Source organism: Rhinoderma darwinii, chromosome 2 (assembly GCF_050947455.1).
Source record: "Rhinoderma darwinii isolate aRhiDar2 chromosome 2, aRhiDar2.hap1, whole genome shotgun sequence".
Taxonomy (NCBI): Eukaryota; Metazoa; Chordata; class Amphibia; order Anura; family Rhinodermatidae; genus Rhinoderma; species Rhinoderma darwinii.
The window spans coordinates 1,951,297-2,239,654 of NC_134688.1; the positions used below are offsets into that span (position 1 = coordinate 1,951,297).

The 288,358-nt window shown below is 46.4% G+C and overlaps 1 protein-coding gene and 1 pseudogene across 1 annotated transcript; both read right to left on the minus strand.

The window, feature by feature from the left end:
* Positions 1 to 24,602: 24,602 nt before the first annotated feature.
* On the minus strand, positions 24,603 to 24,782 carry LOC142747559 (U2 spliceosomal RNA; annotated as a pseudogene).
* Positions 24,783 to 47,433: 22,651 nt separating this feature from the next.
* On the minus strand, positions 47,434 to 171,010 carry CCKBR (cholecystokinin B receptor). Its single transcript, XM_075851271.1, has 5 exons — positions 170,645 to 171,010; positions 90,147 to 90,395; positions 79,356 to 79,617; positions 75,819 to 75,946; positions 47,434 to 53,448 (listed from the first exon to the last, which is right to left on the minus strand). Exons 1-5 carry the CDS (start codon positions 170,829 to 170,831, stop codon positions 52,916 to 52,918), a joined length of 1,359 nt encoding a protein of 452 aa, XP_075707386.1. The 5' UTR covers positions 170,832 to 171,010; the 3' UTR covers positions 47,434 to 52,915.
* Positions 171,011 to 288,358: the final 117,348 nt, after the last annotated feature.

Sequence of the window (288,358 nt, forward strand, 5' to 3'; positions counted from 1 at the left end):
TGGGCGTTGTATGACACTGTTATATGGATGCTGTATGACACTGTTATATGGGCGCTGTATGACACTGTTATATGGGCGCTGGATGACACTGTTATATGGACGCTGTATGACTGTTATATGGGCACTGTATGACACTGTTATATGGATACTGTATGACACTGTTATATGGGCGCTGTATGACACTGTTATATGGGCGCTGTACGTCACTATTATACGGCCGCTGTATGGCACTGTTATACGGCCGCTGTATGGCACTGTTATATGGGCGCTGTATGTCACTGTTATACGGGCGCTGTATGTCACTTATATGGACGCTGTATATCACTATTATATGGACGCTGTATGGCACTGTTATACGGGCGCTGTATGACACTGTTATATGGGCGCTGTATGTCACTGTTATATGGGCGCTGTATGGCACTGTTATACGGCCGCTGTATGGCACTGTTATATAGCGCTGTATGTCACTGTTATACGGGCGCTGTATGTCACTGTTATATGGATGCTGTATAGCACTATTATATGGACGCTGTTTGACACTGTTATATGGGCGCTGTATGGCACTGTTATATGGATGCTGTATGGCACTGTTATATCGGCGCTGTATGGCACTGTTATACGGGCGCTGTATGTCACTGTTATACGGGCGCTGTATGGCACTGTTATATGGGCGCTGTATGGCACTGTTATATGGGCGCTGTATGGCACTGTTATATGGGCGCTGTATGGCACTGTTATATGGGCGCTGTATGTCACTGTTATATGGGCGCTGTATGACACTGTTATACGGCCGTTGTATGTCACTGTTATATGGATGCTGTATGTCACTGTTATATGGACGCTGTATGTCACTGTTATATGGGCGCTGTATGGCACTGTTATATGGGCGCTGTATGTCACTGTTATACGGCCGTTTTATGGCACTGTTATATGGGCGCTGTATGTCACTGTTATATGGGCGCTGTATAGCACTATTATATGGACGCTGTATGACACTGTTATATGGGCGCTGTATGGCACTGTTATATGGGCGCTGTATAGCACTATTATATGGACGCTGTATGACACTGTTATATGGATGCTGTATGGCACTGTTATATGGGCGCTGTATGGCACTGTTATACGGGCGCTGTATGTCACTGTTATACGGGCGCTGTATGACACTGTTATATGGGCGCTGTATGGCACTGTTATATGGGCGCTGTATGTCACTGTTATACGGGCGCTGTATGGCACTGTTATACGGGCGCTGTATGGCACTGTTATATGTGCGCTATATGTGTAATGGCAGGAAGGAGGTGAAGGGAAAGTGAGCCCTAATCTACCCACCGCCCTGTCCCTGCCTACTTGCAACAACCCGCCCTAGGCGACGAGGTACAACTGGGCGGCGGTCCCTACGCTGGCTAAGTGCACAGGAAGACAAACAGGGAACACGCAAGGGAAGGGGCAGTAGCCACGGAACGCCACGAGGAAACGGGGCGGCGAACAAACAGTCAGGACCAGGACGAAGTGAGTACACCCGAGCAGGCACAGAGACAGAAGCAAGCCAGGGCAAGCAAGCAGGTCAAGCAGAACTGCAGCAAGGCAGAAGCACGGCAGAAGCAGGCTGGAGCAAGCAGCAGAGGCCAGGAATCCAAAAGAATTACAAGCACTGAGGGAGAGCACAGGGCAGGTAATAAAGGGCAGGGGGCGGAGCTAACTCCGAGAGACCAGGCCGCTATAGGCTCTCCCACTCCTGAGCCTGCCACCCTGGTTGGTGGGAGAAGGTGTCAGTCGAACAGGTCTGGCCTCAGGTGTGGATTGATTAATCCCAGGAGTATAGCTAGATGAAGTACCTGGCAGATCCCTAACAGTACTCCCCCTTTTATGAGGGGCCACCGGACCCTTACTAAGGGGACCCGGTTTAGTGGGGAAGAGGAGGTGGAACCTCCTGATCAATACCCCAGCGTGAACATCACGGGCAGGTACCCAAGTCCTCTCCTCCGGCCCGTATCCTCTCCAATGGACCAGGTACTGGAGGGAGCCCTGGACCATCCTACTGTCCATAATCTTGGCCACCTCGAATTCCACCCCCTCAGGGGTGAGAACGGGAACAGGAGGTATCCTCGAGGGGGACCAGGACGGGGAGCAGCGTTTAAGGAGGGAGGCATGGAAGACGTCATGTATGCGAAAGGATGGGGGGAGCTCCAGACGGAAGGATACAGGGTTGAGGACTTCAATGATCTTATAAGGTCCAATAAATCGGGGAGCAAACTTCCTGGACGGGACCTTAAGGCGCAAGTTCCTGGACGACAACCAGACCAAATCCCCGACGACAAACCGGGGGTTAGCAGAACGTCTACTATCCGCCTGAATCTTTTGTGCGCTCTGGGACGCCTCTAGGTTCTTCTGAACCTGGGCCCAGACAGTGCACAGTTCCCGATGAACCTCCTCTACCTCAGGATTATTGGAACAACCAGGGGAGACGGAGGAGAACCTTGGGTTAAACCCGAAAATTACAGAAAAACGGGGAGACACCTGACGAGTTACTGACCCGGTTATTCAGGGAAAATTCAGCAAGGGGAAGGAATGAGACCCAATCAAATTGACAGTCAGAGATTAAACACCTTAAATATTGTTCCAGGGATTGGTTGGTCCTTTCCGTTTGGCCATTAGTTTCGGGATGGAAGGCGGAGGAGAAGGACAGATCAATCTCCAACTTTTTACAAAAAGCTCTCCAAAATAAGGAAACAAATTGTACCCCTCTGTCAGAAACGATATTGACTGGGGCCCCATGGAGACGCAGGATGTGTTTCACAAACAAAGAAGCTAACGTCTTGGCGTTAGGTAGCTTCTTAAGGGGCACAAAGTGGCACATCTTGCTGAAGCGGTCGACTACCACCCACACCACCGACTTGCCCTGAGATGGAGGCAAATCGGTGATAAAATCCATGGAGATATGGGTCCAAGGTCTCTGGGGAATGGGCAAGGAACGTAGTAGGCCCGCAGGTCGGGACCTAGGGGTTTTGGACCTAGCGCAAACTTCACAAGCGGCGACGTAAGCCCTAACATCTTTAGGCAACCCAGGCCACCAATAGTTTCTGGTAATGAGGTGTTTGGTGCCCAAGATGCCAGGATGACCAGATAGAGCGGAGTCATGGTTTTCCCTGAGTACCCTCAGCCGGTATTGCAGGGGAACAAACAGTTTGTCCCCAGGGGCGTTCCCGGGAGCTGCACCCTGATCAGCCGCGATATCAGAAGCTAAATCAGAATCCGTGGCAGAGACGATTATACCAGGGGGTAAAATACAAGCGGGATCCTTCTCGGAAGGAGGATTGGCCATGAAACTACGTGACAGAGCGTCAGCCTTAATATTCTTGGACCCAGCCCTATAGGTAACCAAGAAATTAAATCTGGTAAAGAATAGTGCCCACCGAGCTTGTCTAGGATTAAGCCTCCGGGCCGATTCTAGGAAAACCAGATTCTTGTGATCCGTAAGGACCGTTACCTGGTGTCTGGCCCCCTCCAGGAAGTGCCGCCACCCCTCAAAAGCCCATTTAATGGCTAGAAGTTCGCGGTTACCAATATCATAGTTACTCTCCGTGGGCGAAAACTTCCTAGAGAAGTAAGCACAGGGGCGGAGATGGGTGAGGGAGCTGGTACCCTGGGACAAGACGGCCCCTACTCCCACCTCGGAAGCGTCAACCTCCACAATAAATGGCTCCTCTTGGTTGGGCTGAATCAGCACGGGGGACGAGATAAAGCACTTCTTGAGAGTCTCAAAGGCCTGGACGGCCTCAGGGGGCCAATGGAGGACATCGGCACCCTTGCGAGTAAGGTCCGTAAGAGGCTTAGCGACGACCGAGAAGTTGGCAATAAATCTCCTGTAATAGTTGGCGAACCCTAAAAAACACTGTAACGCCTTAAGGGAGGCAGGTTGGACCCATTCCACCACAGCCTGAACCTTGGCAGGGTCCATGCGGAATTCATGAGGAGTGAGGATTTGCCCTAAAAATGGTATCTCCTGTACCCCAAAGACACATTTTTCAGTCTTAGCAAACAGATTATTCTCCCGAAGGACCTGGAGCACCTTCCTGACATGCTCCACGTGGGAGGACCAGTCCTTGGAAAACACCAGTATGTCATCAAGGTACACAACAAGAAAATTACCCAGGTACTCTCTCAGGATTTCATTAATAAAATTCTGGAAGACAGCAGGGGCATTACACAACCCAAAGGGCATGACCAGGTATTCGAAATGACCCTCGGGTGTGTTGAACGCAGTTTTCCACTCATCCCCCTCTTTGATGCGGATAAGGTTATATGCCCCCCGTAGATCGAACTTAGAAAACCATTGGGCTCCCTGAACCTGATTAAAAAGATCCGGAATCAAAGGAAGTGGGTACTGGTTCCTTACGGTGACCTTATTCAGGTTACGATAATCAATGCACGGCCTAAGACCACCATCCTTCTTCCCCACGAAGAAGAAGCCAGCACCTACAGGAGAAGTCGAGGGGCGAATGAAACCCTTGGCCAGGCATTCTTGGATATACACCCTCATCGCTTCACGTTCAGGACATGAAAGATTAAATATCCTACCCTTAGGAAGCTTGGCACCAGGCACCAAATCGATAGCGCAATCGTAATCTCTATGGGGGGGCAACACCTCGGAGGCCTCCTTAGAAAACACATCGGCGAAGTCCTGAACAAACTCAGGAAGCGTGTTTACCTCCTCCCGGGGAGAAATAGAGTTAACAGAAAGACATGACATAAGACATTCATTACCCCATTTGGTGAGATCCCCAGTATTCCAATCAAACGTGGGATTATGCAACTGCAACCAGGGAAGACCTAATACCAGATCAGACGATAATCCCTGCATCACCAGTACAGAGCACTGCTCCAAATGCATGGAGCCAACCAGGAGTTCAAAAACAGGAGTATGCTGAGTAAAATAACCATTAGCAAGGGGGGTTGAGTCGATTCCTACTACAGGGATAGGATACGGTAAATCAATACAAGGCATCTTTAGAGACATAGCAAAATCCACAGACATGATATTAGCAGATGAGCCAGAATCCACGAAAGCACTGCCCGTGGCAGACCGGCCAGCAAACGAGACCTGAAAGGGAAGCAAAATTTTATTGCGTTTCACATTAACGGGAAATACCTGTGCGCCCAAGTGACCTCCCCGATGATCACTTAGGCGCGGAAGTTTTCCGGCTTCTTATTCTTGCGCCTGGGACAGGTGTTCAGTAGATGCTTGTCGTCCCCACAGTAGAAGCAGAGACCATTCATTCTGCGAAACTCTCTACGTTGTCGAGGGGACATGGAGGCCCCGAGTTGCATAGGTACCTCCGAGTCCTCCGTGGAGGGGCGAGGAGACGGGACCTCGGGGGGAATCACAGAAAAGTCAGAGGGGAGCACACTGAAGCGTTCTAGCTGACGTTCCCTGAGACGTCGGTCAAGTCGTACTGCTAGGGCCATAACCTGGTCAAGGGAGTCAGGCGAGGGGTAGCTAACCAGCAGATCCTTCAGGGCGTCAGATAATCCTAACCTAAACTGGCACCTTAGGGCCGGATCGTTCCACTGAGAAGCTACGCACCACTTCCTAAAATCAGAACAGTATTCCTCAACCGGTCTCCTACCCTGACGTAAGGTCACCAGCTGACTCTCGGCTAAAGCAGTCCTGTCAGTCTCGTCGTAAATGAGTCCGAGGGCAGAGAAAAAACGATCAACAGAGGAAAGTTCAGGGGCGTCAGGAGCCAAGGAGAAGGCCCACTCTTGGGGCCCTTCCTGGAGTCGGGATATGATGATACCCACCCGCTGGTTCTCGGAACCTGAGGAGTGGGGCTTTAGGCGGAAATACAGTCTGCAACTCTCCCGGAAGGAGAGAAACGTCTTACGGTCCCCTGAAAACCGGTCAGGTAACTTGAGGTCGGGTTCTAGAGGTGAGGTGAGGGGTACTACTAAAGCAGCGTCACCCTGATTGACCCTTTGGGCCAGGGCCTGGACCTGTAGGGAGAGGCCCTGCATCTGCTGGGTCAGGGTCTCAAGGGGGTCCATGATAGCGTCAGCGTAGGAGAAATGGTAGACTAGGTAAGGGCTTGTAATTATGTAATGGCAGGAAGGAGGTGAAGGGAAAGTGAGCCCTAATCTACCCACCGCCCTGTCCCTGCCTACTTGCAACGACCCGCCCTAGGCGACGAGGTACAACTGGGCGGCGGTCCCTACGCTGGCTAAGTGCACAGGAAGACAAACAGGGAACACGCAAGGGAAGGGGCAGTAGCCACGGAACGCCACGAGGAAACGGGGCGGCGAACAAACAGTCAGGACCAGGACGAAGTGAGTACACCCGAGCAGGCACAGAGACAGAAGCAAGCCAGGGCAAGCAAGCAGGTCAAGCAGAACTGCAGCAAGGCAGAAGCACGGCAGAAGCAGGCTGGAGCAAGCAGCAGAGGCCAGGAATCCAAAAGAATTACAAGCACTGAGGGAGAGCACAGGGCAGGTAATAAAGGGCAGGGGGCGGAGCTAACTCCGAGAGACCAGGCCGCTATAGGCTCTCCCACTCCTGAGCCTGCCACCCTGGTTGGTGGGAGAAGGTGTCAGTCGAACAGGTCTGGCCTCAGGTGTGGATTGATTAATCCCAGGAGTATAGCTAGATGAAGTACCTGGCAGATCCCTAACAATATGTCACGGTTATATGGGCGCTGTATGACACTGTTATATGGACGCTGTATGACACTGTTATATGAACGCTGTATGACACTGTTATATGGGCGCTGTATGACACTGTTATATGAACGCTGTATGACACTGTTATATGAACGCTGTATGACACTGTTATATGGGCGCTGTATGACACTGCTATATGGATACTGTATGACACTGTTATATGGGCGCTGTATGACACTGTTATATGGGCGCTGTATGACACTGTTATATGGGCGCTGTATGACACTGTTATATGGGCGCTGTATGTCACTGTTATATGGGCGCTGTATGACACTGTTATACGGCCGTTGTATGTCACTGTTATATGGATGCTGTATGTCACTGTTATACGGACGTTTTATGGCACTGTTATACGGGCGCTGTATGGCACTGTTATATGGGCGCTGTATGTCACTATTATATGGACGCTGTATGACACTGTTATATGGGCGCTGTATGGCACTGTTATATGGATGCTGTATGGCACTGTTATATGGGCGCTGTATGGCACTGTTATATGGATGCTGTATGGCACTGTTATATGGACGCTGCATGACACTGTTATATGGACGCTGTATGACACTGTTATATGGGCGCTGTATGTCACTGTTATATGGACACTGTATGACACTGTTATATGGACGCTGTATGTCACTGTTATATGGGCGCTGTATGTCACTGTTATATGGACGCTGTATGACACTGTTATATGGACGCTGTATGACACTGTTATATGGGCGCTGTATGTCACTGTTATATGGACGCTGTATGACACTGTTATATGGACGCTGTATGACACTGTTATATGGACTCTGTATGGCACTGTTATATGGGCGCTGTATGTCACTGTTATATGGGCGCTGTATGACACTGTTATACGGCCGTTGTATGACACTGTTATATGTGCGCTGTATGACACTGTTATATGGGCGCTGTATGACACTGTTATATGGGCGCTGTATGACACTGTTATATGGACGCTGTATGACACTGTTATATGGGCGCTGTATGACACTGTTATATGGACGCTGTATGACACTGTTATATGGGCGCTGTATGACACTGTTATATGGTCACTGTATGGCACTGTTATATGGTCACTGTATGGCACTGTTATATGGGCGCTGTATGGCACTGTTATATGGGCGCTGTATGGCACTATTATTTGGGCGCTGTAACCAGGTCTTGGGTGCTGTATTGCCCAATAATATAGGGTGCTCCCTAAAAGTCAAGCTGATTGTCTGTAGTCCAGAGGCAGTCACTGTGTAAAGTCTGGGCGTAAAGACAACACAGTCCAGAATGCAAATTACCAGAACATCTCTGTGCAAAACTTATATTGGGAGGTTTGAGCTCTGAAGCCTTCAGAATGGTGGATGCAGCTGTGGGTGTGACTAGAGTATAATACAGATTGATATCAGAATCAGTAGAAGAGAAGAAGCGTGTGACCAGAGCTGCAGAACATTATAGAGGAATGATTCATTGTATTCTGTGACATCATCTGCTGGCAATCACGGAGTCCTATATATCAGAGGTCTTATCATTTACACTCGCTGTCCCCTCCACGTTGTGCGCTAAACGTATGAGGTCGTTTTTACCCTTTTTACGGCATTTTCAACAGCTTTAAAAAACATTCACTCAAAATGCGGCAAATGTATTAAATTTGCAGGTGGAGCACAGAGGAGAAATACGTAACGGGACGCTCCACATTCAGAATTCCACACGCGCCATTTATATTCATTTTGGCGCAACTTGCAGCATTTTCCTCGACAATGTTTACAGGTTACAAACAGGAAAAAAAGCAGGTAAAGCCATACAGACCGTGGAACTGAAGCCATAGGGGGTCCGCCAGCCCTGCTCGGCCCGCTCCTCCTTCCCCAGGGGGCTGTTCACCTGAGCACGTCAACGTTAACAAACAAGAGGCTGGAAACCAGGTAGAATTGTCTCGTCCGCCCGCACCCCACATTGGATGGGTGAACATGTGCTGGGACCACCGGAGTATATAGGAGGGGAGCTGTGTAATAGTTGAGGGGCTCCAGGTACAGTTTACAATCCATGACCTGAGCTCATCACTCCCATCATCTGGTCCCACCTGGGTCTTTGCTGCCCCTGTACCTGACACTGACGTCACTGGTTGTGGAGAAAAACAGGCAACGTGATCCAGGTAAACAAATCACCAGGTCAGAGTGACCCGGCGGAGCCTCCATATTCGCAGGTCCCGCAACGTCCCGCAACGTCCTGCAACCAGTGACGCCCGGGGTCCTCTCACATTATATCACGTTACATGCAATCTATAAGGACCAATCACATCTCATCTTTCCCCTACGTATAACGTATACGCCAGGAAAAGCTCCTGACATATAGGTTAAATGTGTGGCCTCTGCCCCTGACAATGACCTCCGCCCCTGACAATGACCTCCGCCCCTGACAACGATCTCCGCCCCTGACAATGACCTCCGCCCCTGACAATGACCTCCGCCCCTGACAATGACCTCCGCCCCTGACAATGACCTCCGCCCCTGACAATGACCTCCGCCCCTGACAATGACCTCCGCCCCTGACAACGATCTCCGCCCCTGACAATGACCTCCGCCCCTGACAATGACCTCCGCCCCTGACAATTACCTCCTTGTAGGTGAGTGCTGTTGTAGAGGGTAATAGATACGACACCGATGTTGGGGTAACTTTTTACTGTAGACAATCAGAATCGGATCTCTTCCTTGTGATAAAACATTGAACTTCAGATAACAAATGTCTTGATTAATGGGTGCCGGAACACGGGCATGAGGTCGCCACGGGCGGGAGGTTGGGACATTGAAGTGCGCAACTCATTGTCTGTTCCGTATTCCCCGTGTGGAAAAGTCTCTGGTGCACGACTACGGGATTTATGCTTCCTTGTCCTCGATTAGGGGAAAAACAAGTCCAGTACCTGTGCTCTTCAGCGTCATCTCCCTCGTCCTTGGTGCCGCATCCAAAGTCTGGCTGCTGGACCTCTGCACGGCGGCTAGTGCTGGTGGCTGCACGGCGGCTAGTGCTGGTGCTGGTGGCTGCTGGGCGGCTAGAGCTAGTGCTGGTGGCTGCTGGGCGGCTAGTGCTAGTGGCTGCTGGGCGGCTAGAGCTAGTGCTGGAGGCTGCACGGAGGCTAGTGCTGGTGCTGGTGGCTGCTGGGCAGCTAGAGCTAGTGCTGGTGGCTGCTGGGCGGCTAGTGCTGGTGGCTGCTGGGCGGCTAGAGCTAGTGCTGGTGGCTGCACGGAGGCTAGTGCTGGTGGCTGCTGGGCGGCTAGAGCTAGAGCTGGTGGCTGCTGGGCGGCTAGAGCTAGTGCTGGTGGCTGCACGGAGGCTAGTGCTGGTGGCTGCTGGGCGGCTAGTGCTGGTGGCTGCTGGGCGGCTAGAGCTAGTGGTGGTGGCTGCTGGGCGGCTAGTGCTGGTGGCTGCTGGGCGACTAGTGCTAGTGCTGGTGGCTGCTGGGAGGCTAGTGCTGGTGGCTGCTGGGCGACTAGTGCTAGTGCTGGTGGCTGCTGAGCAGCTAGAGCTAGTGGTGGTGGCTGCTGGACGGCTAGTGCTGGTGGCTCCACGGCGGCTAGTGCTGATGGCTGCTGGGCGGCTAGTGCTGGTGGCTGCTGGGCGGCTGGAGCTGATGGCTGCTGGGCGGCTAGTGCTGGTGGCTGCTGTACGGCTAGTGCTGATGGCTGCTGGGCGGCTAGTGCTAGTGCTGGTGGCTGCTGGGCGGCTAGTGCTAGTGCTGGTGGCTGCTGAACGGCTAGTGCTAGTGCTGGTGGCTGCTGGGAGGCTAGTGCTAGTGCTGGTGGCTGCTGGACGGCTAGTGCTGGTGGCTGCTGGGCGGCTAGTGCTGGTGGCTGCTGGGCGGCTGGAGCTAGTGCTGGTGGCTGCTGGGTTGGGGGCTGAGTACTCACTGCGGGCTTTTCCCTGGACAAACTCGTCCTGCACGGGTCTTCTCTTCCCGCTGTGTCTCTCCTCTTTCTTCCCCTCTCCGATGCTGCCTTTTCTTCTTTCTTCCTCACACACGCACACACACCGCTCTCTCCTCTTTCTCTGACTTCCGCTCCTCTTCGCCCTTCCTTGGCCACCGTCTCTCCCCACACCTTCCGACTCCTCCTCCCCTCCTGCGCCTCCCACGGCTTTCTCCTTCTCCTGCGCATGTGCCCAGGGCACCCGGCAGTCAACTCCCGTCGTCGTGACAACGATGACGTGCGTCCGCCCGCATCCGACTTCCGGTGAGTGTGTTAAGGATCTGCCAGGCACAGCTTCTGTATCCACGCCCATAGGTAATCAGTCTGCACCTGCTTCTATGTCTGTGAGACTGACTCCATCTTCCACCACTCAGGATGGCAGGCTTAGGAGTGGGAGAGCCTATCGCAGCCTGGCCAGATGGAGCTAGCTCCCGCCCTCAGTCTATTTATACCTGCCTTTCCTGTTCCTCCTTGCTTGTGATTCTTCTCGTTTGGTTTCCTGGCCCTGCTGCAGCTTCTTGAACTACTTGTCCCTGCTTCATATTGACCCTGGCTTACTGACTACTCTTCTGCTCTGCGTTTGGTACCTCGTACACTCCTGGTTTGACTCGGCTTGTTCACTACTCTCCTGCTCTGCGTTTGGTACCTCGTACACTCCTGGTTTGACTCGGCTCGTTCACCACTCTTGTTGCTCACGGTGTTGCCGTGGGCAACTGCTCCTTTTCCCTTAGCTTCTGTGTACCCTTGTCTGTTTGTCTGTCGTGCACTTATTGAGCGTAGGGACCGTCGCCTAGTTGTACCCCATCGCCTAGGGCGGGTCGTTGCAAGTAGGCAGGGACTGAGTGTCGGGTAGATTATGGCTCACATGTCTGTTTCCTTACCCCCATCATTACAGAGTGTCTCTGATTCCTGCGCTGTCTTCTCAGCATTCCAGTCCTGGCCGTGATGACCCCCCCTTACACTTCCCCCCTCGTTCTGAAGTGCAGTCCTCTGCACTAAACTTCATAGTCCTGTAAGTAAGTCGGTGTCCGGTTACAACTACATCTCTGCGGGTATCGTAATCCGCGATCCACATCAATCGCAGGTGATTCCACAGACCCGGGCAGCTCCACTGTTTCCGTCGGCCGTGGTTCCCAAGAAGAATTGGTGTCGTCCGAGGGCATCGCCAACCACCACTCTTATTCCGCCTGAGTCAGTACGGAGTCCCTTCGTTCTGCAGGTCTTGGCGATTAACTCGCTTCTGGCATCGGAAAGGTGCAGGGTCGTAACAGGTTCCGGTGTAAATTCCTATTCCGACCCCGGTCTTCTTCTGGTCATACCTCATAAACCAGGAGTTCAGGATCGATGCACTTGATCACGACATATGGTTTTCTTTCCCATCGGGGTTAAAGCTTACCCCCGCGTGCCGCCCGGTGGTTCCGGACCAGTACCCGATCTCCCGGATGAAAGATTGCGTGTCGTCTAGCTCGGTTCAGATGTTGCTCTTTGGAGCCAACTTTCTCCAACCCACCTTTCGCGATGTTCAAACGCTTCTGATGTTCCACATGCGACTCTGATGTCCACATGCGACTCTGGGGTCTCCCACAGGAGTGCTAATGGCAACTGACTGGGCCGGCCGAACATCAACTGATATGGAGTGTATCCCGTAGTGCGGTGTATCGTGTGGTTTTAACACCAAGTCATCTACATACTAGGGCCATCGCTCCGGTTTCTCCTCTCAGAGTTCTTAGCCGACCAAGGAGTGTGCGATTAAATCTCACAGGCCCCGTTACCTTGCGGGTGGTATGGAGTCGTCCTCGACTTCTTGATCCCATGTAGAGTATATATAGCTCTCAGATGAGCTCCGATCAAGGGCCGAACTTCGAATCCGACAACAACCGTCTTAGACACCCATACGGCCGTAGGACGTATTTCCACAATGCCGTGGCTGTCGTCTGCCATCTGATCCCGGGTGTGAATTACTACAGCAAACTTGGAAAAGTGGTCGACACACACTAGGGCATATTTATGACCCGACGTGACTTCTTGGACGGTCAAAAAGTCAACTGACAGCAATTCCATTGGCTCCCCTGTCTTGATGACGATAGGTTCCTCGCGCTGTTCCATAGCTTTGTGCAAAACGCAGGTCGCGCATTCTTCGCAGACGCATCTGGTTACTTCCTCTAATCCTGTGGTGTATAAATAGTTACGGAACGATTGGACAGTTTTGTCCCCTGCAAAGTGCCCTCCTTTTTCGTGCATCCATTTGCATACCGAATTCACGTCTGCTTCTGGCAACACCAACTGCCATAGTTCCCGGTACTCTCGCAGAGCCCACACTCTGCGATACAGGACTCCATCTCTCAGTTCCAACCGCTCGAGCTAGCGAGCCAAGTTCTGCTCTCACAATGTCAGTCGTTTTCTCTCGGCCGGTGTTGGCCCTTTTCCTTGTCGTACCCATTCTGCGGCCTTCTGTTGACGTCTCTCCCATTTGGGTTAGTCATACATCTCAGATATCGTGGTAGTCGCCTTTGTCACTATGGCGACCCCTCCTGGTCTTTGACCCCGCGAGGGCCACCCTCAATGGGGGAATCTCGATTTCCTCCTGTTCCTCATCCACCTCCCCGCTAGGGGCTTCACAGGATTTTCGGGAAAGCACGTCCACATTAGTGTGATCTTTGCCAAGTTTGTAGTGGATCACGTAGTCAAATCGAGCCAGCCACCTCTGCTCTATTGCTCCCAATTTTGCGGTATTGAGGTAGGCCAGGGGGTTGTTATTGGTGTAGATGTCTACCTTGCTGCTGACTAATTATTCTGCAAAGCGTTCCGTCACAGCCCACACGATAGCTAGAAGCTCCAGTCTCAATAAGCTACAGTTCGTGGGGTTCCATTCCGTTGGTCGTAGGCTGCGGCTGCCGTATGCAATCACCCGTTCTACTTCGCCTTGTTGTTGCGCAAGTACGGCTCCCTGTCCTTTTAAGCTACCATTGGTATACAGCCGAAATGGCTGACTGAAGTCCGCAAAGGCTAAGATGGGTGCTGTCACTAGTCTGTTCTTCAATTCTTCGAACGCCAGTTGTTGAGATTCGTGCCACTGTTAATTGACCCTCTGACTGCGACTTCCTTTCTTCTGGGTGGGCAGTCCGCACAGAAGCTGATTCAAAGGCCCCGCGAGTAATATCCGACTAACCCCAGATAAGCCCTGACTTCTGTCGTGGTTTCGGGTACGGGCCATTCTTGCACTGCCTTCACCTTGTCAGTATCCGGGGTGATTTCACCAGGTGGCCGAGGTACTTGATCTGCTGTCGGCCAATTTACACTTGCTAGGTTTCAGCTTGAGACCATATTGGCCCAGCCTTTCTAGCACCACGCGCAAGTGCTCGAGGTGTCCCATGAAGGTCTTGGAGAAAATTCCAATGTCATCCAAGTAGATCAGCACTGACTCTTAATTCTAGTCTCCTATGCAATGCTCCATCAACCGCTGAAATGTGCTGGGGGCGTTGTTGAGCCCAAACAGCATTCGGTTGCATTCAAACAGCCCAGAAGGGGTAATGAATGCAGTTTTCACCTTGCCTTCTTCTTTCATGGGCACCTGCCAGTACCCACTGGCCAAGTCAAGCGTCGTGTAATATCGTGCTTCCGGCATCGCGGTTAACGACTCCTCCACCCGGGGTAAGGGATAGCCATCTCGATGGGTACATGCATTCAGCTTCCGATAATCCACGCAGAAACTGAGAGACCCATCTTTCTTGTGCACCAGGACGATAGGGGCCGCCCACGGACTTTGGCTCTCCAGAATCACTTGACCGTCTAACATCTTCTGCAATAGATCTTTTACCTCCCGATGTAAAGCCGGTGGAATATTTCGATAGCGTTCCCAGATCGGGGGGGAGGGGATTCCGGTATGGATTTCGTGCTCTATGGTAGTGGTACACCCGTAGTCTTCCTCGTGCTGTGCGAACACCCAGTTAAACCGCCGCACCAGACGCTTCAACTGCTGTTCTGCTTCTGCCGTCGGGGCCAATTCATGCAACTCTAACTGACGCCACAGCCAGTTACAGGGATCTTGCTCGCATGTAGGATCTTGTTCCTTTTGTTCTGACCATCTCCCGTTTTTGGTAGTGGTGGGAACGGTCACATCTTCAGGTCAGACTAACTTGATGCCCGCCAGTAGTGCACAGGCCGATATTGCAATCCTGCTCTGTTGGGTTCATTAACCGGATCGTGACCATGCCTCTTGTGATTTGACACATCGTCCATCCCACCACCCACACACCTGGGTTATCGGTAGTGACTGCTGGTTCCATAATGACCAGGGCGCCTTTCAGCTGGTGGTGTGTCCCAACCATCAAAGGGACAGAGATCTCTTGATGGGGTGGCATCTGTTTCCCGGTCCGGCTTGGGGCTCGAACCATCCCGACTTGCCCCATGAGAGTCTTCCAGCTTTCTTGGCGTCGACACACCTGATGGATGTGGAAATGGGTCTGGTGTACCTTCTGATCAGACGCCAGTCGCTTCCAATAACTGTCACCGACTTCGTTGCATATCACTCCATGCATCTCTTGAAGGACATTCATACCGATAATCACGGGTACCCCTGGTCGAGCGCAGTTATGGACCAACACTATCATGTTTATCCAACACATCTTCCGTCTGCATGGCTTGCCGCAGCATATTGTGTCTGATTGGGGGGTTCAGTTCACCTCGAGGTTCTGGAGAGCCCTCTGCGGACTTCTAGGTGTGAAGTTGGACTTTTCCTCGGCCTACCATCCTCAGTCCAATGGACAGGTCGAGAGGATAAATCAAATCTTGGAGAACTACCTGCGTCACTTCGTCTGTAGGCAACATGATGACTGGGTACAGTTGCTTCCGTGGGCTGAATTCTCCTACAACAATCATACCAGCGAGTCCACAAGGAACACTCCGTTCTTCATAGTCCTTGGCCAACACCCACGAATACCTCTCCCGGTTCCTGATTCATCCAAGGTACCAGCTGCTGACGCGGCCTTTAGGGTCTTTCTACAAATTTGGCGGCAGACTCGATCCTCCATCCTGCTCCATCCTGCTGGCAGTTGACCATATGAAACGGAGGGCGGACACAAGGAGAAGAGAACCACCTCAGTTTCTTCCTGGCACAAAGGTCTGGCTGTCCTTCTGGAACATTCGACTAAGAGTACCGTCACGCAAGTTTGCTCCCACATTCCTCGGACCATTCGAGATCCTGCAAAAAATCAAACCGGTCGCCTACAAGCTTCGGCTGCCTCCTACCCTCAAGATCCCCAACTCCTTCCATGTCTCTCTCCTGAAGCCAGTGGTCCTGAACCGCTTTACCAAGACTCCTAGCCCTGCGGTTGCCTCCAGCGGTCCTTCAGACACCTTTGAGGTTCAAGAGATCCTGGACACCAAAAGAGTGAGAGGAAAGAGTAAAAAATAAATGTATACTGCGCGATAATTTTTTGCGTATCCTGCAGAATGGAACAGCGACGTCTGCGACCCGAATGTTTACCGATGTATAGTCGCCCCACAAAGGCCATATAGAAACTCTGTGCGGTTAATGGAGCCCTATGTACATGTTTAGCGTGTTCACTGGGAGCTAAACACACTGCAAATGTGGATGGGGCCTTAGGACTGTACGGCTTTGGTCACACTGGTGCCGTGCTTTTTGTTTTTAAAGGGTTCATGACGTATATGACGGATCTATAACCACCCTAATGCATCTTGTTGACTTGTAAAGGGATCAGTCAGGTTTAGATTTTATCCTGCCATCTGTAGCGGATGGGGCCGCGGCACCAGGGCGGACGGGGCCGCGACACCGGGGCGGACGGTGCCGCGACACCGGGGCGGACGGGGCCGCGACACCGGGGCGTACGGGGCCGCCACACCGGGGCGGACGGGGCCTGCGACACCTGGGCGGACGGGGCCGCGACACCAGGGCGGACGGGGCCGCGACACCAGGGCGGACGGGGCCGCGACACCAGGGCGGACGGGGCCGCGACACCTGGGCGGACGGGGCCGCGACACCAGGGCGGACGGGGCCGCGACACCTGGGCGGACGGGGCCGCGACACCAGGGCGGACGGGGCCGCGACACCAGGGCGGACGGGGCCGCGACACCTGGGCGGACGGGGCCGCGACACCAGGGCGGACGGGGCCGCAACACCTGGGCGGATGGGGCCGCGACACCAGGGTGGACGGGGGCCGCGACACCAAACATGAAGAAGATTCATAAAGTGCTATGACTCCACTGCTCTTACTGTAAAGAATCCCTTCCTATGCTGATGATGGTTTGTTCTTTCCATGCAGCTGCTGCCCCCGGGTCTGTGCCACGGTTTCTAGAATGAAGTTCATGTGAATAATCGCGATTCTCTCCCTGGAAGGTTTTATACATATTAATGAGATAACCTCGAAGTCTTTCCATCTACAAAGATCGAGTATAAACACAATTTCCCTTTTGTCACAAAATCAAAGTTTCAATAATAGTTGAATTTCCAGTCCAGTAGGGTGACCCCAACCCCCTCCCCGCACTGCGGCCCCTCCCCCGCACCACTGCCCCTCCGAGCCCTTCTTGTTTATTTACTTGTGCTTGTTGTTGAGGGACAGTGGCATCTGCTCACCATCTGTCCCCGCGCTCCGGACCTGTGAGCACACGGCGCTGAATGGATGGATCCTCGGCTGGGTCAGGTCAGGAGGAGTTTAATGGAGTTCAGTGGAGATGACAGATGGACACCGGAGGGGAGTCCTCATGCTGAGCCACCATCGTTGTTTCATCCTTGGCAGGTCATGACTCTTCTTGTGGAGATCCAGCTGGTAGGGAGCCTTAAAGGCAATGCTCCCTGGGAAAAAAATATGCAAAATAGCTCTCCTCCGGAAGGAAGGAAGAACACAGCCTCTCTAGTGCCTCCTACAGGTGACCACCCTTTAGGACAAGAGCCAGCCCTTGAGCCCTAGAGCCTTGAAACACGACTCGGGTAATAGCCAAACCAGAGGGAGTCCTACACTGTACTGATGAGGAGCAACAACCCCCGAGCACGGCTGCTGCGGATATCCAGATATTTCATTACTGTGTAAAATGTGGAGAATAAATCCCCAAGTTACAGGGGAATCGTTTACTTTACATACAATTGTATTTTGGGTCTTCTGTGGCATTGATAGTTTCCGGTAATATTGTGCACTGGACCATTAGCCGTGCTGTTATCTGCTGGTTTTCTCCACCAGGTGGCGTACTAGTAAACGGTCAGTCCGGCCATTGTCTAGATATATATATATATTGCGTTGTGTACGTATTGATATTGTTTCCTATGTTACTTGTGATGTTCCCTTCCGGGTCATCGTCACGCTGGGGGCCGCATCCAATACAGCGTTAAAGCGTCTCTGTCACCACATTATAAGTGCCCTGTCTCCTATATAAGGGGATCGGCGCTGTAATGTCGGTGACAGTAATGCTTTTTATTTAAAAAAACGATCTTTTTTCACAACGTTAGGAGCGATTTAAGTTTATGCTAATGAGCTTTCTTAATGCCCAAGTGGGCGTTGTACAGAGGAGGACCAATCAGCGACCAATCAGCATCCTGCACTCCTCTCCATTCATTTACACTGCACTAGCGATATAGTGTAAAACATAAATAAAAGTGCACATATGTGGTATCGCCGCGACCGTAATGACTCCATCAATAAAGTTAATATGTCATTTAAACCGTATAAAAAAATAAAAAAATAAATGGCAAAATTGCAATTTTTTTCCATTGCCCCCCAAAAAAGTAATAATAAAAATAAATCAATAAGTCCCATGTACCCCAAAACAGTACCAATCAAAACTACGTCTCGTCCCGCAGAAAACAAGCCCAAAAAATTACTACATTGATGGAAAAATAAAAAAGTTCCGGCTCTTGGAAAGCGACGAGGCAAAAACAAATCATTTTAGTTCAAAAGTGTTTTTATTGTGCAAAAGTCGTAAAACATAAAAACCTCCACACATGTGGTATCGCCGTAATCGTACCGACCCATAGAATAAAGGTCACATGTTATTTACGTCGCACAGTGAACGGCGTCAATTTAAAAACGCATAGAACAATGGCGGAATTTCAGGTTTTTTTATAATCCCCCCAAAAAAAGTTAATAAAAAAATTCTATGTACCCAAAAATGGTACAACTAATCCCGCAAAAAACAAGTCCTCATACAGCGATGTAGACGAAAAAATAAAAAAGTTATAGCTCTTTGAATGCGACGATAGAAAAACGAATAAAATAGCTTGGTCATTAGGGCCTAAACTGGGCTGGTCACTGAGGGGTTAAAAGAGAGTTCCGTGTCGGTTGTTGTATTATTTTAGATAATGGGGGGGAGACTAATAGTATCGATGTTGTTATATGAATACAATCAAGGGTAAACATTGAAGATATCCGCTGAGGCCGGGGATTGGTCCAGCAAAGGATCCTCTGGGGGTCCGGGCTCTGAGGCAATAATGGGCCTAAAGGTCCAGCAGAAGACAAGCCCATGTGGAGGAGGCTGTGGAGCCGATCACTCTCCACCGGGGTCCATTTCTTATAGGAGGATTCAGTAATAATCGAAAAGATTGTGCTAGTTATGGGGGTCGAGCACGTGGTCCGTATAGATGGAGGGGTCCCAAGAATCATCTCCTCTGGTGGGGGGTTAGAAATGCCAGTCCTGCACTGCTTTCCCCACAGATCATTGCAGATATAATTTCTATTCATTGCAGATATAATTTCTATTCATTGCAGATATAATTTCTATTCATTGCAGATATAATTTCTATTCATTGCAGATATAATTTCTATTCATTGCTGATTCATTTCTATTCATTGCTGATTCATTTATATTCATTGCAGATATAATTTCTATTCATTGCTGATTCATTTCTATTCATTGCAGATATCATTTCTATTCATTGCAGATATAATTTCTATTCATTGCAGATATCATTTCTATTCATTGCTGATTCATTTCTATTCATTGCAGATATCATTTCTATTCATTGCTGATTCATTTCTATTCATTGCAGATATCATTTCTATTCATTGCTGATTCATTTCTATTCATTGCAGATATCATTTCTATTCATTGCTGCTCTTCTTTTTACGCTTTTCATGACATTTTTACGATTGCAGCGTTTTTAGTGTCAGTAACAATCAAAACATAAACCAGTCATGACGAGTGGGGAGAATTTCCATCAGATTGAAGTGAAAACAGAAAAGAATCATCTCCATTAGTCGGATCATTAACCATCCATTGATATGAGGAGCAGAATAACAGGTGTCTGTCATGTCCCTGTCCTGACAAGCAGCCCAGTGGGCGTGGCTCCTCTTCCTCGTCTCCTCCTACTTCTCTTCATACCCTATATAATGATGATGTGGGACGCTGTATGGCTATGTGATTACGTCATACATCAGTTCACACAGTACATCAGGACCGGGTGCAGATACTGCAGGTGGAAAAAGATGTGTTCGAGAAATAAAAATTCTACCAGAAGGATCAAACTTCAGCCCAAAGCAAACCAGTCCAGGAGCCCCGCACATTCCAAAATGCCCCTTACGTGCCAAGGACCCCCGCAGTATCCCAGGGAAGCCATGGGCCTATAGCTGGTTAGATGAGGACAGACTAGGAGTAGGATATGGGATGGTATTATTATAGTTGGTGGAGGAAAAAAATAATCCGTCCATGGTATGGTCCACTCCGGGGAACCTCACCGTAAAACCAGCTGTGGTCCCGGAGACCCTTCCATTCTATCAACCAAGGAATCTCTAAAAATGAAGACTTATTTACTGAAGAGTTTCTCCTATTCACCCATCAATCAAGACGATGACGACCTCCGGAGCTAGGAAGGAGAATTCCAATCAAACGCCAGGAATAAGGCGATGGTGCCAGAAAAACAGCCCTCAAGTGAGGAGGTCAAGGTGGTCCAAGGACTCGTCCACATTGGGCTGTGTATGGCCTGGTGCCTATATGACGTACGATCCACTGGAACTGTGCAGGTGTCAGACAAGGAGGTCACATCCTCTTCTGTAGGTTACGATGGCTGCCACAAGGTGACGTCTGCTGGAGATAGAGTTACTACAAGTGGAAGTCATAAACGATGTGTGTGGTGGATTCCCACATCTTGAGAGGTTTCACAGCAACTGCAGGTAGCGGACGCTTCTATTCCGGTGTAATACACACCAAAGAGAGCCAACCGCCTCCACAAGGGTCCTACAAGCCAAATGTACACTGCTGTGCCACCCGTCCACTGTATCATGAGGCCATTAGAGCGCCTGGTGGGGTTATTCCAAGGGTATATATACCAAAGGGGCAGCCCAAGCAGCTGTTATAGGGCCCATGAGAAGACGGGGCCCAACTCAAGACTGATCCTATCCCTCTTTCCTATGGGCTGTTGAACCGGCAAACAAGTGAAAAGGAAAACAGCTGATGTATAACACTGCCCTACTCTCGTAGCTGACATGGGGTGAGGGGGAAAGTCTTGGAAAACTGGTGGGATGTGATGGTATGAAGCAAGAGGTTCCATGTTGGGCTTTGCTTTGGGGCTCGCTCTTCTCTATGTGCACCACTGGTTTATTGTCCACGCAGAGTCCTGACTGGACCAGTAAAAGTAGAGATATCCGATTCTCCCACGTCTGTAGAATAACCATTAAAAAGCTTGGTAGACTTGGGGAGCAGCTGCAATGGCGGCGATATAACGTCATGGTTATAATGGTGGTAATGTTCGTGGTGGTGGTGGTTACGGTGGAGGTCATTGTGGGGATTAGGATGGTGGTTATGGTGGTGGTCGTGGTGTGGGTTATGGTGGTGCTGGTTATGGTTGTGGCAGTGGTCGTGGTGGCAGTAACAGTGATGGCGGTTATAGTGGTGGTTATGGTAGTGGTTATGGTGGTGGTGGTGATGGTTGTGTTGAGGGTTATGGTTATGTGGTGGCAGTTATAGTGATCTAGTATATGGTGGCGGTTTGATGGTCGTGGTGGCAGATATCGTGCTGGCGGTGGTAATAGTGATGACTGTTATGGGGTTGGCTGTGGAGGCGATGGTTATGTTGGGGTTATGGTCATGGCAGTGGTTATCGTGGTGGTGGCGGTTATAGTGATGGCGGTTATCATGGTGGTTATAGCGATGGTGGTTATGGTGGTGATGGTATTGTTGGGGTTATAGTTGTGGTGGTTATCATGGTGAGGCGGTTATAGTGATGATGGTTATTGTGGTGGTTAGATGGTTGTGTTGGGGGTTATCGTGGTGGTGTCATTTATAGTGAAGACGGTTATGGTGGTGGGTACGGTGGGTACTATCATCTATCTGAGGACTTTACAGGTCAATCAACCCAACATGACAACAATGTTCTAAACAAGATAAGAACATACACGGCCTCTGGTTCTGGGGGCTCCGAATAGATGTCTACAGGGGTTTCCAAGATTAGAGAAAAAAAAGGGGCTTTTTTCTGGAAGAAACCGTGTCACTCTTGTCCATGGTCATGTCTGGTATTACAACTCGGACCAATTCAAGTGAATACCGCCCTACGTGGACTGGAAAAAACAAACAAACAGATCCTTTTCCTAATCCTGGAGACCCCCTAGAAGTTCCATCTCCATTTACTACAAAATGCCTCCCCCAAGTCTTCCCGTCAGTACTCAGCACATCTCACGGCCGTGCTCCTCATACTGATTTTGTATCTATTGGCTGGTGACAAACCGTCCATAAAGAAACCATTTGGGGTGGGGGGGGTGCTGGACCAGGATTCTCTAACAGCTAATTCTGAAATTTGTCCTAGGGGCAGAGCCGCCATTTGTAATATCTGGTCCCCGTGCAGTAAAATGATGAGGATCTTCTGAGACATCTCCCATCCAGGGAAAGAAGAAGGGATGATATGATTGGTCTTCTCAGACCCATCCGAATATACTTGGGGTGTCCTTCGGGATTGAGATATAAGATTTATTGGGGTCTGTGAAGTTGTTGGGTCCTGTCTTCGCATGTCATTGCCTATAAAATGTGGCCCGTTGATTTAGTCTGTGTGAGTCCCACGCAGGGTGCAGGGCGCTGACAGGTGAATGGGGGCCCTTTATTTAAGTGATTATCCCGGGCCCCTGACTACAGAACCAATTGTACTGCCCCCATGCCAAGGGGCGGGTATTTCAGCATGACTACCCCCTGCCAATGTAACACTGCCCCATCAGACCTGTGAACCGGGGAAGGGGGGGAGTGGTAGTGTTGGATGTATGGACTACCATGCTGGGGGTCCGGGTGCGTACTTGACTGACGATCAGATGAGGAGATCCCATATTCATTTCTCCAGACCGCGCTCCTTTAGTCCACGGGCCAATGATTGGGCACACGAGCATTTATATTTACGCTCATTCCCGATCCTTGTCGTGTGTAAACAGCAGCGATCAGACGGTAAACGGGGAGACGCTCGATCATCAGCTGATTGCACAGTTTATGCAGCAGAAAATATTCTGGTTGTCGGCAGCGCATCTCCCGGTGTAAACCATGCGCTGCCGACATGATGATAATGTACGGGGACCGTTATCTGCCCAGGAGCCCAACTATGGACAGTCGTACATCAGGAGCCTTCATTTCCCAGCATCCCCGGAAGTTAGCGCTCGTCCGCACATAACGGAAAATCCGCAGCGTAATACAGAAGCAGCAAAGAGGGCGACGTTTAACCAATCTCCGTCCAGACTTAACCCCGGCGGTGCCTCATTTTATCTGGACAATGTACTGCGTAATGTGCTGCGGAAATGCTGCAGAACTTCTTAGCGGGGGTGGAAATGACATCACAGGGAGAAGAAATTTCGCCATCACATTAAAAAAATTCACCCAAAAAAAACGCAGCAAAAAATGCGCACTATTTTCCAGAGTAAAAAGTGCAGGAAATGGAAAGTTGTGTGCGGCCCTTTGCCCTTGATGGCGCCCGTGCACCTCGGACAGCGGGCGGCCGGCCCCTCTTCTTCCTCCCGGACACGTCTCGGCCGTGCGTGCGTGCGATCTCCGTGAGGAGGGGGAACGCGCTGAATCTTTCCTTTATACTTTCTCTTCCTTTATGTCCTATCACCCTCACTCTGCAGCTGATGGGAGTGATTGTCCTAATTCCACGATATTAGGAAATCATTCATTGCGGAGATGATGACGGCCGTGTCTATAGCGGACGTTCTGAGCACTTAATTAGCGGTCTTTGGTGTCTACGCCGTGGCCCCCTGAGGAGGGGCCGGGGCCTGGTCTTCCTCCCCGCCGATCCTCACAATCATCAGCCAAACACACGCTCCGCAAACACATTTACTGCCTAATGGAGGAGTTGGCAGCAGCTGCTCCGGCTCTTATCTCTCCCATTATGTCCCTCGCCGGCTCCACAAAAGCTTCTTATTTAGTGATTGCGGCGGGGGAGCCCCTCACCCTGTGATGTCACCGCCTCGCGCTCCCACCACGTTCTGCTGGTTATTGATTCTTGATAAGAAATTAGCCGCCACTTTATCTGCAATTACCCTTGAAATTGATAGACTCGGAGCGTGGCGGAGAATTCTCCAGGAGCTGCGGCCGGATGATGGGGGTTATGTGTCCATGCAGCAGAGCTGAGAGCGCGACATCCCAGCCGATCCAGACACCAGAAAAAATATATCTATATATGGCTTGTTGTGAAAGTATGTGAACCCCGCGCTGCCACATGGAATAATGAAAAATCTGCAACTTTCTAATACACGTTGTTTCAATCCCTTGCCATTTACTTTCAACATCTCTGCTTGCTGTCAATTAATGGGAATCTGCACTATTGACATCCAGAGAGTGAAAACCTGTCCTTACCCAGTCCTGGTCCCACCTCTGTACACGTGAAAGCTGAACGCAGCAGCACAAATCTCCAGGCTGAAGAGCATTGTCTACGCTGATAGATTGTAACAAGCCCAGCAGCTGTGTGAGCAGGACTAAGTCAGGACGGGTTTTCAGCCTCAGGATGTAGAACGGAAACTTTTCATTCATGAACATGACGTTAACCAGTATTTTTTATTTTTTTTTGCAATGCCAGGTCAATGCGTGGAGTGGACAGAGCAAGCTCTATTTCCATCTCCCTGTTCTAAAAATCCATTTAATATACGGTCCCCAGATAGGGGACGTATCAGATATTCAACTGATAAGAACAGATTTTTGATTGAAAAATACTTTATTGACAATCAATCGTCATCATACAAACATTACTGCGACGCAGCGCCAGCCGTGAAGCAGCAAATAATAACAGTGGTCAAACATAACATGGCAGTATAATACACAGTACCGGCTGGCCTATGCTATACATCACACCACACGCTATACGTCACACCACACGCTATACATCACACCACACGCTATACATCACACCACATGCTATACATCACACCACACGCTATACATCACACCACACGCTATACATCACACCACACGCTATACATCACACCACACGCTATACATCACACCACACGCTATACATCACACCACACGCTATACATCACACCACACGCTACACATCACACCACACGCTATACATCACACCACACGCTATACATCACACCACACGTTATACATCACACCACACGCTATACATCACACCACACGCTATACATCACACCACACGCTATACATCACACCACACGCTATACATCACACCACACGCTATACATCACACCACACGCTATACATCACACCACACGCTATACATCACACCACACGCTATACATCACACCACACGCTATACATCACACCACATGCTATACATCACACCACATGCTATACATCACACCACACGCTATACATCACACCACACGCTATACATCACACCACACGCTATACATCACACCACACGCTATACATCACACCACACGTTATACATCACACCACACGCTATACATCACACCACACGCTATACATCACACCACACGCTATACATCACACCACACGCTATACATCACACCACACGCTATACATCACACCACACGCTATACATCACACCACATGCTATACATCACACCACATGCTATACATCACACCACATGCTATACATCACACCACATGCTATACATCACACCACACGCTATACATCACACCACACGCTATACATCACACCACACGCTATACATCACACCACACGCTATACATCACACCACACGCTATACATCACACCACGCGCTATACATCACACCACATGCTATACATCACACCACACGCTATACATCACACCACACGCTATACATCACACCACACGCTATACATCACACCACACGCTATACATCACACCACACGCTATACATCACACCACACGCTATACATCACACCACACGCTACACATCACACCACACGCTACACATCACACCACACGCTACACATCACACCACACGCTATACATCACACCACACGCTATACATCACACCACACGCTATACATCACACCACATGCTATACATCACACCACATGCTATACATCACACCACACGCTATACATCACACCACACGCTATACACTACACCACACGCTATACATCACACCACACGCTATACATCACACCACACGCTATACATCACACCACACGCTATACATCACACCACATGCTATACATCACACCACACGCTATACATCACACCACACGCTATACATCACACCACACGCTATACATCACTCCACACGCTATACATCACACCACACGCTATACATCACACCACACGCTATACATCACACCACACGCTATACACTACACCACACGCTATACATCACACCACACGCTATACATCACACCACACGCTATACATCACACCACACGCTATACATCACACCACATGCTATACATCACACCACATGCTATACATTACACCACACGCTATACATCACACCACACGCTATACATCACACCACATGCTATACATCACACCACACGCTATACATCACACCACACGCTATACATCACACCACACGCTATACATCACACCACACGCTATACACAACACCACACGCTATACATCACACCACACGCTATACATCACACCACACGCTATACATCACACCACACGCTATACATCACACCACACGCTATACATCACACCACACGCTATACATCACACCACACGCTATACACTACACCACACGCTACACATCACACCACATGCTATACATCACACCACACGCTATACATCACACCACACGCTATACATCACACCACATGCTATACATCACACCACACGCTATACATCACACCACACGCTATACATCACACCACACGCTATACATCACACCACACGCTATACACAACACCACACGCTATACATCACACCACACGCTATACATCACACCACACGCTATACATCACACCACACGCTATACATCACACCACACGCTATACATCACACCACACGCTATACATCACACCACACGCTATACATCACACCACACGCTATACATCACACCACACGCTATACATCACACCACACGCTATACATCACACCACACGCTATACATCACACCACACGCTATACATCACACCACACGCTATACATCACACCACATGCTACACATCACACCACACGCTATACATCACACCACATGCTATACATCACACCACACGCTATACATCACACCACACGCTATACATCACACCACACGCTACACATCACACCACACGCTATACATCACACCACACGCTATACATCACACCACACGCTATACATCACACCACATGCTACACATCACACCACACGCTATACATCACACCACACGCTATACATCACACCACACGCTATACATCACACCACACGCTATACATCACACCACACGCTATACATCACACCACACGCTATACATCACACCACATGCTACACATCACACCACACGCTATACATCACACCACACGCTATACATCACACCACACGCTATACATCACACCACACGCTATACATCACACCACACGCTATACATCACACCACACGCTATACATCACACCACACGCTACACATCACACCACACGCTATACATCACACCACACGCTATACATCACACCACACGCTATACATCACACCACATGCTATACATCACACCACACGCTATACATCACACCACACGCTATACACAACACCACACGCTATACATCACACCACACGCTATACATCACACCACACGCTATACATCACACCACATGCTATACATCACACCACACGCTATACATCACACCACACGCTACACATCACACCACACGCTACACATCACACCACACGCTACACATCACACCACACGCTATACATCACACCACACGCTACACATCACACCACACGCTATACATCACACCACACGCTATACATCACACCACACGCTACACATCACACCACACGCTATACATCACACCACACGCTATACATCACACCACACGCTATACATCACACCACACGCTATACACTACACCACACGCTATACATCACACCACACGCTATACATCACACCACACGCTATACATCACACCACACGCTATACATCACACCACACGCTATACATCACACCACAAGCTACACATCACACCACACGCTACACATCACACCACACGCTACACATCACACCACACGCTATACATCACACCACACGCTACACATCACACCACACGCTATACATCACACCACACGCTATACATCACACCACACGCTACACATCACACCACACGCTATACATCACACCACACGCTATACATCACACCACACGCTATACATCACACCACACGCTATACATCACACCACACGCTATACATCACACCACACGCTATACATCACACCACACGCTATACATCACACCACACGCTATACATCACACCACATGCTATACATCACACCACATGCTATACATCACACCACACGCTATACATCACACCACACGCTATACATCACACCACACGCTATACATCACACCACACGCTATACATCACACCACACGCTATACATCACACCACACGCTATACATCACACCACACGCTATACATCACACCACACGCTATACATCACACCACACGCTATACATCACACCACACGCTATACATCACACCACACGCTATACATCACACCACACGCTATACATCACACCACACGCTATACACAACACCACACGCTATACATCACACCACACGCTATACATCACACCACACGCTATACATCACACCACACGCTACACATCACACCACACGCTATACATCACACCACACGCTATACATCACACCACACGCTATACATCACACCACACGCTATACATCACACCACACGCTATACATCACACCACACGCTATACATCACACCACACGCTATACATCACACCACACGCTATACATCACACCACACGCTATACATCACACCACACGCTATACATCACACCACACGCTATACATCACACCACACGCTATACATCACACCACATGCTATACATCACACCACACGCTATACATCACACCACACGCTATACATCACACCACACGCTATACATCACACCACACGCTATACATCACACCACACGCTATACATCACACCACACGCTATACATCACACCACACGCTACACATCACACCACACGCTACACATCACACCACACGCTATACATCACACCACACGCTATACATCACACCACACGCTATACATCACACCACACGCTATACATCACACCACACGCTATACATCACACCACACGCTATACATCACACCACACGCTATACATCACACCACACGCTGCACTAACAATCCTGCATTCACTAAAGCCAAACAACAAAGCATTACAGACAAGTGATGGGGGGGGGGAGTGGGTAGGAGGGGATAGGGGAAGGGGGGGGATCACGGGCCCGAAGCTTTATTGAGAGACAACACACAAGAAGGGAGAGTGGGGGGAAGGGGAGTATCAGTCCTCTTCCTCATCGACGTCCGGGCTGTCCCAGGTGGAATAGTCTCTGAGCAGGCTGTGGATCAGCCTGCGGCAGTCCTGGACGGACACACTCTCTCTCCGCAAAATCAGACGATTCCTGGCAAACCATATAGCGTCCTTAAAACAGTTCATAAGGCGCCAGGCCTCCTGGGTTGCTCCATCCGTGGTATTCCCAGGAAATAGTCCATAAAGTACCGAGCGGTACGACAGTCTGTTCCTGGGGACTGAGTCCTTGAGTTCGTGTTCCAAGGCTTTCAACAGACCCTGTGCAAAGGGGCACTGCCAGAAAGTGTGCAAAGATGTTTCCTCCGTGAAGGGGCACCTGGGGCAGTACCGGGTCTTGCACAGGTTGCGGGCATGCATGAATGACCTAAAAGGCAGTCCTCCCTGGATGGCCATCCATGAAATGTCCTTGTGCCCGTTGGTCAACCTGCCAGATGACACGTTAGTCCAAACAGTCTCCAAAGCGTCAGCATGAAGCCCTGGAACAGACTCCAGTGAGTCCTTTGCTCTGATGTGCTTGTGGATCGTCTTAGGTTTCCACAAGTCGGGCTTAAGACCCTCCAGCTGATGCTCCCTCACAAACCGGACAACATCTCCGTAGAACCAGGGAGCGTGCCAGTTGTAAGGGAAGGAGCTGTCCCACTTGTCCCAGCAAAAACCTCGCCAGAGGGGAAGGAGGAAGTAGCAGGACATGGCCTTGCCCGCAGAGCCGTTTGCTGTCCTCAGAGTCCTACGAACACAGTCACATACATGACGTTAACCAGTATCCTGGAGATAATCCGCACATATACAGTATATAGCTCTCCGGAGCCCCCGGCCTGTGATCACTGGGACATTAAAGAGAAGCCATCACCAGATGAGAAGAAGACCCAGGATGAGCTATAGGTCCCTCCATGCAGAGCAGGGAATTGTGGGAGGACACGGCCAGGGCCGGCCATTGCACAGGGCGCATCACTCCAGCAGGTGGAAGGGGGCGCTGCGCTGCTCAGCAGCCGCCTTTCTGTCCGGGCACTTCTTCACTGAGTGGCATCACTACTGGTGTAGCAGCCGTAACGGCTACTAGCCGCGACACAGGGTATGAGGGTGCCCTCGCCACCCATCGGGACGGGTCCCCCATGGCCGGCGGCACCGCTATAGCAGAGCAGAGACGTTTCTCCCTGCTCTGCTATCTACTAGCGCCACTGTAACCTGTGGGATTCCGCTCCTTCAGGGAGTTACATTGGCGCTATCTACAAGGGGGCTGTGTAGCACTACCTATGATGGTTGTTTTACTGTTAGTGGGGGCTGATGGTCATTACTGTGAGTGGGGGGGCTGATGGTCATTACTGTGAGTGGGGGGCTGATGGTCATGTTACTGTGAGTGGGGGGCTGATGGTCATTACTGTGAGTGGGGGCTGATGATCATTACTGTGAGTGGGGGCTGATGGTTATTACTGTGAGTGGGGGGCTGATGGTCATTACTGTGAGTTGCGGGCTGATGGTCATTACTGTGAGTGGGGGGCTGATGGTCATTACTGTGAGTGGGGGGCTGATGGTCATTACTGTGAGTGGGGGCTGATGGTCATTACTGTGAGTGGGGCTGATGGTCATGTTACTGTGAGTGGGGGGCTGACGGTCATTACTGTGAGTGGGGGGGCTGACGGTCATTACTGTGAGGGGGGCTGATGGTCATTACTGTGAGTGGGGGGCTGATGGTCATTACTGTGAGTGGGGGGCTGATGGTCATTACTGTGAGTGGGGGGCTGATGGTCATTACTGTCAGTGGGGGGGCTGATGGTCATTACTGTGAGTGGGGAGCTGATGGTCATTACTGTGAGTGGGGGCTGATGGTCATTACTGTGAGTGGGGGGCTGATGGTCATTACTGTGAGTGGGGGGCTGATGGTCATTACTGTGAGTGGGGGGCTGATGGTCATTACTGTGAGTGGGGGCTGATGGTTATTTTACTGTGAGTGGGGGGCTGATGGTCATTACTGTGAGTGGGGGGCTGATGGTCATTACTGTGAGTTGGGGGCTGATGGTCATTACTGTGAGTGGGGGGCGGATGGTTATTACTGTGAGTGGGGGGCTGATGGTCATTACTGTGAGTGGGGGGCTGATGGTCATTACTGTGAGTGGGGGCTGATGGTCATTACTGTGAGTGGGGGGCTGATGGTTATTACTGTGAGTGGGGGGCTGATGGTCATTACTGTGAGTGGGGGGCTGATGGTCATTACTGTGAGTGGGGGCTGATGTTCATTACTGTGAGTGGGGGGCGGATGGTTATTACTGTGAGTGGGGGGCTGATGGTCATTACTGTGAGTGGGGGCTGATGGTCATTACTGTGAGTGGGGGGCTGATGGTCATTACTGTGAGTGGGGGGCTGATGGTCATTACTGTGAGTGGGGGGCTGATGGTCATTAGTGTGAGTGGGGGCAGATGGTCATTAGTGTGAGTGGGGGATGATGGTCATTAGTGTGAGTGGGGGGCTGATGGTCATTACTGTGAGTGGGGGGTTGATGGTCATTACTGTGAGTGGGGGGTTGATGGTTATTACTGTGAGTGGCGGGCTGATGGTCATTACTGTGAGTGGGGGGTTGATGGTCATTACTGTGAGTGGGGGCTGATGGTCATTAGTGTGAGTGGGGGGCTGATGGTCATTACTGTGAGTGGGGGCTGTTGGTCATTAGTGTGAGTGGGGGGCTGATGGTCATTACTGTGAGTGGTGGGCTGATGGTCATTACTGTGAGTGGGGGCTGATGAGCATTAGTGTGAGTGGGGGATGATGGTCATTACTGTGAGTGGGGGGTTGATGGTCATTACTGTGAGTGGGGGCTGATGGTCATTACTGTGAGGGGGGCTGATGGTCATTACTGTGAGTGGGGGCTGATGGTCATTACTGTGAGTGGGGGCTGATGTTCATTACTGTGAGTGGGGGGCTGATGGTTATTACTGTGAGTGGGGGGCTGATGGTCATTACTGTGAGTGGGGGGCTGATGGTCATTACTGTGAGTGGGGGCTGATGGTCATTACTGTGAGTGGGGGGCTGATGGTCATTACTGTGAGTGGAGGGCTGATGGTCATTACTGTGAGTGGGGGGCTGATGGTCATTAGTGTGAGTGGGGGCAGATGGTCATTACTGTGAGTGGGTGGCTGATGGTCATTACTGTAAATGGGGGGCTGATGATCATTACTGTGAGTGGGGGGCTGATGGTCATTAGTGTGAGTGGGGGGTTGATGGTCATTAGTGTGAGTGGTGGTTGATGGTCATTACTGTGAGTGGGGGGCTGATGGCCATTAGTGTGAGTGGGGGCTGATGGTCATTACTGTGAGTGGGGGGCTGATGGTCATTAGTGTGAGTGGGGGCTGATGGTCATTACTGTGAGTGGGGGGTTGATGGTCATTAGTGTGAATGGGGTTGATGGTCATTACTGTGAGTGGGGGGCTGATGGTCATTAGTGTGAGTGGGGGCTGATCGTCATTACTGTGAGTGGGGGGCTGATGGTCATTAGTGTGAGTGGGGGGCTGATGGTCATTACTGTGAGTGGGGGGCTGATGGTCATTACTGTGAGTGGGGGGCTGATGGTCATTAGTGTGAGTGGGGGCTGATGGTCATTACTGTGAGTGGGGGCTGATGGTCATTACTGTGAGTGGGGGGCTGATGGTCATTAGTGTGAGTGGGGGGCTGATGGTCATTACTGTGAGTGGGGGCTGATGGTCATTACTGTGAGTGGGGGGCTGATGGTCATTACTGTGAGTGGGGGGCTGATGGTCATTACTGTGAGTGGGGGGGCTGATGGTCATTAGTGTGAGTGGGGGCTGATGGTCATTACTGTGAGTGGGGGGCTGATGATTATTACTGTGAGTGGGGGGCTGATGGTCATTAGTGTGAGTGGGGGCTGAAGGTCATTACTGTGAGTGGGCGGCTGATGGTCATTACTGTGAGTGGGGGGCTGATGGTCATTACTGTGAGTGGGGGGCTGATGGTCATTACTGTGAGTGGGGGGGCTAATGGTCAGGTTACTGTGAGTGGGGGCTGATGGTCAGGTAACTGTGAGTGGGGGGCTGATGGTCATTACTGTGAGTGGGGAGGCTGATGGTCATTACTGTGAGTGGGGGGCTGATGGTCATTACTGTGAGTGGGGGCTGATGGTCATTACTGTGAGTGGGGGGTTGATGGTCATTACTGTGAGTGGGGGGCTGATGGTCATTACTGTGAGGGGGGGCTGATGATCATTACTGTGAGTGGGGGCTGATGGTCATGTTACTGTGAGTGGGGGGCTGATGGTCATTAGTGTGAGTGGGGGGCTGATGGTCATGTTACTGTGAGTGGGGGGCTGATGGTCATTACTGTGAGTGGGGGGCCGATGGTCATTACTGTGAGTGGGGGGGCTGATGGTCATTACTGTCAGTGGGGGGGCTGATGGTCATTACTGTGAGTGGGGGGGCTGATGGTCATTACTGTGAATGGGGAGCTGATGGTCATTACTGTGAGTGGGGGGCTGATGGTCATTACTGTGAGTGGGGGGCTGATGGTCATTACTGTGAGTGGGGGGCTGATGGTCATTACTGTGAGTGGGGGCTGATGGTCATGTTACTGTGAGTGGGGGCTGATGGTCATTACTGTGAGTGGGGGGCTGATGGTCATTACTGTGAGTGGGGGGCTGATGGTCATTACTGTGAGTGGGGGGCTGATGGTCATTATTGTGAGTGGGGGGGCTGATGGTCATTATTGTGAGTGGGGGGGCTGATGGTCATTATTGTGAGTGGGGGGCTGATGGTCATTATTGTGAGTGGGGGGCTGATGGTCATTATTGTGAGTGGGGGGCTGATGGTCATTATTGTGAGTGGGGGGGCTGATGGTCATTATTGTGAGTGGGGGGCTGATGGTCATTATTGTGAGTGGGGGGGCTGATGGTCATTATTGTGAGTGGGGGGCTGATGGTCATTATTGTGAGTGGGGGGCTGATGGAAATGCAAAATAAAAGGTCCCACGATGCTGTCACTTCCTGAAGGAATTTTGAGTCCGATTTTTTTGCCTTACAATAAACGCAGTGTGAACAGACCCTACGACTGCAATGCTTGTTTTTAGCCGTTTTCTGTATTTCTCAACAATTTTGGTCGGGGGTCCTGAGGAAATGTTGTTTTTCCAGTGCTGCCTCAAGTATGATAATGTTGGGAATCTCTGTACTAGGCGACATGATCCCGTCATGGAGCAGCTCAGATCGTCGTGGGAATGGGTCCTAGGTGAGTACAATTTTTTTGGTTTGGGGGCCCTGCCTACATGGGGAGGAGGGGGACTGTACGGCACGATCTATAAGGAGGGGATGTGTGTGGCAGCCAGGGGAGGGGGACATTATACTGTGGGGGGCATTATACCTTTTTATGGGGCAATATTTTTATGATGAGGTGGGGCGCTGAACGATAATCTATCCTAAGGCCGGCCCTGGACACGGCGACTATAAATAACAAGATGAATCCATCATATATAATAACCCGGTGATTATCATCAGTAATAAATCTGTGGCTGGATCCTATAGTGGCCACAGGGGGAAAGGGGGCTGTGATCTATGGGGTCCTAGGGTAGGGGGCTGGTATCTATGGGGGGTCCTGAGGGAGGGGGTAGTGATATAATGGGTTTCCGGGTTCGAGGAATGTGATCTATGGAGACCTGCAGGAGGGGGTTGCGATCTATGGTGTCATGGGGGATGGAGCTGTGATCTATGGGTGTCCTAGGAGAGGGGGTAGTGATATAATGGGGGTCTGGGGAGGGGGCTGTGATCTATGGGGGTCCTGAGGGAGGGGGTAGTGATATAATGGGTTTCCAGGGTAGAGGAATGTGATCATTGGCGCTATCTACAAGGGGGCTGTGTAGCACTACCTATGATGGTTGTTTTACTGTTAGTGGGGGCTGATGGTCATTACTGTGAGTGGGGGGCTGATGGTCATTACTGTGAGTGGGGGGCTGATGGTCATTACTGTGAGTGGGGGGCTGATGGTCATTACTGTGAGTGGGGGGCTGATGGTCATGTTACTGTGAGTGGGGGCTGATGGTCATTACTGTGAGTGGGGGGCTGATGGTCATTACTGTGAGTGGGGGGCTGATGGTCATTATTGTGAGTGGGGGGGCTGATGGTCATTATTGTGAGTGGGGGGGCTGATGGTCATTACTGTGAGTGGGGGGCTGATGGTCATTAGTGTGAGTGGGGGCTGATGGTCATTACTGTGAGTGGGGGGCTGATGGTCATTACTGTGAGTGGGGGGCTGATCGTCATTACTGTGAGTGGGGGGGCTGATGGTCATTACTGTGAGTGGGGGGCTGATGGTCATTACTGTGAGTGGGGGGCAGATGGTCATTAGTGTGAGTGGGGGCTGATGGTCATTACTGTGAGTGGGGGCTGATGGTCATTACTGTGAGTGGGGGGCTGATGGTCATTACTGTGAGTGGGGGGCTGATGGTCATTACTGTGAGTGGGGGGCTGATCGTCATTACTGTGAGTGGGGGGCTGATGGTCATTAGTGTGAGTGGGGGGCTGATGGTCATTACTGTGAGTGGGGGGCTAATGGTCATTAGTGTGAGTGGGGGGCTGATGGTCATTACTGTGAGTGGGGGGCTGATGGTCATTACTGTGAGTGGGGGGCTGATGGTCATTACTGTGAGTGGGGGGCTGATCGTCATTACTGTGAGTGGGGGGCTGATGGTCATTAGTGTAAGTGGGGGGCTGATGGTCATTACTGTGAGTGGGGGGCTGATGGTCATTACTGTGAGTGGGGGGCTGATGGTCATTAGTGTGAGTGGGGGCTGATGGTCATTACTGTGAGTGGGGGCTGATGGTCATTACTGTGAGTGGGGGGCTGATGGTCATTAGTGTGAGTGGGGGGCTGATGGTCATTACTGTGAGTGGGGGCTGATGGTCATTACTGTGAGTGGGGGGCTGATGGTCATTAGTGTGAGTGGGGGGCTGATGGTCATTACTGTGAGTGGGGGGCTGATGGTCATTAGTGTGAGTGGGGGGCTGATGGTCATTACTGTGAGTGGGGGGCTGATGGTCATTAGTGTGAGTGGGGGCTGATGGTCATTACTGTGAGTGGGGGGCTGATGGTCATTAGTGTGAGTGGGGGCTGAAGGTCATTACTGTGAGTGGGGGGCTGATGGTCATTACTGTGAGTGGGGGGCTGATGGTCATTACTGTGAGTGGGGGGCTGATGGTCATTACTGTGAGTGGGGGGGCTAATGGTCAGGTTACTGTGAGTGGGGGCTGATGGTCAGGTAACTGTGAGTGGGGGGCTGATGGTCATTACTGTGAGTGGGGAGGCTGATGGTCATTACTGTGAGTGGGGGGCGGATGGTCATTACTGTGAGTGGGGGCTGATGGTCATTACTGTGAGTGGGGGGTTGATGGTCATTACTGTGAGTGGGGGGCTGATGGTCATTACTGTGAGGGGGGGCTGATGGTCATTACTGTGAGTGGGGGCTGATGGTCATGTTACTGTGAGTGGGGGGCTGATGGTCATTAGTGTGAGTGGGGGGCTGATGGTCATGTTACTGTAAGTGGGGGGCTGATGGTCATTACTGTGAGTGGGGGGCTGATGGTCATTACTGTGAGTGGGGGGGCTGATGGTCATTACTGTCAGTGGGGGGGCTGATGGTCATTACTGTGAGTGGGGGGGCTGATGGTCATTACTATGAATGGGGAGCTGATGGTCATGTTACTGTGAGTGGGGGGCTGATGGTCATTACTGTGAGTGGGGGGCTGATGGTCATTACTGTGAGTGGGGGGCTGATGGTCATGTTACTGTGAGTGGGGGGGCTGATGGTCATTACTGTGAGTGGGGGGCTGATGGTCATGTTACTGTGAGTGGGGGGCTGATGGTCATTACTGTGAGTGGGGGGCTGATGGTCATTACTGTGAGTGGGGGGCTGATGGTCATTACTGTGAGTGGGGGGCTGATGGTCATTACTGTGAGTGGGGGGCTGATGGTCATTACTGTGAGTGGGGGGCTGATGGTCATTATTGTGAGTGGGGGGGCTGATGGTCATTATTGTGAGTGGGGGGGCTGATGGTCATTATTGTGAGTGGGGGGGCTGATGGTCATTATTGTGAGTGGGGGGCTGATGGTCATTATTGTGAGTGGGGGGGCTGATGGTCATTATTGTGAGTGGGGGGCTGATGGTCATTACTGTGAGTGGGGGGCTGATGGTCATTATTGTGAGTGGGGGGCTGATGGTCATTATTGTGAGTGGGGGGGCTGATGGTCATTATTGTGAGTGGGGGGCTGATGGTCATTATTGTGAGTGGGGGGGCTGATGGTCATTATTGTGAGTGGGGGGGCTGATGGTCATTACTGTGAGTGGGGGGCTGATGGTCATTAGTGTGAGTGGGGGCTGATGGTCATTACTGTGAGTGGGGGGCTGATGGTCATTACTGTGAGTGGGGGGCTGATCGTCATTACTGTGAGTGGGGGGGCTGATGGTCATTACTGTGAGTGGGGGGCTGATGGTCATTACTGTGAGTGGGGGGCAGATGGTCATTAGTGTGAGTGGGGGCTGATGGTCATTACTGTGAGTGGGGGCTGATGGTCATTACTGTGAGTGGGGGGCTGATGGTCATTACTGTGAGTGGGGGGCTGATGGTCATTACTGTGAGTGGGGGGCTGATCGTCATTACTGTGAGTGGGGGGCTGATGGTCATTAGTGTGAGTGGGGGGCTGATGGTCATTACTGTGAGTGGGGGGCTGATGGTCATTAGTGTGAGTGGGGGGCTGATGGTCATTACTGTGAGTGGGGGGCTGATGGTCATTACTGTGAGTGGGGGGCTGATGGTCATTACTGTGAGTGGGGGGCTGATCGTCATTACTGTGAGTGGGGGGCTGATGGTCATTAGTGTGAGTGGGGGGCTGATGGTCATTACTGTGAGTGGGGGGCTGATGGTCATTACTGTGAGTGGGGGGCTGATGGTCATTAGTGTGAGTGGGGGCTGATGGTCATTACTGTGAGTGGGGGCTGATGGTCATTACTGTGAGTGGGGGGCTGATGGTCATTAGTGTGAGTGGTGGGCTGATGGTCATTACTGTGAGTGGGGGCTGATGGTCATTACTGTGAGTGGGGGGCTGATGGTCATTAGTGTGAGTGGGGGGCTGATGGTCATTACTGTGAGTGGGGGGCTGATGGTCATTAGTGTGAGTGGGGGCTGATGGTCATTACTGTGAGTGGGGGGCTGATGGTCATTAGTGTGAGTGGGGGCTGAAGGTCATTACTGTGAGTGGGGGGCTGATGGTCATTACTGTGAGTGGGGGGCTGATGGTCATTACTGTGAGTGGGGGGGCTAATGGTCAGGTTACTGTGAGCGGGGGCTGATGGTCAGGTAACTGTGAGTGGGGGGCTGATGGTCATTACTGTGAGTGGGGAGGCTGATGGTCATTACTGTGAGTGGGGGGCGGATGGTCATTACTGTGAGTGGGGGCTGATGGTCATTACTGTGAGTGGGGGGTTGATGGTCATTACTGTGAGTGGGGGGCTGATGGTCATTACTGTGAGGGGGGGCTGATGGTCATTACTGTGAGTGGGGGCTGATGGTCATGTTACTGTGAGTGGGGGGCTGATGGTCATTAGTGTGAGTGGGGGGCTGATGGTCATGTTACTGTAAGTGGGGGGCTGATGGTCATTACTGTGAGTGGGGGGCTGATGGTCATTACTGTGAGTGGGGGGGCTGATGGTCATTACTGTCAGTGGGGGTGCTGATGGTCATTACTGTGAGTGGGGGGGCTGATGGTCATTACTATGAATGGGGAGCTGATGGTCATGTTACTGTGAGTGGGGGGCTGATGGTCATTACTGTGAGTGGGGGGCTGATGGTCATTACTGTGAGTGGGGGGCTGATGGTCATGTTACTGTGAGTGGGGGGGCTGATGGTCATTACTGTGAGTGGGGGGCTGATGGTCATGTTACTGTGAGTGGGGGGCTGATGGTCATTACTGTGAGTGGGGGGCTGATGGTCATTACTGTGAGTGGGGGGCTGATGGTCATTACTGTGAGTGGGGGGCTGATGGTCATTACTGTGAGTGGGGGGCTGATGGTCATTACTGTGAGTGGGGGGCTGATGGTCATTATTGTGAGTGGGGGGGCTGATGGTCATTATTGTGAGTGGGGGGGCTGATGGTCATTATTGTGAGTGGGGGGGCTGATGGTCATTATTGTGAGTGGGGGGCTGATGTTCATTATTGTGAGTGGGGGGGCTGATGGTCATTATTGTGAGTGGGGGGCTGATGGTCATTACTGTGAGTGGGGGGCTGATGGTCATTATTGTGAGTGGGGGGCTGATGGTCATTATTGTGAGTGGGGGGGCTGATGGTCATTATTGTGAGTGGGGGGCTGATGGTCATTATTGTGAGTGGGGGGCTGATGGTCATTATTGTGAGTGGGGGGGCTGATGGTCATTATTGTGAGTAGGGGGCTGATGGTCATTATTGTGAGTGGGGGGCTGATGGAAATGCAAAATAAAAGGTCCCACGATGCTGTCACTTCCTGAAGGAATTTTGAGTCCGATTTTTTTGCCTTACAATAAACGCAGTGTGAACAGACCCTACGACTGCAATGCTTGTTTTTAGCCGTTTTCTGTCTTTCTCAACAATTTTTGGTCGGGGGTCCTGAGGAAATGTTGTTTTTCCAGTGCTGCCTCAAGTATGATAATGTTGGGAATCTCTGTACTAGGCGACATGATCCCGTCATGGAGCAGCTCAGATCGTCGTGGGAATGGGTCCTAGGTGAGTACAATTTTTTTGGTTTGGGGGCCCTGCCTACATGGGGAGGAGGGGGACTGTACGGCACGATCTATAAGGAGGGGATGTGTGTGGCAGCCAGGGGAGGGGGACATTATACTGTGGGGGGCATTATACTTTTTTATGGGGCAATATTTTTATGATGAGGTGGGGCGCTGAACGATAATCTATCCTAAGGCCGGCCCTGGACACGGCGACTATAAATAACAAGATGAATCCATCATATATAATAACCCGGTGATTATCATCAGTAATAAATCTGTGGCTGGATCCTATAGTGGCCACAGGGGGAAAGGGGGCTGTGATCTATGGGGTCCTAGGGTAGGGGGCTGGTATCTATGGGGGGTCCTGAGGGAGGGGGTAGTGATATAATGGGTTTCCGGGTTCGAGGAATGTGATCTATGGAGACCTGCAGGAGGGGGTTGAGATCTATGGTGTCATGGGGGATGGAGCTGTGATCTATGGGTGTCCTAGGGGAGGGGGTAGTGATATAATGGGGGTCTGGGGAGGGGGCTGTGATCTATGGGGGTCCTGAGGGAGGGGGTAGTGATATAATGGGTTTCCGGGGTAGAGGAATGTGATCTATGGAGACCTGCAGGAGGGGGTTGCGATCTATGGTGTCATGGGGGATGGAGCTGTGATCTATGGGTGTCCTAGGGGAGGGGGTAGTGATATAATGGGGGTCCGGGGAGGGGGCTGTGATCTTTGAGGGAAAGGTCCTGGGGAGGAGGTTCAGGCTCTGATGTATGGGGGGGATGAAGATTAATGAACACGTGACGAGTTTCCTCTCTCTTTCTGAATCCTCCACATTTCCTTCTAGTTTTGCTCTACTTCATTAGGACACATCGGCTGCATTGTCTATTAATGTCTCAGGCAGTTTGACATCTTCTTCATATCTCTCAGAGGCTCCAGACTGCTGCACGGTACCCTCCATGCTTTACACTTCAGCTCTGCTCAATCAGAATACAACTATGATCAGTGACTCCAGCTTAGCTGCATTGTCTATTGGAGCCTGGGGTAGTCTGACATTCACCTCCTGCCTCATTAAAGGCTCAGGCCTCAGCCCTGTCTCTTCCATGAGAATAAAAAAGATCATCAGGTTATAGCCATCCATAAACTGAGGGGAGGAGCCCAGATAACAGGGAGGAGCCTGTGCCGTAGCTCTTGTTGGACTCCTCAGGACTTCGTTTCCACCCCAGAGGCGTCAGACCTCTCTAATACTATGTAGTAATTCCTGGCATGGTGACCACGCTGACCCCAGGGACACAATCCTCGGTCGTGGCGCTTCCCCACCCTCACAGCTTTACTCTTTGCTTTCATTTTATCTGAACATTTATTTTTTATAAAATAATTTCACACAAACATAAAAAAACAAAAAGTTCTGCCAATTCCCACAGATGGATAAATCCCACCAGATGTAGATTAGGGGGTCCCAGGAGGGAGGATTGGGGTCACGCGAATATCTCCTCCCTTTCGTCTCTACAATGGCTGTAATTGTCAACACTCAATGTTTATTCCGTCTGTCCATAAAATGTGTGTTTGGGGGGGGGGGGGCTTCGTCGTAGATTCCTTCATAATCCAAGAGTACAAAATAGCACGGCGGGCATCAATATTCTGTCTGGTAAAATGATGGAAACTACAACGGGAGCCCCACAGAACCCGTCCTCCGATGGAACAGAAGAACTGAAATACGAGCGCACATGTGAATGAAGCCTTAGTCATCAGCCAGAAGATCATTTAGTACATTTCTGTATCTGTCAGGCATTAGACCTGGAGAGATCTGTATCTATAGTGAGGCAGCTCTTTGCTGTGGTCTACGGGGTTTGTGCTTTGTTTTCATCATGCACTTGTCCTATTGTATATCCAGGAGAAGGTGGAAGATCCAGGAGAGCGTGGAGGATTCAAGAAAGGGTGGAGGATCCAGGAAAAAGTGTGGCGTCCAGGAGAGGGTGGAGGATCCAGGAAAGGGTGGAGGATTCAATAAAGGGTGGAGGAACCATCAGAGGGTGTAGGATCCAGGAAAAGGTGTAGCATTCAAGTGAGATTGGAGGATCCAGGAAAGGGTGGAGGATCACAGAGAGGGTGGAAGATCCAGTAAAGGGTGGAGGTTCCAGGAGAGGGTGAACGTTCAAGGATAGGGTAGAGGAACAAAGAAAAGGTGGAGCGTCCAGTAGACGGTGGAGGATCAAGTAGAAGGTGGAGGATCCAGGAAAGGGTGGAGGATTCAATAAAGGGTGGAGGAACCAGCAGAGGGTGTAGGATCCAGGAAAGGGTGGAGGATTCAATAAAGGGTGGAGGAACCAGCAGAGGGTGTAGGATCCAGGAGAGGGTGTAGCATTCAGGTGAGATTGGAGGATTCAGGAGAGGGTGGTAGATCCAGGAGAGGGTGGAGGATCCAGGAGAGGGTGGCGGATCCAGGAAAGGGTGGAAGATCAAGGAGAATGTGGAGGGGGTGGAGGATCCAGGAGAAGGTGGAGGATCCAGGAAAGGGTGGAGGATCATGGATAGGGTAGAGGATCAAAGATCCAGTAGAGGTTAGAGGATCCAGGTGAAAGTGGAGGATCCATGAAAGGGTGGAGGATTCAAGACAGGGTGGAGGAACGAGCAGAGGGTGTAGAATCCAGGAAAGGGTGAAGCATTCAGGAGAGGGTGGATGATCCAGAAGAGGGTGGTAGACTCAGGAAAGGGGGGAGGATCCAGGAGAAAGTGGACGATCCAGGAAAGGGTGGAGGATCAAGGAGAGGGTGGAGGATCCAGGAGAGGGTGGAGGATCCAGGAGAGGGTGGATGATCCAGCAGTGGGTGGAGGATTCAGCAAAGAATGGAGGTTCAAGGATAGGGTTGAGGATCAAGTAGAAGGTGGAGGATTCAGGAGAAGATGGAGGATCTAGAAAAGGGTAGAAAATTCAAGAAAGGGTGGAGGATCAAGGAAGGGGTGAAGCATTCATGGGAAGGTGGAGGATTGAGGAGAGGTTGAAAGATCCAGGAGAGGGTGGAGGATCCAGGAAATAGTGGAGGATCAAGAATAGGGTAGAGGATGAAAGATAGGGTGGAGGATTCAGGAGAAGATGGAGGATGCAGGAAAGGGTGGCAGATCTAGCAGAGGGTGGAAGATCAAGGAAAGGGTGGACGATTAAGGAGAGGGTGGACGATCCAGGAAAAGATCGCTGGCCGCCATTTTGCAGATTAGAAATAGGATCACATGACCTTGACGAGCTTCCCCATAATACCTTGCAGGCAGCCTTTCCAAATGCCTTGACACCAGAGAGTCATACACTCATTTCTAGGGCACTTGCGGTTCACAGCAAATTTATTTGGACTATATCGGACGGCCAAAAGACCGAATCGGTCCCAGAATTAGTTTTGTGAAATGTGCTCGTCTCTAGACTGAAGGCCTATTATTTAACATTCATCTGTATAATGGTTGACCTCACAGATGGTCCCTGCTTAGGGTTGCCACCTTTTACACCCAAAAAATACCCGTTCAAGGTTTATTGACGCGTGCCGGTCTTTGGCGTTCCTTGCAGCATTTTTTTTAGCGGAACCGTCATGTGTAAATACACGCCAATATGGTTAAAAAAAGAGTGGGTGCGGGGCTGGGGGCATGACGTCACACTAAGGCTTGGTTCACACTGAGTTTTTTGACAGGCAGAAAAAATTAGCTTCAAAATTCTTCCAGGAATTTATTTTTATTTACCAGCGTTCTGGACGATTTTTTCCCGCATTTTTTTTTTTCACGTCTTTTTCTGCCTCATCGATTTCAATGAGAGGTCATAGACGGAAACTGCTCGAATAAAGAACAAGGCCGTTTCTTTCTTTTCTTACGAGCAGCCAGGGAAAAAAAACGCCACTGCCTCCCATTGAAATCACCTTCCCCATGCCATCTCCCGCCGGTGCCATCTCCCGCCAGTGCCATCTCCCGCCGGTGCCATCTCCTACTCGTGCCATCTCCCGCCGGTGCCATCTCCTACTAGTGCCATCTCCCGCCGGTGCCAATCTCACACTTGCCCTTGTCCTGATGTTCCTAGGGCTGGGAGACCTGGCAAAGGAGAAGCATTCATTCCAAAAAGGAAGTGACGTGACTGCGCGCGCACAATGGCCGCCACCTCCTATCACCAGTAAATGTGTTATCTGCAATGACCCCCCCAGTGTTAATACCGGTGACCCTCCTCCTGCTGTATCATCTACACTGAGGTCTTTCTGTCATGGTCTGAAGTGTGCGGGGGGGGGGGGGCGTCCTCAGCGTCTCCGGGCTGCGCTTACACATCACGCGTCTGCTATTTACACACAGGATCTAGAGATTGGACAGATAACGCGGCAGCGCTCCCGCCACAACCTTATATGTCTATAATCTCCAGTGCAGGTTGTGGCACATTCAAGACAGCAAGCACGTATAGTGAAATCTGTGCCAAGAAGGGTCGTTGTGGGTGTGATTGTCAGAGGGTGTCGCGGGCGATCATTGACTGCTTCCATCTTGAAGGACCGGACATCACCCATCGTATGGTCACATTACAGGTACATGCCCTATAGAGTATAAACACCCGTGCCGAGCGCCCGCCCCTTCACCACAGACGTGACAAGTCCGTGAAATCTCCCGTACACAAGAAGAAGACGGAGGAAAACGTCAAGAGAAATCACGAAGCTCCGCGCCACGTTATTATAGATCGCAGAGCATTGTGTAGGACGTCCGCTTCAGGTGCGACAGACAAGACGGGAATATGGAGCGGTGTAATATCTGCGCGGCTCATCCGACCATCAACATCCCACCGTCCGTCAGTCCAGTCTTACAATCCTCCATGACGCTTACAGAATCTGAACTGCGATAATTCACTCACGTGTGCGCCATTTTCTCATGTGGTGGCTTCACTTTGATATAGACCTGATATTATATGAAATGATCACACGTCATAGACAATGTCGGGCCGTCAGTTTCCTCACAGATAACGCAGAACACGGGGGGAGATATTTCTGTCGTATTTACGTTATTTTGCGTCCATGTGGAACCTACAGTGTGTATAGAGCCGGTGCAGTGCGGAATCCCCCTCTACCCCCCAATCTGATGACCTGGTCCTGGTGGTCCGGTTCTGGGGTCTCATGGTGGATCTGGAAACTCTGCACATTCAGTCTCTATTTATAAGACCTCGTCCACATTACACAGAAAATAACGTACAGGAACCATCAAGAAGACCCCGTGTGTTGTATGGTGGGAGCTCCATGGATCGGGGAGGATGGGGGACCAGGCAGGTGGGTCGGTACAACTTTAACCATTTCCTAAATACAAAATAGTACGAAGAATCCAAAGTAATGACAATCACCCATAATGCATCAGACTCCATGAATGATTGTGCCGCTATATACACATGGACGCTGCACAGTCTCTGCTGAGAATACTTTATTCTGACACAAGAATCACCACATATAATAAATATGACATCATCTGCAGCTTCATCTCCTCTCAGATATGACATCATCTGCAGCTGCATCTCCTCTCAGATATGACATCATCTGCAGCTGCATCTCCTCTCAGATATGACATCATCTGCAGCTTCATCTCCTCTTAGATATGACATCATCTACAGCTTCATCTCCTCTCAGATATGACATCATCTGCAGCTGCATCTCCTCTCAGATATGACATCATCTGCAGCTTCATCTCCTCTCAGATATGACATCATCTGCAGCTGCATCTCCTCTCAGATATGACATCATCTGCAGCTTCATCTCCTCTCAGATATTACATCATCTGCAGCTGCATCTCCTCTCAGATATGACATTATCTGCAGCTGCATCTCCACTCAGATATGACATCATCTGCAGCTGCATCTCCACTCAGATACTGCAGGGCCCAGACACGGCTCGGGTTTAGTCCAGAAATGTTAGAGCGGTCTCGAAGGCCTCTCCAATGACACGACAGGCCATCACTAATTCTACTGGTTGGTGCAGATACAACAACAATCCCATATACAATATATAACATAGACTATCAGCATTTACTTACAGCAACATATTTATAACCTGTGTCAGTGCAATAAGGACCATGGTGTGCGAGGGAGTCAGGTGAATATGTCAACACTTATTGTCACCTCTGGACATAAAGTCATCGGATTCTAGATTTTTTTCTTACATACATGGAGCATTATAACCATCAATCACATAGGAAGCTCATGTATGCACGGCGCAGGGCGATGGCATCATGTGACAACAACATATAGCGCCGGACATCGACCAAATCCAGAGGGTATAAACCCAACATTACAGGGTAATGTTCAATGCAAAAACCTAATAAGTTGTATGGAATATGTTCACTATATGGCCAAGCCTATGATCAGCATGCACAATGCCAGGCGGCGGCTGAAGTGGTGTAAAGCATGTCGTCACTGGTTTCTGGAGCAGCGTGTTTTCTGGAGTGATGACTATAGTTATGTACAACACTAGGAGTCCCTGCCTCGCTGTAATCATGTTTTCAGTACGGGACAGCAGTTCCACGGAGAGGCAGGGACTCCTAGCGTCGTACATAACTATGACCCCGGCTCCCTGCACTGTGTTTGGTCCGGGACTTGCGGCCGAAATACGTTCCATCCATTACGGACCGAACACGCTCATGTGAACCCAGCCTAACACTTGGCGAGGGAGGGTTTCTGGGCGGTGGCTGTTTTCCATGGGTCGGCCCTTTTTTTCCAGTGAAGGGTTAATGCAACAGAAGACAAAGACATGTTATACAATTGTGGCTCCCAGCTTTGTGGTAATAGTTTGGGGTTCCAGTTTTTCTGTTCCAGCACGACTGCGCCCCAGTGCACAAAGCGAGGACTATAAAGACATGGGGTGAGGAGATTGTTGTGGAGGAACTCGTGGGGTTTCACATAGTCCTGACCACAACCCTATACAACATACAACCCCGTACAACACAACCTCGTACTACACACAACCTCGTACAACACACAACCCCGTACAACATACAAACACGTACAACCCACAACCCCGTACAACACACAAACCCGTACAACCCACAACCCCATACAACACACAACCCCGTACAACACACAACCTCGTACAACACATCGTACACCACACAACCCCATACAACACACAACCTCGTACAACACACAACCCTGTACAACACACAAACCCGTACAACCCACAACCCCGTACAACACACAACCCCATACAACACACAACCTCGTACAACACACAACCCCGTACAACACACAACCCCGTACAACACACAACCTCGTACAACACATCGTACACCACACAACCCCGTACAACACACAACCTTGTACAACACACAACCCTGTACAACACACAAACACGTACAACCCACAACCCCGTACAACACACAACCCCATACAACACACAACCTCGTACAACACACAACCCCGTACAACACACAACCCCGTACAATACACAACCTTGTACAACACAACCTCGTACAACACACAACCCCGTACAACACACAAACCCGTACAACACACAACCTCGTACAACACATCGTACACCACACAACCCCGTACAACACACAACCCCGTACAACACACAATCCTGTACAACACACAAACCCGTACAACCCACAACCCCGTACAACACACAACCCCATACAACACACAACCTCGTACAACACACAACCCCGTACAACACACAACCCCGTACAACACACAACCTCGTACAACACATCGTACACCACACAACCCCGTACAACACACAACCTTGTACAACACACAACCCTGTACAACACACAAACACGTACAACCCACAACCCCGTACAACACACAACCCCATACAACACACAACCTCGTACAACACACAACCCCGTACAACACACAACCCCGTACAATACACAACCTTGTACAACACAACCTCGTACAACACACAACCCCGTACAACACACAAACCCGTACAACACACAACCTCGTACAACACATCGTACACCACACAACCCCGTACAACACACAACCCCGTACAACACACAATCCTGTACAACACACAAACCCGTACAACACACAACCCCGTACAACACACAACCCCGTACAATACACAACCTCGTACAACACACAACCCCGTACAACACACAAACCCGTACAACACACAACCCCGTACAACACACAAACCCGTACAACCCACAACCCCGTACAACACACAACCCCGTACAACACACAACCCCGTACAACACACAACCCCGTACAACACACAAACCCGTACAACCCACAACCCCGTACAACACACAACCCATACAATACACAACCTCGTACAACACAACCTCGTACAACACACAACCCCGTACAACACACAAACCCGTACAACACACAACCCCGTACAACACACAAACCCGTACAACCCACAACCCCGTACAACACACAAACCCGTACAACCCACAACCCCGTACAACACACAACCTCGTACAACACACAACCCCGTACAACACACAACCCCGTACAATACACAACCTTGTACAACACACAACCTCGTACAACACAACATTGTACAACACACGACCCCGTACAACACACGACCTCGTACAACACACAAACCCCCGTACAACACACAAACTCGTACAACACAACATCATACAACACAACATCGTACAACACACAAACTCCGTACAATACACAAACCACGCACAACACACAACCCATACAACACACAACCCCGTACAACACACAACCTCGTACAACACAACCTCGTACAACCCACAACCCCGTACAACACACAACCCCATACAACACACAACCCGTACAACACACAACCCGTACAACACACAACCCCGTACAACCCACAACCCTGTACAAAACACAAACCCCGTACAACACACAAACCCTATATAACACACAACCCCATACAACACACAACCCCATGCAACACACAAACCCCGTACAACACACAACCTCGTACAACACACAATCTCATGCAACACACAACAACATACAACCCCCATACAACATGTCTGGTATGAATTGGAAAGCCATTTGCGAGACAGACCTTCTCCCCAAAACATCAAGTCCTGAACCCACAATCGGGCACAATTTCCCCCAGACACCCCAGCTCATACAGGTGCTAACTGATCCTTTGGAGTGAACTGGATCCGTGAACAGAATCATTTACTCCGTCTTCTTCCTCCATCACAACCTCCTGGTGGTTTCTCCTCTAACGGCTTCTAAGTAAAAAGAAAGAAATGGAAGGAAATAAAACCTTCACCTGTTTCCCCCGAGGACCTTCCGATCATGATATGGTAATTACTGCTGTTGACGTCTCTCCATCGTGTTCCAGGCCGAGCTCTCCTCCCCGGTCTCCTCTAATCCTACAATTAATGGGGTTCATGTATCAGTGACACAATAAATGTTTGATTTTTCCCCCACGTACCGGGCAGGAGGCCGGGGGTGACGATACAATACCGGGATGTATGTGCCGCCATTTTTACTTGCGCCATTTTTCTGTCGTTGATACATGAGAACCAGAAAGAAGAAACTTCCTATGAATGTTCGGTCTTCCTGAGTGGCCGCCATGTCTTCCAAGGACTCTGGTGGAGCCGCCGGTCACCCTCGACCTTCAGGATCTCCTTACTCTTTAACTATTGCCTATTCTGGCCCCTTGCCATGTGGTGTCTGGAGCTGCACAGCAGTAAGACCGCGCGTCCTCGGCACTGCTATGACGGGTGTGTAACAGGACCTCTCCCTCCAAGGTCGCCGCGCACAGGCCCCGGAGCCCGTCGTGGGTGTTGCAGCGTGGCGCGGGGATATCAATGACCTTCGTCTCAGCAGCCGGTCCAGGACTTAATCTGCTCGGCAAGGACACCCCGGAGCGGCGCAGCGTCCGCCGGGCTGATCACACAGCTCAGGAGGGTTAACGCCGCTGTCACGTGGCAGCCGCCGGTCACTTCTACCTTATTATCATTTATAATATTCAATCAAGTGCAGAACGTCCCTGACAAGAGAGACGGATGAATCCCGATATACAATGACAGATCACGTCCTGGAGGGTTCACCGCGAAACAGCTGCCGCCAAAAGACGATGAATGGACAAAAGGGTCAGCTGACGCGACGGCCCGTGTGCTGTATAGAGCCTATATATCGTGTCCACCCCATCTACTAACGGGGTCTCAACAAAAGGGGATATCCAACACCCCATCATCATGTGATGTGACGTCGATGACTCCGTAGGAGACCATGAAGATCGGGACTGAATGTGGAGTATAAATATATAGATCCCTTTCCTCCTGGGCGGGACTAAGTGGTCACGTGACTGGGTCCTTCTGACAACTTTTGGGTATTGATAAATAACGTGAGGGGGTGGAGCCTGACAACTTTTGGGTATTGATAAATAACGTGAGGGGGTGGAGCCTGACAACTTTTGGGTATTGATAAATAACGTGAGGGGGTGGAGCCTGACAACTTTTGGGTATTGATAAATAATGTGAGGGGGTGGAGCCTGACAACTTTTTGCTTCTTGAGGAGTTGACACAATCGGAGGGGAAGAATCATGGGGACTGCAGTTCTTCTATATCGTAAATGTCTACCAGATATAGCAGTATCAGTTTCTCACTGGGCACAGCTCGTGGTAATATCACAATTAATGATCTACTGTGTTACATAGGACTGCAGGTGTCATGATGCAGTATCAAAGAATGAAGTGACCCGTTCAGCTCTGCTACATGTGCCTGCCTGTTCCTGTAGGTTACATCACTGCTGGCACTCACATCTCCCCGCGCTGCCCCATTAGATGAGGATTCATGTATTTCTTGAGTCGCCCGCCCATGCGTGTGATGCGCCCGGATTCCTGCCCGGGGCTCTGATATCAGGGGGATATCGTCGCTGCTCACTGATATATTATTCATCCTCGCTGGTGAAATATTTATTGCGGATGTTTAAGGGAAACAAAAAGCAACCTAGAGATCCAGCGGTGAAGACGCAAAACGCCCAACAAGCCGACCGCAGAGTCAGCACCGCCGAGTATTGTACATCCAACCGCCAGCCGCCAACCAGCCGCCAACCAGCCGCACTGTGACCACAATCCAATCCCCTACCTCTATCACTCCCATCATCCTGACCCCAGGAGCTCACAATCTAATCTATATCTCACACACAATGTATCACTCCCATCATCCTGACCCCAGGAGCTCACAATCTAATCTATATCTCATACACAATGTATCACTCCCATCATCCTGACCCCAGGAGCTCACAATCTAATCTATATCTCACACACAATGTATCACTCCCATCATCCTGACCCCAGGAGCTCACAATCTAATCTATATCTCACACACAATGTATCACTCCCATCATCCCTGACCCCAGGAGCTCACAATCTAATCTATATCTCACACACAATGTATCACTCCCATCATCCTGACCCCAGGAGCTCACAATCTAATCTCCCGATCTCACACACAATGTATCACTCCCATCATCCTGACCCCAGGAGCTCACAATCTAATCTCCCGATCTCACACACAATGTATCACTCCCATCATCCCTGACCCCAAGAGCTCACAATCTAATCTCCTTATCTCACATACAATGTATCACTCCCATCATCCCTGACTCCAGGAGCTCACAATCTAATCTCTCTATCTCACATACAATGTATCACTCCCATCATCCCTGATCCCAGGAGAACACAATCTAATCTGTTTGTCTCTCACATACTTGAGCTAATTTCATAGCAATGTAAATATTCTATCGGGAAGTTTTTGGCGTTTGGGAGGAAACCGGGGGGAGAACACATTGATGTTGTCTGCGGTTGGGTTTAAAGCCAGGACCCAAGAGCTGTAAAATAACAGTAAGGTAACAATAAGGTAACAGTAAGGTAACAATAAGGTAACAGTAATTTAATGGTAAGATAAGGTAACGGTAAGGTATTAGTAAGGTAACATTAAGATAACAGTAAGGTAAAGGTAAGATGACAGCAAGATAACAGTAGGGTAACGATAAGGTAACAGTAAAGTAACAATAAGGTAACGATAAGGTAACAATAAGGTAACAGTAAGGTAACAGTAAAGTAACGATAAAGTAACAGTAAGTTATCAGTAAGGTAATATGGTAACGATAAGGTAACAGTAATATAATGATAAGGTAACGATAAGGTAACGATAAGGTAACAGTAAAGTAACGATAAGGTAACAGTGCTGATGACGGTCCCTACTTCTGATAGGACAGATTAATCATATGATACATAACAGCTTCTTATAATTGGTTTTCTGCATTGAACATCCAAATATAAGTGACCCCTTCACACAGCTATAGATCCCATGACATCATATGGGTGTCCTCAATCCTATAACACGGAACCTCCTCGCCGGCTGCACCCCACAGTTTCTATATTACACTATATTACAACATGGAGAGGTATCACATTATGGATCCTCGGCCCCACAGTGATATTATGTGTCGATGACATCACACAACGAGACGACACTAGCGGAAGAGGAGGAACCTGTGCTCCATCACTGCTGCTCTTTAAGGCGTTCAGTGCCACAAATAACCGGGGCGAAATCTGAGATCCACAGCGCTCGCCCTACACTAACATGATGAACATCCTCATTGCACTTTCACGTGAGGCCACGACGGGGGATGTGTCTTGTTGGTCTATAATGTTGGTCCTTAGGTGGGATACACAATCCTTCATGTGAGGAGCAGCGCTCAGGAAGGCCCCAAGCTGCTGACAGTGGTGTAGCTGAACTTGGAAAGTGAGGCCCCCGTGGCACCTATATCCTCCTCCGGCTCACGAAAACGCCGACAAGGTTTAACGCAACCAGCAAATGTGGCCAGAAAAGCTTTACGGAAGCGCTTGTTCATGAAGCAGTAGATGATCGGGTTGACACAAGCGGAGGTGTAAGACAGGAGGTGGATGAAGGATATGGGGGCTCCGGAGAGCATATCAAACGCCGACTTCTCGTCAAAGGCCTTCCAGGTGTTGGCAACGTAGATAGGCATCCAACAAATGAAGAACATGGCCACGATGACTATCAGCATGCGGATGACTCGTTTCTTAGCCATGAGTTTGGCTTCCGAGTTGTTGATGCGAGCGCGGTCCATCTTGGTGCAGACGCTTGGCGTCAGGGTCGACATCTCCATGGTGTTACGTCGTTTGTTGACTTGGATGTAGCAGCCATCGCCCTCGTCACAGTTGGTGGCCGATGTTGATATGGCGACACTGACCCCATTCTTATTGGCTGCAAGATCAAAGACAAAACATTAGGTTTTTGGCTCAAAGTTGCCATAAATAGAAGAACAAAGTGGAGGTGGAAAGGACATCTGTCGGGACTACAGATCCAACATTTATTTCCTTACTTAATGACCACGGTCGTCCTATCTGTCAATCATGGGCCCCTGCCATGCCGTCGGTCCCAAAACTGAATGTAGTATTGTCGTGGCAAAACTGCCCCCTCACCAATACCCCTCCTATGACACCACCCTAAGTCCGTCTGGTTCAAACACCCTATAAGAGAACTTGATGAGCGCATCGGAAGGGGTCCAATCAGGGCCCCATCCTCACCCTGGACGACCTGGTGCAGCTACTGAGGTCCAGGGATGTGTCACGAGACATTGAACAATCCTTCAAGTCAGTCACGACCACCAGACAGTCCCAGTGGATAGCATGGGACCAGCTAGTCATTGTAGGACCCGTGAAAAGAGAAGGGACTGCCATGTGTCCCAAGCAGAGGTTATAAGTCAATCCACATCAGGGAAAAGTTCTCACACCATTCATATGGGGCTTAGATCTGAGCCGTACAACGAATGCCGGGAGGGAAGATAACAGATTTCATGACTTTCCAGCAGTAGCGTAGCTAGAGGGGTAGCAGGGGGGACGGTGGCCAAGGGCCAGTCCACCGGGGGTGGTGTGTCCCGGTTTCATCTGTACCTGTGTCCTCTGGACGCAGATACAGTTGAATTCAATGCTGGAGCACAGAGCCAACGGCTCATTGCTCCAGCATTCACTTTGTAGTGCCATCTGCGCAGAGCCACACACTGCACAGAGCGGAGGAGCAGACAGATCTCCTCCACCCGTCGTGGGAACGGGGATAGATAAATATTTATTTTATTATTTTTTATTAGGCAGTAAACTGTAGGGGGGAGTTATGGGGACATTATACTGTGTGGGGGCAGCTATGGGGGCATTATACTGTAGGGGGGAGTTATGGGGACATTATACTGTGTGGGGGCAGCTATGGGGGCATTATACTGTGTGGGGGCAGCTATGGGACATTATACTGTGTGGAGGCAGCTATGGGGGCATTATACTGTATGGTGGCAGCTATGGGGACATTATACTGTGTGGAGGCAGCTATGAGGGCATTATACTGTGTGGAGGCAGCTATGGGGGCATTATACTGTGTGGGGGGCAGCTATGGGGGCATTATACTGTGTGGAGGCAGCTATGGGGGCATTATACTGTGTGGAGGCAGCTATGGGGTATTATACTGTACGGGGGCAGCTATGGGGGCATTATACTGTGTGGAGGCAGCTATGGGGTATTATACTGTGTGGAGGCAGCTATGGGGACATTATACTGTGTGGAGGCAGCTATGGGGGACATTATACTGTGTGGGGCAGCTATGGGGTATTATACTGTGTGGAGGCAGCTATGGGGGACATTATAATGTGTGGAGGCAGCTATGGGGTATTATACTGTGTGGAGGCAGCTATGGGGACATTATACTGTGTGGAGGCAGCTATGGGGGCATTATACTGTGTGGAGGCAGCTATGGGGACATTATACTGTGTGGAGGCAGCTATGAGGACATTATACTGTGTGGAGGCAGCTATGGGGGACATTATACTGTGTGGAGGCAGCTATGGGGGACATTATACTGTGTGGGGGCAGCTATGGGGCATTATACTGTGTGGGGTCAGCTATGGGGACATTATACTGTGTGGGGCAGCTATGGGGACATTATACTGTGTGGGGGCAGCTATGTGGACATTATACTGTGTGGGGTCAGCTATGGGGACATTATACTGTGTGGGGGCAGCTATGGGGACATTATACTGTATGGAGGCAGCTATGGGGGCATTATACTGTATGGTGGCAGCTATGGGGATATTATACTGTATGGGGCAGCTATGGGGGCATTATACTGTGTGGGGGCAGTTATGGGGCATGATAATGTATGGGGCAGCTATGGGGGCATTATACTGTGTGGGGGCAGTTATGGGGCATGATAATGTATGGGGCAGCTATGGGGGCATTATACTGTGTGGGGGCAGCTATGGGGCATTATACTGTATGGTGGCAGTTATGGGGCATGATAATATATGGGGCAGCTAAGGGCATTAGACTGTATGGTGGCAGTTAAGGGGGCATTATGCTGTTTGTGGGCAGCTATGTGGCATTACACTGTAGGGGGCAGCTATGGGGCATTATACTGTATGGGGCAGCTATGGGGACAATTTACTGTGTGGGGGCAGCTATGGGGGCAATATACTGTGTGGAGGCAGCTATGGGGGACATTATACTGTGTGGGGGCAGCTATGGGGACATTATACTGTGTGGAGGCAGCTATGGGGACATTATACTGTGTGGGGGCAGCTATGGGGGCATTATACTGTATGGGGCAGCTATGGGGGCATTATACTGTATGGGGGCAGCTATGGGGGCATTATACTGTGGAGGCAGCTATGGGGACATTATACTGTGTGGGGGCAGCTATGGGGGCATTATACTGTGTGGAGGCAGCTATGGGGACATTATACTGTATGGGGCAGCTATGGGGCATTATACTGTGTGGAGGCAGCTATGGGGGCATTATACTGTGTGGGGGGCAGCTATGGGGGCATTATACTGTGTGGAGGCAGCTATGGGGACATTATACTGTGTGGGGGCAGCTATGGGGACATTATACTGTGGGGGGCAGCTATGGGGGCATTATACTGTGTGGAGGCAGCTATGGGGACATTATACTGTGTGGAGGCAGCTATGGGGGCATTATACTGTGTGGAGGCAGCTATGGGGACATTATACTGTGTGGAGGCAGCTATGGGGACATTATACTGTGTGGAGGCAGCTAAGGGGGCATTATACTGTATGGTGGCAGCTATGGGGCATTATACTGTATGGTGGCAGCTATGGGGACATTATACTGTGTGGGGGCAGCTATGGGGCATTATACTGTATGGTGGCAGCTATGGGGCATTATACTGTATGAGGCAGCTATGGGGCATTATACTGTGTGGGGGCAGCTATGGGGCATTATACTGTGTGGAGGCAGCTATGGGGACATTATACTGTGTGGAGGCAGCTATGGGGGACATTATACTGTGTGGGGGCAGCTATGGGGACATTATACTGTGTGGAGGCAGCTATGGGGACATTATACTGTGTGGGGGCAGCTATGGGGGCATTATACTGTATGGGGCAGCTATGGGGGCATTATACTGTATGGGGGCAGCTATGGGGGCATTATACTGTGGAGGCAGATATGGGGACATTATACTGTGTGGGGGCAGCTATGGGGGCATTATACTGTGTGGAGGCAGCTATGGGGACATTATACTGTATGGGGCAGCTATGGGGCATTATACTGTGTGGAGGCAGCTATGGGGGCATTATACTGTGTGGGGGGCAGCTATGGGGGCATTATACTGTGTGGAGGCAGCTATGGGGACATTATACTGTGTGGGGGCAGCTATGGAGACATTATACTGTGGGGGGCAGCTATGGGGGCATTATACTGTGTGGAGGCAGCTATGGGGACATTATACTGTGTGGAGGCAGCTATGGGGGCATTATACTGTGTGGAGGCAGCTATGGGGACATTATACTGTGTGGAGGCAGCTATGGGGACATTATACTGTGTGGAGGCAGCTAAGGGGGCATTATACTGTATGGTGGCAGCTATGGGGCATTATACTGTATGGTGGCAGCTATGGGGACATTATACTGTGTGGGGGCAGCTATGGGGCATTATACTGTATGGTGGCAGCTATGGGGCATTATACTGTATGAGGCAGCTATGGGGCATTATACTGTGTGGGGGCAGCTATGGGGCATTATACTGTGTGGAGGCAGCTATGGGGACATTATACTGTGTGGAGGCAGCTATGGGGACATTATACTGTATGGTGGCAGCTATGGGGGCATTATACTGTATGAGGCAGCTATGGGGCATTATACTGTATGGTGGCAGCTATGGGGACATTATACTGTAAGGTGGCAGCTATGGGGCATTATACTGTATGGGGCAGCTATGGGGCATTATACTGTGTGGGGGCAGCTATGGGGCATTATACTGTATGAGGCAGCTATGGGGCATTATACTGTGTGGGGGCAGCTATGGGGCATTATACTGTGTGGAGGCAGCTATGGGGACATTATACTGTGTGGAGGCAGCTATGGGGACATTATACTGTATGGTGGCAGCTATGAGGACATTATACTGTGTGAAGGCAGCTATGGGGACATTATACTGTGTGGGGGCAGCTATGGGGCATTATACTGTATGGTGGCAGCTATGGGGGCATTATACTGTATGGTGGCAGCTATGGGGGCATTATACTGTGTGGGGGCAGCTATGGGGCATTATACTGTATGGTGGCAGTTATGGGGCATGATAATGTATGGGGCAGCTAAGGGCATTAGACTGTATGGTGGCAGCTAAGGGGGCATTATGCTGTTTGTGGGCAGCTATGTGGCATTACACTGTAGGGGGCAGCTATGGGGACATTTTACTGTATGGGGCAGCTATGGGGCATTATACTGTGTGGAGGCAGTTATGGGGACATTATACTGTGTGGAGGCAGCTATGGGGGCATTATACTGTGTGGAGGCAGCTATGGGGCATTATACTGTGTGGAGGCAGCTATGGGGACATTATACTGTGTGGAGGCAGCTATGGGGGCATTATACTGTGTGGTGGCAGCTATGGGGGCATTATACTGTGTGGGGGCAGCTATGGGGGCATTATACTGTGTGGTGGCAGCTATGGGGACATTATACTGTGTGGGGGCATCTATGGGGACATTATACTGTGTGGGGGCAGCTATGGTGGGCATTATACTGTGGAGGCAGCTATGGGGCATTATACTGTATGGGGCAGCTATGGGGACATTTTACTGTGTGGGGCAGCTATGGGGGCATTATACTGTGGAGGCAGCTATGGGGACATTATACTGTGTGGGGGCAGCTATGGGGGCATTATACTGTGTGGTGGCAGCTATGGGGGCATTATACTGTGTGGGGGCAGCTATGGGGGCATTATACTGTGTGGGGGCAGCTATGGGGCATTATACTGTGTGGTGGCAGCTATGGGGGCATTATACTGTGTGGGGGCAGCTATGGGGGCATTATACTGTGTGGTGGCAGCTATGGGGGCATTATACTGTGTGGGGGCAGCTATGGGGGCATTATACTGTGTGGGGGCAGCTATGGGGGCATTATACTGTGTGGGGGCAGCTATGGGGCATTATACTGTGTGGAGGCAGCTATGGGGACATTATACTGTGTGGGGGCAGCTAAGGGCATTAGACTGTATGGTGGCAGCTAAGGGGGCATTATGCTGTGTGGTGGCAGCTATGGGGACATTATACTGTGTGGGGGCCGCTATGGGGCATTATACTGTGTGGAGGCAGCTATGGGGGCATTATACTGTATGGTGGCAGCTATGGGGCATTATACTGTGTGGTGGCAGCTATGGGGGCATTATACTGTGTGGGGGCAGCTATGGGGCATTATACTGTATGGTGGCAGTTATGGGGCATGATAATGTATGGGGCAGCTAAGGGCATTAGTCTGTATGGTGGCAGTTAAGGGGGCATTATGCTGTTTGTGGGCAGCTATGTGGCATTACACTGTAGGGGGCAGCTATGGGGCATTATACTGTATGGGGCAGCTATGGGGACAATTTACTGTGTGGGGGCAGCTATGGGGCATTATACTGTGTGGAGGCAGTTATGGGGACATTATACTGTGTGGAGGCAGCTATGGGGGCATTATACTGTGTGGAGGCAGCTATGGGGCATTATACTGTGTGGAGGCAGCTATGGGGACATTATACTGTGTGGAGGCAGCTATGGGGGCATTATACTGTGTGGAGGCAGCTATGGGGACATTATACTGTGTGGGGGCAGCTATGAGGACATTATACTGTGTGGGGGCAGCTATGGGGACATTATACTGTGTGGGGGCAGCTATGGGGGAATTATACTGTGTGGGGGCAGCTATGGGGACATTATACTGTGTGGGGGCAGCTATGGGGGAATTATACTGTGTGGGGGCATCTATGGGGACATTATACTGTGTGGGGGCAGCTATGGGGACATTTTACTGTGTGGGGCAGCTATGGGGGCATTATACTGTATGGGGCAGCTATGGGGCATTATACTGTGTGGAGGCAGCTATGGGGGCATTATACTGTGTGGAGGCAGCTATGGGGGCATTATACTGTGTGGGGGCAGCTAAGGGCATTAGACTGTATGGTGGCAGCTAAGGGGGCATTATGCTGTTTGTGGGCAGCTATGTGGCATTACACTGTAGGGGGCAGCTATGGGTCATTATACTGTATTGGGCAGCTATGGGGGCATTATACTGTATGGGGCAGCTATGGGGGCATTATACTGTATTGGGCAGCTATGGGGAATTATACTGTGTGGGGCAGCTATGGGGGCATTATACTGTATGGGGCAGCTATGGGGCATTATACTGTGTGGAGGCAGCTATGGGGACATTATACTGTGTGGAGGCAGCTATGGGGGCATTATACTGTGTGGAGGCAGCTATGGGGGCATTACACTGTATGGGGCAGCTATGGGGGCATTATACTATGGGGGGGCAGCTATGGGGGCATTATACTGTGTGGGGGCAGCTATGGGGACATTATACTGTGTGGAGGCAGCTATGAGGGACATTATACTGTGTGGAGGCAGCTATGGTGCATTATACTGTGTGGAGGCAGCTATGGGGACATTATACTGTGTGGAGGCAGCTATGGGGACATTATTCTGTGTGGAGGCAGCTAAGGGGGCATTATACTGTATGGTGGCAGCTATGGGGCATTATACTGTATGGTGGCAGCTATGGGGACATTATACTGTGTGGGGGCAGCTATGGGACATTATACTGTATGGTGGCAGCTATGGGGACATTATACTGTATGGTGGCAGCTATGGGGCATTATTCTGTATGAGGCAGCTATGGGGGCATTATACTGTACGGGGGCAGCTATGGGTCATTATACTGTGTGGAGGCAGATATGGGGGCATTATACTGTGTGGAGGCAGCTATGGGGACATTATACTGTGTGGGGGCAGCTATGGGGCATTATACTGTATGGTGGCAGCTATGGGGGCATTATACTGTATGAGGCAGCTATGGGGGCATTATACTGTGTGGGGGCAGCTATGGGGACATTATACTGTACGGGGGCAGCTATGGGGACATTATACTGTGTGGGGGCAGCAATGGGGGTATTATACTGTATGGGGCAGCTATGGGGGCATTATACTGTGTGGGGGCAGCTATGGGGCATTATAATATATGGAGGACAGCTATAGGGGAATTATACTGTATGGTGGCAGCTATGGGGGCATTATACTGTGTGGAGGCAGCTATGGGGCATTATACTGTATGGGGGCGGCTATGGGGCATTATACTGTATGGGGCAGCTATGGGGGCATTATACTGTGTGGGGGCAGCTATGGGGGCATTATACTGTGTGGAGGCAGCTATGGGGACATTATACTGTGTGGAGGCAGTTATGGGGACATTATACTGTATGGTGGCAGTTATGGGGACATTATACTGTTTGGGGGCAGCTATGGGGGCATTATACTGTGTGGAGGCAGCTATGGGACATTATACTGTGTGGTGGCAGTTATGGGGACATTATACTGTGTGGGGCATTATACTGTGTGGGGGCAGCTATGGGGACATTATACTGTGTGGAGGCAGCTATGGGGACATTATACTGTGTGGAGGCAGCTATGGGGCATTATACTGTGTGGGGCAGCTATGGGGACATTATACTGTGTGGAGGCAGCTATGGGAACATTATACTGTGTGGTGGCAGCTATGGGGGCATTATAATATATGGAGGACAGCTATAGGGGCATTATACTGTATGGTGGCAGCTATGGGGCATTATACTGTATGGGGCAGCTATGGGGGCATTATACTGTGTGGGGGCAGCTATGGGGGCATTATAATATATTTAGGACAGCTATAGGGGCATTATACTGTGTGGAGGCAGCTATGGGGACATTATACTGTGTAGAGGCAGCTATGGGACATTATACTGTGTGGAGGCAGCTATGGGGACATTATACTGTGTGGAGACAGCTATGGGGGCATTATACTGTGTGGGGGCAGCTATGGGGCATTATACTGTATGGGGCAGCTATGGGGGCATTATACTGTATGGGGCAGCTATGGGGGCATTATAATATATGGAGGACAGCTAAAGGGGCATTATACTGTGTGGAGGCAGCTATGGGGACATTATACTGTGTAGAGGCAGCTATGGGGGCATTATACTGTGTGGAGGCAGCTATGGGGGCATTATACTGTGTGGAGGCAGCTATGGGGACATTATACTGTGTGGAGGCAGCTATGAGGACATTATACTGTGTGGGGGCAGCTATGGGGACATTATACTGTGTAGAGGCAGCTATGGGGCATTATACTGTATGGGGCAGCTATGGGGGTATTATACTGTATGGGGCACCTATGGGGGCATTATAATATATGGAGGACAGCTATAGGGGCATTATACTGTGTGGAGGCAGCTATGGGGGCATTATACTGTATGGGGGCAGCTATGGGGACATTAAACTGTGTGGTGGCAGCTATGGGGGTATTATACTGTGTGGGGGCAGATATGGGGACATTATACTGTATGGGGGCAGCTATGGGGGTATTATACTGTGTGGGGGCAGATATGGGGACATTATACTGTGTGGTGGCAGCTATGGGGTCATTATACTGTGTGGCGGCAGCTATGGGGAAATTATACTGTGTGGTGGCAGCTATGGGGACATTATACTGTGTGGGGGCAGCTATGGGGCATTATACTGTGTGGAGGCAGCTATGGGGACATTATACTGTATGAGGCAGCTATGGGGACATTATACTGTGCGGTGGCAGCTATGGGAGCATTATACTGTGTGGAGGCAGCTATGGGGACAATATACTGTGTGGAGGCAGCTATGGGGGCATTATACTGTGTGGAGGCAGCTATGGGGGCATTATACTGTGTGGAGGCAGCTATGGGGCATTATACTGTGTGGAGGCAGCTATGGGGACATTATACTGTGTGGAGGCAGCTATGGGGACATTATACTGTGTGGAGGCAGCTATGGGGCATTATACTGTGTGGAAGCAGCTATGGGGCATTATACTATGTGGGGGCAGCTATGGGGCATTATACTGTGTGGAGGCAGCTATGGGGCATTATACTGTGTGGAGGCAGCTATGGGGCATTATACTGTGTGGAGGCAGCTATAGGGGCATTATACTGTGTGGAGGCAGCTATAAGGGCATTATACTGTGTGGAGGCAGCTATGGGGCATTATACTGTGTGGAGGCAGCTATGGGGCATTATACTGTGTGGAGGCAGCTATAAGGGCATTATACTGTGTGGAGGCAGCTATGGGGCATTATACTGTGTGGGGGCAGCTATGGGGGCATTATACTGTGTGGAGGCAGCTATGGGGCATTATACTGTGTGGAGGCAGCTATAAGGGCATTATACTGTGTGGAGGCAGCTATGGGGCATTATACTGTGTGGGGGCAGCTATGGGGCATTATACTGTGTGGAGGCAGCTATGGGGACATTATACTGTGTGGAGGCAGCTATGGGGCATTATACTGTGTGGAGGCAGCTATGGGGCATTATACTGTGTGGAGGCAGCTATGGGGCATTATACTGTGTGGAGGCAGCTATAGGGGCATTATACTGTGTGGGGGCAGCTATGGGGGCATTATACTGTATGGGGCAGCTATGGGGGCATTATACTGTGTGGTGACAGCTATGGGGCATTATACTGTGTGGAGGCAGCTATGGGGGCATTATACTGTGTGGAGGCAGCTATGGGGCATTATACTGTGTGGAGGCAGCTATGGGGCATTATACTGTGTGGAGGCAGCTATGGGGACATTATACTGTGTGGAGGCAGCTATGGTGACATTATACTGTGTGGAGGCAGCAATGGGGACATTATACTGTGTGGGGGCAGCTATGGGGACATTAAACTGTGTGGAGGCAGCTATGGGGGCATTATACTGTGTGGAGGCAGCTATGGGGGCATTATACTGTGTGGAGGCAGCTATGGGGGCATTATACTGTGTGGGGGCAGCTATGGGGACATTATACTGTGTGGAGGCAGCTATGGGGGCATTATGCTGTGTGGAGGCAGCTATGGGGGCATTATACTGTGTGGAGGCAGCTATGGGGGCATTATACTGTGTGGGGTCAGCTATGGGGGCATTATACTGTGTGGAGGCATCTATGGGGGCATTATACTGTGTGGAGGCAGCTATGGGGGCATTATACTGTGTGGAGGCAGCTATGGCGACATTATACTGTGTGGGGGCAGCTATGGGACTTTATACTGTATGGGGCAGCTATGGGGGCATTATACTGTATGGGGCAGCTATGGGGGCATTATAGTATATGGAGGACAGCTATAGGGGCATTATACTGTGTGGAGGCAGCTATGGGGACATTATACTGTGTGGAGGCAGCTATTGGGCATTATACTGTGTGGAGGCAGCTATTGGGCATTATACTGCGTGGAGGCAGCTATTGGGCATTATACTGTGTGGTGGCAGCTATGGGGACATTATACTGTGTGGAGGCAGCTATGGGGCATTATACTGTGTGGGGGCAGCTATGGGGACATTATACTGTGTAGAGGCAGCTATGGGGACATTATACTGTGTGGGGGCAGCTATGGGGACATTATACTGTTTGGGGGCAGCTATGGGGACATTATACTGTATGAGGCAGCTATGGGGGCATTATACTGTGTTGGGGCAGCTATGGGGACATTATACTGTACGGGGGCAGCTATGGGGCATTATACTGTGTGGAGGCAGCTATGGGGGCATTATACTGTACGGGGGCAGCTATGGGGCATTATACTGTGTGGAGGCAGCTATAGGGGCATTATACTGCGTGGAGGCAGCTATTGGGCATTATACTGTGTGGAGGCAGCTATGAGGGACATTATACTGTGTGGAGGCAGCTATGGGGGCATTATACTGTGTGGAGGCAGCTATGGCGGCATTATACTGTGTGGAGGCAGCTATGGGGGCATTATACTGTATGGAGGCAGCTATGGGGGCATTATATTGTGTGGTGGCAGCTATGGGGCATTATACTGTGTGGGGCAGCTATGGGGGCATTATATTGTGTGGTGGCAGCTATCGGGACATTATACTGTGTGGTGGCAGCTATGGGGGCATTATACAGTATGGGGCAGCTATGGGGCATTATACTGTGTGGGGCAGCTATGGGAACATTATACTGTATGGTGGCAGCTATGGGGGCATTATACTGTGTGGGGCAGCTATGGGGACATTATACTGTGTGGGGGCAGCTATGGGACATTATACTGTATGGGGGCAGCTATGGGGGCATTATACTGTGTGGGGCAGCTATGGGGACATTATACTGTATGGTGGCAGCTATGGGACATTATACTGTGTGGGGGCAGCTATGGGACATTATACTGTATGGTGGCAGCTATGGGGGCATTATACTGTATGGGGCAGCTATGGGGCATTATACTGTGTGGGGGCAGCTATGGGGACATTATACTGTGTGGGGGCAGCTATTTGCCATTATACTGTGTGGGGGCAGCTATGGGGGCATTATACTGTGTGGGGCAGCTATGGGGACATTATACCGTGTGGGGCAGCTATGGCGACATTATACTGTGTGGGGGCAGCTATGGGGGCATTATACTGTGTGGAGGCAGCTATGGGGACATTATACTGTATGGGGAAGCTATGGGGACATTATACTGTGTGGAGGCAGCTATGGGGACATTATACTGTGTGGAGGCAGCTATGAGGGCATTATACTGTGTGGGGGCAGCTATGGGGACATTATACTGTGTGGGGGCAGCTATTTGGCATTATACTGTGTGGGGGCAGCTATGGGGAGATTATACTGTGTGGGGGCAGCTATGGGGCATTATACTTTGTGGAGGCAGCTATGGGGACATTATACTATGTGGGGCAGCTATGGGGACATTTTACTGTATGGTGGCAGCTATGGGGGCATTATACTGCATGGGGCAGCTATGGGGCATTATACTGTGTGGGGGCAGCTATGGGGACATTATACTGTATGGGGCAGCTATGGGGACATTATACTGTATGGGGCAGCTATGGGGCATTATACTGTGTGGGGGCAGCTATGGGGACATTATACTGTATGGGCAGCTATGGGGACATTATACTGTGTGGAGGCAGCTATGGGGACATTATACTGTGTGGAGGCAGCTATGGGGGCATTATACTGTGTGGAGGCAGTTATGGGGACATTATACTGTGTGGGGGCAGCTATGGGGGAATTATACTGTGTGGAGGCAGTTATGGGGGCATTATACTGTGTGGAGGCATCTATGGGAGCATTATACTGTGTGGAGGCATCTATGGGAGCATTATACTGTGTGGGGGCAGCTATGGGGACATTATACTGTGTGGAGGCAGCTATGGGGACATTATACTGTGTGGAGGCAGTTATGGGGACATTATACTGTGTGGGGGCAGCTATTTGGCATTATACTGTGTGGGGGCAGCTATGGGAACATTATACTGTGTGGGGGCAGCTATGGGGCATTATACTGTGTGGGGGCAGCTATGGGGACATTATACTGTGTGGGGGCAGCTATGGGGACATTATACTGTGTGGGGCAGCTATGGGACATTATAATGTGTGGGGCAGCTATGGGGGCATTATACTGTGTGGGGGCAGCTATGGGGGCATTATACTGTGTGGGGCAGCTATGGGGGCATTATACTGTGTGGGGGCAGCTATGGGGGCATTATACTATGTGGAGGCAGCTATGGGGCATTATACTGTGTGGAGGCAGCTATGGGGACATTATAATGTGTGGGGCAGCTATGGGGGCATTATACTGTGTGGGGGCAGCTATGGGGGCATTATACTGTGTGGGGGCAGCTATGGGGGCATTATACTATGTGGAGGCAGCTATGGGGACATTATACTGTGTGGAGGCAGCTATGGGGTCATTATACTGTGTGGGGGCAGCTATGGGGGCATTATACTGTGTGGGGGCAGCTATGGGGGCATTATACTGTGTGGGGGCAGCTATGGGGGCATTATACTATGTGGAGGCAGCTATGGGGGCATTATACTGTGTGGAGGCAGCTATGGGGACATTATACTGTGTGGAGGCAGCTATGGGGTCATTATACTGTGTGGTGGCAGCTATGGGGTCATTATACTGTGTGGGGGCAGCTATGGGGGCATTATACTGTGTGGTGGCAGCTATGGGGACATTATACCGTGTGGGGCAGCTATGGCGACATTATACTGTGTGGGGGCAGCTATGGGGGCATTATACTGTGTGGAGGCAGCTATGGGGACATTATACTGTATGGGGAAGCTATGGGGACATTATACTGTGTGGAGGCAGCTATGGGGACATTATACTGTGTGGAGGCAGCTATGAGGGCATTATACTGTGTGGGGGCAGCTATGGGGACATTATACTGTGTGGGGGCAGCTATTTGGCATTATACTGTGTGGGGGCAGCTATGGGGAGATTATACTGTGTGGGGGCAGCTATGGGGCATTATACTTTGTGGAGGCAGCTATGGGGACATTATACTATGTGGGGCAGCTATGGGGACATTTTACTGTATGGTGGCAGCTATGGGACATTATACTGTATGGTGGCAGCTATGGGGGCATTATACTGCATGGGGCAGCTATGGGGCATTATACTGTGTGGGGGCAGCTATGGGGACATTATACTGTATGGGGCAGCTATGGGGACATTATACTGTATGGGGCAGCTATGGGGCATTATACTGTTTGGGGGCAGCTATGGGGACATTATACTGTATGGGCAGCTATGGGGACATTATACTGTGTGGAGGCAGCTATGGGGACATTATACTGTGTGGAGGCAGCTATGGGGGCATTATACTGTGTGGAGGCAGTTATGGGGACATTATACTGTGTGGGGGCAGCTATGGGGGAATTATACTGTGTGGAGGCAGTTATGGGGGCATTATACTGTGTGGAGGCATCTATGGGAGCATTATACTGTGTGGAGGCATCTATGGGAGCATTATACTGTGTGGGGGCAGCTATGGGGACATTATACTGTGTGGAGGCAGCTATGGGGACATTATACTGTGTGGAGGCAGTTATGGGGACATTATACTGTGTGGGGGCAGCTATTTGGCATTATACTGTGTGGGGGCAGCTATGGGAACATTATACTGTGTGGGGGCAGCTATGGGGCATTATACTGTGTGGGGGCAGCTATGGGGACATTATACTGTGTGGGGGCAGCTATGGGGACATTATACTGTGTGGGGCAGCTATGGGACATTATAATGTGTGGGGCAGCTATGGGGGCATTATACTGTGTGGGGGCAGCTATGGGGGCATTATACTGTGTGGGGCAGCTATGGGGGCATTATACTGTGTGGGGGCAGCTATGGGGGCATTATACTATGTGGAGGCAGCTATGGGGCATTATACTGTGTGGAGGCAGCTATGGGGACATTATAATGTGTGGGGCAGCTATGGGGGCATTATACTGTGTGGGGGCAGCTATGGGGGCATTATACTGTGTGGGGCAGCTATGGGGGCATTATACTGTGTGGGGGCAGCTATGGGGGCATTATACTATGTGGAGGCAGCTATGGGGGCATTATACTGTGTGGAGGCAGCTATGGGGACATTATACTGTGTGGAGGCAGCTATGGGGTCATTATACTGTGTGGTGGCAGCTATGGGGTCATTATACTGTGTGGGGGCAGCTATGGGGGCATTATACTGTGTGGTGGCAGCTATGGGGACATTATACTGTGTGGGGGCAGCTATGGGGAATTATACTGTGTGGAGGCAGCTATGGGGACATTATACTGTGTGGGGCAGCTATGGGGGCATTATACTGTGTGGGGGCAGCTATGGGGGCATTATACTGTGTGGGGCAGCTATGGGGGCATTATACTGTGTGGGGGCAGCTATGGGGGCATTATACTATGTGGAGGCAGCTATGGGGGCATTATACTGTGTGGAGGCAGCTATGGGGACATTATACTGTGTGGTGGTAGCTATGGGGGCATTATACTGTGTGGGGGCAGCTATGGGGACATTATACTGTGTGGTGGCAGCTATGGGGTCATTATACTGTGTGGTGGCAGCTATGGGGGCATTATACTGTGTGGGGGCAGCTATGGGGGCATTATACTGTGTGGGGGCAGCTATGGGGACATTATACTGTGTGGAGGCAGCTATGGGGGCATTATACTGTGTGGAGGCAGCTATGGGGTCATTATACTGTGTGGTGGTAGCTATGGGGGCATTATACTGTGTGGGGGCAGCTATGGGGACATTATACTGTGTGGTGGCAGCTATGGGGACATTATACTGTGTGGGGGCAGCTATGAGGGACATTATACTGTGTGGAGGCAGCTATGGGGACATTATACTGTGTGGGGGCAGCTATGGGGACATTATACTGTGTGGGGGCAGCTATGGGAGCATTATACTGTGTGGAGGCAGCTATGGGGGCATTATACTGTGTGGAGGCAGCTATGGGGACATTATACTGTGTGGGGCAGCTATGGGGGCATTATACTGTGTGGAGGCAGCTATGGGGACATTATACTGTGTGGAGGCATCTATGGGGGCATTATACTGTGTGGAGGCAGCTATGGGGACATTATACTGTATGGGGTCAGCTATGCGGACATTATACTGTGTGGAGGCAGCTATGGGGACATTATACTGTGTGGAGGCATCTATGGGGGCATTATACTGTGTGGAGGCAGTTATGGGGACATTATACTGTGTGGAGGCAGCTATGAGGGACATTATACTGTGTGGAGGCAGCTATGGGGCATTATACTGTGTGGAGGCAGCTATGGGGACATTATACTGTGTGGGGCAGCTATGGGGGCATTATACTGTGTGGAGGCAGCTATGGGGACATTATACTGTGTGGAGGCATCTATGGGGGCATTATACTGTGTGGAGGCAGCTATGGGGACATTATACTGTATGGGGTCAGCTATGCGGACATTATACTGTGTGGAGGCAGCTATGGGGACATTATACTGTGTGGAGGCATCTATGGGGGCATTATACTGTGTGGGGGCAGCTATGGGGACATTATACTGTGTGGAGGCAGCTATGGGGACATTATACTGTGTGGAGGCATCTATGGGGACATTATACTGTGTGGGGGCAGCTATGGGGGCATTATACTATGTGGAGGCATCTATGGGAGCATTATACTGTGTGGAGGCAGCTATGGGGACATTATACTGTGTGGGGGCAGCTATGGGGACATTATACTGTGTGGGGCAGCTATGGGGGCATTATACTGTGTGGGGGCATCTATGGGGGCATTATACTGTGTGGGGTCCGCTATGGGGACATTATACTGTGTAGGGGCAGCTATGGGGACATTATACTGTGTGGGGGCATCTATGGGGGCATTATACTGTGTGGGGTCAGCTATGGGGGCATTATAATATATGGAGGACAGCTATAGGAGCATTATACTGTGTGGGGTCAGCTATGGGGACATTATACTGTGTGGGGACAGCTATGGGGACATTATACTGTGTGGGGTCAGCTATGGGGACATTATACTGTGTGGAGGCAGCTATGGGGGCATTATACTGTGTGTAGGCAGCTATGGGGACATTATACTGTGTGGAGGCAGCTATGGGGACATTATACTGTGTGGGGGCAGCTATGGGACATTATACTGTGTGGAGGCAGCTATGGGACATTATACTGTGTGGAGGCAGCTATGGGGACATTATACTGTGTGGGGGCAGCTGTGGGCATTATACTGTGTGGGGGCAGCTATGGGGACATTATACTGTGTGGGGCAGCTATGGGGGCATTATACTGTGTGGGGGCAGCTATGGGGACATTATACTGTGTGGAGGCAGCTATGGGGACATTATACTGTGTGGTGGGCAGCTATGGGGGCATTATACTGTGTGGGGTCAGCTATGGGGGCATTATACTGTGTGGGGGCAGCTATGGGGACATTATACTGTGTGGGGGCAGCTATGGAGACATTATACTGTGTGGAGGCAGCTATGGGGGCATTATACTGTGTGGGGGCAGCTATGAGGACATTATACTGTGTGGTGGCAGCTATGGGGACATTATACTGTGTGGGGGCAGCTATGGGGGCATTATACTGTGTGGGGGCAGCTATGGGGACATTATACTGTGTGGGGGCAGCTATGGGGCATTATACTGTGTGGAGACAGCTATAGGGGCATTATACTGTGTGGGGGCAGCTATGGGGGCATTATACTGTGTGGAGGCAGTTATGGGGGCATTATACTGTGTGGAGGCAGCTATAGGGGCATTATACTGTGTGGGGGCAGCTATGGAGACATTATACTGTGTGGGGGCAGCTATGGGGCATTATACTGTGTGGAGGCAGTTATGGGGGCATTATACTGTGTGGGGGCAGCTATGGGGACATTATACTGTGTGGGGGCAGCTATGGGGGCATTATACTGCGTGGAGGCAGCTATGGGGACATTATACTGTGTGGGGGCAGCTATGGGGACATTATACTGTGTGGAGGCAGCTATGGGGACATTATACTGTGTGGAGGCAGCTATGGGGCATTATACTGTGTGGAGGCAGTTATGGGGGCATTATACTGTGTGGGGGCAGCTATGGGGGCATTATACTGTGTGGGGGCAGCTATGGGGGCATTATACTGTGTGGGGGCAGCTATGGGGACATTATACTGTGTGGAGGCAGTTATGGGGCATTATACTGTGTGGTGGCAGCTATGGGGGCATTATACTGTGTGGGGGCAGCTATGGGGACATTATACTGTGTGGAGGCAGCTATGGGGACATTATACTGTGTGGAGGCAGCTATGGGGCATTATACTGTGTGGAGACAGTTATGGGGGCATTATACTGTGTGGGGGCAGCTATGGGGGCATTATACTGTGTGGGGGCAGCTATGGGGGCATTATACTGTGTGGGGGCAGCTATGGGGACATTATACTGTGTGGAGGCAGTTATGGGGGCATTATACTGTGTGGGGGCAGCTATGGGGACATTATACTGTGTGGGGGCAGCTATGGGGGCATTATACTGTGTGGGGGCAGCTATGGGGACATTATACTGTGTGGAGGCAGTTATGGGGCATTATACTGTGTGGTGGCAGCTATGGGGGCATTATACTGTGTGGGGGCAGCTATGGGGACATTATACTGTGTGGAGGCAGCTATGGGGACATTATACTGTGTGGAGGCAGCTATGGGGCATTATACTGTGTGGAGGCAGTTATGGGGGCATTATACTGTGTGGGGGCAGCTATGGGGGCATTATACTGTGTGGGGGCAGCTATGGGGGCATTATACTGTGTGGGGGCAGCTATGGGGACATTATACTGTGTGGAGGCAGTTATGGGGGCATTATACTGTGTGGGGGCAGCTATGGGGACATTATACTGTGTGGGGGCAGCTATGGGGACATTATACTGTGTGGAGGCAGCTATGGGGACATTATACTGTGTGGTGGCAGCTATGGGGACATTATACTGTGTGGGGGCAGCTATGAGGGACATTATACTGTGTGGAGGCAGCTATGGGGCATTATACTGTGTGGAGGCAGCTATGGGGACATTATACTGTGTGGGGCAGCTATGGGGGCATTATACTGTGTGGAGGCAGCTATGGGGACATTATACTGTGTGGAGGCATCTATGGGGGCATTATACTGTGTGGAGGCAGCTATGGGGACATTATACTGTATGGGGTCAGCTATGCGGACATTATACTGTGTGGAGGCAGCTATGGGGACATTATACTGTGTGGAGGCATCTATGGGGGCATTATACTGTGTGGAGGCAGTTATGGGGACATTATACTGTGTGGAGGCAGCTATGAGGGACATTATACTGTGTGGAGGCAGCTATGGGGCATTATACTGTGTGGAGGCAGCTATGGGGACATTATACTGTGTGGGGCAGCTATGGGGGCATTATACTGTGTGGAGGCAGCTATGGGGACATTATACTGTGTGGAGGCATCTATGGGGGCATTATACTGTGTGGAGGCAGCTATGGGGACATTATACTGTATGGGGTCAGCTATGCGGACATTATACTGTGTGGAGGCAGCTATGGGGACATTATACTGTGTGGAGGCATCTATGGGGGCATTATACTGTGTGGGGGCAGCTATGGGGACATTATACTGTGTGGAGGCAGCTATGGGGACATTATACTGTGTGGAGGCATCTATGGGGACATTATACTGTGTGGGGGCAGCTATGGGGGCATTATACTATGTGGAGGCATCTATGGGAGCATTATACTGTGTGGAGGCAGCTATGGGGACATTATACTGTGTGGGGGCAGCTATGGGGACATTATACTGTGTGGGGCAGCTATGGGGGCATTATACTGTGTGGGGGCATCTATGGGGGCATTATACTGTGTGGGGTCCGCTATGGGGACATTATACTGTGTAGGGGCAGCTATGGGGACATTATACTGTGTGGGGGCATCTATGGGGGCATTATACTGTGTGGGGTCAGCTATGGGGGCATTATAATATATGGAGGACAGCTATAGGAGCATTATACTGTGTGGGGTCAGCTATGGGGGACATTATACTGTGTGGGGACAGCTATGGGGACATTATACTGTGTGGGGTCAGCTATGGGGACATTATACTGTGTGGAGGCAGCTATGGGGGCATTATACTGTGTGTAGGCAGCTATGGGGACATTATACTGTGTGGAGGCAGCTATGGGGACATTATACTGTGTGGGGGCAGCTATGGGACATTATACTGTGTGGAGGCAGCTATGGGACATTATACTGTGTGGAGGCAGCTATGGGAACATTATACTGTGTGGGGGCAGCTGTGGGCATTATACTGTGTGGGGGCAGCTATGGGGACATTATACTGTGTGGGGCAGCTATGGGGGCATTATACTGTGTGGGGGCAGCTATGGGGACATTATACTGTGTGGAGGCAGCTATGGGGACATTATACTGTGTGGTGGGCAGCTATGGGGGCATTATACTTTGTGGGGTCAGCTATGGGGGCATTATACTGTGTGGGGGCAGCTATTGGGACATTATACTGTGTGGGGGCAGCTATGGAGACATTATACTGTGTGGAGGCAGCTATGGGGGCATTATACTGTGTGGGGGCAGCTATGAGGACATTATACTGTGTGGTGGCAGCTATGGGGACATTATACTGTGTGGGGGCAGCTATGGGGGCATTATACTGTGTGGGGGCAGCTATGGGGACATTATACTGTGTGGGGGCAGCTATGGGGCATTATACTGTGTGGAGACAGCTATAGGGGCATTATACTGTGTGGGGGCAGCTATGGGGGCATTATACTGTGTGGAGGCAGTTATGGGGCATTATACTGTGTGGAGGCAGTTATGGGGGCATTATACTGTGTGGAGGCAGCTATAGGGGCATTATACTGTGTGGGGGCAGCTATGGAGACATTATACAGTGTGGAGGCAGCTATGGGGACATTATACAGTGTGGGGGCAGCTATGGGGCATTATACTGTGTGGAGGCAGTTAAGGGGGCATTATACTGTGTGGGGGCAGCTATGGGGACATTATACTGTGTGGGGGCAGCTATGGGGGCATTATACTGCGTGGAGGCAGCTATGGGGACATTATACTGTGTGGGGGCAGCTATGGGGACATTATACTGTGTGGAGGCAGCTATGGGGACATTATACTGTGTGGAGGCAGCTATGGGGCATTATACTGTGTGGAGGCAGTTATGGGGGCATTATACTGTGTGGGGGCAGCTATGGGGGCATTATACTGTGTGGGGGCAGCTATGGGGGCATTATACTGTGTGGGGGCAGCTATGGGGACATTATACTGTGTGGAGGCAGTTATGGGGGCATTATACTGTGTGGTGGCAGCTATGGGGGCATTATACTGTGTGGGGGCAGCTATGGGGACATTATACTGTGTGGAGGCAGCTATGGGGACATTATACTGTGTGGAGGCAGCTATGGGGCATTATACTGTGTGGAGGCAGTTATGGGGGCATTATACTGTGTGGGGGCAGCTATGGGGGCATTATACTGTGTGGGGGCAGCTATGGGGGCATTATACTGTGTGGGGGCAGCTATGGGGACATTATACTGTGTGGAGGCAGTTATGGGGGCATTATACTGTGTGGGGGCAGCTATGGGGACATTATACTGTGTGGAGGCAGTTATGGGGACATTATACTGTGTGGAGGCAGCTATGGGGACATTATACTGTGTGGTGGCAGCTATGGGGGCATTATACTGTGTGGGGTCAGCTATAGGAGCATTATTTTGTGTGGGGTCAGCTATGGGGACATTATACTGTGTGGGGGCATCTATGGGGGCATTATACTGTGTGGGGTCAGCTATAGGAGCATTATTTTGTGTGGGGCAGCTACAGGGGCTTTATACTATGTGGAGCACACTAAGGAGTCATTATACTTTGTGGGGGGCCCACTGCGTCGGGGCCCACTCAGATGTGTTTCGCCCCCCCCCCATGCTAAACCCCTAACTGCGCCTCTGCTTCCAGCCCTGGTAGTCTTCAGTACAGAAGTGCAGTGACAAGGAGGACATGGGGGGGGGGTTATAATTCTTCCTAGAGATTTACTGGAATATACAAAAGTGGCTCCGGGCTCTAACACGACGTGCACCGTGCTATATCTACCATGTAATGACTGGAGGTGATGAACTCCCGCTCCCCAGGGACTGTATGACGGTCGCTGCAAGAAAAGTCACGGAAACGTCACCTTCCACTCTCTTCCCTAATGGAATATTCCGGTTCTCAGTAAATGAGTGTTATTCTTCGTATAATGAAGGGATACAATTTTCCAATATACCTTCTGTATCAATTTCTTAAGATTTTCAAGATCTCTGCTTGCTGTCATTCAATAGGAACCTTCATTGCCCGGCTCGTTAGCAGACACAGCTCTGATAAGGCTGGGTTCACACGGTGCGTTTATGTTGCGTCTTTTTTTTTGTGTTTTTTTCCCCCGTTTTAGTTGATGAACTCTCATTGAGACTTGGTTTATCTACCAAAACAAAAATATGCACCGTGTGGACTCAGCCCAACTCTTCTGTAACGAACTGTGCACCTGTGTGTCCATCACATGGCCAGGACAGAGTTTTATCCACTGCAAGTAAACAATGAAGGTTCCTATTAAATGACAGCAAGCACAGATCTTGGAAACAATTTGAAATACAGACGTTATAGAACTTTTTTTATTAAACAAAGACTTTTATTTATTGAGGACGGATGTTCCTTTCATAGATTTGGGTTATTTCCAGAGTCGTTGGTTGCGGGGAGTCCAGTACCTTTAGCCTCTTTGTTTAGGTCCATCTCAAACTGAATGCCTCTGTAAAGCTCATGGGAGATCAGTCCATACGCCACAATCATCACCACCCCGGGGATGAAGAAGAGCACGGTGAGCAGGATGACGTACCTGTGTACAAGAAACGAGACTGGAGGCATGAACATCATGTCAGAACCAGGGAGCCTACCAAGGGTTAATCTTTCATACAATGGGGCCATGAGTCACAGAGGGATCCTACCACCCTAAAATGCCATATGTCATACTGGTAAAATTGCCCCAACTTGCAGGGCAGCCTGTTGTGTGCGGCGCTGATTTCTATAAATATCCGCTGCGGCCAAGTCTTGTAATATCCTGATTATCTCATCACGTCCCTATAATTGGAAAACCTCCAAAAATGGGGTAAGGCCCATGTACACGAGCGTAAAAATCGTCCGCAATTACGGACCCATTCACTTGTATTGTCCACGGACACATTCCCGTTTATTTAGGGGAAGGTGTCCGGGCCGTAGAAGTGTACCGCAAAATAAAGGACATGTTCCATCTTTTGCGTTTTACGGCCCGTGCTCCCATACTTTGCATAGGAGCACGGGCCGAGAATCCAGGCGGCTGACCGCAGCCATCGGCGGCTGGCTGTGCCCACAATCGCGGCCCGTGATTACGGACACGGCCGTGTGCATGGGGCCTAATATATACGACAGGTACTTCAGGGTCGGTTCTCCCCAATATTACTACATCATCCACCCTGTATGGTCCTCTAAGTATTGCTATGGTCCTACAGGCCCCCGGAGGTTACAGCCCTGACCATCATCTCTAAACCACAGAGGAAGACTGTGTCCACTATGGAGGTGAATGAGATCAGGAGCTCCAGCAACGCTCCACCGCTGATCAACTGTTCACAGGTAAACCCTCGCATAATGTAGAAGAGTAATACACAGAAGTAACACCAGCGCAATGATGTCCCATCAAGACTTACTCCTCGGCTTCAAATGGTAGAAGGAAGAGAGATAAGAAGAGTGTGGATTTTCTGAGATCTCCATCATCCGCGTGTTTAGTTCCAGATCTGCGATTTATGGCCGGACATGTTCCTCGGGGGTTTGACCCACCAGCAGGCAGTCTGTGGATGTTCTGAGATCTTCATCATCTTCGTGTTTAGTTCCAGATCTGCCATTTATGGCCGGACATGTTCCTCGGGGGTTTGACCCACCAGCAGGCAGTCTGTGGATGTTCTGAGATCTCCATCATCCGCGTGTTTAGTTCCAGATCTGCGATTTATGGCCGGACATGTTCCTCGGGGGTTTGACCCACCAGCAGGCAGTCTGTGGATGTTCTGAGATCTTCATCGTCTTCGTGTTTAGTTCCAGATCTGCCATTTATGGCCGGACATGTTCCTCGGGGGTTTGACCCACCAGCTGGCAGTCTGTGGATGTTCTGAGATCTTCATCGTCTTCGTGTTTAGTTCCAGATCTGCCATTTATGGCCGGACATGTTCCTCGGGGGTTTGACCCACCAGCAGGCAGTCTGTGGATGTTCTGAGATCTTCATCGTCTTCGTGTTTAGTTCCAGATCTGCCATTTATGGCCGGACATGTTCCTCGGGGGTTTGACCCACCAGCAGGCAGTCTGTGGATGTTCTGAGATCTTCATCGTCTTCGTGTTTAGTTCCAGATCTGCCATTTATGGCCGGACATGTTCCTCGGGGGTTTGACCCACCAGCTGGCAGTCTGTGGATGTTCTGAGATCTTCATCGTCTTCGTGTTTAGTTCCAGCTCTGCCATTTATGGCCGGACATGTTCCTCGGGGGTTTGACCCACCAGCAGGCAGTCTGTGGATGTTCTGAGATCTCCATCATCCGCGTGTTTAGTTCCAGCTCTGACAGTTATGGCCGGACATGTTCCTCGGGGGTTTGACCCACCAGCAGGCAGTCTGTGGATGTTCTGAGATCTTCATCGTCTTCGTGTTTAGTTCCAGCTCTGCCATTTATGGCCGGACATGTTCCTCGGGGGTTTGACCCACCAGCAGGCAGTCTGTGGATGTTCTGAGATCTTCATCGTCTTCGTGTTTAGTTCCAGATCTGCCATTTATGGCCGGACATGTTCCTCGGTGGTTTGACCCAACAGCTGGCAGTCTGTGGATGTTCTGAGATCTTCATCGTCTTCGTGTTTAGTTCCAGCTCTGCCATTTATGGCCGGACATGTTCCTCGGGGGTTTGACCCACCAGCAGGCAGTCTGTGGATGTTCTGAGATCTCCATCATCTTCGTGTTTAGTTCCAGCTCTGACAGTTATGGCCGGACATGTTCCTCGGGGGTTTGAGTCACCAGCAGGCAGTTTGTGGATGTTCTGAGATCTTCATCATCTGCGTGTTTAGTTCCAGCTCTGCCAGTTATGGGCGGACGTGTTCCTCAGGGGTTGGCCCACAAGTTGGCAGTCTGTGGATGTTCCATCATTGGCTGTTACTGACCCCACTAACTTGCCCATAACACCCCTAGACGTGACACCCAATTAGCAGAAGCGTGATTAGTACCTTGACCACCCAGAACGTTCACCGACCTCACAGCCTTTTACTCCACTGACTCTACTCCAGTCCTTTTTCCTCGGAGACATTTCCTGTTACTTAGAGGTCAAACCCAGGTAGTTGGCAGAGAAGGTCCATCATCAGGGAACACCGTAGGTCTCTCTCTCTCTCTCGTGGTTTGTGGCTGCCAGTAACATTGCTGCCATTCCTTTTAATGTTTGCTAAAATCTTCTAATCTGGAAGTAAATATGAGATATGATGACCTTGTGGAGCCGCGGACCTTGTCTGCAGGAGGTGTGGACTGAGACCATTGTCCATGATCTCCCCAGGCAGCAACTCATTCCTTCCTCAACTCTCGGGTAGATATTGTCATGTGTCCCCATTCACAGCACAAAATCTGGACATCCGGAAATGTAGATATGACTGAAATTGTATCAGGTCAGGAAAGTGTCATCACCACGTAGCCGCAGAAGCGCGAGAGGTCCCAGAAGCTCCGCGGGTCACCCCACCTCCCCGCCCCCCGGGAAATCCTGCACAATCATCCTGCTCGCCTTACGCTTACAATAAAGAATAAATATAAGCCCTTCCCCCGGTCTGTACTCGCCGAATTTAATATAAGAGTCACATGACGAGCTGAATAACGGGGGAGGGGGACCATGTAATGAAAATAGAAACATTAATAATGAAAATGACGATACAAGAAGAAAACTACGGAAATAGCAGAAGAAATACGGAGACGTGATGGAACAGAGGCAGCAAGAGACCGATGACATCACGTCTGACCATGTATGATGTCACTAGTGTGACTCCCCTGACCACGCCCACATATGAGCGATCAGCTTTGGGGGGAGGGGAGAGATGAACAGGATGTATATAATGTATATCTAAGTCACGGGGACTGACACATGAGCACAGAATATATAGAAAAGGAATGAAAGACGTAATGATGTCCATGTCTGGGGGAGGGGTGGCGGCAGGCGGAGGAGGACCTGGCCGGGGGGAACACATACAGGGGACGTCGCTCACCATGCCTGCTGCACCTGGTTATTGGGCCACTTGAGCCGGCACTGGTAGCCCTTCTGGTTCTCCGTCATGGGGAAGCTCACCAGCGTGTTGTACACAAGGTACGGGATCATTATGATGATGGACAAGATCCAGGTGGCAGCGATGACTTTGTAGGCGTGTGATCGGGTCTGCCAGACACGGGATTTCAAGGGATTGCAAATGGCGCTGTAGCGTTCAATGGCGATGGCCACCAGGTTAAAGGTGGAGACACTGACGGAGATACCTGTAACGTGATGAGAGGCGATCAGCGAGGAGAAGACCAAGATCATATACAGGTCACTATAAGGAAATCCGTAATACAAACCGGGGGTGGGGAGGAGGACATGATTAGATGTAGTCCTCATCCAGCCACAGGCTCAATATAAGGCGATGTTCACATGGCAAACGAAAAACGTCCGGAAACTACGGAGCTGTTTTCAAGTAAATCCTCTGTTTCTCAGGCGTTTTTTGATGTGCTTCTTTTTTTACAGGGCGTTTTTTTATGCACCGTTTTTACAAACGCCGTGAAAAAAACCGCCCCGTGGGAACGAAACACAGTTTTTCCCATTGAAATCAATAGGCAGATGTTTGAAGGCGTTCAGCCCCCATATTTTCAGCTGTTTTTTGGGGCGTTTATGGCCTGAAAAACGGATGAAAATAAGCCGTGTGAGAATACCCTAAGAGACCAGGCGCCAACTACAGAAACCAACATTTATCATCCCAGAGCTCTACCTTATCATCTCTGGGCTCTACCTTATCATCTCTGAGCTCTACCTTATCATCTCTGGGCTCTACCTTATCATCTCTGGGCTCTACCTTATTATCTCAGAGCTCTACCTTATTATCTCTGAGCTCTACCTTATAATCTCTGGGCTCTACCTTATTATCTCTGGGCTCTACCTTATCATCTCTGGGCTCTACCTTATCATCTCTGAGCTCTACCTTATCACCTCTGGGCTCTACCTTATTATCTCAGAGCTCTACCTTATCATCTCAGGGCTCTACCTTATCATCTCTGGGCTCTACCTTATTATCTTTGAGCTCTACCTTATTATCTCTGGGCTCTACCTTATTATCTCAGAGCTCTACCTTATCATCTCAGGGCTCTACCTTATCATCTCTGGGCTCTACCTTATTATCTCTGGGCTCTACCTTATCATCTCAGAGCTCTACCTTATCATCTCAGGGCTCTACCTTATCATCTCAGGGCTCTACCTTATCATCTCTGGGCTCTACCTTATTATCTCAGAGCTCTACCTTATCATCTCAGGGCTCTACTTTATTATCTCTGGGCTCTACCTTATCATCTCAGGGCTTTACCTTATCATCTCTGGGCTCTACCTTATTATCTCAGAGCTCTACCTTATCATCTCAGGGCTCTACTTTATTATCTCTGGGCTCTACCTTATCATCTCAGGGCTCTACCTTATCATCTCAGGGCTCTACCTTATCATCTCAGAGCTCTACTTTATCATCTCTGGGCTCTACCTTATCATCTCAGGGCTCTACTTTATCATCTCAGGGCTCTACTTTATTATCTCTGGGTTCTACCTTATCATCTCAGGGCTCTACCTTATCATCTCTGAGCTCTACCTTATCATCTCTGGGCTCTACCTTATCATCTCTGGGCTCTACCTTATCATCTCTGGGCTCTACCTTATTATCTCAGAGCTCTACCTTATTATCTCTGAGCTCTACCTTATAATCTCTGGGCTCTACCTTATTATCTCTGAGCTCTACCTTATAATCTCTGGGCTCTACCTTATTATCTCTGGGTTCTACCTTATCATCTCTGGGCTCTACCTTATCATCTCTGAGCTCTACCTTATCACCTCTGGGCTCTACCTTATTATCTCAGAGCTCTACCTTATCATCTCAGGGCTCTACCTTATCATCTCTGGGCTCTACCTTATTATCTTTGAGCTCTACCTTATTATCTCTGGGCTCTACCTTATTATCTCAGAGCTCTACCTTATCATCTCAGGGCTCTACCTTATCATCTCTGGGCTCTACCTTATCATCTCTGGGCTCTACCTTATCATCTCAGAGCTCTACCTTATCATCTCAGGGCTCTACCTTATCATCTCAGGGCTCTACCTTATCATCTCTGGGCTCTACCTTATTATCTCAGAGCTCTACCTTATCATCTCAGGGCTCTACTTTATTATCTCTGGGCTCTACCTTATCATCTCAGGGCTTTACCTTATCATCTCTGGGCTCTACCTTATTATCTCAGAGCTCTACCTTATCATCTCAGGGCTCTACTTTATTATCTCTGGGCTCTACCTTATCATCTCAGGGCTCTACCTTATCATCTCAGGGCTCTACCTTATCATCTCAGAGCTCTACTTTATCATCTCTGGGCTCTACCTTATCATCTCAGGGCTCTACTTTATCATCTCAGGGCTCTACTTTATTATCTCTGGGTTCTACCTTATCATCTCAGGGCTCTACCTTATCATCTCTGAGCTCTACCTTATCATCTCTGGGCTCTACCTTATCATCTCTGGGCTCTACCTTATCATCTCTGAGCTCTACCTTATCATCTCTGGGTTCTACCTTATCATCTCTGAGCTCTACCTTATCATCTCAGGGCTCTACCTTATTATCACTGAGCTCTACCTTATCATCTCTGGGCTCTACCTTATCTCTGGGCTCTACCTTATTATCACTGGGCTCTGCCTTATCATCTCTGGGCTCTATCTTATCATCTCTGAGCTCTACCTTATCATCTCTGAGCTCTACCTTATCATCTCTGGGCTCTACCTTATCATCTCTGGGCTCTACCTTATCACCTCTGGGCTCTACCTTATCTCTGGGCTCTACCTTATTATCTCTGGGCTCTACCTTATTATCTCTGGGCTCTACCTTATCATCTCTGGGCTCTACCTTATCATCTCTGGGCTCTACCTTATCATCTCTGGGCTCTACCTTATCATCTCTGAGCTCTACCTTATTATCTCTGGGCTCTACCTTATCATCTCTGGGCTCTACCTTATTATCTCTGAGCTCTACCTTATTATCTCTGGGCTCTACCTTATCATCTCAGAGCTCTACCTTATCTCTGGGCTCTACTTTATAATCTCTGGGCTCTACCTTATAATCTCTGGGCTCTACCTTATTATCTCTGGGCTCTACCTTATCATCTCTGGGCTCTACCTTATCATCTCTGGGCTCTACCTTATTATCTCACAGCTCTACCTTATCATCTCTGGGCTCTACCTTATCTCTGGGCTCTACCTTATTATCTCAGATATCTACCTTGTTATGTCAGAGCTCTAACTAATTATCTCAGAGCTCTACCTTATTATCTCAGATCTCTACCTTATTAGCTCAGAGCTCTACCTTATTATCTCAGACCTTTACATTATCAGGTCAGAGATCTACCTTATTATTTCTGGATTCTACCTTATCATCTCTGGGCTCTACCTTATTATCGCAAAGCTCTACCTTATCATCTCAGAGCTCTACCTTATCATCTTAGAGCTCTACCTTATCATCTCTGGGCTCTAACTTATCATTTCTGGTCTCTACCTTATTATCTCTGGGCTCTACCTTATTATCTCAGATCTCTACCTTATTATATCAGAGCTCTACCTTATTATCTCAGAGCTTAACCTTATTATCTCAGAGCTTAACCTTATTATCAACGGGTTCTACCTTATTATATCAGAGCTTTACATTATCATCTCAGAGCTCTACCTTATTTTTTCTGGATTTTACCTTATTATCTCTGGGCTCTACCTTATCATCTCAGAGCTCTACTTTATTATCTCTGGGCTCTACCTTATCTCAGAGCTCTACCTTATTATCCAGAGAACCGCCTTATTATTTCAGAGCTCTACCTTATTATCTATGGGCTCGACCTTATTATCCTTATTATCTCTGGGTTCTATTTTATGATCTCAGAGCGCTACCTTATTATCTATGGGCTCTACCTTATCATCTCTGAGCTCTACCTTATTATCTCTGGGCTCTACCTTATCATCTCTGGGCTCTACCTTATCTCTGGGCTCTACCTTATTATCTCTGGGCTCTACCTTATCTCAGAGCTCTACCTAATCATATCAAAGCTCTACCTAATCATATCAGAGCTCTACCTTTTAATCTCAGAGCTTTACCTTATCATCTCTGGGCTCTACCTTGAAATCGTAGAGCTCTATCTTATTATCTCAGAGCTCTATCTTATCATCTCAGAGCTCTACCTTATTATCTCAGAGCTCTACCTTATAGTCTATGGGTTCTACCTAATTATTTCAGAGCTCTACCTTATTATCTCAGAGCTTTACATTATCATCTCTGGGCTCAACCTTATTATCTCATAGCGCTGCCTTATTATCTCTGGGATCAACCTTATTATCTCGGAGCTCTACCTTATCATCTCTGGGCTCTACCTTATTATCTCAGAGCTTTACATTATCATCTCAGAGCTGTACCTTATCTGTTCAGAGCTCTACCTTATTAGCTCAGAGCTCTACCTTATTATTTCTGGATTCTACCTTAGTATCTCTGGGCTCTACCTTATCCTCTCTGGGCTCTACCTTATTATCTCAGAGCTCTACATTATTATCACAGAGCTCTACCTTATCATCTCAGAGCTCTACCTTATTATCTCTGGGCTCTACCTTATCTCAGAGCTCTACCTTATCATCTCTGAGCTCTACCTTATAATCTCTGGGTTCTACCTTATGTTCTCCGAGCTCTATCTTAGTATCTCTGGGCTCTATCTTATTATCTCAGAGCTCTACCTTATCATCTCTGAGCTCTACCTTATCATCTCAGAGCTCTACCTTATCATCTCTGGGCTCTACCTTATTATCTCAGAGATCTACCTTATCATCTCTGGGCTCTACCTTATCATCTCTGGGCTCTACCTTATCATCCCAGAGCTTTACCTTATCATCTCTGGGTTCTACCTTATCATCTCAGATCTCTACCTTGTGATCTCAGAACTCTACCTTATTATCTCTGGGCTCTACCTTATTATCTCTGGGCTCTACCTTAATATCTCAGGGCTCTACCTTATCATCCCAGAGCTTTACCTTATCATCTCTGGGTTCTACCTTATCATCTCAGATCTCTACCTTTTTAACTCAGAGCTCTACCTTATCATCTCTGGGCTCTACCTTATTATCTCAGAGATCTACCTTATTATCTCAGGGCTCTACCTTATTATCTCAGAGATCTACCTTATTATCTCAGGGCTCTACCTTATTATCTCAGAGCTCTACCTTATTATTGCAGAACTCTACCTTATCATTTTAAAGCTCTACCTTATAATCTCTGGGCTCTACCTTATTATCTCTGGGATCTACCTTATTATCTCAAGGCCCTACCTTATTATCTCAAAACTCTACCTTATTATCGCAGAGATCTAACTTATTATCTCAGATCTCTACCTTATTATCTCAGATCTCTACCTTGTGATCTCAGAACTCTACCTTATTATCTCTGGGCTCTACCTTATTATCTCTGGGCTCTACCTTAATATCTCAGAGCTCTACCTTATCATCTCAGAGCTCTACCTTATCATCTCTGGGTTCTACCTTATCATCTCAGAGCTCTACCTTTTTAACTCAGAACTCTACCTTATCATCTCTGGGCTCTACCTTATTATCTCAGAGCATTACCTTATTATCTCTGGGTTCTACCTTATCATCTCAGAGCTTTACCTTATTATTTATGGATTCTACCTTATTATCTCTGGGCTCTACCTTATTATTTCTGGGCTCTACCTTATCATCTCAGGGCTCTACCTTATCATCTCTGAGCTCTACCTTATCATCTCTGAGCTCTACCTTATTATCTCTGGGCTCTACCTTATTATCTCTGGGCTCTATCTTATTATTTCTGGGCTCTACCTTATTATCTCTGGGCTCTATCTTATTATTTCTGGGCTCTACCTTATTATCTCTGGGCTCTATCTTATTATTTCTGGGCTCTACCTTATTATCTCAGAGCTCTACCTTATTATTTCAGGGCTCTACCGTATCATCTCAGAGCTCTACCTAATTATCTCAGAGCTGTCCTTATCATCTCTGGGCTCTACCTTATTATCTCAGAGATCTACCTTATTATCTCAGAGCTCTACATTATTATCAAAAAGCTCTACCTTATCATCTCTGGGATCTACCTTATTATCTCAGAGCTCTACCTTATTATCTCAGAGCTCTACATTATTATCAAAAAGCTCTACCTTATCATCTCTGGGTTCTACCTTATTATCTCAGAGCTCTACCTTATTATTGCAGCGCTCTACCTTATTATCTCTGAGCTCTACCTTATCATTTTAAAGCTCTACCTTATTATCTCAGAGCTTTACCTTATCATCTCTGAGCTCTACCTTATCATCTCTGAGCTCTACCTTGTCATCTCTGGGCTCTACCTTATCATCTCTGGGCTCTACCTTATCACCTCTGGGCTCTACCTTATCATCTCTGGGCTCTACCTTATTATCTCTGGGCTCTACCTTATCATCTCTGGGCTCTACCTTATCATCTCAGAGCTCTACCTTATTATCTCAGGACTTTGTATTATTATCTCAGGACTCTGTATTATTATCTCAGGACTCTGTATTATTATCTCAGGACTATGTATTATTATCTCAGGACTCTGTATTATTATCTCAGGGCTCTGGATTATTAGCTCAGGACTCTGTATTATTAGCTCAGGGCTCTGGATTATTATCTCAGGACTCTGTATTATTATCTCAGGACTCTGTATTATTAGCTCAGGACTCTGTATTATTAGCTCAGGGCTCTGGATTATTATCTCAGGACTTTGTATTATTATCTCAGGATTTTGTATTATTATCTCAGGGCTCTAGATTATTATCTCAGGACTCTGTATTATGATCTCAGGACTCTGTATTATTATCTCAGGACTCTGTATTATTATCTCAGGACTTTGTATTATTATCTCAGGACTTTGTATTATTATCTCAGGGCTCTAGATTATTATCTCAGGGCTCTGGATTATTATCTCAGGGCTCTGGATTATTATCTCAGGGCTCTGGATTATTATCTCAGGACACTGGATTATTATTTTAGGGCTCTGGATTATTATCTCAGGACTCTGGATTATTATCTCAGGGCTCTAGATTATTATCTCAGGACTCTGGATTATTATCTCAGGACTCTGGATTATTATCTCAGGACTCTGGATTATTATCTCAGGACTCTGGATTATTATCTCAGGGCTCTAGATTATTATCTCAGGACTCTGTATTATTATCTCAGGACTCTGTATTATTATCTCAGGACTCTGTATTATTATCTCAGGACTTTGTATTATTATCTCAGGACTTTGTATTATTATCTCAGGGCTCTAGATTATTATCTCAGGGCTCTGGATTATTATCTCAGGGCTCTGGATTATTATCTCAGGGCTCTGGATTATTATCTCAGGACACTGGATTATTATTTTAGGGCTCTGGATTATTATCTCAGGACTCTGTATTATTATCTCAGGGCTCTGGATTATTAGCTCAGGACTCTGTATTATTAGCTCAGGGCTCTGGATTATTATCTCAGGACTCTGTATTATTATCTCAGGACTCTGTATTATTAGCTCAGGACTCTGTATTATTAGCTCAGGGCTCTGGATTATTATCTCAGGACTTTGTATTATTATCTCAGGATTTTGTATTATTATCTCAGGGCTCTAGATTATTATCTCAGGACTCTGTATTATGATCTCAGGACTCTGTATTATTATCTCAGGACTCTGTATTATTATCTCAGGACTTTGTATTATTATCTCAGGATTTTGTATTATTATCTCAGGGCTCTAGATTATTATCTCAGGGCTCTGGATTATTATCTCAGGGCTCTGGATTATTATCTCAGGGCTCTGGATTATTATCTCAGGACACTGGATTATTATTTTAGGGCTCTGGATTATTATCTCAGGACTCTGTATTATTATCTCAGGACTCTGTATTATTATCTCAGGACTCTGGATTATTATCTCAGGACTCTGGATTATTATCTCAGGACTCTGGATTATTATCTCAGGGCTCTGGATTATTATCTCAGGACTCTGTATTATTATCTCAGGGCTCTAGATTATTATCTCAGGACTCTGTATTATTATCTCAGGACTCTGTATTATTATCTCAGGACTCTGTATTATTATCTCAGGACTTTGTATTATTATCTCAGGACTTTGTATTATTATCTCAGGGCTCTAGATTATTATCTCAGGGCTCTGGATTATTATCTCAGGGCTCTGGATTATTATCTCAGGGCTCTGGATTATTATCTCAGGACACTGGATTATTATTTTAGGGCTCTGGATTATTATCTCAGGACTCTGTATTATTATCTCAGGACTCTGGATTATTATCTCAGGACTCTGGATTATTATCTCAGGACTCTGGATTATTATCTCAGGACTCTGGATTATTATCTCAGGACTCTGGATTATTATCTCAGGGCTCTGGATTATTATCTCAGGACTCTGGATTATTATCTCAGGACTCTGGATTATTATCTCAGGACTCTGGATTATTATCTCAGGACTCTGGATTATTATCTCAGGACTCTGGATTATTATCTCAGGACTCTGGATTATTATCTCAGGACTCTGGATTATTATCTCAGGACTCTGGATTATTATCTCAGGACTCTGGATTATTATCTCAGGACTCTGGATTATTATCTCAGGACTCTGCATTATTATCTCAGGACTCTGCATTATTATCTCAGGACTCTGGATTATTATCTCAGGACTCTGGATTATTATCTCAGGACTCTGCATTATTATCTCAGGACTCTGGATTATTATCTCAGGACTCTGGATTATTATCTCACAGCTCTGGATTATTATCTCAGGTATTTTCATTGTAATCTCAGGACGCTGTATTATTATCTCAGGACTCTGGATTATTATCTCAGGACTCTGGATTATTATCTCAGGACTCTGGATTATTATCTCAGGGCTCTGGATTATTATCTCAGGACTCTGGATTATTATCTCAGGACTCTGTATTATTATCTCAGGACTCTGTATTATTATCTCAGGACTCTGGATTATTATCTCAGGGCTCTAGATTATTATCTCAGGACTCTGTATTATTATCTCAGGACTCTGGATTATTATCTCAGGACTCTGGATTATTATCTCACAGCTCTGGATTATTATCTCAGGTATTTTCATTGTTATCTCAGGACTCTGGATTATTATCTCAGGGCTCTGGATTATTATCTCAGGACTCTGTATTATTATCTCAGGACTCTGTATTATTATCTCAGGACTCTGTATTATTATCTCAGGACTCTGTATTATTATCTCAGGACTTTGTATTATTATCTCAGGACTTTGTATTATTATCTCAGGGCTCTAGATTATTATCTCAGGGCTCTGTATTATTATCTCAGGACTCTGGATTATTATCTCAGGGCTCTAGATTATTATCTCAGGACTCTGTATTATTATCTCAGGACTCTGGATTATTATCTCAGGACTCTGGATTATTATCTCAGGACTCTGGATTATTATCTCAGGGCTCTAGATTATTATCTCAGGACTCTGTATTATTATCTCAGGACTCTGTATTATTATCTCAGGACTCTGTATTATTATCTCAGGACTTTGTATTATTATCTCAGGACTTTGTATTATTATCTCAGGGCTCTAGATTATTATCTCAGGGCTCTGGATTATTATCTCAGGGCTCTGGATTATTATCTCAGGGCTCTGGATTATTATCTCAGGACACTGGATTATTATTTTAGGGCTCTGGATTATTATCTCAGGACTCTGTATTATTATCTCAGGACTCTGGATTATTATCTCAGGACTCTGGATTATTATCTCAGGACTCTGGATTATTATCTCAGGACTCTGGATTATTATCTCAGGGCTCTGGATTATTATCTCAGGACTCTGGATTATTATCTCAGGACTCTGGATTATTATCTCAGGACTCTGGATTATTATCTCAGGACTCTGGATTATTATCTCAGGACTCTGGATTATTATCTCAGGACTCTGGATTATTATCTCAGGACTCTGGATTATTATCTCAGGACTCTGGATTATTATCTCAGGACTCTGGATTATTATCTCAGGACTCTGGATTATTATCTCAGGACTCTGGATTATTATCTCAGGACTCTGCATTATTATCTCAGGACTCTGGATTATTATCTCAGGACTCTGGATTATTATCTCACAGCTCTGGATTATTATCTCAGGTATTTTCATTGTTATCTCAGGACTCTGTATTATTATCTCAGGACTCTGGATTATTATCTCAGGACTCTGGATTATTATCTCAGGACTCTGGATTATTATCTCAGGGCTCTGGATTATTATCTCAGGACTCTGTATTATTATCTCAGGACTCTGTATTATTATCTCAGGACTCTGTATTATTATCTCAGGACTCTGGATTATTATCTCAGGACTCTGGATTATTATCTCAGGACTCTGGATTATTATCTCAGGACTCTGGATTATTATCTCAGGACTCTGGATTATTATCTCAGGACTCTGGATTATTATCTCAGGACTCTGGATTATTATCTCAGGACTCTGGATTATTATCTCAGGACTCTGGATTATTATCTCAGGTATGACAGAAGCTGCTGCAGAGAATTCCCACCATCCGAGGCGATTCAGGGGCTTCTTTGTTCTGGAGATTTTATGATTTTGGGGTGAAGTTCTCCCGGACTCATCACTGACAGAACTGCTTAGTTATGTGTTCATAAAATCTCTGTTTCCTGTCACTGAATAGATAATGAAATGCCACGAATGCAAACGACTTACCCATAAAGAAAGCGGCGGTCTTGCAGATGACCTCCCCAAAGATGAAGTTCCCCATGAGATTGGGGATGAGGGTGAAGGGCATGCACAGCAGGGACACCATGATGTCGCTGATCGCCAGGGACAGCAGGAAGCAGTTGGTGATGGTGCGAAGACGTTTATTCATCACCAGAACGACGATGATCAGAGCGTTCCCGAAGACGCTGAGGAGGAAGATGACGCAGTAAAGCAGGATCCTCACCCAGTTCAGATCTAGAAGGAGAAAGAGATCTGATGACTCTGCAGAACATTGCACCACTGCCTGAATGATGACTCTGCAGAACATTGCACCACTGCCTGAATGATGACTCTGCAGAACATTACACCACTGCCCAGATAATGACTCTGCAGAACATTACACCACTGCCTGAACGATGACCCTGCAGAACATTACACCACTGCCTGAATGATGACTCTGCAGAACATTACACCACTGCCTGAATGATGACTCTGCAGAACATTGCACCACTGCCTGAATGATGACCCTGCAGAACATTGCACCACTTCCCAGATGGTGACTCTACAGAACATTACACCACTGCCTGAATGATGACCCTGCAGAACATTGCACCACTGGCCAGATAATGACTCTGCAGAACATTGCACCACTGGCCAGATGATGACTCTGCAGAACATTACACCACTGCCTGAATGATGACTCTGCAGAACATTACACCACTGACCTGAATGATGACTCTGCAGAACATTACACCACTGCCTGAATGATGACCCTGCAGAACATTGCACCACTGCCCAGATAATGACCCTGCAGAAAATTACACCACTGCCCAGATGACCCTGCAGAACATTACACCACTGCCCAGATAATGACCCTGCAGAACATTACACCACTACACAGATAATGACCCTGCAGAACATTGCACCAATGCCTGAATGATGACTCTGCAGAACATTACACCACTGCCCAGATAATGACTCTGCAGAACATTGCACCACTGCCTGAATGATGACTCTGCAGAAAATTACACCACTGCCCAGATAATGACCCTGCAGAACATTACACCACTGCCTGAATGATGACCCTGCAGAACATTGCACCACTGCCCAGATAATGACTCTGCAGAACATTGCACCACTGGCCAGATGATGACTCTGCAGAACATTACACCACTGCCTGAATGATGACTCTGCAGAACATTACACCACTGACCTGAATGATGACTCTGCAGAACATTACACCACTGCCTGAATGATGACCCTGCAGAACATTGCACCACTGCCCAGATAATGACTCTGCAGAACATTACACCACTGCCTGAATGATGACCCTGCAGAACATTGCACCACTGCCCAGATAATGACTCTGCAGAACATTGCACCACTGCCTGAATGATGACTCTGCAGAAAATTACACCACTGCCCAGATAATGACCCTGCAGAACATTACACCACTGCCTGAATGATGACCCTGCAGAACATTACACCACTGCCCAGATAATGACTCTGCAGAACATTGCACCACTGCCTGAATGATGACTCTGCAGAAAATTACACCACTGCCCAGATAATGACCCTGCAGAACATTACACCACTGCCTGAATGATGACTCTGCAGAACATTACACCACTGCCCAGATAATGACCCTGCAGAACATTACACCACTGCCTGAATGATGACTCTGCAGAACATTACACCACTGACCTGAATGATGACTCTGCAGAACATTACACCACTGCCTGAATGATGACCCTGCAGAACATTGCACCACTGCCCAGATAATGACCCTGCAGAAAATTACACCACTGCCCAGATGACCCTGCAGAACATTACACCACTGCCCAGATAATGACCCTGCAGAACATTACACCACTACCCAGATAATGACCCTGCAGAACATTGCACCAATGCCTGAATGATGACTCTGCAGAACATTACACCACTGCCCAGATAATGACTCTGCAGAACATTGCACCACTGCCTGAATGATGACTCTGCAGAAAATTACACCACTGCCCAGATAATGACCCTGCAGAACATTACACCACTGCCTGAATGATGACTCTGCAGAACATTACACCACTGCCCAGATAATGACCCTGCAGAACATTACACCACTGCCCAGATAATGACCCTGCAGAACATTGCACCACTGCCTGAATGATGACTCTGCAGAACATTGCACCACTGCCTGAATGATGACTATGCAGAACATTACACCACTGCCCAGATAATGACTCTGCAGAACATGACACCACTGCCTGAATGATGGCCCTGCAGAACATTACACCACTGCCTGAATGATGACTCTGCAGAACATTGCACCACTGCCTGAATGATGACTCTGCAGAACATTACACCACTGCCCAGATAATGACTCTGCAGAACATTGCACCACTGCCCAGATAATGACTCTGCAGAACATTACACCACTGCCTGAATGATGACCCTGCAGAACATTACACCACTGCCCAGATAATGACTCTGCAGAACATTACACCACTGCCTGAATGATGACCCTGCAGAACATTACACCACTGCCCAGACAATGACTCTGCAGAACATTACACCACTGCCTGAATGATGACCCTGCAGAACATTGCACCACTGGCCAGATAATGACTCTGCAGAACATTGCACCACTGGCCAGATGATGACTCTGCAGAACATTACACCACTGCCTGAATGATGACCCTGCAGAACATTACACCACTGCCTGAATGATGACTCTGCAGAACATTACACCACTGACCTGAATGATGACTCTGCAGAACATTACACCACTGCCTGAATGATGACCCTGCAGAACATTGCACCACTGCCCAGATAATGACTCTGCAGAACATTACACCACTGCCTGAATGATGACTCTGCAGAACATTGCACCACTGCCTGAATGATGACCCTGCAGAACATTGCACCACTGCCTGAATGATGACTCTGCAGAACATTACACCACTGCCCAGATAATGACTCTGCAGAACATTGCACCACTGCCCAGATAATGACTCTGCAGAACATTACACCACTGCCTGAATGATGACCCTGCAGAACATTACACCACTGCCCAGACAATGACTCTGCAGAACATTACACCACTGCCTGAATGATGACCCTGCAGAACATTGCACCACTGGCCAGATAATGACTCTGCAGAACATTGCACCACTGGCCAGATGATGACTCTGCAGAACATTACACCACTGCCTGAATGATGACCCTGCAGAACATTACACCACTGCCTGAATGATGACTCTGCAGAACATTACACCACTGACCTGAATGATGACTCTGCAGAACATTACACCACTGCCTGAATGATGACCCTGCAGAACATTGCACCACTGCCCAGATAATGACCCTGCAGAAAATTACACCACTGCCCAGATGACCCTGCAGAACTTTACACCACTGCCCAGATAATGACCCTGCAGAACATTGCACCAATGCCTGAATGATGACTCTGCAGAACATTACACCACTGCCCAGATAATGACTCTGCAGAACATTGCACCACTGCCTAAATGATGACTCTGCAGAAAATTACACCACTGCCCAGATAATGTCCCTGCAGAACATTACACCACTGCCTGAATGATGACTCTGCAGAACATTACACCACTGCCTGAATGATGACTCTGCAGAACATTGCACCACTGCCTGAATGATGACCCTGCAGAACATTGCACCACTTCCCAGATGGTGACTCTACAGAACATTACACCACTGCCTGAATGATGACTCTGCAGAACATTGCACCACTGGCCAGATAATGACTCTACAGAACATTGCACCACTGGCCAGATGATGACTCTGCAGAACATTACACCACTGCCTGAATGATGACTCTGCAGAACATTACACCACTGCCTGAATGATGACCCTGCAGAACATTGCACCACTGCCCAGATAATGACCCTGCAGAAAATTACACCACTGCCTGAATGATGACTCTGCAGAACATTACACCACTGCCCAGATAATGACCCTGCAGAACATTACACCACTGCCTGAATGATGACTCTGCAGAACATTACACCACTGACCAGAATGATGACTCTGCAGAACATTACACCACTGCCTGAATGATGACCCTGCAGAACATTGCACCACTGCCCAGATAATGACCCTGCAGAAAATTACACCACTGCCCAGATGACCCTGCAGAACATTACACCACTGCCCAGATAATGACCCTGCAGAACATTACACCACTACCCAGATAATGACCCTGCAGAACATTGCACCAATGCCTGAATGATGACTCTGCAGAACATTACACCACTGCCCAGATAATGACTCTGCAGAACATTGCACCACTGCCTGAATGATGACTCTGCAGAACATTACACCACTGCCCAGATAATGACCCTGCAGAACATTACACCACTGCCTGAATGATGACTCTGCAGAACATTACACCACTGCCCAGGTAATGACCCTGCAGAACATTACACCACTGCCCAGATAATGACCATGCAGAACATTGCACCACTGCCTGAATGATGACTCTGCAGAACATTGCACCACTGCCTGAATGATGACTATGCAGAACATTACACCACTGCCCAGATAATGACTCTGCAGAACATTACACCACTGCCTGAATGATGACTCTGCAGAACATTGCACCACTGCCTGAATGATGACTCTGCAGAACATTACACCACTGCCCAGATAATGACTCTGCAGAACATTGCACCACTGCCCAGATAATGACTCTGCAGAACATTACACCACTGCCCAGATAATGACTCTGCAGAACATTGCACCACTGCCCAGATAATGACTCTGCAGAACATTGCACCACTGCCTGAATGATGACTCTGCAGAACATTACACCACTGCCCAGATAATGACTCTGCAGAACATTACACCACTGCCCAGATAATGACTCTGCAGAACATTGCACTACTACCTGAATGATGACTCTGCAGAACATTACAACACTGCCCAGATAATGGCCCTGCAGAACATTACACCACTGCCCAGATAATGACCCTGCAGAACATTGCACCACTGCCTGAATGATGACTCTGCAGAACATTGCACCACTGCCTGAATGATGACTCTGCAGAACATTGCACCACTGCCTGAATGATGACTCTGCAGAACATTACACCACTGCCTGAATGATGACTCTGCAGAACATTGCACCACTGCCTGAATGATGACTCTGCAGAACATTACACCACTGCCTGAATGATGACCCTGCAGAACATTACACCACTGCCCAGATAATGACTCTGCAGAACATTACACCACTGCCTGAATGATGACCCTGCAGAACATTACACCACTGCCCAGATAATGACTCTGCAGAACATTACACCACTGCCTGAATGATGACCCTGCAGAACATTGCACCACTGGCCAGATAATGACTCTGCAGAACATTGCACCACTGGCCAGATGATGACTCTGCAGAACATTACACCACTGCCTGAATGATGACCCTGCAGAACATTACACCACTGCCTGAATGATGACTCTGCAGAACATTACACCACTGACCTGAATGATGACTCTGCAGAACATTACACCACTGCCTGAATGATGACCCTGCAGAACATTGCACCACTGCCCAGATAATGACCCTGCAGAACATTACACCACTGCCCAGATAATGACCCTGCAGAACATTACACCACTACCCAGATAATGACCCTGCAGAACATTGCACCAATGCCTGAATGATGACTCTGCAGAACATTACACCACTGCCCAGATAATGACTCTGCAGAACATTGCACCACTGCCTGAATGATGACTCTGCAGAAAATTACACCACTGCCCAGATAATGTCCCTGCAGAACATTACACCACTGCCTGAATGATGACTCTGCAGAACATTACACCACTGCCTGAATGATGACTCTGCAGAACATTACACCACTGCCTCGATAATGACCCTGCAGAACATTACACCACTGCCCAGATAATGACCCTGCAGAACATTGCACCACTGCCTGAATGATGACTCTGCAGAACATTGCACCACTGCCTGAATGATGACTCTGCAGAACATTACACCACTGCCCAGATAATGACTCTGCAGAACATTGCACCACTGCCCAGATAATGACTCTGCAGAACATTGCACCACTGCCTGAATGATGACTCTGCAGAACATTACACCACTGCCCAGATAATGACTCTGCAGAACATTACACCACTGCCCAGATAATGACTCTGCAGAACATTGCACTACTGCCTGAATGATGACTCTGCAGAACATTACACCACTGCCCAGATAATGACCCTGCAGAACATTACACCACTGCCCAGATAATGACCCTGCAGAACATTGCACCACTGCCTGAATGATGACTCTGCAGAACATTGCACCACTGCCTGAATGATGACTCTGCAGAACATTGCACCACTGCCTGAATGATGACTCTGCAGAACATTACACCACTGCCTGAATGATGACTCTGCAGAACATTGCACCACTGCCTGAATGATGACTCTGCAGAACATTACACCACTGCCTGAATGATGACCCTGCAGAACATTACACCACTGCCCAGATAATGACTCTGCAGAACATTACACCTCTGCCTGAATGATGACCCTGCAGAACATTGCACCACTGCCCAGATAATGACCCTGAAGAACATTACACCACTGCCTGAATGATGACCCTGCAGAACATTACACCACTGCCTGAATGATGACCCTGCAGAACATTACACCACTGCCCAGATGGTGACTATGCAGAACATTACACCAGTGCCCAGATAATGACTCTGCAGAACATTACACCACTGCCTGAATGATGACCCTGCAGAACATTACACCACTGCCCAGATAATGACTGCAGAACATTACACCTCTGCCTGAATGATGACCCTGCAGAACATTACACCACTGCCCAGATAATGACCCTGCAGAACATTGCACCACTGCCTGAATGATGACACTGCAGAACATTACACCACTGCCCAGATAATGACTCTGCAGAACATTACACCTCTGCCTGAATGATGACCCTGCAGAACATTACACCACTGCCCAGATAATGACCCTGCAGAACATTGCACCACTGCCTGAATGATGACTCTGCAGAACATTGCACCACTGCCTGAATGATGACTCTGCAGAACATTACACCACTGCCTGAATGATGACCCTGCAGAACATTACACCACTGCCCAGATAATGACTCTGCAGAACATTACACCACTGCCTGAATGATGACCCTGTGGAACATTACACCACTGCCCAGATAATGATTCTGCAGAACATTACACCTCTGCCTGAATGATGACCCTGCAGAACATTACACCACTGCCCAGATAATGACCCTGCAGAACATTACACCTCTGCCTGAATGATGACCCTGCAGAACATTGCACCACTGCCCAGATAATGACTCTGCAGAACATTACACCACTGCCCAGATAATGACCCTGCAGAACATTACACCTCTGCCTGAATGATGACCCTGCAGAACATTGCACCACTGCCCAGATAATGACCCTGCAGAACATTACACCACTGCCTGAATGATGACCCTGCAGAACATTACACCACTGCCTGAATGATGACCCTGCAGAACATTACACCACTGCCTGAATGATGACTCTGCAGAACATTGCACCACTGCCTGAATGATGACTCTGCAGAACATTACACCACTGCCTGAATGATGACTCTGCAGAACATTACACCACTGCCCAGATGGTGACTATGCAGAACATTACACCACTGCCCAGATAATGACTCTGCAGAACATTACACCTCTGCCTGAATGATGACCCTGCAGAACATTACACCACTGCCCAGATAATGACTCTGCAGAACATTACAACTCTGCCTGAATGATGACCCTGCAACACATTGCACCACTGCCCAGATAATGACCCTGAAGAACATTACACCACTGCCTGAATGATGACCCTGCAGAACATTACACCAGTGCCTGAATGATGACTCTGCAGAACATTGCACCACTGCCCAGATGATGACTCTGCAGAACATTACACCACTGCCCAGATGATGACTCTGCAGAACATTACACCACTGCCCAGATAATGACACTGCAGAACATTGCACCACTGCCCAGATGATGACTCTGCAGAACATTACACCACTGCCCAGATGATGACTCTGCAGAACATTACACCACTGCCCAGATAATGACACTGCAGAACATTACACCACTGCCCAGATAATGACTGCAGAACATTACACCAATGCCCAGATAATGACTCTGCAGAACATTACACCACTGCCTGAATGATGACCCTACAGAACATTACACCAGTGCCTGAATGATGACTCTGCAGAACATTGCACCACTGCCCAGATGATGACTCTGCAGAACATTACACCACTGCCCAGATGATGACTCTGCAGAACATTACACCACTGCCCAGATAATGACACTGCAGAACATTGCACCACTGCCCAGATAATGACCCTGCAGAACATTGCACCACTGCCCAGATAATGACTCTGCAGAACATTGCACCACTGCCTGAATGATGACTCTGCAGAACATTACACCAATGCCCAGATAATGACTCTGCAGAACATTACACCACTGCCTGAATGATGACCCTGCAGAACATTACACCACTGCCTGAATGATGACTCTGCAGAACATTACACCACTGCCCAGATGATGACTCTGCAGAACATTACACCACTGCCCAGATAATGACACTGCAGAACATTGCACCACTGCCCAGATAATGACACTGCAGAACATTGCACCACTGCCTGAATGATGACTCTGCAGAACATTACACCACTGCCCAGATGATGACGCTGCAGAACATTGCACCACTGCCTGAATGATGACTCTGCAGAACATTGCACCACTTCCCAGATAATGACTCTGCATAAAATTACACCACTACCCAGATAATGACTCTGCAGAACATTGCACCACTGCCTGAATGATGACTCTGCAGAACATTACACCATTGCCTGAATGATGACGCTGCAGAACATTGCACCACTGCCTGAATGATGACTCTGCAGAACATTGCACCACTTCCCAGATAATGACTCTGCATAACATTACACCACTGCCCAGATAATGACTCTGCAGAACATTGCACCACTGCCTGAATGATGACTCTGCAGAACATTGCACCACTTCCCAGATAATGACTCTGCATAACATTACACCACTGGCCAGATAATGACTCTGCAGAACATTACACCACTGCCTGAATGATGACTATGCAGAACATTACACCACTGCCCAGATAATGACTCTGCAGAACATGACACCACTGCCTGAATGATGGCCCTGCAGAACATTACACCACTGCCTGAATGATGACTCTGCAGAACATTGCACCACTGCCTGAATGATGACTCTGCAGAACATTACACCACTGCCCAGATAATGACTCTGCAGAACATTGCACCACTGCCCAGATAATGACTCTGCAGAACATTACACCACTGCCTGAATGATGACCCTGCAGAACATTACACCACTGCCCAGATAATGACTCTGCAGAACATTACACCACTGCCTGAATGATGACCCTGCAGAACATTACACCACTGCCCAGACAATGACTCTGCAGAACATTACACCACTGCCTGAATGATGACCCTGCAGAACATTGCACCACTGGCCAGATAATGACTCTGCAGAACATTGCACCACTGGCCAGATGATGACTCTGCAGAACATTACACCACTGCCTGAATGATGACCCTGCAGAACATTACACCACTGCCTGAATGATGACTCTGCAGAACATTACACCACTGACCTGAATGATGACTCTGCAGAACATTACACCACTGCCTGAATGATGACCCTGCAGAACATTGCACCACTGCCCAGATAATGACTCTGCAGAACATTACACCACTGCCTGAATGATGACTCTGCAGAACATTGCACCACTGCCTGAATGATGACCCTGCAGAACATTGCACCACTGCCTGAATGATGACTCTGCAGAACATTACACCACTGCCCAGATAATGACTCTGCAGAACATTGCACCACTGCCCAGATAATGACTCTGCAGAACATTACACCACTGCCTGAATGATGACCCTGCAGAACATTACACCACTGCCCAGATAATGACTCTGCAGAACATTACACCACTGCCTGAATGATGACCCTGCAGAACATTACACCACTGCCCAGACAATGACTCTGCAGAACATTACACCACTGCCTGAATGATGACCCTGCAGAACATTGCACCACTGGCCAGATAATGACTCTGCAGAACATTGCACCACTGGCCAGATGATGACTCTGCAGAACATTACACCACTGCCTGAATGATGACCCTGCAGAACATTACACCACTGCCTGAATGATGACTCTGCAGAACATTACACCACTGACCTGAATGATGACTCTGCAGAACATTACACCACTGCCTGAATGATGACCCTGCAGAACATTGCACCACTGCCCAGATAATGACCCTGCAGAAAATTACACCACTGCCCAGATGACCCTGCAGAACTTTACACCACTGCCCAGATAATGACCCTGCAGAACATTGCACCAATGCCTGAATGATGACTCTGCAGAACATTACACCACTGCCCAGATAATGACTCTGCAGAACATTGCACCACTGCCTAAATGATGACTCTGCAGAAAATTACACCACTGCCCAGATAATGTCCCTGCAGAACATTACACCACTGCCTGAATGATGACTCTGCAGAACATTACACCACTGCCTGAATGATGACTCTGCAGAACATTGCACCACTGCCTGAATGATGACCCTGCAGAACATTGCACCACTTCCCAGATGGTGACTCTACAGAACATTACACCACTGCCTGAATGATGACTCTGCAGAACATTGCACCACTGGCCAGATAATGACTCTACAGAACATTGCACCACTGGCCAGATGATGACTCTGCAGAACATTACACCACTGCCTGAATGATGACTCTGCAGAACATTACACCACTGCCTGAATGATGACCCTGCAGAACATTGCACCACTGCCCAGATAATGACCCTGCAGAAAATTACACCACTGCCTGAATGATGACTCTGCAGAACATTACACCACTGCCCAGATAATGACCCTGCAGAACATTACACCACTGCCTGAATGATGACTCTGCAGAACATTACACCACTGACCAGAATGATGACTCTGCAGAACATTACACCACTGCCTGAATGATGACCCTGCAGAACATTGCACCACTGCCCAGATAATGACCCTGCAGAAAATTACACCACTGCCCAGATGACCCTGCAGAACATTACACCACTGCCCAGATAATGACCCTGCAGAACATTACACCACTACCCAGATAATGACCCTGCAGAACATTGCACCAATGCCTGAATGATGACTCTGCAGAACATTACACCACTGCCCAGATAATGACTCTGCAGAACATTGCACCACTGCCTGAATGATGACTCTGCAGAACATTACACCACTGCCCAGATAATGACCCTGCAGAACATTACACCACTGCCTGAATGATGACTCTGCAGAACATTACACCACTGCCCAGGTAATGACCCTGCAGAACATTACACCACTGCCCAGATAATGACCATGCAGAACATTGCACCACTGCCTGAATGATGACTCTGCAGAACATTGCACCACTGCCTGAATGATGACTATGCAGAACATTACACCACTGCCCAGATAATGACTCTGCAGAACATTACACCACTGCCTGAATGATGACTCTGCAGAACATTGCACCACTGCCTGAATGATGACTCTGCAGAACATTACACCACTGCCCAGATAATGACTCTGCAGAACATTGCACCACTGCCCAGATAATGACTCTGCAGAACATTACACCACTGCCCAGATAATGACTCTGCAGAACATTGCACCACTGCCCAGATAATGACTCTGCAGAACATTGCACCACTGCCTGAATGATGACTCTGCAGAACATTACACCACTGCCCAGATAATGACTCTGCAGAACATTACACCACTGCCCAGATAATGACTCTGCAGAACATTGCACTACTACCTGAATGATGACTCTGCAGAACATTACAACACTGCCCAGATAATGGCCCTGCAGAACATTACACCACTGCCCAGATAATGACCCTGCAGAACATTGCACCACTGCCTGAATGATGACTCTGCAGAACATTGCACCACTGCCTGAATGATGACTCTGCAGAACATTGCACCACTGCCTGAATGATGACTCTGCAGAACATTACACCACTGCCTGAATGATGACTCTGCAGAACATTGCACCACTGCCTGAATGATGACTCTGCAGAACATTACACCACTGCCTGAATGATGACCCTGCAGAACATTACACCACTGCCCAGATAATGACTCTGCAGAACATTACACCACTGCCTGAATGATGACCCTGCAGAACATTACACCACTGCCCAGATAATGACTCTGCAGAACATTACACCACTGCCTGAATGATGACCCTGCAGAACATTGCACCACTGGCCAGATAATGACTCTGCAGAACATTGCACCACTGGCCAGATGATGACTCTGCAGAACATTACACCACTGCCTGAATGATGACCCTGCAGAACATTACACCACTGCCTGAATGATGACTCTGCAGAACATTACACCACTGACCTGAATGATGACTCTGCAGAACATTACACCACTGCCTGAATGATGACCCTGCAGAACATTGCACCACTGCCCAGATAATGACCCTGCAGAACATTACACCACTGCCCAGATAATGACCCTGCAGAACATTACACCACTACCCAGATAATGACCCTGCAGAACATTGCACCAATGCCTGAATGATGACTCTGCAGAACATTACACCACTGCCCAGATAATGACTCTGCAGAACATTGCACCACTGCCTGAATGATGACTCTGCAGAAAATTACACCACTGCCCAGATAATGTCCCTGCAGAACATTACACCACTGCCTGAATGATGACTCTGCAGAACATTACACCACTGCCTGAATGATGACTCTGCAGAACATTACACCACTGCCTCGATAATGACCCTGCAGAACATTACACCACTGCCCAGATAATGACCCTGCAGAACATTGCACCACTGCCTGAATGATGACTCTGCAGAACATTGCACCACTGCCTGAATGATGACTCTGCAGAACATTACACCACTGCCCAGATAATGACTCTGCAGAACATTGCACCACTGCCCAGATAATGACTCTGCAGAACATTGCACCACTGCCTGAATGATGACTCTGCAGAACATTACACCACTGCCCAGATAATGACTCTGCAGAACATTACACCACTGCCCAGATAATGACTCTGCAGAACATTGCACTACTGCCTGAATGATGACTCTGCAGAACATTACACCACTGCCCAGATAATGACCCTGCAGAACATTACACCACTGCCCAGATAATGACCCTGCAGAACATTGCACCACTGCCTGAATGATGACTCTGCAGAACATTGCACCACTGCCTGAATGATGACTCTGCAGAACATTGCACCACTGCCTGAATGATGACTCTGCAGAACATTACACCACTGCCTGAATGATGACTCTGCAGAACATTGCACCACTGCCTGAATGATGACTCTGCAGAACATTACACCACTGCCTGAATGATGACCCTGCAGAACATTACACCACTGCCCAGATAATGACTCTGCAGAACATTACACCTCTGCCTGAATGATGACCCTGCAGAACATTGCACCACTGCCCAGATAATGACCCTGAAGAACATTACACCACTGCCTGAATGATGACCCTGCAGAACATTACACCACTGCCTGAATGATGACCCTGCAGAACATTACACCACTGCCCAGATGGTGACTATGCAGAACATTACACCAGTGCCCAGATAATGACTCTGCAGAACATTACACCACTGCCTGAATGATGACCCTGCAGAACATTACACCACTGCCCAGATAATGACTGCAGAACATTACACCTCTGCCTGAATGATGACCCTGCAGAACATTACACCACTGCCCAGATAATGACCCTGCAGAACATTGCACCACTGCCTGAATGATGACACTGCAGAACATTACACCACTGCCCAGATAATGACTCTGCAGAACATTACACCTCTGCCTGAATGATGACCCTGCAGAACATTACACCACTGCCCAGATAATGACCCTGCAGAACATTGCACCACTGCCTGAATGATGACTCTGCAGAACATTGCACCACTGCCTGAATGATGACTCTGCAGAACATTACACCACTGCCTGAATGATGACCCTGCAGAACATTACACCACTGCCCAGATAATGACTCTGCAGAACATTACACCACTGCCTGAATGATGACCCTGTGGAACATTACACCACTGCCCAGATAATGATTCTGCAGAACATTACACCTCTGCCTGAATGATGACCCTGCAGAACATTACACCACTGCCCAGATAATGACCCTGCAGAACATTACACCTCTGCCTGAATGATGACCCTGCAGAACATTGCACCACTGCCCAGATAATGACTCTGCAGAACATTACACCACTGCCCAGATAATGACCCTGCAGAACATTACACCTCTGCCTGAATGATGACCCTGCAGAACATTGCACCACTGCCCAGATAATGACCCTGCAGAACATTACACCACTGCCTGAATGATGACCCTGCAGAACATTACACCACTGCCTGAATGATGACTCTGCAGAACATTACACCACTGCCTGAATGATGACTCTGCAGAACATTACACCACTGCCCAGATGGTGACTATGCAGAACATTACACCACTGCCCAGATAATGACTCTGCAGAACATTACACCTCTGCCTGAATGATGACCCTGCAGAACATTACACCACTGCCCAGATAATGACTCTGCAGAACATTACAACTCTGCCTGAATGATGACCCTGCAACACATTGCACCACTGCCCAGATAATGACCCTGAAGAACATTACACCACTGCCTGAATGATGACCCTGCAGAACATTACACCAGTGCCTGAATGATGACTCTGCAGAACATTGCACCACTGCCCAGATGATGACTCTGCAGAACATTACACCACTGCCCAGATGATGACTCTGCAGAACATTACACCACTGCCCAGATAATGACACTGCAGAACATTGCACCACTGCCCAGATGATGACTCTGCAGAACATTACACCACTGCCCAGATGATGACTCTGCAGAACATTACACCACTGCCCAGATAATGACACTGCAGAACATTACACCACTGCCCAGATAATGACTGCAGAACATTACACCAATGCCCAGATAATGACTCTGCAGAACATTACACCACTGCCTGAATGATGACCCTACAGAACATTACACCAGTGCCTGAATGATGACTCTGCAGAACATTGCACCACTGCCCAGATGATGACTCTGCAGAACATTACACCACTGCCCAGATGATGACTCTGCAGAACATTACACCACTGCCCAGATAATGACACTGCAGAACATTGCACCACTGCCCAGATAATGACCCTGCAGAACATTGCACCACTGCCCAGATAATGACTCTGCAGAACATTGCACCACTGCCTGAATGATGACTCTGCAGAACATTACACCAATGCCCAGATAATGACTCTGCAGAACATTACACCACTGCCTGAATGATGACCCTGCAGAACATTACACCACTGCCTGAATGATGACTCTGCAGAACATTACACCACTGCCCAGATGATGACTCTGCAGAACATTACACCACTGCCCAGATAATGACACTGCAGAACATTGCACCACTGCCCAGATAATGACACTGCAGAACATTGCACCACTGCCTGAATGATGACTCTGCAGAACATTACACCACTGCCCAGATGATGACGCTGCAGAACATTGCACCACTGCCTGAATGATGACTCTGCAGAACATTGCACCACTTCCCAGATAATGACTCTGCATAAAATTACACCACTACCCAGATAATGACTCTGCAGAACATTGCACCACTGCCTGAATGATGACTCTGCAGAACATTACACCATTGCCTGAATGATGACGCTGCAGAACATTGCACCACTGCCTGAATGATGACTCTGCAGAACATTGCACCACTTCCCAGATAATGACTCTGCATAACATTACACCACTGCCCAGATAATGACTCTGCAGAACATTGCACCACTGCCTGAATGATGACTCTGCAGAACATTGCACCACTTCCCAGATAATGACTCTGCATAACATTACACCACTGGCCAGATAATGACTCTGCAGAACATTACACCACTGCCCAGATGATGACCCTGCAGAACATTACACCACTGGCCAGATGATGACTCTGCAGAATATTACACCACTGACCAGATGATGACCCTGCAGAACATTACACCACTGGCCAGATGATGACTCTGCAGAACATTACACCACTGCCCAGATAATGACTCTGCAGAATATTACACCTCTGCCTGAATGATGACCCTGCAGAACATTACACCACTGGCCAGATGATGACCCTGCAGAACATTACACCACTGCCCAGATAATGACTCTGCAGAACATTACACCACTGCCTGAATGATGACTCTGCAGAACATTACACCACTGGACAGATGATGAATCTGCAGAACATTACACCACTGCCTGAATGATGACTCTGCAGAACATTACACCACTAGCCAGATGACTCTGCAGAACATTACACCACTGGCCAGATGATGACTCTGCAGAACATTACACCACTGCCCAGATGATGACCCTGCAGAACATTACACCACTGCCTGAATGATGACCCTGCAGAACATTACACCACTGCCCAGATAATGACTCTGCAGAACATTACACCACTGCCTGAATGATGACTCTGCAGAACATTACACCACTGGACAGATGATGACTCTGCAGATCATTACACCACTGTCCAGATAATGACTCTGCAGAATATTACACCACTGCCTGAATGGGGACTCTGTAGAATATTACACCACTGGCGAGATGATGACCCTGCAGAACATTACACCACTGGCCAGATGATGACTCTGCAGAACATTACACCACTGCCCAGATAATGACTCTGCAGAATATTACACCTCTGCCTGAATGATGACCCTGCAGAACATTGCACCACTGCCCAGATGATGACCCTGCAGAGCATTACACCACTGCCCAGATAATGACTCTGCAGAACATTACACCACTGCCTGAATGATGACTCTGCAGAACATTACACCACGGCCTGAATGATGACTCTGCAGAACATTACACCACTGCCTGAATGATGACTCTGCAGAACATTACACCACTGGACAGATGATGAATCTGCAGAACATTACACCACTGCCTGAATGATGACTCTGCAGAACATTACACCACTAGCCAGATGACTCTGCAGAACATTACACCACTGGCCAGATGATGACTCTGCAGAACATTACACCACTGCCCAGATGATGACCCTGCAGAACATTACACCACTGCCTGAATGATGACTCTGCAGAACATTACACCACTGCCTGAATGATGACTCTGCAGAACATTACACCACTGCCTGAATGGGGACTCTGTAGAATATTACACCACTGGCCAGATGATGACTCTGCAGAACATTACACCACTGGCCAGATGATGACTCTGCAGAACATTACACCACTGGCCAGATGATGACTCTGCAGAACATTACACCACTGCCCAGATGATGACTCTGCAGAACATTACACCACTGGCCAGATGATGACTCTGCAGAACATTACACCACTGCCCAGATAATGACTCTGCAGAACATTACACCACTGCCTGAATGATGACTCTGCAGAACATTACACCATTGCCTGAATGATGACTCTGCAGAACATTGCACCACAACCCAGATGATGACTCTGCAGAACATTACACCACTAGCCAGATGACTCTGCAGAACATTACACCACTGCCTGAATGATGACTCTGCAGAACATTGCACCACTGCCCAGATAATGACTCTGCAGAACATTACACCACTAGCCAGATGACTCTGCAGAACATTACACCATTGCCTGAATGATGACTCTGCAGAACATTGCACCACTGCCCAGATAATGACTCTGCAGAACATTACACCACTACCCAGATGACTCTGCAGAACATTACACCACTGGACAGATGATGACTCTGCAGATCATTACACCACTGCCTGAATGATGACTCTGCAGAACATTACACCACTGGACAGATGATGACTCTGCAGATCATTACACCACTGCCCAGAGGATGACACCGCAGAACATTACACCACTGCCTGAATGGTGACCCTGCAGAACATTACACCACTGGCCATATGATGACTCTGCAGAACATTACACCACTGCCCAGATGATGACTCTGCAGAACATTACACCATTGCCTGAATGATGACACTGCAGAACATTACACCACTGCCTGAATGATGACCCTGCAGAACATTACACCACTGCCCAGATGATGACTCTGCAGAACATTACACCACTGCCCAGATGATGACACTGCAGAACATTACACCACTGCCTGAATGATGACCCTGCAGAACATTACACCACTGCCCAGATAATGACTCTGCAGAACATTACACCACTGCCCAGATAATGACCCTGCAGAACATTACACCACTGCCTAAATGATGACTCTGCAGAACATTACACCACTGGACAGATGATGACTCTGCAGATCATTACACCACTGCCCAGAGGATGACACCGCAGAACATTACACCACTGCCTGAATGGTGACTCTGCAGAACATTACACCACTGCCTGAATGATGACTCTGCAGAACATTACACCACTGCCCAGATGATGACTCTGCAGAACATTACACCACTGCCCAGAAGATGACTCTGCAGAACATTACACCACTGCCCAGAAGATGACTCTGCAGAACATTACACCACTGCCCAGATAATGACTCTGCAGAACATTACACCACTGCCCAGATAATGACCCTGCAGAACATTGCACCAATGCCTGAATGATGACTCTGCAGAACATTACACCACTGCCCAGATAATGACTCTGCAGAACATTGCACCACTGCCTGAATGATGACTCTGCAGAAAATTACACCACTGCCCAGATAATGTCCCTGCAGAACATTACACCACTGCCTGAATGATGACTCTGCAGAACATTACACCACTGCCTGAATGATGACTCTGCAGAACATTACACCACTGCCTCGATAATGACCCTGCAGAACATTACACCACTGCCCAGATAATGACCCTGCAGAACATTGCACCACTGCCTGAATGATGACTCTGCAGAACATTGCACCACTGCCTGAATGATGACTCTGCAGAACATTACACCACTGCCCAGATAATGACTCTGCAGAACATTGCACCACTGCCCAGATAATGACTCTGCAGAACATTGCACCACTGCCTGAATGATGACTCTGCAGAACATTACACCACTGCCCAGATAATGACTCTGCAGAACATTACACCACTGCCCAGATAATGACTCTGCAGAACATTGCACTACTGCCTGAATGATGACTCTGCAGAACATTACACCACTGCCCAGATAATGACCCTGCAGAACATTACACCACTGCCCAGATAATGACCCTGCAGAACATTGCACCACTGCCTGAATGATGACTCTGCAGAACATTGCACCACTGCCTGAATGATGACTCTGCAGAACATTGCACCACTGCCTGAATGATGACTCTGCAGAACATTACACCACTGCCTGAATGATGACTCTGCAGAACATTGCACCACTGCCTGAATGATGACTCTGCAGAACATTACACCACTGCCTGAATGATGACCCTGCAGAACATTACACCACTGCCCAGATAATGACTCTGCAGAACATTACACCTCTGCCTGAATGATGACCCTGCAGAACATTGCACCACTGCCCAGATAATGACCCTGAAGAACATTACACCACTGCCTGAATGATGACCCTGCAGAACATTACACCACTGCCTGAATGATGACCCTGCAGAACATTACACCACTGCCCAGATGGTGACTATGCAGAACATTACACCAGTGCCCAGATAATGACTCTGCAGAACATTACACCACTGCCTGAATGATGACCCTGCAGAACATTACACCACTGCCCAGATAATGACTGCAGAACATTACACCTCTGCCTGAATGATGACCCTGCAGAACATTACACCACTGCCCAGATAATGACCCTGCAGAACATTGCACCACTGCCTGAATGATGACACTGCAGAACATTACACCACTGCCCAGATAATGACTCTGCAGAACATTACACCTCTGCCTGAATGATGACCCTGCAGAACATTACACCACTGCCCAGATAATGACCCTGCAGAACATTGCACCACTGCCTGAATGATGACTCTGCAGAACATTGCACCACTGCCTGAATGATGACTCTGCAGAACATTACACCACTGCCTGAATGATGACCCTGCAGAACATTACACCACTGCCCAGATAATGACTCTGCAGAACATTACACCACTGCCTGAATGATGACCCTGTGGAACATTACACCACTGCCCAGATAATGATTCTGCAGAACATTACACCTCTGCCTGAATGATGACCCTGCAGAACATTACACCACTGCCCAGATAATGACCCTGCAGAACATTACACCTCTGCCTGAATGATGACCCTGCAGAACATTGCACCACTGCCCAGATAATGACTCTGCAGAACATTACACCACTGCCCAGATAATGACCCTGCAGAACATTACACCTCTGCCTGAATGATGACCCTGCAGAACATTGCACCACTGCCCAGATAATGACCCTGCAGAACATTACACCACTGCCTGAATGATGACCCTGCAGAACATTACACCACTGCCTGAATGATGACTCTGCAGAACATTACACCACTGCCTGAATGATGACTCTGCAGAACATTACACCACTGCCCAGATGGTGACTATGCAGAACATTACACCACTGCCCAGATAATGACTCTGCAGAACATTACACCTCTGCCTGAATGATGACCCTGCAGAACATTACACCACTGCCCAGATAATGACTCTGCAGAACATTACAACTCTGCCTGAATGATGACCCTGCAACACATTGCACCACTGCCCAGATAATGACCCTGAAGAACATTACACCACTGCCTGAATGATGACCCTGCAGAACATTACACCAGTGCCTGAATGATGACTCTGCAGAACATTGCACCACTGCCCAGATGATGACTCTGCAGAACATTACACCACTGCCCAGATGATGACTCTGCAGAACATTACACCACTGCCCAGATAATGACACTGCAGAACATTGCACCACTGCCCAGATGATGACTCTGCAGAACATTACACCACTGCCCAGATGATGACTCTGCAGAACATTACACCACTGCCCAGATAATGACACTGCAGAACATTACACCACTGCCCAGATAATGACTGCAGAACATTACACCAATGCCCAGATAATGACTCTGCAGAACATTACACCACTGCCTGAATGATGACCCTACAGAACATTACACCAGTGCCTGAATGATGACTCTGCAGAACATTGCACCACTGCCCAGATGATGACTCTGCAGAACATTACACCACTGCCCAGATGATGACTCTGCAGAACATTACACCACTGCCCAGATAATGACACTGCAGAACATTGCACCACTGCCCAGATAATGACCCTGCAGAACATTGCACCACTGCCCAGATAATGACTCTGCAGAACATTGCACCACTGCCTGAATGATGACTCTGCAGAACATTACACCAATGCCCAGATAATGACTCTGCAGAACATTACACCACTGCCTGAATGATGACCCTGCAGAACATTACACCACTGCCTGAATGATGACTCTGCAGAACATTACACCACTGCCCAGATGATGACTCTGCAGAACATTACACCACTGCCCAGATAATGACACTGCAGAACATTGCACCACTGCCCAGATAATGACACTGCAGAACATTGCACCACTGCCTGAATGATGACTCTGCAGAACATTACACCACTGCCCAGATGATGACGCTGCAGAACATTGCACCACTGCCTGAATGATGACTCTGCAGAACATTGCACCACTTCCCAGATAATGACTCTGCATAAAATTACACCACTACCCAGATAATGACTCTGCAGAACATTGCACCACTGCCTGAATGATGACTCTGCAGAACATTACACCATTGCCTGAATGATGACGCTGCAGAACATTGCACCACTGCCTGAATGATGACTCTGCAGAACATTGCACCACTTCCCAGATAATGACTCTGCATAACATTACACCACTGCCCAGATAATGACTCTGCAGAACATTGCACCACTGCCTGAATGATGACTCTGCAGAACATTGCACCACTTCCCAGATAATGACTCTGCATAACATTACACCACTGGCCAGATAATGACTCTGCAGAACATTACACCACTGCCCAGATGATGACCCTGCAGAACATTACACCACTGGCCAGATGATGACTCTGCAGAATATTACACCACTGACCAGATGATGACCCTGCAGAACATTACACCACTGGCCAGATGATGACTCTGCAGAACATTACACCACTGCCCAGATAATGACTCTGCAGAATATTACACCTCTGCCTGAATGATGACCCTGCAGAACATTACACCACTGGCCAGATGATGACCCTGCAGAACATTACACCACTGCCCAGATAATGACTCTGCAGAACATTACACCACTGCCTGAATGATGACTCTGCAGAACATTACACCACTGGACAGATGATGAATCTGCAGAACATTACACCACTGCCTGAATGATGACTCTGCAGAACATTACACCACTAGCCAGATGACTCTGCAGAACATTACACCACTGGCCAGATGATGACTCTGCAGAACATTACACCACTGCCCAGATGATGACCCTGCAGAACATTACACCACTGCCTGAATGATGACCCTGCAGAACATTACACCACTGCCCAGATAATGACTCTGCAGAACATTACACCACTGCCTGAATGATGACTCTGCAGAACATTACACCACTGGACAGATGATGACTCTGCAGATCATTACACCACTGTCCAGATAATGACTCTGCAGAATATTACACCACTGCCTGAATGGGGACTCTGTAGAATATTACACCACTGGCGAGATGATGACCCTGCAGAACATTACACCACTGGCCAGATGATGACTCTGCAGAACATTACACCACTGCCCAGATAATGACTCTGCAGAATATTACACCTCTGCCTGAATGATGACCCTGCAGAACATTGCACCACTGCCCAGATGATGACCCTGCAGAGCATTACACCACTGCCCAGATAATGACTCTGCAGAACATTACACCACTGCCTGAATGATGACTCTGCAGAACATTACACCACGGCCTGAATGATGACTCTGCAGAACATTACACCACTGCCTGAATGATGACTCTGCAGAACATTACACCACTGGACAGATGATGAATCTGCAGAACATTACACCACTGCCTGAATGATGACTCTGCAGAACATTACACCACTAGCCAGATGACTCTGCAGAACATTACACCACTGGCCAGATGATGACTCTGCAGAACATTACACCACTGCCCAGATGATGACCCTGCAGAACATTACACCACTGCCTGAATGATGACTCTGCAGAACATTACACCACTGCCTGAATGATGACTCTGCAGAACATTACACCACTGCCTGAATGGGGACTCTGTAGAATATTACACCACTGGCCAGATGATGACTCTGCAGAACATTACACCACTGGCCAGATGATGACTCTGCAGAACATTACACCACTGGCCAGATGATGACTCTGCAGAACATTACACCACTGCCCAGATGATGACTCTGCAGAACATTACACCACTGGCCAGATGATGACTCTGCAGAACATTACACCACTGCCCAGATAATGACTCTGCAGAACATTACACCACTGCCTGAATGATGACTCTGCAGAACATTACACCATTGCCTGAATGATGACTCTGCAGAACATTGCACCACAACCCAGATGATGACTCTGCAGAACATTACACCACTAGCCAGATGACTCTGCAGAACATTACACCACTGCCTGAATGATGACTCTGCAGAACATTGCACCACTGCCCAGATAATGACTCTGCAGAACATTACACCACTAGCCAGATGACTCTGCAGAACATTACACCATTGCCTGAATGATGACTCTGCAGAACATTGCACCACTGCCCAGATAATGACTCTGCAGAACATTACACCACTACCCAGATGACTCTGCAGAACATTACACCACTGGACAGATGATGACTCTGCAGATCATTACACCACTGCCTGAATGATGACTCTGCAGAACATTACACCACTGGACAGATGATGACTCTGCAGATCATTACACCACTGCCCAGAGGATGACACCGCAGAACATTACACCACTGCCTGAATGGTGACCCTGCAGAACATTACACCACTGGCCATATGATGACTCTGCAGAACATTACACCACTGCCCAGATGATGACTCTGCAGAACATTACACCATTGCCTGAATGATGACACTGCAGAACATTACACCACTGCCTGAATGATGACCCTGCAGAACATTACACCACTGCCCAGATGATGACTCTGCAGAACATTACACCACTGCCCAGATGATGACACTGCAGAACATTACACCACTGCCTGAATGATGACCCTGCAGAACATTACACCACTGCCCAGATAATGACTCTGCAGAACATTACACCACTGCCCAGATAATGACCCTGCAGAACATTACACCACTGCCTAAATGATGACTCTGCAGAACATTACACCACTGGACAGATGATGACTCTGCAGATCATTACACCACTGCCCAGAGGATGACACCGCAGAACATTACACCACTGCCTGAATGGTGACTCTGCAGAACATTACACCACTGCCTGAATGATGACTCTGCAGAACATTACACCACTGCCCAGATGATGACTCTGCAGAACATTACACCACTGCCCAGAAGATGACTCTGCAGAACATTACACCACTGCCCAGAAGATGACTCTGCAGAACATTACACCACTGCCCAGATAATGACTCTGCAGAACATTACACCACTGCCCAGATAATGACTGCAGAACATTGCACCACTGCCCAGATAATGACTCTGCAGAACATTACACCACTGGCCAGATGATGACTCTGCAGAACATTGCACCTCTGGCCTGAATGATGACTCTGCAGAACATTACACCACTGGCTATATGATGACACCGCAGAACATTGCACCACTGCCCAGATAATGACTCTGCAGAACATTACACCACTGCCTGAATGACGACTCTGCAGATCATTACACCACTGCCCAGATGATGATTCTGCAGAACATTACACCACTGCCCAGATGATGATTCTGCAGAATATTGCACCACTGCCCAGATGTTGGCAGTGGTGTTTAGATGATGAGTCTGCAGAACATTACACCACTGCCCAGATAATGACTCTGCAGAACATTACACCACTGCCCAGATAATGACTCTGCAGAACATTACACCTCTGCTCATATAAAGACTCTGCAGATCATTACACCACTGCCCAGATAATGACTCTGCAGAACATTACACCACTGCCCAGATGTTGGCAGTGGTGTTTAGATGATGACTCTGCAGAACATTGCACCACTGCCCAGATGATGACTCTGCAGAACATTACACCACTGCCCAGATAATGACTCTGCAGAACATTACACCAGAGTAAAATGTCTATCATCTAAGGATGATCAACTCTAAGGGATGTCTAGAAAAAGTCAGACCCTGATCTGCTGGATTAGGGGGTAGATTATAAATGATTACAATTGACACCAAGAAAACAACAGAACCAAATCTCTCAGCTGAAGGGTTAACTGCGCAGCAATGACAAAAGTCACCTCCACAATAGAAAGTCCTGCCGTCTGTCTGACACCAGAAAAGCTGAGTGTCATAAATATAACCGCAATTACAGTTCACACAGGAGGGTTTTCCAGCTTTCCCAGATTCCTGAACGGCAAATCTACCTAACAATACAGTGACACATCTCCTGTACTGAGCGTCAGCTCCTGGGGCCAGGACAAAGGGGAGAGACAAGAAATACCAGATGTGGACCCTGAACTGTATCCTCATGTATTCTGGGAGACTCGCTGCCGCCCCCTGCTGGAAAGACAAGTCAACCCTCTCATCTAATCTAAAATAATCATTTTCTGCTGTGTGGTCCGGACCCCTGTATATGTTCTCTGTAGTGATGATGTGTGGTCCGGACCCCTGTATAAGTTCTCTGTAGTGATGATGTGTGGTCCGGACCCCTGTATATGTTCTCTGTAGTGATGATGTATGGTCTGGACCCCTGTATATATTCTCTGTAGTGATGATGTGTGGTCTGGACCCCTGTATATGTTCTCTGTAGTGATGATGTGTGGTCCGGACCCCTGTATATGTTCTCTGTAGTGATGATGTATGGTCCGGACCCCTGTATAAGTTCTCTGTAGTGATGATGTGTGGTCCGGACCCCTGTATAAGTTCTCTGTAGTGATGATGTATGGTCCGGACCCCTGTATATGTTCTCTGTAGTGATGATGTATGGTCCGGACCCCTGTATATGTTCTCTGTAGTGATGATGTGTGGTCCGGACCCCTGTATATGTTCTCTGTAGTGATGATGTGTGGTCCGGACCCCTGTATATATTCTCTGTAGTGATGATGTGTGGTCCGGACCCCTGTATATGTTCTCTGTAGTGATGATGTGTGGTCCGGACCCCTGTATATGTTCTCTGTAGTGATGATGTGTGGTCTGGACCCCTGTATATGTTCTCTGGAGTGATGATGTGTGGTCTGGACCCCTGTATATGTTCTCTGTAGTGATGATGTATGGTCCGGACCCCTGTATATATTCTCTGTAGTGATGATGTATGGTCCGGACCCCTGTATATGTTCTCTGTAGTGATGATGTATGGTCTGGACCCCTGTATATGTTCTCTGTAGTGATGATGTGTGGTCCGGACCCCTGTATATGTTCTCTGTAGTGATGATGTGTGGTCCGGACCCCTGTATATGTTCTCTGTAGTGATGATGTATGGTCCGGACCCCTGTATATGTTCTCTGGAGTGATGATGTGTGGTCCGGACCCCTGTATATGTTCTCTGTAGTGATGATGTGTGGTCCGGACCCCTGTATATATTCTCTGTAGTGATTATGTGTGGTCCGGACCCCTGTATATGTTCTCTGGAGTGATGATGTGTGGTCCGGACCCCTGTATATGTTCTCTGTAGTGATGATGTGTGGTCCGGACCCCTGTATATATTCTCTGTAGTGATGATGTATGGTCTGGACCCCTGTATATGTTCTCTGTAGTGATGATGTGTGGTCCGGACCCCTGTATATGTTCTCTGTAGTGATGATGTATGGTCTGGACCCCTGTATATGTTCTCTGTAGTGATGATGTGTGGTCTGGACCCCTGTATATGTTCTCTGTAGTGATGATGTGTGGTCTGGACCCCTGTATATGTTCTCTGTAGTGATGATGTGTGGTCTGGACCCCTGTATATGTTCTCTGTAGTGATGGTGTGAGGTCTGGACCCCTGTATATGTTCTCTGTAGTGATGATGTGTGGTCCGGACCCCTGTATATGTTCTCTGTAGTGATGATGTATGGTCTGGACCCCTGTATATGTTCTCTGTAGTGATGGTGTATGGTCTGGACCCCTGTATATGTTCTCTGTAGTGATGATGTATGGTCTGGACCCCTGTATATGTTCTCTGTAGTGATGATGTATGGTCCGGACCCCTGTATATGTTCTCTGTAGTGATGATGTGTGGTCTGGACCCCTGTATATGTTCTCTGTAGTGATGATGTGTGGTCCGGACCCCTGTATATGTTCTCTGTAGTGATGATGTGTGGTCTGGACCCCTGTATATGTTCTCTGTAGTGATGATGTGTGGTCCGGACCCCTGTATATGTTCTCTGTAGTGATGATGTATGGTCCGGACCCCTGTATATGTTCTCTGTAGTGATGATGTGTGGTCCGGACCCCTGTATATGTTCTCTGTAGTGATGATGTGTGGTCCGGACCCCTGTATATGTTCTCTGTAGTGATGATGTGTGGTCCGGACCCCTGTATATGTTCTCTGTAGTGATGGTGAATGGTCCGGACCCCTGTATATGTTCTCTGTAGTGATGATGTATGGTCCGGACCCCTGTATATGTTCTCTGTAGTGATGATGTGTGGTCCGGACCCCTGTATATATTCTCTGTAGTGATGATGTGTGGTCTGGACCCCTGTATATGTTCTCTGTAGTGATGATGTATGGTCCGGACCCCTGTATATGTTCTCTGTAGTGATGGTGAATGGTCCGGACCCCTGTATATGTTCTCTGTAGTGATGATGTATGGTCCGGACCCCTGTATATATTCTCTGTAGTGATGATGTATGGTCCGGACCCCTGTATATGTTCTCTGTAGTGATGATGTATGGTCCGGACCCCTGTATATGTTCTCTGTAGTGATGGTGAATGGTCCGGACCCCTGTATATGTTCTCTGTAGTGATGGTGAATGGTCCGGACTCCTGTATATGTTCTCTGTAGTGATGGTGTGTGGTCTGGACCCCTGTATATGTTCTCTGTAGTGATGATGTGTGGTCCGGCCCCCTGTATATGTTCTCTGTAGTGATGATGTGTGGTCTGGACCCCTGTATATGTTCTCTGTAGTGATGATGTGTGGTCCGGACCCCTGTATATGTTCTCTGTAGTGATGATGTGTGGTCCGGACCCCTGTATATGTTCTCTGTAGTGATGATGTATGGTCCGGACCCCTGTATATGTTCTCTGTAGTGATGATGTGTGGTCCGGACCCCTGTATATGTTCTCTGTAGTGATGATGTATGGTCCGGACCCCTGTATATGTTCTCTGTAGTGATGGTGAATGGTCCGGACCCCTGTATATGTTCTCTGTAGTGATGATGTATGGTCTGGACCCCTGTATAAGTTCTCTGTAGTGATGATGTGTGGTCCGGACCCCTGTATATGTTCTCTGTAGTGATGATGTGTGGTCTGGACCCCTGTATATATTCTCTGTAGTGATGATGTGTGGTCTGGACCCCTGTATATGTTCTCTGTAGTGATGATGTGTGGTCTGGACCCCTGTATATGTTCTCTGTAGTGATGATGTATGGTCCGGGCCCCTGTATATGTTCTCTGTAGTGATGATGTGTGGTCTGGACCCCTGTATATGTTCTCTGTAGTGATGATGTATGGTCTGGACCCCTGTATATGTTCTCTGTAGTGATGATGTGTGGTCTGGACCCCTGTATATGTTCTCTGTAGTGATGGTGTGAGGTCTGGACCCCTGTATATGTTCTCTGTAGTGATGGTGTGAGGTCTGGACCCCTGTATATGTTCTCTGTAGTGATGATGTGTGGTCCGGACCCCTGTATATGTTCTCTGTAGTGATGATGTGTGGTCTGGACCCCTGTATATGTTCTCTGTAGTGATGATGTATGGTCCGGACCCCTGTATATGTTCTCTGTAGTGATGATGTATGGTCTGGACCCCTGTATATGTTCTCTGTAGTGATGATGTGTGGTCTGGACCCCTGTATATGTTCTCTGTAGTGATGATGTATGGTCCGGACCCCTGTATATGTTCTCTGTAGTGATGATGTGTGGTCCGGACCCCTGTATATGTTCTCTGTAGTGATGGTGTGTGGTCTGGACCCCTGTATATGTTCTCTGTAGTGATGATGTGTGGTCCGGACCCCTGTATATGTTCTCTGTAGTGATGGTGTATGGTCCGGACCCCTGTATATGTTCTCTGTAGTGATGATGTATGGTCTGGACCCCTGTATATATTCTCTGTAGTGATGATGTATGGTCTGGACCCCTGTATATATTCTCTGTAGTGATGATGTGTGGTCCGGACCCCTGTATATGTTCTCTGTAGTGATGATGTGTGGTCTGGACCCCTGTATATGTTCTCTGTAGTGATGATGTGTGGTCCGGACCCCTGTATATGTTCTCTGTAGTGATGGTGTATGGTCCGGACCCCTGTATATGTTCTCTGTAGTGATGATGTGTGGTCTGGACCCCTGTATATATTCTCTGTAGTGATGATGTGTGGTCCGGACCCCTGTATATGTTCTCTGTAGTGATGGTGTATGGTCTGGACCCCTGTATATGTTCTCTGTAGTGATGATGTATGGTCTGGACCCCTGTATATATTCTCTGTAGTGATGATGTGTGGTCCGGACCCCTGTATATGTTCTCTGTAGTGATGATGTGTGGTCCGGACCCCTGTATATGTTCTCTGTAGTGATGATGTGTGGTCCGGACCCCTGTATATGTTCTCTGTAGTGATGATGTGTGGTCCGGACCCCTGTATATGTTCTCTGTAGTGATGATGTGTGGTCCGGACCCCTGTATATGTTCTCTGTAGTGATGATGTATGGTCTGGACCCCTGTATATGTTCTCTGTAGTGATGGTGTATGGTCTGGACCCCTGTATATGTTCTCTGTAGTGATGATGTGTGGTCCGGACCCCTGTATATGTTCTCTGTAGTGATGATGTGTGGTCCGGACCCCTGTATATGTTCTCTGTAGTGATGATGTATGGTCCGGACCCCTGTATATGTTCTCTGTAGTGATGATGTATGGTCCGGACCCCTGTATATGTTCTCTGTAGTGATGGTGTATGGTCTGGACCCCTGTATAAGTTCTCTGTAGTGATGATGTATGGTCCGGACCCCTGTATATGTTCTCTGGAGTGATGATGTGTGGTCCGGACCCCTGTATATGTTCTCTGTAGTGATGATGTGTGGTCCGGACCCCTGTATATGTTCTCTGTAGTGATGATGTGTGGTCTGGACCCCTGTATATGTTCTCTGTAGTGATGATGTGTGGTCTGGACCCCTGTATATGTTCTCTGTAGTGATGATGTATGGTCCGGACCCCTGTATATGTTCTCTGTAGTGATGATGTGTGGTCTGGACCCCTGTATATGTTCTCTGTAGTGATGATGTGTGGTCCGGACCCCTGTATATGTTCTCTGTAGTGATGATGTGTGGTCCGGACCCCTGTATATGTTCTCTGTAGTGATGATGTGTGGTCTGGACCCCTGTATATGTTCTCTGTAGTGATGATGTATGGTCTGGACCCCTGTATATGTTCTCTGTAGTGATGATGTGTGGTCTGGACCCCTGTATATGTTCTCTGTACTGATGATGTGTGGTCCGGACCCCTGTATATGTTCTCTGTAGTGATGATGTATGGTCCGGACCCCTGTATATGTTCTCTATAGTGATGATGTGTGGTCTGGACCCCTGTATATATTCTCTGTAGTGATGATGTGTGGTCCGGACCCCTGTATATGTTCTCTGTAGTGATGATGTATGGTCCGGACCCCTGTATATGTTCTCTGTAGTGATGATGTATGGTCCGGCCCCCTGTATATGTTCTCTGTAGTGATGATGTATGGTCCGGACCCCTGTATATGTTCTCTGTAGTGATGGTGAATGGTCCGGACCCCTGTATATGTTCTCTGTAGTGATGATGTGTGGTCCGGACCCCTGTATATGTTCTCTGTAGTGATGATGTGTGGTCAGGACCCCTGTATATGTTCTCTGTAGTGATGATGTGTGGTCTGGACTCCTGTATATGTTCTCTGTAGTGATGGTGTGTGGTCTGGACCCCTGTATATGTTCTCTGTAGTGATGATGTGTGGTCTGGACCCCTGTATATGTTCTCTGTAGTGATGATGTGTGGTCTGGACCCCTGTATATATTCTCTGTAGTGATGATGTGTGGTCAGGACCCCTGTATATGTTCTCTGTAGTGATGATGTGTGGTCTGGACCCCTGTATATGTTCTCTGTAGTGATGGTGTGTGGTCTGGACCCCTGTATATGTTCTCTGTAGTGATGATGTGTGGTCCGGACCCCTGTATATGTTCTCTGTAGTGATGATGTATGGTCCGGACCCCTGTATATGTTCTCTGTAGTGATGATGTGTGGTCCGGACCCCTGTATATGTTCTCTGTAGTGATGATGTGTGGTCTGGACCCCTGTATATGTTCTCTGGAGTGATGATGTGTGGTCCGGACCCCTGTATATGTTCTCTGGAGTGATGATGTGTGGTCCGGACCCCTGTATATGTTCTCTGTAGTGATGATGTATGGTCCGGACCCCTGTATATGTTCTCTGTAGTGATGATGTGTGGTCCGGACCCCTGTATATGTTCTCTGTAGTGATGGTGTATGGTCCGGACCCCTGTATATGTTCTCTGTAGTGATGATGTGTGGTCTGGACCCCTGTATATGTTCTCTGTAGTGATGATGTGTGGTCCGGACCCCTGTATATGTTCTCTGGAGTGATGATGTGTGGTCCGGACCCCTGTATATGTTCTCTGTAGTGATGGTGTGTGGTCTGGACCCCTGTATATGTTCTCTGTAGTGATGATGTGTGGTCCAGACCCCTGTATATGTTCTCTGTAGTGATGATGTATGGTCCGGACCCCTGTATATGTTCTCTGTAGTGATGATGTGTGGTCCGGACCCCTGTATATGTTCTCTGTAGTGATGGTGTATGGTCCGGACCCCTGTATATGTTCTCTGTAGTGATGATGTATGGTCCGGAGCCCTGTATATATTCTCTGTAGTGATGATGTATGGTCCGGACCCCTGTATATGTTCTCTGTAGTGATGATGTATGGTCTGGACCCCTGTATATGTTCTCTGTAGTGATGATGTATGGTCTGGACCCCTGTATATGTTCTCTGTAGTGATGATGTGTGGTCCGGACCCCTGTATATGTTCTCTGTAGTGATGATGTGTGGTCCGGACCCCTGTATATGTTCTCTGTAGTGATGATGTGTGGTCTGGACCCCTGTATATGTTCTCTGTAGTGATGATGTGTGGTCTGGACCCCTGTATATGTTCTCTGTAGTGATGATGTATGGTCCGGACCCCTGTATATGTTCTCTGTAGTGATGATGTGTGGTCTGGACCCCTGTATATGTTCTCTGTAGTGATGATGTGTGGTCCGGACCCCTGTATATGTTCTCTGTAGTGATGATGTGTGGTCCGGACCCCTGTATATGTTCTCTGTAGTGATGATGTGTGGTCTGGACCCCTGTATATGTTCTCTGTAGTGATGATGTATGGTCTGGACCCCTGTATATGTTCTCTGTAGTGATGATGTGTGGTCTGGACCCCTGTATATGTTCTCTGTACTGATGATGTGTGGTCCGGACCCCTGTATATGTTCTCTGTAGTGATGATGTATGGTCCGGACCCCTGTATATGTTCTCTATAGTGATGATGTGTGGTCTGGACCCCTGTATATATTCTCTGTAGTGATGATGTGTGGTCCGGACCCCTGTATATGTTCTCTGTAGTGATGATGTATGGTCCGGACCCCTGTATATGTTCTCTGTAGTGATGATGTATGGTCCGGCCCCCTGTATATGTTCTCTGTAGTGATGATGTATGGTCCGGACCCCTGTATATGTTCTCTGTAGTGATGGTGAATGGTCCGGACCCCTGTATATGTTCTCTGTAGTGATGATGTGTGGTCCGGACCCCTGTATATGTTCTCTGTAGTGATGATGTGTGGTCAGGACCCCTGTATATGTTCTCTGTAGTGATGATGTGTGGTCTGGACTCCTGTATATGTTCTCTGTAGTGATGGTGTGTGGTCTGGACCCCTGTATATGTTCTCTGTAGTGATGATGTGTGGTCTGGACCCCTGTATATGTTCTCTGTAGTGATGATGTGTGGTCTGGACCCCTGTATATATTCTCTGTAGTGATGATGTGTGGTCAGGACCCCTGTATATGTTCTCTGTAGTGATGATGTGTGGTCTGGACCCCTGTATATGTTCTCTGTAGTGATGGTGTGTGGTCTGGACCCCTGTATATGTTCTCTGTAGTGATGATGTGTGGTCCGGACCCCTGTATATGTTCTCTGTAGTGATGATGTATGGTCCGGACCCCTGTATATGTTCTCTGTAGTGATGATGTGTGGTCCGGACCCCTGTATATGTTCTCTGTAGTGATGATGTGTGGTCTGGACCCCTGTATATGTTCTCTGGAGTGATGATGTGTGGTCCGGACCCCTGTATATGTTCTCTGGAGTGATGATGTGTGGTCCGGACCCCTGTATATGTTCTCTGTAGTGATGATGTATGGTCCGGACCCCTGTATATGTTCTCTGTAGTGATGATGTGTGGTCCGGACCCCTGTATATGTTCTCTGTAGTGATGGTGTATGGTCCGGACCCCTGTATATGTTCTCTGTAGTGATGATGTGTGGTCTGGACCCCTGTATATGTTCTCTGTAGTGATGATGTGTGGTCCGGACCCCTGTATATGTTCTCTGGAGTGATGATGTGTGGTCCGGACCCCTGTATATGTTCTCTGTAGTGATGGTGTGTGGTCTGGACCCCTGTATATGTTCTCTGTAGTGATGATGTGTGGTCCAGACCCCTGTATATGTTCTCTGTAGTGATGATGTATGGTCCGGACCCCTGTATATGTTCTCTGTAGTGATGATGTGTGGTCCGGACCCCTGTATATGTTCTCTGTAGTGATGGTGTATGGTCCGGACCCCTGTATATGTTCTCTGTAGTGATGATGTATGGTCCGGAGCCCTGTATATATTCTCTGTAGTGATGATGTATGGTCCGGACCCCTGTATATGTTCTCTGTAGTGATGATGTATGGTCTGGACCCCTGTATATGTTCTCTGTAGTGATGATGTATGGTCTGGACCCCTGTATATGTTCTCTGTAGTGATGATGTGTGGTCCGGACCCCTGTATATGTTCTCTGTAGTGATGATGTGTGGTCAGGACCCCTGTATATGTTCTCTGTAGTGATGATGTGTGGTCCGGACCCCTGTATATGTTCTCTGTAGTGATGATGTGTGGTCAGGACCCCTGTATATGTTCTCTGTAGTGATGATGTGTGGTCTGGACTCCTGTATATGTTCTCTGTAGTGATGGTGTGTGGTCTGGACCCCTGTATATGTTCTCTGTAGTGATGATGTGTGGTCCGGACCCCTGTATATGTTCTCTGTAGTGATGATGTGTGGTCCGGACCCCTGTATATGTTCTCTGTAGTGATGATGTGTGGTCCGGACCCCTGTATATGTTCTCTGTAGTGATGGTGTGTGGTCCGGACCCCTGTATATGTTCTCTGTAGTGATGATGTATGGTCCGGACCCCTGTATATGTTCTCTGTAGTGATGATGTGTGGTCTGGACTCCTGTATATGTTCTCTGTAGTGATGGTGTGTGGTCTGGACCCCTGTATATGTTCTCTGTAGTGATGATGTGTGGTCTGGACCCCTGTATATGTTCTCTGTAGTGATGGTGTGTGGTCTGGACCCCTGTATATGTTCTCTGTAGTGATGATGTGTGGTCTGGACCCCTGTATATGTTCTCTGTAGTGATGATGTATGGTCTGGACCCCTGTATATGTTCTCTGTAGTGATGATGTATGGTCTGGACCCCTGTATATGTTCTCTGTAGTGATGATGTATGGTCTGGACCCCTGTATATGTTCTCTGTAGTGATGGTGTGTGGTCTGGACCCCTGTATATCTTCTCTGTAGTGATGGTGTGTGGTCTGGACCCCTGTATATGTTCTCTGTAGTGATGATGTGTGGTCCGGACCCCTGTATATGTTCTCTGTAGTGATGGTGAATGGTCCGGACCCCTGTATATGTTCTCTGTAGTGATCATGTGTGGTCTGGACCCCTGTATATGTTCTCTGCAGTGATGATGTGTGGTCCGGACCCCTGTATATGTTCTCTGTAGTGATGGTGAATGGTCCGGACCCCTGTATATGTTCTCTGTAGTGATGATGTGTGGTCCGGACCCCTGTATATGTTCTCTGTAGTGATGATGTGTGGTCCGGACCCCTGTATATATTCTCTGTAGTGATTATGTGTGGTCCGGACCCCTGTATATGTTCTCTGTAGTGATGATGTGTGGTCCGGACCCCTGTATATGTTCTCTGTAGTGATGATGTGTGGTCTGGACCCCTGTATATGTTCTCTGTAGTGATGATGTGTGGTCCGGCCCCCTGTATATGTTCTCTGTAGTGATGATGTGTGGTCTGGACCCCTGTATATGTTCTCTGTAGTGATGATGTGTGGTCTGGACCCCTGTATATGTTCTCTGTAGTGATGATGTGTGGTCCGGACCCCTGTATATGTTCTCTGTAGTGATGATGTATGGTCCGGACCCCTGTATATATTCTCTGTAGTGATGATGTATGTTCTGGACCCCTGTATATGTTCTCTGTAGTGATGATGTGTGGTCCGGACCCCTGTATATGTTCTCTGTAGTGATGGTGTGTGGTCTGGACCCCTGTATATGTTCTCTGTAGTGATGATGTGTGGTCCGGACCCCTGTATATGTTCTCTGTAGTGATGATGTGTGGTCCGGACCCCTGTATATGTTCTCTGTAGTGATGATGTGTGGTCTGGACCCCTGTATATGTTCTCTGTAGTGATGATGTGTGGCCCGGACCCCTGTATATGTTCTCTGTAGTGATGATGTGTGGTCCGGACCCCTGTATATGTTCTCTGTAGTGATGATGTGTGGTCTGGACCCCTGTATATGTTCTCTGTAGTGATGATGTGTGGTCTGGACCCCTGTATATGTTCTCTGTAGTGATGATGTGTGGTCCGGACCCCTGTATATGTTCTCTGTAGTGATGATGTGTGGTCTGGACCCCTGTATATATTCTCTGTAGTGATGATGTGTGGTCTGGACCCCTGTATATGTTCTCTGTAGTGATGATGTGTGGTCCGGACCCCTGTATATGTTCTCTGTAGTGATGATGTATGGTCCGGACCCCTGTATATGTTCTCTGGAGTGATGATGTGTGGTCCGGACCCCTGTATATGTTCTCTGTAGTGATGATGTATGGTCCGGACCCCTGTATATGTTCTCTGTAGTGATGATGTGTGGTCCGGACCCCTGTATATGTTCTCTGTAGTGATGATGTGTGGTCTGGACCCCTGTATATGTTCTCTGGAGTGATGATGTGTGGTCCGGACCCCTGTATATGTTCTCTGTAGTGATGATGTGTGGTCTGGACCCCTGTATATGTTCTCTGTAGTGATGATGTATGGTCCGGACCCCTGTATATGTTCTCTGTAGTGATGATGTGTGGTCCGGACCCCTGTATATGTTCTCTGTAGTGATGGTGTATGGTCCGGACCCCTGTATATGTTCTCTGTAGTGATGATGTGTGGTCTGGACCCCTGTATATGTTCTCTGGAGTGATGATGTGTGGTCCGGACCCCTGTATATGTTCTCTGTAGTGATGATGTGTGGTCCGGACCCCTGTATATGTTCTCTGTAGTGATGATGTATGGTCCGGACCCCTGTATATGTTCTCTGTAGTGATGATGTGTGGTCCGGACCCCTGTATATGTTCTCTGTAGTGATGGTGTATGGTCCGGACCCCTGTATATGTTCTCTGTAGTGATGATGTGTGGTCTGGACCCCTGTATATGTTCTCTGTAGTGATGATGTGTGGTCCGGACCCCTGTATATGTTCTCTGGAGTGATGATGTGTGGTCCGGACCCCTGTATATGTTCTCTGTAGTGATGGTGTGTGGTCTGGACCCCTGTATATGTTCTCTGTAGTGATGATGTGTGGTCCAGACCCCTGTATATGTTCTCTGTAGTGATGATGTATGGTCCGGACCCCTGTATATGTTCTCTGTAGTGATGATGTGTGGTCCGGACCCCTGTATATGTTCTCTGTAGTGATGGTGTATGGTCCGGACCCCTGTATATGTTCTCTGTAGTGATGATGTATGGTCCGGACCCCTGTATATATTCTCTGTAGTGATGATGTATGGTCCGGACCCCTGTATATGTTCTCTGTAGTGATGATGTATGGTCTGGACCCCTGTATATGTTCTCTGTAGTGATGATGTATGGTCTGGACCCCTGTATATGTTCTCTGTAGTGATGATGTGTGGTCCGGACCCCTGTATATGTTCTCTGTAGTGATGATGTGTGGTCAGGACCCCTGTATATGTTCTCTGTAGTGATGATGTGTGGTCCGGACCCCTGTATATGTTCTCTGTAGTGATGATGTGTGGTCAGGACCCCTGTATATGTTCTCTGTAGTGATGATGTGTGGTCTGGACTCCTGTATATGTTCTCTGTAGTGATGGTGTGTGGTCTGGACCCCTGTATATGTTCTCTGTAGTGATGATGTGTGGTCCGGACCCCTGTATATGTTCTCTGTAGTGATGATGTGTGGTCCGGACCCCTGTATATGTTCTCTGTAGTGATGATGTGTGGTCCGGACCCCTGTATATGTTCTCTGTAGTGATGGTGTGTGGTCCGGACCCCTGTATATGTTCTCTGTAGTGATGATGTATGGTCCGGACCCCTGTATATGTTCTCTGTAGTGATGATGTGTGGTCTGGACTCCTGTATATGTTCTCTGTAGTGATGGTGTGTGGTCTGGACCCCTGTATATGTTCTCTGTAGTGATGATGTGTGGTCTGGACCCCTGTATATCTTCTCTGTAGTGATGGTGTGTGGTCTGGACCCCTGTATATGTTCTCTGTAGTGATGATGTGTGGTCCGGACCCCTGTATATGTTCTCTGTAGTGATGGTGAATGGTCCGGACCCCTGTATATGTTCTCTGTAGTGATCATGTGTGGTCTGGACCCCTGTATATGTTCTCTGCAGTGATGATGTGTGGTCCGGACCCCTGTATATGTTCTCTGTAGTGATGGTGAATGGTCCGGACCCCTGTATATGTTCTCTGTAGTGATGATGTGTGGTCCGGACCCCTGTATATGTTCTCTGTAGTGATGATGTGTGGTCCGGACCCCTGTATATATTCTCTGTAGTGATTATGTGTGGTCTGGACCCCTGTATATGTTCTCTGTAGTGATGATGTGTGGTCTGGACCCCTGTATATGTTCTCTGTAGTGATGATGTATGGTCCGGACCCCTGTATATGTTCTCTGTAGTGATGATGTGTGGTCCGGACCCCTGTATATGTTCTCTGTAGTGATGATGTATGGTCCGGACCCCTGTATATGTTCTCTGTAGTGATGATGTGTGGTCTGGACCCCTGTATATGTTCTCTGTAGTGATGATGTGTGGTCCGGACCCCTGTATATGTTCTCTGTAGTGATGATGTGTGGTCTGGACCCCTGTATATGTTCTCTGTAGTGATGATGTGTGGTCTGGACCCCTGTATATGTTCTCTGTAGTGATGATGTGTGGTCTGGACCCCTGTATATGTTCTCTGTAGTGATGATGTGTGGTCTGGACCCCTGTATATGTTCTCTGTAGTGATGATGTGTGGTCCGGACCCCTGTATATGTTCTCTGTAGTGATGATGTATGGTCTGGACCCCTGTATATGTTCTCTGTAGTGATGATGTATGGTCTGGACCCCTGTATATGTTCTCTGTAGTGATGATGTGTGGTCCGGTCCCCTGTATATGTTCTCTGTAGTGATGATGTATGGTCCGGACCCCTGTATATGTTCTCTGTAGTGATGATGTATGGTCCGGACCCCTGTATATGTTCTCTGTAGTGATGATGTGTGGTCTGGACCCCTGTATATGTTCTCTGTAGTGATGATGTGTGGTCCGGACCCCTGTATATATTCTCTGTAGTGATGATGTATGGTCTGGACCCCTGTATATGTTCTCTGTAGTGATGATGTGTGGTCTGGACCCCTGTATATGTTCTCTGTAGTGATGATGTATGGTCTGGACCCCTGTATATGTTCTCTGTAGTGATGATGTGTGGTCCGGACCCCTGTATATGTTCTCTGTAGTGATGATGTGTGGTCTGGACCCCTGTATATGTTCTCTGTAGTGATGATGTGTGGTCTGGACTCCTGTATATGTTCTCTGTAGTGATGATGTGTGGTCCGGACCCCTGTATATGTTCTCTGTAGTGATGATGTATGGTCCGGACCCCTGTATATATTCTCTGTAGTGATGATGTATGTTCTGGACCCCTGTATATGTTCTCTGTAGTGATGATGTGTGGTCCGGACCCCTGTATATGTTCTCTGTAGTGATGGTGTGTGGTCCGGACCCCTGTATATGTTCTCTGTAGTGATGATGTGTGGTCCGGACCCCTGTATATGTTCTCTGTAGTGATGATGTGTGGTCCGGACCCCTGTATATGTTCTCTGTAGTGATGATGTGTGGTCCGGACCCCTGTATATGTTCTCTGTAGTGATGATGTGTGGTCCGGACCCCTGTATATGTTCTCTGTAGTGATGATGTGTGGTCTGGACCCCTGTATATGTTCTCTGTAGTGATGATGTGTGGCCCGGACCCCTGTATATGTTCTCTGTAGTGATGATGTGTGGTCCGGACCCCTGTATATGTTCTCTGTAGTGATGATGTGTGGTCTGGACCCCTGTATATGTTCTCTGTAGTGATGATGTGTGGTCTGGACCCCTGTATATATTCTCTGTAGTGATGATGTGTGGTCTGGACCCCTGTATATGTTCTCTGTAGTGATGATGTGTGGTCCGGACCCCTGTATATGTTCTCTGTAGTGATGATGTGTGGTCTGGACCCCTGTATATGTTCTCTGTAGTGATGATGTATGGTCTGGACCCCTGTATAAGTTCTCTGTAGTGATGATGTATGGTCCGGACCCCTGTATATGTTCTCTGGAGTGATGATGTGTGGTCCGGACCCCTGTATATGTTCTCTGTAGTGATGATGTATGGTCCGGACCCCTGTATATGTTCTCTGTAGTGATGATGTGTGGTCCGGACCCCTGTATATGTTCTCTGTAGTGATGATGTGTGGTCTGGACCCCTGTATATGTTCTCTGGAGTGATGATGTGTGGTCCGGACCCCTGTATATGTTCTCTGTAGTGATGATGTGTGGTCTGGACCCCTGTATATGTTCTCTGTAGTGATGATGTATGGTCCGGACCCCTGTATATGTTCTCTGTAGTGATGATGTGTGGTTCGGTCCCCTGTATATGTTCTCTGTAGTGATGATGTGTGGTCCGGACCCCTGTATATGTTCTCTGTAGTGATGATGTGTGGTCTGGACCCCTGTATATGTTCTCTGTAGTGATGATGTATGGTCCGGACCCCTGTATATGTTCTCTGTAGTGATGATGTGTGGTCCGGACCCCTGTATATATTCTCTGTAGTGATGATGTGTGGTCCGGACCCCTGTATATGTTCTCTGTAGTGATGATGTGTGGTCTGGACCCCTGTATATGTTCTCTGTAGTGATGATGTATGGTCCGGACCCCTGTATATGTTCTCTGTAGTGATGATGTGTGGTCCGGACCCCTGTATATGTTCTCTGTAGTGATGATGTGTGGTCTGGACCCCTGTATATGTTCTCTGTAGTGATGATGTGTGGTCCGGACCCCTGTATATGTTCTCTGTAGTGATGATGTGTGGTCCGGACCCCTGTATATGTTCTCTGTAGTGATGATGTGTGGTCCGGACCCCTGTATATGTTCTCTGTAGTGATGATGTGTGGTCCGGACCCCTGTATATATTCTCTGTAGTGATGATGTGTGGTCCGGACCCCTGTATATGTTCTCTGTAGTGATGATGTGTGGTCCGGACCCCTGTATATGTTCTCTGTAGTGATGATGTGTGGTCTGGACCCCTGTATATGTTCTCTGTAGTGATGATGTATGGTCCGGACCCCTGTATATATTCTCTGTAGTGATGATGTGTGGTCTGGACCCCTGTATATGTTCTCTGTAGTGATGATGTATGGTCCGGACCCCTGTATATGTTCTCTGTAGTGATGATGTATGGTCCGAACCCCTGTATATGTTCTCTGTAGTGATGATGTATGGTCCGGACCCCTGTATATATTCTCTGTAGTGATGATGTGTGGTCTGGACCCCTGTATATGTTCTCTGTAGTGATGATGTGTGGTCCGGACCCCTGTATATGTTCTCTGTAGTGATGATGTGTGGTCTGGACCCCTGTATATGTTCTCTGTAGTGATGATGTGTGGTCTGGACCCCTGTATATGTTCTCTGTAGTGATGATGTGTGGTCCGGCCCCCTGTATATGTTCTCTGTAGTGATGATGTGTGGTCCGGACCCCTGTATATGTTCTCTGTAGTGATGATGTGTGGTCTGGACCCCTGTATATGTTCTCTGTAGTGATGATGTATGGTCTGGACCCCTGTATAAGTTCTCTGTAGTGATGATGTGTGGTCCGGACCCCTGTATATGTTCTCTGTAGTGATGATGTATGGTCTGGACCCCTGTATAAGTTCTCTGTAGTGATGATGTATGGTCTGGACCCCTGTATAAGTTCTCTGTAGTGATGATGTGTGGTCCGGACCCCTGTATATGTTCTCTGTAGTGATGATGTGTGGTCTGGACTCCTGTATATATTCTCTGTAGTGATGATGTATGGTCTGGACCCCTGTATAAGTTCTCTGTAGTGATGATGTGTGGTCCGGACCCCTGTATATATTCTCTGTAGTGATGATGTATGGTCCGGACCCCTGTATATGTTCTCTGTAGTGATGATGTGTGGTCCGGACCCCTGTATATATTCTCTGTAGTGATGATGTGTGGTCTGGACCCCTGTATATATTCTCTGTAGTGATGATGTGTGGTCCGGACCCCTGTATATGTTCTCTGTAGTGATGATGTGTGGTCCGGACCCCTGTATATGTTCTCTGTAGTGATGGTGTGTGGTCCGGACCCCTGTATATGTTCTCTGTAGTGATGATGTGTGGTCTGGACCCCTGTATATGTTCTCTGTAGTGATGATGTGTGGTCCGGACCCCTGTATATGTTCTCTGTAGTGATGGTGTGTGGTCCGGACCCCTGTATATGTTCTCTGGAGTGATGATGTGTGGTCCGGACCCCTGTATATGTTCTCTGTAGTGATGATGTATGGTCCGGACCCCTGTATATGTTCTCTGTAGTGATGATGTGTGGTCCGGACCCCTGTATATGTTCTCTGTAGTGATGATGTATGGTCTGGACCCCTGTATATGTTCTCTGTAGTGATGATGTGTGGTCCGGACCCCTGTATATGTTCTCTGGAGTGATGATGTGTGGTCCGGACCCCTGTATATGTTCTCTGTAGTGATGATGTGTGGTCTGGACCCCTGTATATGTTCTCTGGAGTGATGATGTGTGGTCCGGACCCCTGTATATGTTCTCTGTAGTGATGATGTGTGGTCTGGACCCCTGTATATGTTCTCTGTAGTGATGATGTATGGTCCGGACCCCTGTATATGTTCTCTGTAGTGATGATGTGTGGTTCGGACCCCTGTATATGTTCTCTGTAGTGATGATGTGTGGTCCGGACCCCTGTATATATTCTCTGTAGTGATGATGTGTGGTCCGGACCCCTGTATATGTTCTCTGTAGTGATGATGTGTGGTCTGGACCCCTGTATATGTTCTCTGGAGTGATGATGTATGGTCTGGACCCCTGTATATGTTCTCTGTAGTGATGATGTGTGGTCCGGACCCCTGTATATGTTCTCTGTAGTGATGATGTGTGGTCTGGACCCCTGTATATGTTCTCTGTAGTGATGATGTATGGTCTGGACCCCTGTATATGTTCTCTGTAGTGATGATGTATGGTCCGGACCCCTGTATATGTTCTCTGTAGTGATGATGTGTGGTCTGGACCCCTGTATATGTTCTCTGTAGTGATGATGTGTGGTCCGGACCCCTGTATATGTTCTCTGTAGTGATGATGTGTGGTCCGGACCCCTGTATATGTTCTCTGTAGTGATGATGTGTGGTCCGGACCCCTGTATATGTTCTCTGTAGTGATGATGTGTGGTCCGGACCCCTGTATATATTCTCTGTAGTGATGATGTGTGGTCCGGACCCCTGTATATGTTCTCTGTAGTGATGATGTGTGGTCCGGACCCCTGTATATGTTCTCTGTAGTGATGATGTGTGGTCTGGACCCCTGTATATGTTCTCTGTAGTGATGATGTATGGTCCGGACCCCTGTATATATTCTCTGTAGTGATGATGTGTGGTCTGGACCCCTGTATATGTTCTCTGTAGTGATGATGTATGGTCCGGACCCCTGTATATGTTCTCTGTAGTGATGATGTATGGTCCGAACCCCTGTATATGTTCTCTGTAGTGATGATGTATGGTCCGGACCCCTGTATATATTCTCTGTAGTGATGATGTGTGGTCTGGACCCCTGTATATGTTCTCTGTAGTGATGATGTGTGGTCCGGACCCCTGTATATGTTCTCTGTAGTGATGATGTGTGGTCTGGACCCCTGTATATGTTCTCTGTAGTGATGATGTGTGGTCTGGACCCCTGTATATGTTCTCTGTAGTGATGATGTGTGGTCCGGCCCCCTGTATATGTTCTCTGTAGTGATGATGTGTGGTCTGGACCCCTGTATATGTTCTCTGTAGTGATGATGTGTGGTCTGGACCCCTGTATATATTCTCTGTAGTGATGATGTGTGGTCCGGACCCCTGTATATGTTCTCTGTAGTGATGATGTATGGTCCGGACCCCTGTATATGTTCTCTGTAGTGATGATGTGTGGTCCGGACCCCTGTATATGTTCTCTGTAGTGATGGTGTGAGGTCCGGACCCCTGTATATGTTCCCTGTAGTGATGATGTGTGGTCCGGACCCCTGTATATATTCTCTGTAGTGATGATGTGTGGTCTGGACCCCTGTATATGTTCTCTGTAGTGATGATGTATGGTCCGGACCCCTGTATATGTTCTCTGTAGTGATGATGTATGGTCCGGACCCCTGTATATATTCTCTGTAGTGATGATGTGTGGTCTGGACCCCTGTATATGTTCTCTGTAGTGATGATGTGTGGTCCGGACCCCTGTATATATTCTCTGTAGTGATGGTGTGTGGTCTGGACCCCTGTATATGTTCTCTGTAGTAATGATGTGTGGTCCGGACCCCTGTATATGTTCTCTGTAGTGATGATGTGTGGTCTGGACCCCTGTATATGTTCTCTGTAGTAATGATGTGTGGTCCGGACCCCTGTATATGTTCTCTGTAGTGATGATGTATGGTCTGGACCCCTGTATATGTTCTCTGTAGTAATGATGTGAGGTCCGGACCCCTGTATATGTTCTCTGTAGTGATGATGTGTGGTCTGGACCCCTGTATATGTTCTCTGTAGTGATGATGTATGGTCCGGACCCCTGTATATGTTCTCTGTAGTGATGATGTGTGGTCTGGACCCCTGTATATGTTCTCTGTAGTGATGATGTGTGGTCCGGACCCCTGTATATATTCTCTGTAGTGATGATGTGTGGTCTGGACCCCTGTATATGTTCTCTGTAGTGATGATGTGTGGTCTGGACCCCTGTATATGTTCTCTGTAGTGATGATGTGTGGTCCGGACCCCTGTATATGTTCTCTGTAGTGATGATGTGTGGTCTGGATCCCTGTATATGTTCTCTGTAGTGATGATGTGTGGTCTGGACCCCTGTATATGTTCTCTGTAGTGATGGTGTATGGCCCGGACCCCTGTATATGTTCTCTGTAGTGATGATGTGTGGTCCGGACCCCTGTATATGTTCTCTGTAGTGATGATGTGTGGTCCGGACCCCTGTATATATTCTCTGTAGTGATGATGTATGGTCCGGACCCCTGTATATGTTCTCTGTAGTGATGATGTGTGGTCTGGACCCCTGTATATGTTCTCTGTAGTGATGATGTATGGTCCGGACCCCTGTATATGTTCTCTGTAGTGATGATGTGTGGCCCGGACCCCTGTATATATTCTCTGTAGTGATGATGTGTGGTCTGGACCCCTGTATATGTTCTCTGTAGTGATGATGTGTGGTCCGGACCCCTGTATATATTCTCTGTAGAGATGATGTATGGTCCGGACCCCTGTATATGTTCTCTGTAGTGATGATGTGTGGTCTGGACCCCTGTATATGTTCTCTGTAGTGATGATGTGTGGTCTGGACCCCTGTATATATTCTCTGTAGTGATGATGTGTGGTCCGGACCCCTGTATATGTTCTCTGTAGTGATGATGTATGGTCCGGACCCCTGTATATGTTCTCTGTAGTGATGATGTATGGTCCGGACCCCTGTATATATTCTCTGTAGTGATGATGTGTGGTCCGGACCCCTGTATATGTTCTCTGTAGTGATGATGTGTGGTCCGGACCCCTGTATATGTTCTCTGTAGTGATGATGTGTGGTCCGAACCCCTGTATATGTTCTCTGTAGTGATGATGAGTGGTCCGGACCCCTGTATATATTCTCTGTAGTGATGATGTATGGTCCGGACCCCTGTATATGTTCTCTGTAGTGATGATGTGTGGTCTGGACCCCTGTATATGTTCTCTGTAGTGATGATGTGTGGTCTGGACCCCTGTATATGTTCTCTGTAGTGATGATGTATGGTCCGGACCCCTGTATATGTTCTCTGTAGTGATGATGTATGGTCCGGACCCCTGTATATGTTCTCTGGAGTGATGATGTGTGGTCCGGACCCCTGTATATGTTCTCTGTAGTGATGATGTGTGGTCCGGACCCCTGTATATGTTCTCTGTAGTGATGATGTGTGGTCTGGACCCCTGTATATGTTCTCTGTAGTGATGATGTGTGGTCTGGACCCCTGTATATGTTCTCTGTAGTGATGATGTGTGGTCCGGACCCCTGTATATGTTCTCTGGAGTGATGATGTGTGGTCCGGACCCCTGTATATGTTCTCTGTATTGATGATGTGTGGTCCGGACCCCTGTATATGTTCTCTGTAGTGATGATGTGTGGTCTGGACCCCTGTATATGTTCTCTGTAGTGATGATGTGTGGTCCGGACCCCTGTATATGTTCTCTGGAGTGATGATGTGTGGTCCGGACCCCTGTATATGTTCTCTGTAGTGATGATGTGTGGTCTGGACCCCTGTATATGTTCTCTGTAGTGATGATGTGTGGTCTGGACCCCTGTATATATTCTCTGTAGTGATGATGTGTGGTCCGGACCCCTGTATATGTTCTCTGTAGTGATGATGTATGGTCCGGACCCCTGTATATGTTCTCTGTAGTGATGATGTGTGGTCTGGACCCCTGTATATGTTCTCTGTAGTGATGATGTGTGGTCTGGACCCCTGTATATGTTCTCTGTAGTGATGATGTGTGGTCCGGACCCCTGTATATATTCTCTGTAGTGATGATGTATGGTCTGGACCCCTGTATATGTTCTCTGTAGTGATGATGTGTGGTCCGGACCCCTGTATATGTTCTCTGTAGTGATGATGTGTGGTCCGGACCCCTGTATATGTTCTCTGTAGTGATGATGTGTGGTCTGGACCCCTGTATATGTTCTCTGTAGTGATGGTGAATGGTCCGGACCCCTGTATATGTTCTCTGTAGTGATGATGTGTGGTCCGGACCCCTGTATATGTTCTCTGTAGTGATGATGTATGGTCCGGACCCCTGTATATGTTCTCTGTAGTGATGATGTATGGTCCGGACCCCTGTATATGTTCTCTGTAGTGATGATGTATGGTCTGGACCCCTGTATATGTTCTCTGTAGTGATGATGTGTGGTCTGGACCCCTGTATATGTTCTCTGTAGTGATGATGTGTGGTCCGGACCCCTGTATATGTTCTCTGTAGTGATGATGTGTGGTCCGGACCCCTGTATATGTTCTCTGGAGTGATGATGTGTGGTCCGGACCCCTGTATATGTTCTCTGTAGTGATGATGTGTGGTCCGGACCCCTGTATATGTTCTCTGTAGTGATGATGTGTGGTCCGGACCCCTGTATATGTTCTCTGTAGTGATGATGTATGGTCCGGACCCCTGTATATGTTCTCTGTAGTGATGATGTGTGGTCCGGACCCCTGTATATGTTCTCTGTAGTGATGATGTGTGGTCCGGACCCCTGTATATATTCTCTGTAGTGATGATGTATGGTCCGGACCCCTGTATATGTTCTCTGTAGTGATGATGTATGGTCCGGACCCCTGTATATGTTCTCTGTAGTGATGATGTATGGTCCGGACCCCTGTATATATTCTCTGTAGTGATGATGTATGTTCTGGACCCCTGTATATGTTCTCTGTAGTGATGATGTGTGGTCCGGACCCCTGTATATGTTCTCTGTAGTGATGGTGTGTGGTCTGGACCCCTGTATATGTTCTCTGTAGTGATGATGTGTGGTCCGGACCCCTGTATATGTTCTCTGTAGTGATGATGTGTGGCCCGGACCCCTGTATATGTTCTCTGTAGTGATGATGTGTGGTCCGGACCCCTGTATATGTTCTCTGTAGTGATGATGTGTGGTCTGGACCCCTGTATATGTTCTCTGTAGTGATGATGTGTGGTCTGGACCCCTGTATATGTTCTCTGTAGTGATGATGTGTGGTCCGGACCCCTGTATATGTTCTCTGTAGTGATGGTGTATGGTCCGGACCCCTGTATATGTTCTCTGTAGTGATGATGTATGGTCTGGACCCCTGTATATATTCTCTGTAGTGATGATGTGTGGTCCGGACCCCTGTATATGTTCTCTGTAGTGATGATGTATGGTCTGGACCCCTGTATATGTTCTCTGTAGTGATGATGTGTGGTCCGGACCCCTGTATATGTTCTCTGTAGTGATGGTGTATGGTCCGGACCCCTGTATATGTTCTCTGTAGTGATGATGTATGGTCTGGACCCCTGTATATGTTCTCTGGAGTGATGATGTGTGGTCCGGACCCCTGTATATGTTCTCTGTAGTGATGATGTATGGTCTGGACCCCTGTATATGTTCTCTGTAGTGATGATGTATGGTCTGGACCCCTGTATATGTTCTCTGTAGTGATGATGTGTGGTCCGGACCCCTGTATATGTTCTCTGTAGTGATGATGTGTGGTCCGGACCCCTGTATATGTTCTCTGTAGTGATGATGTGTGGTCTGGACCCCTGTATATGTTCTCTGTAGTGATGATGTGTGGTCTGGACCCCTGTATATGTTCTCTGTAGTGATGATGTGTGGTCCGGACCCCTGTATATGTTCTCTGTAGTGATGGTGTATGGTCCGGACCCCTGTATATGTTCTCTGTAGTGATGATGTATGGTCTGGACCCCTGTATATATTCTCTGTAGTGATGATGTGTGGTCCGGACCCCTGTATATGTTCTCTGTAGTGATGATGTATGGTCTGGACCCCTGTATATGTTCTCTGTAGTGATGATGTGTGGTCCGGACCCCTGTATATGTTCTCTGTAGTGATGGTGTATGGTCCGGACCCCTGTATATGTTCTCTGTAGTGATGATGTATGGTCTGGACCCCTGTATATGTTCTCTGGAGTGATGATGTGTGGTCCGGACCCCTGTATATGTTCTCTGTAGTGATGATGTATGGTCTGGACCCCTGTATATGTTCTCTGTAGTGATGATGTATGGTCTGGACCCCTGTATATGTTCTCTGTAGTGATGATGTGTGGTCCGGACCCCTGTATATGTTCTCTGTAGTGATGATGTGTGGTCAGGACCCCTGTATATGTTCTCTGTAGTGATGATGTATGGTCTGGACCCCTGTATATGTTCTCTGTAGTGATGATGTGTGGTCCGGACCCCTGTATATGTTCTCTGTAGTGATGATGTGTATTTGTCCTCTGCAGACATCCTCGCTGTTTGCGCCCCCGTCTACACGTCTGGTGTATTTGTGACCTGTGTTCATTGTTAATCCTGATCGGGAGATAAATCTGACGTCTCCAGAGCGTGTGGCTGATAATCCCTTAATATCCCCGCTGTTCATAGTTGTCATATTCTACATACAGTTCTGAGGCCAAAACGCGTGGACACCAGGTCCATCATGTGACAGAAACACATGACAGTAATCTCCACCGCCTCCGTCACGTCCCCCTGAACCCGCACTGATGGACACACATATATCTAGAATGATTTGGAATATTCTTGCTTTGCTTCTTGATTTGACTGATCGTTATCTTCTTCTGAAGAAGTGGAATAATGAGAAATACACATAATGGGGTCAGAATGGATTATTTACGGGCACTCCTGACTCTTATGTAGAGTTTAGGGCAACAACAAATATCAATTCTGCCGCCAGCCGTTATGAGGATATAATAATAGTGAAGCAGAAACTCACGAGTCGCACCAATATTCTCCATGTTTCAGTGCTGCAGACATGGACATATTGCGCTTGCTCTGGGGTTGCCATGGCAGCAGTAATACACGGACTCTGCAGGGACTTCCTGTCATGTGACATCAACAATTTTAGATGAGTTCTTTTTCCAGAAGAGGTCACATGACAGGAAGTCTATGCAGTGGCGGTCTACCCCAGAGCAAACCGGACACCTCCATGATGAGTCTCATTATTTCGATTGAGTGACTTGTTTTACTACAGGACCCCTTCATTACAGAACGCTCCCGCACCCCTCCACACACGTGGTTTATTCAGCTGACGTCCTACAATATTTTCTACTATATTAAACCACATCTCGTCACTGCCTCTTACCCCGCCCCCCCCTTCCTTTTATTTAAGGGGCGGGTGTACTTATTTATGCCGCTTAGATATTAGGAAGTTGTTCTTATATAATGTGATGATTTGATCTGTGTCCTGTATCTGGGGGAGAGACCCCATAATATGGCAGAACTGCCCCCAGGATTTACATTTCCTTCAGCCACTGACACAGTTTCCAGTCCTGAGTAATCTGTAAATGAGATGGGGGGAAGCCGAATGTCAGGAATCACACCACAATCTGCAGCGAGAGAAGTGATTTCATAGAAATATTGTATGTGGAGGTGCAGATGACCCCTCTTATAATCATGACATCACAGCCAATCAGATTCCTGACGCTCTGGTGGTGACATCATCTGGGTGACATTATTCTCTCCTCTTGAGTTTACTATTTTCTGTTCCCATTTAATCTTATCTTGTTCCAGGACAAACATTTGTCGCACGTTGTGCAGAGCTCAGGAATGACGATGACGCCCGTGTCACGTCCTGGGCGCTGGGGACACAATGCTGCACCTTCCCCCGCTCTGTAGATACCACGAACATTATAATCTGCATGATCCCTGGAAAGTAGAGGAGATCTCGCTCATTCCACCAGATTCCACCCAGTGGCTCTCCAGCTGTTGCAAAACTACAACTCTCAGCATGCCCTGATGGCCGAAGATAAGGCGAGAATTGAGAATTTTAAAGAAAACTTAATTGATTAGGCAGAAACTTGTTAGAATGAGGTTTTTAAGTGCAGAAAATGTTTTTCAATATCACCATAACCCCTCTGCTCCAACTTCCCACACCCCTGACCAAGCCTAGGAAGCGGCTGTCCACCCTGGATTGTGATCGTCTAGGGGCACTCATGTACGGGGGCTCTCATGTACGGGGGCACTCATGTACAGGGGCTCTCATGTACGGGGGCTCTCATGTACGGGGGCTCTCATGTACGGGGGCACTCATGTACAGGGGCTCTCATGTACAGGGGCTCTCATGTACGGGGGCACTGATGTACAGGGGCTCTCATATACAGGGGCTCTCATATACAGGGGCTCTCATGTACAGGGGCTCTCATATACAGGGGCTCTCATATACAGGTCTTACAGGGGCTCTCATATACAGGGGCTCTTACAGGGGCTCTCATATACAGGGGCACTCATATACAGGGGCACTCATTTACAGGGGCTCCCATGTAGGCACCCTTTGCTCTGCTGTTCTACCCAACCTTTATGTGATATCGAGCACTGGTGTTCAGTAGGCGGCTGAACATAAACACTAATCACATGTAGCTCGCAGTCCAAAATGTAAAAGGTGAAGCTCACTGGCTCTGATATCATTGCAATCTGTTAAGTGACCACTAGGCCACCAGAGATGTTATTATACCGCTAGATATCCCAGTATAACCACCTCCATTACCGCTGTAACATAGAAGCATGGAGATCCAGTGTGGTCACCTCTGATACCAGGGCCCGTTGTTAGCAGCTTCCAGAACACATCCAGGCCCAGTGTAGTAATCTCTATGCGTACAGACATTGATCTAGTGTACTAGTGAGTCTGAAGCAATGACTATCATAGTATTTCACTGGAGTTACCCTTTAAAGGAAATATCCCATATAAGCAAAATTTTGGCATAACCAGAAATGTCTTATATCTGGGCCCGGCACCCTATGTGGTGAATGGGGTATCCTGCTGGTGAAGCTGCCGGCGGCCACTGCATCCAGGCAGAGCATGAAAAGAAAGGTGGACGCACGTGCTCGGCTCTCTATTCACTTATATGGGGGTTTCAGAAAAAGCCGTGAAGGCGTTTCTCCAAAATGGTGGGGGGACCAAAACTTATCACACATTTATGGCATACTGTGCCCTGTGGATGTGCCATATGCCATGTCTGAGATGGGAATACACCTTCAAGATCCAGAGAAAGGCAACTAGAGGGTCGGATGTAAAGTTTTCCTCCATTCCTATCCTCACAAGAGCCGTAGACGCGGGGTCCCTTTATATAATCTGTCTGTATGTTTAGGTTGGGAGGTGACGCTGAGATCCGCAGGGCTAATAATGGAATTTTCTTATCACTATTCACCTGCATGTCACTTATTCTATTTGTATATCCTATTAAATCCCCCGCATGGAGTATATCCGCACATCCTGACTGCTCTTATCATTTTCAAAAAGGGAGCACAAATCATTAACTACCAAGGTTCGTCCACCAAGACATTCATCACTGCAGGAGCTCTGGTTCTCCATAGAGACAGGGCTGACAAACTCATAGCTTGTTTTCTGGGCCAAAAATCAGAGAAGGCCAAACGAAGTAATAAAAACTGAATAATGAAGCTGATAAGTGATCGGTGTCTATAGGTCAGATACTGATATGATGAGGCTGATAAGTGATCTGTGTCTATAGGTCAGATACTGATATGATGAAGCTGATAAGTGATATGTGTCTATAGGTCAGATACTGATATGATGGAGCTGATAAGTGATATATGTCTATAGGTCAGATACTGATATGATGGAGCTGATAAGTGATATGTGTCTATAGGTCAGATACTGATATGATGAAGCTGATAAGTGATATATGTCTATAGGTCAGATACTGATATGATGAAGCTGATCAGTGATATGTCTATAGGTCAGATACTGATATGATGGAGCTGATAAGTGATATATGTCTATAGGTCAGATACTGATATGATGAAGCTGATAAGTGATATGTGTCTATAGGTCAGATACTGATATGATGAGGCTGATAAGTGATATATGTCTATAGGTCAGATACTGATATGATGAAGCTGATAAGTGATATATGTCTATAGGTCAGATACTGGTATGATGAAGCTGATAAGTGATATGTGTCTATAGGTCAGATACTGATATGATGGAGCTGATAAGTGATCTGTGTCTATAGGTCAGATATTGATATGATGAAGCTGATAAGTGATATGTGTCTATAGGTCAGATACTGATATGATGAGGCTGATAAGTGATATATGTCTATAGGTCAGATACTGATATGATGAAGCTGATAAGTGATATATGTCTATAGGTCAGATACTGATATGATGAAGCTGATAAGTGATATATGTCTATAGGTCAGATACTGATATGATGAAGCTGATAAGTGATATATGTCTATAGGTCAGATACTGATATGATGGAGCTGATAAGTGATATGTGTCTATAGGTCAGATACTGATATGATGAGGCTGATAAGTGATATATGTCTATAGGTTAGATACTGATATGATGGAGCTGATAAGTGATATATGTCTATAGGTCAGATACTGATATGATGAAGCTGATAAGTGATATATGTCTATAGGTCAGATACTGATATGATGGAGCTGATAAGTGATATATGTCTATAGGTCAGATACTGATATGATGAAGCTGATAAGTGATATATGTCTATAGGTCAGATACTGATATGATGAAGCTGATAAGTGATATGTGTCTATAGGTCAGATACTGAATAATGAAGCTGATAAGTGATATATGTCTATAGGTCAGATACTGATATGATGAAGCTGATAAGTGATATATGTCTATAGGTCAGACACTGATATGATGGAGCTGATAAGTGATATGTGTCTATAGGTCAGATACTGATATGATGAAGCTGATAAGTGATCTGTGTCTATAGGTCAGATACTGATATGATGAAGCTGATAAGTGATATGTGTCTATAGGTCAGATACTGATATGATGAGGCTGATAAGTGATCTGTGTCTATAGGTCAGATACTGATATGATGGAGCTGATAAGTGATCTGTGTCTATAGGTCAGATACTGATATGATGAAGCTGATAAGTGATATATGTCTATAGGTCAGATACTGATATGATGCAGCTGATAAGTGATATGTGTCTATAGGTCAGATACTGATATGATGGAGCTGATAAGTGATATATGTCTATAGGTCAGATACTGATATGATGAAGCTGATAAGTGATATGTGTCTATAGGTCAGATACTGATATGATGAAGCTGATAAGTGATATATGTCTATAGGTCAGATACTGATATGATGGAGCTGATAAGTGATATGTGTCTATAGGTCAGATACTGATATGATGAAGCTGATAAGTGATATATGTCTATAGGTCAGATACTGATATGATGAAGCTGATAAGTGATCTGTGTCTATAGGTCAGATACTGATATGATGGAGCTGATAAGTGATATATGTCTATAGGTCAGATACTGATATGATGGAGCTGATAAGTGATATATGTCTATAGGTCAGATACTGATATGATGAAGCTGATAAGTGATATATGTCTATAGGTCAGATACTGATATGATGGAGCTGATAAGTGATATGTGTCTATAGGTCAGATACTGATATGATGAAGCTGATAAGTGATATGTGTCTATAGGTCAGATACTGATATGATGGAGCTGATAAGTGATATATGTCTATAGGTCAGATACTGATATGATGAAGCTGATAAGTGATCTGTGTCTATAGGTCAGATACTGATATGATGGAGCTGATAAGTGATATGTGTCTATAGGTCAGATACTGATATGATGGAGCTGATAAGTGATATATGTCTATAGGTCAGATACTGATATGATGAAGCTGATAAGTGATATGTGTCTATAGGTCAGATACTGATATGATGAAGCTGATAAGTGATATATGTCTATAGGTCAGATACTGATATGATGGAGCTGATAAGTGATATATGTCTATAGGTCAGATACTAGTATGATGGAGCTGATAAGTGATATATGTCTATAGGTCAGATACTGATATGATGGAGCTGATAAGTGATATGTGTCTATAGGTCAGATACTGATATGATGCAGCTGATAAGTGATATATGTCTATAGGTCAGATAATGATATGATGAGGCTGATAAGTAATATGTGTCTATAGGTCAGATACTGATATGATGAGGCTGATAAGTGATATGTGTCTATAGGTCAGATACTGATATGATGAAGCTGATAAGTGATATATGTCTATAGGTCAGATACTGATATGATGAAGCTGATAAGTGATATATGTCTATAGGTCAGATACTGATATGATGAAGCTGATAAGTGATATGTGTCTATAGGTCAGATACTGATATGATGGAGCTGATAAGTGATATATGTCTATAGGTCAGATACTGATATGATGGAGCTGATAAGTGATATATGTCTATAGGTCAGATACTGATATGATGAAGCTGATAAGTGATATATGTCTATAGGTCAGATACTGATGTGATGAAGCTGATAAGTGATATATGTCTATAGGTCAGATACTGATATGATGAAGCTGATAAGTGATCTGTGTCTATAGGTCAGATACTGATATGATGGAGCTGATAAGTGATATATGTCTATAGGTCAGACACTGATATGATGAAGCTGATATGTGATATATGTCTATAGGTCAGATACTGATATGATGAAGCTGATAAGTGATATATGTCTATAGGTCAGACACTGATATGATGGAGCTGATAAGTGATCTGTGTCTATAGGTCAGATACTGGTATGATGGAGCTGATAAGTGATATATGTCTATAGGTCAGATACTGATATGATGGAGCTGATAAGTGATATATGTCTATAGGTCAGATACTGGTATGATGGAGCTGATAAGTGATATATGTCTATAGGTCAGATACTGATATGATGAAGCTGATAAGTGATATGTGTCTATAGGTCAGATACTGATATGATGAAGCTGATAAGTGATATATGTCTATAGGTCAGATACTGATATGATGAAGCTGATAAGTGATCTGTGTCTATAGGTCAGATACTGATATGATGGAGCTGATAAGTGATATGTGTCAATAGGTCAGATACTGATATGATGGAGCTGATAAGTGATATATGTCTATAGGTCAGATACTGATATGATGAAGCTGATAAGTGATCTGTGTCTATAGGTCAGATACTGATATGATAAGGCTGATAAGTGATATATGTCTATAGGTCAGATACTGATATGATGAAGCTGATAAGTGATATATGTCTATAGGTCAGATACTGATATGATGGAGGTGATAAGTGATATATGTCTATAGGTCAGATACTGATATGATGAAGCTGATAAGTGATATGTGTCTATAGGTCAGATACTGATATGATGGAGCTGATAAGTGATATATGTCTATAGGTCAGATACTGATATGATGAAGCTGAAAAGTGATATATGTCTATAGGTCAGATACTGATATGATGGAGCTGATAAGTGATATGTGTCTATAGGTCAGATACTGATATGATGAAGCTGATAAGTGATATATGTCTATAGGTCAGATACTGATATGATGAAGCTGATAAGTGATATGTGTCTATAGGTCAGATACTGATATGATGAAGCTGATAAGTGATATATGTCTATAGGTCAGATACTGATATGATGAAGCTGATAAGTGATCGGTGTCTATAGGTCAGATACTGATATGATGAAGCTGATAAGTGATATATGTCTATAGGTCAGATACTGATATGATGGAGCTGATAAGTGATATATGTCTATAGGTCAAATACTGACATGATGAAGCTGATAAGTGATATATGTCTATAGGTCAGATACTGATATGATGAAGCTGATAAGTGATATATGTCTATAGGTCAGATACTGATATGATGAAGCTGATAAGTGATATATGTCTATAGGTCAGATACTGATATGATGAAGCTGATAAGTGATATATGTCTATAGGTCAGATACTGATATGATGAAGCTGATAAGTGATATGTGTCTATAGGTCAGATACTGATATGATGAAGCTGATAAGTGATATATGTCTATAGGTCAGATACTGATATGATGAAGCTGATAAGTGATATGTGTCTATAGGTCAGATACTGATATGATGAAGCTGATAAGTGATATGTGTCTATAGGTCAGATACTGATATGATGAAGCTGATAAGTGATATGTGTCTATAGCTCAGATACTGGTATGATGAAGCTGATAAGTGATATGTGTCTATAGGTCAGATACTGATATGATGAAGCTGATAAGTGATATGTGTCTATAGGTCAGATACTGATATGATGAGGCTGATAAGTGATATATGTCTATAGGTCAGATACTGATATGATGGAGCTGATAAGTGATATATGTCTATAGGTCAGATACTGATATGATGAAGCTGATAAGTAATATGTGTCTATAGGTCAGATACTGATATGATGGAGCTGATAAGTGATATATGTCTATAGGTCAGATACTGATATGATGAAGCTGATAAGTGATATGTGTCTATAGGTCAGATACTGATATGATGAAGCTGATAAGTGATATGTGTCTATAGGTCAGATACTGATATGATGAAGCTGATAAGTGATATGTGTCTATAGGTCAGATACTGATATGATGAAGCTGATAAGTGATATGTGTCTATAGGTCAGATACTGGTATGATGAAGCTGATAAGTGATATGTGTCTATAGGTCAGATACTGATATGATGAAGCTGATAAGTGATATATGTCTATAGGTCAGATACTGATATGATGAAGCTGATAAGTGATATGTGTCTATAGGTCAGCTACTGATATGATGAAGCTGATAAGTGATATATGTCTATAGGTCAGATACTGATATGATGAAGCTGATAAGTGATATATGTCTATAGGTCAGATACTGATATGATGGAGCTGATAAGTGATATGTGTCTATAGGTCAGATACTGATATGATGAAGCTGATAAGTGATATATGTCTATAGGTCAGATACTGATATGATGAAGCTGATAAGTGATATATGTCTATAGGTCAGATACTGATATGATGAAGCTGATAAGTGATCTGTGTCTATAGGTCAGATACTGATATGATGAAGCTGATAAGTGATATATGTCTATAGGTCAGATACTGATATGATGAAGCTGATAAGTGATATATGTCTATAGGTCAGATACTGATATGATGAAACTGATAAGTGATATGTGTCTATAGGTCAGATACTGATATGATGAAGCTGATAAGTGATATATGTCTATAGGTCAGATACTGATATGATGGAGCTGATAAGTGATATATGTCTATAGGTCAGATACTGATATGATGAAGCTGATAAGTGATATGTGTCTATAGGTCAGATACTGATATGATGAAGCTGATAAGTGATATATGTCTATAGGTCAGATACTGATATGATGGAGCTGATAAGTGATATGTGTCTATAGGTCAGATACTGATATGATGGAGCTGATAAGTGATATGTGTCTATAGGTCAGATACTGATATGATGAAGCTGATAAGTGATATATGTCTATAGGTCAGATACTGATATGATGAAGCTGATAAGTGATATGTGTCTATAGGTCAGATACTGATATGATGGAGCTGATAAGTGATATGTGTCTATAGGTCAGATACTGATATGATGAAGCTGATAAGCGATATGTGTCTATAGGTCAGATACTGATATGATGAGGCTGATAAGTGATATATGTCTATAGGTCAGATACTGATATGATGAAGCTGATAAGCGATATGTGTCTATAGGTCAGATACTGATATGATGAAGCTGATAAGTGATATATGTCTATAGGTCAGATACTGATATGATGAAGCTGATAAGCGATATGTGTCTATAGGTCAGATACTGATATGATGAAGCTGATAAGTGATATGTGTATATAGGTCAGATACTGATATGATGGAGTTGATAAGTGATCTGTGTCTATAGGTCAGATACTGATATGATGAAGCTGATAAGTGATATATGTCTATAGGTCAGATACTGATATGATGAAGCTGATAAGCGATATGTGTCTATAGGTCAGATACTGATATGATGAAGCTGATAAGTGATATATGTCTATAGGTCAGATACTGATATGATGAAGCTGATAAGCGATATGTGTCTATAGGTCAGATACTGGTATGATGAAGCTGATAAGTGATATGTGTCTATAGGTCAGATACTGATATGATGAAGCTGATAAGTGATATGTGTCTATAGGTCAGATACTGATATGATGAGGCTGATAAGTGATATGTGTCTATAGGTCAGATACTGATATGATGAAGCTGATAAGTGATATGTGTCTATAGGTCAGATACTGATATGATGAAGCTGATAAGTGATATGTGTCTATAGGTCAGATACTGATATGATGAAGCTGATAAGTGATATATGTCTATAGGTCAGATACTGATATGATGGAGCTGATAAGTGATATGTGTCTATAGGTCAGATACTGATATGATGAGGCTGATAAGTGATATATGTCTATAGGTCAGATACTGATATGATGGAGCTGATAAGTGATATATGTCTATAGGTCAGATACTGATATGATGAAGCTGATAAGTAATATGTGTCTATAGGTTAGATACTGATATGATGGAGCTGATAAGTGATATATGTCTATAGGTCAGATACTGATATGATGAAGCTGATAAGTGATATGTGTCTATAGGTCAGATACTGATATGATGAAGCTGATAAGTGATATGTGTCTATAGGTCAGATACTGATATGATGAAGCTGATAAGTGATATGTGTCTATAGGTCAGATACTGATATGATGAAGCTGATAAGTGATATGTGTCTATAGGTCAGATACTGATATGATGAAGCTGATAAGTGATATATGTCTATAGGTCAGATACTGATATGATGAGGCTGATAAGTTATCTGTGTCTATAGGTCAGATACTGGTATGATGAAGCTGATAAGTGATATGTGTCTATAGGTCAGATACTGATATGATGAAGCTGATAAGTGATATATGTCTATAGGTCAGATACTGATATGATGAAGCTGATAAGCGATATGTGTCTATAGGTCAGATACTGATATGATGAATATGATAAGTGATATATGTCTATAGGTCAGATACTGATATGATGAAGCTGATAAGTGATCTGTGTCTATAGGTCAGATACTGATATGATGAAGCTGATAAGTGATCTGTGTCTATAGGTCAGATACTGATATGATGAAGCTGATAAGTGATATATGTCTATAGGTCAGATACTGATATGATGAAGCTGATAAGCGATATGTGTCTATAGGTCAGATACTGATATGATGAAGCTGATAAGTGATATATGTCTATAGGTCAGATACTGATATGATGAAGCTGATAAGTGATATGTGTCTATAGGTCAGATACTGGTATGATGAAGCTGATAAGTGATATGTGTCTATAGGTCAGATACTGATATGATGAAGCTGATAAGTGATATGTGTCTATAGGTCAGATACTGATATGATGAAGCTGATAAGTGATATGTGTCTATAGGTCAGATACTGATATGATGAAGCTGATAAGTGATATATGTCTATAGGTCAGATACTGATATGATGAAGCTGATAAGTGATATGTGTCTATAGGTCAGATACTGATATGATGAAGCTGATAAGTGATATGTGTCTATAGGTCAGATACTGATATGATGAAGCTGATAAGTGATATGTGTCTATAGGTCAGATACTGATATGATGAAGCTGATAAGTGATATGTGTCTATAGGTCAGATACTGGTATGATGAAGCTGATAAGTGATATGTGTCTATAGGTCAGATACTGATATGATGAAGCTGATAAGTGATATGTGTCTATAGGTCAGATACTGATATGATGAAGCTGATAAGTGATATGTGTCTATAGGTCAGATACTGATATGATGGAGCTGATAAGTGATATGTGTCTATAGGTCAGATACTGATATGATGAAGCTGATAAGTGATATGTGTCTATAGGTCAGATACTGATATGATGAAGTTGATAAGTGATATATGTCTATAGGTCAGATACTGATATGATGAGGCTGATAAGTTATCTGTGTCTATAGGTCAGATACTGGTATGATGAAGCTGATAAGTGATATGTGTCTATAGGTCAGATACTGATATGATGAAGCTGATAAGTGATATATGTCTATAGGTCAGATACTGATATGATGAAGCTGATAAGCGATATGTGTCTATAGGTCAGATACTGATATGATGAAGCTGATAAGTGATATATGTCTATAGGTCAGATACTGATATGATGAAGCTGATAAGTGATATATGTCTATAGGTCAGATACTGATATGATGAAGCTGATAAGTGATATGTGTATATAGGTCAGATACTGATATGATGGAGTTGATAAGTGATCTGTGTCTATAGGTCAGATACTGATATGATGAAGCTGATAAGTGATATATGTCTATAGGTCAGATACTGATATGATGAAGCTGATAAGCGATATGTGTCTATAGGTCAGATACTGATATGATGAAGCTGATAAGTGATATATGTCTATAGGTCAGATACTGATATGATGAAGCTGATAAGTGATATGTGTCTATAGGTCAGATACTGGTATGATGAAGCTGATAAGTGATATATGTCTATAGGTCAGATACTGATATGATGAAGCTGATAAGCGATATGTGTCTATAGGTCAGATACTGATATGATGAAGCTGATAAGTGATATATGTCTATAGGTCAGATACTGATATGATGAAGCTGATAAGTGATATGTGTCTATAGGTCAGATACTGGTATGATGAAGCTGATAAGTGATATGTGTCTATAGGTCAGATACTGGTATGATGAAGCTGATAAGTGATATGTGTCTATAGGTCAGATACTGATATGATGAAGCTGATAAGTGATATATGTCTATAGGTCAGATACTGATATGATGAAGCTGATAAGTGATCGGTGTCTATAGGTCAGATACTGATATGAAGCTGATAAGTGATCTGTGTCTATAGGTCAGATACTGATATGATGAAGCTGATAAGTGATATGTGTCTATAGGTCAGATACTGATATGATGGAGCTGATAAGTGATCTGTGTCTATAGGTCAGATACTGATATGATGAAGCTGATAAGTGATATATGTCTATAGGTCAGATACTGATATGATGAAGCTGATAAGTGATCTGTGTCTATAGGTCAGATACTGATATGATGAAGCTGATAAGTGATATGTGTCTATAGGTCAGATACTGATATGATGAAGCTGATAAGTGATATGTGTCTATAGGTCAGATACTGATATGATGAGGCTGATAAGTGATATATGTCTATAGGTCAGATACTGATATGATGAGGCTGATATGTGATATATGTCTATAGGTCAGATACTGATATGATGAGGCTGATAAGTGATATGTGTCTATAGGTCAGATACTGATATGATGAAGCTGATAAGTGATATATGTCTATAGGTCAGATACTGATATGATGGAGCTGATAAGTGATATGTGTCTATAGGTCAGATACTGGTATGATGAAGCTGATAAGTGATATGTGTCTATAGGTCAGATACTGATATGATGAAGCTGATAAGTGATATGTGTCTATAGGTCAGATACTGATATGATGAAGCTGATAAGTGATATGTGTCTATAGGTCAGATACTGATATGATGAAGCTGATAAGTGATATATGTCTATAGGTCAGATACTGATATGATGAAGCTGATAAGTGATATGTGTCTATAGGTCAGATACTGATATGATGAAGCTGATAAGTGATATGTGTCTATAGGTCAGATACTGATATGATGAAGCTGATAAGTGATATGTGTCTATAGGTCAGATACTGATATGATGAAGCTGATAAGTGATATGTGTCTATAGGTCAGATACTGGTATGATGAAGCTGATAAGTGATATGTGTCTATAGGTCAGATACTGATATGATGAAGCTGATAAGTGATATGTGTCTATAGGTCAGATACTGATATGATGAAGCTGATAAGTGATATGTGTCTATAGGTCAGATACTGATATGATGGAGCTGATAAGTGATATGTGTCTATAGGTCAGATACTGATATGATGAAGCTGATAAGTGATATGTGTCTATAGGTCAGATACTGATATGATGAAGTTGATAAGTGATATATGTCTATAGGTCAGATACTGATATGATGAGGCTGATAAGTTATCTGTGTCTATAGGTCAGATACTGGTATGATGAAGCTGATAAGTGATATGTGTCTATAGGTCAGATACTGATATGATGAAGCTGATAAGTGATATATGTCTATAGGTCAGATACTGATATGATGAAGCTGATAAGCGATATGTGTCTATAGGTCAGATACTGATATGATGAAGCTGATAAGTGATATATGTCTATAGGTCAGATACTGATATGATGAAGCTGATAAGTGATATATGTCTATAGGTCAGATACTGATATGATGAAGCTGATAAGTGATATGTGTATATAGGTCAGATACTGATATGATGGAGTTGATAAGTGATCTGTGTCTATAGGTCAGATACTGATATGATGAAGCTGATAAGTGATATATGTCTATAGGTCAGATACTGATATGATGAAGCTGATAAGCGATATGTGTCTATAGGTCAGATACTGATATGATGAAGCTGATAAGTGATATATGTCTATAGGTCAGATACTGATATGATGAAGCTGATAAGTGATATGTGTCTATAGGTCAGATACTGGTATGATGAAGCTGATAAGTGATATATGTCTATAGGTCAGATACTGATATGATGAAGCTGATAAGCGATATGTGTCTATAGGTCAGATACTGATATGATGAAGCTGATAAGTGATATATGTCTATAGGTCAGATACTGATATGATGAAGCTGATAAGTGATATGTGTCTATAGGTCAGATACTGGTATGATGAAGCTGATAAGTGATATGTGTCTATAGGTCAGATACTGGTATGATGAAGCTGATAAGTGATATGTGTCTATAGGTCAGATACTGATATGATGAAGCTGATAAGTGATATATGTCTATAGGTCAGATACTGATATGATGAAGCTGATAAGTGATCGGTGTCTATAGGTCAGATACTGATATGATGAGGCTGATAAGTGATCTGTGTCTATAGGTCAGATACTGATATGATGAAGCTGATAAGTGATCTGTGTCTATAGGTCAGATACTGATATGATGAAGCTGATAAGTGATATGTGTCTATAGGTCAGATACTGATATGATGGAGCTGATAAGTGATCTGTGTCTATAGGTCAGATACTGATATGATGAAGCTGATAAGTGATATATGTCTATAGGTCAGATACTGATATGATGAAGCTGATAAGTGATCTGTGTCTATAGGTCAGATACTGATATGATGAAGCTGATAAGTGATATGTGTCTATAGGTCAGATACTGATATGATGAAGCTGATAAGTGATATGTGTCTATAGGTCAGATACTGATATGATGAGGCTGATAAGTGATATATGTCTATAGGTCAGATACTGATATGATGAGGCTGATATGTGATATATGTCTATAGGTCAGATACTGATATGATGAGGCTGATAAGTGATATGTGTCTATAGGTCAGATACTGATATGATGGAGCTGATAAGTGATATATGTCTATAGGTCAGATACTGATATAATGGAGCTGATATGTGATATATGTCTATAGGTCAGATACTGATATGATGAGGCTGATAAGTGATATGTGTCTATAGGTCAGATACTGATATGATGGAGCTGATAAGTGATATATGTCTATAGGTCAGATACTGATATAATGAAGCTGATAAGTGATATGTGTCTATAGGTCAGATACTGATATGATGAAGCTGATAAGTGATATATGTCTATAGATCAGATACTGATATGAAGCTGATAAGTGATATATGTCTATAGGTCAGATACTGATATGATGAAGCTGATAAGTGATATATGTCTATAGGTCAGATACTGATATGAAGCTGATAAGTGATATATGTCTATAGGTCAGATACTGATATGATGAAGCTGATAAGTGATATATGTCTATAGGTCAGATACTGATATGATGAAGCTGATAAGTGATATATGTCTATAGGTCAGATACTGATATGATGAAGCTGATAAGTGATATGTGTCTATAGGTCAGATACTGATATGATGAAGCTGATAAGTGATATGTGTCTATAGGTCAGATACTGATATGATGAAGCTGATAAGTGATCTGTGTCTATAGGTCAGATACTGGTATGATGAAGCTGATAAGTGATATGTGTCTATAGGTCAGATACTGATATGATGAAGCTGATAAGTGATATATGTCTATAGGTCAGATACTGATATGATGAAGCTGATAAGTGATATATATCTATAGGTCAGATACTGATATGATGGAGCTGATAAGTGATATATGTCTATAGGTCAGATACTGATATGATGGAGCTGATAAGTGATATATGTCTATAGGTCAGATACTGATATGATGAAGCTGATAAGTGATATATGTCTATAGGTCAGATACTGATATGATGAAGCTGATAAGTGATATATGTCTATAGGTCAGATACTGATATGATGAAGCTGATAAGTGATATATGTCTATAGGTCAGATACTGATATGATGAAGCTGATAAGTGATATATGTCTATAGGTCAGATACTGATATGATGAGGCTGATAAGTGATATATGTCTATAGGTCAGATACTGATATAATGAAGCTGATAAGTGATATGTGTCTATAGGTCAGATACTGATATGATGGAGCTGATAAGTGATATATGTCTATAGGTCAGATACTGATATGATGAAGCTGATAAGTGATATATGTCTATAGGTCAGATACTGATATGATGAAGCTGATAAGTGATATATGTCTATAGGTCAGATACTGATATGATGAAGCTGATAAATGACTTCTTAAAATGACAATGACTGGCAACATCACCTTCATGAGGTGTTTTTCCTTGGAGACCATGAGCAGCCAAAATGCCAGCTACAGTTTATAGAAGTAATTTATACTGATTTTGGTACTGTCCAGACTTACCATAGTGTAAGCTGAGCACTTTTCATATGGTTATCTAGGATTGTGTTACCGTACGCTTTTCTGTATTATTATTGTGAGTTTATACGGCATTCATGGTGTTTAGTTTATGGTCTCAGAGGTTTCATTTTTAATTGTATTTTAAATGTATTTTTTGTATGTATATTTATGGTTTCTGGGGGGACCACAATTGTGGCGTAATAAGGGATAGTTATGGACTTTTTGTGTCTGTATTGATTGATGGTTATGTCGAGACATTTTCTTAGTTTATTTACGTTTGTAGTATGTCTTGGTATTATATGGAAGCCTTAGAGATATTATAGGTGCCAACATCACCTTCAGTTTAAATAATATTCACAGGCGCATCTATTTAATACATGCACTGGACACAAGTCCCTAATAATTACTGACTGTCCAGGAATTAATTGATGGTTGGCGTCCGTGTATGGAAGACACTGCTGTGAAGGCTGAGACACGCATATATCCTTTCTGGTGAAGAATCCCTATATACTGTGTTTATCTGGATACAAGGACATAATATCAGGACTCCACTAGACTCATCATTCTATTTTTCCACATTTTGCCTGTTTTTCCTATAAATAAAAAGCTCTGCTGAATTTCTGCCATAAATTTCCCATTCGTTCCACTTTTTAAAAGAGCGGCTCTGATGCTTTGGCTCCAGGGGTTCTTGTATTATTTGCACTATCCTTATATTCTCAATCAGAAGTGATCTTCAACTAGAGCAGGGAGGCTGCAGGTAAATCCAGGTCCAGACAGAAGCTTCTAGAGTGTATCGGGTGACTATAGTCAGACATTGCAGCGGTCTCTATATGTTCTCATGAATATATCTTGGCACTCACACGATTTACATCGGGGTTTGTACATTATGTGACAACTTGGGGGACAACTTAGCTCACAGGATTGCCATCTCCAGGGTGAGATGGTTGGCACACATAGAAAGTTCACTCTAACTCGTTGAAAAAGGCTTTAAAGCAGCCGCAGCCAGATATATTGTCTTCAACACAGCAAGCAGTGTTACAACAAAACCGTACAAAGTAAACCCTAGGCCGTCCAGCCTCTAACCAACACATTCAGTGTCTCTCACTAAGAGACCCTGAGCCTAGTGCCCAGCACCTCCAAACATACACAGCTCTACCATACATGGTGGTGACTGCCACAGGCTTGCAATACCTGTCCTCCCCAGACTGAGAGCCCTGTGTGAACAGCGCACACCTGATTTACAGAGCCGTCTCAGGTGAAGCCTAACTAGGCCCATCAGACAGCCCAAGACCCGGACAGTCAGTATGGAGTGGAAGCCCAAGACCCGGACAGACAGTATGGAGTGGAAGTCCAAGACCCGGACAGACAGTATGGAGTGGAAGCCCAAGACCCGGACAGTCAGTATGGAGTGGAAGTCCAAGACCCGGACAGACAGTATGGAGTGGAAGCCCAAGACCCAGACAGTCAGTATGGAGTGGAAGCCCAAGACCCGGACTGTCAGTATGGAGTGGAAGCCCAAGACACAGACTGTCTGTATGGAGTGGAAGCCCAAGACCCAGACTGTCTGTATGTTGTGGAAGCCCAAGACACGGACTATCTGTATGGAGTGGAAGCTCAAGACCCGGACTATCTGCATGGAGCGGAGGCCCAAGACACCGACTGTCTGTATGGAGTGGAAGCCCAAGACACAGACTGTCTGTATGGAGTGGAAGCCCAAGACACCGACTGTCTGTATGGAGTGGAAGCCCAAGACATGGACTGTCTGTATGGAGTGGAAGCCCAAGACATGGACTGTCTGTATGGAGTGGAAGCCCAAGACACCGACTGTCTGTATGGAGTGGAAGCCCAAGACACCGACTGTCTGTATGGAGTGGAAGCCCAAGACACCGACTGTCTGTATGGAGTGGAAGCCGCCCTTCTCCTTCACACTCCAGCAAACCAGGCCCTATTCCGGGTGTTACACCCTCTCCGCTGTACATGCTCCCTGGTTGCTTAAAACCTGACAGTTTCTGCACCGTCCAGTAGCTGCACCGCTACAATTATTAGTAATGCAGTCTTTGGAGGTATAGGACCTGCAGAGCCACATAAGACTGGACTATAGAAGGTGCAGACAATAGAGGACATAGGAACATGCGTCTCCTCATCTTTATCACACAGCAATGACTAAATGTATATTAACTTTATACTATAGAAACATAAAGGAGCCATTCCATCGACGGATCTCACTGTATGCAGGGGATTGATCCGCATGATGATTGCCCATTGGGACATATATACTAGTACTGGGGCTGAGAGGTTCACCAGCGCAAGTTTACATGTTACGTGTTGATGAATAATGCGCAGCTACTGAGCTGTGACAAATATTACTCTCCTGTCAAAGGATCTTACCTCTCCTACCCCACCGCCACTTCTCTGAGCGGAAAAGGTATTTACTTTGGTTCACTACACTGTTTTTGAAAATTGGCACAATTCCATATATAAATCTGCCCTATTGTGGCTTTAGTTCATATTTACCAACTAACAGAAAATCCATGAGACTCCAAAAAAAAGGGAAGATGCCCTGGACGAGCAGGCAAATCTCCCGGGCACCGTGTCTTCTTCCAAACATGCTCACCTCTCCCCATTCCTGAAGTTCTCTTCACTCCCTGCAGACAAAGTCCTGGCGCCGGCCCATTGGAGAGGGACTGCAGATACGGGGAGAGGTAAGGATCAGCACGTCTGGTCTGGGGTCAGGGAGGTCTGGTTTGAGGTCTGAAATCTGTTTAAAGGGTTATTCCAACATAGACATTTATGTCTTATTCTGTCTAATAGATGCGGGTCCCAGCTCTGGGGCCTGCAACTATATCGACAGGGGGGTTACATGGTCCGCGCACTGCCCGGTGCGGCGACCACTGGCTGCAGATTCCAGGCGGGGACTAGTGAAGAGAGGGCCAAACATGTGCGCAGCTCTCCCCATTCTGTTCAATGGGATTCATGTGAACAGCCAAGCAACGCTGATCGGCTGTTTCCGGAGCGCTTATAGAGTAGAATGCCTCTTCTCCAGTAGTCCCCACCTGGAATCTGTAGCCAGCGGCAGCCCCACCAGGCTAAATGTCCAGGTTAGGAACACCCCTTTAAGGAAGGATCTAGTCCAGATTCTGTATTTGTTTAGGGGTCTGGTCTAGGGCCTGTGTATATTTAGGGGGTCCGGTCTTTAGTCTTTATTTGTTTAGAGTATCTGGTGTGGGGGTCTACATTTGCTTAGAGGGTCTGGTTTGGGTCTGTATTAGTTTAGCGGGGTCTGATTTGGGGTGTGTTTATTTTGGGGTGTGATGGAGTAGTCTTTTGTGATTATTTTTGGTTAAATGCCATAGGTTGGAGGCATGGTGTCCCAATGAATTGGGTTGGGCATAAGGCCAAGCATTTTGTATGGCATACATAGTGCACCGCTTTAAACACAACTTTTTGGAATCTTCCCGATTACTCTTCTCGATGACAAGTATGCTTTCGGCCTTTTTTCACATCTGATGTTCGGTATTTCTCTTTCTCTGCTCCGTCATAAGAGCAGAGCAACAAAAATACTGGAAGCACCGAATCCATTGCTTGGTTGACACCATAGCCGCTCGACAGAACTCATTGACTTTAAAACACATGTCAAACACAAGGCCCGCAGGCCGAATGCGGCCCACCACCTTATTTTATGTGGCCCGCTCCATGTAAAAACCTGAATCAGGTTTTTACATGCAGCGCCACAACAGCAGGACTTCTAAGTCCGCAAAAACAGGTGGGGTTTTTTTTGCCATCCGTAGTGTCCAGCAGAAAAAAAGCATAGTCCGGGATTTACTACTAAGCTACTGCTCTTCGCTCTGGGGCCTATGTCATACCTCCCAACCGCCCTGGATTCAGAGGGACAGTCCCGGATTCCAGGTACTGTCCCGCTCTGCCGGGCGGCCAGGTGTATGTCCCGCTGTCAACTGTCTTCAGGACACATATACAGTTGAACCCAATACTGAAGCAGGGAATCGTCAGCTCCCTGATTCAGCATTAGTTCAGAGCGGAGGATTCCCTTGACTTCATTGTCCTTATATGGACAGTGACATTAGTGGCTACTGATTGAGCGGAGTCCCCGTTGCCGATGATCTGGCCGGGGTTTCCGCTCCTAGAGGAAACCCCTGAGGTCACTGTTCATTCCGCTTCTAGAGGGAGTCCCAATGGCGCTATCTAAAGGTGGTAGCACTATCTAAAAGAGGAGGTGTGTGTGGCACTCTGTACAAGTAGGGGGCTGTGTGGCACTATCTACAAGAGGGGGTGTTTGACGCTTTCAACAGGGGGCTCTGTGTGTTGGGCTTTCTACAGGGGGCTGTGTGTGTTTGGCGTTCTACAGGGGGCTGTGTGATGGGCTATCTGCAGGGGGCTGTGTGTGTTGGGCTATCTACAGGGGGCTATGTGTGTTGGGCTTTCTACAGGGGGTTGTGTGTGTTTGGCGTTCTACAGGGGGCTGTGTGATGGGCTATCTACAGGGGGCTATGTGTGTTGGGCTTTCTACAGGGGGCTGTGTGTGTTTGGCATTCTACAGGGGGCTGTGTGATGGGCTATCTACAGGGGGCTGTGTGTGTTGGGCTATCTACAGGGGGCTATGTGTGTTGGGCTTTCTACAGGGGGCTGTGTGTGTTTGGCGTTCTACAGGGGGCTGTGTGATGGGCTATCTACAGGGGGCTATGTGTGTTGGGCATTCTACAGGGGGCTGTGTGTGTTTGGCGTTCTACAGGGGGCTGTGTGATGGGCTATCTACAGGGGGCTGTGTGTTGGGCTATCTACAGGGGGCTATGTGTGATGGGCTATCTAGAGGGGGCTATGTGTGTTGGGCTTTCTACAGGGGGCTATGTGTGTTGGGCTTTCTACAGGGGGCTATGTGTGTTGGGCTATCTACAGAGGGATGTGCGTCTCTACAAGAGGGGGTTTTGGTGTTTTCTACAGGAGGCTGTGTGTGTTGGGCTATCTAGACGGGGCTCAATTGGGGCATTATTACTGTGTGGGGGCGCGGTTACTAAGGGGGCACTTTTATTGTGTCGAGCACTGAGGGATCATTATTACCATCTGGGGCACGGTGGATTAACATAAATGTAACTACTCCTTAACAGTTAGGCTGTTACATTTATACAGTTTTACAATTACGATCAGCCCTTTGAAGGCTGATATGGCCCTCGGTGAAAATGGGTTTGACAACCCCTGCTTTAAAGGATTCTGTCAGGTTTACGCCATGGTGTCAGTGGTTTTACCGGACAGTATGCTGCTGTCTTGTCCGGCATTTTTGAGCGGATCTGTGACAGAGGCCCCTACCGCAGATGTGAACGATACCTTATTACCTACTAGATCATTTTTCGTTTACGAGACCTAAGAATACATAGAGGTATTTTTATGTTCCAGGGGAAAAGTAAGGTTACTTTTGTCTTTTTTTTTTTCATTATTGTAAATGAAACAATGGATCAGACGAGACTTCATCTGCCAAGATTTAAATTCATATAAAAGAAATGCAACAAAATCATAAACTAAACTGAGAAAAATAAAGAAATATAAAAAGTGACATAAAAACCCACAACTTTACATAATGAAATCATCCGCAGAGGTGCTCAATCGGCCACCAGTCTCCCACCATCTCTCCTGTGGACAGTTTTTCTGTATTGGATTAGTAATTTGTCTGCAGAATGTGAATCTCGCTTCGCCGCTTTCGTGTGCGTCTGACGGCTCTATTTGTCATAGCTCCAGGCTTTGTCCATGATGAACTTCAATGAAACGGGATGGAAATGTCCCTATAGTGAACTCTGGATTGGACGTCAGTTTCTGGGAGACGCTCGCATTCCGTTCGCTCACGGCATCCTCCACAGAAACTCTCACTTTGATCAAACTTAAAACTGAGAAGAAAAAGAGATGCGTACGGTTTTGAAGTACTCATGAATTAGTAATCATCTAAAAAATCCCCGTATCACATCCCTGCTGCATCCGAGCCAAGACCTGCTGGAAGAGCTAGTGAGCAGAAGTAACATTTTGTTCAGAGGAAAATTATTTATTTCGTTCCTTCTCCTACCATCCAGTTTTCAGGTATTATTCGAGAGGACGACGGCTGCCGGAGGGAGGACGTTAACATTTACTAGTTGAGTCACTTTGTAAATACATGACATGTATACTTATCTTGTACTGATCAAGCCTGCTCCAGAGCTGCACTCACAATTCTGCTGGTTGTTATTGGAAACAGCAAGTTTGTGGACAGATGCCTCCCTGACAACTTTGCTGAGATCCTATAAAGCATGAGGCCATTCAGTTTTTCATATATCCGACTACCGTATTTGCACTTAAGACTAAGAGATTAATTTGAGCGTGAGGCCAGACAACGTGTATTGAGGGGATCTCTGCTTTGGACAATCCCTGCCTGTTAGAAGCTGATTGCAAAGTGTTCAATTACCCTGCAGCGCCACCACAGGAGAAATAAAGCATTACACAGTGCCGCTTCAAATGAGTGGGATGACTGTGAATGGAAGGGCAGAACAGGTCCACAGTGAGAAATGCTTTTTCTCGCCACTTTGGCCAAGATATAAGGATCCTAAACAGAGGATGTATGAAAATGTGTTTTCTAAACTAGACCACCCATTTAAAGAAAGGGATTCAAGGTAAGAAGACCAAGGGATTTACAGCAAATCACAGTGTACACAAAGGTGGAGACTAGAGAAGAAAGCCAAAGCTGGTGTGCAGCGTAGAACTACAGGGCAGGTACAATAATCCTCAGGCCAAACTATGACTATAGAACTGACACGATATAGACACAGCCGTATCCTGCTACATCCCAGACGTGGCACACACTACACAATACATATTCCAGAGCAGGAAAGGAATTCCTTGTTGGCAGCTCTGGTGTTGGAATTTGCAGCATAATTGGTTGTCTGTTGTGATTAACCTACTGAGAGCATCAAGTTACAGCGGCACTGAGTATAATAGATTAGAGTGGTACCAAGTATAGCAGGTTACAGCGGCACTGAGTATAATAGATTAGAGTGGTACCAAGTATAGCAGGTTACAGCGGCACTGAGTATAATAGATTAGAGTGGTACCAAGTATAATAGGTAACAGTGGCACTGAGTATAATAGATTAGAGTGGTACCAAGTATAATAGGTAACAGTGGCACTGAGTATAATAGATTAGAGTGGTACCAAGTATAATAGGTAACAGTGGCACTGAATATAATAGATTAGAGTGGTACCAAGTATAATAGGTAACAGTGGCACTGAATATAATAGATTAGAGTGGTACCAAGTATAATAGGTAACAGCGGCACTGAATATAATAGATTAGAGTGGTACCAAGTATAGCAGGTTACAGCAGAACCGAAGATAATAGATTAGAGTGGTACCAAGTATAACAGGTAACAGCAGAACCGAAGATAATAGGTAACAGCGGCACTGAATATAACAGATTAGAGTGGTGCCAAGTATAACAGGTTACAGCAGAAACGAATATAACAGATTAAAGTGGTGGCAAGTATAATAGGTAACAGCGGCACTGAATATAAAAGATTAGAGTGGTGGCAAGTATAACAGGTTACAGCAGAACCGATTATAATAGGTAAAAGCAGCACTGAATATAACAGATTAAAGTGGTGGCAAGTATAATAGGTTACAGCAGCACAGCCTATAATAGGTTACAGTGGCACCAAGTATAACAGTTTACAGTGGCAGTGTGGCACCAAATATGTTAGAGTGGTGCCAGGTATAACAGGTTACAACGACAATGAATTTAGCAGGTTAGAGTGGCACCAAGTACAAAAGGTTACAGCGGCAACAAATATAACAGGTTACAGTGGCACCATGCATGACAGGTTACAGCAGCACAGACTATAACAGGTTAGAGTGGCACCAAATTTAACAGGTTAGAGTGGTGCCAAATTTAACAGGTTAGAGTGGTGCCAAATATTACACAGCGGCACCAAATATAACAGGTTACATCAGTCCCAAATACAGAAATTCAGAGAGTCACTAAGTATATCAGTTTACAGCAGGACCACAAATAACAGGTTATAGCGGCACCGAGTATAACAGATTGTAGCGGCACTGGATTTAACAGGTTATAGGGGCACTTAGTATAAAGAGGTTATAGCGGCATTGAGTATAACAGGTTATAGCAGCACTGAGTATAACAGGTTATAGCGGCACTGAGTATAACAGGTTATAGCGGCACTGAGTATAACAGGTTATAGCGGCACTGAGTATAACAGGTTATAGCGGCACTGAGTATAACAGGTTATAGCGGCACTGAGTATAACAGGTTATAGCGGCACTTAGTATAACAGGTTATAGCGGCACTGAGTATAACAGGTTATAGCGGCACTGAGTATAACAGGTTATAGCGGCACTGAGTATAACAGGTTATAGCGGCACTGATTATAACAGGTTGTAGCGGCACTGAGTATAACAGGTTGTAGCGGCACTGAGTATAACAGGTTATAGCGGCACTGAGTATAACAGGTTATAGCGGCACTGAGAATAATAGGTTATAGCGGCACTGAGTATAACAGGTTATAGCGACACTGAGTATAACAGGTTATAGCGGCACTAAGTATAATAGGTTATAGCGGCACTGAGTATAACAGGTTGTAGCGGCACTGAGTATAATAGGTTGTAGCGGCACTGAGTATAATAGGTTATAGCGGCACTGAGTATAATAGGTTGTAGCGGCACTGAGTATAACAGGTTATAGCGGCACTGAGTATAATAGGTTGTAGCAGCACTGAGTATAACAGGTTATAGCGGCATTGAGTATAACAGGTTATAGCGGCACTGAGTATAATAGGTTGTAGCGGCACTGAGTATAACAGGTTATAGCGGCACTGAGTATAATAGGTTGTAGCAGCACTGAGTATAACAGGTTATAGCGGCACTGAGTATAACAGGTTGTAGCGGCACTGGTATAACAGGTTATAGCGGCACTGAGTATAACAGGTTATAGCAGCACTGAGTATAACAGGTTGTAGCGGCACTTAGTATAACAGGTTATAGCGGCACTGAGTATAACAGGTTGTAGCGGCACTTAGTATAATAGGTTATAGCGGCACTTTGTATAACAGGTTGTAGCGGCACTGAGTATAACAGGTTATAGCGGCACTGAGTATAACAGGTTGTAGCGGCACTTAGTATAACAGGTTGTAGCGGCACTGAGCATAACAGGTTATAGCGGCACTGAGTATAACAGGTTATAGCGGCACTGAGTATAACAGGTTGTAGCGGCACTGAGTATAACAGGTTATAGCGGCACTGAGTATAACAGGTTATAGCGGCACTGAGTATAACAGGTTATAGCGGCACTGAGTATAACAGGTTGTAGCGGTACTTAGTATAACAGGTTATAGCGGCACTTAGTATAACAGGTTATAGCGGCACTGAGTATAACAGGTTGTAGCGGCACTGAGTATAACAGGTTATAGCGGCACTGAGTATAACAGGTTATAGCGGCACTGAGTATAACAGGTTGTAGCGGCACTTAGTATAATAGGTTATAGCGGGACTTATAAATAGGTTAGAGCGGCAGTGAGTACAACAGGTCCCAGTGGAAACAAGTATAACAGGTTACAGCGACATTGAATATAATATGTTAGAGTGGTGCCAAGTATAGCAGGTTACAATGCCAAAGCATAAAACAGGATAGGCGAGATAATAATGGGATAGAAGAGGTGACAGTGAGATAGAAGAGGTGACAGTGGGATAGGAGATGTGACAGTGGGATAGAAGAGATGACAGTGGGATAGGAGAGGTGATAATGGGATAGAAGAGATGACAGTGGGATAGGAGAGGTGATAATGGGATAGAAGGGGTGACAGTGGGATAGGAGAGATGACAGTGGGATAGGAGAGGTGATAATGGGATAGAAGAGGTGACAGTGAGATAGGAGAGGTGACAGTGAGATAGGAGAGGTGACAATGGGATAGGAGAGGTGACAGTGGGATAGGAGAGGTGACAGTGAGATAGAAGAGGTGACAGTGAGATAGGAGAGGTGACAGTGTGATAGGAGAGGTGACAATGGGATAGGAGAGATGACAGTGGAATAGGAGAGGTGACAGTGGGATAGAAGAGGTGACAGTGAGATAGGAGAGATGACAGTGGGATAGGAGAGGTGACAGTGGGATAGAAGAGGTGACAGTGAGATAGGAGAGGTGATAATGGGATAGAAGAGGTGACAGTGAGATAGGAGAGATGACAGTGGGATAGGAGAGGTGATAATGGGATAGAAGAGGTGACAGTGAGATAGGAGAGATGACAGTGGGATAGGAGAGGTGACAGTGGGATAGAAGAGGTGACAGTGAGATAGGAGAGATGACAGTGGGATAGGAGAGGTGATAATGGGATAGAAGAGGTGACAGTGGGACAGGAGAGGTGACAGTGGGATAGGAGAGGTGACAGTGGGATAGAAGAGATGACAGTGGGATAGGAGAGGTGATAATGGGATAGGAGAGGTGACAGTGGAATAGGAGAGGTGACAGTGGGATAGGAGAGGTTACAGTGGGATAGGAGAGGTGACAATGGGATAGAAGAGGTGACAGTGGGATAGAAGAGGTGACAGTGGGATAGAAGAGGTGACAGTGGGATAGGAGAGGTGATAGTGGGATAGGAGAGGTCATAATGGGATAGGAGAGGTGACAGTGAGATAGGAGAGGTGACAGTGGGATAGAAGAGATGACAGTGGGATAGGAGAGGTGACAGTGGGATAGGAGAGGTGATAATGGGATAGGAGAGGTGACAGTGGGATAGAAGAGATGACAGTGGGATAGGAGAGGTGATAGTGGGATAGGAGAGGTGATAATGGGATAGAAGAGGTGACAGTGGGATAGGAGAGGTGACAGTGGGATAGAAGAGATGACAGTTGGATAGGAGAGGTGATAATGGGATAGGAGAGGTGACAGTGGAATAGGAGAGGTGACAGTGGGATAGGAGAGGTGACAGTGGGATAGAAGAGGTGACAGTGGGATAGAAGAGGTGACAGTGGGATAGGAGAGGTGACAGTGAGATAGGAGAGGTGACAATGGGATAGGAGAGATGACAGTGGGATAGGAGAGGTGACAGTGGGATAGAAGAGGTGACAGTGGGATAGAAGAGGTGACAGTGGGATAGGAGAGGTGACAGTGGGATAGAAGAGGTGACAGTGAGATAGGAGAGATGACAGTGGGATAGGAGAGGTGATAATGGCATAGAAGAGGTGACAGTGGGACAGGAGAGGTGACAGTGGGATAGGAGAGGTGACAGTGGGATAGAAGAGATGACAGTGGGATAGGAGAGGTGATAATGGGATAGGAGAGGTGACAGTGGAATAGGAGAGGTGACAGTGGGATAGGAGAAGTGACAGTGGGATAGGAGAGGTGACAATGGGATAGAAGAGGTGACAATGGGATAGAAGAGGTGACAGTGGGATAGAAGAGGTGACAGTGGGATAGAAGAGGTGACAGTGGGATAGAAGAGGTGACAGTGGGATAGGAGAGGTGATAGTGGGATAGGAGAGGTCATAATGGGATAGGAGAGGTGACAGTGAGATAGGAGAGGTGACAGTGGGATAGAAGAGATGACAGTGGGATAGGAGAGGTGATAGTGGGATAGGAGAGGTGATAATGGGATAGGAGAGGTGACAGTGAGATAGGAGAGGTGACAGTGGGATAGGAGAGGTGACAGTGGGAAAGGAGAGATGACAGTGGGATAGGAGAGATGACAGTGGGATAGGAGAGGTGACAATGGGATAGGAGAGGTGACAGTGAGATAGGAGAGGTGACAGTGAGATAGAAGAGGTGACGGTGAGATAGGAGAGGTGACAGTGGGATAGAAGAGATGACAGTGGGATAGGAGAGGTGATAATGGGATAGGAGAGGTGACAGTGGGATAGAAGAGATGACAGTGGAATAGGAGATGTGACAGTGGGATAGGAGAGGTTACAGTGGGATAGGAGAGGTGACAATGGGATAGAAGAGGTGACAGTGGGATAGAAGAGGTGACAGTGGGATAGAAGAGGTGACAGTGGGATAGGAGAGGTGATAGTGGGATAGGAGAGGTCATAATGGGATAGGAGAGGTGACAGTGAGATAGGAGAGGTGACAGTGGGATAGAAGAGATGACAGTGGGATAGGAGAGGTGACAGTGGGATAGGAGAGGTGATAATGGGATAGGAGAGGTGACAGTGGGATAGAAGAGATGACAGTGGGATAGGAGAGGTGATAGTGGGATAGGAGAGGTGATAATGGGATAGAAGAGGTGACAGTGGGATAGGAGAGGTGACAGTGGGATAGAAGAGATGACAGTTGGATAGGAGAGGTGATAATGGGATAGGAGAGGTGACAGTGGAATAGGAGAGGTGACAGTGGGATAGGAGAGGTGATAGTGGGATAGGAGAGGTGACAGTGAGATAGGAGAGGTGACAGTGAGATAGGAGAGGTGACAGTGGGATAGGAGAGGTGACAGTGGGATAGGAGATGTGACAGTGGGATAGAAGAGGTGACAGTGGGATAGAAGAGGTGACAGTGGGATAGGAGAGATGACAGTGGGATAGGAGAGGTGACAGTGGGATAGGAGAGGTGACATTGAGATAGGAGAGGTGACAGTGAGATAGGAGAGGTGACAGTGGGATAGGAGATGTGACAGTGGGATAGGAGAGGTGACAGTGGGATAGAAGAGGTGACAGTGGGATAGGAGAGGTGACAGTGAGATAGGAGAGGTGACAGTGAGATAGGAGAGATGATAGTGGGATAGGAGAGGTGACAGTGAGATAGGAGAGGTGACAGTGAGATAGGAGAGGTGACAGTGAGATAGGAGAGGTGACAGTGGGATAGAAGAGGTGACAGTGGGATAGAAGAGGTGACAGTGGGATAGGAGAGGTGATAGTGGGATAGGAGAGGTCATAATGGGATAGGAGAGGTGACAGTGAGATAGGAGAGGTGACAGTGGAATAGAAGAGATGACAGTGGGATAGGAGAGGTGATAGTGGGATAGGAGAGGTGATAATGGGATAGGAGAGGTGACAGTGAGATAGGAGAGGTGACAGTGGGATAGGAGAGGTGACAGTGGGAAAGGAGAGATGACAGTGGGATAGGAAAGATTACAGTGGGATAGGAGAGGTGACAATGGGATAGAAGAGGTGACAGTGAGATAGGAGAGGTGACAGTGTGATAGGAGAGGTGACAGTGAGATAGGAGAGGTGACAGTGAGATAGAAGAGGTGACGGTGAGATAGGAGAGGTGACAGTGGGATAGAAGAGATGACAGTGGGATAGGAGAGGTGATAATGGGATAGGAGAGGTGACAGTGGGATAGGAGAGGTGACAGTGAGATAGGAGAGGTGACAGTGAGATAGGAGAGGTGACAGTGGGATAGGAGATGTGACAGTGGGATAGGAGAGGTGACAGTGGGATAGAAGAGGTGACAGTGGGATAGGAGAGGTGACAGTGAGATAGGAGAGGTGACAGTGAGATAGGAGAGGTGATAGTGGGATAGGAGAGGTGACAGTGAGATAGGAGATGTGACAGTGGGATAGGAGAGGTGACAGTGGGATAGGAGAGGTGACAGTGGGATAGGAGAGGTGACAGTGGGATAGGAGAGGTGACAGTGGGATAGAAGAGGTGACAGTGGGATAGGAGAGATGACAGTGGGATAGGAGAGGTGACAGTGAGATAGGAGAGGTGACAGTGGGATAGGAGAGATGACAGTGGGATAGGAGAGGTGACAGTGGGATAGAAGAGGTGACAGTGGGATAGAAGAGGTGACAGTGGGATAGGAGAGGTGACAGTGAGATAGGAGAGGTGACAGTGGGATAGAAGAGGTGACAGTGGGATAGGAGAGGTGACAGTGAGATAGGAGAGGTGAAAGTGAGATAGGAGAGGTGACAATGGGATAGGAGAGGTGACAGTGGGATAGGAGATGTGACAGTGGGATAGAAGAGGTGACAGTGGGATAGAAGAGGTGACAGTGGGATAGGAGAGATGACAGTGGGATAGAAGAGGTGACAGTGGGATAGAAGAGGTGACAGTGGGATAGAAGAGGTGACAGTGGGATAGGAGAGATGACAGTGGGATAGAAGAGGTGACAGTGAGATAGGAGAGGTGAAAGTGAGATAGGAGAGGTGACAGTGGGATAGGAGAGGTGATAATGGGATAGGAGAGGTGACAGTGAGATAGGAGAGGTGACAGTGGGATAGGAGAGGTGACAGTGGGATAGGAGAGGTGATAATGGGATAGAAGAGGTGACAGTGGGATAGGAGAGATGATAGTGGGATAGGAGAGATGATAATGGGATAGGAGATGAGTTTGGAGCAGGGAAATGACCAGTGTCGGGCTGTTCGCCTGAACATATTGCATTGAGATATAATAACTGTTAAGTTTGTATGAATTATTGGCAGCAGCAGATAATATTTTTTTCTTGGGTTGGGGGTTGTGAGGAGACCTGGTGCCCTCAGTAGACTGCACTTATCTACAGTGATCTATGTGAAGACACCCTTGCTCTGTATCCCTGCCCTGCGCCCTCCTTACCTACTGGGCTCTGCGGTCTTCTGTTCCCCTGGATGTCACAGGTGAGGTTGGGGGCAGCTGTCAGGTTCCAGGTGGCATTGCTGCTGAGGTTCAGGCTGTGCCAGCCCTGGGTCCTGGTTAGCAGGCTGTGCCGGCACAGTAAGTCCTGCAGGACACTAGAATTAACGGGTAGTCGTAGAAGGTCCATGTTGTCAGGACACTGAGACCCTGCAGCCGTTCTCCCTGGTCAGATGCCCTCAGTCAGTACAGCTGTGATTGTGCCTGCTTCTCCATGCTTCCTGCTGGGAGTCAGGTGCCCCCTGTGCTGCCATGTGCAGACTGTGATACACTGAGCGCATAGTCCTGCACTGCCTCCAACACTCACCGCGCTGACAGACTAATGCGGCAGTGGAGCGCCCTCCTGTGGCCGAGCGGCAGCACTGCACACCCTGCTAGGACTAATAACGAGGCTGTGACATCTGTACCCAGCGTAGAGCCAGTGACGGGCAGGTGTGAGCATTGCTCGGCAGGGTGCTGTGTACAAGACGGACACTTCACCTCTGCAAGGGTCTGTTCACATCTGATTGTTGTTCCCTTCAGTTTCCATCGTTTTAAGAATAGGACATTAAAGGACGGAGGGGAACATCAGGTTTCAATACGAATCAGTTTTGATGATAAATTCATCAGTAGTTGTCCCTGGTGAACAGGAAAAGCCTGCATGACGGATGATACAAGAGGATGTCAAGTTTTTCCATCCCTCATCTCATTTGATTTCGTCATCAATTTTATCCGACTTTTAGTAATTGTAAACATAGAGGAGAGTTATCATATAATAACCTAATCACTAAGGGTCATCAGTACTGATAGCGATCCGCTACAACGTGTTCCTCCAGAATATTCCGTCTTGTGTTCCTCTAGAATGTCCCGTCTTGTGTCCTCCAGAATGTCCCGTCTTGTGTTCCTCCAGAATGTCCCGTCTTGTGTCCTCCAGAATGTCCCGTCTTGTGTTCCTCCAGAGTGTCCCGTCTTGTGTTCCTCCAGAATGTCCCGTCTTGTGTTCCTCCAGAATGTTACATCTTGTGTTCCTCCAGAATGTCCCGTTTTGTGTTCCTCCGTAATGTCCCGTCTTGTGTTTCTTCAGAATCTCGTCTTGTGTTCCTCCAGAATGTCCCAATTTGTGTTCCTCCAGAATCTCCTGTTTTGTGCTTCTTTAGAATATCGTCTTGTGTTCCTCCAGAATGTCCCGTCTTGTGTTCCTCCAGAATGTCCCAATTTGTGTTCCTCCAGAATGTCCCGTCTTGCGTTTCTTCAGAATCTCGTCTTGTGTTCCTCCAGAATGTCCTATCCTGTGTTCCTCCAGAATGTCCTATCCTGTGTTCCTCCAGAATGTCCTATCCTGTGTTCCTCCAGAATGTCCCGCTTGTGTTTCTTCAGAATCTCATCTTGTTTTCCTCCAGAATGTCCTATCCTGTGTCCCTTCAGAATGTCCTGTCTTGTGTTCCTCCAGAATGTCCCGCTTGTGTTTCTTCAGAATCTCATCTTGTGTTCCTCCAGAATATTCCGTCTTGTGTTCCTCCAGAATGTTACATCTTGTGTTCCTCCAGAACGTCCCAATTTGTGTTCCTCCAGAATCTCCTGTTTTGTGCTTCTTTAGAATATCGTCTTGTGTTCCTCCAGAATGTCTCGTCTTGTGTCCCTCCATAATGTCCCATCTTTTGCCTCTCCAGAATGTTCCATCTTGTTTTCCTCTCGTCTTTCTCTAAAAAGTCTGTCCTGTCTTCTCTTCTTCTAAAATGTCCCATTCTTGTGTTCCTCCATGTCTTATTTTGCGTTCTTCCACAATGTCCTGTCTTGTGTTTCTTCAGAATCTCGTCTTGTGTTCCTCCAGAATGTCCTATCCTGTGTTCCTCCAGAATGTCCCGCTTGTGTTTCTTCAGAATCTCATCTTGTGTTCCTCCAGAATGTCCCGCTTGTTTTTCTTCAGAATCTCATCTTGTATTCCTCCAGAATATTCCATCTTGGGTTCCTCCAGAATGTCCTGTCTTGTGTTCCTCCAGAATGTCCCGTCTTGTGTTCCTCCAGAATATCCCGTCTTGTGTTTCTTCAGAATCTCGTCTTGTGTTCCTCCAGAATGTCCTATCCTGTGTTCCTCCAGAATGTCCCGCTTGTGTTTCTTCAGAATCTCATCTTGTGTTCCTCCAGAATATTCCGTCTTGTGTTCCTCCAGAATGTTACATCTTGTGTTCCTCCATAATGTCCCGTCTTGTGTTCCTCCAGAACGTCCCAATTTGTGTTCCTCCAGAATCTCCTGTTTTGTGCTTCTTTAGAATATCGTCTTGTGTTCCTCCAGAATGTCTCGTCTTGTGTCCCTCCATAATGTCCCATCTTTTGCCTCTCCAGAATGTCCCATCTTGTTTTCCTCTCGTCTTTCTCTAAAAAGTCTGTCCTGTCTTGTCTTCTTCTAAAATGTCCCATTCTTGTGTTCCTCCATAATGTCTTATTTTGCGTTCTTCCACAATGTCCTGTCTTGTGATCCTCCGGAATGTCCTGTCTTGTGTTTCTTCAGAATCTCGTCTTGTGTTCCTCCTGAATATCCAATCTTGTGTTTCTTCAGATTGTTCTGTCTTGTCCTTCTCCAGAATGTCCCATCTTTTGATCCTCCAGAATGTCCCGTCTTGTTTTTCTCTCGTCTTTTTACAGAATGTCCTGTCTTGTGTTCTTCTAGAATGTCCCATTATTTTTTTCCAGAATGTATTATTTTGTGTTCTCTTATGTTCCTTCAGAATGTCTTGTCTTGTGTTACTCCAGAACGTCCCGTTTTTGTCCCTACACAAGGTCCCATTCTGTTTTCCTCTCATCTTTCTACAGAATATCTGTCCTGTCTTGTGTTCTACTGTCACGTCGGGTACGTGGACCCACTGGGCCGTACCGCCTTGACGGAAAGGCAGCTGGCCAACAGGATGCAGGTCACAGTCTATAGTTCGTATAGTGTACCTGTGGCAGCTCGGAGAGTAGCAAGACAGGCTCGGCTGGGAATAGGCAGCAGGTAGATGTCAGGCGTGGAGTAGCAGGAAAGGCGTGGTATACAGCACAGCTCAACTTCAGCTCAACACGGCATTTAACCTGGATAGCACGGGATACAGGATACAGGTACAGGAACGGGGAACACTGGGAACTGGGAAACACTAGGAGACCATTTGCTTAGACAAACTTTGGGTATGACAACAATGCTCAGGCTTGGGAGGAAGGGGCTGGGCCCTTCTTATAGTTCAGGGTACTCATGGGCTAATTTTGACATTAACTTCAGGTGAACGCGCTGGCCCTTTAAGAGCAGGCACGAGCGTGCGGGCGCAACCTACGGGACCCGGCCGGGGTAAGCGTGAGCGCTGGCGTCTCCTGAGGAGGGGACTGGGGCCAGCGTTCGCAGACCCATAGCTGCGGACGTCAGGAGGGGACTGAGCCTGACGGCCCGCGGCCATGGACATGACAGTATCCCCTCTCTTACGCCCCCTCCTCTTGGGGCCAGAGCGAGAGAGAAACTTCTTCAGAAGGGTAGGAGCATTGAGGTTCTCCTCTGGCTCCCAGGACCTCTCTTCAGGACAAAACTCCCTCCATTCCACCAAATAAAAAAAATTTCCTCTTACTTTCAAGGTGCCCAAGATCTCCTTAACCTCAAAGGCGTCTGAAGGACCGCTGGAGGGACCCGCAGGGCTAGTAGTTTTGGTATAGCGGTTCAGAACTATCGGCTTCAGGAGAGAGACATGGAAGGAGTTGGGGATCCTGAGGATAGGAGGCAGCCGAAGCTTGTAGGCAACAGGGTTGATCTGCTGTAGGATCTCGAAGGGTCCGAGGAACCTGGGAGCAAATTTGTATGATGGCACCCTCAGTCTTATATTCCTGGAGGACAGCCAGACCCTCGTGCCATGGAGAAATTGAGGAGGTTCTCTTCTACTCGTGTCTGCCTTCCGTTTCATGCGGTCAACTAACAGTAGGATGGAGGATCGAGTCTGCTGCCAGATCTGCAGGAAGTCTCTTAAAGCGGAATCAGCTGCTGATACCTCGGACATAACAGGCACAAGGAGAGGAATTCGTGGGTATTGACCGTAGACAATGAAGAACGGTGTGGTTTTAGTGGACTCGCTAGTGTGATTGTTATATGAGAACTCAGCCCACGGAAGAAGCTGCACCCAGTCATCTTGCTGCTTGGAGATGAAGCGGTGTAGGTAGTTCTCGAAGATCTGGTTGATCCTCTCGACTTGACCATTGGACTGAGGATGGTAGGCAGAGGAAAAGTCCAATCTCACTTTGAGGAGTATATAGAGGGCTCTCCAGAACCTAGATGTGAACTGGACCCCCGGATCAGACACAATATGCTGCGGCAAGCCGTGCAGGCGGAAGATGTGGTGGATGAAAAGGTTTGCCATTTGAGGAGCAGAAGGAAGGCCGGTCAGTGGAACGAAGTGAGCCATTTTCGAAAATCGGTCCACCACAACCCAGACAGTACTGCATCCCACAGAGAGAGGCAGGTCAGTAATAAAGTCCATAGCTATATGCTGCCAGGGAGCATCGAGCACAGGCAGCGGCTGGAGCAGACTAGCAGGTCTGGAGTGAGCAACCTTGTTAGCTGCACACACTGAGCAGGAAGAAACAAAGTCCATAATGTCTTTTGGCAGCGTGGGCCACCAGAAATGGCGGGCAATCAGGTCTCGGGTCTTACGGGTACCCGCGTGACCTGCCAGTCTAGAGCAGTGTCCCCAGCGGAGGATTCTCCCTCTGTCAGCCAGGCGCACAAAGGTCCTCCCCGGAGGGATGTCCCTAACTTGCAAGGGGTTGACAGAGACAATGCAAGACGGATCAATAATATTCTGTGGAATCTCCATGGTGCCCTCTGTCTCGAATGACCTGGACAAGGCATCGGCCCTCACATTCTTGTCGGCCGGGCGATAATGGAGCTCAAACTGGAACCTGGTAATGAACAGCGACCACCTGGCCTGACGAGGGTTCAGCCGTTGGGCCGTCTGGAGATAGGTGAGATTCTTGTGGTCCGTAAAAATCAGGATGGGATGAGCTGAGCCCTCTAGTAGTTGTCTCCACTCCTCCAGGGCCAATTTGATGGCAAGTAACTCCCGATCCTCAATAGAGTAGTTGTGTTCTGCGGAAGAGAAGAGCTTAGAGAAATATCCACATACCATTGACTTGCCCTTGGAACCTCTCTGGAACAGGAGTGCACCAGTACCGACAGAGGAGGCGTCCACCTCAACGAGAACTGTCGAGAAACATCTGGATGATGGAGGATGTAGCGCCCATGGCCGCGGGCCGTCGGGTTCACTCACCTCCCGACGCCCGCAGCCATGGATCTGTGAGCGCTGGTCCCCATCTCCTTCCTAGGAGATGCCAGTGCTCACTTCCGCTCCGGTCCGCTGTGTCCCGTAGGGTGCGTGCGCACGCTCGTGCCCGCTCATAAGTTCCTCTGCCTCTTCCTCCTCGCTATGACGGTGATCCCAGAGCATGTAGAGGATTTATTAACCAATGCACGGTTCATTTTAGGCTACAGGCTTATCTCTTCCCCTCTGAGGAGGCCAAAGTAGCATTTATCATCTCCCTTCTTGCTGGCAAGGCCCTCGCATGGGCGAACTCAATCTTGGAGCAACAAGGACCTGTATCTTTAGACCTAGCCTTGTTCCTGCAGTCCTTTTGTGCCGTGTTCGAGGAGCCGGGTCGAATCCTCTGCCACAGCCACTCTGTGACCCTCAAGCAAGAGGGTTCCACAGTAGGGGGAGTATGCTCTCTCCTTCCGTACCCTAGCAGCCGAGCTGGCATGGAACAATGAGGCACTGGTGGCGACCTTCTGGCAGGGACTGTCTTCTCACATCAAGGACGAACTGGCGACTTGCGACCTTCCTCCTACCTTGGATGCCCTTCATCCTGTTAGCCACTCAGGTTGACATGAGAATCCGGGAGCGCACTCAAGAGGTTCGACAGGAGAGCCGGGTCCACAGACCAGCACCCTCGGTCCAGAAACCACTATTGCCTTCCCCTAGTGCGCTACCTGAAGAACCCATGCAGGTAGACAGAGTCTGGTTGTCTGAACAAGAGAAGCAGCGCAGACTCTCCTCTGGACTATGTATGTATTGTGGCCTTAAAGGTCATTTTGTGCGCCAATGCCCACAGAAGCCGGGAAACTCCAGTACCTAGGGTTGGTTGGAGAGGCAACTCTAGGTGGGACGTCTCCAAACATTAAAACCTCTTCCAAATTATCGATTTCTGTGGCCATCGTCTCCAGAGAGACGTCACATCCTTCCTCCGCCTATCTTGACTCCGGAGCAGCTGCTAATTTCATCCAGCAAGATCTACTGGTTTGTTTACATCTACCCACAGCTCTTCTGGAGAGACCCCTGGCTGTTGATTCTGTGAATGGTCTACCATTGCCTGATTCGATTGTGTTCATCACGCAGTCATTGACACTACGGGTCAGAGCTCTTCACTCGGAGCAGATCGCCTTCCTTGTACTACCTAAGGCTATCAATCCTATCCTGCTGGGTCTGCCATGGCTTCGCCAACACGCCCTGGTTATTGACTGGAGTTCTGGAGAGATTCTTCAATGGAGTTCCAGATGCCATAGCCATTGCCTGTCACAAGTTTGTCCTGTTATGCCCCCTCTGCCTCAGTCACTCTCCGATCTACCATCACAGTATGCCAGTTTTGCGGATGTCTTCTGCAAGCGGGAGGCTGAGACATTGCCTCCACATCGGAATTAGGACTGTCCCATTGAACTGGTTCCAAATGCTTCTCTTCCCCGTGGACGGGTATATCCTCTCTCCTTGGAAGAGACTTTATCTATGTCGGCCTATATCAAGGAGAATCTGGAGAGGGGTTTTATACGAAAATGTTCCTCCGCGGCCGGGGCCGGCTTCTTCATCGTTAAGAAGAGAGACGGATCTCTTCGACCCTGCATTGACTACCGTGGTCTCAACCAGATTACGGTCCAGAACAAATACTCGTTGCCACTTACATCCGAGCTGTTTGATCACATACGAGGAGCCAAAAAATGTCTAAACTAGACCTGCGGGGGGCTTATAATCTAATCCGGATTCGCCGGGGTGATGAATGGAAGATGGCATTTAACACCCATGACGGGCACTACGAATACCTAGTGATGCGCTTCGGGCTGTGTAACGCTCCCGCAGTCTTTCAGGAATTCGTCAATGATATCTTCCCAGATCTCCTCTATGTCTGTGTTGTAGTTTATCTTGATGACGTTTTGATTTTCTCCCCAGATCTGCTGACCCATCGGAGGCATGTCCGTCAGGTTTTTCTGCGACTAAGGGAGAATCGCTTATATTCCAAGTTGGAGAAGTGCGTCTTTGAAAATAAGTCTTTGTCCTTTCTGGGCTACATCATCTCGGATCAAGGTCTTAAGATGGATCCTGAGAAACTAAAGTCTGTCCTGGAATAGCCACATCCTCAAGGCCTAAGGGCCATACAGCGGTTCCTGGGATTCGCCAATTTCTACCGGCAGTTTATTCCAAACTTCTCATCTCTGACGGCTCCCATCTCTACCCTTACCAAGAAGGGTGTGAACGCCAAGGTGTGGACTCCAGAGGCAGAGTCCGCGTTTATTAGCCTCCAGAAAGCCTTCACTTCAGCCTCGATCCTCCATCATCCTGACGTGTCTCGGCAGTTCTCATTGGAGGTCGACGCTTCCTCTGTTGGTGCAGGTGCACTTCTGTTCCAGAGGAGCTCCAAAAGAAAGGCAGTAGTATGTGGCTATTACTCGAGACTTTTTTCTTCTGCAGAGCGCAATTACTCTATTGGGGATCGGGAGCTACTGGCCATCAAATTGGCTGTGGAGGAGTGGAGACATCTTCTAGCGCAGCTCACCCCATCTTGGTCTACACCGACCACAAGAACCTTACCTATCTTCAGTCCGCTCAACGACTAAATCCCCTGTCAAGCCAGGTGGTCACTGTTCTTCACCCGTTTCCAATTTGTGCTCCACTACCGTCCCGCTGAGAAGAATGTGAGGGCCGATGCCCTGTCCAGGTCATTTGAGGCGGATGACACTGTGGAGTTCCTTCAAACTATCATAGACCCGCCCTGCATTGTCACTGCTAATCCTTTGCAGGTTAGAGACATCCCTCCTGGGAGGACTTTTGTTCGGTTGGCAAACAGGATAAGAATTCTCCGCTGGGGTCACAGTTTTAAACTAGCTAGGCACGATGGTGTTCGTAAAACCCGAGACCTGATTGCTTGTCACTTCTGGTGTCCCACGCTACCTAAAGATGTTCTGGACTTTGTCTCTGCCTGCACGGTGTGTGCCTCTAACAAAGTTACTCACTCCAAGCCTGCCGGCCTGCTTCAACCTCTGCCTGTACCCAGTGCCCCCTGGCAGCACATTGCAATGGACTTCGTCACAGACCTTCCTCCCTCAGCAGGATGCAACACCATCTGGGTGGTGGTGGACCGGTTCTCTAAGATGGCACATTTTATTCCGCTGACCGGCCTACCCTCTGCTCCCTGACTGGCAAGTCTCTTCATTCTGCACATCTTCCGCTTGCATGGCTTGCCCCTTCACATTGTGTCTGACTGGGGGGTTAAATTTACCTCAAAGTTCTGGAGAGCCCTCTGTAAACTTCTGGATGTGAGATTGGACTTTTCCTCAGCCTATCACCCCCAGTCCAATGGGCAAGTCGAGAGGATCAACCGGATCTTGGAGAATTATCTCCGCCACTTCATCTCTTCACAGCACGATAACTGGGTACAGCTTCTTCCATGGGCCAAGTTCTCGTACAACAACCACACAAGTGAGTCCACCACCTCCACTCCGTTTCACATCGTGTACAGTCAACATCCTAGAGTCCCTCTTCCAGTGTCAACTACAACTCAGGTACCCGCTGCTGACTGTACATTTGGGGACTTTCTGCAAATCTGGCAGCAGACCCGGTCCTCTATTTTGCTGGCAGTCGATCGCATGAAGCGAAAAGCGGATACAAAGAGAAGAGAGCCGCATCAGTATCTTCTGGGGATTAAAGTCTGGCTGACCTCTCGGAACATTCGCTTGAAAGTGCCTTCATACAAGTTTGCTCCCAGTTTCCTTGGTCTTTTTGAAATTCTTCAACAGATAAACCCTGTCTCTTATAAGCTGCGGCTGCCTCCTACCCTCAGAATCCCCAACTCCTTGTGTCCCTCCTGAAACCTTTGGTCCTGAACCGCTACAGCAAGACTTCTAGTTCCACAGTTGCTCCCAGCGGTTCTACTGATGTATTCGAGGTGAGGGAGATTCTGGACTGCAAAAGGGTAGGAGGAAGGACTTTCTATTTGGTGGACTGGAGAGGGTTTGGTCCTGAGGAGAGGTCTTGGGAGCCGGAGGAGAACCTCAGCACTCCTGCTCTTATTAAGAAATTCCTCTCTCGCTCTGGCCCCAAGAACAGGGGGCGTAAGGGGGGGGATACTGTAGCGTCCATGGCCGCGGGCCGTCGGGTTTACTCACCTTCCGACAACCGCAACCATGGATCTGTGAGCGCTGGTCCCCATCTCCTTCCTAGGATATGCCAGCGCTCACTTCCGCTCCGGTCCGCTGTGTCCCGTAGGGTGCGTGCGCACGCTCTTGCCCAGTCTTAAAGGGCCAGCACGCGCACATGAAAATAATCATCATCATCATCAACCCACATGATTTCCTGGTCTATAAGAAGGCCCCAGCCCTTCTGATCCTTGCCTGAGCGTTGTTAGTTTATCCCAAGTCTGTCTTGCAAATGGTCACTTAGTGTTTCCCGTTCCAGTTGTTACCCGTGCCCTGTTACCTGTATCCCGTGCTGTGTTTTTGTTCCTGTGCCTACTAGTGTTGGAGTCGTGTCCTACTGTACCTGCTGACGTTTGCCACGTCCAGTGTTTTCTGCCACGTCCAGTGTCTTCTGCCACATGTAGTGTCTTCTGCCACGTCTTGTACTGCGCACCACGTCTGGCGCAACCTGCTGCACCGACCTCTATCCGTGCTGAAGCCACAGCCACTGTCTGGACTAGTTCGGGTACCTGAGTGTTACGAACTGCTGTAGACTTTCGTATAGACTGAGACCTGGTCAGCTGCCTCTCCGCTACGGTGGTGCAGCCTAGTGGGTCCACATACCCTGCTGACGTGAAGGCACTCTTCAGGCTATTGAATGCGTTCATGCCCTTCTTGGTGAGGTTAGAGATAGGAGATGTCAGTGAGGAGAAGTTTGGAATGAACTGTCTGTAAAAATTGGCGAATCCCAGAAAGCGCTGTATGGCCCTCAAGCCTTGAGGGCGTGGCCATTCTAGGACAGACTTTACTTTTTCGGGATCCATCTTGAGACCTCGATTCGAGACGATGTAGCCCAGGAAGGGTAGAGCATCCTTGTCAAACACGCACTTCTCCAACTTGGCGTACAGGCGATTCTCCCTTAACCGCAGCAGAACTTGATGGACATGTCTCTGATGAGTTATAGGATCTGGAGAAAAAATCAAGATGTCATCAAGATAGACCACACACAATCATAGAGGAGGTCATGAAAGATGTCATTAACGAACTCCTGGAAGACCGCGGAAGCATTACACAGGCCGAAGGGCATTACTAGATACTCATAGTGTCCATCACGGGTGTTAAATGCCGTCTTCCATTCATCACCCTGGCGAATCCGGATTAGATTGTAAGCCCCACGCAGGTCTAGTTTGGAAAAAATCTTGGCACCACGTATACGATCAAACAGTTCTGAGAGCAGTGGCAACGGATACTTATTTTTCACCGTGATCTGGTTGAGACCCCGGTAGTCAATACAAGGATGCAAGGAACCATCCTCTTTCTTGATGAAGAAGAACCCGACTCCTGCCGGGGAGGAAGACTTCCATATGAAGCCCCTCTCCAAGTTCTCCTTAACATAGGCGGACATGGACAGAGTCTCTGGCAAGGAGAGAGGATATACCCTACCACGGGGAAGGGATGCACCAGGAATCAGCTCCATAGGACAGTGATACGCCCGGTGTGGGAGCAGCGTCTGAGCCTCTTTCTTGCTGAAGACGTCCGAACATGCAGCATAATGCCAGTCAATCCTGCCAATGACCGAGGCAGAGGAGCCTGAGCTGAATGAATCCGTGCCAGGCAACGGTTGAGACACACGGGACCCCACTGGAGAACCTCTCCAGAGTTCCAGTCCAGGATATATAGTCGGAGCCAAGGCAGGCAGCACGGGGTTAACGGCCTTGGACAAGACAAAGAACGAGAGAAGCTCTGAGTGGAGAGCTCCTACTTGGATCCTCAGTGACTTGGTCACAGCTAAAACTGGGTCTGGCAGAGGATGTCCATTAACAGATGCAACCATCAACAGCCTCTCCAGAGGGGTAGTGGCTAATTGGAGAAGATCCACCAGGTCTCTACGAATGAAATTAGCGTCAGAACCAGAATCCAGATAAGCAGAGACCCGATGCGTCTTTTCGCCGGACATAATGGTCACGGGAATGGACAGTGGCAAAGAAAATCGGGGATCAACACTGCCAGGAGGTGTAGTAGGAGGAACGGCAGCTTGCACCTCCTGTCGACATGCGATAATGTTCAAGGCCTGGAGGAGTTGGTCCTGTCGAGACCGAAAGTCTAGCATATCCGTCCGCATCTCTTGTAACGTCACCTTGGTCTTGGATCGACCAGCGTGGTCCATGGCCTGAGCATACTGTCATGTTGGGTACGTGCACAAACTGGGTCGTACCGCCTTGACGGCATGGCAGCTAGCCAACAGGATGCAGGTCAGTCTATAGTTCGTATAGTGTACCTGTGGCAGCTTGGACAGTAGAGAGACAGGCTCGGCTGGGACTAGACAGCAGGCAAATGTCAGGCGTGGTGTAGCAGGACAGGCGTGGTATATAGCACAGCACGACTTCAGCTCAGCACGGCACTTAACCAGGATAGCACGGCATACAGGATACAGGTACGGGAACGGGGAACACTGGGAACTGGGAAACACTAGGAGACCATTTGCTTAGACAAACATTGGGTATGACAACAACGCTCAGCCATGGGAGGAAGGGGCTGAGCCCTTCTTATAGTTCAGGGTACTCATGGGCTAATTTTAACATTAACTTCAGGTGTGTGCAGTGGCCCTTTAAGAGCGGGCACGAGCGTGCGCGCGCACCCTACAGGACCCGGCCATAGGTGACGTGTCGTATACCTGGAAAAGAATTGAAGATCAACACAGCGGCCGGAGAGTGACGTCAGCTGTCAAGTACCCCACGGCAGGATCTGGAAACGGGGCCACTTTGGAAAATGTAAGTATATTACAAATGTATTTATATTAATAAATTACAAGCATTAACACATAGTCATTTTATCTTGAACAACCCGTTTAATATCAAAGTTCAAACGTGCTAACATTTTTCCTGCTCCACATTGAAGAACCACAAGCAAGACCATCACACGCTGGACAATTCTGATCTCTGCTGTGTGTAAAGATTTATCAGTGCAGTTGTGGCTTATAGCCATTCATTAGGGATTTTGACGTCGTTCATGGTCGGTCTGTGAAAGTCATTCTAAACCACAAATTTATAAGGTAAAATCACAAATATCTGCTTGTTATCTGTCTTGTTCTGTGGTCTGGACTTCTATTGATGGGATGCAGATCTGTCGTTTTGGCATGAATGACTTTAAAAGACTGAACGCGACAACGACTTAAAAAAATACAACATGGCAGATCAACTTTTCCACAACAAATATCTGCCTCTAGTGTGCCACGTTGACAGCAGAGAATGGTGTTAACCTTCTGTGTTGCCAATGGTTTTGGCGTGGGGCTTATCTGGGAAGGAGAGTCTAAGGGATCCCCAGGTTTACACCTTTTAACCCCTGTACATAGATGTGGACTTGGATGCCAGGAATCCACTGGTCGCTGACCCCAGAGTGGTCTCCATTGATAACGCCTGACGTGAACAGACAAGGTACCAAAGAAGTAGACACGATACAGATCAGTACTAGCAGAGGTCAGTGCAGGTGGCAGCAGGTCATAAGGAAAGATGGGCTGATGGTCAGGGCAGGCAGCAGTCGGGACGAGGTCAAGGTCAGGCAGAGTTGGTAATGATAAATCCAATAGAATAATCGAGAAAAGTACAACTAGCAAGCTAGCCGTTTGATCAGACCCAGAACAAATTGGAAGGGTACATTATGTACCCTGGAAAGTTCTAGTAGATGGCAGAGGAACTGAAGGAGAGCGGCGCAGAGTCAGCCCGGGTATAGGAGATGCCGCGGACATGCCAGGTTTATGTGGGCCCTTGGGCGACACAGACTTAGTGGGCCGCTTTGCGGTGGAACTCACGGTGGCAGTAAAATGGCAAAAAAGGACACTTTGTGCTCCCATATAGAAGTTAGGCCCTGATTATGCCCCCATAAAGAAGTTAGGCCACCAGTTTGTACCCCGATAAATTTAGTGCCCACTGTAGATAGTGCCACACACCTCCCCCTCCCAGGTAGTGCCACACAGCCCTTCTCCCTGGTCCACTGAGACCCCCCTCCCTGTAGGTAGCGCCTTTGGGGCTCCCCCTAGGAGTAGAAACCCTAACCAGATAATTGCCGACACTCTGGCCGGGTATTTTGCTTCAGGAGGAGCCCCCACGTCACCAGAGCCAAAGTCCTGGCAGAGCACTACTAGCACTCTGCCTGGGACACTGCTCTGCTCCTGACATCACTATCCATATATGGACAGTGATCTCAAGGGCTTCCCCAGAGGTGGAGTCCCAAAGCAGAGCCGCTTCTAGCGCTCTGCCTGGGACTCCTTCTCTCCTCCTGGCATTACTGTCCATATATGGATGCTGATGTCAGTGGCAACCCCAGAGCCAAAGTCCCGGGCAGAGCACTTATGGGATACATATAATGGATACAGCTTGAAACGCTCACAACGTTTAAATTAAGCGGGTGCCATACAGAGGAAAAGGTCATCCATAGGCTCCCGTGTTAAGAAAAAAATTACGTTTACCGCGCAGTACGCTTTCGTTGTGAGATGCCTCTGGATAGAATAGAGCAGTCGACTGTTCTATCCAGTTAAAAAAAAATGTATCCCTGGTTGTATACCACGCGACAGAGGCCAAAAGGACACTCCTTTGGCCCCGTTGGCATAATGGCAGCCAATGGATACGTTTGACATTTGCGCTGGGAGCTTTCTCGATGCATACGTCAAATAAGCAGAAGAAAAGCAGTCTGAAAGGGGCCTGATATAATTGCCTTAAAATGAAGGGTGTAGTCGCTGGTGTCGGTAAAAGGAGGCGTGACCCTCAAGTGCGGCTGATTTTTCTTCTAAAGTTATTCCGCAATTTTCCATTGAGAAGTATGGTGAACAATGTCAGGTACAAGCTCGTGATGTTCTGTAGCGTGCACCGTGTTAGGGACATCTCAGCAGACGGCTCCCTGGGGGTTATGCTTTGCATCGTTTGATCCTGACACTTCTATTTTTATTTTTTACATTTTCATAACCATGTAGCTGTTGCTGAAATCTACAGAAAAATAATCTGCGTCTGCCTTTAGATCCTGAGGATAAGAGAGGCTCAGGTGTGAGAATTGTGTTTTCACATATTACTAGCAGCGGAGGACCTGAGATAATGGGCGCAGTAGATCCCAGAGAAACACATTTAGGCTGGGTTCACACACCCTATTTACGGACGTAATTCGGGCGTTTTAACCTCGAATTACGTCCGAAAATACGGCACCAAAGCGTTGGCAAACATCTGCCCATTCATTTGAATGAGCTTTACAATGTTCTGTGCCGATGGTCATTTTTTTTTACGCGCCGCTGTCAAAAGACGGAGCGTAAAAAAGACGCCCGCGTCAAAGAAGTGCCTGTCACTTCTTGAGACGTAATTGGAGCCGTTTTCCATGGACTCCATGGAAAAACAGCTTCAATTACGTCCGTAATGGACGCAGCGAAAGACGCCTGCACTTGCCATTACGTCTGAAATGCCGGAGCTGTTTTCTCCTGAAAACAGCTCCGTAATTTCAGCCGTAACGGAGGGTGCCGTGTGAGCATGCCCTTACAGAAGCGGCAACTTATCCCTGTAAATATAAGATCAGAGGTGATATGTCTGATAGGATCTATACCATGCCGTGCTGCACTGGGACAGTGTCGTTCTTACGCCATGGAAAATTGGTGTTCTATACACAATGTTTTGAAAAACAATATGGAGTCTGAACCGGAGGGACAGTTGACACGTGACATCATTGTCCAGTTTAAGGAGACGACCTTACTAACTTTCCGACCTTGACCTGTGACGGCTGACCATCTTGTTTGGCCTCCTGAGGCTGGACCATCCTTTTGGTTCTGCTTCTGGTCCTCATGTGACATTACTTACCTTTCCTTGCTGCTGACATGGTCTGACCTGTAAACAGGGCTGCTTAGTTGATCATATACTCGGGCAGCCATGATCTGGAGCATTCTCATAAGGCGGCACTCCGCCCACACTAAATAGCTTCCTCCCAGGAGAGGGATGGTCCTTTTTTCCGTTGTAATAATTTTTTGCACTTTTCTATAAATAATTGTCAGAGAGATCTTAGAGATGATCTCTTGTACCTTTTCTCTGCTAATCCTCCTGGAAATGTATGAATAAATTGACAACTGGGTGTTGCCATTCCTTTTGTATATAAGGTGCAGTCCTATTCACTGACAGTCAGCACTGATGAGACAGTATCAAACAGTGTAGGGACATGACCTTCTGACAAGCCAAATGGTAACAACCAGATGTCATTTTATTCATACATTTCCAGGAGGAATGACAGAGTAACCGGACAACACAGGGTTCTAAGAAAAGTCAGAAGATGTGACCGGCACTCTTTAAAGGGGTGGTCCCAGAATCAAAATCTATCACCTATCCACATAGACTTAATGGAGCGGCAGTGCTCATGCTCGACCACTGCTTCATTCAATGCCCTCCTCACTGTGGTCGAGCATTGAGGAGAAACAGTGGGTTCTTGCGGCTGGTGGGGGTCCCAGTGATCAGACAATTATTTTCCAGCTGGTGGGGGTCCCAGTGATCAGACAATTATTTTCCAGCTGGTGGGGGTCCCAGTGATCAGACAATTATTTTCCAGCTGGTGGGGGTCCCAGTGATCAGACAATTATTTTCCTTAGCAGAAAGTGGAGGGGCTGGTGGCCGGGTTTCAAGTCTGAAGTCTACACTTTTAAATAAAAATACAAGGTTTGATGCTTAATATTTTGAAACACTTTGCAATGTGAGTTAAGAAAAAAACAGGTAAATGGCAGGTCCAGCAGCCTTAATAAATATGATGCTATACACTGAAAAGCCAGAGGTATCATTTAATGAGCACCACATGACATAATTCATATAGACATCAATGGTACAGAGATAAGATGCTGAGGGAAATGTAGAAATACCGTACAATGTGATGAACCATACACCAGGCAGGACCAGCAGTGATCCAGCTACTCCGCAGGTCTCCCATACATTCCTATTACACATTATAAGCTGGCGTCATAGTGACATCTAGTGTCTATTACTGGGAGCACACATTATAAACTGGCGTCACAGTGACATCTAGTGTCTATTACTGGGAGCACACATTATAAACTGGCGTCATAGAGACATCTAGTGTCTATTACTGGGAGCACACATTATAAACTGGCGTCATAGAGACATCTAGTGTCTATTACTGGGAGCACAGATTATAAACTGGCGTCATAGTGACATCTAGTGTCTATTACTGGGAGCACAGATTATAAACTGGCGTCATAGTGACATCTAGTGTCTATTACTGTATTACTGGGAGCACACATTATAAACTGGCGTCATAGTGACATCTAGTGTCTATTACTGGGGGCACACATTATAAACTGGCGTCATAGTGACATCTAGTAACTATTACTGGGAGCACAGATTATAAACTGGCGTCATAGTGATATCTAGTGTCTATTACAGGGAGCACACATTATAAACTGGCGTCATAGTGACATCTAGTATCGATTACTGGGAGCACACATTATAAACTGGCGTCATAGTGACATCTAGTGTCGATTACTGGAAGCACACATTATAAACTGGCGTCATAGTGATATCTAGTGTCTATTACAGGGAGCACACATTGTAAACTGGCGTCATAGTGATATCTAATGTCTATTACAGGGAGCACACATTGTAAACTGGCGTCATAGTGACATCTAGAGTCGATTATTGGGAGCACACATTGTAAACTGGCGTCATAGTGACATCTAGTGTCGATTACTGGGAGCACACATTATAAACTGGCGGTATAGTGACATCTAGTGTTGATTACTGGGAGCACACATTGTAAACTAGTGTCATAGTGAAATCTAGTGTGGATTACTGGGAGCACAGATTATAAACTGGCGTCATAGTGACAGCTAGTGTCGATTACTGGGAGCACACATTATAAACTGGCGTCATAGTGACGTCTAGTATCTATTACTGGGAGCACACATTATAAACTGGTGTCATAGTGACATCTAGTGTCAATTCCTGGGAGCACACATTATAAACTGGCGTCATAGTGACATCTAGTGTCGATTACTGGGAGCACACATTATAAACTGGCGTCATAGTGACATCTAGTGTCGATTACTGGGAGCACACATTATAAACTGGCGTCATAGTGACAGCTAGTGTCGATTACTGGGAGCACACATTATAAACTGGTGTCATAGTGACGTCTAGTATCTATTACTGGGAGCACACATTATAAACTGGTGTCATAGTGACATCTAGTGTCAATTCCTGGGAGCACACATTATAAACTGGCGTCATAGTGACATCTAGTGTCGATTACTGGGAGCACACATTATAAACTGGCGTCATAGTGACATCTAGTGTCGATTACTGGGAGCGCACATTATAAACTGGCATCATAGTGATATCTAGTATCGATTACTGGGAGCACACATTGTAAACTGGCGTCATAGTGACATCTAGTGTGGATTACTGGGAGCACACATTATAAACTGGCGTCATAGTGACATCTAGTGTGGATTACTGGGAGCACACATTATAAACTGGCGTCATAGTGACATCTAGTGTGGATTACTGGGAGCACACATTATAAACTGGCGTCTTAGTAATATCTAGTGTCTATTACAGGGAGCACACATTGTAAACTGGCGTCATAGTGATATCTAATGTCTATTACAGGGAGCACACATTGTAAACTGGCGTCATAGTGACATCTAGTGTCGATTACTGGGAGCACACATTGTAAACTGGTGTCATAGTGACATCTAGTGTCGATTACTGGGAGCACACATTATAAACTGGCGGTATAGTGACATCTAGTGTCGATTACTGGGAGCACACATTGTAAACTAGTGTCATAGTGAAATCTAGTGTGGATTACTGGGAGCACAGATTATAAACTGGCGTCATAGTGACAGCTAGTGTCGATTACTGGGAGCACACATTATAAACTGGCGTCATAGTGACGTCTAGTATCTATTACTGGGAGCACACATTATAAACTGGCGTCATAGTGACATCTAGTGTCAATTCCTGGGAGCACACATTATAAACTGGCGTCATAGTGACATCTAGTGTGGATTACTGGGAGCACACATTATAAACTGGCGTCATAGTGACATCTAGTGTCGATTACTGGGAGCGCACATTATAAACTGGCATCATAGTGATATCTAGTATCGATTACTGGGAGCACACATTGTAAACTGGCGTCATAGTGACATCTAGTGTGGATTACTGGGAGCACACATTATAAACTGGCGTCATAGTGACATCTAGTGTGGATTACTGGGAGCACACATTATAAACTGGCGTCATAGTGACATCTAGTGTCTATTACTGGGAGCACACATTATAAACTGGCGTCATAGTGACATCTAGTGTCGATTACAGGGAGCACACATTATAAGCTGGCGTCATAGTGACATCTAGTGTCTATTTTTGGGAGCACACATTATAAGCTGGCGTCATAGTGACATCTAGTATCTATTACTGTATTACTGGGAGCACACATTATAAACTGGCGTCATAGTGACATCTAGTGTCTATTACTGGGAGCACACATTATAAACTGGCGTCATAGTGACAACTAGTGTCTATTATTGGGAGCACACATAAACTGGCGCCATAGTGACATCTAGTGTCTATTATTGGGAGCACACATTATAAACTGGCGTCATAGTGACATCTAGTGTCTATTACTGGGAGCACACATTATAAACTGGCGTCATAGTGACATCTAGTGTCGATTACTGGGAGCACACATTATAAACTGGTGTCATAGTGATATCTAGTGTCTATTACAGGGAGCACACATTGTAAACTGGCGTCATAGTGATATCTAATGTCTATTACAGGGAGCACACATTGTAAACTGGCGTCATAGTGATATCTAGTGTCGATTATTGGGAGCACACATTATAAACTGGCGTCATAGTGATATCTAGTGTCGATTACTGGGAGCACACATTATAAACTGGCATCATAGTGACATCTAGTGTCGATTACTGGAAGCACACATTATAAACTGGCGTCATAGTGATATCTAGTGTCTATTACAGGGAGCACACATTGTAAACTGGCGTCATAGTGATATCTAATGTCTATTACAGGGAGCACACATTGTAAACTGGCGTCATAGTGATATCTAATGTCTAAAACAGGGAGCACACATTGTAAACTGGCGTCATAGTGACATCTAGTGTCGATTACTGGGAGCACACATTGTAAACTGGTGTCATAGTGACATCTAGTGTCGATTACTGGGAGCACACATTATAAACTGGCGGTATAGTGACATCTAGTGTCGATTACTGGGAGCACACATTGTAAACTAGCGTCATAGTGAAATCTAGTGTGGATTACTGGGAGCACAGATTATAAACTGGCGTCATAGTGACAGCTAGTGTCGATTACTGGGAGCACACATTATAAACTGGCGTCATAGTGACGTCTAGTATCTATTACTGGGAGCACACATTATAAACTGGTGTCATAGTGACATCTAGTGTCAATTCCTGGGAGCACACATTATAAACTGGCGTCATAGTGACATCTAGTGTCGATTACTGGGAGCACACATTATAAACTGGCGTCATAGTGACATCTAGTGTCGATTACTGGGAGCACACATTATAAACTGGCGTCATAGTGACAGCTAGTGTCGATTACTGGGAGCACACATTATAAACTGGCGTCATAGTGACGTCTAGTATCTATTACTGGGAGCACACATTATAAACTGGCGTCATAGTGACATCTAGTGTCAATTCCTGGGAGCACACATTATAAACTGGCGTCATAGTGACATCTAGTGTCGATTACTGGGAGCACACATTATAAACTGGCGTCATAGTGACATCTAGTGTCGATTACTGGGAGCACACATTATAAACTGGCATCATAGTGATATCTAGTATCGATTACTGGGAGCACACATTGTAAACTGGCGTCATAGTGACATCTAGTGTGGATTACTGGGAGCACACATTATAAACTGGCGTCATAGTGACATCTAGTGTGGATTACTGGGAGCACACATTATAAACTGGCGTCATAGTGACATCTAGTGTCTATTACTGGGAGCACACATTATAAACTGGCATCATAGTGACATCTAGTGTCGATTACAGGGAGCACACATTATAAGCTGGCGTCATAGTGACATCTAGTGTCTATTTTTGGGAGCACACATTATAAGCTGGCGTCATAGTGACATCTAGTATCTATTACTGTATTACTGGGAGCACACATTATAAACTGGCGTCATAGTGACATCTAGTGTCTATTACTGGGAGCACACATTATAAACTGGCGTCATAGTGACATCTAGTGTCTATTATTGGGAGCACACATAAACTGGCGTCATAGTGACATCTAGTGTCTATTATTGGGAGCACACATTATAAACTGGCGTCATAGTGACATCTAGTGTCTATTACTGGGAGCACACATTATAAACTGGCGTCATAGTGACATCTAGTGTCGATTACTGGGAGCACACATTATAAACTGGTGTCATAGTGATATCTAGTGTCTATTACAGGGAGCACACATTGTAAACTGGCGTCATAGTGACATCTAGTGTCGATTACTGGGAGCGCACATTATAAACTGGCATCATAGTGATATCTAGTATCGATTACTGGGAGCACACATTGTAAACTGGCGTCATAGTGATATCTAGTGTCGATTACTGGGAGCACACATTATAAACTGGCGTCATAGTGACATCTAGTGTCGATTACTGGAAGCACACATTATAAACTGGCGTCATAGTGATATCTAGTGTCTATTACAGGGAGCACACATTGTAAACTGGCGTCATAGTGATATCTAATGTCTATTACAGGGAGCACACATTGTAAACTGGTGTCATAGTGACATCTAGTGTCGATTACTGGGAGCACAAATTATAAACTGGCGGTATAGTCACATCTAGTGTTGATTACTGGGAGCACACATTATAAACTGGCGTCATAGTGACGTCTAGTATCTATTACTGGGAGCACACATTATAAACTGGTGTCATAGTGACATCTAGTGTCAATTCCTGGGAGCACACATTATAAACTGGCGTCATAGTGACATCTAGTGTCGATTACTGGGAGCACACATTATAAACTGGCGTCATAGTGACAGCTAGTGTCGATTACTGGGAGTACACATTATAAACTGGCGTCATAGTGACGTCTAGTATCTATTACTGGGAGCACACATTATAAACTGGTGTCATAGTGACATCTAGTGTCAATTCCTGGGAGCACACATTATAAACTGGCGTCATAGTGACATCTAGTGTCGATTACTGGGAGCACACATTATAAACTGGCGTCATAGTGACATCTAGTGTCGATTACTGGGAGCGCACATTATAAACTGGCATCATAGTGATATCTAGTATCGATTACTGAGAGCACACATTGTAAACTGGCGTCATAGTGACATCTAGTGTGGATTACTGGGAGCACACATTATAAACTGGCGTCATAGTGACATCTAGTGTCTATTACTGGGAGCACACATTATAAACTGGCGTCATAGAGACATCTAGTGTCTATTATTGGGAGCACACATAAACTGGCGTCATAGTGACATCTAGTGTCTTTTATTGGGAGCACACATTATAAACTGGCGTCATAGTGACATCTAGTGTCTATTACTGGGAGCACACATTATAAACTGGTGTCATAGTGATATCTAGTGTCTATTACAGGGAGCACACATTGTAAACTGGCGTCATAGTGATATCTAATGTCTATTACAGGGAGCACACATTGTAAACTGGCGTCATAGTGATATCTAGTGTCGATTATTGGGAGCACACATTATAAACTGGCGTCATAGTGATATCTAGTGTCGATTACTGGGAGCACACATTATAAACTGGCATCATAGTGACATCTAGTGTCGATTACTGGAAGCACACATTATAAACTGGCGTCATAGTGATATCTAGTGTCTATTACAGGGAGCACACATTGTAAACTGGTGTCATAGTGATATCTAGTGTCTATTACAGGGAGCACACATTGTAAACTGGCGTCATAGTGATATCTAATGTCTATTACAGGGAGCACACATTGTAAACTGGCGTCATAGTGATATCTAGTGTCGATTATTGGGAGCACACATTATAAACTGGCGTCATAGTGATATCTAGTGTCGATTACTGGGAGCACACATTATAAACTGGCGTCATAGTGACATCTAGTGTCGATTACTGGAAGCACACATTATAAACTGGCGTCATAGTGATATCTAGTGTCTATTACAGGGAGCACACATTGTAAACTGGCATCATAGTGATATCTAATGTCTATTACAGGGAGCACACATTGTAAACTGGTGTCATAGTGACATCTAGTGTCGATTACTGGGAGCACAAATTATAAACTGGCGGTATAGTGACATCTAGTGTTGATTACTGGGAGCACACATTGTAAACTAGTGTCATAGTGAAATCTAGTGTGGATTACTGGGAGCACAGATTATAAACTGGCGTCATAGTGACAGCTAGTGTCGATTACTGGGAGCACACATTATAAACTGGCGTCATAGTGACGTCTAGTATCTATTACTGGGAGCACACATTATAAACTGGTGTCATAGTGACATCTAGTGTCAATTCCTGGGAGCACACATTATAAACTGGCGTCATAGTGACATCTAGTGTCGATTACTGGGAGCACACATTATAAACTGGCGTCATAGTGACAGCTAGTGTCGATTACTGGGAGTACACATTATAAACTGGCGTCATAGTGACGTCTAGTATCTATTACTGGGAGCACACATTATAAACTGGTGTCATAGTGACATCTAGTGTCAATTCCTGGGAGCACACATTATAAACTGGCGTCATAGTGACATCTAGTGTCGATTACTGGCAGCACACATTATAAACTGGCGTCATAGTGACATCTAGTGTCGATTACTGGGAGCGCACATTATAAACTGGCATCATAGTGATATCTAGTATCGATTACTGGGAGCACACATTGTAAACTGGCGTCATAGTGACATCTAGTGTGGATTACTGGGAGCACACATTATAAACTGGCGTCATAGTGACATCTAGTGTGGATTACTGGGAGCACACATTATAAACTGGCGTCATAGTGACATCTAGTGTGGATTACTGGGAGCACACATTATAAACTGGCGTCATAGTGATATCTAGTGTCTATTACAGGGAGCACACATTGTAAACTGGCGTCATAGTGATATCTAATGTCTATTACAGGGAGCACACATTGTAAACTGGCGTCATAGTGACATCTAGTGTCGATTACTGGGAGCACACATTGTAAACTGGTGTCATAGTGACATCTAGTGTTGATTACTGGGAGCACACATTATAAACTGGCGGTATAGTGACATCTAGTGTAGATTACTGGGAGCACACATTATAAACTGGCGTCATAGTGACATCTAGTGTGGATTACTGGGAGCACACATTATAAACTGGCGTCATAGTGACATCTAGTGTGGATTACTGGGAGCACACATTATAAACTGGCGTCATAGTGATATCTAGTGTCTATTACAGGGAGCACACATTGTAAACTGGCGTCATAGTGATATCTAATGTCTATTACAGGGAGCACACATTGTAAACTGGCGTCATAGTGACATCTAGTGTCGATTACTGGGAGCACACATTGTAAACTGGTGTCATAGTGACATCTAGTGTTGATTACTGGGAGCACACATTATAAACTGGCGGTATAGTGACATCTAGTGTAGATTACTGGGAGCACACATTGTAAACTAGTGTCATAGTGAAATCTAGTGTGGATTACTGGGAGCACAGATTATAAACTGGCGTCATAGTGACAGCTAGTGTCGATTACTGGGAGCACACATTATAAACTGGCGTCATAGTGACGTCTAGTATCTATTACTGGGAGCACACATTATAAACTGGTGTCATAGTGACATCTAGTGTCAATTCCTGGGAGCACACATTATAAACTGGCGTCTTAGTGATATCTAGTGTCTATTACAGGGAGCACACATTGTAAACTGGCGTCATAGTGATATCTAATGTCTATTACAGGGAGCACACATTGTAAACTGGCGTCATAGTGACATCTAGTGTCGATTACTGGGAGCACACATTGTAAACTGGTGTCATAGTGACGTCTAGTGTCGATTACTGGGAGCACACATTATAAACTGGCGGTATAGTGACATCTAGTGTCGATTACTGGGAGCACACATTGTAAACTAGTGTCATAGTGAAATCTAGTGTGGATTACTGGGAGCACAGATTATAAACTGGCGTCATAGTGACAGCTAGTGTCGATTACTGGGAGCACACATTATAAACTGGCGTCATAGTGACGTCTAGTATCTATTACTGGGAGCACACATTATAAACTGGCGTCATAGTGACATCTAGTGTCAATTCCTGGGAGCACACATTATAAACTGGCGTCATAGTGACATCTAGTGTCGATTACTGGGAGCACACATTATAAACTGGCGTCATAGTGACATCTAGTGTCGATTACTGGGAGCGCACATTATAAACTGGCATCATAGTGATATCTAGTATCGATTACTGGGAGCACACATTGTAAACTGGCGTCATAGTGACATCTAGTGTGGATTACTGGGAGCACACATTATAAACTGGCGTCATAGTGACATCTAGTGTGGATTACTGGGAGCACACATTATAAACTGGCGTCATAGTGACATCTAGTGTCTATTACTGGGAGCACACATTATAAACTGGCATCATAGTGACATCTAGTGTCGATTACAGGGAGCACACATTATAAGCTGGCGTCATAGTGACATCTAGTGTCTATTTTTGGGAGCACACATTATAAGCTGGCGTCATAGTGACATCTAGTATCTATTACTGTATTACTGGGAGCACACATTATAAACTGGCGTCATAGTGACATCTAGTGTCTATTACTGGGAGCACACATTATAAACTGGCGTCATAGTGACATCTAGTGTCTATTATTGGGAGCACACATAAACTGGCGCCATAGTGACATCTAGTGTCTATTATTGGGAGCACACATTATAAACTGGCGTCATAGTGACATCTAGTGTCTATTACTGGGAGCACACATTATAAACTGGCGTCATAGTGACATCTAGTGTCGATTACTGGGAGCACACATTATAAACTGGTGTCATAGTGATATCTAGTGTCTATTACAGGGAGCACACATTGTAAACTGGCGTCATAGTGATATCTAATGTCTATTACAGGGAGCACACATTGTAAACTGGCGTCATAGTGATATCTAGTGTCGATTATTGGGAGCACACATTATAAACTGGCGTCATAGTGATATCTAGTGTCGATTACTGGGAGCACACATTATAAACTGGCGTCATAGTGACATCTAGTGTCGATTACTGGAAGCACACATTATAAACTGGCGTCATAGTGATATCTAGTGTCTATTACAGGGAGCACACATTGTAAACTGGCGTCATAGTGATATCTAATGTCTATTACAGGGAGCACACATTGTAAACTGGCGTCATAGTGATATCTAATGTCTATTACAGGGAGCACACATTGTAAACTGGCGTCATAGTGACATCTAGTGTCGATTACTGGGAGCACACATTGTAAACTGGTGTCATAGTGACATCTAGTGTCGATTACTGGGAGCACACATTATAAACTGGCGGTATAGTGACATCTAGTGTCGATTACTGGGAGCACACATTGTAAACTAGTGTCATAGTGAAATCTAGTGTGGATTACTGGGAGCATAGATTATAAACTGGCGTCATAGTGACAGCTAGTGTCGATTACTGGGAGCACACATTATAAACTGGCGTCATAGTGACGTCTAGTACCTATTACTGGGAGCACACATTATAAACTGGTGTCATAGTGACATCTAGTGTCAATTCCTGGGAGCACACATTATAAACTGGCGTCATAGTGACATCTAGTGTCGATTACTGGGAGCACACATTATAAACTGGCGTCATAGTGACATCTAGTGTCGATTACTGGGAGCACACATTATAAACTGGCGTCATAGTGACAGCTAGTGTCGATTACTGGGAGCACACATTATAAACTGGCGTCATAGTGACGTCTAGTATCTATTACTGGGAGCACACATTATAAACTGGCGTCATAGTGACATCTAGTGTCAATTCCTGGGAGCACACATTATAAACTGGCGTCATAGTGACATCTAGTGTCGATTACTGGGAGCACACATTATAAACTGGCGTCATAGTGACATCTAGTGTCGATTACTGGGAGCGCACATTATAAACTGGCATCATAGTGATATCTAGTATCGATTACTGGGAGCACACATTGTAAACTGGCGTCATAGTGACATCTAGTGTGGATTACTGGGAGCACACATTATAAACTGGCGTCATAGTGACATCTAGTGTGGATTACTGGGAGCACACATTATAAACTGGCGTCATAGTGACATCTAGTGTCTATTACTGGGAGCACACATTATAAACTGGCATCATAGTGACATCTAGTGTCGATTACAGGGAGCACACATTATAAGCTGGCGTCATAGTGACATCTAGTGTCTATTACTGTATTACTGGGAGCACACATTATAAACTGGCGTCATAGTGACATCTAGTGTCTATTACTGGGAGCACACATTATAAACTGGCGTCATAGTGACATCTAGTGTCTATTATTGGGAGCACACATAAACTGGCGTCATAGTGACATCTAGTGTCTATTATTGGGAGCACACATTATAAACTGGCGTCATAGTGACATCTAGTGTCTATTACTGGGAGCACACATTATAAACTGGCGTCATAGTGACATCTAGTGTCGATTACTGGGAGCACACATTATAAACTGGTGTCATAGTGATATCTAGTGTCTATTACAGGGAGCACACATTGTAAACTGGCGTCATAGTGACATCTAGTGTCGATTACTGGGAGCGCACATTATAAACTGGCATCATAGTGATATCTAGTATCGATTACTGGGAGCACACATTGTAAACTGGCGTCATAGTGATATCTAGTGTCGATTACTGGGAGCACACATTATAAACTGGCGTCATAGTGACATCTAGTGTCGATTACTGGAAGCACACATTATAAACTGGCGTCATAGTGATATCTAGTGTCTATTACAGGGAGCACACATTGTAAACTGGTGTCATAGTGACATCTAGTGTCGATTACTGGGAGCACAAATTATAAACTGGCGGTATAGTGACATCTAGTGTTGATTACTGGGAGCACACATTATAAACTGGCGTCATAGTGACGTCTAGTATCTATTACTGGGAGCACACATTATAAACTGGTGTCATAGTGACATCTAGTGTCAATTCCTGGGAGCACACATTATAAACTGGCGTCATAGTGACATCTAGTGTCGATTACTGGGAGCACACATTATAAACTGGCGTCATAGTGACAGCTAGTGTCGATTACTGGGAGTACACATTATAAACTGGCGTCATAGTGACGTCTAGTATCTATTACTGGGAGCACACATTATAAACTGGTGTCATAGTGACATCTGGTGTCAATTCCTGGGAGCACACATTATAAACTGGCGTCATAGTGACATCTAGTGTCGATTACTGGGAGCACACATTATAAACTGGCGTCATAGTGACATCTAGTGTCGATTACTGGGAGCGCACATTATAAACTGGCATCATAGTGATATCTAGTATCGATTACTGGGAGCACACATTGTAAACTGGCGTCATAGTGACATCTAGTGTGGATTACTGGGAGCACACATTATAAACTGGCGTCATAGTGACATCTAGTGTCTATTACTGGGAGCACACATTATAAACTGGCGTCATAGAGACATCTAGTGTCTATTATTGGGAGCACACATAAACTGGCGTCATAGTGACATCTAGTGTCTTTTATTGGAGCACACATTATAAACTGGCGTCATAGTGACATCTAGTGTCTATTACTGGGAGCACACATTATAAACTGGCATCATAGTGACATCTAGTGTCGATTACTGGGAGCACACATTATAAACTGGTGTCATAGTGATATCTAGTGTCTATTACAGGGAGCACACATTGTAAACTGGCGTCATAGTGATATCTAATGTCTATTACAGGGAGCACACATTGTAAACTGGCGTCATAGTGATATCTAGTGTCGATTATTGGGAGCACACATTATAAACTGGCGTCATAGTGATATCTAGTGTCGATTACTGGGAGCACACATTATAAACTGGCGTCATAGTGACATCTAGTGTCGATTACTGGAAGCACACATTATAAACTGGCGTCATAGTGATATCTAGTGTCTATTACAGGGAGCACACATTGTAAACTGGCGTCATAGTGATATCTAATGTCTATTACAGGGAGCACACATTGTAAACTGGTGTCATAGTGACATCTAGTATCGATTACTGGGAGCACAAATTATAAACTGGCGGTATAGTGACATCTAGTGTTGATTACTGGGAGCACACATTGTAAACTAGTGTCATAGTGAAATCTAGTGTGGATTACTGGGAGCACAGATTATAAACTGGCGTCATAGTGACAGCTAGTGTCGATTACTGGGAGCACACATTATAAACTGGCGTCATAGTGACGTCTAGTATCTATTACTGGGAGCACACATTATAAACTGGTGTCATAGTGACATCTAGTGTCAATTCCTGGGAGCACACATTATAAACTGGCGTCATAGTGACAGCTAGTGTCGATTACTGGGAGTACACATTATAAACTGGCGTCATAGTGACGTCTAGTATCTATTACTGGGAGCACACATTATGAACTGGTGTCATAGTGACATCTAGTGTCAATTCCTGGGAGCACATATTATAAACTGGCGTCATAGTGACATCTAGTGTCGATTACTGGCAGCACACATTATAAACTGGCGTCATAGTTACATCTAGTGTCGATTACTGGGAGCGCACATTATAAACTGGCATCATAGTGATATCTAGTATCGATTACTGGGAGCACACATTGTAAACTGGCGTCATAGTGACATCTAGTGTGGATTACTGGGAGCACACATTATAAACTGGCGTCATAGTGACATCTAGTGTGGATTACTGGGAGCACACATTATAAACTGGCGTCATAGTGACATCTAGTGTGGATTACTGGGAGCACACATTATAAACTGGCGTCATAGTGATATCTAGTGTCTATTACAGGGAGCACACATTGTAAACTGGCGTCATAGTGATATCTAATGTCTATTACAGGGAGCACACATTGTAAACTGGCGTCATAGTGACATCTAGTGTCGATTACTGGGAGCACACATTGTAAACTGGTGTCATAGTGACATCTAGTGTTGATTACTGGGAGCACACATTATAAACTGGCGGTATAGTGACATCTAGTGTAGATTACTGGGAGCACACATTGTAAACTAGTGTCATAGTGAAATCTAGTGTGGATTACTGGGAGCACAGATTATAAACTGGCGTCATAGTGACAGCTAGTGTCGATTACTGGGAGCACACATTATAAACTGGCGTCATAGTGACGTCTAGTATCTATTACTGGGAGCACACATTATAAACTGGTGTCATAGTGACATCTAGTGTCAATTCCTGGGAGCACACATTATAAACTGGCGTCATAGTGACATCTAGTGTCGATTACTGGGAGCACACATTATAAACTGGCGTCATAGTGACATCTAGTGTCGATTACTGGGAGCACACATTATAAACTGGCGTCATAGTGACAGCTAGTGTCGATTACTGGGAGCACACATTATAAACTGGCGTCATAGTGACGTCTAGCATCTATTACTGGGAGCACACATTATAAACTGGTGTCATAGTGACATCTAGTGTCAATTCCTGGGAGCACACATTATAAACTGGCGTCATAGTGACATCTAGTGTCGATTACTGGGAGCACACATTATAAACTGGCGTCATAGTGACATCTAGTGTCGATTACTGGGAGCGCACATTATAAACTGGCATCATAGTGATATCTAGTATCGATTACTGGGAGCACACATTGTAAACTGGCGTCATAGTGACATCTAGTGTGGATTACTGGGAGCACACATTATAAACTGGCGTCATAGTGACATCTAGTGTGGATTACTGGGAGCACACATTATAAACTGGCGTCATAGTGACATCTAGTGTGGATTACTGGGAGCACACATTATAAACTGGCGTCATAGTGACATCTAGTGTCGATTACTGGGAGCACACATTGTAAACTTGTGTCATTAGTGACATCTAGTGTCGATTACTGGGAGCACACATTGTAAACTGGTGTCATAGTGAAATCTAGGGTCGATTACTGGGAGCACACATTATAAACTGGCGGTATAGTGGCATCTACTGTCGATTATTGGGAGCACACATTATAAACTGGCGTCATAGAGACATCTAGTGTCGATTACTGGGAGCACACATTATAAACTGGTGTCATAGTGACATCTTTTGTAGATTACTGGGAGCACACATTGTAAACTGGCGTCATAGTGACATCTAGTGTCGATTACTGGGAGCACACATTGTAAACTGGTGTCATAGTGACATCTAGTGTCGATTACTGGGAGCACAGATTGTAAACTGGCGTCATAGTGACATCTAGTGTCGATTACTAGGAGCACACATTGTAAATGTATCTGCACCTACAGTCTACACTGAACTGTCTCTGCATAATAAATATAGAATTTTTTATTCACTTTCTTGTCATTTTTATGGCTCAGATCATACACTATAAAGAAGCACCACATTTTTTTTATACAGCATCTTCTGCTGAGAAAAATGACTCCCCACGTATGTACGTAACCCATTTCTTGGCCACGATAAGGCATCCAGAGGTAAGGACTGACCTTTCAACTGTCAAGTTGACTTGTTGCTTGTTGTTTTTTTTAGGCCCAGTATTCCAAAAAATCAGCTCATCATGGCATTAATCTATATATGTAAAGTTGCTGAGGGAGACAAGCAAATTAAATGCGCTCAGTTTGCTATTGCAGGGATCGGTGCATTGCCCCTCTGAACAGATGTCGCTTGTAACGTGGGGAATACTTGAGTCGTGCCCTTTCACAACGCAATCGCAGACAAAATGACTATTGAACAGAATGTTTTTACTGAACACGACTGATATTACAGCGGTACACAAGCATATCAGGATATTCTCTTTATGAGGCTCGGTAGGCTTAGCAGTTACAACACTTGAAGTGACGCATTCTCTTATACGTTACAGAATGCCTGACCAGATAAACACTTAACCAACCAGAAGTATCTACTGATACCAGTCTCTACTTATCTCCTGAGATCACAGCCCCGTCTATTCCTCCAGCACTCCCTGCACCTCAATGGTTTCAGTCTACCTCTGGTCACGGTGCATTGACTCTCAAGCGTTCCGCTTTTTGCAATCGTTGTGTTCCCTATTATCACTACTGCCTGAGTGTGCTCGATTTTATACACCTGTGGCAATGTGACTAAATCAAACCCATGAATTCAATGATTAAGAGATGAGTCTAAATACTTATGTCCATGTAGTGTATATTGAAACAGCAGCAGCAGGAAGTACATTATGCAGCAGTAATGAGCAGTGTAGCTGGGAACCCAGCTGTAATGACGGGGTAAGGAGACAGACAGGTGAGCCCTAATCTACCCGCCACTCAGTCCCTGCCTACTTGCACGACCCGTCCTAGGCGACGGCGTAAAACTGGGCGACGGTCCCTACGCTCAATACGTGCACGAGAGACAAACAGACAAGGGTACACAGAAGCTAAGGGAAATGGGGAAGTTGCCCACGGCAGCACCGTGAGCAACAAGAGTAGTGAACGAGCCGAGTCAAACCAGGAGTGTACAAGGTACCAAACGCAGAGCAGGAGAGTAGTCAGTAAAGCCAGGGTCAAAATGAAGCAAGGTCAATAATCATAGCTGGAGCAGCAGAGCCAGGAAACAAGACAGAATCACAGACAAAGACAAGAAATAAATGAAGGTATACATAGACCGAGGGCGGGAGCTAGAACCCTCTGGCCAGGCTGTGATAGGTTCTCCCACTCCTCAGCCTACCAGCCTGAGTGGTAGCAGATCGAGTCAATCTATCAGACCTAGAAGCAGATGCAGACTGATTAACCACGGGCGTCGACACAGAAGCTGTGTTTGGCAGATCCTTAACACCAGCACTGCGGTGAGATATAACACTTACTAGAAGTTGCAGCGGCGTGTGTATCTCTGCCTCTTTCTCACTCTGCTCCTGTAAAGGATCTGCCAGACACAGCTTCTGTGTCGACGTCCGTGGCTAATCAGTCTGCATCTGCTCCTAGCTCTGATAGAGTGACTCCATCTGCTACCACTCAGGCTGGTAGGCTGAGGAATGGGAGAACCTATCACCGCCTCGCCAGACGGTTCTAGCTCCCGCCGTCGGTCTATGTATACCTTCATTTGCTTCTTGTCTTTGCCTGTGATTCTCTCTTGTTTCCTGACTCTGTTGTTCCAGCTATTACTATTTACCTCAGCTTCATATTGACACTGGCTTTACTGACTACGTTCCTGCTCTGCGTTTGGTACCTCGTACACTCCTGCTTTGACTCGGCTCGTTCACTACTCTTGTTGCTCACGGTGTTGCTGTGGGCAACTGCCCCTTTTCCCTTAGCTTCTGTGTTCCCTTGTCTGTTTGTCTGTCGGGCACATATTGAGTGTAGGGACAGTCGCCCAGTTGTACGCCGTCGCCTAGGACGGGTCGTGCAAGTAGGCAGGGACTGAGTGATGGGTAGATTAGGGCTCACCTGTCTGTCTCCCTACCCCGTCATTACATAATCACAGGCACATATACCTTTTCTACCCTGGTTCCTACTACTATGGACCCCCTTGAGACCCTGGCTCAGAAAATGCAAGGTCTCTCCCTACAGGTCCAAGCCCTGGCTCAGAGGTGCGACCAGCGTGATGCTAACCAGCTAGTGCCCTCCACCTCACCTCTTGAACCCCATCTCAAGTTGCCTGACCGGTTCTCAGGGGACCGGAAGACCTTTTTCCCCTTTCGGCAGAGTTGTAGACTCTATTTCCGTCTAAGGCCCCACACCTCGGGTTCTGAGAGCCAGCGAGTGGGTATAATTGTCTCCCGGCTCCAGGACGGCCCCCAAGAATGGGCCTTCTCCTTGGCTCCTGACGCCCCTGAACTTTCCTCTGACCTTTTCTTTTCCGCTCTCGTGCTCATTTATGACTAGACTGACAAGACTGCCTTTGCCGAGAGTCAGCTGGTGGACCTTACGTCAGGGTAAGAGACCCGTTGAAGAGTACTGTTCTTATCTTTAGGAAGTGGTGTGTAGCTTCTCGCTGGAATGACCCTGCCTTGAGGTGCCAGTTTAGATTGGGTCTGTCGAACGCCCTGAAAGAACTGTTAGTTAGCTAATCCTCTTCTGACTCTCTAGATCAGGTTATGACTTTAGCGGTACGTCTGGACCGACGTCTCAGGGAACGACGACTTGAACGTTTTTGTGCCTTCTCCTCTGGCTCCCCCATGATGGCTCCCGAGGTTCCGTTGCTTCGTTCTTCCACGGAAAACTCGGATGAACCAATGCCACTCGGGGCCTCCGTGTCTCCCCCAACAACATAGAGAGCTCCGCAGGAAGAATGGTCTCTGCTTCTACAGTGGGGATCACAAGCATCAAGTGAACAACTGTCCTAGGCGTAAGAATAAGCAGCCGGAAAACTTCCGCGCCTAAGTGACCATCGGGGAGGTCACTTGGGTGCACAGGTATTTACCGTAAATATGAAACCTAATAAGATCTTGTTTCCCTTTCAGGTCTCTTTTGAGGGTAGGTCTGCTACCGGCAGTGCCTTCGTGGATTCAGGGTCTTCTGCTAATATTATGTCTGTGGAATTTGCTATGTCTCTAGCTATGCCATTGATTGATTTGCCTAAACCTGTCCCGGTAGTGGGTATCGACTCCACTCCACTTCCTAATGGTTATTTTACGCAGCATAGCCCTGTTTTTGAACTCATTGTTGGCTCCATTCATTTGGAGCAGTGCTCTGTACTGTTGATGCAGGGATTATCGTCCGATTTGGTTTTAGGCCTTCCCTGTTTGCAGATACATAATCGCACGTTTAACTGGAATACTGGGTATCTTACCAAATGGGGTAATGAATGCATGACGTCCTGTTTTTCTATTAATTTTATTTCTCTCCCTGAGGAGGTGAACATGCTACCTGAGTTTACTTAGGACTTCGCTGATGTTTTTTCTAAAAAGGCCTCCGAAGTGTTACCTCCTCATAGAGAATACGATTGCGCTATCAATTTGGTACCAGGAGCTAAGCTCCCTAAGGGTAGGATATTTAATCTCTCTTGTCCCGAACGTGAGGCCATGAGAGAATATATCCAGGAAAGCCTGGCCAAGGTTTACATTCGCCCCTCTACTTCTCCGGTAGGTGCTGGCTTCTTCTTCGTAGGGAAGAAGGATGGTGGTCTTAGGCCGTGCATCGATTACCGAAACGTGAATAAAGTCACTGTAAGGAACCATTATCCCCTTCCTTTGATTCCTGATCTCTTCAATCAGGTTCAGGGGGCCCAATGGTTCTGTAAGTTTGATCTTCGGGGGGGCTTATAACCTTATCCGCATCAGAGAGGAGGATGAGTGGAAGACTGCGTTTAACACGCCCGAAGTCATTTCGAATACCTCGTCATGCCCTTTGGGTTGTGTAATGCTCCCGCGGTCTTCCAGAATTTCATAAATGAGATTTTAAGAGACTACCTGGGGGTATTTCTTGTAGTGTACCTTGATGACATACTTGTGTTTTCCAAGGACTGGTCCTCCCACATTGAGCATGTCAGGAAGGTGCTCCAGGCCCTTCGGGAAAACAAATTCTTTGCCAAATACGAAAAATGTGTGTTTGGGGTGCAGGAAATACCATTTTTGGGTCAAATCCTCACTCCTAACGAATTCCGCATGGACCCTGCCAAGGTTCAGGCTGTGGCGGAATGGGTCCGACCTGCCTCCCTGAAGGCTTTACAGTGCTTCCTGGGGTTTGCTAATTATTATAGGAGATTTATTGCTAACTTCTCGGTCATCGCTAAGCCTCTTACGGACCTTACTCGCAAAGGTGCTGATATCCTCCACTGGCCTCCAGAGGCGGTCCAGGCTTTTGAGATCCTTAAGAAGTGCTTTATCTCTGCCCCAGTGCTGATTCAGCCTAACCAGATGGAGCCATTCATCGTGGAGGTTGACGCCTCCGAGGTGGGAGTGGGTGCTATCTTGTCCCAGGGTACCAGGTCCCTCACCCATCTCTGTCCCTGTGCCTACTTCTCCAGGAAGTTCTCGCCCGCTGAGAGTAACTATGACATGGGCAACCGCGAACTCTTAGCCATTAAATGGGCATTTGAAGAGTGGCGCCACTTCTTGGAGGGGGCTAGGCACCAGGTAACGGTCCTTACCGACCACAAGAATCTGGTCTTCCTAGAATCTGCCCCGAGGCTAAACCCGAGACAAGCTCGATGGGTGTTGTTTTTTACTAGATTCAACTTTGTGGTCACCTATAGGACTGGGTCTAAAAATATTAAGGCTGATGCACTGTCGCGTAGCTTCATGGCCAGCCCTCCTTCGGAGGAAGATCCTGCTTGTGTTTTGCCCCCAGGTATAATAATATCCTCTGTTGATTCTGATTTAGTCTCCGAAATTGCGGCTGATCAAGGTTCAGCTCCCGGGAACCTTCCTGAGAACAAGTTGTTTGTTCCCCTGCAATTCCGGCTAAGGGTACTCAGGGAAAATCATGACTCTGCACTCTCTGGCCATCCAGGCATCCTGGGTACCAAGCACCTCATTGCTAGAAACTATTGGTGGCCTGGGTTGCCTAAAGACGATAAGGCCTACGTCGCCGCTTGTAAAATTTGTGCCAGGTCCAAGACTCCCAGGTCCCGACCAGCAGGCTTACTATGTTCTTTGCCCATTACCCAGAGACCTTGGAACCATATCTCCATGGATTTTATCACCGATCTGCCTCCATCTCAAGGCAAGTCAGTGGTGTGGGTTGTAGTAGACCACTTTAGTAAGATGTGCCACTTTGTGCCCCTCAAGAAACGACCCAATGCCAAGACGTTAGCTACCTTGTTTGTCAAACACATCCTGCGTCTCCATGGGGTTCCTGTCAATATTGTTTCTGACAGAGGGGTACAATTTGTTTCATTGTTTTGGAGAGCTTTCTGTAAAAAGTTGGAGATTGATCTGTCCTTCTCCTCGGCCTTCCATCCTGAAACTAATGGCCAAACTGAGAGGACTAATCAGTCTCTAGAACAATATTTAAGGTGTTTTATCTCTGACTGTCAATATGATTGGGTCTCCTTCATTCCTCTCGCCGAATTTTCCCTTAATAACCGGGTCAGTAACTCGTCAGGGGTCTCCCCCTTTTTCTGTAATTTTGGGTTTAATCCACGGTTCTCCTCCGTTTCACCTGGTGGTTCCAACAATCCCGAGGTAGATGTCGTTCATCGGGAACTGTGCACAGTCTGGGCCCAGGTTCAGAAGAACCTAGAGGTGTCCCAGAGCATACAAAAGACTCAGGCAGATAGAAGACATTCTGCTAACCCCTTGTTTGTGGTCGGGGAGCTGGTGTGGCTGTTTTAAAAAAATTTGCACCTTAATGTTCCGTCCAACAAATTTGCTCCCTGGTTTATAGGGCCGTACAAGGTCTTTGAGGTCCTTAACCCTGTCTCCTTCCGGCTGGGACTTGGGTACCCGCCCGGGATGTTCACGCTGGGGTATTGCTCAGGAGGTTCCATCTTCGGTTCCCCAATAAGCCAGGTCCACCTAGGAAGGTTCCAGTGGCCCCTCATAAAAGGGGGGGTACTGTAAAGGATCTGCCAGACACAGCTTCTGTGTCGACGCCCGTGGTTAATCAGTCTGCATTTGCTCCTAGGTCTGATAGAGTGACTCCATCTGCTACTACTCAGGCTGGTAGGCTGAGGAGTGGGAGAACCTATCACAGTCTGGCCAGACGGTTCTAGCTCCTGCCCTCGGTCTATGTATACCTTCATTTGCTTCTTGTCTTTGTGTTAGGGATCTGCCAGGTACTTCATCTAGCTATACTCCTGGGATTAATCAATCCACACCTGAGGCCAGACCTGCTCGACTGACACCATCTCCCACCAACCAGGGTGGCAGGCTCAGGAGTGGGAGAGCCTATCGCGGCCTGGTCTCTCGGAGTTAGCTCCGCCCCCTGCCCTTTATTACCTGCCCTGTGCTCTCCCTCAGTGCTTGTAATTCTTTTGGATTCCTGGCCCCACTGCTGCTTGCTCCAGCCTGCTTCTGCCGTGCTTCTGCCTTGCTGCAGTTCTGCTTGACCTGCTTGCTTGCCCTGGCTTGCTTCTGTCTCCGTGCCTGCTCGGGTGTACTCACTTCGTCCTGGTCCTGACTGTTCGTTCGCCGCCCCGTTTTCTCGTGGCGTTCCGTGGCGACTGCCCCTTCCCTTGCGTGTTCCCTGTTTGTCTTCCTGTGCACTTAGCCAGCGTAGGGACCGCCGCCCAGTTGTACCTCGTCGCCTAGGGCGGGTCGTTGCAAGTAGGCAGGGACAGGGCGGTGGGTAGATTAGGGCTCACTTTCCCTTCACCTCCTTCCTGCCATTACATAATTACAAGCCCTTACCTAGTCTACCATTTCTCCTACGCTGACGCTATCATGGACCCCCTTGAGACCCTGACCCAGCAGATGCAGGGCCTCTCCCTACAGGTCCAGGCCCTGGCCCAAAGGGTCAATCAGGGTGACGCTGCTTTAGTAGTACCCCTCACCTCACCTCTAGAACCCGACCTCAAGCTACCTGACCGGTTTTCAGGGGACCGTAAGACGTTTCTCTCCTTCCGGGAGAGTTGCAGACTGTATTTCCGCCTAAAACCCCACTCCTCAGGTTCCGAGAACCAGCGGGTGGGTATCATCATATCCCGACTCCAGGAAGGGCCCCAAGAGTGGGCTTTCTCCTTGGCTCCTGACGCCCCTGAACTTTCCTCTGTTGATCGTTTTTTCTCTGCCCTCGGACTCATTTACGACGAGACTGACAGGACTGCTTTAGCCGAGAGTCAGCTGGTGACCTTACGTCAGGGTAGGAGACCGGTTGAGGAATACTGTTCTGATTTTAGGAAGTGGTGCGTAGCTTCTCAGTGGAACGATCCGGCCCTAAGGTGCCAGTTTAGGTTAGGATTATCTGACGCCCTGAAGGATCTGCTGGTTAGCTACCCCTCGCCTGACTCCCTTGACCAGGTTATGGCCCTAGCAGTACGACTTGACCGACGTCTCAGGGAACGTCAGCTAGAACGCTTCAGTGTGCTCCCCTCTGACTTTTCTGCGATTCCCCCCGAGGTCCCGTCTCCTCGCCCCTCCACGGAGGACTCGGAGGTACCTATGCAACTCGGGGCCTCCATGTCCCCTCGACAACGTAGAGAGTTTCGCAGAATGAATGGTCTCTGCTTCTACTGTGGGGACGACAAGCATCTACTGAACACCTGTCCCAGGCGCAAGAATAAGAAGCCGGAAAACTTCCGCGCCTAAGTGATCATCGGGGAGGTCACTTGGGCGCACAGGTATTTCCCGTTAATGTGAAACGCAATAAAATTTTGCTTCCCTTTCAGGTCTCGTTTGCTGGCCGGTCTGCCACGGGCAGTGCTTTCGTGGATTCTGGCTCATCTGCCAATATCATGTCTGTGGATTTTGCTATGTCTCTAAAGATGCCTTGTATTGATTTACCTTATCCCATCCCTGTAGTAGGAATCGACTCAACCCCCCTTGCTAATGGTTATTTTACTCAGCATACTCCTGTTTTTGAACTCCTGGTTGGCTCCATGCATTTGGAGCAGTGCTCTGTACTGGTGATGCAGGGATTATCGTCTGATCTGGTATTAGGTCTTCCCTGGTTGCAGTTGCATAATCCCACATTTGATTGGAATACTGGGGATCTCACCAAATGGGGTAATGAATGTCTTATGTCATGTCTTTCTGTTAACTCTATTTCTCCCCGGGAGGAGGTAAACACGCTTCCTGAGTTTGTTCAGGACTTCGCCGATGTGTTTTCTAAGGAGGCCTCCGAGGTGTTGCCCCCCCATAGAGATTACGATTGCGCTATCGATTTGGTGCCTGGTGCCAAGCTTCCTAAGGGTAGGATATTTAATCTTTCATGTCCTGAACGTGAAGCGATGAGGGTGTATATCCAAGAATGCCTGGCCAAGGGTTTCATTCGCCCCTCGACTTCTCCTGTAGGTGCTGGCTTCTTCTTCGTGGGGAAGAAGGATGGTGGTCTTAGGCCGTGCATTGATTATCGTAACCTGAATAAGGTCACCGTAAGGAACCAGTACCCACTTCCTTTGATTCCGGATCTTTTTAATCAGGTTCAGGGAGCCCAATGGTTTTCTAAGTTCGATCTACGGGGGGCATATAACCTTATCCGCATCAAAGAGGGGGATGAGTGGAAAACTGCGTTCAACACACCCGAGGGTCATTTCGAATACCTGGTCATGCCCTTTGGGTTGTGTAATGCCCCTGCTGTCTTCCAGAATTTTATTAATGAAATCCTGAGAGAGTACCTGGGTAATTTTCTTGTTGTGTACCTTGATGACATACTGGTGTTTTCCAAGGACTGGTCCTCCCACGTGGAGCATGTCAGGAAGGTGCTCCAGGTCCTTCGGGAGAATAATCTGTTTGCTAAGACTGAAAAATGTGTCTTTGGGGTACAGGAGATACCATTTTTAGGGCAAATCCTCACTCCTCATGAATTCCGCATGGACCCTGCCAAGGTTCAAGCTGTGGCGGAATGGGTCCAACCTGCCTCCCTTAAGGCGTTACAGTGTTTTTTAGGGTTCGCCAACTATTACAGGAGATTTATTGCCAACTTCTCGGTCGTCGCTAAGCCTCTTACGGACCTTACCCGCAAGGGTGCCGATGTCCTCCATTGGCCCCCTGAGGCCGTCCAGGCCTTTGAGACTCTCAAGAAGTGCTTTATCTCGGCCCCCGTGCTGATTCAGCCCAACCAAGAGGAGCCATTTATTGTGGAGGTTGACGCTTCCGAGGTGGGAGTGGGGGCCGTCTTGTCCCAGGGTACCAGCTCCCTCACCCATCTCCGCCCCTGTGCTTACTTCTCTAGGAAGTTTTCGCCCACGGAGAGTAACTATGATATTGGTAACCGCGAACTTCTAGCCATTAAATGGGCTTTTGAGGAGTGGCGGCACTTCCTGGAGGGGGCCAGACACCAGGTAACGGTCCTTACGGATCACAAGAATCTGGTTTTCCTAGAATCGGCCCGGAGGCTTAATCCTAGACAAGCTCGGTGGGCACTATTCTTTACCAGATTTAATTTCTTGGTTACCTATAGGGCTGGGTCCAAGAATATTAAGGCTGACGCTCTGTCACGTAGTTTCATGGCCAATCCTCCTTCCGAGAAGGATCCCGCTTGTATTTTACCCCCTGGTATAATCGTCTCTGCCACGGATTCTGATTTAGCTTCTGATATCGCGGCTGATCAGGGTGCAGCTCCCGGGAACGTCCCTGGGGACAAACTGTTTGTTCCCCTGCAATACCGGCTGAGGGTACTCAGGGAGAACCATGACTCCGCTCTATCTGGTCATCCTGGCATCTTGGGCACCAAACACCTCATTACCAGAAACTATTGGTGGCCTGGGTTGCCTAAAGATGTTAGGGCTTACGTCGCCGCTTGTGAGGTTTGCGCTAGGTCCAAAACCCCTAGGTCCCGACCTGCGGGCCTACTACGTTCCTTGCCCATTCCCCAGAGACCTTGGACCCATATCTCCATGGATTTTATCACCGATTTGCCTCCATCTCAGGGCAAGTCGGTGGTGTGGGTGGTAGTCGACCGCTTCAGCAAGATGTGCCACTTTGTGCCCCTTAAGAAGCTACCTAACGCCAAGACGTTAGCTTCTTTGTTTGTGAAACACATCCTGCGTCTCCATGGGGCCCCAGTCAATATCGTTTCTGACAGAGGGGTACAATTTGTTTCCTTATTTTGGAGAGCTTTTTGTAAAAAGTTGGAGATTGATCTGTCCTTCTCCTCCGCCTTCCATCCCGAAACTAATGGCCAAACGGAAAGGACCAACCAATCCCTGGAACAATATTTAAGGTGTTTCATCTCTGACTGTCAATTCGATTGGGTCTCATTCCTTCCCCTTGCTGAATTTTCCCTGAATAACCGGGTCAGTAACTCGTCAGGGGTCTCCCCGTTTTTCTGTAATTTCGGGTTTAACCCAAGGTTCTCCTCCGTCTCCCCTGGTTGTTCCAATAATCCTGAGGTAGAGGAGGTTCATCGGGAACTGTGCACTGTCTGGGCCCAGGTTCAGAAGAACCTAGAGGCGTCCCAGAGCGCACAAAAGATTCAGGCGGATAGTAGACGTTCTGCTAACCCCCGGTTTGTCGTCGGGGATTTGGTCTGGTTGTCGTCCAGGAACTTGCGCCTTAAGGTCCCGTCCAGGAAGTTTGCTCCCCGATTTATTGGACCTTATAAGATCATTGAAGTCCTCAACCCTGTATCCTTCCGTCTGGAGCTCCCCCCATCCTTTCGCATACATGACGTCTTCCATGCCTCCCTCCTTAAACGCTGCTCCCCGTCCTGGTCCCCCTCGAGGATACCTCCTGTTCCCGTTCTCACCCCTGAGGGGGTGGAATTCGAGGTGGCCAAGATTATGGACAGTAGGATGGTCCAGGGCTCCCTCCAGTACCTGGTCCATTGGAGAGGATACGGGCCGGAGGAGAGGACTTGGGTACCTGCCCGTGATGTTCACGCTGGGGTATTGATCAGGAGGTTCCACCTCCTCTTCCCCACTAAACCGGGTCCCCTTAGTAAGGGTCCGGTGGCCCCTCATAAAAGGGGGAGTACTGTTAGGGATCTGCCAGGTACTTCATCTAGCTATACTCCTGGGATTAATCAATCCACACCTGAGGCCAGACCTGCTCGACTGACACCATCTCCCACCAACCAGGGTGGCAGGCTCAGGAGTGGGAGAGCCTATCGCGGCCTGGTCTCTCGGAGTTAGCTCCGCCCCCTGCCCTTTATTACCTGCCCTGTGCTCTCCCTCAGTGCTTGTAATTCTTTTGGATTCCTGGCCCCACTGCTGCTTGCTCCAGCCTGCTTCTGCCGTGCTTCTGCCTTGCTGCAGTTCTGCTTGACCTGCTTGCTTGCCCTGGCTTGCTTCTGTCTCCGTGCCTGCTCGGGTGTACTCACTTCGTCCTGGTCCTGACTGTTCGTTCGCCGCCCCGTTTTCTCGTGGCGTTCCGTGGCGACTGCCCCTTCCCTTGCGTGTTCCCTGTTTGTCTTCCTGTGCACTTAGCCAGCGTAGGGACCGCCGCCCAGTTGTACCTCGTCGCCTAGGGCGGGTCGTTGCAAGTAGGCAGGGACAGGGCGGTGGGTAGATTAGGGCTCACTTTCCCTTCACCTCCTTCCTGCCATTACACTTTGCTTGTGATTCTCTCTTGTTTCCTGGCTCTGCTGTTCCAGCTATTACTATTTACCTCAGTTTCATATTGACCCTGGCTTTCCTGACTACGCTTCTGCTCTGTGTTTGGTACCTCGTACACTCCTGGTTTGACTCGGCTCGTTCCCTACTCTTGTTGCTCACGGTGCCCATTTTTCCTTAGCTTCTGCATTCCCTTGTCTGTTTGTCTGTCGGGCACATATTGAGCATAGGGACCGTCGCCCAGTTGTACGCCGTCGCCTAGGACGGGTCGTGCAAGTAGGCAGCGACTGAGTGGCGGGTAGATTAGGGCACACCTGTCTGTCTCCCTACCCCGTCATTACAGCTCCGTTCTGCCCGTCCCATCTCCATAGACTTTCATAGGCAACTGTAACATGATCCATCAGTGATCTGATAGTCCGTCTTTACTTGAGGAGACGGAACATGCAGTAAATTCAGAGTGTCAACTGTTAAGAGGGAGAGGTGCCTGATAAGTGGAGTACGAGGCATTACAAAGGTTCTTTTATTCGCTGCCTTGTAATATTGATTTATACAGTTTGTTGAGAAGTTAGTGACCATTTTGCTTCTTCAGTGCTGTGTGGATCAGGTGTCTTGCAGCAGTACCTTCCATTGGCTGCTTCTATTATAAGCTCACCAAGTGTTGCTATATATACCCTGTTCACTGTTAAGTCTGTTGAGTTTCTGCATCTAGCCTAATTTATTTTCTTATTTTGAATGGGTATAACTTTGTTCTGTTCCTGCCACTTCCTATCGCCTATCCCCTTGGATTGTCTCCCTTGCACCTCAGTATTTCAGATCCTGACCTTGACTTTCTCCTGACTTTTTTCCTGCAATACACTTCGGCTTCCACGCCTCGTTCTCCTGATCCGGACGTCTGGTTCTAACATCTGACTCTGTCTGTCTACACTCCAGGCCTCAGTCCATATTCCATTCCCGTCTTCCTACGTGTGTTATGTTATTGCTGCAGAGTCCAGCTGCCAACTAGTGACTTTTCTGGGACTTGCAAGCTGAGTGAATATCAGGAATCTCCAAGACACTGCACCCCGGTCTAGACACGGCCAAATTGGTTGCAGTCAAAAAGAACCACACTTTAAGCCTTGTGATACATGACACTACACTCACGCCATGGATTGAAGCGACGCTGCTCAGATGACTGCTCTGCCTGTGGACGTATATAAGCTAGCCAATCAAGTTGAACATGGGAAGCATCAACAACCACTTATCCAGTGGCTACAGTAAATTTAATCTAGTTTGGATGCACTTCTGACGACACCTGTTACATCTCCAGCTTCTGACTTTAGACTCAAGCCTTACAATCCTTCCCCTCAGCCATTTGATGGTAATGCTAAGTCCTGTCCTGAATTCTTGAACCAGTGTTCAATTCGATTTAACTTTCTGCTTCTCATTTTCCCTCATATCTCCAGCTACTCAGGTGGATCTTCGTTTGAGAAAAAGAGCTAAGGAGAAGAGGGAATCTCCATGCTTATCCCGCGCCCTCTTGCTCTTGTCAGTCCACAAATGTCTTCTGCATCTGATGAGCCTACGCAACTTGGTCGTATAACTCTTTTCTCTGTAGAGAGATTTAGATTAAGGCTTATGTCTTTACTGTGGTCAGAGGGGTCATCTATGTCAAAATTGCCCTATCTGTCCTACAAGATCGGGAGAGCATTTTGTCCAAAGTATGTTAAATAAAGTCATGTCAGACCAATCTGGCCTCTCTCCTAAGGGACAAAGACTCCCCCATGACACTCTTGGGCTTTTTCAGACGAGCATTGTTAAAATCGTCCGAGTTTAGTCACTGAAACGGATGATTTTGCATCAGTTTTTTCTGCGATTGCCAACAGTTGGTAATTTTTCTCTGTCCGGTTGGCATCAGTGTGCCATCCATTTTTCATGTCCATGAAAAAAAACTGAAGAATGTCCTTCATTGTCCCAACCGACTAAAAACAGCCCCAGGATGGTCACGGGCCGCAGAAACACCATTGTCTATTGCTTATAGCATAGAGAAAATTGTGAGATATTTCTCGTGTATTTTGTCAGCTCATGTACGAGCGCCCAGGAGAAGTAGCGTTGCTTCCCTCGTGCGGCTGCAGCTATTAGTAATCCATCAACACATTCTAGTTCCTAGGTGCTATCAGTTCCTGGGGAGTTTGGGCGTCCTTGCCAGTCTCAACAAGATGAGGATGCCTCCCTGGTCCTAGTCGGAGCAAAAGTATCCAGAGTCCTGTTTTAAGGGGTCTCTTGGGAGAGGACCTAAGAGGGAGGGGTACTATTACAAGCAGTTCTGATCTCGCTGTTACTCACCACTCCATGCTCCAGCACCATTTACTTGTGTCCTCGCAGCGGTTGCGCACCGGTATTGTCACTCACAAGACTTCATTTAACCATGCTGGCATTCTTAGGCCGCGTTCACACTGAGTTTTTTTGCAGGTGGAAAAATCTGCCTCAAAATTCCTTGAGGTATTTTTAGGCAGATTTTGACCTGCCGGCAGAAAACTTGCCTTGTTTTTCGGCCACAGCCATTGAGCATCGTGGGCAAAAAAACGCTTTCTCTGCCTCCCATTGATGTTAATGGGAGGTCAGAGACGGAAACGCCCGAAGAAAAGGCATGATGTTTCTTTTTCCCGCGAGCGGTTTTTACCACTCGCGGGAAAAAAACGCTTCCGCCTCCCATTAAAATTAATAGGAGGCGATTTCAGGTGTATGCGGTTTCATATCAAAAACAGTACCAACATACTCTGTGTGAACTAGCCCTTAGAGAGTTATGCTTCTCCTAGCAGGGTTTGAGATCACCATCTCAGCACTGCAGATTTTAGAAGAGATCTTTGGAGGAGACTTTCTTCAGGAGGTCTGTTCTGAGATCAGTGCAGGTTGTCCCTAGGGGATCTGCTTCCTACATCCCCACATGTTGTGCTACTGTAAGTGACATAAGGGAAGTTCTGATTTAGAATGCAAATATGTTTTCCCTTAGGCCTCATGCACACGAACGTGCTTTTGCGGCCGCAATTCCACCGAAAATCCACGGGAGAATTGCGGCCCCATTCATTCCTATGGGGCCATGCACACGACCGTGGTTTTCACGGTCCGTGCATGGCCCAGGAGCCCGCACCGCAGAAAGAACGGGCATGCTGCAGTCCGGGCTCATTGAAAATAATCGCCGCGGCCATGTGCACGGCCCGCGATTTGTGGGCGGCTCGTGGCTGTCACTCCGTGGCCGGCCATCCCGAAAATCACGGCCGTGCACATGGCTACGGTCGTGTGCATGAGGCCTTAAGTCGCGTCACCAGCACAACATTATTGAATAACAAGGAGTTCCGCAATTAGACACAATCTGGTCCCATATCTTGTATGAGCAGACAGCACAGCAACCATTGAAAGACCCCAGGGTTGTCTGACCATGTTACCTGTTATAGGGGAATACTTAGGAAGGCATACTTACTATCAGTACACAAGCTAATGTACTGGCATAAAGATATAAGCCAGTGCATTATAGTTTAAAAGTAAAAATCTATATAAAAAATACCCATATGGGTTTGAAAAAAAGTAAAGCAAATAAAAAAAATGTATTGTTAAAAAAATTGTAAAATAAAAAATCTTTTTTTACAATTAATATAATTTATTTGATTTAAGGCCCAAGAAATAAAAAAATATAGATATATCTGGAATCCTTAAGACCATAACAATCTGTACAATAAATGTATAACACTGTATGACGATTGCTGTAAGGTGTAAAAATAAAGAAATAAAATTAGGCAGAATTGCTTTTTTGCTACATTTTTGCCAAAATAAAAAATGTAAATAAATCAAATGCTTATGCATTTCTATTCAAAAATGGCACATCAATAAAAAAACACATAACCTGATACAGCAATGTCAGGCAAAAAAAGAAACAGGTAAAATCAAAAAATGCTCCGTCCCCATGGCCAAAATTGGTCCGATTCTCGAGGCATTAAATGGGTTGTCCAAGAAAAAAAAAAACTAAGTGTCCCCCAGCCTTGGTTTGCTTTCCCTAAAACCCCCTATTAACCAGTTCAGGACCAGACACCGTTTAGGCCTTTTAGCACGTGTTAGTTAAATGGCTTTAACTTTTTTATTTGTTGGGCCAACGACGTGATTTTTGCGAGGTTTTTTCCGTAGACAATGCAGGTTTCTTTTTTTATCGTTTTTATACACATCCTTTTTGCCATTTTAGAATTTTTATTCATAAAGTTTGAAAATAATAGTTAAAAAATAAGCTTTTTTACATTTGTTATTTTTTTTTGCTAATAACATAGTTTTACCCTAAAATAGACCTTTTATTTGTGATCGTCATTGTCTACCGTAAATTTTACTATATTACATGTCTATATTAGGATAATTGGGTCAGCGCTAGCGTTACAACAATGATTGGCGGGGGGAACGTTTTTTTTTGGTATGGGTACTTTATGTGTATTTATTATTTAAATTTTTTTGCACTTTACTATTTTTTTTTATTACTATGGTCTGTCCCTCAAAGGTCAAAAAATACCTTTGGGGAACTTTAGATATTTTTTTCTTTCTTTTCCACTGCAACTCGGGCTGCACAGCAGGGAAATCAGCCCTCTCATAGTGACGATTGTCACTAATAGGGCCACTGGCGTAGCTATAGGGGTCGCAGAGGTCGCAATTGCGACCGGGCCCCGAAGCCAGGGGGGCCCACGGCCCCCCGCACCACATCAATAAAAAGTTACTATAGTAACTCGGGCCGCGGGCCCCTGTTACTATAGTAACATACTTTACTTACCTTCCTGGTTCCGGATCGCAGCGGAGGTCCTGACGTCACAGCGCTATGCGCCGCGCACAGCATCGAGACGACAGAACTCCCGCCGCGGCCGAAGAGGAAGGTAAGGTTAGCCCTGACTGGCGGGGTCCGACTCCCGGGACCCGCCAATCAGCTGTTTTGAAGGGGCCGCAGCACTCATACGAGAGCTGCTCCCCTTCATTCCTGTCACTTCATTCCGGTCACACTGTGAATCGGTGTCGGCGATTCACAGTGTGGGCGAGTAGTGAAAAGAAGGGGAAGCAGCTCTCGTACGAGTGCTGCGGCCCCTTCAAAACAGCTGATTTGCGGGTCCCGGGAGACACATCAGCTATTGATGGCCTATCCTGAGGATAGGCCATCAATGTTTAGGGACTGTACAACCCCTAAGCCTACGATGTAGCAGGCTTAGGGGCCCCATGAGACAGGATCACAGATTGTTTGATCCTGTCTGCTGGGCCCTGTATCTAAGCCAATCACATGGTAGGCTTAGATACATGGCCCATGCGTGATCCTGTCTGCTGGGCCCTGTATCTAAGCCAATCACATGGTAGGCTTAGATACATGGCCCATGCGTGATCCTGTCTGCTGGGCCCTGTATCTAAGTCAATCACATGGTAGGCTTAGATACATGGCCCATGCGTGATCCTGTCTGCTGGGCCCTGTATCTAAGCCAATCACATGGTAGGCTTAGATACATGGCCCATGTGTGATCCTGTCTGGTGGGCCCTGTATATAAGCCTACCACACTGTAAGCTTAGATACATGGCCCATGCGTGATCCTGTCTGCTGGGCCCTGTATCTAAGCCAATCACATGGTAGGCTTAGATACATGGCCCATGCGTGATCCTGTCTGCTGGGCCCTGTATCTAAGCCAATCACATGGTAGGCTTAGATACATGGCCCATGCGTGATCCTGTCTGCTGGGCCCTGTATCTAAGCCAATCACATGGTAGGCTTAGATACATGGCCCATGTGTGATCCTGTCTGATGGGCCCTGTATATAAGCCTACCACACTGTAGGTTTAGATACGGGCCCCAGCACACAGTAATCTTATACTGTATAAGATTACTGTCTGCTGGACCCTGTATCTAAGCCTACGTTGTGGTAGGCTTAGATACAGGGTCCCACAGACAGTATCACACATGGGCCCTGTATCTAAGCCTAACACACGTGTTACTAATTATTTTTTGTGTGTTTTCTTACAGGTTCGGTCGTTGGACTACGGCGGATTCCAGGACTACTTCGTTGACAGCTTTTTTTTTATTATCAATATAATGGATAATGAGGGCTGTGTGGGTTTTTTTTTTATTTCAATAAAATATTTTTTCTATGTCTTTGTGTTTTTTTTTAAACTATATTACTACCGCCTTAGTAATGGCCGCCGGCTGATTGACAGCATCCATTGCTAAGGCGGGGCTTAGTGTTAGCGGATGCAGAGGCTAACACTAACCCCCTTTATTACCCCGGTACCCACCGCCACCAGGGGTGCTGGGAAGAGCCGGGTACGATCCAGTACCCGACCATCTGTAGTGATGGTCGGCCACTGGGGTGGCCGCAGGCTGGTATTATCAGGAGGGGAAAGGCCAAAAACAGTGGCCCTTCCTGCCCTGGTGATGCTAGGCTGCTGCTGCTTTATTGTATCTGGCTGGTTATGAAAAATGGGGGGGACCCCACGTCATTTAAAAAAATTAAAATAATTGGAAAGAACGATGTGGGGTCCCCCCCAATTTTCATAACCAGCCAGATACAACACAGCAGCAGCAGCATTACAAGGGTGGGAAGGGCCACTGTTTTTGGCCTTCCCCAGCCTAATACCAGCCTGCGGCCACCCCGGTGCCTGGCCGTCACTACAGATGGTCGGGTACTGGTTCGTACCCGGCTCTTCCCAGTACTCCTGGTGGCGGTGGGTACCGGGGTAATAATGGGGGTTAGTGTAGCCTCTGCACCGGCTAACATTAAGCCCCGCCTAAGTAATGGAGGTTGTCAATCAGCCAGCGGCCATTACTAAGGCGGTGATAATAAAGTTGAAAAAGATACAAGCACATAGAAAAAATATTTTATTGAAATAAAAAAACACAACCCTCATTAACCATTTTATTGAGAATAAAAAAAACGCCGTCATTGAAGTCCTCGAATCCGAAGTCCAACAACCGAACCTGTAAAAAAACACAAACACACAAACATAATCAGTAACACATAAAGAAGCAAAATTATTATTCTTACCTATCCTGGGTCCAGCGCTGGAGACGCAATGTCAGCGAGCTGGGCCCTGTATCTAATCCAATCATGTGTGATACTGTCTGCTGAGCTGTGTATCTAATCCAATCATGTGTGATACTGTCTGCTGGGCCCTGTATCTAATCGTATCTTGTGTGATACTGTCTGCTGGGCCCTATATCTAATCCGATCATGTGTGATACTGTCTGCTGAGCCGTGTATCTAATCCTATCATGTGTGATACTGTCTGCTGAGCCACTGTATCTAATCCTATCATGTGTGATACTGCCTTCTGAGCCACTGTATCTAATCCTATCATGTGTGGTACTGTCTGCTGAGCCACTGTATCTAATCCTATCATGTGTGGTACTGTCTGCTGAGCCACTGTATCTAATCCTATCATGTGTGATACTGTCTGCTGGGCCACTGTATCTAATCCTATCATGTGTGATACTGCCTTCTGAGCCACTGTATCTAATCCTATCCATAGTTTATAGGGTCGTAGTGCTATAGATATGCTATGCTGTCTCATATACACACTTTTTTTGGGGCGGACACATATGTAGTGGGGCTATTTCCCCTGACATTTTAAGCCCTGAGGGTATGTTCACACGGCAGCGTCTGTTCAGGAGAAAACACCACCGTAATTTCAGCCGTAATGGCATGTGCAGGCGTCTTTCGCTGCGTCCATTACGGACGTAATTGGAGCTGTTTTTCTATGGAGTCCATGGAAAACTGCTCAATTTACGTCTGAAGAAGTGACAGGCACTTCTTTGACTCGGGCGTCTTTTTTACGCGCCGCCTTTTGACAGCGGCGCGTAAAAAAAAAATGACCGTCGGCACAGAACATCGTAAGACCCGTTCAAATGAATGGGCAGATGTTTGCTAACGCTTTTGAGCCGCATTTTCGGACGTAATTCAATGCTAAAACGCCCGAATTACGTCCGTAAATAGGGTGTGTGAACCCAGCCTTAGTGACGCCCCCGGCTGCTAGTGCTGCATTGTTGGGTCACTCAGGAGACCCAGCGATGCAGCTGAAAGCTGCGGACCGTCGGCCATGAGAAGTTTGCGGGGGGGGGGGGCAGTAAGAATTTTTGCATCGGGGCCCATGAGCCTTTAGCTACGTCCCTGAATAGGGCTGTGCTGTTTCTAGTAAGACCAAGCATCAGTCTGTCAGTAACGGCACCCGGCGATCATGTGACCAGTCACATGATCACCAGGACCAATAGAGACAGTGGCGCGGCCGCGGCCTCTATTCTTATACACAGCGTTCATTGAGCGCTGTGTACAAGTCATCAGAGAAGACAGAAGCAGCGAAAGATTTTATCCTCTCCTCAGGGTCCCCGGCAGTCACTGACAGACGGAGACCCGACATTCAGCTGCCCGATCGCGTGGGCAGCAAGTTAAAACCCGAGCCGTAAAAAGTCTATGGCTCTGGTTTTAATGACCCTGACGGCTGGCCGTAAAAACACAGCCAGCGGTCAGGAACCAGTTAAACTTCTAACCAGTTTCTGTTTGATCTCCATCGTCACTGCTGCTCTTTCTGTTTATTTACATCCCTTGCTGTCTGTTTACATGCCTTGCTGTCTGTTTCCTGTCTTGTAACCCACCATACCCATGATCCCCTGCTGCATCTGAAGAGACAGTTGCATCCCCCCCCCTTCCTCCAAAGCATCTCAGCTATTTGCATCTGCCACTCACCTCTATGTTCACAGGATCATTCCCTGCTCTAATTCCAGGCAGCTCCCTCCCTGCACACTGTCTTACACAGTAATAATCATCATTATACTTTGTGTGTAGGCAGGGACTTCTCCTGGAGTGGAATCCCCGCCCACATCGTTGGCTGCTGTGGCCGGGGATTCCGCTTTAGGAACAGTCCCTGACTTCACTGTCCATATATGGACAGTGAAGTCAGGGACTTCTCCTAGAGAGGAGTCTCCGGCCGCTGTGTCCGGGGATTCAGTTTCAGGAGTAGGGGACCACTCCAGGAAAAGTCATGGACTTCTGGAGCATAATCCCCGGCCACAGCTTCGGCAACAGATTAGGGATTCCGCTCCTCCTCCTCCTTCTCACATACACTTCAGTGCGGGAGCCCCAAGAGTGAAGAAGGAGGAGGAGGAGGCGTGGACGACGAAACAGGAGGAGGAGGGGGCGTGTACTATGATTGATGACGATCCATGTCTTTGCTCAGCCAGCACTTCCTGCTGTGTAAAGACACGGCGCGTCATCAACTACATCTACAGGCGGCGGGACCAGAGGAGGCGGAGCTCTGAAGAGCTCATGAAACATCCGCCCGGCCCACTGCCTGTAAATGTAGTGGATGACGCTCCATGCCTTTCTCAGCCGGAAGTGCTGGCTGAGCAAAGACACGGTACCTAACAGGAAATAAAAAATGTACCCTGGGTGCGGTCACGTGACGGAAGATCAGAACACGGTAACACTGGAACAGCAAAGCAGACCATATATTAGAAATGTTATTAAATATGACTAATTAAGTTAAAATTGAAATAAAATGTATTCCCGGACAACCCCTTTAAGAACAAACTTTATTTTAATCCTCCATAATTACCCCACATCTTTTAACTGCCAAACAAATATCTTTATTAACAAAAGGGAGGAAAAACCTGTGCTGCTGCTTGGACAATTGTAGAGAATAGTATAAGTCGGGCTCTATTCACATTAGATTTGGGCCATACTGTTGTGCTGTATAGTGAAAAAAGGATGCCAACAAACAGTTATTAACCCCTTCTCGCTGAAGCCACTTTTGACCTTCCTGACAGAGCCCCATTTTTCAATCTGACCGGTCACTTTATGTGGTAATAACTTTGGAATGCTTTTACCTACCCGAGGACTTCTGAGAACGTTTTCTTGTGACATATTGTACTTTATGTCAGTGCTGAAATTTGGTCGACACATTCAGCACTTGTTTGTGAAAAACATTTAACATTTAGAGAAAATTAGCAAAAATAAGAATTTTTCTCAATTTACCATTTGCCATATGTCTACCTTATGTTGGCATCGCTTTTTGAACATCCTTTTATTTTTATAGGACTCAACAAGGCTTATAAGTTTAGAAGAAATTTCTCACGTTTTCAAGAAAATTTCAAAAGCCTACTTTTTAGCAACCAGTTCAGTTCTGAAGTGGCTTTGAGGGCCCTATATATTAGAAAACCCCATAAATCACCCCATTTTAAAAACTGCACCCTAAAATTATTTAAAACAGGATTTAGAAAGTTTCGTAACCGTTTAGGCGTTTCACAGGAATTAAAGCAAAATTGAGGTGAGATTTACAAATTTCATTTTTTTTTTTGCAGAAATTCCATTTTAATCCATTTTTCCTGAAACACAAAAAGTTTTACAAGAGAAACACAAGTCAATATTTATTGGCCAGATTCTGCAGTTTTTAGAAATATCCCACATGTGGCTCTAGTGTGATAATGGACTGAAGCACCGGCCTCCGAAGCAAAGAAGCACCTAGTGGATTTTGGGGACTTCTTTTTATTAGATTATATTTTAGGCACCATGTCAGGTTTGAAGCTGACACCCCAAAACAGACCCCATTTTGGAAACTATTCCCCACAAGGAATTCATCTATGGGTGTAATGAGCATTTTGATGCCACAGGTGTTTCATCATAGACTTTATTAGAATTTGGACGTGAAAATTTAAAATTTAATTTTTTTCCAATAAGATGTCGTATTAGCTAAAAAAAACAAAACAAAACGATTTCCATAAGGTATAAAGTAGAACCCCTCCCCCCAACATTTGTAAAGCAGCTTCTCCAGAGTACGACCATATCCTACATGTGGTCATACACTGCTGTTTGGGCACACGGCTGGGCTCAGTGGGGAAGGAGCGCTATTTGGCTTTTGGAGTGCAGATTTTGCTGGATAGGTTTCTCGGCACATGTTGCATTTGGAAAGTCCCTGTGGGACCAAAACAGTGGAAATCCCCGCAGAAGTGACCTCATTTTGGAAACTACACCTCTCAAGGTAATTCACCTATGGGTGTAGTGAGCATGTTGACCCCACAGGTGTTTTCCAGAAATTAGTGTGCACTGAATGTTGCAGAGTGAAAACAGCAATTTTTCCACGGAAATGCCATTTTAGTGTCCAATATGTGGTGCCCGGCTAGTCCTACCAAGAAAAGACAGCACTCTAATTATTATCCTGTGCTTTCCGGTTCTATAATCACCCTACATGCGGCCCTAATCTTTTGCCTGGATATTCAACAGGGCTCAGGTGTGAAAGAGCACCATGCGAAATTGAGGCCTAATTTGGTCATATGCAAAGTATTGGTTCACAATTGCAGAGCTCTGATGTGAAATAATAAAAGAAACCCCTGAGAACTGACCCCATTTTGGAAACGACACCCCTCAAGGCATTTATTAAGGGGTGTAATGATATTTTTCACCCCATGGGTCTTTTCCATAAATGATTGTGCTGCGGATGGTGCAAAGTCAAAATTGCAATTTTTCCCTAGATATGCCATTTCAGTGCCCAATATGTTGTGCCCACTTTTGAATATACAAAAATTGTGACAGCACGCTGTGAACACCAATGCCACCGAAACACTATCAATAAATAAATATGCATTGCTTCTGAATCTACTTACAATAGGGAGGTTCTTAGCACACATTTCGATGAAAATGTGGGCGCCCACCTGCTACGACAAGGCGACCTCCATAAGGTGGGTCCCTACACTGGTCGGTCCCAGGCGGGGTTGACTGCCTCCATTTTTGATCTTGCACTCCTCCCTTTCTGCCTTGGGTGATTTTAATTAGTTTAACCCCTCAAGGACGCAGCCTTGTTTTGGCCTTAAGGCTCAGAGCCCATTTTTCAAATCCGACATATTTCACTTTATGTGGTAATAACGTCGGAATGCTTAAACCTATCCAAGCGATTCTGAGAATGTTTTCTCGTGACACATTGGGCTTTATGTTAGTGGTAAAATTTGGTCGATACATTCAGTGTTTATTTGTGAAAAATTGCAAAATTTAGAGAAAATTTTAAAAAATAGCATTTTTCTGAATTTAACGCATCTGCTTGTAAAACAGACGGTTATACCAACCAAAATAGTTACTAGTTCACATTTCCCATATGTCTACTTTACATTTGCATCGCTTTTGAACATTCTTTTCTTTTTCTTGGACGTTACAAGGCTTAGAACATAAACAGCAATTTCTCATATTTTTAAGAAAATTTCAAAAGCCTTTTTTTTAAGGTACCTGTTCAGTTCTGAAGTGGCTTTGAGGGGCCTATGAATTGGAAACCCCCCATAAAACACCTCATTTAAAAAACGAGACCCCTCAAAGTATTCAAAACAGCATTTAGAAAGTTTTTTTAACCCTTTAGGCATTTCACAGGAATTAAAGTAAAGTGGAGGTGAAATTTGCAAATCTAATTTTTCTTGCTGAATTTCAATTTATTTATTTTTTTTACCAGAGAAACACTACTAAATATGTATTGTCCATATTCTGCAGTTTTTAGAAATGTCCCACATGTGGCTCTACTGCGCCCGTGGACCAAAACACAGGCCTTAGAAGCAGGGGCGTAACTAGGAAAGACTGGGCCCCATAGCAAACTTTTGACTGGGGCCCCCCCTCCCCTGGGTGTCACACAACCCCCCCCCCTTGTAGATATCTACAATGGGGGCCGTATGGCGCTATCTACAAAAGGGGCCATATGGCGTTCTCTACAGGGGGGGGCTGTATGGCGTAATCTACAGGGGGAGCTGTATGGCGTTATCTACAGAGGGGGCTGTATGGCGCTATCTACAGGGGGGCTGTATGGCGTTATCTACAGAGGGGGCTGTATGGCGCTAACGCCATACAGCCCCCCTGTAGGGAACGCCATAGAGCCCCCCTGTAGGGAACGCCATACAGCCCCCCCCCCTGTAGGGACCGCCATACAGCCCCCCCCCTGTAGTGAATGCCTTACAGCGTCCCCCCCATGTAGTGAACGCCATACAGCCCCCCCCTGTAGGGAACGCCATACAGCGTCCCCCCTCCCAAAAAAGTCTGACCTACAGTGTGTCCTACTAAAAGACATGTATCCTGCCGGCACGGGCCCCCACCATGGTCGGAGGCTCCGCTAGCAGCCGCTATGGCTGCTACAGCGCGACACCACTGAACACTATGGCAGAGCAGGGAGTTATCTCCCCGCTCTGCCATTAAACAAAAGACATGTATCCCCTATCCACAGGATCTCCACAGGACAAGGGATACATGTGTGATCGCTGGCAGCGATAGGGAGAACGGGGGACTGAAAGTCCCCCTGAAGTTCTCCATGACTAACCTCTGACTTCCGGCGTCTGCGCAGCTCAATAAAAATGAAAGGAGCGCTGGTCACGCATGCGCACAAGCACGACCGGCGCTCCATTCATTTCTACGGAGCTGTCAACACAGACCCCGGAAGTCCGAGGTTTGTGATAGAGAACTTTAGGGGACTTTCAGTCCCCCGTTCTCCCTATCGCTGCCAGCGATCACACATGTATCCCCTGTCCTGTGGAGATCCTGTGGATAGGGGATACACGTCTTTTGTTTAATGGCAGAGCGGGGAGATAACTCCCTGCTCTGCCATAGTGTTCAGTGGTGTCGCGCTGTAGCAGCCATAGCGGCTGCTAGCGGAGCCTCCGACCATGGTGGGGGCCCGTGCCGGCAGGCGACACGGGCCCCCTCATGCCGCGGGCCCCGTAGCAGCCGCTACGGCTGCTATAGTGGTAGTTACGCCACTGCTCAGAAGCAAAGAAGCACCTAGTGCATTTTGAGGCCTCTTTTTTATTAGAATATATTTTAGGCAGCATGCCAGGTTTGGAGAGGTGTTAAGGTGCCAAAACAGTAGGAATCCCCCAAAAGTGACCCCATTTTCGACACTACACCCCTTAAGGAATTCATTTATGGTTGTTGTTACCATTTTGACCCCACAGTTTTTTCACAGCACGTATTTGAATTGGGCTGTGAAATTTAAAAAATGACATTTTTTCCAATAAGATGTAATTTTTTATCAAAATTTATTATTTTCGCAAAGAATAAAATAACCCATTTTGTTGCCCAATTTGTCCTGAGTGCGGCAATACCCCATTTGTGGTGATAAGCTGCCGTTTGGGCCCATGGGAGGGCTCTGAAGCTAAGGAGCGCTATGTGTTCTTTGGAGTCCAGATTTTGCTGGATTGGTTTTCGGGTGCCATGTCACATTTGCAGAGCCCCAGAGGAATCAAAGCAATGGAAACCCACCATTTTGGAAACTACACCCCTCAATGAATTCATTTATGGGTGTTGTGACCATTTAGACCCCACAGTTTTTTCACAGAATTTATTTGAATTGGGCAGTGAATTAAAGAAAATTAAATTTTTTCAAATAATATGTCGTTTTAGCTCAAAATTTCTTATCTTTACAAGAAATAAAATAACCCATTTTGTTGCCCAATTTGTCCTGAGTGCAGTAATACCCCATTTGTGGTGATAAACTGCCGTTTGGGCCCATGGGAGGGCTCACAAGGAAAGGACCACCATTTGGCCTACTGGGGATTTTCTGGTGCGAAGTCATGTAGGCAGAAGCCCCTGAGGTACCAGTACAGTTGAAACCCCCGAGAAGTGACCCCGTTTTAAAAACTACACCCCTTAAGGCATTCATCTAGAGGTGTAGTGAGCATTTTGACCGGAGACATACACCCCATAAACTGTAATGTGGGTTCTCCTGGGTATGGCAATACCCTCAATGTGGCTGTTATCAGCTGCCTGGGCACGCAGCAGGGTCCAGAGGGGAAAGACGAGGGGAGATAAACTGTGCGGAGTGCATCAGGGTAAGTAAAACTGGGGTAGATTGAAAATCAAGGGATGTATGATACTGTAACGGCTGCCGCGCCGTTCCCCACCGTTCCCACGGCCTCTACTCCGGTTCCGGCGCCCTCCCTCATCAGCTGCTCATCCCGAGCTCCACTTACCCGGTCCGGACGCTCTGCTGGCCCTGGACCACCTGCGTCAGGTGAGTGCATCCATTACCTCCTTCCGCGTCCTGCCTTAAAGGGCCAGCGCGCACCTTAATTCCTAGGATTCCTCCTCCTCCCTTCCATCCCTGCTTGTTCAACCAAGTTCCCCGTGAGTTCCCTGTGCCCTAGTTCCATTTCCGTTCCCTCTGCCTTTTTGTCTGGATTTCCCGTTACTGACCTCTGCTTGAACTTGACTATCCTTGTCTGCCGCCTGCCTTGACCTATTGCTGCAAAACCCATTACGACGTCTGCCGCCTGCTTTGACCTATTGCTGCCATACTCGTTACGACGTCTGTTGCCTGTACTGACTTCTGCTTATCCATCCGACCGCCTCTACCAGCTGTGCCAAGCGTTGCCTGGGTTCCAAGCACCATCTCCAAGACGACACCGAGGATCCACGAACAAACCGGTGAGAACCGTTATAGATACATTTGAAAACACTTTCATACAGAGCCCTGGTTTTTCAGTACACGTGTCACATTGATATATTGTGTCCTCCCTTATCCCCCTCTTATAGCAGACTTTGCACCTCTTTTGACTTTTTCCCTTCTTGCCAGTTTGGGGAACTTCTCCTGGAAAGTGTTGCCCTGGTACGATGCGTGTGGCCTCGCCTCCAGAAGTACTGGGTGCTCCCTCTTCTTGGTCCCTAAAGATTAGGTTCTTGATAACCACCTCTTGAAATTCCAGGAAAGTTCCCGTCTGGCCTGTACATCGACGTAGCACGTACGCATTGTACAAAGCCATCGGTATGATGTGCACGGCCAACTTCTTATACCACACCGCATGGCGCTGTAGGGCTTCAGGACTTGATCTGACAAGTCCATCCCTCCCATGTACCTATTGTAGTCCAGGATGCAGTCTGGTTTGGGGGTCTCTGTACTGGTACCTCGTACAGGTACATGGGTACTGGTGTGGCATCTCTCTTGTCCTTGTACTTGACACACAATATGTTGCTGCTAGATTGTGCCCTGCTCTCACCCCTTCTTGTTTGCCCTGCAGCGTCTTAGGGAGGCCTCTCAGATTTCTTCTAGCAGTGCCGCATGCCGCAGGACTTCTGGAAGTGTGGCACTTGACGAGTGGGACGCTGGTATAAAAATTATCCAGGTAGAGGTGGTAACCCTGGTCCAGCAGTGGGTGCACCAAATCCCACACAATTTTTGCATTAACTCCCAGTAAGGGGGGGCATTCTGGGGGCTGAATACTGGTGTCCTTCCCTTCATATATCCTAAACCTGTAGGTATACCCTGATGCACTCTCACACAGCTTATACATCTTCACACCATACCTTGCCCTCTTACCCGGCAGGTACTCGCGGAATTAAAGCCTCCCTTTAAAATCTACCAAGGACTCATCAATAGAAATACACTTCTCGGGGGTGAATGCTGGGAAAACCGGGCACTGAAACGGTCTCATAGGGGTCTCCGTTTATACAAACGGTCAAAATCTCAGGGTGGGCACGTCTCATTATCAGTATAATGTAAGAAGCGAAGTATTGGCTAATTTTTTTTTTTTTTTAGGTTCCAGTTCAGTTCTGAAGTAGCTTTGAGGGGCCCATATATTAGACACCCCCATCAAACACCCCATTTTAGAAACTAGACCCCTCAAAGTATTCACAACAGCATTTAGAAAGTTTATTAACCCTTTAGGTGTTTCACAGGAATTTAGAGCAAAGTAGATGTGAAATTTAATTAATTTATTAGGCACCATGTCCGGTTTGAAGAGGTCTTGTGGTGCCAAAACAGTGGAAACCCCCAAAAGTGACCCCATTTTGGAAACTAGACCCCTTGAGGAATTCATTGTAGTTTTCTTGGGGTGCATGCGGCTTTTTGATCAATTTTTATTCTATTTTTGAGTGGCGCGGTGACTAAAAAACAGCAATTCTACTATTGTTTTTTATTTATTTATTTTTTACAGCGTTCGCCGTGCGCTATAAATGACATATTCACGTTATTCTGCGGGGCGATACGATTACGGCGATACCAGATGTTTATAGTTTTTACTGCGTTCACCGTGCGCTATAAATGACATATTCACTTTATTCTGTGGGGCGATACGATTACGGCGATACCAGATGTTTATAGTTTTTTATGTCTTATGGCGTTTGCACAATAAAATACTTTTTGTAAAAAATCATTCACTTTTTGTGTTTCCTTATTCTAAGAGCCAGAACTTTTTATTATCAGGAACGCCGTGCGAGGACTTATTTTTTGCGTAATGAATTGTTGTTTCGATCAGCACCATTTTTAGGGACATGCGACTTTTTGATCTCTTTTTATTCCATTTTTAGAGAGGTGAAGTGACCAAACAATTGTGATTTTGGTACGGTTTATTATTATTTTCTTTTATGGCGTTCACCGTGCGGGATAAATAACGACATCATTTTGTAGTTCAGGCCGTTACGGATGCGGCGATACCAATTATGTATAGTTTATTTGTTTATTTATTTATATTTATTAATAATAAAGGACTGATAAGGGAAAAAGGGGGATTTTGACTTTTATCACTATTAAAACTTTTATTTGCTTATTTTTACCCAACTTTTTTTTACTTTATTACTTTGTCCCACTAGGGAACTTGAGGGCAGGAGGCCCTGATCGCTATTCTAATATACAGCACTACATGCGTAGCCACTAGGCTTCCGTCGATGGCGTAGCCAGAGTCCATTGTTAGGATTCTGGTTGCCAAAGTAGCTATCGCCGCCCGCTATCATGGATCGAGCCGTCGATTGTGGCTTAACCCTTAAGAAGCCGCAATAGCTATTAAACGCGGCTTCTAAGGGGTTAATCGGTGGGGGACCTCCGCGATCGGTCCCTGCACATTGAGCTGTGATAGTCTGCTGTCTGAAACAGCAGCAGTCACAGTTCGTGAACGCGCCGGCGGAAAAATGGTGCCGCATTTACTCCATGACCTACTATTAGGTCACTGAGCGCAAACGCTCTAGTTAGCATGACCTAATAGTAGGTCATGGAGCGTTAAGGAGTTAATGCTGGTTCCTACCATCCCCAAGTATATGTAGGCTTAGTCCCAGTTCTGGGTGTATAAGCAGCGCACTTTATAGAGGTCGCCTTGTCGTGGCAGGTGGGCTCACACAATTTGATCAAAATGTGCACTAAGAACCTCCCAATTGGAAGTAGATTCAGCAGCAATTCATATTTATTTATTTATAGTGTTTAGGTGGCATTGGTGTTCGCAGAGTGCTGTCGCCATTTTTGTATATTGTCTTTTTTCGCAATCTTAGACTTCCTTGAACCTGTTTACACGTTTTGCTTCATTTTTTTGGAATGTGCTGATCAAACTTTGTTGTCTCTTATGTTGTGCCCAGCATGTGCCACTGGAGACACACACTCCAAAAATTGGTAAAAGGATTCTCCCGGGTATGGTGACGCCATATATGTGAAAGTAAACTGCTGTTTGGGTACAGTGTAGGGCTCAGAAGGGAGGGAGCGCCATTTGGCTTATAAAGCATAGATATCGAATTTATAGAGCTTTTTTTTATGTTTTACAACTTTTTGCACAATAAAATGTATTTTGTCAAAAGAATGTATTTTTTCTGTCGCCATGTGAGAACCATAACGTTTTTATTTTTTCGTCAACGGAGCTGTATGACGGCTTGTTTTTTGCGAGGCGAGCTATTGTTTTTATAGGTACCATTTTTGGATGCATGCGACTTTTTGATCACTTTTTATTCCAATTTTAAGAAGTCAAGGTGACCAAAAAACAGCAATTCTGGCATTCATTTTTAGGGGTTTATTTTTTTACGGTGTTCACTGCGCGGGATAAATAACAATATTTTTCAGGCTAATACAGATGCGGTGATACCAATAATGTATGGTTTATTTTATTTTTCTTCAATAATGAAGGAATTGATTAGGGAAAAAGGGCAATTGTGTTTTATTTTATTACCTGAAACTTATTTTTTACAACTTTTTTTTTCACTTTTTTTTTTGTCCCTCTGGGGACTTAAAGGACGAGTGTCGCGAAAAAAAAATTTTTATATCAATTTGCTTTTAGTGTTTTATTAAAAAATGTTTTATTTATTTGTGTGTTTGTGTTTTACTTTTTTTTATTTTTTAACTTTTTCTTCCCTATGGGGGCTGCCATTTTTTTTTCCATCTCTGTATGTGTCGATTAACGACACATACAGACATGGAATACGGCACATACAGCCCCATAGTGAATGCGAACGGGACCCGTTCCATCCACTATGATGTACGCCGTCTGTGTGGGAATGGCGCATGCGCCGCTCCCACACAGTCCAAATTGAAAGTCTTCGGCCGAGCGACATCCGGCGCCATTTTCTTGTGGACCGGAAGCCGCGGCAGGACAGTAAGATTACTACTTCCGGTCGCGGCTTCCGGACTTGTGTTCTGAAGCAAGCACTTGGAGCGGAGGGAGCAGACGGAGCGGACGGACCGGAGGGAGCGGCTGTGGCAGGAGCAGGTAAGTTAGGTCTGTGTATGTACGTGTTTTAGTGTGTGATTACTACTGTATGTAAACCTACTACACTGTGTATTAGCTCAAAAAATGGTGGCACACAGTGTAGGAGGTTTGACCATTCAATCCCCTCCTTTCTCCTGGCACTAGCCAGGATAAAGCAGCGGGGATTCTGTGAGGACTCTAGAGCGAGTGTGTATTTTCACATTTTGCAGCATAAAGCAATGTGGTTGCTTTACCACATGCCAATGCTGCAATTTTGGGAATTGCTCCATCTAGTGACCAGCACTGGGAAATGTTATAAATTAGAATCTAATTTATAATATTTCCTGACTCGTGAAAAAATTTAAAAAATTAGAACAATGTCTAATCACCTACACACTAACTGTTTAAAGGTCCAACTGTCTGATTTATGTTCAGATACATTCCAATACCTATGTAGTGCAATGTATTAGAACTGTGTGGTGATATAATATAATGTATGTCGTATATGTCACGATCTGTGGGTATGTGGACCCACTGTGCCGTGCCGCCGTAGTGGGATAGCAGCTGGCCAAACAGAGTACCACGTCAATATATAAATACACCGTGTTCCAAATTATTCTGCACATTGCATTTAAGTGTCATAAACATTTAATGATTGGTTTTTCAATGAAACTCATGGATGGTCTTGTGTCTTAGGGCTCTTTGGATCATTGTAATCAATCTCAGACACCTGTGATAATTAGTTTGCCAGGTGTGCCCAATCAAAGGAAAACTACTTAGGAAGGACGTTCCACATTATTAAGCAGCCACAGGTTTCAAGCAATATGGGAAAGAAAAAGGATCTCTCTGCTGCCGAAAAGCGTAAAATAGTGCAATACCTTGGACAAGGTATGAAAACATTGGATATTTCAAGAAAACTTAAGCGTGATCATCGTACTGTGAAAAGATTTGTGGCTGATTCAGAGCACAGACGGGTTCGTTCAGTTAAAGGCATAATGAGGAAGGTTTCTGCCAGACAAATTAATAGGATTAGGAGAGCAGCTGCTAAAATGCCATTGCAAAGCAGCAAACAGGTATTTGAAGCCGCTGGTGCCTCTGGAGTCCCGCGAACCTGAAGGTGTAGGATCCTCCAGAGGTTTGCAGTGTGCATAAAGCTATTATTCGGCCACCCCTAAACAATGCTCACAAGCAGAAACGGTTGCAGTGGGCTCAGAAATACACGAAGACTCATTTTCAAACTGTGTTGTTTACTGATGAGTGCCGTGCAACCCTGGATGGTCCAGATGGATGGAGTAGTGGATGGTTGGTGAATGGCCACCATGTCCCAACAAGGCTGCTACGTCAGCAAGGAGGTGGCGGAGTCATGTTTTGGGCTGGAATCATGGTGTAAAGGATCTGCCAGGCACAACTTCTGTGTATACGCCCATGGGTAATCAGTCTGCACCTGGTTCTATGTCTCTGAGACTGACTCCATCTTCCACCACTCAGGATGGCAGGCTTAGGAGTGGGAGAGCCTATCGCAGCCTGGCCAGACGGAGCTAGCTCCCGCCCTCCCTCTATTTATACCTGCCTTTCCTGTTCCTCCTTTGCTTGTGATTCTTCTCGTGTGGTTTCCTGGCCTTGCTGCAGCTCCTAGCTATTTGACCTTGCTTCATACTACCCCGGCTTACTGACTACTCTCCTGCTCTGCGTTTGGTACCTCGTACATTCCTGGTTTGACTCGGCTCGTTCACCTCTCTTGTTGCTCACGGTGTTGCCGTGGGCAACTGCCCCATTTCCCTTTGCTTCTGTCCCCTTGTCTGTTTGTCTGTCGTGCACCTACTGAGCGTAGGGACCGTCGCCCAGTTGTACCCCGTCGCGTAGGGCAGGTCGTTGCAAGTAGGCAGGGACTGAGTGGTGGGTAGATTAGGGCTCACTTGTCTGTTTCCCTACCCCTGTCATTACATAATCACAAGCCCATATACCTAGGCTACCCTGGTTCCTCACTCTATTATGGACCCCCTTGAGACCCTGGCTCAGCAAATGCAGGGTCTCTCCCTACAGGTCCAGGCCCTGGCTCAGAGGGTCAACCAGCCTGACGCTGCCATGGTAGTACCCCTCACCTCACCTCTTGAACCCCACCTCAAGTTGCCTGACCGGTTCTCAGGGGACCGGAGGACTTTTCTCTCCTTTCGGGAGAGTTGTAAGCTCTACTTTCGCTTAAAGCCTCACTCCTCAGGTTCTGAGAGCCAGCGGGTGGGTATAATTATGTCCCGGCTCCAGGAAGGGCCCCAAGTATGGGCCTTCTCCCTGGCCCCTGATGCCCCTGAACTTTCCTCCGTTGACCGTTTCTTTTCTGCTCTCGGACTCATTTATGATGAGACTGACAGGACTGCCTTTGCCGAGAGTCAGCTGGTGACCTTACATCAGGGTAAGAGACCTGTGGAGGAGTATTGCTCTGACTTTAGGAAGTGGTGCGTAGCTTCTCCGTGGAATGACCCTGCCTTGAGGTGCCAGTTTAGGTTGGGTCTGTCGAACGCCCTGAAAGACCTGCTAGTTAGCTATCCCTGTTCTGACTCCTTAGACCAGGTTATGGCTTTAGCGGTACGACTTGACCGACGTCTCAGGGAACGACAACTTGAACGGTTTTGTGTTTTCCCCTCTGACTCCCCCATGATGCCTCCCGAGGTCCCGTTGCTTCGCTCTTCCACGGAAGACTCGGAGGTACCTATGCAACTTGGGGCCTCCGTGTCCCCCCGACAACGTAGAGGGTTCCGCAGGAAGAATGGTCTCTGCTTCTATTGTGGGGATGACAAACATCAAGTGAACACCTGTCCTAGGCATAAGAATAAGCAGCCGGAAAACTTCCGCGCCTAAGTGATCATCGGGGAGGTCACTTGGGCGCACAGGTATTTCCCGTAAATATGAAACTTAATAAAATCTTGCTTCCCTTTCAGGTCTCTTTTGGTGGTAGGTTTGCTACCGGCAGTGCCTTCGTGGATTCAGGGTCTTCTGCTAATATCATGTCTGTGGAATTTGCTATGTCTCTAGTATGCCTTTGATTGATTTGCTTAAACCTGTCCCGGTAGTGGGTATCGACTCCACTCCCCTTGCTAATGGTTATTTTACTCAGCATACCCCTGTTTTTTAACTCCTTGTTGGCTCCATGCATTTGGAGCAGTGCTCTGTACTGTTGACGCAGGGATTATCGTCCGATTTGGTTTTAGGCCTTCCCTGGTTGCAGTTGCATAATCCCACGTTTGACTGGAATACTGGGGAGCTTACCAAATGGGGTAATGAATGCTTGACGTCATGTTTTTTTGCTAATTCTATTTCTCCCCCTGAGGAGGTGAACACGCTACCTAAGTTTGTTCAGGACTTCGCTGATGTTTTCTCTAAGGAGGCCTCCGAAGTGTTACCTCCTCATAGAGAATACGATTGCGCTATCGATTTGGTACCAGGAGCTAAGCTCCCTAAGGGTTGGATATTTAACCTTTCTTGTCCCGAACGTGAAGCCATGAGAGAGTATATCCAGGAATGCCTGGCCAAGGGTTACATTCGCCCCTCTACTTCTCCGGTAGGTGCTGGCTTCTTCTTCGTAGGGAAGAAGGATGGTGGTCTTAGGCCATGCATTGACTACCGTAACTTGAATAAGGTCACTGTAAGGAACCAGTATCCCCTTCCTTTGATTCCTGATCTCTTTAATCAAGTCCAGGGGGCCCAATGGTTCTCTAAGTTTGATCTACGGGGGGCGTATAACCTTATCCGCATCAAAGAGGGGGATGAGTGGAAGACTGCGTTTAACACGCCCGAAGGTCATTTCGAATACCTCGTCATGCCCTTTGGGTTGTGTAATGCCCCCGCGGTCTTCCAGAATTTCATAAATGAGATTTTAAGAGATTACCTGGGGGTATTTCTTGTAGTGTACCTTGATGACATACTTGTGTTTTCCAAGGACTTGTCCTCCCACATTGAGCATGTCAGGAAGGTGCTCCAGGTCCTTCGGAAAAACAAACTGTTTGCTAAGACCGAAAAATGTGTGTTTGGGGTGCAAGAGATACCATTTTGGGTCAAATCCTCACTCCTCATGAATTCCGCATGGACCCCGCCAAGGTCCAGGCTGTGGCGGAATGGGTCCAACCTGACTCCCTGAAGGCGTTACAGTGTTTCTTTGGGTTCGCTAATTATTACAGGAGATTTATTGCTAACTTCTCGGTCATCGCTAAGCCTCTTACGGACCTCACTCGCAAAGGTGCTGATCTCCTCCACTGGCCTCCTGAGGCTGTCCAGGCTTTTGAGGTCCTTAAGAAGTGCTTTATCTCGGCCCCGGTGCTGGTCCAGCCCAACCAAATGGAGCCATTTATCGTGGAGGTTGACGCATGCGAGGTGGGAGTGGGGGCTGTCTTGTCCCAGGGTACCAGGTCCCTCACCCATCTCCGTCCTTGTGCCTACTTCTCCAGGAAGTTTTCACCCACTGAGTAACTATGATATTGGCAACCGCGAACTCTTAGCCATTAAATGGGCATTTGAAGAGTGGCGCCACTTCCTGGAGGGGGCTAGGCACCAGGTAACGGTCCTTACCGACAACAAGAATCTGGTTTTCCTAGAATCTGCCCGGAGGCTAAACCTGAGACAAGCTCGATGGGCGCTATTTTTTACCAGATTCAACTTTTTGGTTACCTATAGGGCTGGGTCTAAAAATATTAAGGCCGATGCACTGTCGCGTAGCTTCATGGCCAGCCCTCCTTCGGAGGAAGATCCTGCTTGTATTTTGCCTCCTGGTATAGTCGTTTCTTCTATTGATTCTGATTTAGTCTCTGAAATTGCGGCTGATCAAGGTTCAGCTCCCGGGAACCTTCCTGAGAACAAGCTGTTTGTTCCCCTGCAACTCCGGCTAAGGGTACTTAGGGAAAATCATGACTCCGCACTATCTGGTCATCCAGGCACCCTGGGTACCAAACACCTCATTGCCAGAAACTACTGGTGGCCTGGGTTGCCTAAAGACGTTAAGGCCTACGTCGCCACTTGTGAGGTTTGTGCCAGGTCCAAGACTCCCAGGTCCCGACCAGCGGGCTTACTACGTTCTTTGCCCATTCCCCAGAGACCTTGGACCCATATCTCCATGGATTTTATCACCGATTTGCCTCCATCTCAATGCAAGTCGGTGGTGTGGGTGGTAGTAGACCGCTTCAGTAAGATGTGCCACTTTGTGCCCCTCAAGAAACTACCGAATGCTAAGACGTTAGCTACCTTGTTTGTCAAACACATCCTGCGTCTCCATGGGGTCCCTGTCAATATTGTTTCGGACAGAGGGGTACAATTTGTTTCATTGTTTTGGAGAGCCTTCTGTAAAAAGTTGGAGATTGATCTGTCCTTCTCCTCTGCCTTCCATCCTGAAACTAATGGCCAAACTGAGAGGACTAATCAGTCTCTAGAACAATATTTAAGGTGTTTTATCTCTGACTGTCAATATGATTCGGTCTCATTCATTCTCCTCACCGAATTTTCCCTTAATAACCGGGTCAGTAACTCGTCAGGGGTCTCCCCCTTTTTCTGTAATTTTGGGTTTAATCCACGGTTCTCCTCCGTTTCACCTGGTAGTTCCAACAATCCCGAGGTAGAGGTCGTTCATCGGGAACTGTGCACAGTCTGGGCCCAGGTTCAGAAGAACCTAGAGGCGTCCCAGAGTATACAAAAAACTCAGGCTGATAGAAGACGTTCTGCTAACCCCTTGTTTATGGTCGGGGATCTGGTGTGGTTATCATCTAAGAACTTGCGCCTTAAGGTCCCGTCCAAGAAGTTGGCTCCCCGGTTTACAGGGCCGTATAAGGTCATCGAAGTCCTCAATCCTGTCTCCTTCCGACTGGAGTTGCCCCCATCTTTTCGTATACACGACGTGTTTCATGCCTCCCTCCTTAAACGCTGCTCCCCGTCCTGGGCTCCCTCGAGGAAACCTCCTGTTTCCGTTCTCACCCCTGAGGGGGTGGAATTCGAGGTGGCCAAGATTGTGGACATCAAGATGGTCCAAGGCTCCCTCCAGTACCTGGTCCATTGGAGAGGATACGGGCCTGAGGAGAGGATTTGGGTACCCGCCCGGGATGTTCACGCTGGGGTATTGGTCAGGAAGTTCCACCTTCGTTTCCCCAAGAAACCAGGTCCACTTAGAAAGGGTCCGGTGGCCCCTCATAAAAGGGGGGGTACTGTAAAGGATCTGCCAGGCACAACTTCTGTGTATACGCCCATGGGTAATCAGTCTGCACCTGGTTCTATGTCTCTGAGACTGACTCCATCTTCCACCACTCAGGATGGCAGGCTTAGGAGTGGGAGAGCCTATCGCAACCTGGCCAGACGGAGCTAGCTCCCGCCCTCTGTCTATTTATACCTGCCTTTCCTGTTCCTACTTTGCTTGTGATTCTTCTCGTGTGGTTTCCTGGCCTTGCTGCAGCTCCTAGCTATTTGACCTTGCTTCATACTACCCCGGCTTACTGACTACTCTCCTGTTCTGCATTTGGTACCTCGTACATTCCTTGTTTGACTCGGCTCGTTCACCTTTGATTTATTGTGTTGTGTGTGACAAAGTGGGGGGCCATTGTATGTGATATATGTATTGATTGCTTGCTTGCTACAAAGTTTGCAAAAGTGACATAATTTGTAACCTTTTTTTTCCTTTGCAGTTTCCTGAGTAGCTGAGTAAGGGGGAGGGCTTAGCTGCTACCAGGTGGTATAAATCAGGCCTCACTACTCTGTAGAGCCTGCTCTGTGGCTTGAATTGCAAGTGGTTTGTATATTAAGTGGAGTTCCAAAAACCGGAGTTCAAAAGAGGAGTTAAAGCCCAAGTAAGTGCTCTTCTACTTCTTTATCTTTTTGGTTAACACCTGTTCGCTGTTTTTTTGTAACTGGGATAATGGACAGCAAGATTGGAGGTTTTCTTCAGTGCACAGTTTGCCATATGTATGCACGACTGGAGCCGGAGTTCCAGGGTGAATATCTCTGTGGCAGATGTGAGCATATTGTTCACCTGGAAGCTCGTATTAGAGATCTGGAGGAGCAGAATGCAACACTGAGGAGGATAGACAATTTTGAACGGAGCTTGCTGCTCACAGAGCATGCAGTTAGTGGGTTACAACTGGAGGGTGAAGACATGGGTGAGCAGGATCAGGTAAGTAGCTGGGTTAATGTAGTTAGGGGCAGTAGAAAGGGGTCAAAGACAAGGAAGGCCGATCCGGTTTCTGACATTCCAGGCAAAATTGCCAAGTTGGGTGATGATGCGAGGGTGTCAGTCTCAGAAATGGCAGCCCTAGTGGATACTGATCTCCCTAACAGCCGGGAGAACAGCCCAGCTAGTAGTCGGCGGGATGGTAATGCAGGTAAGCCAAGACAATTGATAGTCGTAGGGGATTCTATAATCAGGAAGACGGATAGAATTATTTGTCGCCAAGACCACCTCAACCGAATGGTTTGCTGTCTCCCTGGTGCCAGGGTTCGGCATGTGGTGGAACGGGTGGACAAATTGCTGGGAGGGGCTGGTGATGATCCAGCTGTAGTGGTCCATGTCGGTACCAACGACAGAATAAATGGTAGGTGGAGGAGCCTTAAGAATAATTTTAAAGAACTAGGCTACAAGCTGAAGGGAAGGACCTCCAAGGTTGTATTCTCAGGAATACTGCCTGTGCCATGCGCATCACAGGAAAGACAGCGGGAGCTTAGGGAGTTAAATGCATGGCTGAAGTCTTGGTGTAGAGGAGAAGGATTTGGGTTCCTAGAGCACTGGGCTGACTTTTCATTGGGGTACAAACTGTATTCTGCAGATGATTTGCACCTAAATGGAAGGGGGTCCGCTGTGCTGGGGGAGAGAATTCTAGCTGGGGTAGCGGAGTATTTAAACTAGGGCTGAGGAGGGAGGTCAATGTAGAAAAAAAAGGGGTAGCCAGGTTAGAGAGGGGTCAGACTATATTGGTGGGGGGAGAAACAGAATGTGGGGAGAGGACTGGACAACAGGATAAGGAGATCCTTTCGTTACAAAACATCAGTGTAAATAAAAAGGACCGATTAATGTCAAATCACATTTCTGATAATAAAAGTGAAAAACTGACAGGCAAGTTAAAGTGTATGTTCACAAATGCCAGAAGTCTAGCAAGTAAAATGGGGGAGCTGGAGGCCTTGATACTGGAAGAAAATATAGATATAGTTGGTGTTGCTGAAACATGGCTGGACTCTTCACATGACTGGGCTCTAAATCTACAGGGTTTTACACTTTTTCGTAAAGACAGGACAAATAGGAAAGGTGGTGGTGTATGTCTGTATGTGAGAAGGGATATGAAGGCGAGTGTGAAAGAGACAATAGTGGGTGAAGACTGTGAGGAGGTTGAAACCTTGTGGGTGGAACTAGAAAGGGAGGTAAACACTGAAAAAATTACTTTTGGTGTAATCTATAGACCCCCCAATATAACTGAGGAGATGGAAGTTCAGCTATATAAACAGATGGAGCGGGCTGCACAGGCGGGTACTGTAGTGATAATGGGAGATTTTAATTTCCGGGATATTAATTGGTGTCATGGTTCGGCTTCAACTGCAAAGGGGAGACATTTCCTCAACCTGTTGCAGGAAAATTTTATGGGCCAGTTTGTGGAAGACCCGACTAGAGGTGAAGCTCTGTTGGATCTGGTCGTTTCTAATAATGCAGATCTTGTTGGGAATGTCAATGTTCGTGAAAACCTCGGTAACAGTGATCACAATATAGTTACATTTTACCTATACTGTAAAAAACAAACGCAGGCTGGGAGGGCAAAAACATTTAATTTTAAGAAAGCCAATTTCCCCAGGATGAGGGCTGCAATTCAGGATATGGACTGGGAAGAACTAATGTCAAATAATGGAACAAATGATAAATGGGAGATTTTCAAATCTACTTTGAGTTATTATAGTGCAAAATTTATTCCTACAGGTAATAAGTATAAACGACTCAAATTAAACCCCACATGGCTTACACCTTCTGTGAAAGGGGCAATACATGACAAAAAAAGGGCATTTAAAAAATACAAATCTGAGGGTACAGCTGTAGCCTTTGTAAAATATAAAGAGCTTAATAAAATCTGTAAAAATGTAATAAAATTAGCAAAAATACAAAATGAAAGGCGGGTGGCCAAGGACAGTAAAACAAATCCTAAAAAATTCTTCAAGCATATAAATGCAAAAAAGCCAAGGTCTGAACATGTAGGACCCCTAGATAATGGTAATGGGGAGTTGATCACAGGGGATCAAGAGAAGGCAGAGTTACTAAATGGGTTCTTTAGCTCTGTATATACAACTGAAGAAAGAGCAGCTGATGTAGCCGGTGCCAGTGCTGTTAATATATCGGCTGATATACTGAATTGGATGAATGTAGAGATGGTCCAAGCTAAATTAAATAAAATAAATGTGCACAAGGCTGCGGGACCAGATGGGTTACACCCTAGAGTTCTTAAAGAGCTTAGTTCAGTTATTTCTGTCCCCCTTTTCATAATATTCAGAGAATCTCTAGTGACTGGTATAGTGCCAAGGGACTGGCGCAGGGCAAATGTGGTGCCTATTTTCAAAAAGGGCTCTAGGTCTTCCCCGGGTAATTATAGACCAGTAAGCTTAACATCCATCGTGGGGAAAATGTTTGAGGGGCTATTGAGGGACTATATACAGGATTATGTGACAATAAATAGCATTATAAGTGACAGCCAGCACGGTTTTACTAAGGACAGAAGTTGTCAAACTAACCTAATCTGTTTTTATGAAGAGGTAAGCAGAAGTCTAGACAGAGGGGCCGCTGTGGATTTAGTGTTTTTGGACTTTGCAAAGGCATTTGACACTGTCCCCCATAGACGCCTAATGGGTAAATTACGGACTATAGGTTTAGAAAATATAGTTTGTAATTGGATTGAGAATTGGCTCAAGGACCGTATCCAGAGAGTTGTGGTCAATGATTCCTTCTCTGAATGGTCACCGGTTATAAGTGGTGTACCCCAGGGTTCAGTGCTGGGACCACTATTATTCAACTTATTTATTAATGATATAGAGGATGGGATTAATAGCACTATTTCTATTTTTGCAGATGACACCAAGCTATGTAATATAGTTCAGACTATGGAAGATGTTTGTGAATTGCAGGCAGATTTAAACAAACTAAGTGTTTGGGCGTCCACTTGGCAAATTAAGTTTAATGTAGATAAATGTAAAGTTATGCATCTGGGTACCAACAACCTGCATGCATCATATGTCCTAGGGGGAGCTACACTGGCGGATTCACTTGTTGAGAAGGATCTGGGTGTTCTTGTAAATCATAAACTCAATAACAGCATGCAGTGTCAATCAGCTGCTTCAAAGGCCAGCAAGATATTGTCGTGTATTAAAAGAGGCATGGACTCGCGGGACAGGGATGTAATATTGCCACTTTACAAAGCATTAGTGAGGCCCCATCTAGAATATGCAGTTCAGTTCTGGGCTCCAGTTCATAGAAAGGATGCCCTGGAGTTGGAAAAAATACAAAGAAGAGCAACGAAGCTAATAAGGGGCATGGAGAATTTAAGTTATGAGGAAATATTGAAAGAATTAAACCTATTTAGCCTTGAAAAAAGACGACTAAGGGGGGACATGATTAACTTATATAAATATATTAATGGCACATACAAAAAATATGGTGATATCCTGTTCCTTGTAAAACCCCCTCAAAAAACAAGGGGGCACTCCCTCCGTCTGGAGAAAAAAAGGTTCAAGCTGCAGAGGCGACAAGGCTTCTTTACAGTAAGAACGGTGAATTTATGGAATAGCCTACCGCAGGAGCTGGTCACAGCAGGGACAGTAGATGGCTTTAAAAAAGGGTTAGATAATTTCCTAGAACAAAAAAATATTAGCTCCTATGTGTAGAAATTTTTCCTTCCCTTTTCCCTTCCCTTGGTTGGACTTGATGGACATGTGTCTTTTTTCAGCCGTACTAACTATGTAACTATGTAACTATGTAACTATGTAACCTCTCTTGTTGCTCACGGTGTTGCCGTGGGCAACTGCCCCATTTCCCTTTGCTTCTGTCCCCTTGTCTGTTTGTCTGTCGTGCACCTACTGAGCGTAGGGACCGTCGCCCAGTTGTACCCCGTCGCCTAGGGCGGGTCGTTGCAAGTAGGCAGGGACTGAGTGGTGGGTAGATTAGGGCTCACTGTCTGTTTCCCTACCCCCCTGTCATTACATATGGGGAGAGAGCTGGTAGGCCCCTTTAGGGTCCCCGATGGTGTGAAAATGACCTCTGCAAAGTACATAGAGTTTATGACTGACCACTTTCTTCCGTGGTACAAAAAGAAGAACCGTGCCTTCCATAGCAAAATTATCTTCATGCATGACAATGCACCATCTCATGCTGCAAAGAATACCTCTGTGTCATTGGCTGCTATGGGCATAAAAGGAGAGAAACTCATGGTGTGGCCCCCATGTTCCCCTGACCTCAACCCTATTGAGAACCTTTGGAGCATCCTCAAGCAGAATATCTATGAGGGTGGGAGGCAGTTCACATCAAAACAGAAGCTCTGGGAGGCGATTCTGACATCCTGCAAAGATATTCAAGCAGAAACTGTCCAAATACTCACAAATTCAATGGATGCAAGAATTGTGAAGGTGATATCAGAGAAGGGTCCTGTGTAACATGTAACTTGTGCTGTGCAGGTGATATCAGAGAAGGGTCCTGTGTAACATGTAACTTGTCCTGTGCAGGTGATATCAGAGGAGGGTCCTGTGTAACATGTAACTTGTGCTGTGCAGGTGATATCAGAGGAGGGTCCTGTGTAACATGTAACTTGTGCTGTGCAGGTGATATCAGAGAAGGGTCCTGTGTAACATGTAACTTGTGCTGTGCAGGTGATATCAGAGAAGGGTCCTGTGTAACATGTAACTTGTCCTGTGCAGGTGATATCAGAGAAGGGTCCTGTGTAACATGTAACTTGTGCTGTGCCGGTGATATCAGAGAAGGGTCCTGTGTAACATGTAACTTGTGCTGTGCAGGTGATATCAGAGAAGGGTCCTGTGTAACATGTAACTTGTGCTGTGCAGGTGATATCAGAGAAGGGTCCTGTGTAACATGTAACTTGTGCTGTGCAGGTGATATCAGAGAAGGGTCCTGTGTAACATGTAACTTGTGCTGTGCAGGTGATATCAGAGAAGGGTCCTGTGTAACATGTAACTTGTCCTGTGCAGGTGATATCAGAGGAGGGTCCTGTGTAACATGTAACTTGTCCTGTGCAGGTGATATCAGAGAAGGGTCCTGTGTAACATGTAACTTGTGCTGTGCAGGTGATATCAGAGGAGGGTCCTGTGTAACATGTAACTTGTGCTGTGCAGGTGATATCAGAGAAGGGTCCTGTGTGACATGTAACTTGTGCTGTGCAGGTGATATCAGAGAAGGGTCCTGTGTGACATGTAACTTGTCCTGTGCAGGTGATATCAGAGAAGGGTCCTGTGTAACATGTAACTTGTGCTGTGCAGGTGATATCAGAGAAGGGTCCTGTGTAACATGTAACTTGTCCTGTGCAGGTGATATCAGAGAAGGGTCCTGTGTAACATGTAACTTGTGCTGTGCCGGTGATATCAGAGAAGGGTCCTGTGTAACATGTAACTTGTGCTGAGCAGGTGATATCAGAGAAGGGTCCTGTGTAACATGTAACTTGTGCTGTGCAGGTGATATCAGAGAAGGGTCCTGTGTAACATGTAACTTGTCCTGTGCAGGTGATATCAGAGGAGGGTCCTGTGTAACATGTAACTTGTCCTGTACAGGTGATATCAGAGAAGGGTCCTGTGTAACATGTAACTTGTGCTGTGCAGGTGATATCAGAGGAGGGTCCTGTGTAACATGTAACTTGTGCTGTGCAGGTGATATCAGAGAAGGGTCCTGTGTAACATGTAACTTGTGCTGTGCAGGTGATATCAGAGAAGCGTCCTGTGTGACATGTAACTTGTCCAGTGCAGGTGATATCAGAGAAGGGTCCTGTGTAACATGTAACTTGTGCTGTGCAGGTGATATCAGAGAAGGGTCCTGTGTAACATGTAACTTGTGCTGTGCAGGTGATATCAGAGAAGGGTCCTGTGTAACATGTAACTTGTGCTGTGCAGGTGATATCAGAGAAGGGTCCTGTGTAACATGTAACTTGTGCTGTGCAGGTGATATCAGAGAAGGGTCCTGTGTAACATGTAACTTGTCCTGTGCAGGTGATATCAGAGAAGGGTCCTGTGTAACATGTAACTTGTCCTGTGCTGGTGATATCAGAGAAGGGTCCTGTGTAACATGTAACTTGTGCTGTGCAGGTGATATCAGAGAAGGGTCCTGTGTAACATGTAACTTGTGCTGTGCAGGTGATATCAGAGAAGGGTCCTGTGTAACATGTAACTTGTGCTGTGCAGGTGATATCAGAGAAGGGTCCTGTGTAACATGTAACTTGTCCTGTGCAGGTGATATCAGAGAAGGGTCCTGTGTAACATGTAACTTGTGCTGTGCAGGTGATATCAGAGGAGGGTCCTGTGTAACATGTAACTTGTGCTGTGCAGGTGATATCAGAGGAGGATCCTGTGTAACATGTAACTTGTGCTGTGAAGGTGATATCAGAGGAGGGTCCTGTGTAACATGTAACTTGTGCTGTGCAGGTGATATCAGAGAAGGGTCCTATGTAACATGTAACTTGTCCTGTGCAGGTGATATCAGAGAAGGGTCCTGTGTAACATGTAACTTGTCCTGTGCTGGTGATATCAGAGGAGGGTCCTGTGTAACATGTAACTTGTCCTGTGCAGGTGATATCAGAGGAGGGTCCTGTGTAACATGTAACTTGTGCTGTGCAGGTGATATCAGAGAAGGGCCCTGTGTAACATGTAACTTGTCCTGTGCAGGTGATATCAGAGAAGGGTCCTGTGTAACTTGTAACTTGTGCTGTGCAGGTGATATCAGAGGAGGGTCCTGTGTAACATGTAACTTGTGCTGTGCAGGTGATATCAGAGGAGGGTCCTGTGTAACATGTAACTTGTGCTGTGCAGGTGATATCAGAGAAGGGTCCTGTGTAACATGTAACTTGTGCTGTGCAGGTGATATCAGAGAAGGGTCCTGTGTAACATGTAACTTGTCCTGTGCAGGTGATATCAGAGAAGGGTCCTGTGTAACATGTAACTTGTGCTGTGCAGGTGATATCAGAGAAGGGTCCTGTGTAACATGTAACTTGTGCTGTGCAGGTGATATCAGAGAAGGGTCCTGTGTAACATGTAACTTGTCCTGTGCAGGTGATATCAGAGAAGGGTCCTGTGTAACATGTAACTTGTGCTGTGCAGGTGATATCAGAGAAGGGTCCTGTGTAACATGTAACTTGTCCTGTGCAGGTGATATCAGAGAAGGGTCCTGTGTAACATGTAACTTGTGCTGTGAAGGTGATATCAGAGAAGGGTCCTGTGTAACATGTAACTTGTCCTGTGCAGGTGATATCAGAGAAGGGTCCTGTGTAACATGTAACTTGTCCTGTGCAAGTGATATCAGAGGAGGGTCCTGTGTAACATGTAACTTGTGCTGTGCAGGTGATATCAGAGGAGGGTCCTGTGTAACATGTAACTTGTGCTGTGCAGGTGATATCAGAGAAGGGTCCTGTGTAACATGTAACTTGTCCTGTGCAGGTGATATCAGAGAAGGGTCCTGTGTAACATGTAACTTGTCCTGTGCAGGTGATATCAGAGGAGGCTCCTGTGTAACATGTAACTTGTCCTGTGCAGGTGATATCAGAGAAGGGTCCTGTGTAACATATAACTTGTCCTGTGCAGGTGATATCAGAGGAGGGTCCTGTGTAACATGTAACTTGTGCTGTGCCGGTGATATCAGAGAAGTGTCCTGTGTAACATGTAACTTGTCCTGTGCAGGTGATATCAGAGAAGGGTCCTGTGTAACATGTAACTTGTCCTGTGCAGGTGATATCAGAGAAGTGTCCTGTGTAACATGTAACTTGTCCTGTGCAGGTGATATCAGAGAAGGGTCCTGTGTAACATGTAACTTGTCCTGTGCAGGTGATATCAGAGGAGGGTCCTGTGTAACATGTAACTTGTGCTGTGCAGGTGATATCAGAGAAGGGTCCTGTGTAACATGTAACTTGTGCTGTGCAGGTGATATCAGAGAAGGGTCCTGTGTAACATGTAACTTGTCCTGTGCAGGTGATATCAGAGAAGGGTCCTGTGTAACATGTAACTTGTGCTGCGCAGGTGATATCAGAGAAGGGTCCTGTGTAACATGTAACTTGTGCTGTGCCGGTGATATCAGAGGAGGGTCCTGTGTAACATGTAACTTGTGCTGTGCAGGTGATATCAGAGAAGGGTCCTGTGTAACATGTAACTTGTGCTGTGCAGGTGATATCAGAGAAGGGTCCTGTGTAACATGTAACTTGTGCTGTGCAGGTGATATCAGAGGAGGGTCCTGTGTAACATGTAACTTGTGCTGTGCAGGTGATATCAGAGAAGGGTCCTGTGTAACATGTAACTTGGCCTGTGCTGGTGATATCAGAGAAGGATCCTGTGTAACATGTAACTTGTGCTGTGCAGGTGATATCAGAGGAGGGTCCTGTGTAACATGTAACTTGGCCTGTGCTGGTGATATCAGAGAAGGGTCCTGTGTAACATGTAACTTGTGCTGTGCAGGTGATATCAGAGAAGGGTCCTGTGTAACATGTAACTTGTCCTGTGCAGGTGATATCAGAGGAGGGTCCTGTGTAACATGTAACTTGTGCTGTGCCGGTGATATCAGAGGAGGGTCCTGTGTAACATGTAACTTGTCCTGTACAGGTGATATCAGAGGAGGGTCCTGTGTAACATGTAACTTGTCCTGTACAGGTGATATCAGAGAAGGGTCCTGTGTAACATGTAACTTGTGCTGTGCAGGTGATATCAGAGAAGGGTCCTGTGTAACATGTAACTTGTCCTGTGCAGGTGATATCAGAGAAGGATCATGTGTAACATGTAACTTGTGCTGTGCAGGTGATATCAGTGGAGGGTCCTGTGTGACATGTAACTTGTGCTGTGCAGGTGATATCAGAGAAGGGTCCTGTGTAACATGTAACTTGTGCTGTGCAGGTGATATCAGAGAAGGGTCCTGTGTAACATGTAACTTATGCTGTGCAGGTGATATCAGAGGAGGGTCCTGTGTAACATGTAACTTGGCCTGTGCTGGTGATATCAGAGGAGGGTCCTGTGTAACATGTAACTTGTGCTGTGCAGGTGATATCAGAGGAGGGTCCTGTGTAACATGTAACTTGTCCTGTGCAGGTGATATCAGAGAAGGGTCCTGTGTAACATGTAACTTGTGCTGTGCAGGTGATATCAGAGGAGGGTCCTGTGTAACATGTAACTTGCCCTGTGCAGGTGATATCAAAGGAGGGTCCTGTGTAACATGTAACTTGTGCTGTGCAGGTGATATCAGAGAAGGGTCCTGTGTAACATGTAACTTGTCCTGTGCAGGTGATATCAGAGAAGGGTCCTGTGTAACATGTAACTTGGCCTGTGCTGGTGATATCAGAGAAGGGTCCTGTGTAACATGTAACTTGTCCTGTGCAGGTGATATCAGAGAAGGGTCCTGTGTAACATGTAACTTGGCCTGTGCTGGTGATATCAGAGAAGGGTCCTGTGTAACATGTAACTTGTGCTGTGCCGGTGATATCAGAGGAGGGTCCTGTGTAACATGTAACTTGTGCTGTGCAGGTGATATCAGAGAAGGGTCCTGTGTAACATGTAACTTGTGCTGTGCAGGTGATATCAGAGAAGGGTCCTGTGTAACATGTAACTTGTGCTGAGCAGGTGATATCAGAGGAGGGTCCTGTGTAACATGTAACTTGTGCTGTGCAGGTGATATCAGAGAAGGGTCCTGTGTAACATGTAACTTGGCCTGTGCTGGTGATATCAGAGAAGGATCCTGTGTAACATGTAACTTGTGCTGTGCAGGTGATATCAGAGGAGGGTCCTGTGTAACATGTAACTTGGCCTGTGCTGGTGATATCAGAGAAGGGTCCTGTGTAACATGTAACTTGTGCTGTGCAGGTGATATCAGAGAAGGGTCCTGTGTAACATGTAACTTGTGCTGTGCAGGTGATATCAGAGAAGGGTCCTGTGTAACATGTAACTTGTGCTGTGCAGGTGATATCAGAGGAGGGTCCTGTGTAACATGTAACTTGTGCTGTGCAGGTGATATCAGAGAAGGGTCCTGTGTAACATGTAACTTGTGCTGTGCAGGTGATATCAGAGAAGGGTCCTGTGTAACATGTAACTTATGCTGTGCAGGTGATATCAGAGGAGGGTCCTGTGTAACATGTAACTTGGCCTGTGCTGGTGATATCAGAGGAGGGTCCTGTGTAACATGTAACTTGTGCTGTGCAGGTGATATCAGAGGAGGGTCCTGTGTAACATGTAACTTGTCCTGTGCAGGTGATATCAGAGAAGGGTCCTGTGTAACATGTAACTTGTGCTGTGCAGGTGATATCAGAGGAGGGTCCTGTGTAACATGTAACTTGCCCTGTGCAGGTGATATCAAAGGAGGGTCCTGTGTAACATGTAACTTGTGCTGTGCAGGTGATATCAGAGAAGGGTCCTGTGTAACATGTAACTTGTCCTGTGCAGGTGATATCAGAGAAGGGTCCTGTGTAACATGTAACTTGGCCTGTGCTGGTGATATCAGAGAAGGGTCCTGTGTAACATGTAACTTGTCCTGTGCAGGTGATATCAGAGAAGGGTCCTGTGTAACATGTAACTTGGCCTGTGCTGGTGATATCAGAGAAGGGTCCTGTGTAACATGTAACTTGTGCTGTGCCGGTGATATCAGAGGAGGGTCCTGTGTAACATGTAACTTGTGCTGTGCAGGTGATATCAGAGAAGGGTCCTGTGTAACATGTAACTTGTGCTGTGCAGGTGATATCAGAGAAGGGTCCTGTGTAACATGTAACTTGTGCTGAGCAGGTGATATCAGAGGAGGGTCCTGTGTAACATGTAACTTGTGCTGTGCAGGTGATATCAGAGGAGGGTCCTGTGTAACATGTAACTTGTGCTGTGCAGGTGATATCAGAGAAGGGTCCTGTGTAACATGTAACTTGGCCTGTGCTGGTGATATCAGAGAAGGATCCTGTGTAACATGTAACTTGTGCTGTGCAGGTGATATCAGAGGAGGGTCCTGTGTAACATGTAACTTGGCCTGTGCTGGTGATATCAGAGAAGGGTCCTGTGTAACATGTAACTTGTGCTGTGCAGGTGATATCAGAGAAGGGTCCTGTGTAACATGTAACTTGTCCTGTGCAGGTGATATCAGAGGAGGGTCCTGTGTAACATGTAACTTGTGCTGTGCCGGTGATATCAGAGGAGGGTCCTGTGTAACATGTAACTTGTCCTGTACAGGTGATATCAGAGGAGGGTCCTGTGTAACATGTAACTTGTCCTGTACAGGTGATATCAGAGAAGGGTCCTGTGTAACATGTAACTTGTGCTGTGCAGGTGATATCAGAGAAGGGTCCTGTGTAACATGTAACTTGTCCTGTGCAGGTGATATCAGAGAAGGATCCTGTGTAACATGTAACTTGTGCTGTGCAGGTGATATCAGTGGAGGGTCCTGTGTGACATGTAACTTGTGCTGTGCAGGTGATATCAGAGAAGGGTCCTGTGTAACATGTAACTTGTGCTGTGCAGGTGATATCAGAGAAGGGTCCTGTGTAACATGTAACTTATGCTGTGCAGGTGATATCAGAGGAGGGTCCTGTGTAACATGTAACTTGGCCTGTGCTGGTGATATCAGAGGAGGGTCCTGTGTAACATGTAACTTGTGCTGTGCAGGTGATATCAGAGGAGGGTCCTGTGTAACATGTAACTTGTCCTGTGCAGGTGATATCAGAGAAGGGTCCTGTGTAACATGTAACTTGTGCTGTGCAGGTGATATCAGAGGAGGGTCCTGTGTAACATGTAACTTGTCCTGTGCAGGTGATATCAGAGGAGGGTCCTGTGTAACATGTAACTTGTGCTGTGCAGGTGATATCAGAGAAGGGTCCTGTGTAACATGTAACTTGTCCTGTGCAGGTGATATCAGAGAAGGGTCCTGTGTAACATGTAACTTGGCCTGTGCTGGTGATATCAGAGAAGGGTCCTGTGGAACATGTAACTTGTCCTGTGCAGGTGATATCAGAGAAGGGTCCTGTGTAACATGTAACTTGGCCTGTGCTGGTGATATCAGAGAAGGGTCCTGTGTAACATGTAACTTGTGCTGTGCCGGTGATATCAGAGAAGGGTCCTGTGTAACATGTAACTTGTGCTGTGCAGGTGATATCAGAGGAGGGTCCTGTGTAACATGTAACTTGTCCTGTGCAGGTGATATCAGAGGAGGGTCCTGTGTAACATGTAACTTGTGCTGTGCAGGTGATATCAGAGGAGGGTCCTGTGTAACATGTAACTTGTGCTGTGCAGGTGATATCAGAGAAGGGTCCTGTGTAACATGTAACTTGTCCTGTGCAGGTGATATCAGAGGAGGGTCCTGTGTAACATGTAACTTGTCCTGTGCAGGTGATATCAGAGGAGGGTCCTGTGTAACATGTAACTTGTGCTGTGCAGGTGATATCAGAGAAGGGTCCTGTGTAACATGTAACTTGTCCTGTGCAGGTGATATCAGAGGAGGGTCCTGTGTAACATGTAACTTGTGCTGTGCAGGTGATATCAGAGAAGGGTCCTGTGTAACATGTAACTTGTCCTGTGCAGGTGATATCAGAGAAGGGTCCTGTGTAACATGTAACTTGGCCTGTGCTGGTGATATCAGAGAAGGGTCCTGTGTAACATGTAACTTGTCCTGTGCAGGTGATATCAGAGAAGGGTCCTGTGTAACATGTAACTTGTGCTGTGCCGGTGATATCAGAGAAGGGTCCTGTGTAACATGTAACTTGTGCTGTGCAGGTGATATCAGAGGAGGGTCCTGTGTAACATGTAACTTGTCCTGTGCAGGTGATATCAGAGGAGGGTCCTGTGTAACATGTAACTTGTGCTGTGCAGGTGATATCAGAGGAGGGTCCTGTGTAACATGTAACTTGTGCTGTGCAGGTGATATCAGAGAAGGGTCCTGTGTAACATGTAACTTGTCCTGTGCAGGTGATATCAGAGAAGGGTCCTGTGTAACATGTAACTTGGCCTGTGCTGGTGATATCAGAGAAGGGTCCTGTGTAACATGTAACTTGTCCTGTGCAGGTGATATCAGAGAAGGGTCCTGTGTAACATGTAACTTGTCCTGTGCAGGTGATATCAGAGAAGGGTCCTGTGTAACATGTAACTTGGCCTGTGCTGGTGATATCAGAGAAGGGTCCTGTGTAACATGTAACTTGTGCTGTGCAGGTGATATCAGAGAAGGGTCCTGTGTAACATGTAACTTGTGCTGTGCAGGTGATATCAGAGAAGGGTCCTGTGTAACATGTAACTTGTGCTGTGCAGGTGATATCAGAGAAGGGCCCTGTGTAACATGTAACTTGTCCTGTGCAGGTGATATCAGAGAAGGGTCCTGTGTAACATGTAACTTGTGCTGTGCAGGTGATATCAGAGGAGGGTCCTGTGTAACATGTAACTTGTGCTGTGCAGGTGATATCAGAGAAGGGTCCTGTGTAACATGTAACTTGTGCTGTGCAGGTGATATCAGAGAAGGGTCCTGTGTAACATGTAATTTGTGCTGTGCAGGTGATATCAGAGAAGGGTCCTGTGTAACATGTAACTTGTGCTGTGCAGGTGATATCAGAGAAGGGTCCTGTGTAACATGTAACTTGTGCTGTGCAGGTGATATCAGAGGAGGGTCCTGTGTAACATGTAACTTGTGCTGTGCAGGTGATATCAGAGAAGGGTCCTGTGTAACATGTAACTTGTGCTGTGCAGGTGATATCAGAGAAGGGTCCTGTGTAACATGTAACTTGTCCTGTGCAGGTGATATCAGAGAAGGGTCCTGTGTAACATGTAACTTGTCCTGTGCAGGTGATATCAGAGAAGGGTCCTGTGTAACATGTAACTTGTCCTGTGCAGGTGATATCAGAGAAGGGTCCTGTGTAACATGTAACTTGTGCTGTGCAGGTGATATCAGAGAAGGGTCCTGTGTAACATGTAACTTATGCTGTGCAGGTGATATCAGAGGAGGGTCCTGTGTAACATGTAACTTGGCCTGTGCTGGTGATATCAGAGGAGGGTCCTGTGTAACATGTAACTTGTGCTGTGCAGGTGATATCAGAGGAGGGTCCTGTGTAACATGTAACTTGTCCTGTGCAGGTGATATCAGAGAAGGGTCCTGTGTAACATGTAACTTGTGCTGTGCAGGTGATATCAGAGGAGGGTCCTGTGTAACATGTAACTTGTCCTGTGCAGGTGATATCAGAGGAGGGTCCTGTGTAACATGTAACTTGTGCTGTGCAGGTGATATCAGAGAAGGGTCCTGTGTAACATGTAACTTGTCCTGTGCAGGTGATATCAGAGAAGGGTCCTGTGTAACATGTAACTTGGCCTGTGCTGGTGATATCAGAGAAGGGTCCTGTGTAACATGTAACTTGTCCTGTGCAGGTGATATCAGAGAAGGGTCCTGTGTAACATGTAACTTGGCCTGTGCTGGTGATATCAGAGAAGGGTCCTGTGTAACATGTAACTTGTGCTGTGCCGGTGATATCAGAGAAGGGTCCTGTGTAACATGTAACTTGTGCTGTGCAGGTGATATCAGAGGAGGGTCCTGTGTAACATGTAACTTGTCCTGTGCAGGTGATATCAGAGGAGGGTCCTGTGTAACATGTAACTTGTGCTGTGCAGGTGATATCAGAGGAGGGTCCTGTGTAACATGTAACTTGTGCTGTGCAGGTGATATCAGAGAAGGGTCCTGTGTAACATGTAACTTGTCCTGTGCAGGTGATATCAGAGAAGGGTCCTGTGTAACATGTAACTTGGCCTGTGCTGGTGATATCAGAGAAGGGTCCTGTGTAACATGTAACTTGTCCTGTGCAGGTGATATCAGAGAAGGGTCCTGTGTAACATGTAACTTGTGCTGTGCAGGTGATATCAGAGAAGGGTCCTGTGTAACATGTAACTTGGCCTGTGCTGGTGATATCAGAGAAGGGTCCTGTGTAACATGTAACTTGTCCTGTGCAGGTGATATCAGAGGAGGGTCCTGTGTAACATGTAACTTGTCCTGTGCAGGTGATATCAGAGAAGGGTCCTGTGTAACATGTAACTTGTCCTGTGCAGGTGATATCAGAGAAGGGTCCTGTGTAACATGTAACTTGTGCTGTGCAGGTGATATCAGAGGAGGGTCCTGTGTAACATGTAACTTGTGCTGTGCAGGTGATATCAGAGAAGGGTCCTGTGTAACATGTAACTTGTCCTGTGCAGGTGATATCAGAGAAGGGTCCTGTGTAACATGTAACTTGTCCTGTGCAGGTGATATCAGAGAAGGGTCCTGTGTAACATGTAACTTGTGCTGTGCAGGTGATATCAGAGGAGGGTCCTGTGTAACATGTAACTTGTCCTGTGCAGGTGATATCAGAGAAGGGTCCTGTGTAACATGTAACTTGTCCTGTGCAGGTGATATCAGAGAAGGGGTCCTGTGTAACATGTAACTTGTCCTGTGCAGGTGATATCAGAGAAGGGTCCTGTGTAACATGTAACTTGTGCTGTGCCGGTGATATCAGAGAAGGGTCCTGTGTAACATGTAACTTGTGCTGTGCAGGTGATATCAGAGGAGGGTCCTGTGTAACATGTAACTTGTGCTGTGCAGGTGATATCAGAGGAGGGTCCTGTGTAACATGTAACTTGTGCTGTGCAGGTGATATCAGAGAAGGGTCCTGTGTAACATGTAACTTGTGCTGTGCCGGTAATATCAGAGAAGGGTCCTGTGTAACATGTAACTTGTGCTGTGCAGGTGATATCAGAGAAGGGTCCTGTGTAACATGTAACTTGTGCTGTGCAGGTGATATCAGAGAAGGGTCCTGTGTAACATGTAACTTGTCCTGTGCAGGTGATATCAGAGAAGGGTCCTGTGTAACATGTAACTTGTGCTGTGCAGGTGATATCAGAGAAGGGTCCTGTGTAACATGTAACTTGTGCTGTGCAGGTGATATCAGAGAAGGGTCCTGTGTAACATGTAACTTGTGCTGTGCAGGTGATATCAGAGAAGGGTCCTGTGTAACATGTAACTTGTGCTGTGCAGGTGATATCAGAGGAGGGTCCTGTGTAACATGTAACTTGTGCTGTGCAGGTGATATCAGAGAAGGGTCCTGTGTAACATGTAACTTGTGCTGTGCAGGTGATATCAGAGAAGGGTCCTGTGTAACATGTAACTTGTCCTGTGCAGGTGATATCAGAGAAGGGTCCTGTGTAACATGTAACTTGTGCTGTGCAGGTGATATCAGAGAAGGGTCCTGTGTAACATGTAACTTGTGCTGTGCAGGTGATATCAGAGAAGGGTCCTGTGTAACATGTAACTTGTCCTGTGCAGGTGATATCAGAGAAGGGTCCTGTGTAACATGTAACTTGTGCTGTGCAGGTGATATCAGAGGAGGGTCCTGTGTAACATGTAACTTGTCCTGTGCAGGTGATATCAGAGGAGGGTCCTGTGTAACATGTTACTTGTGCTGTGCAGGTGATATCAGAGAAGGGTCCTGTGTAACATGTAACTTGTCCTGTGCAGGTGATATCAGAGAAGGGTCCTGTGTAACATGTAACTTGTCCTGTGCAGGTGATATCAGAGAAGGGTCCTGTGTAACATGTAACTTGTGCTGTGCAGGTGATATCAGAGAAGGGTCCTGTGTAATATGTAACTTGTCCTGTGCAGGTGATATCAGAGGAGGGTCCTGTGTAACATGTAACTTGTCCTGTGCAGGTGATATCAGAGAAGGGTCCTGTGTAACATGTAACTTGTGCTGTGCAGGTGATATCAGAGGAGGGTCCTGTGTAACATGTAACTTGTGCTGTGCAGGTGATATCAGAGAAGGGTCCTGTGTAACATGTAACTTGTCCTGTGCAGGTGATATCAGAGAAGGGTCCTGTGTAACATGTAACTTGCCCTGTGCAGGTGATATCAGAGGAGGGTCCTGTGTAACATGTAACTTGTGCTGTGCAGGTGATATCAGAGAAGGGTCCTGTGTAACATGTAACTTGGCCTGGTAAGTGTTTTTTGATTGAAAGAGCTTTTGATTTCTGTAAATATGACCTCCTGATTCTGCAAATTCAACTAATGACCATTTTAGTCTCTTTACAACCTGTAAAATGTTCTGATCTCTGTTGTGCATAATAATGTGAAGCAAAAAAAATCTGTTATCATTAGGAGATTTGTTCAATAAAATTCTCATTATCCTCCAACGGTTGATGCTGAAGATTATACTGACTGTCATTGGCATCGACTATTCAGGAAAATCAGCCAAAAATAACATTTGCATAATATTTTGGAACGCGGTGTAGTCCAATCACAACGGTACCTGTAGACGTTCAGACAGTAATGGAGGCTCGGCACAGATAGGACCTTGACAGCAGACGTGGTGTAACACGGGAGGCGGAACAGGTGGCACAAAACGACTCCAACAGGTTCAAGGTACAGGAACAAATAGCACGGGAAACAACGGGAACAGGATGAAACTAAGGGACCATTTGCAAGACTAACATCTGAAAACACAACAACGCTCAGGCAATGAGCAAAGGGGGCCAGGCCCTTCTAATAGTCCAGGGTATTCATTGTACTAATTACTAATGTTTTGCATGTGCACGCACTGGCCCTTTAAGGCCAGGCGGGAGCGTGCGCGCACACACCCTACAGGACACCGCAGAGTGGAGCAGAAGTCACCCAACCATGGCTGCGGCTGTCGAGGGGTGAGTAATCGCAACCGTCCGCGGCCATGGATGTTACAGTATATAACCTCCCGTGTGGTGATATAATATAATGTATGTGGTATATAACCTCCTGTGTGGTGATATAATATAATGTATGCGATATATAACCTCCTGTGTGGTGATATAATATAATGTATGTGGTATATAACCTCCTGTGTGGTGATATAATATAATGTATGTGGTATATAACCTCCTGTGCGGTGATATAATATAATGTATGTGGTATATAACCTCCTGTGCGGTGATATAATATAATGTATGTAGTATATAACCTCCTGTGTGGTGATATAATATAATGTATGTAGTATATAACCTCCTGTGTGGTGATATAATATAATGTATGTGGTATATAGCCTCCTGTGTGGTGATATAATATAATGTATGTGGTATATAACCTCCTGTGTGGTGATATAATATAATGTATGTGGTATATAACCTCCTGTGTGGTGATATAATATAATGTATGTGGTGTATAACCTCCTGTGTGGTGATATAATATAATGTATGTGGTGTATAACCTCCTGTGTGGTGATATAATATAATGTATGTGGTATATAACCTCCTGTGTGGTGATATAATATAATGTATGTGGTATATAACCTCCTGTGTGGTGATATAATATAATGTATGTGGTGTATAACCTCCTGTGTGGTGATATAATATAATGTATGTGGTATATAACCTCCTGTGTGGTGATATAATATAATGTATGTGGTATATAACCTCCTGTGTGGTGATATAATATAATGTATGTGGTATATAACCTCCTGTGCGGTGATATAATATAATGTATGTGGTATATAACCTCCTGTGTGGTGATATAATATAATGTATGTGGTATATAACCTCCTGTGTGGTGATATAATATAATGTATGTGGTATATAACCTCCTGTGTGGTGATATAATATAATGTATGTGGTATATACCCTCCTGTGTGGTGATATAATATAATGTATGTGGTATATAACCTCCTGTGTGGTGATATAATATAATGTATGTGGTGTATAACCTCCTGTGTGGTGATATAATATAATGTATGTGGTATATAACCTCCTGTGCGGTGATATAATATAATGTATGTGGTATATAACCTCCTGTGTGGTGATATAATATAATGTATGTAGTATATAACCTCCTGTGTGGTGATATAATATAATGTATGTAGTATATAACCTCCTGTGTGGTGATATAATATAATGTATGTAGTATATAACCTCCTGTGTGGTGATATAATATAATGTATGTAGTATATAACCTCCTGTGTGGTGATATAATATAATGTATGTGGTATATAACCTCCCGTGTGGTGATATAATATAATGTACACTACCGTTCAAAAGTTTGGGGTCACCCAGACAATTTTGTGTTTTCCATGAAAACTTACACTTATATTTATTAAATGAGTTGCAAAATGACTAGAAAATATAGCCAAGACATTGACAAGGTTAGAAATAATAATTTTCTCCTTCAAACTTTGCTTTGGTCGCTCCATTTGCAGCAATTCCAGCATTACAGACCTTTGGCATTCTAGCTGTTAATTTGCTGAGGTAATCGGGAGAAATTTCACCCCATGCTTCCAGAAGCCCCTCCCACAAGTTGGATTGGCTTGATGGGCACTTCTTGCGTACCATACTGTCAAGCTCCTCCCACAACAGCTCTATGGGGTTGAGATCTGGTGACTGCGCTGGCCACTCCATTACAGATAGAATACCGGCTGCCGGCTTCTTCCCTAAATAGTTCTTGCATCATTTGGAGGTGCTTTGGGTCATTGTCCTGTTGTAGGATGAAATTGGCTCCAATCAAGCGCTGTCCACAGGGTATGGCATGGCGTTGCAAAATGGAGTGATAGCCTTCCTTATTCAAAATCCCTTTTACCTTGTACAAATCTCCCACTTTACCCCAGACCATCACATGACCTCCACCATGCTTGACAGATGGCGTCAGGCACTCTTCCAGCATCTTTTCAGTTGTTCTGCGTCTCACAAATGTTCTTCTGTGTGATCCAAACACCTCAAACTTCCATTCGTCTGTCCATAACACTTTTTTCCAATCTTCCTCTGTCCAATGTCTGAGCTTTTGCCCATATTAATCTTTTCCTTTTATTTGCCAGTCTCAGATATGGCTTTTTCTTTGCCACTCTGCCCTGAAGGCCAGCATCCCGGAGTCGCCTCTTCACTGTAGACGTTGACAGTGGCGTTTTGCGGGTACTATTTAATGAAGCTGCCAGTTGAGGGCCTGTGAGGCGTCTATTTCTCAAACTAGAGACTCTAATGTACTTGTCTTGTTGCTCAGTTGTGCAGCGGGGCCTCCCACTTCTCTTTCTACTCTGGTTAGAGCCTGTTTGTGCTGTCCTCTGAAGGAAGTAGTACAGACCGTTGTAGGAAATCTTCAGTTTCTTGGCAATTTCTCGCATGGAATAGCCTTCATTTCTAAGAACAAGAATAGACTGTCGAGTTTCACATGAAAGCTCTCTTTTTCTAGCCATTTTGAGAGTTTAATGGAACCCACAAACGTAATGCTCCAGATTCTCAACTAGCTCAAAGGAAGGTCAATTTTATAGCTCCTCTAAACAGCAAAACAGTTTACAGCGGTGCTAACATAATTGCACAAGGGTTTTCTAGTGTTTTCTAATCATCCATTAGCCTTCTAACACAGTTAGCAAACACAATGTACCATTAGAACACTGGAGTGATGGTTGCTGGAAATGGGCCTCTATACACCTATGTAGATATTGCATTAAAAACCAGACGTTTGCAGCTAGAATAGTCATTTACCACATTAACAATGTATAGAGTGGATTTCTGATTAATTTCATGTTATCTTCATTGAAAAAAACTGGGCTTTTATTTCAAAAATAAGGAAATTTCTAAGTGACCCTAAACTTTTGAACGGTAGTGTATGTGGTGTATAACCTCCTGTGTGGTGATATAATAAAATCTGTAAAAATGTAATAAAATTAGCAAAAATACAAAATGAAAGGCAGGTGGCCAAGGATAGTAAAACAAATCCTAAAAAATTCTTCAAGCATATAAATGCAAAAAAACCAAGGTCTGAACATGTAGGACCCCTAGATAATGGTAATGGGGAGTTGATCACAGGGGATCAAGAGAAGGCAGAGTTACTAAATGGGTTCTTTAGCTCTGTATATACAACAGAAGAAAGAGCAGCTGATGTAGCCGGTGCCAGTGCAGTTAATATATCAGTTGATATACTGAATTGGATGAATGTAGAGATGGTCCAAGCTAAATTAAATAAAATAAATGTGCACAAGGCTCCGGGACCAGATGGGTTACACCCTAGAATTCTTAAAGAGCTTAGTTCAGTTATTTCTGTCCCCCTTTTCATAATATTCAGAGAATCTCTAGTGACTGGTATAGTGCCAAGGGACTGGCGCAGGGCAAATGTGGTGCCTATTTTCAAAAAGGGCTCTAGGTCTTCCCCGGGTAATTATAGACCAGTAAGCTTAACATCCATCGTGGGGAAAATGTTTGAGGGGCTATTGAGGGACTATATACAGGATTATGTGACAATAAATAGCATTATAAGTGACAGCCAGCATGGTTTTACTAAGGGCAGAAGTTGTCAAACTAACCTAATCTGTTTTTATGAAGAGGTGAGCAGAAGCCTAGACAGAGGGGCCGCTGTGGATTTAGTGTTTATATGAAGAGGTGAGCAGAAGTCTAGACAGAGGGGCCGCTGTGGATTTAGTGTTTTTGGACTTTGCAAAGGCATTTGACACTGTCCCCCATAGACGCCTAATGGGTAAATTAAGGACTATAGGTTTAGAAAATATAGTTTGTAATTGGATTGAGAATTGGCTCAAGGACCGTATCCAGAGAGTTGTGGTCAATGATTCCTTCTCTGAATGGTCACCGTTTATAAGTGGTGTACCCCAGGGTTCAGTGCTGGGACCACTATTATTCAACTTATTTATTAATGATATAGAGGATGGGATTAATAGCACTATTTCTATTTTTGCAGATGACACCAAGCTATGTAATATAGTTCAGACTATGGAAGATGTTCATGAATTACAGGCAGATTTAAACAAACTAAGTGTTTGGGCGTCCACTTGGCAAATGAAGTTTAATGTAGATAAATGTAAAGTTATGCATCTGGGTACCAACAACCTGCAAGCATCATATGTCCTAGGGGGCGCTACACTGGCGGATTCACTTGTTGAGAAGGATCTGGGTGTACTTGTAAATCATAAACTCAATAACAGCATGCAGTGTCAATCAGCTGCTTCAAAGGCCAGCAGGATATTGTCGTGTATTAAAAGAGGCATGGACTCGCGGGACAGGGATGTAATAATGCCACTTTACAAAGCATTAGTGAGGCCTCATCTAGAATATGCAGTTCAGTTCTGGGCTCCAGTTCATAGAAAGGATGCCCTGGAGTTGGAAAAAATACAAAGAAGAGCAACGAAGCTAATAAGGGGCATGGAGAATTTAAGTTATGAGGAAAGATTGAAAGAATTAAACCTATTTAGCCTTGAAAAAAGACGACTAAGGGGGGACATGATTAACTTATATAAATATATTAATGGCACATACAAAAAATATGGTGATATCCTGTTTCCTGTTCCTTGTAAAACCCGCTCAAAAAACAAGGGGGCACTCCCTCCGTCTGGAGAAAAAAAGGTTCAAGCTGCAGAGGCGACAAGGCTTCTTTACAGTAAGAACGGTGAATTTATGGAATAGCCTACCGCAGGAGCCGTCACAGCAGGGACAGGAGACATCGCAGGAGCCGTCACAGCAGGGACAGTAGATGGCTTTAAAAAAGGGTTAGATAATTTCCTAGAACCAAAAAATATTAGCTCATATGTGTAGAAATTTTTCCTTCCCTTTTCCCTTCCCTTGGTTGAACTTGATGGACATGTGTCTTTTTTCAGCCGTACTAACTATGTAACTATGTAACTATGTAACTATGTAATATAATGTATGTAGTATATAACCTCCTGTGTGGTGATATAATATAATGTATGTGGTATATAACCTCCTGTGTGGTGATATAATATAATGTATGTAGTATATAACCTCCTGTGTGGTGATATAATATAATGTATGTGGTATATAACCTCCTGTGTGGTGATATAATATAATGTATGTAGTATATAACCTCCTGTGTGGTGATATAATATAATGTATGTAGTATATAGCCTCCTGTGTGGTGATATAATATAAAGTATGTTGTATATAACCTCCTGTGTGGTGATATAATATAATGTATGTGGTGTATAACCTCCTGTGTGGTGATATAATATAACGTATGTGGTGTATAACCTCCTGTGTGGTGATATAATATAATGTATGTGGTGTATAACCTCCTGTGTGGTGATATAATATAATGTATGTGGTATATAACCTCCTGTGTGGTGATATAATATAATGTATGTAGTATATAACCTCCTGTGTGGTGATATAATATAATGTATGTAGTATATAACCTCCTGTGCGGTGATATAATATAATGTATGTGGTATATAACCTCCTGTGTGGTGATATAATATAATGTATGTGGTATATAGCCTCCTGTGTGGTGATATAATATAATGTATGTAGTATATAACCTCCTGTGTGGTGATATAATATAATGTATGTAGTATATAACCTCCTGTGTGGTGATATAATATAATGTATGTGGTGTATAACCTCCTGTGTGGTGATATAATATAATGTATGTGGTATATAACCTCCTGTGTGGTGATATAATATAATGTATGTAGTATATAACCTCCTGTGCGGTGATATAATATAATGTATGTAGTATATAACCTCCTGTGTGGTGATATAATATAATGTATGTAGTATATAACCTCCTGTGTGGTGATATAATATAATGTATGTGGTGTATAACCTCCTGTGTGGTGATATAATATAATGTATGTGGTATATAACCTCCCTTGTGGTGATATAATATAATGTATGTAGTATATAACCTCCTGTGTGGTGATATAATATAATGTATGTGGTATATAACCTCCTGTGTGGTGATATAATATAATGTATGTGGTATATAACCTCCTGTGTGGTGATATAATATAATGTATGTGGTATATACCCTCCTGTGTGGTGATATAATATAATGTATGTGGTATATAACCTCCTGTGTGGTGACATAATATAATGTATGTAGTATATAACCTCCTGTGTGGTGATATAATATAATGTATGTGGTATATAACCTCCTGTGTGGTGATATAATATAATGTATGTGGTATATAACCTCCTGTATGATGATATAATATAATGCATGTGGTATATAGCGTCCTGTGTGGTAAAATAATATAATGTATGTGGTATATAACCTCCTGTGTGTTGATATAATATAATGTATGTGGTATATACCCTCCTGTGTGGTGATATAATATAATGTATGTGGTATATAACCTCCTGTATGATGATATAATATAATGTATGTGGTATATAGCGTCCTGTGTGGTAAAATAATATAATGTATGTGGTATATAACCTCCTGTGTGTTGATATAATATAATGTATGTGGTATATACCCTCCTGTGTGGTGATATAATATAATGTATGTGGTATATAACCTCCTGTATGATGATATAATATAATGTATGTGGTATATAGCGTCCTGTGTGGTAAAATAATATAATGTATGTGGTATATAACCTCCTGTGTGGTGATATAATATAATGTATGTGGTATATAACCTCCTGTGTAGTGATATAATATAATGTATGTAGTATATAACCTCCTGTGTGGTGATATAATATAATGTATGTGGTATATAACCTCCTGTGTAGTGATATAATATAATGTATGTAGTATATAACCTCCTGTGTGGTGATATAATATAATGTATGTGGTGTATAGCCTCCTGTGTGGTGATATAATATAATGTATGTAGTATATAACCTCCTGTGTGGTGATATAATATAATGTATGTAGTATATAGCGTCCTGTGTGGTGATATAATATAATGTATGCGGTATATAACCTCCTGTGTGGTGATATAATATAATGTATGTAGTATATAACCTCCTGTGTGGTGATATAATATAATGTATGTGGTATATAACCTCCTGTGTGGTGATATAATATAATGTATGCGGTATATAACCTCCTGTGTGGTGATATAATATAATGTATGTAGTATATAACCTCCTGTGTGGTGATATAATATAATGTATGTAGTATATAACCTCCTGTGTGGTGATATAATATAATGTATGTGGTGTTTAACCTCCTGTGTGGTGATATAATATAATGTATGTGGTATATAGCCTCCTGTGTGGTGATATAATATAATGTATGTGGTATATAACCTCCTGTGTGGTGATATAATATAATGTATGTAGTATATAACCTCCTGTGTGGTGATATAATATAACGTATGTGGTGTATAACCTCCTGTGTGGTGATATAATATAATGTATGTGGTATATAACCTCCTGAGTGGTGATATAATATAATGTATGTGGTATATAGCCTCCTGTGTGGTGATATAATATAATGTATGTGGTATATAGCCTCCTGTGTGGTGATATAATATAATGTATGTGGTATATAACCCCCTGTGTGGTGATATAATATAATGTATGTGGTATATAACCTCCTGTGTGGTGATATAATATAATGTATGTGGTATATAACCTCCTGTGTGATGATATAATATAATGTATGTGGTATATAACCTCCTGTGTGGTGATATAATATAATGTATGTGGTATATAACCTCCTGTGTGGTGATATAATATAATGTATGTGGTATATAACCTCTTGTGTGGTGATATAATATAATGTATGTGGTATATAACCTCCTGTGTGGTGATATAATATAATGTATGTAGTATATAACCTCCTGTGTGGTGATATAATATAATGTATGTAGTATATAACCTCCTGTGTGGTGATATAATATAATGTATGTAGTATATAACCTCCTGTGTGGTGATATATTATAATGTATGCAGTATATAACCTCCTGTGTGGTGAGATAATATAATGTATGCTGTATATAGCGTCCTGTGTGGTGATATAATGTAATGTATGTGGTATATAACCTCCTGTGTGGTGATATAATATAATGTATGTGGTGTATAACCTCCTGTGTGGTGATATAATATAATGTATGTGGTGTATAACCTCCTGTGTGGTGATATAATATAATGTATGTAGTATATAACCTCCTGTGTGGTGATATAATATAATGTATGTAGTATATAACCTCCTGTGTGGTGATATAATATAATGTATGTGGTGTATAACCTCCTGTGTGGTGATATAATATAATGTATGTGGTGTATAACCTCCTGTGTGGTGATATAATATAATGTATGTGGTATATAACCTCCTGTGTGGTGATATAATATAATATATGTGGTATATACCCTCCTGTGTGGTGATATAATATAATGTATGTGGTATATAGCCTCCTGTGTGGTGATATAATATAATGTATGTAGTATATAACCTCCTATGTGGTGATATAATATAATGTATGTGGTATATAACCTCCTGTGTGGTGATATAATATAATGTATGTGGTATATAACCTCCTGTGTGGTGATATAATATAATGTATGTGGTATATAACTGTTAGGGATCTGCCAGGTACTTCATCTAGGTATACTCCTGGGATTAATCAATCCACACCTGAGGCCAGACCTGTTCGACTGACACCATCTCCCACCAACCAGGGTGGCAGGCTGAGGAGTGGGAGAGCCTATCGCGGCCTGGTCTGTCGGAGTTAGCTCCGCCCCCTGTCCTTTATTACCTGCCCTGTTCTCTCCCTCAGTGCTTGTAATTCTTTTGGATTCCTGGCCCCACTGCTGCTTGCTCCAGCCTGCTTCTGCCGTGCTTCTGCCTTGCTGCAGTTCTGCTTGACCTGCTTTGCTTTGCCCCTGGCTTGCTTCTGTCTCCGTGCCCGCTTGGGTGTACTCACTTCGTCCTGGTCCTGACTTTCGTTCGCCGCTCCGTTTCCTTGTGGCGTTCCGTGGCTACCGCCCCTTCCCTTGCGTGTTCCCTGTTTGTTTTCCTGTGCACTTAGACAGCGTAGGGACCGCCGCCCAGTTGTACCTCGTCGCCTAGGGCGGGTCGTTGCAAGTAGGCAGGGACAGGGCGGTGGGTAGATTAGGGCTCACTTTCCCTTCACCTCCTTTCTGCCATTACATAATTACAAGCCCTTACCTAGTCTACCATTTCTCCTACGCTGACGCTATCATGGACCCCCTTGAGACCCTGACCCAGCAGATGCAGGGCCTCTCCCTACAGGTCCAGCCCCTGGCCCAAAGGGTCAAACAGGGTGACGCTGCTTTAGTAGTACCCCTCACCTCACCTCTAGAACCCGACCTCAAGTTACCTGACCGGTTCTCAGGGACCGTAAGACGTTTCTCTCCTTCCGGGAGAGTTGCAGACTGTATTTCCGCCTAAAGCCCCACTCCTCAGGTTCCGAGAACCAGCGGGTGGGTATCATCATATCCCGACTCCAGGAAGGGCCCCAAGAGTGGGCCTTCTCCTTGGCTCCTGACGCCCCTGAACTTTCCTCTGTTGATCGTTTTTTCTCTGCCCTCGGACTCATTTACGACGAGGCTGACAGGACTGCTTTAGCCGAGAGTCAGCTGGTGACCTTACGTCAGGGTAGGAGACCGGTTGAGGAATACTGTTCTGATTTTAGAAAGTGGTGCGTAGCTTCTCAGTGGAACGATCCGGCCCTAAGGTGCCAGTTTAGGTTAGGATTATCTGACGCCCTGAAGGATCTGCTGGTTAGCTACCCCTCGTCTGACTCCCTTGACCAGGTTATGGCCCTAGCAGTACGACTTGACCGACGTCTCAGGGAACGTCAGCTAGAACGCTTCAGTGTGCTCCCCTCTGACTTTTCTGCGATCCCCCCCGAGGTCCCGTCTCCTCGCCCCTCCACGGAGGACTCGGAGGTACCTATGCAACTCGGGGCCTCCATGTCCCCTCGACAACGTAGGGAGTTTCGCAGAATGAATGGTCTCTGCTTCTACTGTGGGGACGACAAGCATCTACTGAACACCTGTCCCAGGCGCAAGAATAAGAAGCCGGAAAACTTCCGCGCCTAAGTGATCATCGGGGAGGTCACTTGGGCGCACAGGTATTTCCCGTTAATGTGAAACGCAATAAAATTTTGCTTCCCTTTCAGGTCTCGTTTGCTGGCCGGTCTGCCACGGGCAGTGCTTTCGTGGATTCTGGCTCATCTGCTAATATCATGTCTGTGGAATTTGCTATGTCTCTAAAGATGCCTTGTATTGATTTACCTTATCCTATCCCTGTAGTAGGAATCGACTCAACTCCCCTTGCTAATGGTTATTTTACTCAGCATACTCCTGTTTTTGAACTCCTGGTTGGCTCCATGCATTTGGAGCAGTGCTCTGTACTGGTGATGCAGGGATTATCGTCTGATCTGGTTTTAGGCCTTCCCTGGTTGCAGTTGCATAATCCCACGTTTGATTGGAATACTGGGGATCTCACCAAATGGGGTAATGAATGTCTTATGTCATGTCTTTCTGTTAACTCTATTTCTCCCCGGGAGGAGGTAAACACGCTTCCTGAGTTTGTTCAGGACTTCGCCGATGTGTTTTCTAAGGAGGCCTCCGAGGTGTTGCCCCCCCATAGAGATTACGATTGCGCTATCGATTTGGTGCCTGGTGCCAAGCTTCCTAAGGGTAGGATATTTAATCTTTCATGTCCTGAACGTGAAGCTATGAGGGTGTATATCCAAGAATGCCTGGCCAAGGGTTTCATTCGCCCCTCGACTTCTCCTGTAGGTGCTGGCTTCTTCTTCGTGGGGAAGAAGGATGGTGGTCTTAGGCCGTGCATTGATTATCGTAACCTGAATAAGGTCACCGTAAGGAACCAGTACCCACTTCCTTTGATTCCGGATCTTTTTAATCAGGTTCAGGGAGCCCAATGGTTTTCTAAGTTCGATCTACGGGGGGCATATAACCTTATCCGCATCAAAGAGGGGGATGAGTGGAAAACTGCGTTCAACACACCCGAGGGTCATTTCGAATACCTGGTCATGCCCTTTGGGTTGTGTAATGCCCCTGCTGTCTTCCAGAATTTTATTAATGAAATCCTGAGAGAGTACCTGGGTAATTTTCTTGTTGTGTACCTTGATGACATACTGGTGTTTTTCAAGGACTGGTCCTCCCACGTGGAGCATGTCAGGAAGGTGCTCCAGGTCCTTCGGGAGAATAATCTGTTTGCTAAGACTGAAAAATGTGTCTTTGGGGTACAGGAGATACCATTTTTAGGGCAAATCCTCACTCCTCATGAATTCCGCATGGACCCTGCCAAGGTTCAGGCTGTGGCGGAATGGGTCCAACCTGCCTCCCTGAAGGCGCTACCGTGTTTTTTAGGGTTCGCCAACTATTACAGGAGATTTATTGCCAACTTCTCGGTCGTCGCTAAGCCTCTTACGGACCTTACCCGCAAGGGTGCTGATGTCCTCCATTGGCCCCCTGAGGCCGTCCAGGCCTTTGAGACTCTCAAGAAGTGCTTTATCTCGGCCCCCGTGCTGATTCAGCCCAACCAAGCGGAGCCATTTATTGTGGAGGTTGACGCTTCCGAGGTGGGAGTGGGGGCCGTCTTGTCCCAGGGTACCAGTTCCCTCACCCATCTCCGCCCCTGTGCTTACTTCTCTAGGAAGTTTTCGCCCACGGAGAGTAACTATGATATTGGCAACCGCGAACTTCTAGCCATTAAATGGGCTTTTGAGGAGTGGCGGCACTTCCTGGAGGGGGCCAGACACCAGGTAACGGTCCTTACGGATCACAAGAATCTGGTTTTCCTAGAATCGGCCCGGAGGCTTAATCCTAGACAAGCTCGGTGGGCACTATTCTTTACCAGATTTAATTTCTTGGTTACCTATAGGGCTGGGTCCAAGAATATTAAGGCTGATGCTCTGTCACGTAGTTTCATGGCCAATCCTCCTTCCGAGAAGGATCCTGCTTGTATTTTAGCCCCTGGTATAATCGTCTCTGCCACGGATTCTGATTTAGCTTCTGATATCGCGGCTGATCAGGGTGCAGCTCCCGGGAACGTCCCTGGGGACAAACTGTTTGTTCCCCTGCAATACCGGCTGAGGGTACTCAGGGAAAACCATGACTCCGCTCTATCTGGTCATCCTGGCATCTTGGGCACCAAACACCTCATTACCAGAAACTATTGGTGGCCTGGGTTGCCTAAAGACGTTAGGGCTTACGTCGCCGCTTGTGAGGTTTGCGCTAGGTCCAAAACCCCTAGGTCCCGACCTGCGGGCCTACTACGTTCCTTGCCCATTCCCCAGAGACCTTGGACCCATATCTCCATGGATTTTATCACCGATTTGCCTCCATCTCAGGGCAAGTCGGTGGTGTGGGTGGTAGTCGACCGCTTCAGCAAGATGTGCCACTTTGTGCCCCTTAAGAAGCTACCTAACGCCAAGACGTTAGCTTCTTTGTTTGTGAAACACATCCTGCGTCTCCATGGGGCCCCAGTCAATATCGTTTCTGACAGAGGGGTACAATTTGTTTCCTTATTTTGGAGAGCTTTTTGTAAAAAGTTGGAGATTGATCTGTCCTTCTCCTCCGCCTTCCATCCCGAAACTAATGGCCAAACGGAAAGGACCAACCAATCCCTGGAACAATATTTAAGGTGTTTCATCTCTGACTGTCAATTCGATTGGGTCTCATTCCTTTCCCTTGCTGAATTTTCCCTGAATAACCGGGTCAGTAACTCGTCAGGGGTCTCCCCGTTTTTCTGTAATTTCGGGTTTAACCCAAGGTTCTCCTCCGTCTCCCCTGGTTGTTCCAATAATCCTGAGGTAGAGGATGTTCATCGGGAACTGTGCACTGTCTGGGCCCAGGTTCAGAAGAACCTAGAGGCGTCCCAGAGCGCACAAAAGATTCAGGCGGATAGTAGACGTTCTGCTAACCCCCGGTTTGTCGTCGGGGATTTGGTCTGGTTGTCGTCCAGGAACTTGCGCCTTAAGGTCCCGTCCAGGAAGTTTGCGCCCCGATTTATTGGACCTTATAAGATCATTGAAGTCCTCAACCCTGTATCCTTCCGTCTGGAGCTCCCCCCATCCTTTCGCATACATGATGTCTTCCATGCCTCCCTCCTTAAACGCTGCTCCCCGTCCTGGTCCCCCTCGAGGATACCTCCTGTTCCCGTTCTCACCCCTGAGGGGGTGGAATTCGAGGTGGCCAAGATTATGGACAGTAGGATGGTCCAGGGCTCCCTCCAGTACCTGGTCCATTGGAGAGGATACGGGCCGGAGGAGAGGACTTGAGTACCTGCCCGTGATGTTCACGCTGGGGTATTGATCAGGAGGTTCCACCTTCTCTTCCCCACTAAACCGGGTCCCCTTAGTAAGGGTCCGGTGGCCCCTCATAAAAGGGGGAGTACTGTTAGGGATCTGCCAGGTACTTCATCTAGGTATACTCCTGGGATTAATCAATCCACACCTGAGGCCAGACCTGTTCGACTGACACCATCTCCCACCAACCAGGGTGGCAGGCTCAGGAGTGGGAGAGCCTATCGCGGCCTGGTCTGTCGGAGTTAGCTCCGCCCCCTGTCCTTTATTACCTGCCCTGTTCTCTCCCTCAGTGCTTGTAATTCTTTTGGATTCCTGGCCCCACTGCTGCTTGCTCCAGCCTGCTTCTGCCGTGCTTCTGCCTTGCTGCAGTTCTGCTTGACCTGCTTTGCTTTGCCCCTGGCTTGCTTCTGTCTCCGTGCCCGCTTGGGTGTACTCACTTCGTCCTGGTCCTGACTTTCGTTCGCCGCTCCGTTTCCTTGTGGCGTTCCGTGGCTACCGCCCCTTCCCTCGCGTGTTCCCTCTTTGTTTTCCTGTGCACTTAGACAGCGTAGGGACCGCCGCCCAGTTGTACCTCGTCGCCTAGGGCGGGTCGTTGCAAGTAGGCAGGGACAGGGCGGTGGGTAGATTAGGGCTCACTTTCCCTTCACCTCCTTTCTGCCATTACAATAACCTCCTGTGTGGTGATATAATATAATGTATGTGGTATATAACCTCCTGTATGATGATATAATATAATGCATGTGGTATATAGCGTCCTGTGTGGTAAAATAATATAATGTATGTGGTATATAACCTCCTGTGTGGTGATATAATATAATGTATGTGGTATATACCCTCCTGTGTGGTGATATAATATAATGTATGTGGTATATAACCTCCTGTATGATGATATAATATAATGTATGTGGTATATAGCGTCCTGTGTGGTAAAATAATATAATGTATGTGGTATATAACCTCCTGTGTGGTGATATAATATAATGTATGTGGTATATAACCTCCTGTGTAGTGATATAATATAATGTATGTAGTATATAACCTCCTGTGTGGTGATATAATATAATGTATGTGGTATATAACCTCCTGTGTAGTGATATAATATAATGTATGTAGTATATAACCTCCTGTGTGGTGATATAATATAATGTATGTGGTGTATAGCCTCCTGTGTGGTGATATAATATAATGTATGTAGTATATAACCTCCTGTGTGGTGATATAATATAATGTATGTAGTATATAGCGTCCTGTGTGGTGATATAATATAATGTATGCGGTATATAACCTCCTGTGTGGTGATATAATATAATGTATGTGGTATATAACCTCCTGTGTGGTGATATAATATAATGTATGTGGTATATAACCTCCTGTGTGGTGATATAATATAATGTATGTAGTATATAACCTCCCGTGTGGTGATATAATATAATGTATGTGGTATATAACCTCCTGTGTGGTGATATAATATAATGTATGTAGTATATAACCTCCTGTGTGGTGATATAATATAATGTATGTAGTATATAACCTCCTGTGTGGTGATATAATATAATGTATGTGGTATATAACCTCCCGTGTGGTGATATAATATAATGTATGTGGTATATAACCTCCTGTGTGGTGATATAATATAATGTATGTGGTATATAACCTCCTGTGTGGTGATATAATATAATGTATGCGTTATATAACCTGTGTGGTGATATAATGTATGTGGTATATAGCCTCCTGTGTGGTGATATAATATAATGTATGTAGTATATAACCTCCTGTGTGGTGATATAATATAATGTATGTAGTATATAACCTCCTGTGTGGTGATATAATATAATGTATGTGGTGTTTAACCTCCTGTGAGGTGATATAATATAATGTATGTGGTATATAGCCTCCTGTGTGGTGATATAATATAATGTATGTAGTATATAACCTCCTGTGTGGTGATATAATATAATGTATGTAGTATATAACCTCCTGTGTGGTGATATAATATAATGTATGTAGTATATAACCTCCTGTGTGGTGATATAATATAATGTATGTAGTATATAACCTCCTGTGTGGTGATATAATATAATGTATGTGGTATATAACCTCCTGTGTGGTGATATAATATAATGTATGTGGTATATAGCCTCCTGTGTGGTGATATAATATAATGTATGTGGTATATAGCGTCCTGTGTGGTGATATAATATAATGTATGTGGTATATAGCCTCCTGTGTGGTGATATAATATAATGTATGTGGTATATAGCCTCCTGTGTGGTGATATAATATAATGTATGTGGTATATAACCTCCTGTGTGGTGATATAATATAATCTCCTGTGTGGTGATATAATATAATGTATGTGGTATATAACCTCCTGTGCGGTGATATAATATAATGTATGTGGTATATAACCTCCTGTGCGGTGATATAATATAATGTATGTGGTATATAACCTCCTGTGTGGTGATATAATATAATGTATGTGGTATATAACCTCCTGTGTGGTGATATAATATAATGTATGTGGTATATAACCTCCTGTGTGGTGATATAATATAATGTATGTGGTATATAACCTCCTGTGTGGTGATATAATATAATGTATGTAGTATATAACCTCCTGTGTGGTGATATAATATAATGTATGTTGTATATAACCTCCTGTGTGGTGTTATAATATAATATATGTGGTATATAACCTCCTGTGTGGTGATATAATATAATGTATGTGGTGTATAACCTCCTGTGTGGTGATATAATATAATGTATGTAGTATATAACCTCCTGTGTGGTGATATAATATAATGTATGTAGTATATAACCTCCTGTGTGGTGATATAATATAATGTATGTAGTATATAACCTCCTGTGTGGTGATATAATATAATGTATGTGGTATATAACCTCCTGTGTGGTGATATAATATAATGTATGTGGTATATACCCTCCTGTGTGGTGATATAATATAATGTATGTGGTATATAGCGTCCTGTGTGGTGATATAATATAATGTATGTGGTATATAACCTCCTGTGTGGTGATATAATATAATGTATGTGGTATATAACCTTCTGTGTGGTGATATAATATAATGTATGTGGTATATAGCCTCCTGTGTGGTGATATAATATAATGTATGTGGTATATAACCTCCTGTGTGGTGATATAATATAATGTATGTGGTATATAACCTCCTGTGTGGTGATATAATATAATGTATGTGGTATATAACCTCCTGTGTGGTGATATAATATAATGTATGTAGTATATAGCCTCCTGTGTGGTGATATAATATAATGTATGTAGTATATAGCCTCCTGTGTGGTGATATAATATAATGTATGTAGTATATAACCTCCTGTGTGGTGATATAATATAATGTATGTGGTATATAACCTCCTGTGTGGTGATATAATATAATGTATGTGGTATATAACCTCCTGTATGATGATATAATATAATGTATGTGGTATATAGCGTCCTGTGCGGTGATATAATATAATGTATGTGGTGTATAACCTCCTGTGTGGTGATATAATATAATGTATGTGTAAAGGATCTGCCAGGCACAGCTTCGGGGTTAACTCCCAGAACTAATCAGTCAGCACCTGAGAATACATCCCTGAGACTGACTCCTGCTTCCACCATTCAGGCTGGCAGGCTTAGGAGTGGGAGAACCTATCGTAACCTGGCCAGACTCAGCTAGCTCCCGCCCTCGGTCTATTTAAGCCTGCACTTCCTGTCCCTCGGTGCTTGTGATTCTTTCCTTGTGGTTTCCTGGCCCAGCTACAGCTCCTGCTATTTTTGATCCTGCTCCATACAGACCCTGGCTTACCGACTACTCTTCTGCTTTTCGTTTTGTACCTCGCACACTCCTGGCTTGACTCGGCTCGTTCACCACTCTGGTTGCTCACGGTGTTGCCGTGGGCAACGACCCCTTTTTCTTGCTTGTGTTCCTTTGTATGTTTGTCGTGCACTTACTGAGCGCAGGGACCGCCGCCCAGTTGTACCCCGTCGCCTAGGGCGGGTCGTTGCAAGTAGGCAGGGACAGAGTGGCGGGTAGATTAGGGCTCACTTGTCCGTCTCCCTACCCCCTGCCATTACATAATCACAAGCCCATACCTAGTCTACCCCTGGTCCCTGACACCACTATGGATCCCCGTGGGACCCTGGCTCAGCAAATGCAGGGTCTCTCCCTACAGGTCCAGGCCCTGGCTCAGAGGGTCAACCAGCCTGATGCTACCCTGGTAGTTCCCCTCACCGCACCTCTTGAACCCCACCTCAAGTTGCCCGACCGGTTCTCAGGGGACCGGAGGGCTTTTCTCTCCTTTCGGGAGAGTTGTAGGCTTTACTTTCGTTTAAAGCCTCATTCCTCAGGTTCTGAGAGCCAGCGGGTGGGTATAATTTTGTCCCGGCTCCAGGAAGGGCCCCAAGAGTGGGCCTTCTCCTTGGCTCCTGACGCCCCTGAACTTTCCTCCGTTGATTGTTTCTTTTCTGTTCTCTGACTTATTTATGACGAGACTGACAGGACTGCCTTTGCCGAGAGTCAGCTGGTGACCTTACGTCAGGGTAAGAGACCTGTTGAGGAGTATTGCTCTGACTTTCGGAAGTGGTGCGTAGCTTCTCGGTGGAATGACCCTGCCTTAAGGTGCCAGTTTAGGTTGGGTCTGTCGAATGCCCTGAAAGACCTGCTAGTTAGCTATCCCTCTTCTGACTCCCTAGACCAGGTTATGGCTTTAGCGGTACGACTTGACCGACATCTCAGGGAACGACAACGTGAACGTTTATGTGTTTTCTCCTCCGACTCCCCCATGATGCCTCCCGAAGCTCCGTTGCTTCGTTCCTCCCCGAAAAATTCAGAGATACCTATGCAACTCGGGGCCTCTGTGTCCCCCCAACAACGTAGAGAATTCCGCAGGAAGAATGGTCTCTGCTTCTACTGTGGGGACGACAAGCATCAAGTGAACAACTGTCCTAAGCGTAAGATTGCAGCCAGAGAACTTCCGCGTCTAAGTGATCATCGGGGAGGTCACTTGGGCGCACAGGTATTTCCCGTAAATATGAAACGTACTAAGATCTTGCTTCCCTTTCAGGTCTCTTTTGGTGGTAGGTCTGCTACCGGCAGTGCCTTCGTGGATTCAGGGTCCTCTACTAATATCATGTCTGTGGAATTTGCTATGTCCCTTGCTATGCCTCTGATTGATTTGCCTAAACCTGTCCCGGTAGTGGGTATCGACTCCACTCCTCTTGCTAATGGTTATTTTACACAGCATACCCCTGTTTTTGAACTCCTTGTTGGCTCCATGCATTTGGAGCAATGCTCTGTACTGTTGATGCAGGGATTATCGTACGATTTGGTTCTAGGTCTTCCCTGGTTGCAGTTGCATAATCCCACGTTTGACTGGAATACTGGGGAGCTAACCAAATGGGGTAATGAATGTTGTACGTCATGTTTTTCTGTTAATTCTATTTCTCCCCCTAAGGAGGCGAATACGCTACCCGAGTTTGTTCAGGACTTCGCTGATGTTTTCTCTAAGGGGGCCTCCGAAGTGTTACCTCCTCATAGAGAATACGATTGCGCTATCGAATTGGTACCAGGAGCTAAGCTTCCTAAGGGTAGGATATTTAATCTTTCTTGTCCCGAACGTGAAGCTATGAGAGTGTATATCCAGGAATCCCTGGCCAAGGGTTACATTCGTCCCTCTTCTTCTCCGGTAGGTGCTGGCTTCTTCTTCGTGGGGAAGAAGGATGGTGGTCTTAGGCCATGCATTGACTACCGTAGCCTGAATAAGGTCACGGTAAGGAACCAGTATCCCCTTCCTTTGATTCCTGATCTCTTTAATCAGGTTCAGGGGGCCCAATGGTTTTCTAAATTGGATCTACGGGGGGCGTATAACTTTATTCGCATCAAAGAGGGGGATGAGTGGAAGACTGCGTTTAACACGCCCGAAGGCCATTTCGAATACCTCGTCATGCCCTTTGGGTTGTGTAATGCCCCTGCGGTCTTCCAGAATTTCATAAATGAGATTTTGAGAAATTACCTGGGGGTTTTTCTGGTAGTGTACCTTGATGACATACTAGTGTTTTCCAAGGACTGGTCCTCCCACATTGAGCATGTCAGGAAGGTGCTCCAGGTCCTTCGGGAAAACAAACTGTTTGCCAAAACCGAAAAATGTGTGTTTGGGGTACAGGAGATTCCATTTTTGGGTCAAATCCTCACTCCTCATGAATTCCGCATGGACCCCGCCAAGGTTCAGGCTGTGGCAGAATGGGTCCAACCTGCCTCCCTGAAGGCGTTACAGTCTTTTTTGGGGTTCGCTAATTATTACAGGAGATTTATTGCTAACTTCTCGGTCATCGCTAAGCCCCTTACGGACCTCACTCGCAAAGGTGCTGATCTCCTCCACTGGCCTCCTGAGGCTGTCCAGGCTTTTGAGGTCCTTAAGAAGTGCTTTGTCTCGGCCCCGGTGCTGGTTCAGCCCAACCAAATGGAGCAATTTATCGTGGAAGTTGACGCATCTGAGGTGGAAGTGGGGGCTGTATTGTCCCAGGGTACCAGGTCCCTCACCCATCTCCGCCCCTGTGCCTACTTCTCCAGGAAGTTTTCGCCAACTGAAAGTAACTATGATATTGGCAACCGCGAACTCTTAGCCATTAAATGGGCATTTGAAGAGTGGCGCCACTTCCTGGAGGGGGCTAGGCACCAGGTAACGGTCCTTACTGACCACAAGAATCTGGTTTTCCTAGAATCTGCCCGGAGGCTAAACCCGAGACAAGCTCGATGGGCGTTATTTTTTACCAGATTCAATTTTTTGGTTACCTATAGGGCTGGGTCTAAAAATATTAAGGCTGATGCACTGTCGCGTAGCTTCATGGCCAGCCCTCCTTCGGAGGAAGATCCTGCTTGTATTTTGCCTCCAGGTATAATCATTTCCTCGATCGATTCTGATTTAGTCTCTGATATTGCTGCTGATCAAGGTGCAGCTCCCGGGAACCTTCCTGAGAACAAGCTGTTTGTTCCCCTGCAATTCCGGCTAAGGGTACTTAGGGAAAATCATGACTCCGCACTATCTGGCCATCCAGGCATCCTGGGTACCAAACACCTCATTACCAGAAATTATTGGTGGCCTGGGTTGCCTAAAGACGTTAAGGCCTACGTCGCCGCTTGTGAGGTTTGTGCTAGGTCCAAGACTCCCAGGTCCCGACCAGCGGGCTTACAGCGTTCGTTGCCCATTCCCCAGAGACCTTGGACACATACCTCCATGGATTTTATCACCGATTTGCCTCCATCCCAAGGCAAGTCGGTGGTGTGGGTGGTGGTGGACCGCTTCAGTAAGATGTGCCACTTTGTGCCCCTCAAGAAACTACCCAACGCCAAAACATTGGCTACCTTGTTTGTCAAACACATCCTGCGTCTCCATGGGGTCCCTGTCAATATTGTTTCGGACAGAGGGGTACAATTTGTTTCATTGTTTTGGAGAGCCTTCTGTATGAAGTTGGGGATTGATCTGTCCTTCTCCTCTGCCTTCCATCCTGAAACCAACGGCCAAACGGAGAGGACTAATCAATCTCTAGAACAATTCTTAAGGTGTTTTGTCTCTGACCGTCAATTTGATTGGGTCTCTTTCATTCCCCTCGCCGAATTTTCCCTTAATAACCGGGTCAGTAACTCGTCAGGGGTCTCTCCTTTTTTTTGTAATTTTGGGTTTAATCCACGGTTCTCCTCCGTTTCACCTGGTAGTTCCAACAATCCCGAGGTAGAGGTCGTTCATCGGGAACTGTGCACAGTCTGGGCCCAGGTTCAGAAAAACCTAGAGGTGTCCCAGAGCGTACAAAAAACTCAGGCTGATAAAAAAACGTTCTGCTAACCCCCTGTTAATGGTCGGGGATCTGGTGTGGTTGTCGTCTAGGAACTTGCGTCTCAAGGTTCCGTCCAAGAAGTTTGCTCCCCGGTTTATTGGGCCGTATAAGGTCATTGAGGTCCTCAATCCTGTCTCCTTCCGGCTGGAGTTACCCCCGTCTTTCCGGATACACGACGTGTTTCATGCCTCCCTCCTCAAACGCTACTCCCCGTCCTTGGCTCCCTCGAGGAGACCTCCTGTTCCCATCCTCTACCCTGAGGGGGTGGAATTCGAGGTGGCCAGGATTGTGGACAGCAAGATGGTCCAAGGCTCCCTCCAGTACCTGGTCCATTGGAGAGGATACGGGCCCGAGGAGAGGACTTGGGTACCCGCCCGGGATGTTCACGCTGGGGTATTGGTCAGGAGGTTCCACCTGCGTTTCCCCAGTAAGCCAGGTCCACTTAGAAAGGGTCCGGTGGCCCCTCATAAAAGGGGGGGTACTGTAAAGGATCTGCCAGGCACAGCTTCGGGGTTAACTCCCAGAACTAATCAGTCAGCACCTGAGAATACATCCCTGAGACTGACTCCTGCTTCCACCATTCAGGCTGGCAGGCTTAGGAGTGGGAGAACCTATCGTAACCTGGCCAGACTCAGCTAGCTCCCGCCCTCGGTCTATTTAAGCCTGCACTTCCTGTCCCTCGGTGCTTGTGATTCTTTCCTTGTGGTTTCCTGGCCCAGCTACAGCTCCTGCTATTTTTGATCCTGCTCCATACAGACCCTGGCTCACCGACTACTCTTCTGCTTTTCGTTTTGTACCTCGCACACTCCTGGCTTGACTCGGCTCGTTCACCACTCTGGTTGCTCACGGTGTTGCCGTGGGCAACGACCCCTTTTTCTTGCTTGTGTTCCTTTGTATGTTTGTCGTGTTTGTCGTGCACTTACTGAGCGCAGGGACCGCCGCCCAGTTGTACCCCGTCGCCTAGGGCGGGTCGTTGCAAGTAGGCAGGGACAGAGTGGCGGGTAGATTAGGGCTCACTTGTCCGTCTCCCTACCCCCTGCCATTACAGTATGTGGTATATAACCTCCTGTGTGGTGATATAATATAATGTATGTGGTATATAACCTCCTGTGTGGTGATATAATATAATGTATGTGGTATATAACCTCCTGTGTGGTGATATAATATAATGTATGTGGTATATAACCTCCTGTGTGGTGATATAATATAATGTATGTAGTATATAACCTCCTGTGTGGTGATATAATGTATGTGGTATATAACCTCCTGTGTGGTGATATAATATAATGTATGTGGTGTATAACCTCCTGTGTGGTGATATAATATAATGTATGTGGTATATAGCCTCTTGTATGGTGATATAATATAATGTATGTGGTATATAACCTCCTGTGTGGTGATATAATATAATGTATGTGGTATATAACCTCCTGTATGATGATATAATATAATGTATGTGGTATATACCCTCCTGTGTGGTGATATAATATAATGTATGCGGTATATAGCGTCCTGTGTGGTGATATAATATAATGTATGTGGTATATAGCCTCCTGTGTGGTGATATAATATAATGTATGTGGTATATAACCTCCTGTGTGGTGATATAATATAATGTATGTGGTATATAACCTCCTGTGTGGTGATATAATATAATGTATGTAGTATATAACCTCCTGTGTGGTGATATAATGTATGTGGTATATAGCCTCCTGTATGGCGATATAATATAATGTATGTGGTATATAACCTCCTGTGTGGTGATATAATATAATGTATGTGGTATATAACCTCCTGTATGGTGATATAATATAACGTATGTGGTGTATAACCTCCTGTGTGGTGATATAATATAATGTATGTGGTATATAACCTCCTGTGTGGTGATATAATATAATGTATGTGGTGTATAACCTCCTGTGTGGTGATATAATATAATGTATGTGGTATATAACCTCCTGTGTGGTGATATAATATAATGTATGTGGTGTATAACCTCCTGTGTGGTGATATAATATAATGTATGTGGTATATAACCTCCTGTGTGGTGATATAATATAATGTATGTGGTGTATAACCTCCTGTGTGGTGATATAATATAATGTATGTGGTATATAACCTCCTGTGTGGTGATATAATATAATGTATGTGGTATATAACCTCCTGTGTGGTGATATAATATAATGTATGTGGTATATAACCTCCTGTGTGATGATATAATATAATGTATGTGGTATATAACCTCCTGTGTGATGATATAATATAATGTATGTGGTATATAGCGTCCTGTGCGGTGATATAATATAATGTATGTGGTATATAACCTCCTGTGTGGTGATATAATATAATGTATGTGGTATATAGCGTCCTGTGTGGTGATATAATATAATGTATGTGGTATATAACCTCCTGTGTGGTGATATAATATAATGTATGTGGTATATAACCTCCTGTGTGGTGATATAATATAATGTATGTGGTATATAACCTCCTGTGTGGTGATATAATATAATGTATGTGGTATATAACCTCCTGTATGATGATATAATATAATGTATGTGGTATATAGCGTCCTGTGCGGTGATATAATATAATGTATGTGGTATATAACCTCCTGTGTGGTGATATAATATAATGTATGTGGTATATAACCTCCTGTATGAAGATATAATATAATGTATGTGGTATATAGCGTCCTGTGTGGTGATATAATATAATGTATGTGGTATATAACCTCCTGTGTGGTGATATAATATAATGTATGTGGTATATAACCTCCTGTGTGGTGATATAATATAATGTATGTGGTGTATAACCTCCTGTGTGGTGATATAATATAATGTATGTGGTATATAACCTCCTGTGTGGTGATATGATATAATGTATGTGGTATATAACCTCCTGTGTGGTGATATAATATAATGTATGTGGTATATAACCTCCTGTGTGGTGATATAATATAATGTATGTGGTGTATAACCTCCTGTGTGGTGATATAATATAATGTATGTGGTATATAGCCTCCTGTGTGGTGATATAATATAATGTATGTGGTATATAACCTCCTGTGTGGTGATATAATATAATGTATGTGGTATATAGCCTCCTGTGTGGTGATATAATATAATGTATGTGGTATATAGCCTCCTGTGTGGTGATATAATATAATGTATGTGGTGTATAACCTCCTGTGTGGTGATATAATATAATGTATGTGGTATATAGCCTCCTGTGTGGTGATATAATATAATGTATGTGGTGTATAACCTCCTGTGTGGTGATATAATATAATGTATGTGGTGTATAACCTCCTGTGTGGTGATATAATATAATGTATGTGGTGTATAACCTCCTGTGTGGTGATATAATATAATGTATGTGGTATATAGCCTCCTGTGTGGTGATATAATATAATGTATGTGGTGTATAACCTCCTGTGTGGTGATATAATATAATGTATGTGGTATATAACCTCCTGTGTGGTGATATAATATAATGTATGTGGTGTATAACCTCCTGTGTGGTGATATAATATAATGTATGTGGTATATAACCTCCTGTGTGGTGATATAATATAATGTATGTAGTATATAACCTCCTGTGTGGTGATATAATATAATGTATGTGGTATATAACCTCCCTTGTGGTGATATAATATAATGTATGTGGTGTATAACCTCCTGTGTGGTGATATAATATAATGTATGTGGTATATAGCCTCCTGTGTGGTGATATAATATAATGTATGTAGTATATAACCTCCTGTGTGGTGATATAATATAATGTATGTGGTATATAACCTCCTATGTGGTGATATAATATAATGTATGTGGTATATAACCTCCTGTGTGGTGATATAATATAATGTATGTTGTATATAACCTCCTGTATGGTGATATAATATAATGTATGTGGTGTATAACCTCCTGTGTGGTGATATAATATAATGTATGTGGTATATAACCTCCTGTGTGGTGATATAATATAATGTATGTAGTATATAACCTCCTGTGTGGTGATATAATATAATGTATGTAGTATATAACCTCCTGTGTGGTGATATAATATAATGTATGTGGTGTATAACCTCCTGTGTGGTGATATAATATAATGTATGTAGTATATAACCTCCTGTGTGGTGATATAATATAATGTATGTGGTATATAACCTCCTGTGTGGTGATATAATATAATGTATTTGGTATATAACCTCCTGTGTGGTGATATAATATAATGTATTTGGTATATAACCTCCTGTGTGGTGATATAATATAATGTATGTGGTATATAACCTCCTGTGTGGTGATATAATATAATGTATGTGGTATATAACCTCCTGTGTGGTGATATAATATAATGTATGTGGTATATAACCTCCTGTGTGGTGATATAATATAATGTATGTGGTATATAACCTCCTGTGTGGTGATATAATGTATGTGGTATATACCCTCCTGTGTGGTGATATAATGTATGTGGTATATAACCTCCTGTGTGGTGATATAATATAATGTCTGTGGTGTATAACCTCCTGTGTGGTGATATAATATAATGTATGTGGTATATAGCCTCCTGTATGGTGATATAATATAATGTATGTGGTATATAACCTCCTGTGTGGTGATATAATATAATGTATGTGGTATATAACCTCCTGTGTGGTGATATAATATAATGTATGTGGTATATAGCGTCCTGTGTGGTGATATAATATAATGTATGTGGTATATAACCCCCTGTGTGGTGATATAATGTATGTGGTATATAACCTCCTGTGTGGTGATATAATATAATGTATGTGGTATATAACCTCCTGTATGATGATATAATATAATGTATGTGGTATATAACCTCCTGTGTGGTGATATAATATAATGTATGTGGTATATACCCTCCTGTGTGGTGATATAATATAATGTATGTGGTATATAGCCTCCTGTATGGTGATATAATATAATGTATGTGGTATATAACCTCCTGTGTGGTGATATAATATAATGTATGTGGTATATAACCTCCTGTATGATGATATAATATAATGTATGTGGTATATACCCTCCTGTGTGGTGATATAATATAATGTATGTGGTATATAACCTCCTGTGTGGTGATATAATATAATGTATGTAGTATATAACCTCCTGTGTGGTGATATAATGTATGTGGTATATAGCCTCCTGTATGGCGATATAATATAATGTATGTGGTATATAACCTCCTGTGTGGTGATATAATATAATGTATGTTGTATATAACCTCCTGTATGGTGATATAATATAATGTATGTGGTGTATAACCTCCTGTGTGGTGATATAATATAACGTATGTGGTGTATAACCTCCTGTGTGGTGATATAATATAATGTATGTGGTATATAACCTCCTGTGTGGTGATATAATATAATGTATGTGGTATATAACCTCCTGTGTGGTGATATAATATAATGTATGTGGTATATAACCTCCTGTGTGGTGATATAATATAATGTATGTGGTATATAACCTCCTGTGTGGTGATATAATATAATGTATGTGGTATATACCCTCCTGTGTGGTGATATAATGTATGTGGTATATACCCTCCTGTGTGGTGATATAATATAATGTATGTGGTATATAACCTCCTGTGTGGTAATATAATGTATGTGGTATATAACCTCCGGTGTGGTGATATAATATAATGTATGTTGTATATAACCTCCTGTATGGTGATATAATATAATGTATGTGGTATATAACCTCCTGTGTGGTGATATAATATAATGTCTGTGGTGTATAACCTCCTGTGTGGTGATATAATATAATGTATGTGGTATATAGCCTCCTGTATGGTGATATAATATAATGTATGTGGTATATAACCTCCTGTGTGGTGATATAATATAATGTATGTGGTATATAACCTCCTGTATGATGATATAATATAATGTATGTGGTATATACCCTCCTGTGTGGTGATATAATATAATGTATGTGGTATATAACCTCCTGTGTGGTGATATAATATAATGTATGTAGTATATAACCTCCTGTGTGGTGATATAATGTATGTGGTATATAGCCTCCTGTATGGCGATATAATATAATGTATGTGGTATATAACCTCCTGTGTGGTGATATAATATAATGTATGTTGTATATAACCTCCTGTATGGTGATATAATATAATGTATGTGGTGTATAACCTCCTGTGTGGTGATATAATATAACGTATGTGGTGTATAACCTCCTGTGTGGTGATATAATATAATGTATGTGGTATATAACCTCCTGAGTGGTGATATAATATAATGTATGTGGTATATAACCTCCTGTGCGGTGATATAATATAATGTATGTAGTATATAACCTCCTGTGTGGTGATATAATATAATGTATGTAGTATATAACCTCCTGTGTGGGGATATAATATAATGTATGTGGTATATAACCTGTGTGGTGATATAATATAATGTATGTGGTGTATAACCTCCTGTGTGGTGATATAATATAATGTATGTAGTATATAACCACCTGTGTGGTGATATAATATAATGTATGTGGTATATAACCTCCCGTGTGGTGATATAATATAATGTATGTGGTGTATAACCTCCTGTGTGGTGATATAATATAATGTAGGTGGTATATAACCTCCTGTGTGGTGATATAATATAATGTATGTGGTATATAACCTCCTGTGTGATGATATAATATAATGTATGTGGTATATAACCTCCTGTGTGGTGATATAATATAATGTATGTGGTATATAACCTCCTGTGTGGTGATAAAATATAATGTATGTGGTATATAACCTCCTGTGTGGTGATATAATATAATGTATGCGGTATATAACCTCCTGTGTGGTGATATAATATAATGTATGTGGTATATAGCCTCCTGTGTGGTGATATAATATAATGTATGCGGTATATAACCTCCTGTGTGGTGATATAATATAATGTATGTGGTATATAACCTCCTGTGTAGTGATATAATATAATGTATGTGGTATATAACCTCCTGTGTGGTGATATAATATAATGTATGTGGTATATAGCGTCCTGTGTGGTGATATAATATAATGTATGTGGTATATAGCGTCCTGTGTGGTGATATAATATAATGTATGTGGTATATAGCGTCCTGTGTAGTGATATAATATAATGTATGTGGTATATAACCTCCTGTGTGGTGATATAATATAATGTATGTGGTATATAGCCTCCTGTATGGCGATATAATATAATGTATGTGGTATATAACCTCCTGTGTGGTGATATAATATAATGTATGTAGTATATAACCTCCTGTGTGGTGATATAATATAATGTATGTGGTATATAACCTCCTGTGTGGTGATATAATATAATGTATGTGGTATATAACCTCCTGTGTGGTGATATAATATAATGTATGTGGTATATAACCTCCTGTGTGGTGATATAATATAATGTATGTGGTATATAACCTCCCTTGTGGTGATATAATACAATGTATGTAGTATATAACCTACTGTGTGGTGATATAATATAATGTATGTGGTATATAGCCTCCTGTGTGGTGATATAATATAATGTATGTAGTATATAACCTCCTGTGTGGTGATATAATATAATGTATGTGGTATATAACCTCCTGTGTGGTGATATAATATAATGTATGTGGTATATAACCTCCTGTGTGGTGATATAATATAATGTATGTGGTATATAACCTCCTGTGTGATGATATAATATAATGTATGTGGTATATAACCTCCTGTGTGGTGATATAATATAATGTATGTGGTATATAACCTCCTGTGTGGTGATATAATATAATGTATGTGGTATATAACCTCCTGTGTGATGATATAATATAATGTATGTGGTATATAACCTCCTGTGTGGTGATATAATATAATGTATGTGGTATATAACCTCCTGTGTGGTGATATAATATAATGTATGTGGTATATAACCTCCTGTGTGGTGATATAATATAAAGTATGTGGTATATAACCTCCTGTGTGGTGATATAATATAATGTATGTGGTATATAGCGTCCTGTGTGGTGATATAATATAATGTATGTGGTATATAGCCTCCTGTGTGGTGATATAATATAATGTATGTGGTATATAACCTCCTGTGTGGTGATATAATATAATGTATGTGGTATATAACCTCCTGTGTGGTGATATAATATAATGTATGTGGTATATACCCTCCTGTGTGGTGATATAATATAATGTATGTGGTATATAGCCTCCTGTGTGGTGATATAATATAATGTATGTGGTATATAACCTCCTGTGTGGTGATATAATATAATGTATGTGGTATATATCCTCCTGTGTGGTGATATAATATAATGTATGTGGTATATAACCTCCTGTGTGGTGATATAATATAATGTATGTGGTATATAACCTCCTGTGTGGTGATATAATATAATGTATGTGGTATATAACCTCCTGTGTGGTGATATAATATAATGTATGTGATATATAACCTCCTGTGTGGTGATATAATATAATGTATGTGGTATATAACCTCCTGTGTGGTGATATAATATAATGTATGTAGTATATACCCTCCTGTGTGGTGATATAATATAATGTATGTGATATATAACCTCCTGTGTGGTGATATAATATAATGTATGTGGTATATAGCCTCCTGTGTGGTGATATAATATAATGTATGTGGTATATAACCTCCTGTGTGGTGATATAATATAATGTATGTGGTATATAACCTCCTGTGTGGTGATATAATATAATGTATGTGGTGTATAACCTCCTGTGTGGTGATATAATATAATGTATGTGGTGTATAACCTCCTGTGTGGTGATATAATATAATGTATGTGGTATATAACCTCCTGTGCGGTGATATAATATAATGTATGTGGTATATAACCTCCTGTGCAGTGATATAATATAATGTATGTAGTATATAACCTCCTGTGTGGTGATATAATATAATGTATGTAGTATATAACCTCCTGTGTGGTGATATAATATAATGTATGTGGTATATAACCTCCTGTGTGGTGATATAATATAATGTATGTGGTGTATACCCTCCTGTGTGGTGATATAATATAATGTATGTGGTATATAACCTCCTGTGTGGTGATATAATATAATGTATGTGGTATATAACCTCCTGTGTGGTGATATAATATAATGTATGTGGTATATAACCTCCTGTGTGGTGATATAATATAATGTATGTGGTATATAACCTCCTGTGTGGTGATATAATATAATGTATGTGGTATATAACCTCCTGTGCGGTGATATAATATAATGTATGTGGTATATAACCTCCTGTGTGGTGATATAATATAATGTATGTGGTATATAACCTCCTGTGCGGTGATATAATATAATGTATGTGGTATATAACCTCCTGTGTGGTGATATAATATAATGTATGTGGTATATAGCCTCCTGTGTGGTGATATAATATAATGTATGTGGTGTATAACC

What these genes read in the sequence shown, in the direction of transcription:
- CCKBR (XM_075851271.1), bottom strand. Translation starts at nt 170,831, where the DNA reads ATGGACCTTCTACGACTACCCGTTAATTCTAGTGTCCTGCAGGACTTA. An exon ending in AACCAGGTGCAGCAGGCATG is followed by an intron (nt 75,947 to 79,355) that starts GTGAGCGACGTC and finishes TCTTGTACACAG; the next exon opens with GTACGTCATCCTGCTCACCG. An exon ending in CCTAAACAAAGAGGCTAAAG is followed by an intron (nt 53,449 to 75,818) that starts GTACTGGACTCC and finishes TTGATCTTGCAG; the next exon opens with CCAATAAGAATGGGGTCAGT.